The sequence below is a fragment of the Triturus cristatus genome, chromosome 11 (genome assembly GCF_964204655.1).
Source record: "Triturus cristatus chromosome 11, aTriCri1.1, whole genome shotgun sequence".
Lineage (NCBI taxonomy): Eukaryota > Metazoa > Chordata > Amphibia > Caudata > Salamandridae > Triturus > Triturus cristatus.
Genome location: NC_140594.1, coordinates 571,701,734 through 571,990,091, shown reverse-complemented (window position 1 = coordinate 571,990,091; position 288,358 = coordinate 571,701,734). Strand labels below are relative to the sequence as shown.

Sequence of the window (288,358 nt, the reverse complement as noted above, 5' to 3'; positions counted from 1 at the left end):
GAGGGAATCTTCCATTTCCCATGAAGAATGGAGTCAGGCTATTTCTGAAGATCCTTTGTTTCCTTGTATTAAGGATTTTATCATCAAAGGCTGGCCGGTTAATTGCAAGGATGTAGATTCTGAGCTTAGTCCTTTTTGGTCTGTTAAGGATGAGTTGACCATTGCACATGGTGGGTTGTTGAGAGGTAGTAGGTTTATTCCTCCTGTATCTTTGAGACCAAAATTGATAAACTTAGCTCACGAGGGACATCTTGGTAGAGGTCTCACGAAGGCTCGGCTTAGGGAGAGATATTGGTGGCCATTAATGGATCATCAGGTGGAGATTGTGGTCAAAGAGTGTCATTTGTGTGCGTCAAATGATAAATCCAAAGTGGTTAATTGTGCTCCTCTGTCTCCGGTGGAGGTTCCTAGTCAGCCGTGGACAAAGTTAGGTTTAGACCTAATGGGACCATTTGATTTACTGGCACCGTCTGAGAGATTTGTTATTCTTTTGGTTGATTATACATCCAAATGGGTGTCTACAAGGTGTGTGAGTAATGTCAACACAAAAGTTATTGTAGAATTTCTCAAAGACGAATTTCCTGGGGAAGGTGTTCCGAAGTATTTAATCACAGACAATGGTGTACAATTTGTCTCTTCTGAGATGGGGGAATTTTTGAATGATTTTGGTATTGTTCATCTGAAAACAGCCCTCTATTCCCCTCAGGCCAATGGCTTGGCTGAGCGTATGAATCGTGTTGTCAAGGGTTGTGTGCAAACAGCTTTGGACACGAAAATTCCTCTTAAGGATGTGTTGCGTGATACATGGTGGGCTCATCGTACCACGGTGAATCAAGTTATATGTAACTCACCTTTCTTTCTTCTGAGGGGCAGACATGCAAAGTCAAAGTTGAATCCGACTTGGTTTCCTTTGCAAGAACAAATTCCTTTGGATGGGAAGAAGGTGGAATCCAGGGTCCGTTCTTACCAGATGGGGTATAAAGAAAGGTTTGATAACAAGAACGCTGTTAAGTCTAAGTCATGGTGTGTGGGGGAGTGGGTATTGGTTAAGAAACCCAGGTTTACGAGGAAGGGTATGTCAGAGTTTATGGGTCCATTCTTGATTTCTTCCATACATAAAAATGTTGTTACAATGCAAGGGGGTTGTAAGTGGAACATGTCTAGGCTAGTGAAATACTCGGGGTTGGATCCTTCTTTGGAGTCTGGTTCCGGTGTTGTTCCAGCTCCGGATCAATCCAGTTTCTCTGCTTCTTCAAGTGGGGATAACTCTCCTGGTATTTCAGTGGCTCCTGATCTGGTGCATTCCAGGGAATCTTCTGGGAGATTGCGTCGCATTCCTGCAAAGTTCAATGATTTTTATCTGAATACTTGTTGATGATTTTTTTGTGTTTTATTTTGTTATCATCTGTTTCTTTCTATTGTTATGTAAAGGGGATGTGTTATGATCTCGTGCGTGCTCTGGTGTTCCATGTTGGAACAGATGCGCGCCGCGAATGTTGTGGGCTTTGAAAGAATGCGGGAGGGGGGTTGGCAGTTTGTTGGACGTCCTGGGTGAAGCAGCAGCTTGGTCTGTTGGTGGTGCTATGGATTAAACTACGACTTGGATTCATGTCTGGACTCCTTGCATCTTCTTAACAGACCGCCTACCCCGTCGGCATCGTGAACTCCATTTAACCAACAAGGAGGGCCCTTACACTCTGCGTCATTTGCTGACGTCATGATGTATGTGCGGGGTGGCTACCAGCCTAAGGAAAGCGTGACTCCCTCCCCCGCATCTTTAGCAGCTAGCGGATTTTCCTGCCCCTGAAGTTCTAGGAGGGACCAGTGGCCCCTCCCCCTGGGCCGCCCCCTCCGTGGATGGTGACGCCCCCCCTAGGACCTTAAATTGCTGCTCACCGATCATGACCTTACCGCCTGACCAACCCTAATAAATACGACGATGAACCTAAGGAAAAAGGAAAAGAACTCACTAAAGGACAACTACACTAAACTAAAACCAGACCATAGTAATACAAAGCATGCTGTACAAATGGGAAAAAAGGCATAAATGCACACAACATTACACTTTTTACGATGACATAATCACAGCTATAACGGGAAAAAGGCCTAAGTACACACAACATCTATACTTGATCACAACCAATAACCGCTAAAACGGAAAAAGGGCCTAAATTCAGATCTGACCACAGAGAAAAAAGGGGGGCCTATGTACAACCCTACAATCATGTCGACCTCCTACACATGTAACGGGAAAAGGCCTAAGTCAAACTTACATAATACCACCGACTAGCATTGTTTAGTACCTTATTTTTTGGGCTGGTGGGTGGGGAAAATTAACGCCCCGAGCGTGGGGGTCACACGAGGTATGCGGGGAGCGAGCCAGGGGCAAGAGGACGCCCAGCTCGCTCCCCGGGCCTCTTATGGATCTGTGCCCCCAGGGGGTTGCTGACCCGACCCCTGCCGCGGAAGCTTTACCGCTGCTTCCGGGTCACGGGGGAGGCATCAGCCTATCGGTGGTGGGGGCGCACCGCGCTCGTCATAGACCCGCGACGCACTCCCACCACCGAGAGGCCGGGGGAGGGGGGCGCCGCACCACCATGTGGGCGGGAGGGCCGAGCGGCCCCCCCTTTACATGGGCAATGTCTCAAAACACGAAAAAATGTGGGATCCACTACAAAATCCTATTTTAATTGAGCATGTACAATACATACTGATTCATCAATGTGTACACCATCACTTTCAGATATCTGTTTTCTTGCAGATCCAGCAAAGTGAAACCAAAGTGTTAACTATATATTTTTTTCAATATGGAGCAAGTGCTTACTTTATTTTATGAATCATCCACTTCATGTTTGAAGAACCACAATGAAAATAATTGTTTCTCAGCCAATAGTCAAGCAGTCTTCAACACAGCAGTTCTTCGCCATTGTCAACACATTTGTACTAGAACCGACTAAATAAGTCACTATTTATTTTTACAAGCACTTATAAAGAATGGCAAACATAGATGGACACATATCTTTCACCCGAGGTAATAACAGAAAGTGTTTCTTTATTAAGCGTCGCCATGGTGCAAAATAAACATTTACCTTACGAAACTGTGTTTGCCTTGCAGAATTTGTCGTGGCATATGCTTTTTTAAAGCATGGAAAAGGTGTTTTGAACTTTCCTCGGACGCCTACGGGGAGATGACGCAATAAAACGCGGTACACCATTTTGCACGCAACCATTTGTTGTTTGTCTGAATAGAAGAATCATTAGGGCCTGCGATACAGCAAAACCACCCAGATGGCATGAGCAGCTTCATAGGGCAAACCAGCCACCGGTCCCACATGTTCTACACGAAAAGACATACAATTAACCTTCACAAATGTTCGTCTTACACCATTGAAACAGATTCCCATGAGAGGTTAGCTGGTAGTATTTGAAATGACACATGAAAGGAGACTGTGAGATGCATTAAACCGCTGTTTCATAATGGAAACTGGTAATGCATAAATTCTAAAGGTGATATGGTCCCTCTGATCGAGTTTTGTTTGCACAAAGTCAGGTCAATCATGACCCAAACCTATTCCAAGCTTCCCATTCCAATATGAGCAATCGTGCTCCTCTTAGCTACCTTTCTTCCTTTTCAGTTTTCACCTTCAGTTTTAGTCCTGTTACTAATAAATAATAAAAAAAAATGTACTATAGAGAATATGGGTTTTGTGACAGCTCCCTCCACTCATTGGAGTTTGTGTTTCTTCTTGGTTTGCCATTGGCAAGATGGACTGTCAAGCCGCCATGCCCATGACATTTTGCAGAAGGTTACATGAAGAAATTATAGATTTTGCCACTGTCCCCATCACCCTGGCTTCTCTTTCTTACCATCTGAACTTCCCCTTTCTATTTTACCCCCTCTTTCTCCCATCATTATTGCATTTAATTTGCCCCATTTTGCTTCCATCACTCACGTCATTGCCTGGCCTTACTCTGCCTGTTGTCATTGTCTATCATCACTTTCTATTCCTCTTCACTAGTGGTTTGCCTTTCCCTCGGCTCTTTTGGCCTTAGATACATTGCTCACCCCAATCGCATCACCCTTATGTTGCCCTTAACCCTGCGGTGTGGACTTCTGCATTAGGTCTCTGATTTCTCGGTTTTAGGGACAGTCCAGAATGCAGCAAGATGACCCCATAATTTACAAGTAATCTTCATTACTCTCAGTTCAACTTGTCCTCATACCAGTCATTATCAAAATGAGGAATGCACTCGTTTCAGACAGGAAACAAAACAGGAAATGCTAACCCTAACCCCCACAGACCCCCAGCTGGGCACCATAAGATGAGGGAAGTAGAGGTAAGGAACCCAGCTTCATGTCAACTCAACATAGCAAAAGGGGGAATAACTTGTGACGCAGACAGAAACAAAAGCGCGTGCAGACTGGGGGAGTAAGCACGCACTTTAGTTTCAGATCCCAGCGCAAAGCTCCTTACACAGGCCTTGTAGCTGTGTCCCCCTGCATCTCTCCTGCAACACTCGACGCACGTGAGCTCCCAGCTCCCTGGTTCCTTCCTCAAGCCGCTCTCCTTATCGCTTTACATATCCCGAACCCGGCAACCACCCGACGTTGCACCCTTTCATGTTTTCCTCAGCTCTGTGAGGAACCGGATTTGGAAGCCTCGTGTGCATCTAAGAACCGCTGAAGGAAATGGCCATCTGTGCTACGAATTGCAGCTGAGTTTAAACCTCACTTCACTTGAGAAATAGATTATGATAGCTTTTCCCCTTTTGAAATATTGTCTAGGGTGTTCGAAATGCATGTAATTTGCATTTGCATAATTCTATGAAATTTCAGAAAAATTATGCAATATTACACACAATTACACAAAATGCTAAAGTGACATTTGGCACTATATTTTAGCATGAAATGTGTCCTCGCGTTCAACCATGGACACATGGATGTTATTTGTGCTAAAAAAAAAAACGCGTCGCATACATCAGCCGCTCACAATCTTGTCATTTGAGTTCTTTGGGTGGGGGGGGCAAAAGTTTTGCTGAGAACAGCAGGTAATTACACAATGTGGAGTAATAACGACATTTTGGGAATTCTGAGCAACAAGTGTTACTGTAAATTACCAAAATTATGCAAGAGTATGCCGATTTCACAGACATTTCTCACAGGCTTCATATTGTAAACTTTGTTTCACAGCCAAACATGATCATTTTCTCATCAGTAACAAGCACAGCCACCTGCTGTGTTGAAACTGTGTTAACATTGGATCGATTTACAGGTCCCACTTTTAGGAGTCCAGTACACCGCAGAGGTACTGATGTCTGTGCCACCCGAATTCACAATAGAACACTTGTTACAGTTTCAGAGACACCCTTATCAGATCTAGATAACACAGCTGCCCTCTGTCCACCCCTAGCTCTTTTTTGTGATGGAAACACCAAATATGGAACAGCCTCAAACACACCTGGAAGACTGCAGCAGTAAATCACATATGGCCGAAGGATGTAATGCCTAAGGAACGAGTCAGATGCACACACTCATAAACACAAACAAGGGCTCAGCAGAGGGCCTACATTCGGCTCAAGGACGCAATACCAGAGCAACTGGCCAGTTATATTAATCAAATAAAGCCAAAAAAATGTCTAGTACTAAGCATCGCCCTATATTGCAGACACACAACACACCCGCCCACCTCAGAATGTAACCCCCGATTTGTATTTATGGCCCCTTCTATCAGGTTGGGATCAAGCATGTAACAAGTCATTAATGGCCCACTGTACCAGTATTTCCTGCCCGAAGAGGGATGAGATTCTCTTTATTGCACCCGCTGTACAGTATGAAGCATGCCTTGTACCTAATGCAAGTTGAAATTCAGAACAGAAATGTAAGAGATGTGGCTGCTTTTCCAGGCCATTATTGTTTAATTAAACTTAAACTGTTCCTGATTGCCATGCCTCACTGTTCTCCCTTTTGATAGTCAGAACCTGCTTACAACAACTGTTTGATGAACTTTCCATTGTGTTGCCATGGATTCATCTGGGGCATACTAGCAGATTATCAAATGCTGTAGCTTTAATGCTGTAAGCTCTGCCACTATGTACAACATGAGTTAAAATCTGCCTTTTTTTAAAGTTTGCCTTAAGTCCATGGCAAAATATAAATATCATATATATATATATACTGACTGGTCTGAAATGCCACTTGGTTCTCTTCAAGCACATTCATAAAACAACATCCTTTGATCTACTTTGAATGAATGCGCATTTAGGCGCAAATGCTGAAAAATTATGCAATAATCATGCATGGGATACCTTTTGGATATAAAAACAATTAGTTAATACATTTTCAGCTTGAGAGGTTTGTAACAGCCGGAAAATATAAATTGGAATGCCACTTTTTTATTGACACTAAGATTACGATCATTTTTTGCGTTTTGCTCAGTAGTCGGAGGCAAAAAATCGCAGACGTCACAAGCTACAATAGTGTTAAAAAATAGAGATTTATAAGGGGTGGGCGTTCATTTACACCAGAATATGTGGAATTATGCAAGGAGGGCAATCCAGCATTTAGCGCTATTTTCGTAGTGCAAAATGCACACTCAAATCCAAAGTGGACCCAAGGGTGCATTTTGTGCTGAACAAAACTCTTTTCGGAACATGACTACAGCCCAAACTGCTGAACAAATTACACCAAATTTGTCATAAAGCTAGCTGTTGATCCAGAAAGAGACCTTTTTGTAATTTGGTGTAAATCCGTACAATAGTTTTGGAGTTGTTAAAGAAAAAAGATTTAAAGATATCTAGGGAAGCGAATCCTCTACAGATACAACAGATCTCTTAGTGAGATCTGATTGGCCGCCAACCAGGAAGTGTAGGCAGCCATCTTGGGACTAGGGACTGAGCCCAAGTACCAAAAAAAAATGCAAAAAAAGGGGGGCAGGGTAGGAATACTCTGATCACCTAGGGCTGGTGATGGGGCCCTACAGGAACCCGCCAGGGGCCAAAAATGTATTTTTAAAAAAAATTCCCACAAATTCCTGATGGATCTGCAAATCTGCAGCATTTTTTTTTTTTAAAACAAGCTCGGCCTCCTGTGCTTGTTTGTCCTAAAGCACCCCGGGTGGGCCAGGTCGTGGGGGCTAGAGGAAATAGGTAAATATTGGGGAGGGCACTGCCACCCCCCCGGGGCACGGGTGTATGGATTAAGGGGGAAGGAGGCAGTGCGGCCCCCCTCCCGGGGCCGATTTCGGCTCTGGGGACCCAGTCCCCCAGGGCCCAGCATCATAAAATACTGAGAGGGGGGCACAAGCCCTGTGGCCAACCCCCCCTGCAGCACACGGCCGAAAGCATGCAGGCAACCAACACTGTGCACGGCCAAAGCTTGTGTGCAGCGTGGGATTGGCTGCATACGTGGGGTTGGCCGCACGGCCTTGCCACAGGCCAGGCCCTGTAGCCAACCCCCGCAGTGCAAGACCTTTGTCCAGATCCTTTGGCAACCCTTCAATCGAGTTAAAGAAACCAAAGAAATTCACAGATAAAAAACAAAGGTTACAGGGATGTTATAGTTAGGTTCAGAATTTACGCACTCAAAAGGATAGAAATTCAGCTGTTAGAGTTATCTCAAGTAACTACAACTCGTGCCCTAAGATAACTATAACTTGTGACCTTGCCATGCACTGCTAATTACCCCTGATATTATGTCCCTCATGAAATCGTCTATGACATCATTGATAATATCAGTGCGTCACTTGCTTTAAAATTAGTGATGAGAAAACTGGGCATGGTGGGGGTGCTAGTTATAGTTAGCTTAGGGCATGAGTTATAATTACTTGAGATAACTCTATAACAGACAATTTGCTATGCTTTTGTGTGGGTAAATTCTGAACCTAACTGTAATGCTCCGTAACCTTTGTTTTTATAGTGAATTTTTAAATTTTTTGTAAAGTATATATATATATATATATATATATATTCACTGAAAAAACCATAGGTTTCAGGGGCGTTATAGTTAGCTGGACATTTCCCTCGTACAAAACCCTTGAAATTCCCCCGTTATAGTTAGTTCAGCTAACTATAACTCGCGCCCCCGCAATGCACTGCTGATGACGTCACATATTAAATCACTCATGACATGGTCAGTGACATCACTGATGACATCTGAAATGACATCACTGATGACATCACTGATGACGCCATCCATGTGATAAATTAGTGCATCTTCTCACACCCTTTGTTATACTCAATCAAAATTTGAGACGTTCATTCTCAAAACCATAGATACTCCAATACCAATAACTACATACCCTCTCATTGACTCTTAGATCTACACACACATCCACTCACTCATCTGTACAGTCACCCATACTTACAGTCACTCAGTACAGGACTATCATATGCATTTATACACCTACATAGACACTCCCACACCACCAATCATCCATAGAGGTACTCTCACACCTAGTCAGTCATGCAAATAATTAATCACACTCCCATTTACTCACCTATGCAGTTATACACACACAAGTTCACTTACTCATAAAAATAGTACCACATTCTTACGCTCTTATACAATCACTGATATAAGCACACACTCATCCATACAGCCACTCTCACATATACCCACTTATATACTCTTACACACATATATACTGCCTTTCACATATGTAGTTACTCACACATGTACCACTGAGATATACATTCAATCACTAACACACCCATACATACACTCACCCAACCATACAGTCCATCACAGATGCACTCTTAAAACCATGTACCCATAGAATCACCCACTTACACATGTATGCACAGAGTCACACACACCCCACACACACAAACACTCAGGCACCCATACAGATACTCAGACAACCAATCAATAACCCATAGAGACACTCATATAGCTATTCACAAAATCATGCAGCCGCTTATACACCAACAGACAGACAGATACAGACATTCACACAGTTTAGTCACTAGTCTGCAGTAAGATACATGTAATGACTCACTTATAGAGTCAGTCATGCACCTACTAAATCATCCATTCCCACACTTATACACCCACTCATTCTTCCATAGGTTTTTCCCTATATATATATAAAACATATTTAAAATTTACAGAAACACACACTCACTGGATGACATCATCAGTGATGTCATTTCAGATGTCATCAGTGATGTCATCAGTGATGTCACTGACCATGTCATGAGTGATGTAATATGTGACGTCATCAGCAGTGCATTGCGGGAGCGCGAGTTATAGTTAGCTGAACTAACTATAACGGGGGAATTTCTAGGGTTTTGTACGAGGGAAATGGCCAGCTAACTATAACGCCCCTGAAACCTATGATTTTTTCAGTGAATTTCAAAGGTTTTTTAAATGCCAATTCCCAACTATAATGTGCATGAAACCTATGGTTTTTTCAGTGAATTTCAAAGGTTTTTTAAATTCTAATTCCTAACTATATCAGGCCTGAAACCTATGTTTCTTCAGTGAATTTCAAAGGTTTTGTAAATGACAATTTTTAATGTATTAATTGTTATACTGATTTTTTTGATACTGATTTACTACATTTTTTAAACTATTTATTTTTAGATATATTTTTTTTTAATTACATTATAATTACATTATACATTACAATACAAAATATACTTTCTCAGAATGAATTACTTTAGTTTAAATACTTGGCAAATAGGCAACAGACTTTTAAGTACAGTAGTTACAGTTGTTGCAATGGCCAACCCAATTTCAAACACAATGCAACATTGAGCTCAATGTGAATTTCTAGTTAAATGCAATTAGTTACTTTATGGATTACTTTTCTAACCATAGGACTGGATCCTAGATTCAGTCCTTGGACATCTCCTGTAAACAGTTGAGTAAAAGCGTTTTGGTTACAGTAGTCATTTTTAAGGAATATTATTGTATTTTAAAAGATGACACTTAGAAATTGTTTCACATAGAATCACCAATGTTATCCTATGGCAGAAAATTCACTTAGCAGGTAAGTAGTGTTATCATTACTTTTTCTTACTCCGTGGTGGATCCTGGATCCAGCACTGGCCAACCTCCTGTAAACAGTTGAAAGAATGTGTTTAAGTCATACAGACGATTTTTAGGAATATTTTTTGTTTGTGAAAATAGACACTTAGAAACTCTTCTGCTGAAAACCACACAATGGATTCCTATGGAAGAAAATACAAGTTACTGGTAAGTACGCTTAGAATTACTTTTCAGGGTCAGTGCTGGGCTAAAAGATGCAGCCCAGGGTTCTCTCCTGATTACAGATGAGTAAATCGGAATTCGTAGTTCGGCTGATTTTAGAGGAATATTTATACATTTCAAAAATGGACACTTGGAAAATTTTCTGGTGAAAACCACACATTAGATTCCTATGGAAGGAAATACAAGTTACTGTTAAGTACGCTTAGAATTACTTTTCAGAGCCAGTGCTGGGCTAAAAGATGCAGCCCAGGGTTCTCTCCTGATAACAGGTGAGTAAATCGGAATTCGTAGTTCGGCTGATTTTAGAGGAATATTTTTAGTTTGTGAAAATAGACACTTAGAAACTTTTCTGCTGAAAACCTCACAATGGATTTCTATGGACGGAAATACAAGTTACTGGTAAATACGCTTAGATTTACTTTTCAGGGTCAGTGCTAGGCTTAAAGATGCAGCGCAGCACTGGGTTCTCTCCTGATAACAGGTGAGTAAATCGGAATTCGTAGTTCGACTGATTTTAGAGGAATATTTGTATGTTTCAAAAATGGACACTTAGAAAATGTTCTGCTGAAAACCACACAATGGATTCCTATGGAAGAAAATACAAGTTACTGGTAAGTACGCTTAGAATTACTTTTCAGGGTCAGTGCTGGGCTAAAAGATGCAGCCCTGGGTTCTCTCCTGATAACAGGTGAGTAAACTGGAATTCGTAGTACGGCTGATTTTAGAGGAATATTTGTACCTTTTCAAAAATGGACACTTAGAAAATGTTCTGCTGAAAACCACACAATGGATTCCTATGGAAGAAAATACAAGTTACTGGTGAGTACGCTTAGAATTACTTTTCAGGGTCAGTGCTGGGCTAAAAGATGCAGCCCAGGGTTCTCTCCTGATTACAGGTGAGTAAATCAGAATTCGTAGTTCGGCTGATTTGAGAGGAATATTTGTACAATGGTGAAGGAAGGGGGCGGGCCTGAGGTGATATGTGTGCAAACACGCCCTGTGGCGCGTTTTAAGTTGGGGAATTAATTCCTCTTCAATCCTGAGGTCCCCTGGGGGCCAACTAGCCCACCAGGTACCTCCAGTATGCGCCAGGGGGCTGCATTGCAGAGAGGTGTTCAAAGGCCACGCCCCTTTACAACACTCTGCAACGCAGCTCCATGGCGCTTACTGGAGGTATCTGGTGGGCTAGTTGGTCCCCAGGGACCCTCAGGATTGAAGAGGAATTAATTCCCCAACTTAAAACGTACCACAGGGCGTGTTTGCACAGTATCACCTCAGGCCCCGCCCCCTACCTTCACCACTGTGCAAACGCGCCCCGTGGCGTGTTTTAAGTTGGGAGATTAAGTCCCCTTGAATCCTGAGGTCCCCTGGCGGCCAACTAGCCCACCAGGTACCTCCAGTAAGTGCCACGGAGCTGCGTTGCAGAGAGGTGTAAAAAGGGGCATGGCCTCATTACACCTCTCTGCAACGCAGCCCCCTGGCACATACTGGAGGTTCCTGGTGGGCTAGTTGACCCAAAAGGGCCCCCCAGTATTGAAGGGGACTTCGTTCCCCCTCTGCAAACGCGCCAGGGGGCGCGTTTGCAGAGTGATGAAAGGAGGGGGCGTGGCCTCCTCCCGATCCCGTTTTTTTTTGTCTTTTTAAGAAGGGGGGGGGGGGCTGTGTAGCTCCCCTTCTTTTTCTTATTTTTTGGCCCTGGGGACCCCATCCCCCAGGGCCGGCCCCCTAATTTATTTTATTTTTCTAAACTGTGGAGGGGGGCCGCGTGGCCCCCCTCCCAAGGCCTTAATTTGCCCCGGGGACCCCATCCCCCGAGGCATGGCCCTCCTCTTTTGTTTTTTTCAAAAAAATTTTGGAGGGGGGCTGCCTTGCCCCCCTCCTGTGGCCTCTTTTGGCCCCGGGGACCCCATCCCCTGGGGCCGTTTTTAAGAAAAATATATTTTTATTTTGGGGAGGGGGGCCGCGTGGTCCCCCTCCCGGGCCACTACTTGCTCCGGGTACCCCATCCCCGGGGCCTGGCCTCCGTTGGGCCCAAGCTCCAGGAGGGGGGCCGCGCAGCCCCCCTCCCACTTAAGTTAAAGGGGGTGGTGGTCCCCGGGGCTTGGGGTCCGTATCGGACCCACTACTTTAAATGTGTAGTGCCCCAGGGAGGGGGTGGTCGCCAGGGCGTGTGGGGGGGCTCGAGCCCCCCCCCCCCCGCAGGTTTAAAAAAAAAAAAAAACACAAGCCCCGGGGGGTGGCGGTCCCCGGGGCTGCGGGGGAGCCATGAGCCCCCCGCATACATCAAGATAAGCCCCGGGGGTGGCGGTCCCCGGGGCTGGGGGGCCCCTCTGGGCCCCCCATAACTATGATAAATTGCCCCCGGGACTTGGCCCTCCCGGGGGCTAATTGTAAACGAAGCGCGGGAGGCCGTGCTTCGTTTTTTGTTTCCTCAGCGGGATGCACATTTGTTTTTTGGGCCTTGGAGGTCCTTGTGGGACCCCCTGAGCAGGCCTAGGGGGTCAGGGTGTTTCTACCCTGCCCCCTTTTCGCGTTTTGCGATGTTTTTCTTAGGGCTTCTTGTGCCTCGGTTCTACCGAGGCACAAGATGGCTGCCAACACTTCCTGATCTGGAGTGTTGACAGCCAATTAGCATTCAGCTCGTGCACGGCAGGGTGCGCGCTGGGTGCGGGGAGGGTCCGCGGATCCTCCTCGGCCATAGATATCACTAACTTTTAACTCTAATTTTCTCAGGAACTACTGAACGGATTTACACCATTTAAGCAAAAGGCACGAGTCTGAACTGAGGACTACCTCTTTGCCAAATTTGGTGTAATTCCGTTCAGCAGTTCGGGCTGTAGCTGTGACAACAGGTCCTACGGGAAATTGCATGGGGAAAACGCATTTTGGGACCCCCCTTTTTTCTCGGCCCCCGCTTGACGAATCACCGCAAAACTTTCAGGGTAGGAGCGGAGCGGAGCTGGCCAAAAGTTTGGAAAATTTCCCAAAGATTCGTTAATCGGCGCCAGACTTATTGGGAATAGAATGTTGCGGATTTCCTTTAGAAAATAGGTCCAAACTATAACTATCTACTGGCGACCGCCAGTAGATAATATATATATATATGTATATATATATCACTGCTCCCAAAGTTACCCATCTGGTAAGAAGCAGTCTGGCACCAGTTAAAAGCTCCAGGCCTTTATTAGGTATGCACACAGTCCCGCATACCGATACAGTTCACAGCGCTGCCATAGTAAATGCCTGATGCGTTTCAGAGTGAAATGAAACCCCTTCCTCAGAGGCTCCGGCAGCTCCCAATGTGCACATTACACCGCCCTTCACTTAAATACCTAATAGTATGCCCTGGATGGGCCGCTCTCTTGCGTCTTAACATCGAGCATTATGGGCTTTGTAGTGTCACTGTGATTCCTTCCTCAAATGGTTGCGCGGCTACATCTGCTGTAAATGTTTACCAGCCCGCAAATGGGCCTCGGTAGGCAGATGCGTGCTCAATCCTTACCTGGTGCCCCCTGCAGTGGCCTGGTCGATACCAGACCCCCATGGCCCCCCATGCATCTCGGGGTGGTGCGTTCATATTTTCTCCTTTCCTTACGCGTTTTAGAGCGGTGATGCTCCTTCATCAGAGGAAAAATTGCAGATCAACGGAAATGCTTCTCACAGGTACTTTATACCGCATGCGCTGAGTGGATCAAGGTCGGCGGCCGAAACGCGTCATGTGGACCATTCTTGGCTTGTAAATAAACTCTATATATATATATATATATATATATATATATATATATCCACACCAATTTCTCACCTTAGAATAAAAGCAAGCGGGACACAGCTCTGGGTACAGACAAAGGATTTATTGAGCACAATCCCAGCGCAGTCATTATAGTCCGTGAATCACTTGGGCAGACGCGTTTCTAGCCAGAATGGCCGTCATCAGTGCCGGTCTCACAGGCTGGTTGATTCACCTGGGCTTGACTCAGAGACCACTCCCTATAAAGTAGTCTCTCGGCTCCTCCTCCTAAATACAGGTGTGTATGTTGCGCTATTGACTCCAGGTGAACTGCATGATGGTTATCGCAGTCCGTCGTGGTGCCCCATTCAGTAATGGAGAACTCCAAGCATCAAGAGATGCCCCAAATTGTTGGAGCTGGACTGTATATCGCCACAGTACTCCTGGATGTGTTAGTCCAGCTCACCCCCTGTCTGTACGCTTATCAGGCAGTACCGTGCTGCCTCCTCTCTCCCCTCACAGAAATAACCGCCATATATATGTGTGTGTGTGTGATATATATATATATATATATATATATCTTCACTGAAAAAAACATAGGTTTCAGGGGCGTTATAGTTAGCTGGACTTTTCACTCGTACAAAACCATTCAAATTCCCCTGTTATAGTTAGTTCAGCTAACTATAACTCGCGCGCCCGTAATGCACTGCTGATGACGTCACACATTACATCACTCATGACATGGTCAGTGACATCACTCATGATATCACTGATGACATCTCAAATGACATCACTGATGACATCATCCAGTGAATGAGTGTTTTTCTGAAAATTAAATATGTTTTATATATGTATATCTCAAGGTCGATGGAAGAATAAATGGGTATATAAGTGTCTAAATGGATGATTTGTTTTTGAAAAATTGATTGTATAACTGACTGATTAAGTGTATCTTAGTGAATACATGGCTTAGTGAGTAATGTTTAAATATGTAAATATCTGTACCAGTCTCTCACTTTGTGTATAAGTGGCTGCATGGGTTGGTGAGTAGCTACATGAGTGTCTATATAGGTTATTAGTTGGTTTTTTGAGTATCAGTCTGAGTGTCTGTATGGTTCGGTGGGGGGTATTATGTAGTGCATAGATGAATTAATGAGTGACTCACTGTTTGTATGTGTTGAAGACAGCATGTGTGCTGGACTGTATGGGTGGATGAGTGTGTGTAAGGGTGTTGTAGTGAGTGAATGTCTCAATAGTGTCTTTATGAGTAACTACATATGTTTTAAACTAGTATATGTGACTATTGGTGTATATAAGTGAGTATATGTGAGAGTGAGAGATTGGAAGAGTTCCTGTATGAATAAGTATGTGTTTCTATAAATGATTGTTTAAAAGGCTAAGTATGTGTAATTTTCTGTAGAAGTAAGTGTGGTGGTGTGTGTATAACTGTATATGCAAGTAAATGGATGTATGATTCTTTATTAGCATTAGTGACTATGTGTGTGAGTAACTCTATGGATGAGTGGCGTTGTGTAACAGAATGTATAGGTGTATGAGTGAGTCCATGTATGAGTGACTGTATAGGACTGTTGGTGAATGAGTGGATGTGTATGTGGATCTTAGAATTACTGAATAGGTTGTTGTAACTGGTATTGGTATGTCCATTGTTTTGAAAATGTTAGTTTTCTATTTTTGAATGTGCGTATCAAAGGTTATATTAGGGTGAGAGGAGGTCTGCCACTCTATCACAAGGATGATATCATCTGTGATGTCATCAGTGATGTCACTGACCATGTCATGAGTGATGTAATATGTGACGTCATCAGCAGTGCATTGCGGGCGCGCGAGGTATAGTTAGCTGAACTAGCTATAACGGGGGAATTTCAATGGATTTGTATGAGTGAAAAGTCCAGCTAACTATAACGCCCCTGAAACCTTTGTTTTTTCCAGTGAATTTCTAAGGTTTTTTAAATGCTAATTCCTAAGTATAACGTGCCTGAAACCTATGTTTTTTTCAGTGAATTTCAAAGGTTTTTTAAATGCTAATTTCTAACTATGCCTACAGAGATAGGACATGTGAAGAAAGAAGAAAAACGCACAGAAAGAAAAAAAAGAAATGCACAAAGAAGCAACAGAAGTCCTCAAAGACGAAGAAAAGTGCAGGAAGAAGGATAACGTGCAGAAAGAACAAACAGAAGAGCAGAAAGAAGCCTTGTTGCAAAATCATCCTGTACCCTCAACTTTTTCAGACGGATACTGGTGGTAACTGAGTCTGACTAACCAGTCCTAGAGCCAGTGCTATGTTAAAAGACACTCAGAATACAGTGAAAACACCTACATACACTAGGGAACACTATGTATTGGGGTCCCCCTGTGATTAGCATGACCTCCTCTGTAAGCCCCTAGTATATAATAGGGCAGGGGATTAAAACTACCTCTTGAAACGCGCCACAGGGCGTGTTTGCACACGTCACCTCAGGCCCCGTCCCCTCCCTTCCCCACTGTGTAAACACGCCCTGTGGTCATTTTAAGTTGGGAGATTAAGTCCCCTTGAATCCTGAGGATCCCTAGGGTCCAACTAGCCTACTAGGTACCTCCAGTAAGCGCCACAGAGCTGTGTTGCAGAGAGATGTAAAAAGGGGCACGGCCTAGACCACCTCTCTGCAACGCAGCGCAGTGGCGCATACTGGAAGCACCTGGTGGGCTAGTTAGCCCCCAGGGGCCCTCAGGATTGAAGGGGAATTATTTCCCCAACTTAAAATGCGCCATAGGGCGTGTTTGCACACGTTACCTCAGGCCCCGTCCCCTCCCTTCACCACTGTGTAAACGCGCCCTGTGGACGTTCTAAGTTGAGAGATTAAGTCCCCTTGAATCCTAAGGGTTCCTAGTATCAAACTAGCCCACTAGGTACCTCCAGTAAGCGCCACAGAGCTGCGTTGCAGAGAGGTGTAAAAAGGGGCGTGGCCTCAGAATACCTGTCTGCAATGCAGCTCCCTGGCGCATACTGGAGATACCTGTTGGGCTAGTTGGCCCTCAGGGACCCTCAGTATTGAAGGGGAATTAATTCCCCAACTTATAACTCACCAGGGGGCGCGTTTGCAGAGTGCTGCAAGGAGGGGGCGTGGTCTCCGGCGTGATGCCGCTCTTTTTTTTTTTTTTTTTTAAGAAGGGGGCTGTGTAGCCCCCCTTCTTTTCTAATTTATTGGCCCTGGGGACCCCATCCCACAGGGCCTAACCCCTATTTTTAAAACATTTTTTTTGGAAGGGGGCCACGTGGCCCCCCTCCCGAGGCCTTAATCGGCCACGTGGACCCCAAACCCCGGAGCATGGCCTTTTTATAAAAAAAATTCTTTAGGAGGGGGGCTGCGTTGCCCCCCTCCTTAGGCCACTTATGGCCCAGGGTACCCCAACCCCGGGGTCGGCCTTTGTTTTTTATTATTATTTTTTATATATATACACCTAGGACATGCTGGACAAACCGTATGTACCTATCACCATGACGATTTGCGTGATATTCATTAAAAGGCGACTATGCATACAATGAATCCACGTGGAATGTATTTACACCGCTAGTGAAGCTCTGACGTGTATGACGCCCTACCGTGCCTAATCCCGGCGCCCCCGCCGATGGGTACTTTCCAAGTAGACACCCTTGTCGTTTATTTATACAAACATGGGTAGCTATTGACGGGCACATTTAATACACACGCACACCAAGCCATTCAAAGGGCATTCGACAAAAATTCGACCAAAACTATGCAAGAAAGCCCCCTCACAGTTAATAAAACACACATCCACCGCCGGATGTGTAATACTTTTTATGTTACTCTCTGGAAAAGAGACGAACCTCACTTGAGAGTCACAGCGCGCTCCTGGCTGAGCCCAATGCTGTGTTACACCCACCAGTGCCCGCCGAGTGCCACACACCTCTGTGTTGTATTCCACCAGCTAGTGCGTATGCTATGACACTCTCTAGCCCATGTGCACTGTAACACCACCCCGTGAATATGTCATGCCACACTTGCCTTCGCACGGGTTATATTGCCCCATCTAACGTGCCTTACTCGATGCCTATGTTATAACGCACAGCGCTATGCCTTACAATCTGGGATCCATATCTTTGTCACAGTGCATATGCAATGTTACACTCCCCAGCACATATTTTATATTACAACTTTAGAGACTAGTTAGGTTACACAACACTGCCCTGTGCATATTACACTCCAAGGTGCATATCGCATAGCACGCTCTAGTGCCTGTGCTATCTCGCGCTCTCCAATGAATCTGTCATTGCGCACAATGTATTGCATATTATATTTCAAGCCCGGGTCCTCTTATAGCGAACTTTTTGGTGCATAGTTTGTACCATACACTATATCTAGTTTTCATTTTCAAATGGTGCTCTCAGAACTATATTCTATATAACACTGCATTCACCTACCCTTTTGCGATGGGGGGTGGAGGGTCTTCCTGAATAAAAGTGAGATTATGCTGCATACTTGTTCATATTTTAAGTAGTTCGCACAGACACACATTTTAAAAACAATAAAGTTCCTAATACACGCCTTCTATAACAGTTAGCTTGCTGCCCCATCCACCTCCTCCCTATCCTCTGTTGTCTGAATCCATGGACTAGCCTCATCCCTCCTGCCATGCATGGTCTGATGTGCTGCCACTGTCCTCCATTTAGCATGATGTACCAGTCCACTCCTCCTGCCCTCCATTGCCCAATTCTATGCCCCATCATTGACCTCCTGCTTAGCCTCTGTGCTTAGCTTGCTGACCCTATTCTCCTTCCCCCTGCCCTCCAATGTCTTTGTGCATGCCCCTGCTCCATCCTTTTTGCCCACCATGTTCCTTGGACCTGCCACTCCTATCTACTCTGAGTGTTCTGTTGAGCTGCCACTCCCCTCCCACCTGCCTAGCATTGTCAGATGACTGTAACCTGTCCCGGCCACCTCCACCCTGCCTGTCCACATTCCATGCCCCTATCCCCTTCCTCCTGTCCTCCATGGTCCATTTTACTGCCACACCCTTCGGCCCTCCCTGGTCTGTTGTGCTGCAACTGCTCCTCTCGCCTGCCCCGCGTGGTTTGTTGTGAGGCCCCTTCCCCTGAACTCTCTTGTCTGTGCCCAGGTCCTGACCCTCCCTTCTATCCTCCATGGTCCTTTGTGCATGCCCCTGCACCCTCCTTCTTGCCCATCATAGCCATTGTGCTGCCCCTAACCCTCCCACTTGCCATGCATGGTTTTCTGTGCTGCCACGGCCCCTCTCACCTTCCCTGTGTGGTCAGCTAGCTGCCCCTGACCCCCTCCCACCTTCCCTCCATGATCTGTGTGTATGCCATCATAGTCTCACTGTTGCTATCCATGGTGTGTCTTGCTTCTAGTGCCCATCCTGCCTGACCTCCATGGTCATCTTGCTGCTCCTGCCCTGCCCCCTTACCCCCAGCCCTGTTTCCATGTGCAGACCCCTATTCCCTCCCTCCTGGCTTGTCTGTTTCATTGTAATGCCCCTGATCCGTCCCTCCTGCCCTTTATGGTCTGTTATGCTGCAGTTTTCTCTCCTGTCTGTCCATTATGGTCAGCTAGCTACCATTGCCTCTTTACCCTCTCTTCTCTGTTGTCCATGTGCATGGTCCTGTCCCCTCCCTATTGCTTTCTATGGATTGTTGTGCTGCAATCCCGTCCCGCATGCCCTGTGTGGTGTATTGTGCTGCTGCAAACCCTGATGCCTGCCCTGTAGGGTCAGTTTGGTGCACCTCTCCATGTCCCTCCTGTCCTCTGTTATCCAAGTCAATGTCCCTACCCCAATTCCTCCTGCCTTCCATGATCCAATGTACCATACTTGCGAACATTTTGAACTTGGTAAGAGGGAGATTTTGAAAAAAAACTTGGGTATTGATTTTCCCCTTTGAGTTACATTGAAAACGAGGAGATTGTAGACAGGAGACAGATCAAAAAAAGCCCATTTGAGCTTAAAAACATTGGACGTTTCCTGGCTGAATCGGGTCTGTTGGCATGTATGGTTGTACTACCACTGCCTCTTCCTTCTGCCCACAATGGTCTATTATATTGCCACAGCCTCTATTGCCAGTACTGTATTGTTGGTTTGTTGCCCCTGCCCCCCTTTCCACTGCCCTCCATAGTCTGTTGGGCTGCCACTGCCCTTCCTGCCTGCCCAGTGTTGTCGAATTGTTGCCTCTGCACCCTCCTACCTGCCTTCAATTTTCAGAGTCCGTGCCCCTGGCCTCTGCCTCTCAACAGTATCCTAATGAACAACTAGATTGCTAACATTATATATTTATTACAAAAGTGTGGAACGCCTGACGTCATCTTGATGTAATCAAAACTGTAATACCTAGAGCATTTCCTTTAGAAATTACATATATGAGAGGGTCTTATTTGCATCAAAATTATGGTTAGTACTCTAAAAAACTAAAATGAGGACATATTTTCTGAGTTTTCAAATAGCGACAAAGCACTTTTAAATTATTTGTTGCCTTTATGTTTTTTTATCCAGTTGACCACTTGATTAAATGTTGCACTTAGGGGAGAGGATGTGGTGTTACTTCCAGAGCTGTAGACTTTGCAACTGGGGAACCAGGTTGGAGTTTCTGCTTCAGTTCGACATTCTGTGATTCTGGTCAAATCACTTAATCTCCCCATGTCTACAACCAAAAATAATTTGTTCTTGTGCGATGTAACCAATGCTCATGTAAAGCACTCCAATACCTGAAAAGTCTGCACTATATAAAACTGCAAAAACACAAAAAATAAAAAGTGTTTTGCACACTTCTGTCATTGGGCTACATGTGGGCTACATGTGGGTGATATTTGTGCTACATTTGGGCTCTTTTGTCTCTGGTGGCCATCTTGGGAGATTTATTTGTTATGAAGTTTCCTAATTTCCTCATTTACTGCAGTCTCCTCAGTAGGAAATGCTTTCAGCTTTTTACTTTGTTTCCATCAAGAAGGTATTTAGATATGTCACACATTTGCCATAAATTCTGAATGTTAGCACTCTAGTTGCTCATTAGATCACCGTAGTAAAGCTACTGCTCACCACAGAAGTCTGCTGCTGGTATTAAAAGTGCATGTTTCAGTTTGCATGTCAGAATTTTTTTATGAAATAGAAGAGGATTTGAGAAGTCATTCAACATGTGCCCTAATTTTTCTTTCTTCAGCACTAATCATAATTTATATGGCAAAATGAATCCCCTCATTGTGTTCCTTTTTAAATTAAATGTTTTAAGTGTTCCCAGTTTATTCCAATCAAGAAGGCTTCAGGTGTGCCATACTTTTCTCATAAGTAAGACAGTAAGCACTCTAGTTGTTCTTAAGAACATTCTGGGACATTCTGTCATTGGGCTATACTTGGGCTACATCTGGGTGATATTTGTGCTACATTTGTGCTATTTTGTCTCTGGTGGCCACCTTGGGAGACTTATTTCTTATGAAGTTTCCTAATTTCCTCATTTAGTGCAGTCTCCTCAGTAGGAAATACTTTCAATTTTTTACTTTGGTTCCATCAAGAAGGCATTCAGATGTGTCACACATTTGCCATAAATTCGGAATTTTAGCACTCTAGTTGCTCATTAGATCACTGTAGTAAAGCTACTGCTCACTAGGGAAGTCTGATGCTGGTATTCAAAGTGCATGTTTCAGTCTGCATGTCAGAATTGTTTAATGAAATAGAAGAGGATTTGAGAAGTCAAAATGTGCCCTAATGTTTCTTTCTGCAGCACTAATCATAATTTCTATGGCAAAATGAACCCCCTCATTTTGTTCCTTTGCAAATTAAATGTTTTAAGTGTTACCACTTTATTCCAATCAAGATGGCTTCAGGTGTGCCATACTTTTGTCATAAGTAAGACTGTTAGCGCTCTAGTTGTTCTTTAGAACACACTGGGACATTCTGTCATTGGGCTATACTTAAGCTACATCTGGGTGATATTTGTGCTACATTTGGGCTCTTTTTTCTCTGGTGGCCATCATGGGAGACTTATTTGTTAAGAAGTTTCCTAATTTCCTCATTTACTATAGTCTCCTCAATAGGAAATACTTTCAGTTTTTTACTTTGATTCCATCAAGACGGCATTCAGATGTGTCACACATTTGCCAAAAATTCAGAATGTTAGCACTCTAGTTGCTCATTAGATCACTGTAGTAAACTTACTGCTCACCAGGGAAGGCTGCTGTTGGTATTCAAGGGGACTTAATCTCCCAACTAAAAACGGCCACAGGGCGTGTTTACACAGTGGCGAAGGGAGGGGACGGGGCCTGAGTTAAGGTGTGCAAACAAGCCCTGTGGCGCATTTTAAGTTGGGGAAATAATTCCCCTTCAATCCTGAGGGACCCTGGGGGCCAACTAGCCCACCAGGTGCTTCCGGTAAGCGCCACTGCGCTGCGTTGCAGAGAGGTGGTCTAGGCCGTGCCCCTTTTTACATCTCTCTGCAACGCAGCTCTGTGGCACTTACTGGAGGTACCTAGTGGTCTAGTTGGACCCTAGGGACCCTCAGGATTCAAGGGGACTTAATCTCCCAACTTAAAACGGCCACAGGGCATGTTTACACAGTGGGGAAGTGAGGGGACGGGGCCTGAGGTGACGTGTGCAAACACGCCCTGTGGCGCGTTTCAAGAGGTAGTTTTAATCCCCTGCCCTATTATATACTACTTATATATTACAGAGGAGGTCATGCTGATCACAGGGGGACCCCAACGCATAGTGTTCCCTAGTGTATGTTGGTGTTTTCACTGTATTCTGAGTGTCTTTTAACATAGTACTGGCTCTAGGACTGGTTAGTCAGACTCAGTTACCAGCAGTATCCGTCTGAAAAAGTTGAGGGTACAGGATGATTTTGCAACAAGGCTTCTTTCTGCTCTTCTATTTGTTCTTTCTGCACGTTATCCTTCTTCCTGCACTTTTTTTCGTCTTTGAGGACTTCTGTTGCTTGTTTTTGCATTTCTTTTATTTCTTTCTGTGCGTTTTCTCTTCTTTCTTCACATGTCCTATCTCTGTAGGCATAGTTAGAAATTAGCATTTAAAAAACCTTTGAAATTCACTGAAAAAACCATAGGTTTGAGGCACGTTATAGTTAGGAATTAGCATTTAAAAAACCTTAGAAATTCACTGAAAAAACCATAGGTTTCAGGGGCGTTATAGTTAGCTGGACTTTTCACTCGTACAAAACCATTGAAATTCTGCCGTTATAGTTAGTTCAGCTAACTATAACTCGCGCGCCCGCAATGCACTGCTGATGACGTCACATATTACATCACTCATGACATGGTCAGTGACATCACTCATGACATCACTGATGACGTCTCAAATGACATCACCCCATTTACCCGGCCCTACTTTTACCTATTGAGGTAACCGTGGTGCTGACGAAGAAGAATGACGACGCCAGGTCCCAATGCACACCCTCCGTGATGTTGCGCAGCACCGACACACCAACGGTGTGGGCCTCCAACACCTGCGTCAGAAACGGCTCCAGTTCGTCCGCGGTCACGCAGACATGCTCGAGCGGGGCCTCCTTCCCTGAGGTGGTGCCAGGTAGAGGTGTGGCTACTTATCCTATACTTAAGGTGTGAAAAAGGCAAGGGTGCCGAAACGCGTCAAGCTGAGAAAACAAACCAAAGCTAAATGGTGAAGCTCACCTGAGTGTCGGAGTCTGATTTCTGCAGTGAAGTTGGAGGTGGTTTGAATATATATATATATGTATATATATATATATATAGTTATATATATTTCAATTGAAGTCTTTTCCCACTTCATGAAAAGAATTCAGCCACTCCAGTCAGGCATAGTTTGATGATTTAATTTGATAGCAAGGAACCAAAAAGATGGTCGTTGTTCCACTTTCCCTGGCGTTTTCACCGTTGGGCTGACTCGGTGCCGTATTCTTTGATTTGAAGATTTGTGGGGCCTCATTTAATTTGCCATTTTCCTCTTTTTATGTTAGGTGCCTCATTGCGTAGAACGCAGTGTTCACGTGCCCTGGTTACTTTAAGTAATTTAGTTCCCCACTTTGGGTCAATCCTCCTTCCTTGAGCCTGAGCCAGAGTGCCAGAACGTCCCCGCAATGCACTGCTTATGACCTCACATATTACATCACTCATGACATGGTCAGTGATATCACTGATGACATCATCCACAGAACCACTCACACCCCATACAGTTACTCATACACTCACTCACACACTCCCAGAACTATTCACTTACCCGTTCACATATCCATACAGCTTGTTACATACCCACTTACTCATCCATGCAAACACTCACAAACCCACTCATCTACTGATACAGCCACTCATACAACAACTCACTCACTCATACAGCTACTCATGCAACCACTTACTCTCCATACAACCTACACAGACATACAATCACCCATACAGCTACTCACAGATCTACTTAATCAATCATACAATCACTCAGACAGACAGACACTCACCAATGCAGCATCTCAACAGACTTATTGACATACCCATACAACTACTCACACAACCACTCATGCACTCACAACCACCTACATATCCACTCACTCATCCCTAGAAGCACTCAGATGACCACTCACTTACCCATACAGCCACTCACACAGCCACTCACACACCTGTACAGTCACTCACACACCTACTGACACACATATGCAATCACTCACACAGCCACTACCTCATCAATACAGCCACTCACACACCCACTCACTCTCCAATACAGCCACCCACACAGCCACTCCCTCAGCGATATAGCTACTCACATACCCACTAACACATGCATGAAGCCACTCACACACCCATGAAGCCACTCAGACATCCACTCACTCACTGATACAGATAGTCAGACAGCCACTGAGATGAGATATGTTAGAAATAGTATGACTAATTACTAGTAATTTAACTTAAGCTGTAGCTTAGTATATATCTTTAAGTCTCAGAAATGTTTACGAAACACATTCATGGGATGATGTCAGCAGTGATGTCATTTGAGATTTCATCAGGGATGTCATCAGTGATGTCACTGACCATGTCATGAGTGATGTAATATGTGAGGTCATAAGCAGTGCATTGTGGGGGCGTATATTATAGATAGCTCAGGTAACCATAGCTGGTGAGTTTCTATGGCCTTGTACGAGTGAAATCTGAGCCTATCTATAAAGTCCCTGTAACCTTTGTTTTTTATGTGAATTTCTAAGGTTTTTATATTCTATTTCCTAACTAGTTGAGAAAGTGGACGGGGCCTCCCACGAGCTCTCAGTACTCCCACTGTGTAGGACTTATTGGAGGTAATAGGAGGGGTTCTTTGCCCCCAAGGACACTCAGCAGCCAAGGGGATTTCATCCCCCAACTACTTGTGCGCCAGGAAGCCCCTTTGCAGAGTGGTGGAGAAAGGGGGCGCGCCTCTGACGACTTCCTTAGGTGCCGGCCTTATTTTCGTATTTATGTTTATTAGGGGGCAGCGTGACCCCGCTGCTTGGACCAATTTCGGCCCTGGGGACCCCATGCTCGGGGGCCTAGAGTTTTTTGTTAATTTATTTTTATTAGGGAAGGGTGGGGCGCGGTCTCCTCCCTGGGCTGATTTCGGCCTGGAGGACCCCAACACCAAGTGACCTCTGTTAGGGACCACGGGGGGAGCCTCAAAGCCCCTGTTGTCCCTGCTGGCTCCCCACCTCCTGCGGACAGGGGGCTGCTGAAAAGCAGTACTTTGTCTGTCAGAGCAATGTTTCAAACAGTTTCTCTGCACGCATATTTGAAACAGAAACAGATGAAAACTCAGCTTTCTGCAAGCTGGAGCTGTTAGACAGCTTTGGCTTACAGAAAGCAGAGTTATGTTTGCTTTAGCCAAGCAAAATCAAACAGCTACCACCCAAGGATGGGCACCTCTGGAGGTAATAGGAGCCGGCTCTAGGGGGATGGTGGTCACCAGGGCTATAGATGGCTCCACGAGGGGGGCTGCGCGGCCCCCTCCATCTTAAAACTTTTTTCTGGGGAGATGGCGCTCCCTGGGGCTGTGGGGAGTCCGTGCAGGCCCCCGCATTGATTTAATGGTTTGCCGCTGCGGTCCCCCCTGCATTAAGGTAACTTCACTTGCCCTGGGGCTTATAAGCCATAGGATGGGGCCCCAATGTGCCCCCTCCTTTTTAGAAGTGCTCATGCCCCCGGGAGCTGGCCCACCCAGGGGCTCAACATTACAGGAGTGTGGGAGCCCGCACTTGTTTTTTTTTTTCTGCTGAACCCATGATTCCAGTGCAACTTCTGCTGAAAATAAAAATACAAAAATCATTTTTTGCCCCGCAGGGTCCCCGCAGGACCCTGCCACAAGAGGCCTAGGGGGTTAAGGTATTCCTACCCTGCCCCCTTATCTCTTTTTTTGCTGTTTTTTGTGGAACTTCCTGGTTTGAAGTGTTGGCAGCCAATCAGATCTCAGCACGAGATCGGGAGGGTTTGCGGACCCTTTATTTCCCTATATATACAAATATTAATATCTTTTAATAACTCCATAACTACTGAACGGATTGTCACCAAATCAGAAAAAGCACTTCCCTGGACCAATATCTACTCTTCTGCCAAATTTGGTTTCATTCCATTCAGCCGTTCCGGCTGTATATGTGTCTACAATTCTTATGGGAATTAACATGGTGAAAACGTGTTTTGGAACCTCCCCTTTTTCTCGACCCCCAATTGACAAATCACCATGAAACTTTCAAGACAGCAGCTGAAGTAAGCGTTGTATCAGTTTTGAGAATTTCGTGAAGATTCGTCAAACGGTGCCAAAGTTATTGGTAAAACAAAAAATGCTCTTTCTGTGGAAATGTTACTGTGATATTATCAATGATGTCATAGGAGATGCCATGACTGATGTGGGATAATTAGCAGTGCATGGCGAGGACGCTAGTTGTAGTTACCTTAGAGCACAAGTTCAGCCCCAGGGACCCCATCCCTCAGGCCTGGAATAATAAATGGGGGAGAGGGTCTGCACAGCCCCCCTCCTGGGCCTATTTCAATAAAGGGTGGGTACTTTGGTGCCCACCATCTTCTTGTTGAGGTCCGCGAGGGGAGCCCCAAGGCCCCAGCCGGCTCCTCACCTCAAGCGGGAGGCAGCATTGCTCCCACCTGCAAGGAGTAGCTAAAAAGGCTTCTCCCTACGGACAGGAGCAACATTTTCATCTGTTGCAGGGAAACAGATGGAAAGTCCGCTGCCAGTGAGCAGGAGCATTTGTCATGCTCCTGCCCGCTGGGAGCAGACTTAGGGGCCTATTTATAAAAAATCAAATAGTACAGCACAGCAAGTCGCCTTGCTGCGCTGCACTGTGAAAGGTTAGGAATGCACCGTATATAAGGCATACAGTGCATTCCTGCCTTTTCCTCTGTGCTGGCACCCTTTTGGCAGCCTAGCGCCAACACAGGCACCCTTGCACCATTAGACAAGGTTATCTGCATTGCATGCAGAATGCAGCACACATAGAAAGAGGAAGTAACAAGGAGAAATAAAGATATTTCTCGTTGTTATGCCTCTCCAGGGAAGGCGTATTTTTTTTGCGCATTCCCAGACTCACCAGTTCTGGTAAATCTGGGAATGCATCAAAAACCATGGGAGTTGCATGAGAACACCCAGGCAATGCCCATGGAACACCTTCCCAGGGCAGAGTAAGGCAACGCAATGATTTGGGCTGCTCTGCCTTACTCCAGCTGTATGGAACCACTCTGGGACATGCAAAGTGGCCTTATGTGGTTTTATAAATCTGACTTAAGGTTTGTGTGGCTCTAGCATCATGTTGCATGGTGCAAGAGTGACGCAAACCAGCTTATAAATAGACCCCTATGTGTTTGCTCTCGCTTGGCGGGAGCTTTAAAATTGCTCCCGCCAAGCAAGAGCAAACACAGGTTTCCCTGCCTGCACCAGTGTGGGCATGGAAACTGCTGTGTCCCGGGGTGGGCACCTGGAGGCATAGCAGGAACCGTCCCTGAGGGATGGGCTCCCTAGGGCCATTAATGGCTCTAATAGAGGGCTTGCTTGGCCCACTCACTATTGAAAGCACGTCCGGGCCCTGGGTGATGGGGTCCCCGGGCCAAAATCAGCCCCGGAGGGGAGGGTCACAGGGCCCCCTACCTGTTTTAAAAAGTGACCGGGCCCCAAATATGGGGTCCCTGGGGCCGAAATCAGCCTAAGAGTGGGCCACTGTGGCCCCCATCCCTGTTTTCTAGATTTCTGGACCCCGGAGGAGATTGTCCCTCCCTCAGGGCCGAAAGTGGCCTGGGGAGGGGCAACCCTCCCCATTATATCATTATATAATAATGAATTCCCCCTGCAACCTGAATCACTGGGGGACGGGGGGGGGGTAGTAAAAACAAGCACAGGAACCATGCTTGTTATTTTTCTTCAAATGCTTTCTGCCAATTGTTTTGTAATTCCAGTCAGCGGTTCTGGCTGTAGTCATGTTCAAAATGCCTATGTGAAATTGCATGGGAAAAATGAACCCACCTTTTTCTCGGCCCCTGCTTGATTACCTTGAAACTTTTCAGCAGCCTAAACTGACTGGCACACTAGTTTTGAATTTTTCATGAAGATTCATCAAATGGTGGCAAAATTATTAGCAAAACAAAAAACACTTTTGCTAGGGAAACTAGGTTCTAACTAAAACTATCTACTGGCAACTACCAGTAGGTAATACATATTTTCCCAATTGTCCGGCCAAAACGGGCTCTGACACAGCATGGGTTCACGATATGCTGGGTTTATTGGCGCAACACGTGGTTTTTATTTGTAATGCATTTTGGATGTGACTGCAGCTTTTTTTCACAACAGCAAACAATTGCCATCTTTTGGTTTATATGCATCGTTTCTTTTTATTGCTAAAGTGATATGTGCATTGAAAAAATAGAAAGACTAACAGAAGAACAAAGTTCACATTTTCGTCAGTGTCCTAAACATCAACTGTAATCAAACATTGTACCCCAAATTATTGCGGGGAAGACACAGCTATTGACTTCAATCAAACTAGCAAGGACAATAATATCTAAATTGAAAGTAAAAAAATAAACAATTGTGAACAGTGTATTACTGCATTAAAAAAATTGCTGGAATTCATCAGTGTGAAAGACTTGCAATATGCATTGAGGTTTTCACCCTCATGAGACATGAGAACCAGGAGGTGGTAAGAAGACAGCCTTTGTGATGTGTAGTTCCTGAAACATTAAAAGTGATTTTCCTCTAGCAGTGAGTGCCTTTTTTTTACCTGTTTGTTACTTTTGTACTTTAATATCTGCTGTTTTACCTGCCTGTGACTGCCTCAATTTACCTGTTGCATTGTGGGCTTTTAAGTTCAAAATCTTCGGTTTTCACCTGCCCGTGACTGCCTCAATTTACTTGTTTGTTTTTACCTGCCCATGACTGCTTACATTTCCCTCCTTGTTTCTCCCCTAACCTGTGCTCAGACCTGTGTATAAGCAATCCACCTCAGCTCCCGTTTGTCTTAGCATGTGAGTGAAACAGGATAACCCCCTCCAAAGAAACAGATATATTATACCTCAGAGGCTGAAGCAGAGTGTGCCTTGAGAATGCAGTAATCTGCTCTTAATGTTTAAATTGTGTTTGGAAAATATATGTAGCACTCATTTTTGGGCTAGGAGTGAGTTGTATAAGTGTGGGAAAAGCAGTATTGTTAGAGCCCTAGTTTAGTCTCTTTCCTGCAGAACTCCAGAGTGTGGATTGAGCCTGTCTGTCTCCAAGGAGATTCTGAATTGAGGAGAAGCTTGCAGCCCCCTGCCCACCCGCCTCAGCTCGAGGTCACACGTCACTTATATAAGCTGCAACTGCACATTATATCATTGCTCTGATCGGCTGCTTTATCTGGGCTTAGGGTTAGTGTTCTGATTCACTGATGGGTCTATGGTTCTGACTGGTGCCTAGGTTAGTGATTCTATTGGACGTAGGGCTTAGGGTAAGTTTTCTGATTGGCAATATGTTTAGGGTTTTTGATTGGTTCCTGGGGCTAGGGTGTCTACTGGACATAGGGATTAGGGTTTCCTTTCTGATTGGTTGCTAGGACTAGGGCTACGATTGGTTGTAAGGGCTTTGTCTCCTATTGGTCCTAGGGCTAAGGGCTAGTGGTGTAATTGGTTAGGGCTAGGGTTCCCATTGGCGGCAGGGGTCACCTGATCACTGGGGCTATTTAAGGTCCAGGGTCAGGACGTCTCAGCCGGGGCGTCGAGGTTAAGGGTGGCGAGGACAAGGGCAGCTGCCTGTTTAGTCCTGTTCAGGACTGATCAGACCTATGGCCAGAGATGCTGCCCAATGTTTCCTCTAGCAGCACCCACCTTATCCCATCCACAACCAGAATAACACACTCACAGTAAATGTACTCTACTCATTTACTTCTAACAAATCCTACATACACACTTTTCAATGCCTCAACACCCGCTACAAAACCCCACAACCTACACCTTTAGACCCTTCTCCCTCAAATACCACACAATGGCACTGTCTCTCACAAACACAACACTCACTCTCCTATACCATTAACCAATCCCCTCATCACCAACACAACCCAAATCTACTCCATATGTAACAATATCCTATCCAGACACACACACCCTGTTCTAGTTACTCCTAACAGACCCCTTTCTGTCACCAACAAACTTATATTCAGCCTACCATCTTTTCATCCACCAACACCTCCTCTTCTTTTTACCACAAGAACACAACCACACAACTCTTACACACCAAGGCGCCTGATCTAGCGGTAAACCAGCCCCAGATACTCTAATACCTCATACTCACCTTGGGCCCATAAACACACATTCGCACACAGGCCAGTTAAATCCGCTAGGGTCCATTTTTATATTTATCTTTATAAGATTAGTTATCTGTCATTTGTAACCAATCATTCACGGATCAACAAGTTCTTTCTTCTGGTCAATAGACCATTAGTTGAACTAGTTGATGGTGAAATGACATGAATAAAATCTACTTTTCTCTGCAATGAAATAACCACAGACTCAGGAAAATGTTAAATGTTTATCTAAATTAAATTCATTTGAGCCAAACTCAAAGTACAGTACAGTCTCCGTCTCTCATGGAAGGAAGATTCAAATTAGTCAGACTTTTAATGACGATACTTAGAAAGGAGAGGATAGGGAGAGCAGCACAATTTTAAATCTACAGAACATGATAATTACCTAGGATGGTGTGAAAACCGACCCCTTAGCGAAGGAGTTGGAATGGGTCCCCCGGGAAAGATCAGGAGACAAAGAATTCAGGACAGGATTCAGGACAGGATAAGGGGGACCTCTTCTAGACCTGACGCCTGCGTCGTACCCCTCTCTGACACTATCTTCCTCCTCGATTCTTCCACAATCTTCTTCCAATTATTTGGCTTAATTTTGAAGTCTGCAATAAGATTCTTCTTCAGCATACGCTCGTCACTCCAACAGCATCCCGAGCTTGGCAGTATTCCGGTCTCTCCGTTACTTAACTAACTAACTAAACTACCTCAATTATACCTTTCTAAAGTCATGTACCACCCATTAGTATTTCAATTTCATAGAACTCCTAATTCTGGTTGGACAGGCAAAAGGGTATGATTATCACACCATGTCAGATTTTCAATATTTTCTTTAGTTCATTGGCTAATGATCCTGCCCCTTAATTTTTATTCATAAATCTTTATTCCCACCCGTATTCACAATTTTATCAAACACAAAGTATACATTTCGTATACATTTTCTTCCTTTCACAGGACATTGTGCTGGTCCCCAGGGTATGTTGCTGTTTCTTTCTAGGATGGCATTCAAGGATTACAGCGCAGCTTCTGGCTCACTTAGACTGCGCATGTGTAGAGGTCACATGGGATATAGACTTCGGTCTTTTACAGAGGCCCGAATACGAACTAATAAGAAAAGTCAAAAAGAAAGTATATTAATTTCAAAATAAGATGATTTCACTGTTTACCACCTATCTCTACTCTAATCCCATTTACTTATAAATGCTTCCCCGCATTAGCAATTAGTAAATAGCTTGGTTTAGTTTCAGCAAGCAGATGCTTAGCATGTGAGCTTTCAAGTGGCCATTTTAGATGCGTCTGCGCAGGTGCAGAAAATTCCCTCTAAGCGACAGCTCCTCATACTATGTAGATGCAGTTGACGCATGCGCATTACAGTTTCCCCCGTTAGCAGCCATTTTAGATTTCACTCGAGTTACTTATTAATAGGACACATACGCAAGCTTCTCCCCTTCTCTATAAATGGAATGTAGTGCATATTAATTACACAATACACAATTTAGTATGACGTTATGAGTTATATGAGCGGATTGTCTTCAAGCAAGTCTCTTTTCTACGAGTCCTTGCTCCATCACACCACACATTTTTCCTCTTTTACCAATCAAATCTAACACAAACACTCAACTCTTGTTCATCCCCTCTCATACACCACATACACTATTTTCCAAAACACATCACCACCCCCTTTACCTTGCAGTTTCCACTCACCAACAGTAGTTTACATTCAAATTTCCCACTGAAAACAAATACATCATTACCTCCTCAAACTGCTCCTCAAAAACAAAATATAACACACACCAGCACAAACAAATCTCACACACACAAGACCTCATAATACTTTCCGTCACAAACTAGAAACATACACCCACTCCCACCTTCCTGATTACACACATAATATACAATCAAAACGAATTCAACCACCAAGCGTTCTCTCTTCCCCTACACCTAACACATATACAGCACCACAGCAACTCTCTTCTAACTGCCTCTCATTCATTGGACAATTTAGAACCTTACAACATGACCCACATGCTGCACCACCACCCCTAACTCATACATCTTCCACCCTAAACAGACGCAAACAAAATAAGTAACATGCCACTCTTCACAGCTTCTCAGTTCCATGTCTATTGCACAACCAGACAACTCTACAAAAACAACACAGCTCACCAACTCACTCTCAAACACCATCTCCACCACCTACACACACAGACCCACCAAAATGCCTTATTAGCGTGCTGGACGAGGAATACGATCCAGCATAGCTACACTGATGCTATCCTCATGCAACTAATACCACCACCAAGGACACACCTGCTATGAGAGCCCATAAAATACTGATCACGCTTCTACAAACCAAAGTCACACCATCTCCAAAGTACATTACCTAAACTGCCTACTAATAAATGCTCGATCACTCTACAAAAAAAAAAACATCACATCTACGACCGTCTCACTGACACACATCCTGACTCACTCTTCATAACTGAATCATGGTTGGGAGATGACATGGCTCCAGTGCTGCACGAAGCCGTTCCTCTAGGCTATCAAACTGTCACACAAAATCAAATAGGCAAAAGAAGAGGTGGCCTAGCTGTTGTATTGAAGCAAACATTAAATATCACTTAAGCTGACAACGTCTCCAGACAAGGTTGTGAGTCCCTCTTCACCAAATGAAACCCTACATCATCTTCCTCCTGTAACTTCCTGCTCCTTTACAGACCTCCACCTAGCAATGCAACATTCCCAAACACATTTCTAGACATAGTTTCAAACCTGATAACACTACACTCCAACCTATGCATTCTGGGTGACCTAAACATTTGGTTTGACAAACCCAATATGCCACATCCAAAAACAATCATGACGGGCCTAAACGCACTGAACCTACATCAGATCATCTACAAACCCACACACATTGATGGACACATCCTATATATAATTTCTGCAAATACAGAACTAGTTACCTTTCAAACAATGACTCCAGTCACATGGTCAGACCACCATTTGCTTGCTTTCCAACATAAAACAACACAAAGCATCACACCTAAAACCCTCTTATATGCATTAACCTATCAACCATGGAACAAACTCAGTTTTGAACTCTTAGAAACACAACTAACATCCATACGGATATAGACACGATACATTCTGTTAAAAAACTATATGAGTGGCTACAGGAAGCTTTTGATATTCTAGTACCACTAAGAACAACAAAATAAAACAAAAGAACACAGGCACCCTGGAGAAAAACAGAGATAAAAGGGCTAAACCAGCAAATTAGAAAACTGCAATGTACCTGGCTCAAAACAAACACCAATAAAGACAAACTTTACCTACAGATACTTTAACAGATTATACAGGTCAGCGATCTTAAAAGCTAAGAAAAAATACTATTCAGACAGAATTCAAAATGCTAAATTTGCAAATAAAGAATTCTATCAAATTCTCACTGAATTTCATAAACCAGATTGCCTAGAAGGAGCTCATCCCATTACTTAAGATTTCACAGACAAACTGGCAATTCATTACACAACCAAAGCAGACACGTTGGACTACTATTTGAAACAATGAACAACCACCTGCACCAACCTTTTCCAGAAAAACACTCCAAGAATATGCAAACCCAGCCTCTGCATTAGTTCCAACAAATATCACACAATGAATTTATGGACCTGCCCTAAACAAGCAGGCCTGCCGGTAGCCCTTCTTACCGGTGTCCACCACAAACCTTCAAGAAAAGTCTTCTAACTACCTTTGCTGCCACACCAGTAATAAGAATCATCAATAATTCCTTAACTACAGGAATATTTCCAGAAGTTCTCAAAAAGTCATACACACGCCCATTACTAAAGAAAACAAACCTGGATCCGCTTAACCCTGACGACTACAGACCAATTACAAATGGACCTCCCTGGGAAAACTGATAGAAAGAGCAGCATTTGTCCATATGTCACAATTCATTGAAGATAATTCCATACTTTCTGACTTCCGGACAGGATTACGTCCAGGAAGAGGCATAGAATCTGCCCTCGGTGCAATCTGGGATGACCTTAAGAACACAGTTGACCAGAACGGGGTTGCTGCACTACTTCTCTTGGACCTCTCAGCTGCCTTTGACACTGTTGACCATGACACTCTAATACAAAGACTCTATGAAACCGGAATTGAGGGGACTGCTCTCGACTGGATCACATCCTACCTTCAAAACCAAACTAATGTCATCCATACACCCCTTTCTCATCCGAACTGTACTTCACAAAAGCAGGGGTGCCTCAAGGCTCTATCAGCTCACCCATGCTTTTCGACATTTACATGAAGTCATTACCAGTACTGATAAATCTAACTATGCAGATGACACACAAATGCTCCTTAAACTGGAAAGCCCCAATGACATTGGAAACTCAAAAATGTTCAGTCGTCTCAGAGACATGGGTGACATGGAGCCATCTCAAATTGAATGCTTCCAAAATGGAAATACTCACGTGTGGTGATTGAAAAAATTATGACCCACTCGCTGCCTGGTCTGACGATCTGGGAACACCGCCTAAAGTAGCTAAGGAAGTAAGAAACCTGGGAATTACCATGGACTCCAAGCTATCAATGAATGCCCAAGTGGACCAACTAGCAAGATCAAGATTCATTACTATAAAAACTCTGTAACGCATTTACCCCCACCTGGGATTTCCACACGAGGTCCAGGCTACTATTTCTCTTGTTCTGTCTAAACCTGATTACAGCAATAGCCTCTATCACGGATCATCTTCAACAACTATGAAAAGACTACAACGGATTCAGAACTCTGCTGCCAGATTATTCTTACATATAAAGCCACAAGCATACATCTCCCCTGCCTTGAAGGCCCTACATTGGTTACCGGTTGCCAGAAGATCCACATTCAAGCTGCTTTGTGTCATCCACAAAGCAATACATAGATATTTGTTAGTTATGCTTAACAATTGAACATATTACTTATGGTAATATTATTCTATGTTTAACATGTATATAGGTGACTGCATAAAAAAGTAAATGTTTTATCCTAACTATTTATCTACAATTGCTTCACTAATGAATTACAAAAAATATATATAAACAAATAAATTAACTTAAAGTACAGCAACACTTGAAAGTCTAAGTTTATTAAATGCAACTTAAATGTACATATATTACCTTCCTTATACATATATATCTTCCATGTACTTATGTATCTTTATATTTATTACTTTACTTCTAATTCAGCATCTCCAATGCACCACCCTATATCTCGCCCTATACCCCTCCCAATATATCCTCTACATCTACTCTCTAACTCATCCCAGACCTCATTCTACTACTCTCTCCAATGCGCTGCCCTATTTCTCACCCTATACCTCTCTCAATATATCCTATATCTCCACTCTCTGACGCATCTCAAACCCCATTCGACTACTACTACTATGATCCACAAAATAACCCTTTCTAGACTCTTCCCTCCTCTACCCCTTCTTTCATCATATCATACTTTTTTTACTATTCAGATCTCCCAAACAAGCCTTTCTAAACCTTTCCCTCTGACTATTCCCCCTCCACCTCCCCTTTCACTCTTCCCAAACCTCCTCCTACTGCCATGAGCTCCAAAAACAAAAATAAATACTTTCTAGACCCTTCCCTCTTCTATACCTCCACTATCCTTTTCAATCCCACTAACAGACTGACATATCCACTGCTCAAATTAGTTTCATATTTCCCTATACTAATTGTCCACTAATCCTGTTTGGGTTCCGGAGTAGCGTGCTACCCTCCGAAAAGCACTTCGACACCTCATCAGGGCTAGCAAGCGCTATATAAATGCAAACTCTTCCCTCTTCTACCCCTCCGCTATCCTTATTCAATCCAAATAACAAACTCACATCTGCACCGCTCAAATTAATTCAATATTTCCCTATACTAATTCACCACTAATCTTTTTTGGGTTCCGGAATAGTGTGCTACTCACAGGAAAAGAGCTTTAATTCCTCATCAGGGGTAGTAAGCCTTATATAAATGCAATTACAATTACAATAATTCAGATTTAAGGAACTCCTGAATTTAAAGAAGTCCCTAACAAGAGAAAGTCCGGGGCAGAGTACAATATCTGCATACTCACACAATCAAACCCAATTGGGCTGACTACTTAACCTTTTATGTCACATTAAGCCCTCTTAGTTATAGCTGCACTGTCTGCAGAACCTTGCAAAAGTGTCTTTCACATTACAATACAATTCAAGCAGTCAGTTTACCAAACACTTCTTCGGGCCAATGTTGCATAAGAATCAAACAGATGTGAAAAAATACAAAAAAACTTCTGCGTAAATGTAATACAAATACAAATAAAATTAAATGTGATATATGCCTGACATACCTATAAAGGAACATTAATCCCCATTTGCACTGGCATGACTACACAAGATGTCTACATGCCCTAACTTCGGACGAGGATAAGAGAAGTAGTCTATGAAAGATCATTGCATAGTGCTGTGGCTACAAATGTACAAACAGATCTTCTTCAATGTTCAGTCCTACGGGTGTATTGGTGTTCAATCTGAGAATGTAACTGGACTCCAGCTGTCTTAACTGTTGCTCCCTATTGCCAACTCTGACACTGCTAGGGACTGCGTTTAGGACAATGTAACTAAGGTCACCCTGTCTATCCCCACGGACCTCCTCAAAATGTCGCACTACAGGGTGGGTGTGGTTATTGTTCCTAATGGCCTGAAATGCTACAGGACTCGCAAAATAACTTTAGTAATAGTGCTTCCTACATACATCATGGGGCACGTACATTTTAATACATACACTGCAAAGTCACTTTTGCAGTGCAGTGGTTTGCTAATCTTGAAGGGAACACTCGAGAGTGGTGAAAAGTCTTGGGTGGTTTTCACCCCATGTCTACAGGACCTACACTTATGATACTTACTTAAAGCCAGGGTTGCCAGTAAACCAGCCTGCACTTTTGGTCATCTCGGGGCTGCTGATCACTGAATATATATTCCTAATATAATGTATATTTATGCATATATATAATGTAATACAATTATAAAAAGTATATCTTTTACATAATATTTTTTGTTTAATTCTTAAAATGTACTACTGTAAAATGCACTATATATATACATATATATATGGAACATCCCGCTGAAACAAAGTCTCATCCACCTGGCATGCAGGTGCTCAGTTGCGGGCATGGGTCCCAGCTAAGTATCCAAACAAATTAGCAAATTGTCTTCGTATTTTAAAGACCAAATGGAACATCAAGGGGACTTGAAATTTGAATTTGGTGGCAAGCTTTTAGCCCATTGGGGCGATGGACATATTTTATATATTTTTTGCAAGTGCAACACCCACTTGGGATGCTATGAACTCTGATTAGACTACACGTTCCATAATTCCATGCGTCATTTGGTCATGTGATGCAATTAAACAGAGATCCCCTATTTAAATAAATACTGGAGCATTTGTCGCATTTGTAAAAGGCTGACTGTGAACAAGGATGTCATCATCCGAAACGAGTAAGGCATGAGGCCGGGTGCTGGATTTGAGCTTGCCATCTGCCGTGGCCTTGATGTGAGTGCGACTCATACTGATGGACAAACTTTGGAATCATATATATAACTGGTGTGCGGGTGCTGGGTTGCGGGCACGGGTCCCCGCTAAGTATCCAAACAAATTGGCGAACCAAGGAAGAGATGAGTACTCCATGGCGGCATTGAATCAGAGCCTTTATTTAAAAGCATTTCATTTGTGGCACTACTATCATCCACATCACCAAAAATACATTTGGCTGCTTCCAGTCGAGTAATATCTCTGGTATTCATCTCTGCTGCTACTTCGTACGTTGAAACTCCGCTCAAGTCCTTCTGGACACACCGTGCCAGATTTAGGACGGGCCAGCTACTGCCGTCACTTGCACAATTTCCAAATCCGAATGTGAGTTAGCCAGAGTCAACTTGTCAAATGCAGTGGATCAGCTCCAGTGCTCGACTATATCGGTATCAGTCCACAGTCAAATCAGACGTGTGCAATGGCGGCAGCAGAAACCATGTATACTAATTTACTTGCCAATCAACCCACTGAAACAAGGTGCCATAGACCAGGCATGCGGGTGCTTCATCGCAGGCATGGATATCAGGTCTGCAAAAAAAAAAAAAAAACAATCAAAAACATTAAGGTGCCTCACCATTTATGACTAGGAAAACTAGTAGATATCATAGACATATACTCTAGCGCTTTGCCATATTGTGTTTGTCGAGAATGTTTCAATTTGCCTCTACCAATGCTTGATAACACCTTGAAGCTTGTAGGGGTTTTCCAGCAAGGGGTTTCCCCCTGGCCCTAAGGAGTTCAAAGATTTCCAGCATGTTCCAGAAGTTAGGGAAGGGCCGTGGCTGACAGCAGTGGCTATAAAAGGAACAACACCCCTGGCCCTCATGCTTGCTATACAAAGACGTCTTCCTCACGGTAACAGCCCAGACGAGGACCACAAACAGTTTGAAGATGTGGGCCGCATTTCCAGACTTCTCCAAAGGATCATCATTCCATGAGAAGAAAAGAACAACTTGATGGGGCCACTCTGGTCTATTCAGGGCCCCTGTTAACCCAATAAGAACTTTCTCGGAAACGCTTAGGTTTTAAGCTCTGATTAATTTGTGATTTTGAGAACTACTCTAAAAAAGGCATCATCTACTACGATTTTGGAGGCAGATTTAAAAGGAACATGTCAAGACCAAATGTTTATAGCACTGTGAGGTAACAGCGTCTACACTGATAACTTTGTCCATAACTTGTTCCTGACACGCATACGGAGTAGCACTGACTCTCATTTATTGCCTATGATATGAAAACCCCTGGCGCATACAATATTGCATGTAATGTACTCGTTCTTGTGATGCGATATATAACCACTTAGTAACCCTGGTGTGCCAACTAATATTGTTCTCTGTGTTGTTCTTCTAATCCATGGACATTGCATTGACCGATGATGTAAACTACCGCAAGTTGTCAATATTACCCTGTGGTGAATATGAAGGATCTTGAGAAGTATATGATTCGGACACCAAACAAAATTAGCAATTGGTTAGAAGCACAATATAAATAGAGATAAAAGACCTGGTGTGAAGATATGATAGACACTGTAGGTGCCTACCCTCCGACTGCATGTGAAACCTCAGAACAAGAAAAACCCCCCTCAAAGAAAAGGCAGGACAATGACATAGAGTCCAAAAGTGATGAAGATGATGAAGTTTTGGGTGATTTATTGAGGTCAAGACCACCCTCTTATAACTGAGTCCACCCCACTGGGTAACCCCAACAGAGATTCCCATAGGAAGTAGCAGCGACAGGTCTCCCTGCAGAAGCAAGTATACCCTGATATATATATATATACAGATGCCAGTGTTCCTCAGCCACCACCAGTTCAAAGCGCTCCCTCGACACCAGCAACCCCAGGCACACTACAGATTTCGGCAAGCACAAACATTCCCCTGCTGCAAATAGTAAGGTGTAATAGTAGAAGGCCAACAAGGGATTTTGTTCTAGCGAGATTCAGTTCAATTATACAGTACAAAGCAATCATTACATGAGTACTAGATAGAAACTCGACCAAACGTTATTCAATTGAATTCAGTCAATGATATATGGCAACACACACGGGGTATTTTTTAAAGTGAAAAAATCACTAATTTTTTATGTAGAAACAATTCATAAAAAGGAGTACAGAAAACAGGTAAATGTATAATGTAACATGAAGGGAAAAACAACTTAATATTATCCACAAATCATGACATTACAAATATCCAATCCAATAAATTGAACAGAGATCTATCTCGTATTTAGAGAACAATCAGCTGTGCAGATATGCTGTGGAAATGGAAAATACAGTCGACGTTTCGGTCTGTTGGGGCGTCAGTCGGTCAGACCATCTTCAGGACAGATGAACAATAACAAAAGACTCTCATAATTTGTTGTACGAATTTAGAGGAGTAATCACTTCCTCATTGGAGATAGATTGTACTTCATCCGATCTTAGTTGGATGGGTGTATACCATGCGAGTGCCCGTAGCAGGATGGGCAACAATGGACTTCAGAATGTTGACTATTCTGGTTTTGTATAGCACAGAAGGCCAATTGGTCCTTCGTTGACAAATTTCTTCACTCAAGGAAATGATTTTAGTTTCTCGGAGCCGTGGGGAGTCAGAGTACCATCCGTCGATAAGAACTCGAGTTCTTATCGACGGATGGTACTCTGACTCCCCACGGCTCCGAGAAACTAAAATCATTTCCTTGAGTGAAGAAATTTGTCAACGAAGGACCAATTGGCCTTCTGTGCTATACAAAACCAGAATAGTCAACATTCTGAAGTCCATTGTTGCCCATCCTGCTACGGGCACTCGCATGGTATACACCCATCCAACTAAGATCGGATGAAGTACAATCTATCTCCAATGAGGAAGTGATTACTCCTCTAAATTCGTACAACAAATTATGAGAGTCTTTTGTTATTGTTCATCTGTCCTGAAGATGGTCTGACCGACTGACGCCCCAACAGACCGAAACGTCGACTGTATTTTCCATTTCCACAGCATATCTGCACAGCTGATTGTTCTCTAAATACGAGATAGATCTCTGTTCAATTTATTGGATTGGATATTTGTAATGTCATGATTTGTGGATAATATTAAGTTGTTTTTCCCTTCATGTTACATTATACATTTACCTGTTTTCTGTACTCCTTTTTATGAATTGTTTCTACATAAAAAATTAGTGATTTTTTCACTTTAAAAAATACCCCGTGTGTGTTGCCATATATCATTGACTGAATTCAATTGAATAACGTTTGGTCGAGTTTCTATCTAGTACTCATGTAATGATTGCTTTGTACTGTATAATTGAACTGAATCTCGCTAGAACAAAATCCCTTGTTGGCCTTCTACTATTACATTCTACTTGCCCAAGCCCTCAAGGGTATATTGGGTGCTACCCCTGAATTCAAATGCAAATAGTAAGGGGCACTCCCCAAGTAAAGGCAATCATAAGCGCCTCACAGACCCCAGTAAGCACAGGTGTTCGCATTCCGTTGAGGATTCCAGAAAGAGAGTCCACCGATGTATTTAGCACACAAAGAGCCATTGCAGCTGCAGCCCCCAAATCATCACTCCAGCCTAAAGAAAATGTCCCACAAAAGATGAATGTTATGGAGTTAAAAACTGAGCTTCAGGAGATTGTGAAAAGGATTCTGGGAATGGGTTTACAGAAACACTATAGCAAGAGTGAATTGATGTATATGAGCAAGGAAGCTGCTAGACGTATGTAGGAAGGAGGCTTTGGCCGAGAAATATGAATATGATTTGTCACAAAGGAAGAAGATACGCAAACATTTCAGAGTGACTGTGAGTGACAAGGATTTGATAGCATGGCTTGAAAACTCATGCTAAGGAACCTTAGGGTTTAAGAAAACTCTTTCAGGTAGAGTCTGACAACGGTCAACCTACCCAGTGGTAATTTCGAGCCAACTTTGGTAAGATAGGAGCCCACATTCTTTTCCCCATTCTGATGAATGCTGTGGACCCCTTAGGCCATTTGGGCAGAAACAGGTCGACAACTTTAATTACTATGCTGATGGGGGTACGAATTCCCCCATTCCCCATTTTAATATCAAGTAGTTGACTGTTGAAATAAATGTATTTTGGCATTTACATTGGTTTTTAAATAATCACTCACTTTCACGGGGCCCCACTTAGATTTAGAAGTGCCTCCCTTTCTCCAGGTGTAGGCCTGCTCTCTACCAAACTGAGTTTCTAGAGAACGAGGACTGCCAATGATGAAGCATGACACCTGGTGGTGTGTGAGGACGGTCCTTCACTTTTTGTGAGATGCCCGGTACTCTACCGAGTACCTTTTAAACCCTGGTCATTTTTCAATTCGGGTAGCTTCTTTTGTGTATACATGTTTGAAAGCAGTCACTACTATTAATCTGAGCATACAGTATTGTGATGGGTTATCCGCTCATTTTAATGTTTCCACATTAAATTGATATTCTCGACCCACACTTAAACTGAACACATAATGAGCACTCACCTTACTAAATCTGAGCAGATGATTTTGGCAGCTGAGAATGTCTCATTGAAGCATTACAATGTGTTAAACACTGCTGCACTTTTGCCCATTCATGACAGTGATTCTGAAGACAATGAGTTTGAGTATAGTTGTGTTGATGTGACGGAATTGTGTAGCAAGCCTAGATAATACGTTTGGGAAATACCTCTCAAACGAAGAGTCTGAGCTCTATTTGCGATTGGCCCCTGTTTGAGAGACAGATGTGGTATTTTGAGAACAGCAGATGCAGTTTGTATCATAAATGGTGCTGTGGAAGCATATTACTTGTGTCATGTAACCTCTGCGCAAGTTGCTCAGTTGATCGCATTGCAATGGACATGCTGTGATTCTGATGGGCTGAGAGTTACCATTTATACCAACAGCCAGTATGGATTTGGCATGGTGCACGATATCAGACCGCTATCGTCGCAGAGAAGTTTCTTGACCACCTCTCAGTCCCATATTCAAAACAGCATGCATGTTATAATCTGTTGAATGCACCACTTCACTTACCCAGGAAGATAACAGTCATAAAGTGTGCTGCCCACGAGAATGGAGATGATTTTGTCACCACGGGAAATTGTAATGATGAAAAGATCTGCCAGATATTGATCATGAGTCCAGTACATTTCACTTAAATGAGCTTCAGAGCTGCAGCATGAGGTGCCTGAAACTGAAAAAGAGCAATGGGAGAGGGCAAGTTCTGTGAGAGATGTCAGTGAGATCGGAGTGTCCAATGATGGGAAACAAGTTCTTCCCAAGTCCATGTTGCTGGCTAAGGTTCGACATCTACCTGGTCTGAAACAAGTTGGCCAAGATGGAATGATGCAGACCTTTAAGCGGTAGTGGCACAACCCATATTTCCGTGCCTGGCTGAAAGCTCATCTCAAAGATGCAAGGTATGTTAGAAAATCAACGCAGGGAAGAAGACCATTTTGATCATGAGTCACATAGAAAAGTCAGATGACCCATTCCACTGCCTTCAAATAGATGTCATGGAGATGTCTCACTGTAACCAGCTGCAGTATATCCTTGTAGTTGACTGTTTGTTTTCATTCTGGGTAGAGGCATATCTGACAAGGAGATGCGAAAGTTTAACAGTGGCCAAACTAGTATTGCAGGAGTTGATCAGGAGGTTTGGAATGCCTCTTTATCTTGAGTCAGACCAAGGCAGTCACTTTAAAACTGAGGTGATGCACCCTGGGTGTACAGTTTTGGAATTTGATTAGAAGTTCCGCTGCAGGTATAGGTCAGAAGCCTCAGGAGTTGTAGAAAGTGTTGACTAGACAATTAAAGCCAAGCTGGCAAAAGCATGCCCCTCCACTTCTCTCAAATGGCCAGATGCCCTTCCACTGGTACTTATGACCATCCGGACCAGCCCTGCAAAAGAACATGACTCTACCCCCACACAATACTGATGGGGAGGGCCATGCGATTCCTTCTGTTCCTGAGGATGTGCTTGTGATTATAACAGGCGACATAGTTCTCAGCTACTGCAAATAATGATGTGGTAAATTCTATCTCTCATGAAATTTGGCTTTGTGACTCCAGCAGTGAGACCTAAACCTTTTTATGATTTGAACGCAGTTGATTGGGGTCTCGTGAAGAAGCATGTGCACAAGTCTTGTCTTGAAACTCATTGGAGAGGACCTCATCAAGTAATCCTTCTGACCATCTCTGCTGTGAAATGTGCAGGCTTGCTGAACTAAATACATGCCTCACATATGAAGAGGGTGAGATGAGCCGATGAAGAAGTGTGGATAACACCCACTGATTCCCTGAGTCCAGCCCGATTTGAAGTTTCCACGGCATCAGAGGAAGAGGGAGAAGAGGTCCTACCTGAACGTCTCGAGTACCATCTGCATGAACAGTAGCCAGAGCAGAGCCCTAGAAAGGCACCAGAGTCTCCAGCTCAAGGAGAAACACAGAGACCAGGACTGAAGCTTTCCATTCACCAAGTTCATGGTGAACCCTGGAGAGCAGAGCACGATCACGTAAGAAAGTGCCTAGCCCATTGACAGCGATACAGTAGAAGCAGTAGAGGGAAAAATAGACTCCAAAGATGAAAATGTACTCCATGAACTAGAAGTGACCAGGCTCATTATAAAGATAAATGGCCAAAGAATAAAATTGGAAAAAGGAGAGTGCTGACAAAAGCAAGAAAGCCATAGTCCATTAAAGAGCAAGAGAGCTAAAAAGACAAGAGGACGCAGAGCAGATAGGGTTCAGTGACAGTGAGCAGCTGGAAGTCAAGAGGGCAAGAAAATCCAGAAAAGCAAACAAGAAATACTTAGGCCCGAGTGGACTCATTAAGTGAAAAGTGAGGCAATCTGACTTTAAAGATTGGTTTACAGAGAGGTTCACCGGACACCAGGGGCAGTATTATTTATACAGCAGACTTACCGAGTTTGCACCACGACACACCTTTCATAACTTGAGCTGGGCGCAATAGGAACAGTGCGTCGTATTACAAAGAATGAGCTGCCCCGGGGACAGCTGTGAACTGGCGCTGCAAAACCGCTCAGTGTTTCATTGCAAGCGCCTGCACTTTCAAGAGGGGATGGAGATCCCCTTGCAAGCAAGTGCAGTAAGAGACAGCACTCACCTGCAGGGCATCTGCATGGGTTTGTCTGGGGGGGGTTCATGGGATACACTTTCTCCCCTTTAGAGCGCTGCCTTTAGGAGGCACACCTTTCTGTGGTGCACTTTCAGTGGGTCTCCTAAGGGCATGTTTACCTCTGCGTCCAAATCGGTAGTACAGCGCGGGAGCACAGGCAAAGTGATTCCCGCATTTGCATGGGGCCACGTCCCCAGGTAAATTAGGGAACACCCTCTCATGATAGCGCTGGTGCAACATGTGCGCCAGCTCTATCAGTATTGCAGTAGGGGACGCACAAGCATCTGCAGCCCCTTCTGTAATACCATTGTGCCCTAGGGTCTTACACAGCGGGCACATATGCCCATTGCGCCCACAGGCCACAATGTATAATACGGCTCCAGGTTGTGTAGAAGCCCAGCCAGAGCTCCTGTTGTGTCTGTGGACTTTCTCCATCCACCTCAGCCTGCAAAAGGACAAAAGTAGTCGCTCGGAATGGATTCATGTTGCTGCCCAGTCAATAAATGCAGTGTACCGCTCTCAAAGAACAGCAAGTGTGTTTTTTATTAAAGATAGGGCGACCACGCAAGAGGTGCTAGGATTGTCAGTTTTCTCCATCTGTCCCCGAAAACTTTAGTAAAGTTGGAACAAGTCATGGTTTTCAGTCCTCGCAGAGGGTCGACTGAACACAGAGGGAGGCACGTTTTTGTGTATTACAGTGAAAAAAAAGTTAGCAGCCTCTATTTAAAGCATTTGAACGTAGCACCAATGATAAGGTGTGTAAAAGTTGCATTTAATTCACTCTTGGTGCCTCATTGTCTGTTTTTTACCTGTGACAGTGAACACTGTCAGTTAAGTCATTCCGTTCCCTACCCTATACAAAATTGTAACCCTGCTTCTTTTTTTGCGGAATGCACCAGTTTATTGATTTGCTAGATCAGGTCTCGCTCATTAGAGGCATTGCTAATGACCTGACATAGCTCGGCCCTGTTCTCGCTAGAGGATTGTGCAAACATTACTTGATCAGTCATCTTGGGGGGGGGGGGGGGCAATCAGGGGCAGAACATGCTTTAAATGGATACTGAAGTGCAGGTACTCCCTATTTAGAGGACCTGTTTGCTCCTTAGAAGTGTCGGTACTCCCACCTTAAATGTAATGCACCAGGCCTCGGAATTGCAGGTACTCTCCCTCTCAAATTAAAGTGCAGGTACTCAGTACCGGACACAGTACCTGCCCATTTTAAGCACTGGAAGGCAGCCAATAAAGGCTTTGCAGATCTTCCTGTCTGGCTTGGGGGCACATTACAGTCACTGCTGTTGGTTTGTTACAGGCCTGTAGACGTTTCGCGGTTAGACAGAGCTCGACATTCAAGAGAGATGCTTGCCCACCGGATAACATACAACCTTTGCCACTTAGTGGCAGAGCGCGCGCGGACACCCTGAGGCCAAGCGTTCCATCTGTTACAGCAGGACTGAGCGCACGCGGACACCCTGAGGCAAAGCGTTCCATCTGTTACAGCAGGACTGAGCGCACGCGGACACCCTGAGTGAGGCAAAGCCTTCCATCCAGCTGACTCCGGGCAGCGCGTGAGCCCTTTCAGAAGGGCTCGGTTCCCTTATCTCGGCTTCTCTTTGCACAACCGGCTGAGGGCGAGACCACACGCGCCACTTCCGCAGACGGCGGAGGAAACAGAAGACACAAGTCCGCCCTTCTATATGGGCGCTAATCTTCGGCGACCGCTTTGAACTATTCCTTGCTTCGGAAGACGTTGCTGGCGATGTCGGGGCAGCTGGGTATATGGCATTAAACTGGCTACCAGAGGTAAGGCGAACGGCACGTTTTCTACGTGAAGTACATAAAAAAAGCTGACCTGTTGGTCTGCTTGATATGAAGGGACAACTTTTAGCTACAGGATGGGCACTAGGAACAAAAAAATTCAAACTTGGGAACGCAATCGAGTGGTCAAAATCGGAAGATATTTTATTCTAAGTAGACATGTGTTAGTATTAAAAAAGTTACATTCTAAATTCTAACTATTTTGCATTTATTCAGAGCTGTGTAATATTATTTTTTTATGTTGTGTTATAATGGTCTAGTAGTTAAGACTGTCAGTCTGCGGACCTGAGACCGAATCCCGGTCTCGGTACCTGATTATTCGCTGTGTTATACTGGAAAAATTACTTAATATTCCTGTGCAAAAATGTACATATGCAAAATGTAATTGTGTAATTATTTGATGTCACCAGCTAGGTTTGCACGTTATAAATCCACAAACATACTTACTTGTCTGAAAACGTTCCATCTATACAGTTCATAGGGTGACGGCCTCATTCTAGGTTACTAAGGACATTTTCTGCTACGGGGATCTTTTCACCTACAAAACATTGATTTCAGGTATGGCATATTTCTCTAGGTGTCCAACCATATCTGTAATAAGAGCTACTTATGTTCAATGAAAATCATCCCGAACTACTGACATTATCAATGTTGTAATAGTAGCTGCATCAGCCAAGGTTACATTAGTGGCCACCATTTTCCAGGCTACTATCAGTGGTCACTCAAGGGTTGCAAGAAGTAAGGTAAAAGAGGCTTTGTCAAATTGGAGTGCCTCTACACAGCTGAAGTGTCCTTGACACCAAAGTGTGTTAGGAATAAGTCTCCCCAGTGACGCATAATTTATCATTTACATATGTTTAACTATATTTTAAAAAAATAGCCTTTAGTCTCTAAATAGCTTATAAATTCTAAAAATAAATACATTTTAATTTCTAATACACCTCTCAATTTAGGTGCACATATATTTATTCAACCAAGCAAAATCTTCTAACTGAATAGGCTAGGTTGCACATAGGAAATGTACTTACAGGTAGCTGGGGAGCCCCTTGTTGGAGAAGCCTGGTCTAATCAGTTAATTTGAACTATAACAAGACTACTACACCCAGGGGCAGATTTACAATAACTGGCGCATCCCTGCAGATCAGCAGGGATGCGCCAGTTATTTTGCGTGACGTTAGGAACCCCTTGCACCAACACGGATGCGCCGCATTTACAATGCGGCGTACCGTGGCGCAAGGAGAAACAGATGCGTGAGGCATCTGTCAGTGTATAGGTGACGCAGTGCTGGAGCCATGTCGCAAGTACGACGCAACTCCTGCACTGCTCAGGGGCATCCTATACTGCAATGCTGCATCACTCCTTACGCCTGCTACAAGCAGTCATAAGGTTTTGACGCAGCATGGACGTAAAAGTGACTCAGTGAAATCTTGTAGATTTCACTGCGTCACTTTTACGGGGCTTCCATGCGATGGAACGCCCACCCTGCATACATTATACCTGACGCAGATATAATGTAGCGCAGGGCTTTACAACGTGACGCATCTCACTAGATGCGTCAAGTTGTAAATCTGTCGCATAGAGGCGCATGGTTTACGATGCCGGAGCGTCACAGAAGTGACGCAACGGTGTTGTAAAGATGATGCAAGGGGCTTGTAAATCTGCCCCCCAGAGTGCATTAGGCTAACAAGTCCAAGACTGGAAATAGTGTCTGTAATGAGCTAGAGGGTGGTGGTCACCCTAACTGTACATTATTTTTATCTTTACTAAACTAGGTTCTGCATCTTTACATGCTGGTACTTTCGGCTTTCTGTTGCTATTATAACGACAAGAATACAAAAACTAAGAGGTAAAGAAGAAAAAAATATGGATTCGATTTCTTACTTGATAGATGTCACCAGTCTGCGAAATTCAAACGTGCTTACATTGCTTGATAAGATGGTAAAACAACACACTGCTCTGAGCGCCGCCAAAGGAGACTTGTGCATAACCAGCCAGATGAAGACTTGAAATCTTGAAGTGCTGACTCAGCCTTTCATCTTGCCAGAGTTGGAAAAATGAGTACTATTGAGCCGGGCAACAATAACCATTATTGTTTCCGCATCAATAGACAATTCAGGGTGTGATCTCTATTTAAATGGTTGACATTATAACATTAGTAAATTAAAATCACACAGAGGGATGGTGCTTTTAAACCTTTGCTTTCTGCTTTTTCTGCGAAATTAGTATCACATATTGCAAGCTATCCATTTTCTGATTTTTGTCTTTGTCTGTAACACACGTGTAGTAGGAAAGGTGAGATTTTACAATGCATGCTTAGTCTATGTGAATTGTGAGCTATATAGTCCAGCATTCATATTTATTGATGCATTCATCCTTTTACCTAGACGCATCTTAAAACATAAACCAAGCACAGACAGGTAGCAGTTCACCGTACAGGCGGAGCTCTATTCTCAAAATTATTTGCACGTGTAAGTTGAGCTTATGAGTTTACACAGACAAAAATATTTACTAACAGTTGGTATTGCGTGAGTACATTTTCTACAAAGGACAGAGAATGGGCGTCCAAGGGTAGAAATTCCCTAAAACCTTAGGCACACCCAGAAACGAACCTGTTTGGACCCATTCAGCAGGTTTGCCATCCTTTACACGGTTGGGGGTTTAGACTTGTAAAATTCAAGAGTACACTTCTCTGCAAGGTACGAATGTGAAAGGATAACCCCAAAAATATTCTTGATTATATAATAAAAATAAAGTTACAGAGCGCAATTTCTTCTTTGTAAAGCCTTTCACATGCACAATTGTACACCACATACAATTAACCTGAGGGCGGAAATGCCTTTTGCATGTCAGTCCCTAAATAGGAATTTATTTAGATTCCAGGAGTACACATGAAAAACTGCATCTGTTGTAGCCTTACAGAAGTAGTCTTAGAAACCTATATGAATGCTAACAATTCATACATTCACAAACAAAGGTAAAAACCTAAGGTTTACTTTTGTTTTTTTTAAAAGCTTAAGCCATGATTAATTTTATTTTAATTACTTTTTATTGTGTTTGTATAGCGCTAGCACTACCAAGTGGTTGCTTCAAGGGACCTTGCAGGCAGGGTGGGATAGAGAGAAGCAGATCAAATGGAGAGCAACCAGGGACATCTTAAGGATTTTGGGGGCCCTGGGCCAAACGTATTTTGGGGGCCCCTGTTCGGAACAGCTTTGACTTTTTGATCCAGTTTCAGCTCCTTCATGCCCTCTTTGGCTAGAACACTGGCAATGCACAGGCACGCTCGTCCAAATTCTGAATGTGTTTCCATCTAATATTTAGTGACAGTGATGTGTGTTTTCAATATTGTAACACAGCAGCAGCTCACTAACATTACTGCAAATAATCTCTGTGACGCCCTCTCATTTCTTGTATGTGAGGTTCCTGATTTGATGTAAAAGAAACATGGATGTCGCATGAAACATAAACTCAACATTTCTCTGCAAAATGTCTGCAATCAACTTTCACACATCACCCACATTAAAAATAAATGAAAGGAACACGTTATTGAAAACAATTTGTTTAAGAATGATTCAAGGTCATCAGGGCAAGACTCTCTGCAGATCAGCGCTGGCTCTATCAGCGGGCCCCAGAAGGGCTGGGGCCCTTTGCCTGAGCCCATTTAACTCATGACTGAAAACGTCTCTAAGAGCAATTATGAAGGCTAATACAGTGTCATGTTTGAGTGGCAAGTCTTTTGCTGATTCTTCAAAAGCCCTGCTTGAGGTGAAGAGACAGGATGAGTTACAAACAGCACAGCTCGACCTTTCATCGAACCCATTTGTATCTAGATAGAAGCATAAAAAGACAGCTCTAGCAAACTAGCCTCTGGCCAGTTAGTAGGTAGTGCAGCAGCTGTGAGCTTACAGATCACATTGTTAATGACAGTAGAGGGGCAGACAACAGAAGTGTGCAACACTAGACTTTACTCTTTAGTGAATTAGGGTAGATCAAAAGTTGTGCGGTCGGAAAAGGGCCTTTGTTTTTTAGGGGATTCTCAAAGCTATTTGTGTGTATGTAAGTTAAGTTTGTGCATTGATAAAAAGATTTACTCAAAGGGAGATTTTGGTGAGAGTAAATGTAGTACAAGGTGTGGGATATGGATGCTCTAGGCTGGGAACAGCATAAAAAAAAAGGCGGGGGTTTGGTCTGGAGAAGGCACTTCTATATCGGAAAGTAGGACCTAATTTAGAGTTTGGTTACAGGGCACTCAGTTACAAATGTGACTGAATATCCTGACGGCCAAATCCTTGGTCCACCCACCTTATTTAGAGTCAGGTGGATAATAAGTATTATGTTGACAGAACCCCTGTTGGTCCCGTCAATGGAAACTTCCTCCGACAGGCCAACAGAGTAGGGGCCATCGCAGGAACGTCTTCACACTGTCTGCCTTATTTAGTGTGGATGATGTAAAGATTTTTTTTCTGTCTGTCACCTCCAGGATAACCTGGTGGTCAGCAGGGCCGGACTGGCTGTAGCGGGCACTGGGCATTTTTCTGGTGGGACGGAAGGGTGGGGGCCGGTTTTCCAGCAGTGCTGCATTATTGGCCCCCTGTAATAAAAACGGGAGCGGTGCAGCAGGAGCGGTGCTTTTCACTAGCACCCAGTGCCACCGGGGCCGGTCGAGCACATTGCCTGGGCTGTTTGCTGTTCCCAGTCTGGCCATGGCGGTAAGGAAAATGAAAAAAGCAGTAATGACTCTCAAACCCATGGAGAAAACTCCCAGGGTGTGGGGGCCATTGGTTGCTTGTTTTTCAAAAACAAACTCCTGCTTTGGGAGTTTATTTTTGAAAAACAAAAAACTTTTTTAAAGTTTGATAGCCGGCTGTCATGGCTGACTGTTAAATCCGTCACACTTTCCCTACATTGACAAAAATCTCCATGACAGCAGTTCCTGTCAATGTAGAGAGTAATTCACAGGCCTGGCGGGCAACTCTAAATTTAAAGGGCAAAGGTCCCTTCGAAAGGTGAAGGTGTTTTCCTTTGCAATTTTGATGGAGTAAACTGACACCGCCAAACTCTTCATCAGGCCCTAAGTTAGGAAGTTCAACTGCTTCTATGCAAGGGATTTTCACATGTGCAATTGTATATTGTATACAATGCAGATGCAGAAATGTCTTTGAATGACCGTAAATGGAAATTGCTAAATGTGGAGGAGAAACCAGCATTGTTTCCCTATACTGGAGAAATCTCACTTGATAGATTCTCCTCCGAATGTAGCCCCTCCTTATGAAATTAAATAATTTGTCATTTTGGCCAAATACTAAATTAGACCCTAAATACTCAGTTTTTAGTTGAAAATTATAAAAGGGTTAGTAGATCTTAGATGTTCATGACTCACCCTACAGCACTGTACATTTTGAGGCTGAGTAGGAATCTAAGATACTCAGTATTGTGAATACTACACCCAGACAATTCAATGTGATGAACTTCAGCTTTTTCATTTAAGAGTTTAACAATCTATGTGTACTGTGTTAGCATTTGTAGATTAGGGCTCTCTGTGGGGCGTAGAGCTACTTTTGACACGTTTCCTTATTAGGGTGATGTTAGGATTACTGAATTTGTTCAAACACTGTTGATTGGTTATAGCAATGTTATTCACTGCCATCTCTTTCATAGAATATTGAGTTTGCTTGTGAAAAAAAATTAATGCAATTTTTGGGTACGACCATCCATACCACAATTTGTATGCCACTTTATTTGTGTTTTAACAGTAAATATTGTCCTAGCTCCTATTATTGTGGGAACCACTGATTCTTTAATACAATCTAAAAAACAAAAGCAGAAAGGATTTTTTAAATTTCTGCATCTGCAAATCATGAAGAGAATCATGTTTAGAAATAAGCTTTTTCACTAGGCTAGTTTACTCATGAAAAATAATACATCATATTAAAAGTAATTATTACTTATAATAAAGGGGGTTTTGGTCAGTCATCTTTAGCTATTGGTTAGTTGACATTTCAATGTTATGTTTGAACAGCCCACAGGAAAGCATACATACAGCAAGGGAGTGGGCCAGCCCTCTTTAACTATTGGCTTTTCTAGGGGTGACAGTCTTTTCCTTGATCAGCCCACCGGACAGGCATGTGTTACTTACACTGTCAACTATGTTCAGTGATAACATTTTGCCTATGCACATGAACGTAAGGATTGAGGCAAGAGGATGCACTTACCTCATCAGTAGTGGTCTTTTATTTTGTTCATCTTTTGTTGTGGCACAGTTGGAAAGGAAATGATTGTGCTATTTTCCTGGAAGTGGTCAAGTAATTGTCTGCAGTGTGTTTCTTTGCAAATTATAGGTAAGTGGGAAAGTGTTGCATTGCTAATCATTTTAATGTTTTGCTTTTCATTTGTTGCTTTTAGTAAGTTTGAATGATTATTTTGACAACATGTGCCTGGTAACCATTATAAGTGGCGGGACAGCACGTATCCTCTAACGTGCATAAAATCTCTCTGCTGCCCAAAATGAAAATGGCTGGTTGAGCATATTTTTAGCATCAGTTATGATGTAATGTAAACTTAATCCACAGACAGCATAATAATAATACAAGTTGTTGTTTGAGGCAGTGGTACATAGTGTACTGCTCAGTGCTTCATTTGTAAAAATATAAGTGCCAGGACTCTCGTCAGGAGGCCACTGCAGCTTGCACCGCCAATTGCCCCTGCCATGCTGCCAATGAAAGTTATAACACAACTACTAGCCATCACATACAAGTGTGGCAATTTGGACTATTCCAGACCCCCAAATATAGGCTTGGGCAGCAGGTAATAGTCATTTTTATTGTATATTGAATTATTAATTAACTGTTGTTGTGGTCATCTCTAAATTAGCCCTTCAGCACCACCTTATGGCAGACTGTCACAAGCGCCGGTGTTGAGAATTAAGTGCCGGTGCTGAGCACCAGAAATTACTGGGTCAAATTAGGCAGTGGTACTGCTGCTGTTTCTAAGCGCGATAACTAACAAATATGATGTTATAGGCAGTGGCATGTTTCTTATTTTAGATGCATTGCTTTAAATACTTCATATAGTTTTCTTGTGGTGTGTTTGGTTTCTGCAATTAACAGTTAACTATTGCTAACCATTGTTTCTGAAATGTTACAGTCAAGGCCACTAATTGGTATTGCCAGTGCTATTAGGATTGTAACATGCTTTTGAGTGGTTTATACACTGTGAATACTGTGGGCCTGATTCAAATGCAATTCATTCATTTAGGTCTTGGAAACCTATGTCTTCAGTTTGCGTAGAGTTATAGAATTTTTGCTTATTTACTATAATCCCAAGAAGTCTGCCTAGCTAGCTATGTAAAATGAAGAAGAGAGGGAGAAACCCCTCTACAAAACTAGGGTTACTCCTAAGTAGGGGTGGGTGTAACTCACGTAATTCAGTATAGCTGAATAACACAGAAATAAGAATTCTGCAAGATTACACTTGAATTACGAAAGAAAAGTTCTTCTGCTTTTAGCGCTATTTCTGAATGAGCTCGTGGGGTAGGATGTTCCCCGAAATCACTATCGGCATTTAGCTCTATTTCCTGCAAAATGCATCCTTGCAACCAAAATGACGTGAGTATATACTTCGTGCTAAGAAATGGCTCTAGATGCAACAGTGCTTCATTGAGGCCAATAGGTCTCGAGCATGTTTTTAGGGAAAAACGCAATTGGACCTATCTATTTTCTTTGGGACCCAACTGTACACAGTATATCAAAGGCAAGTATAGCAAGTGTAGCAGAGTTCCTGTCGTGAAAACCATATTTTTAACAACTCAGTCTCATGGTGCCCGGCGTGCTAGTGATCGCGTTACAGGATGGAACTAGTCGTGGGCGTTTTCTCAGTACTCAAATTAGTTGGTTCTTATTCTATTCTGTTAATGGCTATTTCTTGTACATAAACACTGTATATAACTTGCAATTTTGACCACTATATCCTTACTTTGTTATCGCCGTTCACGCTGTTCTTCGCACCTTTGTGTCACTGCGCCGCCCACTCTCACTAACACGCCCAGTGCTCACCCTGTGTGTTATGGTCATTATATAATCATGTACTGTAGTGCCTCTTAACTACTTACGAAATTATAGTTTATTTCACTTCACCCTACTATTACGTTGTGGTCTCCCTCCTTTTGTTCCCCTTCCCGATTGTGATTTATATCACTGTTTTCAATTGTCTTGTTTTTAAATATTTTCCAGTTGAGACATTGTTTTTGTTATAACAGCACGCATGGGCACCATGAAACTTAGTTGATAAAAATGTGGTTTTCACGACTGGAAATCTGCTACACGAAGGGACCGCCATCCCCTAAATACTTGGTGCTCACACACTTGCCCTGATGAACAACCTAACTCCTTATTTTATTATATAAAATTATCCTAAGGAGTTCAGTGTCTTGTTGTTTTACTGGAAGCATGTTTTAATATCTTTCACTCACTTGAGCACGTTTTTTCTCTGTTTTTGAGAGCACTGGATCATGATTATACAAAAAAAGATAAAAAAATAAGATGATACTCTGCAATGAATAAATTAATTGCATTACAATGTTAAAAATTGCCATGCTTTATACTTGCCTTTGATATACTGGGTACAGCTGGGTCCCGAAGAAAATATATAGGACCTATTGTGCTTTTCCCTAAAAACATTCCAGAGTCCTATTAGCCTCAATGAACCATTATTTTATCATCACTATCTATTACCCCAGGTTCTTGTAAATTGTGGGGCTCCCTTGTTTTGAAAATACATAACTGCAACAGAACATGAATACCGAGCAGCCACTCGTGTTCGCTAAGTGTGCTCTCACAGTAGTTTTTTTTTTCGCCCATATTACTCAATTATGCAAGCAGGAATAATCACTTACTTATCAGTAATTCTGCTTCAAAGAGTAACGCACAATTACCAACATTTTTCTGATTACTCCGGCGTGGTCAAAATTCTGCCCAGGCATACACCTAAGGAATGTCTGGTGTAAGATGTGTCTAAGGGTGTGTGTGTGTGGTGGGAATGTGCATTTGCACTCTTAACTATTTTCAATGTTTTACAATCGAAAATATTTCTCCAGTTTGTGTTTTCCGTGAAAATATGAGTGTATTTGTTAGATTTTTATACCCAATTTGCAAGCTCATTTTAGAATGCAGTTTTCAGAAACGTTAGGTGCACAAACTGAGGGTCAGATTTCTTCAGCCTGTGCACTGGTGTAGTGTCTCACAATCTGACACAATAAAGCGCAAACATTTCAACTGGGATTTACTTACCGACGCAAAACCTAATTTGCACTGGAAAGTAGCCTAAATTAACAAAAAATAGTGCTTTGCACTACTTTGATCTACTTTCCTTTACTTTCCTTCAGGGAGACATGGCATGGGAACACACACATGTATCACCCCGGTTTTTCACGAAATGTCCGATCTACAAAAACGTTAGACATGGCTTTGAGCCAAAAACGTAATGTTGGAGAAAAGGTTTTTTTCCTCCAAACATTTTCAACTTTGCGTGTGTGCTGTAATGTACAGCACACATACAAACTACATAAAGGTTTTAAACTATGCCTGATCATTGTATTTTTTACGGGATGGGGACTCTTTCAGACCAAAATCTGTGCTAGGCATAAGGCACACACCCATTCACTGTGGCGCACGGGTGTGTGTGGTGCAGTGCAGTCAAAAGTGTGCAATTGCAGCACGAGGGGAAAAAAAACAGCACCATATCTTAAAGGCAATGGTACTATTCTGCTCGTTTCCGTTGGTGCAACACAGTGCAGCAACTTTGGTTATTGCGCCCCCTTGCATCAAATTTGTGTAAATCTGGCCCTGGGCGTGAAAGCCTTTGATGATGTCTGTGAATACCCACACCATTATGGCTTTTTGGGTGCTCACTCCATTCTTAGTACTTACTCTCCTTTGAACACTCACATTCTTACTCCTGCTCATACAACTTCAGAACATCTGCTAAAGGGGCAGATTTTCAGCAATCATGAGTGGAATACATTCAGAAATAGCTTCTGTGAATCAGGATTTAGGAATTCTGACCACAAATACATTTTTTGCAGAAGTAAGATTGAGTTATAGATGCAAGAAGATGTTTAAATCAGTCTACACAAAAGATAACAAAAATGTAGCTTGTGTTGTACAAAATTATAGGACAGTATATTACTATACAATGGACACAGGCCATCGTCTCCGCATTCCCCTGTCTTTCGACTAAATAAGAGATTTGACGTTGATGTCCTTTGAATGTATAGACTAGTTTCAAAGAATGGTAAGAATGATAGGTTTTGAATTTTATTTTGGTCCTAGACAGTCTAATGTTGTAAATTAAGGCAGAATGTGATTAAGCATTTACTGAAAACATTAATGCTTTCCCTTGCGATCATGTTTTCTTCGTTATGTTGACCGAAGTCCGGACTCCATTTTGTATTGACATGCTGCCACGTGTTCGTCACGAGGAGAGTCCGACCTCTGTGTTAGTTGCTCTTGTAATCTGCCTAGCAACAGTTTATAAATAGCTCCCTCTTGTCCATCTGGCGCATGCCCAGACTTGACCACATCTGTTATAATTAGCCTTGCTTGACCATGTGTTTCGCGGGCTCAAGGAGCGTGTTGGCTCCGCCCATGTATTGATTCAGTATCGAGAATGACCATAAATGGTAATGTTCTTCGGCCTTACGTTGTATCCACCCACTATGAGCCCCTCTGTTGTGTATAAAAGGGGACTGTGTACGAATGTTCTGTGTGCTACTCCAGGCAATACTGAAGAGTATTGTGTGGATTGTAGGACCACCCTTAAGGGTTAATAAACGTTGTCTTTGTACTTTGCAGTTTCCGTGCCAACTTCCTTATAGATTCCGTTACAGGAGAGCGAACCCTTGTTCTTGCGGGCCTAGCTGGGGCCTGTACACATCAATTGGCGCCCGTCACGTGGGGCTCATCGGCGACTCGGATGCTCGAAGGACTGGTCGCGACGAAGGTGAGGAGTTTGGCCGGGGACGTGATCACTGCCAGCGGCGTCTTAGCCCTGGCATCCCGAGGTTTTTCTTCCTTCCCTTCCGAGCTGACCGTCTGGGTGGCGCCGGTCATCGACTGAGACCTCTTCTGTCGGTCCTGCCGTGAGAGCCGTTTGGGCGATTGTGGAGCTTGGCAGTTGGAACCTGGACTCTTGATTGGTAAGAACCGTTGTACGGTACTTGCTCCGAGTTTTGAAGCCTGGGTCGGCTATCTGAGTTTTGATTGATGATGACTAGTCATATTTTGAATTTGTCTTTGTGAAAATATATGCGTTGCAACACATATAGGCAGGTAATGTGGAGAAATTTCTCCAGGAGCTGTGTTAACTCTGAACGGCGCAACGATTAAGTGCCATTTTCTTTATAATATTGCATATTTTGCATTATTCCTAGCATGCCTGCTTTTAGCGCACTCCGTAAGTGGTGCTGCTGTTTTGGAAACCGGTTGAACCTCGAGGAATCTGCTCCAGCTCCCCCAGAGGGGACTCCTAATAGGGATATGTATGTGAAGCATGGTCTTTCTTCCATAATGTACAGCACGCTATGGAGGAAATACACAAGGAAGGATCCTGAGTTGCGATGGCCTTTGTATGGATCGTTTGATATACGTAAGATTGAGTATGTGGAACAGTGTATGTGTAAGCGGCGTGCTCGTCAGGATATGTTTGAATGTGTGCGATTATGGGTGAAGGAAGTGCGTGAGCGAGAGAAGCGTGAGAAAGCGCTGTTTGATAAAGAACAACGGAAGAATGATCATGTGCGAGTGCAGGAAGCGAAGCGTCGGGAGGACAAAGAGCACACGGACAGACAAGAGAAAGAGCGTAGGCTACAGGTTTCGGGTCAATATGTTGTTCGTCAGCCACTTTATCCTGTCCTTAATAATTCTGATGATGATTTTTATTTGCTAGATCGCTCTCCGCCCCCTTATGTTGGCGCATCTGCTCCACGGCCGCAAGATTCTGACCCGGTTTCGGGTAAGGTAGACACACGGTCCATGCTGTCGGCCGAGCAAATGGCTGAGCTTCGGACACTTTCCTTCCGTGCGCTTAAAGGCAAGGTATCTATGGAGGACTTGTTTCAGACTTGGGGGCAGTGGCAGGAGAGAGATAAAGTGTATTTCCTGGGTCATTTCGCGGAGGAAGTGATTACTGCTTTCCGAAAATATTCTCATGTTCTTGAGCCTGACGAAGTGTCTTCGGACGCTAGAGCAATACGTAACGGTGCTTTTTCTCCTGAGGCGGCTCGGCGGCTGTTCGCCTTGCGGGACGAGGTGCTGGCCCTTCGAGAGAAAGCACGTCAACAAACGGAGGAGGAGAAGCAGTCGGATTCGTCTGCAGCAGGGGGCCACCCATCCGCCTCCCAGTCAGATAAGGATGACATAGTGCATGCTAAACCAATGCGAGAGGCGGCGCCTTTGTATGTTCCTCCTAAGGGAGCAGGGACTAGCTCGGATATTAACTCCGCCGATGCAAGGGGATATTTCGTATATAATTGGGTTTACACTCCATGGCATAGGGCCGATGTTATGGCACTAAAGAATGCGTTGCCTGACCCCCGCAAGAATCCAGCGGCCTTCTATGAAGAAGTCGAGGGGGGCCTTGAATTCTTGCATTATGACCTTAGCGGATATAGACCTGTTCTTTGGCCTTATCCTACCGCCGGATACGTGGCGCTCTATCCGAAAGGTAGATGATGCGGTTGCCTTCAAGGCCCGGTGGTCTGACCTTGAGGATGAGGATAGGGAACGGAAGCCCGCACAGAAACCACCCCAGAATATTTTAGATCTCCCTGCGGCTATTGTGGCTAAGTTGAAGACGATTATCCCCCCTAAAAAGATTGACTGGAATATGTTAACTGCATGTAAGCAGAAAGTTGACGAGTCAGTTGCGGACTTCTTTACGCGTTTTGAGGAGACGTTTCATGATTTTAGTGGCCAGTCGCTTACTGACGACACGGGCCGCCACCTTTTCGCGGACAAATATGTGGCTAATCTGCTACCGGCAGTTGCGGCCCGGTTAAAAGCGAGTGAAAGTTCTTGGTCCTCCGCGACACCGACGGCCCTTCTGACCATCGCTCAGTATTATGAGCGTCAGGAGCACGAGGCGCAGGGCCAGGAGGAGAAGAAATCGAAAGATCTCAAAACCAAGGTGATGTTAGCACAAGTATATGGCCCGCCCCGACGGGGTAATAATAATAGAGGAAGGGGCGGATCTTATGGTCCCCCTTCGGGCCGATCTGATTTGAATAGGAACCAGTGTGCGTACTGCAAACAGTTGGGCCATTGGGCCAGGGATTGCCCAGCGTTGCGTGCTTCGCGTCAGGGGCACACTCCGGGTGGCCCGAGAGGTAGAGGGGGCTTCTCGACCTTTAGAGGGAATTCTAACGATAATGTCCGTTCCGATACTGCCGGGCGGCACCGAGATGGCTCAAATGTTTTTGATCGCCAGCACCAGTATCATGTATCGGACATCGATCAATCGGGATATCATGATTCTCAGCATGCATAGGAATGCGTTGGATGGGGGTCCGAATCAGTTGAGGTGCCGGTCGATCAGACGGGTCCTTATGTATCGGCTGAGGTTTTAGGTTCTACTGATCAGTTCCTAGTGGATACAGGAGCGACACGTAGTGCATTGTCTAGGTACTTGGTTCCGGGGGCTCCCCATCCGGCTCAATAGTTACATCGGTAGGGTTTGACGGTACACTCTCCCGAAGCCCTCTTTCACAGCCCCTTACATTTAAGATTGATTCTTTTTCTGCGCCCTGTCCGTTTTTGCTTGCTCCGTATACACCGGATAACATTATGGGCCTTGATATGTTAAAGTACTTTAGGGCTACAATCCGCTGCTCCCCTGAGGGTGTGAGGGTGATCTTGAATGACAACTACCCCCGGTCTGGGAAGATGTGTACGATATCAGAGGATGCATTGTTGGCTACCCTCCCCCGAGCTTTATGGGCGACTTCGGACACAGATGTGGGACAAATGGTGATTCCTCCGGTCCACATTAGTGTCCAGGAGGGGGCGGTGCTCCCACGCCTCCCGCAGTATCGTATTTCCCAGGAGGGCGAGGAGGCTCTCATACAGATTGTGCAAGACTTGATAGCAGTAGGGGTGGTGGAAGAAGTTCCCTATAATATCTGTAACAGTCCGATTCTCCCAATTTTGAAAAAGGACACGGATGCAAAGGTCTATCGGTTCATAATTGATTTGAGGGAGGTAAACAAGATCGTGATACCTCAGTACCCGGTGGTTTCTGATATCACGACGTTGCTTACCTTGGTCCCGCCTACGGCGACCATGTTTTCAGTGATTGATTTGAAGAATGCCTTCTTTTCCATTCCCATTCACCCTGATAGCCGATTTCTTTTTGGGTTCACATTAAATAATAGATCTTATCGTTTTTGTAGAATTCCCCAAGGCTATACAGAAAGCCCTAGTATTTACAGTCAGGCTCTGAAACGACAGTTGGATTCCTTTGTTTTACTCGAGGGGGTCGCCCTCATTCAATATGTCGATGACATCCTGTTGGCGGCTGACACCCTGGAGTTGTGTGAGAAAAGCACGTTATCCTTACTTTCCTTTTTAGCATCCCACAATCACAAGGTCTCTAGGAAGAAATTGCAATTCTGTAGACCAAAGGTGACTTATTTAGGTCACCTTTTGTCTAAGGAGGGGCGTGCACTCACACCAGATCGTATCCAAGTAATTTTGGACACACCGAGACCATCCACTCAGAAGGATGTGCGTGCATTTTTGGGTCTTGTTTCTTTTTGTAGACAGTGGATATTGGGGTTTTCACACATAGCTAAGCCATTACTAGCTCTTTTGACAAAAGACACGCCCATTCCGATCCCCTGGTCAGATGAGTGTGATGCTGCGTTTCAGCAATTGAGACAGGCCCTTTGTTCAGCACCAGTGTTAGGGACCCCTGATTATGCAAAACCCTTTTCGTTGTATGTGCATGAGAAACATGGATGTGCATTGTCAGTCTTAGTACAGATGCACGGCGACAAGCAGCGCCCTTGTGCATACTTTTCGGCTGTGCTTGATCCTGTCGCCCGAGCATTACCAGGGTGTTTTCGCTCGGTAGCGGCGACAGCTGTGTCAATACGCCAAAGTGAAGGAATTGTGTTGTCCCATAAATTGTTGGTGTTAGTTCCCCATGCTGTGGATGCCCTGCTTAATCAAACAAAGACGCAGCATTTGACCAGTGCCCGTTTAACGGGATATGAGCTGACGCTTTTGGCTCCTCATATTACGTTGAAAAGGTGCGTGACATTAAACCCGGCCACATTGTTGCCATACCCCGAGACCCAGTCTGAGGCGCAGAAAGCGCATGATTGTATTCTTGTGACTGAGGAACAAACAAAGGGTCGTATTGATCTCCAGGATACGCCCTTTTCAGAGGTAGATGGAGAGTTGTGGGTAGACGGATCATGCCTGAAGCTACCAGATGGTACGACTTCAGCAGCGTATGCAATTACCACATTACACACGATAGTGGAGACAGCACGCATACTACAGAAATCAGCTCAAGCAGCGGAACTGATAGCCTTAACACGAGCATGTGAGCTCAGTACAGGATTGTGTGTGAATGTTTACACAGATAGCCGCTATGCCTTCGGAGTAGCGCACGATTTCGGCCTACTCTGGAAGGAGAGAGGGTTCTTAACGTCACATGGGGTACAGATAATGCATGGGGAGTTAGTCCACAATCTCTTAACCGCATTGACATACCCGAAGAAAATTGCCATTGTTAAGTGTAGTGCCCATAGGAAAGTAGTTGATAAAGTTGGAGAAGGGAATGCATTAGCAGACCGAGTAGCACGGGAGACTGCGATGCAGCCCGGCGCTACTGCCATGTATGTAGTAAAGTCGCAGGTGGAAAGATGGCGAGATGCGCAGGAAGAAGTGCGAGAAATACAGAGGACCGCTTCTGACAAAGAGCGGGAACGATGGGCTAGCGAAGGGGAACTGGATGATGAGGGTTGCTGGAGAAATAAGCAGATGGATAGATGGAAATTACCCACGGCCTTTGTACAACCTATGGTTCAGATGGCACATGGGCTAGCACATGTTGGAGCTTCCGCAATTGTGAAATTGCTTACCCAAGTCTGGGAGCATCCAGAGATTGCTAGCACAGCAAAGAGGGTGGTGCAGACCTGTATGATCTGCCTGAAGTATAACCCAGGGAAAGGCACTCGAACTCCAGCAGGAGGATTTGCGACGCCCACTGCACCCTTTGAGGTTCTGCAGATGGATTATATCCAACTGGAGCGCTGTAATAATCTGAAGTATGTTCTAGTAGTGGTCTGCGCTTTCAGCAAATGGGTTGAAGCGTACCCTACGAAAGACAATACTGCAATGACTACAGCGAAACTATTGCTGAAAGAGTTTTTCCCTCGATACGGCGTCTGTAGACTTCTGTGGAGTGATAATGGGCCTCACTTTGTGGCGGATGTTATAAAATATGTCTTGAAGGGCCTAGGCATCACCCAGAAGTTCCACGCCGTATTCCACCCCCAGTCTGCAGGACTAGTCGAGAAGTATAATGGTACACTGAAGCTTAAGATCGCCAAAATCCAAGCTTCAACATCTTTGACTTGGCCAGACGCCCTGCCACTGGCGTTATTGTCAATTAGGTCGGTGCCACACTCTCGAACCGGCCTTACGCCATATGAAGTTGTATTTGGACGACCAATGAATATTTGGGGTCCACCAAGGCCTAAGGCTGTGTATGATGTACCTTGTGTAATGATGAGCGATTATCTGGCACAGTTAACGGATAATTTGGTTTCTATTCATCAACAGGTCCGAGAGGCGCTCCCTGATCGGTCTACCGGCGAAGGACATGGTCTCCGACCTGGCGACCATGTGATGGTGAAGGTCTTCGACAGAACGAACAGTTTGGAGCCGAGATGGGTCGGACCTGAGCAAGTTCTCCTTGCAACAAGGACGGCAGTGCGAGTCTCGAACAGGAAGAATTGGATCCATTCCTTACACTGTCGAAAGGTACCGCCCGGATTGGTGGAGTCTGCCGTGTTGACCGATCAACGAGAAATCCTAGCAGCAGAGACAGGCCGTGCTGCGAAGCCAAATGACACTGAGGAGCTCTTTCCGGACCACGCGACTTCTGGAGGAAGGCGATATCATCTGCGACCAAGGAAGTGAGGTTTCCAGTACCGGGACATACTGTCAGAACGGCCCTTGGGTTAGTGAAACGGAGAGCCGATGAGGCAAGGGGGGGGGGATCAGCCCTGCATTAGTGTAGCGACACCCGTCTTGGCCCGCTGGTGAAGAAATCAACCGCTGCCCAAGGGGAAGAGTTCTGACAGACTTTTTAGTTTCAGGAAGATATCAGGGTATTGTTTCTTTTGACATGGAGAAGAAGAAAATCCTTTGTGCGTTGGGGTTCATGCTAACAGTAGCTATTGTTGGGATAACCACATGGTTTGTAGAGGAGGCAACTCCTGCTCGAAAGACGCTTGTGTTGACGACTCCAGTGCCTGCGGAGCACTACTTTTATACATTGCCATATCAAGAGTTGAAGCATCGACAATCCTATTTGAATAACACTTTCATTCAGATGCTGCATCACACCCACGTTGCTACGAATGCTACGAACTGTTGGATATGTGGGATGATGCCAGCCCATCAGAAGAAAGGAGGAACGCCATTCATACCACTTCCTTTCTCTCATAATGGCTCTTGTAGAGCATGGTACACTTTGCTGTTTGCCACTCGGAAACCGACAGTGGGACGATTACTTTTTAGACTTAACAGAGAATGCCATCAAGATAAGAATGGGTATCCACAAGCGAATGGGACAATTTGGGAATGGGAAGAGTACCGACCGGACAATGAATCCATTCCCTATATCTTCACGAACACAAGAGACACTGTGGGGAAGGACAAATTCGTAATCCAAGTAGCACAAGCTCAAGCGGATTTGTGTGTCCAGAGTGTGGGTTTTATCCCTGTTGGTGTCAGTGATTGCATGACCGTATTAAACATCGACGGGTTAAATAACAGTACCTTCCTAGCGTCCCATAATACCTATTTTGTATGTGGAAATAAAGGTTATTACTGTTTGCCGGCTGGGTGGTCTGGGGTATGCTATGTATCATTCCTATTACCTCCTGTATTCCTAGCACCCGCGTCATATCATAAGGATTTAAAACTGTTGAATAATGTGACTGTAAATAGATATAAACGTACTCTATCAATTGATGATGTGGATCAAACTGATACCAGCTTGCAACAGTATATTGATTTTAACTTAGGACTGTTTTTCTTTGTTGGAGCTGCTTTGAATAGTAGGAAGATCCGAAGATTGACAAGAGTGGTAGAAGCTGTGACCAATCAGACTGCCGCTGCTCTTGGGAATCTTACGGAAGAATTACAAATAACTAGGATTGTTGCATTGCAGAATCGTATGGTACTAGATGTAATGTTAGCTGATCGAGGTGGAGCTTGTAAAATTATTGGAAGTAGCTGCTGTGTGTTCATCCCTGATCATACGCCATCCGTTTATAATGCCATTAACAAGCTGCATAAAATAGCAGCTGAAATCCATACAGAAAACGGCACTTGGTCCTTTTCTGGATGGTTTTGGGCGTTGGTTACTGCCTGGGGATGGAAGGTTTTAACTGGTCTCTGCATTATTATAGCAGTTCTGTTCCTTTTCTGTATGTGTATTCAATGTGGACCATTGTGCTGTTCTGTATGCATTTCATCCTGCATTCCAGATAAGAAGGCTATTGCCGATGTTGCTCGCCAGAAGGGTCTAGCTAAAGAGGTTAAGGGAATGATGATAATTGATATATATGATGATTATTCTTGGAAGCCGGATGTCTTCAGTAAATGCTGAAAGGGTCGTCTGTTGTAAATTAAGGCAGAATGTGATTAAGCATTTACTGAAAACATTAATGCTTTCCCTTGCGATCATGTTTTCTTCGTTATGTTGACCGAAGTCCGGACTCCATTTTGTATTGACATGCTGCCACGTGTTCGTCACGAGGAGAGTCCGACCTCTGTGTTAGTTGCTCTTGTAATCTGCCTAGCAACAGTTTATAAATAGCTCCCTCTTGTCCATCTGGCGCATGCCCAGACTTGACCACATCTGTTATAATTAGCCTTGCTTGACCATGTGTTTCGCGGGCTCAAGGAGCGTGTTGGCTCCGCCCATGTATTGATTCAGTATCGAGAATGACCATAAATGGTAATGTTCTTCGGCCTTACGTTGTATCCACCCACTATGAGCCCCTCTGTTGTGTATAAAAGGGGACTGTGTACGAATGTTCTGTGTGCTACTCCAGGCAATACTGAAGAGTATTGTGTGGATTGTAGGACCACCCTTAAGGGTTAATAAACGTTGTCTTTGTACTTTGCAGTTTCCGTGCCAACTTCCTTATAGATTCCGTTACAGGAGAGCGAACCCTTGTTCTTGCGGGCCTAGCTGGGGCCTGTACACATCACTAAGATACCCGTCCCCAAAAAGGGCTTTGAGGCTGCATCACAGGCTAAGAAGCTCTACATTCATGCAATTATAAATCAGGGTATTATATGGTTGTATGTCACGATCAATGTTAGGAAATATCAAAGAGTACGCTGACTTCACTGGAAGATTAATGCAATTATTGAACTGGTATTGTGTTTCATTTCTGTGCTTGTGTTTTTAATGTACGGGTCATAGATTCTTACTGTGTTTTCGTTTCTGCTTTTCATGCTGTGTCCTCTTTGCAGTTTTGTTGGTGCGGGCATCAGTAGGGCTGGATTTTGCATAAACAAGCATTGGCAGAACAATTGGTCTTGCCTTTTTGACCTATTGGCTCTGCCAGTGTTGCAGGGATTCTGCTCATGCACAGAACTATGCACAGGAAACCAGGACCTCAGTGAATTGTGGTGTACCAAAAAACTCACCTCAGTACCCAGAACCCCTATCCGACTAGCATCAGTGTCTCATTCGTTCTCCGTATCATCTCGAAGCTACCAATGATTAGACATCCCAGAACAAGCGACTTAGAATACTCTAAAAAATGGTGGGGATCAGAAACACCTTTTCGTTATTATTATTGTCATATCAGTCCACAACAAAAGTAATCAGAGACACGGTAAAGTTTAAAATGTTTATTTTTAACTACGTGCTCCAAGGTGCAGTACTTTAGCTAATATAAGCAGGCAAATGATTAAAAACAAAACCATCAACATTGTTACAATACCATAGAAAATGAAGGGAGAAATCATATTACAAATGATTGTGGAAAACAAGTCCTATAATACTTTGTGAACCACCCTCCCTTGGCTAGTGAACTAGTTTTATAAACTAATAGAAGGTCTCTAGGTTTGGATGGGGAACCCCATACCTCAAAGATCAGCTTAATTGAATCACATCACAGGATCAGCTCTGCTCTCTGTGTCTGGAAAGGTTTTCTCCAAGTGTCTGAATCATGCATGCAAAGTACAATATTAAAGGCACCGAGTTTCAGATATTTGCAGCTATGTGCGTGTTGTGTCTAGAGCGTGGGCCGATCAACCTGAATTCAACAGCATACATTGTTATTTGACCTTGACTGCTTCTGCACACAGTGTACAGACTAAGGTTGCGGTGCACGTCTAGATATGTGAACAACAGACCGTTCTCATGTGAAGAAAAAGCAAGCAAGCAATTTTACTTGTAATAACAGCTACCTGTAGTGTCGTGTGCAAAAGCAGCAAAGTGGCAAGATGGCGTTTAGCTTCTAAAACGCTTATGCTAACATAGCAATGTGTGTACGTAAAACCCTGTCTTCACTACACCAGTGCTGCTGCTCTTTCTCTGCTGCATGGACATAAAGCATTTCATGTCAACGGTTTGCAGTATTTGGCAATGTACATAAATGCACAGAAAGATGCGATGAAGCAGCCACCACCAGCGTCATTTTTAGACACATATCCGCGTGCAGATGTATATGTGTGTGCATGCAACATCAAGCAAGTGCGTAAATGCATCACCTCACTTGGGTGAATGGGCGCCGTTGGAGGCATACATACAGCTTTATACATACTTAAACCTACAAGAGCATTCCAACCCTATCCCAAGTTCAATACCCTATATACACAGTTATCATCATATGAACAGCTTCACTAATCTACCTGCACCAAATTGACTCTTAAACATAGCAAACTATGCAAAATGAACAAATACTTCAGGTGTATTAGTTATGGAAAACACTGCAATATAAACAACCATATGTTAAAAATCTATGATGAATATAACTGCTGAAATCTCAATTTTGTAATCAAATATGTTGCTGTCCAGTGACACACAACATCTACTGTCGCTGCATGCTGCAGCAACGATGAATCAAATGTTCATGTAAGTGATTGCTTAAAAACTAATAAAAACAGATTTAAAAAAAAAAAATGAAAGGACTTGGTGGCTTTTTCTAAAAAAAATAAAAATATTTGGTGACTGAAGATGGATCGGTTATTATAAAAATGAAATTTCATTAGCTCAAAAGTACTTTTTCAGGCCTTGGGATTGACATCAATTTGCTGCCAGGCACTCTCAAAACAATTAAAAACATTGTTTTTAAAAATCGCGGGGGAAGAGGGGAGGAATGGGTGTGATGAGTGGGTGGAGAAAGCAGCAGGGATAAAAAAAAATAAAGCCCGGTGGGAGAGGAGGGGAAAAGCAGCACGTGAGAGAGAGAGAAATATGGGCGGCGGGGAGAGAAGCACACAAAGGAGAAAGCAATATGGAGATTCAGGAGTGGGGAGTTTGGTGGGTGAGAAGAGCACAGGAGAGAGAGTGAATACCCAATGAAGGAGAGAGAAGCATGGAGCACAGGGTGGGTATTTCACAGGAAGAGAAGAACACTAGAGAGTGAACTGGAAAACATATAAACTCTCATAGAGTGCTTAACCAAAAAGAAAAAAGTAGTTCTCTATAAGTGAACAGTGGCAGGATACAAGTCAGCCAATTAAGAGGATGATACAGAGGCTATGTGCCTGGGGTGTGACAAACCCAAGAAGATGAAAGCAATTGATAGATTAAGAAGCAATCAAATGAGAGTGCCAATAAAGTCAAACAAATGTAAGCAATGGGCAAGCTGTAAGCCCACTGTATGTTTTTGATAAGTCCATTAATGTTCTTTTATAACCAGACAGCTTGGGCTATCTGGTAGGCGAGACCTAAAAAGGCCAGAATATTATGATAGTTGCTGCACTTCATGCTGACTTTGATTGGCCGATGGGGGCATTTTGTCTTTATTTCTCTCTTCCTGTATTTGGATTCTTCTGATACCTACTATTGCATTTTGTTCCCGGTTGGTCTGATCATTGGCGAGCAAGATGTGTTTTTGGCTGTTCCTTTGGTTGTCTTATTGTTAAAGTATTAAATAATGCGTAATAATATACAGAAAGGTTACTCAAATGTTATTATCTGTGTGGAACTGCGTGCGGAAGTAAATAAGCATATTTGCTTACCTTTGTACCATATGTCATATTGGATATATAAAACCACAATAGAACAGTCTTCAGTATTGATTGGGATTCTCACAGTGGCTTGTTGCTTTGTTAAAAAAAGATCAACTATTTTTGAGCGTAAGTAGAACTGTATACATAAAGTTGAGATGCAATGAAGTCATTGATGGACTTAAAATCCCAGGCCTGTGTGTAGATGTCCCACATTGAGTGCGGCTCCTGACAGCAATGGATAATTGAATTTGGGAGCAATTGAGAGTTTGAACAGCAATTTGCAGGTGAAGAGTTTGAGCTAAAATTAGTAGACATTTGCGTTGATCATTAATGAAAAACCTATGTGACGTTAGAGTGAGTAATAAACATAGGAAAATATTCAAGTAGATGAAGTGACAAACTGCTCCTCAGTGGCTCATCCTGCCAGGCTTCTTCATACTGTATCCTAGTCTACAAGTTTAGTCATGCATGCTTGACTTCAAATGGGCCAACAGATTGCCCAGAGTAAACCAGTCCAGCCTCTACTACCTCAATGATTCTTTCAGGTGAATGAATTCCAAGAGCAGAGGCTGACAGAATGTTGATGAAGAAGCAGAGTACTTGTCTTAAAAGCCATGATGCTTTAGATGGTCATTGATGATATGCCAGTTAAGTGTGGAGGATACCTGTGCATGCGACAAGTTTTGCAGCAAGCAGATAATATGGTTCAGATGTATTTGACGTCTGTTGTTCATAGTTGGGACGTTGTGCAGATTGTTTCGGTTACTGAGAAGAATGTAAAATAATACGAGAATCAAGGTATAGATATGTGAGGAGCAGGTTGGAAAGTTGGAAAATATAATGTCTGAAAATGATGAGCGGTTTGTACGACACCAAAAACTCTAACATTCTTAGTGCAGCAAAGGCTAACTAGCAGCAGTGGCGGCTCCTCCGCAATGGGGGAGGAGCGTCGACCCACTGCCTGGCTCAGAGCCAGCAAAGGAAAAATAAAACGATGTTCTTGCATCGTTTTTTTTTGCATTTGCCGGCTCTGAGCCAGTGCTGTAGGGCGAGGTGGGGCCAAGGCATGGGAGGGGGAGGAGGAGTCCTACGTGCACACCCTAAGTGCTCATGTGTCTTTGGCCCGCTCTGGCCAATCCCAGTGCTGTTCTGCAGCACGGGGATTGGATGGGAGTCTGTCTCAGAGGCTGCTGGAACCAGATAGGAAGAGGAGAGGTGGCCCTACGCAGCTCTGGATGCGGCCATCAGCTAAAGGTAAGTTTTTCTTTTTTAAATATAGTATTTCCAACCCCCTCCCGTGTTCCCTCCACCCGCCTAACACCCTTTGTTTAATGGCAGCCGCCACTGCTAACCATCAGTGTTCAAATCTCATTTTCAAGGATGCTACTAGAAGCTTAGATACTGAGGTGCCTAGCAGTCACATGGGAACTGAATCTGATAAATCTTCATGGACTGGATAGTTAAAGTACATTCTTATTAAGTTAGTGTGAGTCATGGTAGACCCCAGTATAACCAACTCAATTGTAATGAAATGATGTACATTTGATTGCTGTGTGCATAATCTGTCTTTTGTTCCAGGCACAAAGGGCTACTGTGATGTTGTTATTGAAACTTTAAGTAAATGACTTTTCTCGCAGCTAAGTTTTTGAATGTTAGATTTATGCACCTGGCAAGAGAAGGAGGCAGAGGAGAAGTCCTCTTTTTGTCTGACTTCTCCAAGGCCGTCGGACTGGAGCCGCTTGGTACCGTAACTATATGAATGGGCGAACACCAAGTTTACAGTGAAGGTACAGATTTAGTTGGTTCTTTCTCTGTGAGAACCAATGCTCTTTTAGAAGTGATTTTGGGCCAGATATAAATAGCTTAGGGTTTGCAATTACCAAATAGGAAATTTTAGTGATTTGGCAATCTCAAAGACCCATGTACAAAAGTGTGTTTAACACATTTTGCAATACTCAGTGGTTCATAAATAGACCTACCTCGTTAATACTCATAAGGAAGCTCTTGGTTTGAGACTCATTGCTAATCGCAAAAAGCACAGGGATAGTGGCCTGCTGCAGTCAGCAGACCACCATATCTGTGACTGCTTCTTAATAAAGCTATTTTATTTTTAAAGGCAGCCCGTTTTCCTTAAAGCATCTGCGGGAACTCTGCAAGCTCTTCAAAAAAGTTTTTTACAAACATTCACAATGGGGAAGAGGTCCCTTGGGGACCCCTTCCCATTTGCAAACGGGTTACCACCATCTTGATATTGGTGGTAAAATGCAAATGTTTTGCTGCCGTATTTCGGTTGCAAAACATTCATACATACCCTTGCAACTGGGCATTAGGGAGGAATGCCCTAAACACACCCCTTCCTGAGACCGAATCGCAAACCCAATTTGCAATTAGGTAATAAGCTACCAAATTGCTAATAGGGCTTCCTACATTAAAATAATGCATTTTTACAGTCATAAATGACCTAATTCTGCAAATCAGGCCGTTTGTGACCTAAAAAAAGCTTTGTCCATCTGCCCCTTCATGTTTTAAGTGTGACTCAGATCCTAGTGAGTTAGATATACCCCTGCCAACCTTTGTAGGTGGATATTCCTTTCTATCTCTCAAGACCCAAAGTTCCTAATATTTCTTCTCATAGAGTTACTTTCAAGAGCATGCAGATTGCTCCTCTTCTTAATCAGAACCTTCATTTGGTTCTACTTGTGATGATATATTTTCTAACACCTGCTGCTTCTAAATTATCCGATTTGCCCACAAATGTAGGTTAGCATTAGGAAGTTTTCCTACATTGGAACAGAATTTATCTAACTTTGCATGCCTTGTCTTTTAATAACTTGTTCTTCCATTAGCTGTTTGACCTGCCTGGATTATATTCACATATGATGAATTCATGTGAATATTTACTTATGATTAAACCGATTTGATTTTAAATTGTGAGATGATTGTGTTGTATTATATGGTATGGTTGTGCAACCTTACCGTGTAATACATGCACTAAACTGTCTTGGGTCCAGTCAGGCTTGTTTATAAAACCTTTAGATCAATCCTGGGTAGCGGTGGCTTCAAGCAGCATGGCTTATAATGAACTATTGTGAAGCATTTAGAAGCCACCAAAAAACAAAATAAGAAAGTCACACAACAGGAAATAAATCTGATACCACTTTATAAAATATATTATATTTTAATGAATGTTTAAACACCAGGATGAACAAAATCCATCAGAAGGTTCCAGATATACATTTTCAAGCAAAGCATAAATCTCAGCTTTTTAGGCCTAAGTGCAAACAACCATTGGTAACTCTAAAGTTTCGCAACTTTTTTAAACGTTTGAAAGAGTTGAGTTAAGCTACTCCTGCACGGGTGGGGTGGCCAAATCAGACAGGGAGAAGATCAGGGGGGCCACTAAGGAGTATTTGGACAGTTACCTGGTATCCAAACCAGTCTCAAGTCTAGTCCAACCCTTTACATGAGGAGCGCCATAGCCTTCAGTGGAGTGGTCCTGATGCTGGGATGCAGGATGCTGAAAGATGCTCTGAGTGCGGTGCAGTCGATGTGGGTGTCCTTGCGGTTATTATCCAGTCCACGGTTAATGTGGGGGTGACTTTGACCACAGAGGTTGGTGTCCCTCAAAGTCTGTTTTGAGCCAATAGAAGGCCAGCTGGTGCTGGGCTACTAATCTTCGTACACAGTTGGCTAAGCAGTATCCTTTGGAGAAGGCTGGTGTCCCTCATTGGGGATGGATCTGAACTCAGATGACGCTTTTGGGTCGTGCAACCTCGGGTTTAACTTTAGTCATCGAAGATCAAACTCTTGGGTAACCCAGGGGCTGTCAGCAGTGATTTGCAGAAAGTGGCTCCTGACTTGCCAGAATGGGTTTCTCCAGCTATGATGGCCCTGATGGTGGTTCCAGGGGATCAGCCGACCAGCCCTTGTAGTCACTTATTTTGTTTGGGGCTGAGGAGTGACTTTTCCACGAGCCAGGAACCACAGGAACAGTCCTCTCTTTGATAGCCCAAGGTGCGGCAGGTGGAGCCCAGCACTCAATGCAACCTCTCTTGCCAGGTCCACAGGTCAGCAGGGCAGTCCTTCTTCAGTCTTGTCTCCAGCTTCATCATGATCTGAGGTTTGGCTTCATATTTATGCCCAGAAAGTGCCCTGGAGGATGATGCCATCACTGCCAAAGGGCTACCAGGATCCCTTCCGCCCTAAATGACTTTGTGTATGTGTGGCATTGAGCAATCAGAGCGTGCACTATTCTGCCCACTTCCAAGATGTCTGAATCCTTTCTGGGACTTTAGGAGCTTGGTAGATAACCCTAGAGCAGTGCTTAATTTGAACCAGTGGTTTCCTGTACTCCGCACCTGCACTTAATTGGCAACACCTGCACTTGTGACAGTCTGCCACTAGATGGCGGTGTCTCAGGTGACCACAACAACAGTCAATTATTAATTCAATATACATTAAAATGACTATTACCTGCCACCCAAGCCATTCTTACAGCTTTCAGGGCCTGGAATAGTCTAAATTGTCACACCCGTAGGAGTGTGATGGTTAGTAGTTTTGTTGTTACTATCGCTGGCAGCATGGCAGGGGAAAGGTGTGGTGCAAGCTGCAATGGTCTCCTGACGAGAGCCCTGGCACTTATTTATTTACAAATTAAGCACTGCCCTAGAGGGACTACACACCCAGAGGAAAACCAGTTAGAGCACTGATCTCTCCTATCTGTTTCTACTTCTAATCTGATTACCTGAACAAGGGGGCAACCGTTCAAGAGTGTGATCACCATTTGCTCACCAAAGCCAGCTTTGCCTTTGAAGCTCACCTTTTGGGCCAACACCCTGAGATGCTTCCTGAAATGGGTAAAGCCCTCACTTCCCATAACAATATATTTACAATATATTAAAGTCTCCCCTAAGTAAGGTCCATAGAGCCCCAGGGCAGGGGGCAGTATTATTACTGGAGTCTGAGGGGGTCCCCCATCACATTATGCAGGGGGGACATCATTTTAGCCCGATGTGTCAATATTGGGAATAGTGATTACCTAATTGTAATTTTCTGCGAATCACAGTTAAGAATTCACTATTCCTAATGTATGAAACTCATAGTTTCATTTAGTGATTCCTAGTGGGTCACTAGTCGACCTACCTCATGAATATTAATGATGTAGGTCACAATTTCTGACCTAATAGGAATCAACGCCATAACAGGGATGGTGGCCTGCTGAGGTCAGCAGACAACCATGTCGTGATTGCTTTTAAGTAAAGCAGTCTTTTTTTGTTAAAATGTAACCTGGTTTCCTTAAAGGAAATGGGATGCCTTTAAAAAGAAACATTTCTTTTTTTAAATTGCAATTGTTTAATAAGACACAATGGTCCCTTGGACCATTGCCTTCTCTTAAACAAACCTTTTTTTACATTCATAAATGGAAAGGGGTCCCGAGTGGACCCCTTTCCATGTGCAAATGCATTACCACTACACTTCGGTAGTCGATCATTTACTAATGTTTTGCGACTGGAATTTGGTCGCAAAATATTAATACATATCATTCTCATTCAGTATTTGAAAGGGAGGCCTCTTCCAAATACCGAATCTGTATTTGGCTGCAAACTAAATTTGCAATTCGTTAACATGCTAACATGCAGACTCGACTACGCCCTCTACGCCGGAGCCTCGTCCAAGCTCATCAGCAGACTACAGAGAATCCAGAATGCCTCTGCACGCCTGATCCTCAACGTCCCACACCGCGACCACATCACCCCCCACCTGAGGTACGTGCACTGGCTCCCCGTCGACAAAAGAATCCCCTTCAAACTCCTGATCCACGCACACAAAGCACTCCACAAAACCGGCCCAGCCTATCTCAACAGTCGACTCTCCTTCTACGTACCCAACAGGAATCTCCGCTCCACTGACCACGCCCTGGCCACGGTCCCACGCATCCGGGAACACCCTTCCCCTCTACCTGCGACAGACCGAAGACCTGCTGACCTTCAGGAGACAACTCAAGACCTGGCTCTTCGACCAATAGCAGCTGCAACCCCCCCTACCCCTCCCCTCCCAGCGCCTTGAAACCCTCACGGGTATGTAGCGCGCTTTACAAATTATGTTATTGATTGATTGATTACTGAATCGCGGTTTGAGTTTGATACATACCAAAATGTTTTCTTGCATTTGCAAACAGGCTGATTCTGTGAATTGGCCCATTTGGGACCATAAGAAAGTTTGATAGATGTGACCCTTTGTGTTATGCCACTGGGTTTGGTTTGTTGGTAGTGTGATGCTAACTGCCTGCAATGTTAATAGAAAGAGAACAAAGATACCACTATACTAAAAGATGCAGAAGAACTGGCACAAAATGGGCGCAAGACATGGAGCAAACATTACTATTACTGCCAAATAATTTGTGATAAGAGTTCAGCATAACACCTTGCACATGATGCTATTAACACACAATTCAAAGCTAGTGCTAATATTATAAGTGTTTTCAAATACTGCCAAGAATTACAACCAGAAAACAGTGGTGTTAATTACAAGCACCCTTCTATCAAGCCAGACACCACAACAGCATAGAAGAAGTAACAGGCATGATTCTTCTGCTTGTTCTTACTCCTAAAGCTTACAAATGCCCACCAGCAGGTGTGGTACATTTGGAGACAGGAGAGGAAGAGACAGGTCTAATGTTTGATGCTACCATGGTCAACTACTTATGTTGTACCAAAAACATCAATGTAGCTGTGGCTCCCCCTCAGTACCTGCTGTCCCAGCTCCCTCACCTTATCAATGTTGGACTTAATTGTTCTATTGATTTGTCATACCCTACCCTGGCAGGTCCTGTAGGGTATGGCTGTTGTTGTATGTTCTGCCACAGGTAATCCTTGTCTTCACTCTTAAATCAAGTGTTTTGGAGTGCGCTGTCCTTGATTATCGCTCCTGGTGAAAGCCACCAAAGCAGGATCTTGGGGCCTATAGTGTCTCTATCCACTCTTTTACATGGTATTATTAGAAATAATGCCACATGCCCTGCAGATTCATCAAGGCGTGTTTCAAGATGCTTAGAAGAGCTGGTCTGTTTCAATGCACAATGCGGAGACCAGACCGTAGTGAGTCAAGATTAGCAAGGAAGCAATTCTTGGAGGACCAAGACTGCAGATAGAGGTGGAAAGTTACCAAACCTTATATAGTTTCATAGTAGAGACATGCTCACAGAATGTATGACAAACATATGTAACAATATTGCTGCTTGTTGGGCATGTGGATGTACAGTATTAAGCGGAAAAGCATCCGTGCTAGGGACCACTTGTAACAGAACTAGACTTCTGGGTTCTTGGTGCCAGGATCTGTTGCTTTTGGAAGTAGGTCGCATGTGGTAACAGTTTGGGAAGGTGGTGAAATACATATCAGTCTGATTTTCAAAACGATTTGCACTTGCTGAATTTACGTGAGAAATTGGAATGGCTTGCAGTGCACGAAATCCCAAAAAGGTGAACTTGCACTTGTAAGTTGATTTACTCATGGAAAATATGATCCCTCAATTGAGTATCAATAGTGCACAAGGTTCGGAGGAGCCTAGCGCTTGACCAAGATGGCCGCGTGAGCTTTGAGCTCCCGGGACCCACGCGCCCTCCGTCGATTATCCTGTCTTAAATCCTGTTTTATATGCACAACATCTTGCAGATGACTCATTGCTGAGGCGATTGATGCTGCCCGGGCTCGGATCGCCCACCGGGAACCGGAGTTGTGCATGGCAGAAGATTGAGGCCTATCTCCGAGGGATGCCAGGGGCTGGCGTTGGCAGGATGCCCGGCCTCTAATTGAACAACAGCGGCCTGGCGAGGTGTGAACTGGCGGACGGAGAACGCCGTACTTTCACTTTCACTTTCTCGCCCTTTGTTTGCCTTGGCCCGGGAGTGCCTTCTGATGCTTTATTATCCTTTGGACGCCTTGCGCCCTACTCTGCCTGGTTATTGCAGATCTGGCTTCTCCTGTTCCCTCTGACTGAGAGAGGGTCGTCTCCTTGCACCGGATTGCTCGGTGCCAGATATGTCGGGTAAAGCAGAGGTGGATAGGCTGAAACCCAAGGGTACCAGGCGGGGAGCCTATACCCAATCCAATAATATGGATCGCTATGCCCAGCAGAAGGGATCGCCTGGTGGATCGGGCCAGTCGCTGGACGTACAGAAGGCTGCCTCATCCCCGACCTCGGAGCTCTCGTTGCAGGATGTCATGGGTGCGCTCGAGGGGATGCAGGCCTCGATTGGGAGACAGTTTGATGCCCTGGCGCATAAAGTGGATACTATCTTGGTGGATGTCAACCTGATCCGCGCGGATTTGGGCAAAACTAATGAGCGGGTTAAATCCCTTGATCTCAAGACCACAGGCCTCGCTGATGATGTCTCGGAACTTCAGACCGAAGTTCGTAAGCTGCGGGCCGAGAACGACCTCTCCGCCCGCCGGCTGGAGGACTTTGAGGGCCGGGCCAGGCGCAACAACGTGCGCATTACTGGGGTCCCGGAATCCTCGGACGAGATCTCCGCAGATCTGCTCGTGGAGGACTTGGTGCTTAACCATCTGAAGCCTAAGGGCCTTGGGAAATTTTTTGCAGTCGAGCGGGCTCACAGAGTTCCTGGCGGGAGGCCCAGGGCGGGAGCCCCTCCGAGACCGATTGTCGCCCGGCTCTTTCACTTCCGAGATCGGGACGCTATCCTGCAAGCATCGCGGGTGACGGGCCCGGTCCCTTATCAGAACGCATCAGTGAGTTTCTATCCTGACTTCACCCAGCTGGTGCAAAAGCAAAGGCAGAGTTTCCTGGGGGTGAAGAGACGTCTTCGGGAGAGGGACCTGAAGTATGCTATGCTTTTCCCTGCCAGATTACGTGTGGTGTATGAGGACCAGACTTTCTTCTTTGAGTCGCCTGCTATGGCCGGAGACTGGTTGGACGCTTTGCCCCGACGACGGACTGGCGGGGATGCTGCCACAGACGTGGAGGGTGACCGGGATGGGCAGGGTTGATGCCTTTGGGGCCAGTCTGACTTGCTTTGGTTCCGGACAATGACTTGAGCTGATTGCAGTAATACGGAGGGTTGCGGGAGGAAGATGGGAGCTCTTTCCTCCCTCAGGGTACTTTTTGTAGTTTTGCGTTATGGTAGGGCGACAGGCACACTGCAAGTTGGGGGGGCTTTGTAAGCTGCAGCAGGGGTGCAGGGTGGGGGGTGGAGTTGGGATTTTGGGGTTGTTGTTGGGGGGTTTGTTTTTGCAAGGCGTAGTAATGGTTGTCAGGGTTGTTTACTGGTGGCACTTCGGGTGTGGGGTGGGCCTCTTTGTGTGTGGGGATGGGGGGTAGGGGCTTAAATATTATTAGCTGGAATGTTAATGGCTTGGGAGATCGTATTAAGCGGGGTATAGTCTTGCAGTTCTTGAAACGGTCTTTGCCGGATGTGGCCGTACTGCAGGAGACACACCTTATAGGTAATACTTGCCATGCTCTTAATAGAAAAGGTTACAAATTCATCGCTCACTCGGGATTCTCCTCAGGCTCCAGGGGTGTGGGCATCCTAGTTAGAGCTTCACTACCTTTCGAGGTGGACTCCACCATTGTTGATGATAGGGGGAGGTTTGTGGCGGTGGCGGGGAGGTGGGAGGGAAGAACGTTGGTGTTGGTTTCGGTTTATGTCCCTCCTGCCCTGCAGGCCTCCACGTTTGCAGATCTGGGCAGGGCCTTGTTGGACCTCCCGGAGGGTATGCTAGTGGTGGGGGGAGACTTTAATGCTGTCGGCTCTGGGTTGCTGGATAGGTACCCGCCCAGGGACACCGGGGGGGCTCAGAAGTGGCTTCCAGACTTTATAGATACACTCGGTTTGGTAGACTGCTGGAGGCTCCGGCACCCCACACAGAGCCAATATACCTTCCACTCCGGGGCGCATGGTAGTCTCTCTCGGATTGATTATCTGCTCACTCTGGCTGCGCACGCCTCATTGGTATCTGAGGCGAGGCATATGGCGCGGGGCATATCTGATCATTCGCCAGTGTGGGTCCGGCTGGATGTCGGCCGCGAGGGAGGGGGTAGGGTTGCTCCTATTAACCCCTGGTACTTCCGTGATCCCAAGATGCGCAGTGCGCTGCTGAAGACAGTTGATCACTATTTTAAGGACAATCAGGGTTCCGTTGACTCGGCTGTGTCGTTGTGGGAAGCATTTAAGACCGTGTTGAGGGGGGAGGCCCTCTCTTTGGTAGTGGCCGCCAAGCGACGGAGAGATGGCGAGGTTATGCAGGTTGAGGATGAGATCGCGGCTTTAGAGGTGGCCCTGGAGGGGGAGGTTACAGCGGCCTCACTGCATGATCTGAGCTTTAAGCAAGCGGAATATAGGGACCTGGTGACGAATGCCGCCAAGACCCTCAGTAGGGAACAGCAGGGCCGCTTGTACGATGTTGGCGATAAGGCCGGGAAACTCCTAGCGTGGCTGGACAAAAAAGAACGTGTTAATAGAGTGGTGCCGGAGCTGACGAGAGAGGGGGGAGAGGTGGTTGTTGATCCCGAGGGTATAGTACAGTGTTTTTCGGATTATTTCCGTATGGTTTACACCTCGGTTTCGGGTAGGCCAACTGAGGATTCGCGTGACCTCCTGCGTGACATCGCTCTGCCCTGCCTTTCTGACGTAGATAGAGATGACCTCGATGGAGATATAACGGTTGATGAGGTGGCGGGTGCTATCCGCGCGCTGCACTCGGGCAAGGCCTCAGACCCAAATGGTTTGCCGATTGACTTGTATAAGCTGTTTTCGGATAGGGTCGCTCCTCACCTGCGCGCCATGTTTGTGGAGGCGCGGGGGAGTGGGTCCCTTCCGTTGGACCAGCGACTGGCGACGATTGTTGTGATCCATAAGGATGGTAAACCCCGGGATAAGTGTGCCTCCTATCGGCCAATATCACTCCTTAATGCTGAGCCGAAAATTCTGGCTAAAATCCTGGCGGGCCGCTTGGTCAGGGTACTTGGAGACCTGATCCACCCGGATCAATCGGGTTTTATCCCACACCGTAACACTGCGTTAAACCTTAGGCGACTTCATGGAGTGATTGCCAGGGCGAGCACGCTGCGTGAACCAGCTATTGTGGCGTCTCTTGATGCCACGATGGCGTTTGATACGGTGGAATGGGCATACCTGTGGGATGTGCTTGCCAAGTTCGGCTTTGGCCCTGGTTTTGTGAGCTGGGGGAGGTTGCTTTATGAGGGTCCTCTTGCGATTGTTGTGGTAAATGGGCGAGCGTCGACTCCGTTCCAGCTTGGGAGGGGCACCCGGCAGGGTTGTCCCCTGTCGCCTTTGTTGTTCGCCCTTGCCCTCGAGCCGCTGGCGGCGTGGATATGCTGGCACCCGGATATACGTGGACTTAGATGGTCGCCTGATCACGAGGACCGTATTTCGCTCTACGCCGATGACATCCTGTTATATCTCGCCTCGCCCAAGAACTCGCTTATAGTGGTTTGTGACGTTCTGACATCTTTTGGTAAGAACTCTGGTCTCGTCATCAATTGGAGTAAATCATATCTGTATGTTCTGAGCGGCGACGTCCCACCTGTCCCGCGAACTTGTTCGATTCAGATCGCCCAGCAGGGCTTCGTGTACCTGGGGATTTTTATCTCCACTGACTCCACTTTGCGGTATGAGAGGAACCTGCTCCCTCCCCTGGCGCGTTTGCGGCGGGATGTTGCGGGCTGGCGGAGGATGCCGATCTCCCTCCTCGGACGCGCCGCTTTGTTCAAAATGATGTCTCTTCCCCGGTTCCTCTACGCCTTGCAGAATGCTCTTGACTGGGTACCGGCCAGTTACTTTCGGGAGGTTGAGAGCCTCCAACGAACGTTGTTGTGGGATGGGCGGCCGCGCATTGCGATTGCTAAGTTGACGCTTCCGTGGTACGACGGGGGTATTGCGCTTCCGGACATTCGACGCTATTACTGGGCCACCCAGTTGAGCGCGATTAATCATGGTTTCTATGGTCCGGCTCTAAGCCCCGGCTACGCCATGGACCGATAGTTGTTGCGCGGCGGTAATTATCACCGAGCGTTGTACTCGAGATCGCTGGACTCGTCCCTCACAGGGCCCACGGGGGTGGCGGTGCGGGTGTGGAAGTTGGCGACTGACTCGCTGGGCTGGAAGGATAGGCTCACCCTTGCTACCCCGTTGTTTGAGTCTGACAAATTGGGGAAGCTTTGGCATACAAAAGGTTTTGAGAAATGGGACTTGATCGGTATCTCCAGGGTTGGAGATTTGCTGATCAAGGGGAGGGTGAAGTCCTTTGAAGAGCTGCAGAAGGAGTATGAGTTGGGGAAATCTGAGTTTTTCCGCTATGTTCAGGTGCGTCATGCCCTGCGGTCAGTTCTCGTAGAAGGTGAGAAGGTGCCTGTATCCTCTCCATTGGAGGACCGGATCCTCGATGGCCATATGCCGGAGAGTACGATCTCTCTTATCTATAAGAAATTGATTAATGTTCGGGCTGACCTGCTATTGGGGCTGCGGGATCAATGGATTAGGGACGGACTTGAGCTGGATGACGAGGACTGGCAGTCTGCGGTTTCCTCTCCTAAGGAGGTTGCGATCCCGTCGCGTCTGCGGCTGGTGCAGCTCAAAATACTCCACAGAGTCTATGTTACGGGGCCAAGGCTGGTTCATATGGGATTTTCTGAGGAGGGCTTATGTAGGAGGGGCTGTGGTATGGTGGGTACCTTTCTGCATATCATTTGGGAATGTGGCGTCATCATGGAATTTTGGAGGAGAGTCCATGCGGTAATGGGGGAGGTGACGGGCATTGTTATGCAGCCAGAGGCGCGGTGTTGTCTCCTGAACGTTTGGGGGCCTGCTGATCACGATGAGGCACAGACCCAGTGGGTGACTCTGGGTAACATGGTGGCTAAGCGAGACATCGCGCGCCTGTGGGGCTCCGCGGGACCCCCCACATTGGCTGCGTGGAAGGAAAACATGGACTGGAATATGTTCAGGGAAAAGACGGTATATTGCGCTAGAGGGCGCCCTCGGAAGTGGCATGCCATTTGGGGGTGGTGGAACCAATATAGGGGGGGCATATGTCTTGCCCCTGATCTGGATCCCCCCGAGGAGCAGCTCTCTCCTTAGCACTCTTTCCAGCTCTGTACATATGTTTTGATTGTTAATTGACTTCTTGGGCCTCTGCTTTTCCCCTTTTTCCTCTTATCACAGCGCTGTGACTGATAGACGAAGGGGGTCCGGTCTCCCCTGAGGGGCAATCACCAGGTGTATTCAGTGTACTTCGCCTTGCTTGGGTTTGGTTTGTGTTTGTGTTTATTTAAAATAGAACCTTTTTGCTTCTCCTTTCTATGCACTGTGGACGCTTCTTTGTATTGCTCTCTTGAAGCTGCCGAACCTCCGGGTTGTCGGCTGAATAGCTGTGTCCTTATTTTTGATGAATAAAGGTTTCATAAAAAATAAAAATAAAAAAAAATAGTGCACAAGGTTGGGTGTTCCAAGGTGTGTATGGCCTAGAAAGGTTGGCAACAACTACAAGGCCAATATTTTGTGGGTGTTTACAAAATATTTCATGACCCATTTACGCCATGGAAATGGTGATTTACTCCTGTGAAGGGTGTTTGAATGTGAAGGCTGACCACCTCAATATTTGGAGGCGTAGAGAAAGTTATTTATCTTTGGAATAACTATTTTTCCACAGAGAAAGAGAAACGCCCTATTGCTCAAGTTTGATATTATTTACCCATACAGAATTGCACTTTATTTATGAATGCACATAATGACAAGTATGGAATTACAGACATTTTCTAGGAGTATAATTGGAATATGTGCCAGGGTCTCTGGGGTGGGCGGTACAAGCATTCCCAGGCTGCCACCTGACACCTTGAGGTGCCTTATACAGTTTTTTGCCATATCTCAGATTGATCCAACCTATCCTGATTATATTAGTCTATCTTTCACACGCATGAGGTATCCTTGCTGACCTTGTCCTTGATGAAAAACACCCTTAAAGATTATTTTGCAATAGCAACGTCATAGATAGGGCTTCTGGCCAAAGTTACTTTGATATCACTGACCTCATGAGCTCAAATATCATAATTTTGTTTACCTTCTTCTTTATGGAAATTATAATTGAAGATTATGTTAACAGTTTGTCCTTCTTTGTCTTTTGTGACTCTCATATTTGCCACCAAAAATACAGTGTCCATATGAGCAGCTAGCACACCCAGAGATCTGAGGAGAACTGCTTCACCACATTTTCTTCCTTATATGCCAGTCTTCTGGACAGTTCTGATTTAAAACATTTTGGCTGCTGCAACCATAATTTTTACAAATCTTAAATAACATTTTTTAGAAAACAAGTTTAGATACAATTGTTGCAGGGTTAATGCTCTTGGCAGCAACAAGATGTTGATAGTTTCACTGTCTGGTTCTGCAAAATCTTTAGGAATGACTAGATGACCCATTGCATGTTTATTGGCCAGCAGACACACCCTGTATCCATCAAAACCAGATGGAGAACATTTCTAGGGAGTGGATATTCTGGAACCAATCCCAGGAGGAAACCTTGGGTGTTGGCAAAAGTGGGAGAGGAACATACAGTATACCAACTTTCTCCCCAATGCTTATGATCCTAAACAAGTTCTTCAGTTCTCATCTGACTTACTGAATTGTTATCTGTCCATTAAGGGTCCTCACCAACCATTGTCATACCACTGCAAGATGTAATTGTCCTACCCACAAGTAGACCCTTGTTAAGACCATATGGGTGAAGAATACTCTCCTGGAATATTAGAGTTTTAAATATTGTGCACCAAATATATTGACCACCAAAATAGTAATGACCAAAATATCAACATGGTAGTATATATAAGTAAGTATAGGTATACTTATATACTCCAAATATATGTACCTTGACGACATATGTATCTTCAAGGTTCTTCAGTATGGAGTTACAAATAATAAATCTACACTTAGCGATATAAATTTAACTCCAAAATATTTTGGTTGTCGCTGTTTTTGAAACAATGACCTTGTAGTAGGATATTTCTGGAGTGAGCCGTGCTAGTGCATTTTTGCCTATTCACCTGCAGCTGGCTCTGGGTTATTTCTAGTATATGCTACACTTGCCAACAAAGCTGGATAAATATCCTGCTCTGCATTACTCAAAATAACTTTGACAGCAAATGTCTTTTTACACAAACTCTTGAATTTCATATAATTCCCAGCCTGCAGCATCGATAGACTGATTGCAAAGGGGGAGCAAGCAAGCCTGTCCTTAGCCTTCAAGATGTTCAACAGACTAAAAACGAGTTCTTTCTTTCATGTCTCCTAAAATGCTAGTCTGGAAAACAACATTGGCCCCTTGTAGATCTTTTTAAAAATCTCCACTGTCTGGCCTCTCAGTGTCCCTCCTTGGTGTGTGTCACTTCAGGCTCTTTCAAAATTAGACATCCATGTTCTGGTCCTGGTAACTATGGGAGGTCCTATATCTCCAGACACTCAGACCCTTATTAGAAGTGATGCAGGAAAACCATATTAATAGTTCTGCACTCTATACTATGGTACTTCTTGGTGCAGAATTCTGGCACAAGTTTTTCACTCCTGAATGGGGAATAGCAGGCATTGGTGTTTGTACACTGATTCCAAAAAGTTTTTCCTTCATTAAGAGAACATTTCTTTCCAGACATTTCTTCAATATTTTACAAGTGAAAAGTGCCCGGGAATAAATTTAATGTGGAATTTTTCCGAAACACTTTCAATTAGGACAGATACTACATTTTCTACCCAAAATGGAATAGCAATCACACTGACTAATAATGAGGTCATCAGTAAGAGGTTATTCCTTCTTATTGCTGCAGCTAGCTAAAATTATGTTGGGTTGTCTAGTACTTTCCCACATCTTAGAACTGTTTGGTTTTCAAGAACCAGAATTGGGAACCACATAGGATTTCTATTCCCAGTATGAAGCAGTTGCAATAGACTACCTTTACATAAGACGATCAAAGGCATTCTGTTAAGAGTGAAAGGACGTAGATGAATCAGGATTCTCAAGATTTTTGGCAAAGGTGTACAAGGTTACTGAAGTTGAATACGAATTCCCATAAACACCATGGGTTAAACTCTTCTGGCAACTATGTCCTCCAGATCATGTTTGCCACCAGAACAGGCTTTGTTACTAGAATCATTAGACAAAAAAGTGGAATCATCAATTAAAAGATGATACACTGCATCAAAATGTTCAATTGAAGCAAGATCTTACGCAGCATATGCAGTTCAATCACTTAAAACAGAAGACCTTATCTCATTGCTAGGTTACATGGAACTGTTGGCACATTTTATATCAGATGCAACCTTTGATCTGTTGCGGCTTTAGCAACAGATGTGAGGGCTTTTGTGGTAGCAAGACAGATGTGGTTAAAATTATAGAGGCTGGATGGAGGACAATGTTCAATCTTGAATCGGTTACCATTTTGGGGTCAAAAGCTGTTTAGTCCTGGATTTAAAGACCTTGTCCAAAAGACAATGGATGAGAGGAATATTGAATCCTTTCAGATCCTATCAGAGTAGAAACAAATAATCAATTAAACGGAAATTCTCAGAAAGAGGGCTAGGAATCAAAATTTCATTTCTTGGCAGAGCCCAAGGCTATCGAGCTCCACAAGAATTCCAGCCTCAGGTAAACCAACATACTTAAAAATCTTGACTATAAAGAGAAACTGACAGTAGAAGGAAGAATTCAGCCCTTTCCGAGAACTTGGATGTGAATCATAAAATACGAATGGATTCTAGAGATAAACAAAGATGGATATTCCAAAGAAATTTGAGATCCTCACAAAGAACCTCAACACAGTAAGTCTCCAGTTCCAAGGATTATAGGAAGATCACAAGCAATGTTACAGAGAATTCTGGGTTTTCTAAAGAGGCAAGGAATAGTTCCAGTGATTCAGGATCAGAAAGGTCTAGACTTTTAATTTGAACCTGTTCCTCATTGCGAAGCCAGATGGATTTTTCTGTCCCATTTTCGATCTAAAGATACTGAGTATGTGAAATACCATTCAAGCTTCTTACACTCCAGACAATGATTCCAGAGATATTTCCAGGAGATTTCCTGGTAACAGTTAATGTACTGGGTGAATTCTCTCATAATCCTATACACCAAAGGGGTCAATGACACCTGAGATTTGCAGTGGGGGAGAATCACTACCAGTTTAGAGTGTTACAATTCAGACTCTCTTCTAAGGATCTTTGCATAGGTTTCAGAAATTTATACTTGAAATTCCATTACGAAGCAGCTTCTATAAGCGGATCTTCGTCCCTGCCTATCATAAATAAAGCTGCTGATCAAGTGCTACTCACCTGATGGACAACCTTTGGAGCAGAATATATATATATATATATATATATATATATATATATATATATATATATATATTACCTACTGGCGGTCGCCAGTAGGTAGTTATAGTTAGGACCACGTTTCCATAGGAAATCCGCAACATTCTATTTTGAATAACTTTGGCGCCGGTCGACGAATCCTCGCGAATTTTTCAAAATAGGTGGGGCGCTACGCTCCGCTCCTACCCTGAAAGTCTCGGGGTGATTCGTCAAGCGGGGGCTGAAATAAAAGGGGGGTCCCAAAACGCGTTTTTCCCATGCATTTTTCCATAGGACCTTTAGACAGGGCTACAGCCCGAACGGCTGAACAGAATTACTAGAAATTTGGCAGAGAGGTAGTCCTCAAGTCAAGGAAGTGCCTTTTGTAGGTTTGGTGTAAATCTGTTTTGTAGATTCTGAGAAAATAGCCTTTAAATCAATATATATATCTGAGCCAGCTTACGGTGCGCTTACGGTACGCTTACCGTACGCGTACGGTGGCGTGCGCGAGCGCGATTCTGATTGGCTGTTACATCTAAGTAAACATTCGAATCGGTCGAAACCAGGAAGCGGCGGCCGCCATTTTCTCTCTCGCACTCTGAGGGGGGGGCTGTAAACAAAGGCAAAAAACATATAAAGGGGCTGTTTAGACAGCGCCCATGCACATAGCCATGTTAGTTGAGTCCTCAAAGATCCCCCAAGGCCAAAAACGGTAAATTTTTATTTTTTGAAAATTTCGCCGATTACGCTTACCGTACGCGTACGGTGCGCTTACGCTAAAAATTTTAATAAAAAAAAAAAACACTCTCTGTGCATGGCATATTATTGTCATCACTTACAAATTAAATTTAACAGATTACCTATCACAAGGAAGCGCATAATATGTCCTCCATGTGCGCACGGTGCGTAACGTGGGCACGCGGTGCGCATAGCGTACTGCGTGCCCACCTTGCGTGTACGGCACTAACTGCGTAAAGTGGGCGCGCGGTGCGCGCATGGAACGAACTGCGTTAAGTGGGCGTGCACGCCACGAATGGCGTAAAGTAACTTAGCATTTAAAAAACCGTACAAATTCACTGAAAAAACCATAGGTTTCACACACGTTATAGTTAGGAATTAGCATTTAAAAAACCTTGCTAATTCAATGAAAAAACCATAGGTTTCACACATGTTATAGTTAGCTGGAAATTTTACTGATAAAAAACCAATGAAATTCCCCCGTTATAGTTACTGTAGGCAACTATAACTCACGCGACCGTAATCCTCTGCTGATGACATATGTGTCTTTATGAAAAAAAAAAATTTGTAAAATATGTATAGCTAAAATTTAATGGAAGAAGACATGGGCAAATAAGTGTCTAAATACAGTATTAGCATCAGCAGAGGATTACGGTCGCGTGAGTTATAGTTGCCTACAGTAACTATAACGGGGGAATTTCATTGGTTTTTTATCAGTAAAATTTCCAGCTAACTATAACATGTGTGAAACCTATGGTTTTTTCATTGAATTAGCAAGGTTTTTTAAATGCTAATTCCTAACTATGACGTGTGTGAAACCTATGGTTTTTTCAGTGAATATATATATATATATACATTCACTAAAAAAACAAAGGTTACAGGGACGTTATAGTTAGGAAATAGACAAAAAACCTTCAAAATTCACTGAAAAAAACAAAGGTTAAATAGATGTTATAGTTGTGCTCACATTTCACTCGTTCAAAACCAGTGAAATTCAGCACTTATAGTGACCTGAGCTGGTTATAACTTACCCCCCCCTGCAATGCACTGCTTATGACCTCACATATTGAATCACTCATGACATAGTCAGTGACATTACTGATGACATCATCCATGTAGTGTTTTCTAAAAGTTTATGATTGTGTTACACCTATATACCAAGGTACAACAAAACTTAAAATAGTATACTTTCTGTACTACTAATAAGTGATACTATTTTTAACATATATTATGTGAATGACTGTGTGTATCTGTGTGTGAGTGGGTATCTGAGTGCCAGTATAGGTGTGTGAGTAGGTGTGTAAATGGTTTTACCGGTGTATAAGTAGGTGTGTGAGTAGCTGTGTGGATGTGTGAGTGGCTGGGTGAATGACTATATTGGTGAGAGAGTGGGTATGTCAATGTGTGTATGGGTGAGTGAGTGTGTGTCTGGATGGCTGTATGAGTGCATGACTGGCTATATAGGTGGCTGTATGGGTGACTGAGTGGCTGTTTGCGTGGGTGTTTGGTTAAGTGAGTTGGTGTGTGAGTGGCTGTATTGTAAAGTAAGTGTCTTTGTGAATGGATGTATGGGTGAGTGAGCTGATGTATGAGTGTTAGGTATTAGTTAGTTAAGTATAAATGTATTTAATTGCACAGTTACTTAAAACCATTTGCAATATGACAGAATGATCTAAAAGTTGAACATTAAGAAAAGTTATTTTACAGTTATAAACGATTTCTTTTCATGAAAAGTACAAGAAAAATGTGAGAGAGTTAAAAAAGAAAACAATCCAATTAGTAATTTGAAAAATATATGAAGCATTATGAGGGAAGTGAGACTTTGTCTGTCCACTGCGAGACTGTTTTCTCGCGGTTGGCGTGGTCTTATTCCTTGACAAGTGTGGGACGCACCTCTTCCATATATCTCCCCAGCCTGGCAAGTGATGTATGAGTGCCTATATGGATGTGTGAAGTGGTATGCAAGTGGTTGTACTGGTGTGTGAGTGCTTGTATGGGTGAGTGAGTGGCTCTGTTGAGAGGCTGTTCGGGTGAGTGAGTGAGTGGGTGTGTGAGTTTCTATATAGGTAAATATGTCAGTGTGAAAGTAGCTGTATGGGTGAGTGTGTGGCTATGTGAGTGGCTGTATGGGTAGGTGAGTATCCGTGTGAGTGGCAGTTTGAGTGAGTGAGAGGGTGTGTGAGTGACTATTGATTAGTGAGTGGTTGTGTGAGTACTTGTATGGGTCTGTGAATGGGTATGGTATGGTTGTATGGGTGTATGAGAGGTTGTATAGGGGTGTGAGTGGTTCTGTGAATGATGTCATCAGTGATGTCATCAGCGGTCCTTTGAGATGTCATTAGTGATATCACTGTCCATGTCATGAGTGATGTAATATCTGAGGTCATAAGAAGTGCACTGTGGGGGCGTAAGTTATAGTTAGCTCAAGTAACTATAACTGCTGATGTTCTACGATTTTGTACAAGTAAAATCCGAGACTAAGTATAACATCCCTGTAACTTTTGTTTTTTTCAGTAAATTTCTAAGGTTTTTTAAATTCTATTTCCAAACTATAAAGTCCCTGTAACCTTTGTTTTTTGTGTGTGAATTTCTATGGTTTTTAATGTTATTTCCTAACTATAATGTCACTGTAACCTTTGTTTTTCTAAGGGAATGTCTAAGGTTTTTTATATGTTATTTCCTAACTGTAACTAGTAACCTTTGATGGTTGGTGTGTGAGTAAGTGCATGAGTGTCTCAGTAGGTCTGTGAGTGGGTGTGAGAGTGTATGAGTGGGTTTGTCAGTGGGTGTGTGAGTGTCTGAGTGGGTCTGGAAGTGGTTGCATAAGTGTCTCACTGAGTGGGTGTATGAGTGTCAGAGTGGGTGCCTGAATGGGTGCATGAGTGCCTGAGTAGGTCTGTGAGTGGGTGTCAGAGTTTCTGAGTGGGTTTGCCAGTGTCTCCATAAGTGTGTGAGTGGGTGCGTGAGTCTCTGAATGAGTGCATGAGTCTCTCAGTGTGTCTGTGAATGAGTGCATGACTCTCTGAGTGGGTCTATGAGTGAGTGCATGGGTCTATGAGTGAGTGCGTGAGCCGCTGAGTGGGTCTGTGAGTATCTAAGTGGGTCAGTGAGTAGGTGCATGAGTTTGTGAGTGGGTGTATGTGGGTGTGAGTGTCTGACTGCTGTCTGTTTTGCCCCCTACTGCTCTGTTTTGCCTTATCTGCTTGTTTTTCCACCCTCTGATTTGCCTTTCCTGCTCATTTTCCTGCCTCTGTTTTGCCTTTCCTGCTTATTTTTCTGACCTCTGTTTTGCCCTCGTCTGCTTGTTTTGACTTCCCTGCTCATTTTTCTGCTCCCCGCCTTCTGCAGGAGCCGGTATTGCTCTTGCACAAAATGCAGCTCTCTTTGTGCAAGAGCAATATTTTCATCTCTTTCCCTGCATGCATGTTTGCAGTAAGGGAAAGAGATGAAACCTCCACTTCCAGCAAGCGAGAGCACTTGACAGCTCCATGCCGCTGGAAGCGGAGTTTTTGCTTTTGCTTGGCTGGACTTGTCAAAGCTCCCAGCAAGCAAAAAGAAACAACTGTGTCCCGGAAGTGGGCACCCTAGACATAGAAGGAGCCAGCCCTGTGGGGTGGCAGTCCCCAGGGCCATAATGGCTCTAGGAGGTGGGCCGCACAGCCCCCTCCTCCTCTGTCCATGGGCTGGACCCGGGGAGGTGGTGCTTCCTATGGAAATATGGTCCTAACTATACTTACTGGTGACTGACATTTAATGTGCTAATCCTATGCTTAAAAACTTTGATAGAAAAGCAGGCATTTGAGGTGAGCAAACTCAGAGTGTTGCTGGTGTTGTAGGTTGCTCTATACAGGAGCTGCTCTCCACCTAAACATGGGAACTACCATATGATAGCGAAACATGTGTCGGGGGTTGCTTTTATTAATGCCAGGTTGGCTTGGATGATATTTTACCAATCCAAAGCTGTAATACTGTGCCTGGAGTGGTAAAAGGCTTTTTTCATTTTACGGCTCAGCATGGATGGCACTGTGCTAATCCTATGCTTATAGACTTTGCTGTAGAAATGGCAAAATACTTTGTTCCTTTCTGTCTTGGCGTTGATGGCAATGTGCTGATCCTATGCTTAAAACTTTGATAGAAAAGCAGACATTTGAAGTGAGCAAATTCAGAGTGTTTGCTGGTATTGTAGGGTGCTCCATACAGGAGCTCCTAAAGTTGGAAACTACCCAGAGTTCTCTGCTTATTGTCTTGCATAATGTATGTGTCACTCTATGCCTGAAAGGGTATTGTTTTTATCTGCCTTTTCTTTTTCAAAGTTAGACTTTGATACCCAGGAAGTATGTGACAGTCTAAAAATCTGGGTTCTTCTGAACATCAATAAATCAATTGCCAATTTAAATACTTTGTTTCGGTCGGAGACCTTAAAAACCACACAGATTATAATACATTACAATATGGTTAAAATATTACAAGTTAAAAGCTGGGCACATACAGAAAAACTTTGCACTTAAAGCATACAGAATCCTTAAAGTTTACATTTTAGAAAAATCCTAGAACATAGACTCTCTTAAACATAAAAGCACAGTATTGAAAGTAATAAAAACACATAAAAAGGTATTGTTTTGTTAGGTGACAAAGGTAGGTCAAAGTAATGATTAGGCAAGCTCTAAGTAAACCAGTTACCCTTTTCCTTGTAAGCCCCATGCCATATCCCACAAAGACTTGGAGTTGTTCCAGTCCCCCAAGATGGCGTTCTCCATTTTCATCTTCCCATACTTTCTTCACCTCTGCAGTTTCCTCCCCTCTCCCAACAGGAACAGTCCATCTTCAACTCATGGCCTGCAAGTTGAAAGGGGAGACTTCAGAAGAGATGTTTCTTGAGACAGGTAGCAGTACACATTCAAAGTTTCAGGCAGCAGTCTACGATTGCATGCTATGAAAAACACTGGAACAACTTTGAGTCTTGGTATGGTGGAAAGGGCATTGAAAATCCTAAATCCTCTTTTAATCCTAGAACTTCTGAGAGGTTTTTAATCTGGATCTAAACCCATTGTATTATAACCACCGCACACATTGCATTATAACTGAGAGCAAAGCCCCTCCCCTACAGATTTATCACTGCTGTAAGCAAGCCGTGAATGTGTGCAGAGCTGGAGTTGCCCCAGTATTCCTGGATCTACAGGGTTATTATTCATTTTGGGTAAAATCATTTGGAATCCCTTGACATAGGTGGTGAGATACTGTCCAAAATCAAAGATTCTTTCCCTCTAGTATCGCCACACTTATATGCGGGGAACTTGTAATGATGCTCCAGTTCTGACCAATTGTTTCTTTTTGTCTTTGGCACAATTTTAGGTTACAAGACCAATTTTAATAAATCAGTTACTCCCTTGATCTCATATGAAGAGCTGCTTTTAATAAGTATTGTGAACAATTATACTTTAAGTGATGAAAATAGAAGCTTATTAGCTATGATTAAATATCCACAGATAGGCACTACAATGAGATTGGGAACTCTTTTCCCTTTAAACGAAGAAAGGAACTGAGTAGGAATTGCTTGAATTTGAGTTTATGGGGAAAATAAACACCATTAAGTAGTTTGTGTTTTTTAATCTTTGTCTTTATTGAATTATTTGATAATATGATGTGTGGATCATCTTTAAACCTTCTTAGATGGCATACTGAATATTTTTCTTTAGGGTCATAATAAATGTGCCTTGTATCTAGAACGGAAACTCATAGTTCATTCTTCTCAGAAACCAGGGTAAGCAGTTCCGACTTATCAGGAGCCTTATCTTTGTTGCATCCAGCTCTGCAGAATTAAATAACCACTGAAAAGAAACATGTTATATGTATCCTGCTTCAGATATGAAAACCACTTTCTTCCATCTAAGGATTTATTTCATTCCCACCAGGCGAATCCAAAGCAGTGGTTATAAAACCCACTTAAGACACTGGGCCTGATTCAAAGTTTGGTGCACAAGTTATTCTGTCACAATAGCGTCAGATATCATGTTCGCCTTTTTACAAGTGCCTTATTTCCTATTGCACTTGTATTAATGTGGGCAGAATATCCATCACGTTTGTGACGGAGACACTTTCTGCCAAACTGTAAATCAAGCCCATTGTTTGAAACCTACCATTACTTACTTAAAGCAATTTCTGTATTGTGTTCCTAGTCCCGAGCTAATATTTTCATAAGCCTTGCATCTAGCCACAACCTGGTCAGGTCTACTAACTTATGAAATGCCCCCAGTCCTGTTAAAAGACCTAAAATAACATTGAAATGTATTCTTGAAGATTTATTTCCTTTCCTAGACTTTAATGCTCCACATAATAAACTGCAACTGCTATAATTAGGCTCAGCGAGCTCACATCTAAAAAATGTTAAGGTAATTTTTGACATTATTTCTCGCTATTTACCATTAACCATATTGTAATACTTGGGTCATATTTTACTTTTTTCATATACGCCTTTTTATGGGCTTTTGATGTCTGCAGTTTTAACTGTGTAGAATCATTCTTTTTGATTCCTCCATCACTCAGCACCTCGGGTACACATTGAGCTTGACCAAACTACCTACAGAGAACATCAATGCTATCACAAGAAACATTTGTGCTGCTTCTGTCTGTAAATAGCTGAATTTAAGGTGCTGTGATTACGTGGCAAGAACACTTAAAGCTTGTAACTTCTCTTCTCAGTCTTTCCTGCTCACATTTAACTAAATTAAAAGAAACATGCTTTTAAGACACCATATTTGGTGGTGGTTTCATAGTGAATGGATGAGGAAGGAGTGCCCCTTTAAAACCTATCTTATAGTGAAAAACCATAATGCTGCTACTGTATAACACATTTTAGAAACTAAGGCAAAAAAACATTCCAAAAGTTGTGGCGTCATTTATGGGTCGATAGGGTTAACAATTGCAATATCAATGCATTTCCTTGTAACACATTTGCTTGACTGTTCTGTTCCTGAGACCAGCCACCACTAAAATCTTTTGTCCCTTGAAGCAAAGATACAGCCAGGCACCCCTACACACTTATGCACCATCCCTCTTAAGGGGTAAATGCCCTAGTACATCTAGGGATACTCAGGCATTATGCTTCTTCTACTGTTAGTACCCTGTCATATTGAGTGACACCTTCATGTCATTGACAGCATACTGCGCGAGTTGAGCAATACCCCAGTAGATTTTGGCAGCAGTCTTCTATATAATGGCAGCATTCTAGCATTCGAAAACAGGGGTCCTGATGATATTTTATTGTCTAGCACTGACACTGAGTAGAAGGATGGTGGCTTAACAAAAGCGAAGTAGGACTTGGCTAAGCAGCAGTGGCAACATTTTCTTGATAGAGCAAAGTTGTTGATGCAAGAGGAATGGACTGTTCGCCAACAACAAGGGAGAGTGAGAAATGAGCTGATTGAGAGCTGAGTCGAATAATTGCTGCAAGGCCAGCAGATAGTAGTGCCCAGGAGTCTATGGGACCAGATGAACGACCTTACACATCAAGGACATCAAGGAGCAGCAAAGATGAAGGCCTGGTTGCGGAGCAAGATCTGGTTCCCAGGGATGGATGTCATGGTGGACGAGAAAGTGTGGAAATGCCATCCCTGTGCGATAACCAGTGGAGAACCACTCCCGGTTCTGACGGAGGAAACTAGCCTCAAGCCATGGTCCAAGATCAGCATAGATTTTGAGAGTTAACCTGATGGGCGCACCACAGTAGTGGTGGTAGACCCTTACTCAAATTTTCCTATGGTGGAGCTGGTGCCATTTATGGCATTCTCACATATGCGGCCAGTATTGGAAAATACTTTTGTGTTACTAGGACTGCCTGAGGAAGTGAGGTCGGACAACAGACCCCCGTTCCAGGGCCAGGAATTTCAAGACTACATGGTGGCACTTTCCATCCGTATTCTGTGAATTACCCCTCAATGGTCTCAAGCTAACAGCGAGGTTGAGAGGTTTATGAGAACCTTCAACAAGACTCTGTGAATAGGGATTGATCAGAGAGAAGATGCAGATTGCTGCCTGCACAAGTTCTTACGGGCCTAGAGACAAACTCACCATGGCACAACCAACTGCACTACGGTGACACTGCTGTTCAAACTCTCCCTAGGGACAGCATCCCGACAGACCTGGAGTGGATGCTGAGATTAGACATGGGAGCGACCCAAAGGAGAAGACATACGATGAATGACAAGGCCAGCTGATAATGGCGAGCAAAGGAATCCACCCTGCAGATCGAGGATAGTGTCATCATGAAGGATAGACACTTGGGCTGGAAGTTGAGAACACCTTATGAGCCCGAGGTGTGGGAGGTTGTCAGAATCAGTGGCTCCATTGTCACAGTGCGACATGGACACCCCGCGGCGGTAAGAAACATATGATGGTTCAAGAACGTGGGAGGAACCCAAGACACCTGGGAACATCAGTGAGAGGAGAATACTGAACTCGAAGCAGGAGGCAGCTCTCTTGGCAAACCTCCAAGGCTCAGCAGTCCGGAGTATGTGAGAAGAGGCAGAAGTGTCATGCCACCAATGGGTTGCCATCAGGTGTTCACCAGGATACATCGACTTCCATGGGTGGAGCGGTCCTCGAAAAACATTCTGTAGAGACTGGGTATGATGTGGTTGCTAGAAGTCAGTGGTACAGCCTTTGACAAAACCCTGCCCGGAGCCAGAGGCTGTAAGACTTAATTTGTACATCAATGACAATTGTGAATAAGTTTGTTTTCTTTACTAAAGAAGGGAGGAATGTAGAGAACCACCCGACTTTTACTCTACATTGTACCCACTTTCAATCTGAGGGCCGGGCACGGCCCGAGGATATAAATAAATGGGTTTATAATCGTGGCCTTAGCTGACAACAGTTACTAAGTTTGTCTGTCGAATTGTTCCTGCACGAGTGTGACAAGGCCTAATCAGCAGTCTCATGGTCCCTGTTCACAGCAACCATCTCCATCTATAACAATAGCACCGTGCTCATACAATCCTCATATCACAACCTGGAACTCTTGATCTCTTCTCCTCCATCGAGCGTAACTTAGACTTGGCCTTAGCTCCGTCCAACCCCTCTCAACTCCTCACAGACCGACCTTCATGTGACTCCCTTATCACTCCCTCCTCTGCCCTCCTCTCTCCCACTGCGGGCATCCTCTCCTCCATGGGTCAAATTGTAGACCACTATTCCCCTTACCTTGTCGACACTACCAACATCACCTCAAGACATCAACAACTCATCATATCTCCTTCCCAACCTTCTAAAGCTCCCATAACTAGAGACAGTATACTCACCACACCCTATGAAACAGACATTATCAAGACTCCATCCATGGACCATACCTACATCTGCCATCCCAACTGTCGTGACACAACTAGTTCTCCTCACCACACTTCTCCTACCTATCATGACCACAGTATGAGCCGTCACACCCACTCTACGTTTGACACCATAAAATAAAAAATGCAGATGATTAGGTCAGACATCTTGTTCATATGACCTCCAACCTGGAACATAACTGATCCCTTTGTACGCACCATTCTCAGAACCACATCACACTAACTCCCAAATCCCACTCTGACTCCCGCCCTGCCTATAACTGGGCCCATCAATCTAACTGGCATTACAAAACCAATCAAAACTACTCTTCCCGATCCAATAGGCTAGTCAGACAGCTATCGAGTAATGATACCCTATCTGTCATTGCCACTTATAAGCATGCTCCGACTGCCCTCGTTACACCTTCTGAAAACCAAATTCAGGCTATTATCACTGAACCTCTCAGGGAATTCTACCCTTGCTCTAGGCGCATCAATAGAGCAAACCTAAAACACGTACCCATCTCCCATACTCCAACCAATAGCATCAAATCGTCCCTTAAATGCTCGCTACTTAACTGTTGGTCAGCAGTGAAACATGTGGCTGAGTTATCACATCTTATTCTTAACCTTGACCGTGACATCCTTATACTCACTGAAACTTGGCTGAACAAATCTTCCTCCCCAATCCATGACATACTAGTCCCTCCCAAATCATGACATTATCAGACTAGACTGTGCAGGCTGCTCCGGGGGTGGCCTATCCTGCATATACATGTCTATGATTTCCATGAAACAAATACATTCTCTCTCACTGCCCACCTGTGAATACCTCAGAATCAACATCATCACCAATGACAACTCACCATGGCCATTATCTCCTTTAACATCGATGAGCGTAATACCCAGATTTTTCTTGCTGACTTTAATATCCATTGGAACAACGATAATGACTCTCTTAGGAACAGTTATAAATACTTTCTCCAAAACCTCAACCCTATCCAAGTCTGCAAATGCCCGATACATAACAAGGGGGCCACCTTAGATTTAATCATTACAAAACAGAACACCATGCAAATTGAATCTATCCTACCCTGTGACTGGACTGATCACCACTGCATCACCTTCCTCATAACTGTAAAGGCATCTTTCTCTAAAGGCAAACCTAGGAAGGCCAAACACTGGATCAGACACCTGTAACATCAACCCACTCTCAACGTAGACTATTGGTAACTGCAACTTGCTCCCCCCCGCCACCATGGTTGATGCTTAGGCCTCTCTCATAACTACTTCAAAACTATAGCCAAAATCATGGACATTATACCCCCGAACACCAAAAGAGAGATCTGGTTAAAAGATCCAACCTCTGGTTCAACAATAACCTTTATGAGGAACGACAATGCCTCAGACATGCTGAAAGATAAAGGCGACACACCCCCTCTTAATCAAACCCCGAGCTACTACGCTAAAGATGTGTAAGGAATCCAAGGTCTTTCTGCAGGAGCGTCAGGAATCAGTAGAGTATGCCACAATCCTCCCCTGTGGTTCTCCGACTCTATCAAACACTAGAGTAGCGGATGACTCAACAGGGGAAAACAGGGAAACAAAACAAGGGAAGGAGGGGGGTCCGGTTTTATGGATGGATGAAGAGGTCTTCGAGATTTGGCAACACTCTTGAAGAGTTCTGCGAGACTTGGCAACGCTCTGCTGTAACAGAAAGAATGGGTTAACAACATACAGCCCCCTTATCTCTATGGGAAATTTTGTCTGTATATTTGCCTACCAAACACTGCTACTTCTGATGTGAATCAAGATGGGGCATCACTCTGTAAGGCTTAGGCACATCGAAGGTTGACCAGGATTAAAAGATGACTTCACTCTGGAACAGTCTATTGCACACACAGTAGACAGTTAATACTACTTCTACCCCAAAGCCTGTATGTCCCTCTTCCCAGTTTGATAAACTTACATGTTCTACGTAAGTGTCACCTAGGAAGAATGGAGTTGGTGTGTGGTGAATGTTGCAGTAATCCTAAAATAAGAACATAACAATTCACTTCCCACTCTGCTGCATTAACCCACTGAGAGCATATGAAAGCAGCGCCCCGCGCTGTTACCGTTCTTTGTTCTGAAGGTGATGACAAGACTGAGGCACGGTGGTTCACGCTAGCTATCCCTGAGGACAGCGAGGATAAAAAAGGGCTCTTCAACCTCCAACCAACTGGACAATTGAGCGTCGGAAACGACTAAAGACAAATTATGACACAACCAGACTGAGGGAGAAATAGGGGTACTGCCTACAATCAGGTAAGCGAAACACAACAAACGGGGAACCAAACGAGGAAGGGGAAAATCTGCCTCGGTGTAAAGGCGCAGATACACTCACTCAGGAGATGAAGACGAGATTGGCTTCACGATGCTACAGGCAAATCGTGACCACAGCGAAACCCAGAGAGGACAGACTGGAGACACCGGAGAAACTCTGCCGCTCACTGCTCAAGAGCAACGACCAGAAACAGCGTCACCAACAATACAAGAACGCCGAAAAACTTGTGCTCTCCACTCGTTAGGGAAACAATCCAAGGCGACCACAACTACGGAACGGGAACAGGAACAGGAAGTCACGAGACGGAAGTCAGGCAGACGAAGTCAAGGACGGAAACAGGGCTCGGAGCTAGAACGCTAAGCGCGTTCGTTCCAGTCTCGAGTCCTTATATACTGGACCTGCGCACCCGTCCGTCCAGCAGGCATGACAAGATGGAACGCCTACAATAGGCACATCAGGATCTCCAAAGCAACATTCTTTCAAAATCAACTTGACACAGCAACTAATCAACCCAAAAAACGATTTGAAATTGTCAAAAACCAAATGAGCCTAAAACCTAATGCTCCATCCTCAGGGTGCAAATCCCCTCCCAACTTCGAAACTTTTGACTTTTTCTATGCTGAGAAAACAAGGCTCATCACCACCAATATTCAGATTGCTTTGAAGCTCTTTCCGCGTGAACCCCCCTACACCCCATCCCACCTAACATGGATGTATGCATGAGACACCCTTCGCACACACCCAAAAACTATGCCACCTAGTCATGTTTCCAAACCTTCTATGAAGATGACATCTCTAAACTTCTGTCCTCTCTGAAATACTCCAAACACTTCAACGACCCCCTTCCCTCCAAACTCCTCAATGAGTTCACTCACCTCCTGCTCCCCTTATGGACTAGGATAATCAATGCCTCACTCCCCCAAGGCTCTATACTTGACTGCCTCAAAAGTGGCTAGATAACCCCAATCCTAAAAAAACTCAACTCAGACTTGTCCGACCCTAACAACTACAGCCCTATATCTAACATCCCCATAGTGGCCAAAATCTTGGAACAAATGTGTGCACCTACACCTTAGAAGTCACATCTAACATTTCCAACTCCTCAACTAATGCCAACCAGGGTTCAGACAAGCTCATAGCACCAAAACTGCCTTGATGCCTGACGATGTTCTACGCTCACTTTACCAGAATGAATCTTGCTTACTCATCATACTTGATGTGTCAGCTGCGTTCGACACAGTCAATCATGAAACCCTTCTAAACCTTTTAGAACACAATGGGTCTCTCTATTACCGTGCTAAAATTATTCTCTTCATTCCTTCACAACAGATCTCAGCCTGTTTTAATCAACCACACTCTTTCTGATCAGTCACCAGTGATGCTCTGCATCACCAAGGCTCTACTCTCCCCCGACACTGTTTAACCTTCACATGAAGCCGTTAACTGTCATCCTCAATCACTCTCACACCTCTTACCACATGTACGCGGATGATACTCAAATCTATATGAAAATTACATCTCCCGAAGACATAAGCACCCTAAATAATACCTTAACAAAAACGCAACAATGGCTGACCCGCAACCATCTCAAACTCAATGCCACAAAAACAGAATTTTTACTGATCTCGCCCCCCAGTATCATTCCCTGTATCAAAGACTGGGTACCACATCTTATTGCCCTGAATTGTACTCCACACATCATTGACTCAGCAAAATCCCTTGGAATAACCTTGGACAATACACTCTTCATGCAAAATAGCATCAGCTCCACCACCAGCGGAGCGAATCATCAACTAGATGCACTAAGGAAACTTAAACCATTCCTTCCCACAGCAGATCTCAAAACAGCGGTTGAAACACTTGTGATATCGAGCTTAGACTATGGCAGCACTACCCTCGTGGGCTTTCCGAAAATCAATCTCCCTCCACTAACGGCGACCTTGAACACCGCATTAAGGCTCATCAAGGGCTAAAACAAAATAGAGATCATACCACCCCTGGCCTCCATTATCTGAAATGGCTACCATATGAGGCTAGGATCCAGCTTAAAATTGCCTGTATGACCCACAAAGCACTACACCACAACACCCCATCTTACCTGACCTTGAAATTGACCTTATCTTGTGGAACAAGTTCCTCTAGAAGCACCAGTTCCCTACTTCTCAAGCTACAAAAATTTACAAAAAGAAAACCTTCAAGCAATCTTTTTCTGGAATGGCCCCAAAAATCTGGAAAACTCTCTTTCTCTCTCCGGTGTCTAGATGCAACCCGTGCTCATCCATTTTCAGGAAGGAAGTAAAATTCTACTATCCGACAGATTCCTCTCACACTGAGGCCCAACGTTGCTCAGTTACCCAATGTTCCATACTATCAAAACTTCACCCATACCACTGAAATCTTGGTTGCCTCTGTTGCTTCCCAACCCTCTACGCATTACCCAGACACCCTATTGGACTTTGTCTATATCAGTATTTTCGTTTATTGTTCTTAAATAATGTCTTCATGTCTTATACCATGCACATGTATACCTCTTACCTATATTTTTAATTGCCTTCGTTATTCCTGTAAAGCGCTATGTCACATGCTTGGGTCTTGTTCACGCTATATAAAACTCTAAATAAATAAATAAACCTGGGGAACACCTCTTCACGCCCTAATTTATTCACTTTAAGAATCACTCAAGGATCCATATGACATTCCCAGTTTTTAAGTACTGTGTGTAACCAATGAGAAACCTAATGGGGGAGGTCTGTCTCTCAATTCACCAATATACGGATGACACCCAGATTTTTAGGTAAAAATCCTTGATAAAAGGCACAAGTAGCATGCAAATTGCCATGCACATTTTAATAATTGGATGTCTGGCACCTTTGTTATGATAAACCTGAAAAGATAGAGTTCATTCAACTACATTTACAACTCAAATTCAACCAAGGCCGAGTGATTTGGAAACTTATAGGCCAATTTCCTTGTTGCCTGTTTTCACTAAAATCATGGAGCAATTTCTGGACAAGTTACTTGCGAGTACTCAAGTCAAGTCAAGTCAATGAAACTTTATTCGGATCAGAATCAATCCATGAAAGCACAATAAAATGAAAGAAAACATACAATTATACAATAAGGTACTGTTTACACATAAGAAATAGTCCATATAAATTTTAAGACATTGTTAACCGAGCACGAACCACAGTTTTTAAAAAAGAGCTCACACGAAAGACAAGTTCATGGTCATCCAGGGACAACTTGTGAGTACTCTTGAGACCTCAGGGTTGTTGGATCAGTCTCAAGCTGAGCAGGGTTAATCCTAGTCACAACACAACATTTGCGCTGGTAACCACCCTTAGCTTTCTCTGCAACACCAGAGACCTAAACTTCTCAGCTAGGCTCCTTTTGCTAGACTTGTCTGCAACATTTGGCAGAGTTGCTCATGCCATTTTATATAGACCATCTTAAAGGTTGTGAGCTAACAGGTGAGGCTCCGATTGGCTTGGATCCTTCCTTCTGGGAATCTCTAAGACAGTGTTCCTACCTTCTTTTCACTCTAATAAAAGATCACTAGATTGCAGGATCCATCAGGTTTCTGCCATTTTACTGATCCTATTTAATGTCTGCGTGCATCCTATGGGAGAAATGATCTGGAGTTTCAGCTTCCAGGTACTGTCATACTTGGAGGACATGCAGCTTCTTCTGAGGTTTGACAACTCAATCTTCACTGTTGCCTGATTACTCAGGGGATTTCTGTCTGCTGATCAGGGCTGGATGGTGGAAAACATTTTAAAACTGAATGGCAACAAGTCCGAGATTTTGAGCATGAATAGTAACCACTGGGTTTGGTCTAACCATTTGGCGGTCCTCTCTGGACGACATTCCAGCCCCAGCAGCTGGTTAGAAACCTCATAGTGTGGTCTGATCATGACCTATCATCTGGTTCCTAAATCCAAAAGGAGTGGTCTTCATGGTTCCATTTGCTAAGTACCCTAAATAAATACTACTTTATTTCCCCCGAGTCACGGAGAAACAGGGTTCCATGGTGGGTTTCCTGATCCTGTTATGCTTGTGCTATCGGAACACACTCCTCCTGGGACTCGCAGACTCTCAAATTTCAAAACTTCAGAAGAACCAGAACATGCCTGTGTAGTTGGCATTTTTTCTTTCGATATATTAACATATTTGCACTCCATGTAGTTTGCGTCATTATCTGATGATTAAGCAATGCAGTTATTTTAATATACTTTGTTTGGTGCACGTTATCTATCACTGCACAGACCCTTAGATGGCCTTACATCTAATTTCACCTTATGTCCCCTCCAGATCTCGGAGATCTGAATCACGATCTTCGCTCGAAATCCAACTTTACAATAAGGCACGATGTGGTGAAAGGTCATTCAGTACTCTGGGCCCTAAGCTTTGGGATGCCCTTAATGTCGACCTTTGGCAATCTACTTTATTTGCCCTCTTCTGTGTGAAATTGAAACTGTTCTGCTAGATAGACCTTGTCCTTCCCTGAAGCATTCCTTGCCTTCCCTTTGCTCTTCTTGGTTCTGGATCATTGTGCCATGATGCCTTTGAGTGACAGTTGCACTTTACAAAGAAATAAATACATAACACATTGAGCTGCTTAACCCAACCTCTAGCCCCGGAAGTAAAATTACCTGGCTTATGGATAGAACCCACCACCACCTGCTCAAGTCCTCACACATCAAGCATACAGATAACATTTTGAGATCTCTTCTCCATTCAATTCAAAATAAGAACCTCTCTTCCAACCATTTGGCTTTCTGCTAATTTCAATCACTTGTCATCTACCCGTTGACTACGGATATGCCCCTCTAATACCTATACAATTTGAATTCCTCAAAGCATTGCTTTAGTGAGTGACCAGATTATTTCCAGGAACAAACAAATTACCACATTGTTCCTGTACTGAAAGGACTTCAATCCTTTCACAAAAAGCCAGAATTAAATTTAAGGTGGCTTGTTGTAGTTACAAAGCTGTCCATCATCCACAGCCTCCACACTTACGATCATCCTTGAAAACCTCAGATGATATAAACTCCAGGGCCAAAGACACTCTCAAGCTAGAAATAAAGAAATGTAAAGCTCACCTGTCAGCAACTCATTTGTATAAGGTATCGCCCCCACTCTTTGGAACCTTTGACCGAGGACCTCAGATGTCTGGAACATATACGATTACAGAAACAAATTAAAAACACATCTGTTCAGACTATACCTTGACCTGCAACCCATACAAAGCAAGTAGCCTCCGTTACAACTTTTGACCCTCTTAAGCCTTTTCTACATCTGTAACCTTTTTTGTCTATGCTCTCCTTCCTTCTGGGCAGCATCTCCCCCATGTCCTTACATGACCTCATCACTTTTTGTCTCTACTTCTCATTTTCAAAGGTTTTCGCTGCTTCTTCCCAATCCTCTGCTTTTCTACTTTTTCACATTTTAACCTTGATAGTACTGGTTTTAATATTGTTTTTTCAAACCTATTCACTTTCCCTCCTGACCTCTATGTTGCTTCTTGTTTTCATTAATTCACTGCAAATCAAAACACTGGTTTTCGATTGTTTTTCAGTATGAAGTCCATATATATTTTTCTTTAGGCAACGCAATGCTATAAAAAATGTAAAATATAAAATAAATACGGAAAACAGCGTTCTTGCTTATGCACAGGAGATAAGCAAAAATTATCCTCCAATTGGGTGTGTGTCTAGGTGTCATCTGCATCCTTTTGGAAGTCTTGATGCTGCTGCTCAGTGATTAGGGCAAAGAGATGCATAGGAATGTTGTTTAGTAGGGGAAAGAGTAGCAATGTGAAATCCATAGGCTGTGTATTTCTTGTAGTCGTAGATAGAGGTGAAACATATCCGCTAGTTTTTGTTATCTGTAAATAATGTACCCAGCATTGCTTGATAAATTTGGGCATATTGACGGATTTGCCAAAAGTACGTTGGAAAATTCATGTTTGTGACACTATGATGTGATAACACATTGTCTGTTATAGATTTCTCCCTACTCTATTTAAATGTCTGGGTGTTCAAATATACCACCTAGATTTGGACCTCATCGCTGGGAACCTACATAAGCTGGCGCATGCAATTCAGAACTCAGTGTGTTTCTAGGCCAGCTTGCTCCTATCTCTATTAGGCAAAATGGCAATTTCTGATGATAATACTACCCCATTTGCAATATTCCTTTGCTAAACTTCTAGTGATCCTTTCACTCTTGTTCCTTAACAACCTAAAATCACTGCTGTCAAACCTGGTTTGGAATGAATGCAGACAGAGGTTGGCCCTAGAAAAATCAGACTTTCCTCGTTAGAGGTGGCGCGGGAGTTCCCAGATGTCGAGCTATATTACTTTGTAATACGTGACTCCCTGCACTGTAGTTCCTGTATCACAGGTGTTTGTCCAGGGCAATGAAACCAAGGAACATTTGTGGAACAATTTTTGTTAAGTGTGGTAATAGACAACCCAACACAAAACTTATTGTGACCATGAACTACTGCTGTACTTAATATTTTTGCTTTGTTTATTTTGTTAGCCAGATGGTGTGACCTTGGGCGAGATGTGACATCTCCCTATCTACCTGTGTTACCTACTGAGATTGCACAGAATCAGACTCACAGTATTAGCTACTATACACAAATTGGACATTTAGATAGTGATTTCATGAATGCTTACATTCTAGAACATGCCATACCTTATTTAGCCTGCATAGTGAATCAAGGCTTTAAAATATGATCACCCTGTATAGCTGTAGTGCTTCTGTTGTTATACTCTCATCACATGCACATCAAAATTTTGTAGTTTGTTCTGCATTTTCATTTTTTACTGAAGCATATTTGCCTCCTAATTGTTTGTCGTTTTAATTGTTTTTGGAAACCTGTAATTTTCAATGGAGAGCCTCAGCAATAACATCTCATTGCTTCTTGTTATTTGATGCAGAGCATGGAAAATACATCGAGGGACAGATTTACTTGATGCAACGCAAAACACCAAGGGAAGTTGCTGCACTACGTTGCGTCAAAGGGAGCGAGCAGAAATGCGCAATTTCTGCTAAGATATAGCGCAGTTCTGCTCTCTCAAAGCACTGGTGCACTTTTGGTTGCTTAGAGTGAATGCAGACACCCTTGCGACTCAACACAAGGGTGCCTGCGTTGTGGTCAGAATAGGTTTTGTACAGGAAGTGATAAAAACTATTCTTAGAGGACTATTCCTCTTTGCATGTTTACTGCAGCACACATGCTAAGAGGAAGTAACAGGGAGAAATAAAGACATTTCTCCTTTTTTAAGCCAGCCTTTGGAAAGTGCACCATTTTGATGCAAACCCAAGTTTACTGACTTTAGTGAATATGGATGTGTCAAACTACATGGGCGGATGCACATAAATGCCCATGCTCCACCCATAGTTCGCCTCCCCGATGCAAGGCAACATAAGCGTTAAATACTTCAATGGAGGCCCTTCACTAAGAGTCCATGGGCCACATGTACAAAGGCTTTTTGTGGTCGCAAGCGGACCAAATCGCAGAAGTGGTCCATTTGCGATCACAAAAATACTTTTTTACATGTACAAAGTCCTATTTGCGATTCTGTAACCTAATATTGAAACGCAAATTGAGTTTGTGATTCAGTATTAGGAAGGAGCATGTTTAGGACATCCCTTCCTAATACTGAATCTAAGTGGCATGTGGGAATGTTTTGCGACTAAAATGCCATCCTAAACATTCCCATTTTACTGCCTACTTCAAGTACGAGGTAATCTATTCACAAATGGGAAAGGGTCAGTAAGGGACCGTGTCTCTTTTGTGAAGCATTAGGAAAATACATCGAGGGGCAGATTTACTAAAGCTTGATGCAACGCACAACAGCAAGGGAAGTTGCTGTACTATGTTGCGTCAAAGGGAGCGAGCAAAAACGCACAATTTCTGCTAAGATATAGCCCAGTTCTGCTCTCTCAAAGCACTGGTGCACTTTTGGTTGCTTAGAGTGAATGCAGACACCCTTGTGACTCAACACACGGGCACCTGCGTTGTGGTCAGAATAGTTTTTGTGCAGGAAGTGATAACAACTATTCTAAGAGGACTATTCCTCTTTGCATGTTTGCTGCAGCACACATGCTAAGAGGAAGTAAAACATTTCTCCTTTTTACGCCAGCCTCTAGAAAGGGCACCTTTTTGATGCAAACCCAAATTTACTGACTTTAGTGAATATGGATGTGTCAAACTAAATGGGCGTATGCATAGGAATGTACATGATCCACCCATGGTTCACCTCCCCAATGCAAGGCAACATAAGCGTTAAATAATTCAAAGGAGGCCCTTCACTAAGAGTCCATGGGCCACATGTACAAAGGATTTTTGTGGTAGCAAATGGGCCGAATCGCAGAAATGGTCCATTTGCCATCACAAAAAGACTTTTTTACATGTAAAGTCCACCTACCAGCATCAGGAGGGTGGGAGGGCATGAAACCGCCATGTAGCTTCAGCCCAAATCTGGAAGTCACTGGTAGCAGCGCTGGGGGAGGAGTAACAATCTTGCTCAACCATGCCACAGTACAAAAATGGGGACGGAGCGGACACACGCTGCGGGCGTGCCAAAGGTACGCCTGTCTGCGTCCGTCCGCCCCCAAACGGGCCCAGGGGCCAGAAACCCTGGTTCTTTAACGTCAAATCAAATACCACATCACACCTACTCCAGAGAAATGCTTTTGGACCTGGCAGGTATACAGAAACCCATCATGCGCTATGTGAAATCTTCTCCTAGTGATCTGGAAGGCCCGTTCTCATGTTGCCACTGCAAATGGGGCTGTCAAGTAACATATGCCCAATCTACAGAGAAAGATACCCATTCTAACAGCCTCCTCCTGACCTGTATTTACTTTAACTCTAGATCAAAACCCAAACGCTGTATTGAGATCTGGGAGACCTTAGGTGATCTAAACCCAGATCTAGCATTCATTACTGAAACATGGCTAGATGACAACAACACCCCCGAATTTGCCTTAGCTCTACCAACAGGCTACAAATTATTTAAAACGAGATAGAAAGGGGAAGAAGGGAGGGGTCACAGCCATTTTATTTAAAGAGCACCTTACCTGTATTCCTGAGACAGTTACCCAGACAGGCACGCATGAGACCCTAGCTTTCTTGGTGTCCAAAGGTGAACACAAACTATTCGGAGGGGTGGTTATTTACAAACCTACCGGTCATCATCCAGACTTAAGTGCAAAATTGCTATCACAACTTCTCCCTCTCTGCTTAAAACAGAAACACTTTGTAGCTATTGGTGACTTTAACATTCACTATGAAAACTCCACTAACCCGGGGGCCAAGCATCTGGAAATGATATAGCACTAATGCAACTAGTTCTGGGGATCAAAGGACCAACCCACATGGCTGGACACACACTGGATCTACTGTTCTCTAACATCGAGACCACCAAAGTCCATGATATCAAATCGTTGCCTTGGACTGACCATTCCCTAATCTCCTTCTCTTTCAGCCTATCAGATAAACTACTCCAGGCAAAAACAGGGTTTCTATCAGGGAAAGAGCTTGAAACCGAATCACCCTCGACTTGTTTGCCTCACACTTCTCGCAATACAACCTTGATACGCCTTACACTAATTCCGTTCAAGCGGAAGCTGAGCATCTGCAAAAAGAAGTTGAGAAAGCACATGATCAGTGCGCCCCTAAACTAGACAGTAAATTTAACAATAAAGCATGATCCGAGAAGTGGTACTCGTTAGAATTAAAACTAATGAAAAGAAAGTGTAGAACCTGAGAACACAAATGGAGACTGCCAAAGGACAGCAAGGACAGACAGAGCTACCTAGTCGAGCTGAAAAGTTACCACAGTGCCTTAAAATACGCAAATAAAAATTACTATACAAAAAGAATCAAAGACAAAGTTAGTTCATCCAAAGAACTATATAAGTAATTCGAGAACTCTGCAGACCCACTAGCTTGTCTCAAACTATGGCACCTACAATAGACAACTGTGAGCTACTTAACTTCTTCACCGATAAAGTGACCAAAATCTATGCATCCTTTAACAATCAGCCCGAGGGAGATAAAATAGACTGGGAAACTATGACACCCCATCCTCTGGCTCAGGCCCATTTAGCCATTCTGGCCCCCCTCCCAGAAGAGCAGGTAGCAAAAACTATGATTGAGGTTCAGGCAAGATTGCCACTCGATCCTTGCCCACACTTCATCTTCTCTCGATTGGTATCAGTCTTATGCCCCTATGTCACCAGTATCTTTAATCAATCTTTGGACCTAGTTTTCTACCCAACCATATGGAAGGAAACCGTGGTCTTTCCTCTACTAAATAAATCAGGCATAGAAATTTACGACCCAGCAAATTACCGATCTATCTCGCAGCTACCATATCTATCTAAGGTCTTGGAGAGATTGGTTAATAAACAACTCACCACCTTTCTTGAAACCAATAACCTCCTGGACCCCTCCCAGACTGGTTTTAGAGCCAACAACAGCACCGAGGCCACATTACTTGCTGTATCCGATAACATCAGATCCTTAGTGTATCAAGGCCGAGCCGTAGCACTGATCCTTTTGGATCTTACTGCGACTTTTGATACCGTATCTCATAATCACCTACTACGAATTCTCCACTAAAAAGGATTACATTTGAAAGCCCTCTCATGGTTCACATCCTTCCTGAAAAACAGAACCCAAAAAATTCAAAATTCAATGCTCCTCAAAACCAAAAAGTATCAAACATGGAGTCCCACAGGGAGCATCCCTAAGCCCCACTCTTTTTTATGCGTATGTCTCCTCCTTAGCAGCAATCAGTAGGGAATAGGGCTTTGACATCTGCTCATGCGCTGATGACACACAATTATTGATCCCTCTTGATGACAAACGTGCTGACACTGACACTAAGAGCAACCTAATTAATTGGCTCACCGAAATTGCAACTTGGATGACAGATCACTGCCTAATGCTAAATGCTGTAAAATCCGAGATTTTGCTCTTTGGGCGTGCACACTCAATCCGGGACAGCAGTTGGTGGCCCAAAGCGCTCGGAACCGCCCCTGAACCCAAGCGAATTGCTAAAAATGTGGGCATCCTATTCGATAATGCTCTATCCATGCAGGACCAAGTGCGTACGTTATGCAGAAAAAGTTGCGTCACACTGAAACTATTCCACAGACATTTCCCTTGGATTCCACTGAACTGCAGAAAAACGGTCACTCAAGCCCTTTTTCTGAGCAGACTAGACTACGGGAATGAACTTTGTGGGCATGCCAGAGTACCTCTTTTCTCGCCTGCAGGTAGTCCAAAACGCAGCTGCTAGACTGATCTGTAATAAAAGCAGATACAGCTCAGCATCTGAAAGCATGAAGGAGCTACACTGGCTGCCAGTGCCCCAAAGAGCCAAATTCAAGATCCTCTGCCTGGTTTTATTTTGTGCTTCTATCACTTTACTCCATTGTACACTTTTTCATCAGGTAATTATACATGTATATTTAACTGAATTGTATCATGAATTATAAGAACATGACTGAATCTTTGAATGCGAAGAAAAATACTTGGAGAAATATAATCCTATTTAAATGAGCCTTGAAAAAGCTCCAAGCTATCAAGCTGTTTAGGGGACAAAACACATGTCGGCTGCCCACAGCTTACCAACAATATACGTGTATATTTACCTGATGAAAAAGTATACATGGAGAGAAAGTGATACAACCACAAAATTAAATCAACAACTTCAAAGACACAACAACAACTCTGAGCTGTTCTTATAATTCAAAGGGGAGATTAACTTAATTTTCTTCTACAAGTTTATCAACACAGAGGTTGAGTAGGTCCAAACTTCATGAAGTGACTACACCCCTCCCCTGGACTATGGTATTTTCCAACAGGAAGAGAGTGTTGGACCTTGACGCACACAGTCTCTAATATTTAGCTGTCTTGGTCTGCATTTACTTTATTCCTGACGTTTCACATCTCATTTAAAGACTATTACAGTCACATCACATTCAGTGGTGAACCTTATTACTGTCTTTCCCGTTCCTTTTCGTTGACACCATAATAAAGTTGTATTTCAAATACCCAAGCAAGTCAACTTTTATACACAGTTGTAAAGCATCATTTATTTTAGGAGGCACGCATCGTGAGATCTGTTGCTAGGCACCCTTCAGAGCTGTTCTGCTTGTTTTCATTAAGCCAGTTTGCTATTACGTCCCACTTAAAAGGTACTGGAGCATCAAGCATGTGTGTTAGACATTTGATGAGACTGGATCTTGTAAGAAGCGAAGATGGGTGAGTTTATGAAACTTTAGCCGATTGAATTGTGCTCATGTTTCTTTTTTTCTCACTTCTATGTGGCTGGTATAAACATTACAGCTTTATTTTAAAAGTAGATGGTCATTTGTCTGTCGTAATGGCCAATCTGACATTTTTTCCATATTGGCTCAACTGACTGCTGTTGCTCCAATTTACTGACTTGATTATAAATAGAAATACTGTTCTTTGAGCCACAAGTGAAGTAGACACAGCAACGAATACTTATCCTTCTCCCTAAAATAAAGCAACACGGCACAGCTGCTTTTTGACACTGGTTTATGCTGACAGGCCTTTACATATTTTGGAGATGGTTTGTAAAGTATAAAACCTCCAGACAATTTCTGCTCCTTAGATGTGCTGGCTTGCTTCTTTTTGATTGTGACTTATTAAATGGCTGGTTTCAGTAATATGGTAAAACACGGTGTAAAGGTTTAACATGTAGCAAAAGAAATATTGCATTATGAATGGATTAATAACCTGAGACTTTGCAATGTTGAACGAAATGGATCCAAACTAAGATAGGTCTCTAAAAATGAGTCAAGATGGTGGCATAAAGGCTACACAAAGAGGTGTTTAATGCTGAGATGGGGGAGTTGTTTAAAAGTGGAGCAAGAGTTCCATGAAATGTTGAAATTCTGTCAGGTGAGGAGTGACCAGCTGCATGTGAAAGCATTAGAAATGGTGTAGAGAAAACAGCGAGTATAGACAGGAATATACAGTAATGTTTGAGTTGCAACGATGGGGAGATAAAGAAAAGGCCGCAAAATGAAAGAGAGTGAAGAACTATGTGATAATGGGTGATTTCAACATGGCCAGCATATTTTCCGCTGTTGTACACTATTTAAACATTTTTTAGCCGATGGTACATTGTCTCATCCTGCATCTCAAGATACTCTCTAATACTGTCAATATCAAGAACCGTGGAAATATTTTCAATAGGATTTGAATGGCGTATGTTTGCTAATAGAGGTTTTAATTTTACCTGCTTGAGATTTTCCAAAACCTTTGTGTGATGTAATTAGCCAAAGGCCAGATGCCTCACATCTTGTGAGTGCTACAGGTAAAATGTCGTGTGATGTCACTTCCTGTGGTGTCACTAGGTAAAAGGTCATTGTGACATCACTTCCTGAGAGATCATCTGCGAGTCAAAGGGAATGTGATGTCACTTCCGTGAGCTACAGCTGTCATTTTGTTGAATTGATGCCTATGACTTGACACCTTGACATTGTACTTTAGTTTTTCTCTAACAAATAATTATAATGTTGGAATTGATGTAGTCGTCATTCTGCAATTATAAAATGTACCCGTGACAATTTACATTTTTCCCTGGTTTCACTTGCACTTTGTATTTTGAAGGTTGTATTGATGATGAACTAGAAAATATTTTATTGGAATGTATGTAGTAAGATGGACTGTGGGAATTTTGTGACCCTGTAAGAAATCAAGACAAAAAGAAATAATAACAATAAAAAATATATATATTTTTTAACTTTGAGTTAAATTTATATATGTTTTTAAAAAGTAGAAATACATTAATTAATTTTAACATTCTTTCCTATGGTAGACTATTTTAAGTCACAACCTTTATTATTTTCTATGGGAGGGTGGTGTAGTACCAGTTCTTGGCCATGTGTGGTAATGGACTTACTTCAGATCTGAGCTGAAGTACATATACAGCTGTTTGGGTCCTTTTTGGCTGCAATAACTTTAGAAGGGGAGTTTGTCAGTAACAATGGGCTTACTCTTTTGTGCTTGGGTGAATGTCCCTCCCTAAACCCTCCCTAGCTCTCCCTTAATCCCTCCTTCCTATACTACTTCCATTTAATGATAGATATTCCACATTTTCCAGCCATTCCCCCATCCCACCTACATTTACTACAACAATGTATGCGTTCTTGGTTGGAGATCCCCCCTCAAAAAAGTTAGGAGAGGTGTATGCCACTACACATAGGTTTGTGAACAGCATTTTGTAGTACGAGTGGTACTATTGTAGTCCTACTAAACATAACACAAAATGAAGTTTGTGAACAGGCCCCTTGGTGTCTTCAGAGGAGTCCCTGTCACGGTGGACCCTCTTTGGCAGAGATATTTCTGCAGTGTCAATGGAGATCTCTTAACATGGAAGTTGGTGGTGCAGCCATGATGAAGAAGGAAATGACTTCCGCAACACTGACGGGCAGCTCGCTGCATGCCAAAGTTTAAATGAGGTCCATGTTTTTAAAGGTGTAAGGAATCCTTTTCATTAATTTATGAAGTAAGGATCCAAAAATGTGCAAATGAAAATGGAATTTTATATTCATCCAATAGTTCTCATAATCAATACTTCTACTGCTGCAGATCGGCGCATATAAATTCTCCCTGCTTCCACGGACAGAGTAAATCTACAGTCACACACGCAATCACTCATCATACGCTAGGGCCCATAACACTAAATTCACGCTATTACTCTATCCACACTCAATATAGGAGAGAAATCCTAAACCAATCTGCATCTACAATGAGGTCAATGCGACCTTAATGACATTGCCTTGAGTTATGATTTTTAACATAGGAAATACATTTGAAACTCAATAAATGACAAAGGAATAAACACCCGACACCAGAATTCAAACAAATGCTTGTTTATCTAAAATTAATTCGTATAGAAAGTCAATCATTAGCAAAATTGTTATTCTCATAGTTACCTATTCTAGCTAAATGGGTCAGGACTGGTCTCTCGGTAAAGTCTCTCGAGCTGCCGTCCTCAGCATGAAGTCCAAAACGCGATGACCGCAAGGAACGCGATGAATGTAAGGAGCGCAATGAACATGGACCCTCTCTAGTCTAACATTTTTATAGGAAAAATAACAAATAAAAGTTACAAGCAAATGTTAGATATCCGTTGAGCCACTGAGCAGAGCGAGCAGGAAAGGAAGTCTCTTGGTTACATTTAGAAAACCTCCGCTCAGGAAAAATCCCAAAAATAAAAAAACGGAAGAAGGAAACTCGAGTTTGCAAATGTTTCTTTCGTATAAGCTCTTCCTTGATATCTTAGCAGAGCCACCGCAGCATTGTCATTGTTCATTGTAGCTTTATCCTTGTCCAAGGACAGTTGGATTCGTTCCCGGAGCTGCTGTCCTCACGGAAAACTTTCTACCCAGGCAAAGGCTGTGGTCAGGTGACTCTCGACCATGTTCAGCAAGGCCTCTCATCAAAATTCGATCACTCGAGTGCAGGCTGTAAATGGCAGCCATCTTGTTTTAGGCCAAAACGGACCATCTTAATTAAAAGAGACACAAACAACGTTACCACATCATAATGATTGTACATTGTTAAACCCCACTAACACCCTTATGTGTATGCAATTATCTAGCCTTTAGCAACGCAATAAAGCATTAGTACACGTTATTTTTAAACGCACAAACACTCATTTATTTAACTTGCACATTATTATTAAGCAACATATATGCAACCCACGTGTAGTTTTTCTCATTAGTAAATATTGGTTAGTCCAGACAAAACAAACTATTAATTAGTCGTTACAAATAAGTAATTTTAAATCAAAACATAAAGACGAAACTGGAGCTTAAAACTCGATAAATTTTCAACAGAAAACTCTGCTCCAGCAATCCCCCCTTTGGTGATATCTTATCACCACAAAAACCACCCAAAAAAGAAAATTTTAGTCCCAATTTTTAGGAGAAATTGGAAATGTCTTTATGACACAACATTAAACACCAGATTCTCTCACATCATCCCTCCTTGACTCCAAGTAAACACTCTCTCTTAACTCCTCTAATTCTATTTCCTGTGGGTCTCTCCTTGACCTCTTTTGTTTCTTTTCAGCATTGCTTCTAATTATTCTCTTTTTCCCTCCCCTGTTTTTACAACACAAACACCCCAATCTTAATATCAATAAAGCAACAATTATGCATGTCAAAGGAAACAATATTTTACCAATAATGGTACTACCTATCTTAGCAATAAAACTTTTAACAGCAACTATCTTCTTAGCTATTTTAGTCCAGACACTTTCAGCTTCAAGTGGTACTAATTCTTCATGTAAATCAGTAATATTCTTGATATAGACCTTTAGGTCCCTGCTTTCATCAGGAATGTAAGTGCAACAATGTTGAACTTTCAGCATTCCGCAGACTCCACCCTCCTTGGCTAACAGAATATCAAGGGCAAGTCGATTTTGCATAGACATGGCACGTACGGCAATCATCTCCGTATTTACCAAAAGAAACCCTCCAGCGGTACTTGTCGATAAGCGATCCACCACTGTTGACAGTTTCCGAATCCCATATGCATTCAAAGAAATTCCCACTGCTGGAATTAAAGCTCCAAAGATGTCTCCTACAATTTCTGACCAAGTTTCTCTCTTAAAATGTGTTAGTAAATTAATGTGTTCTACATCTTCTAGTCTATCTATATGAAAAATCTTTGGAAAGACCAGGCCCACATAACACGTGCCATACCAATGGTCAGGCAACTTGTAATAAGCCTTGTTCCCACAAACATAATACACTCCTGGGAAAACTGGATCTTCACCACCTTTAAAACCCCATCCTGTTGCAATGAAGTATGTATCATGACACTCACTAGTCCCAACAAAATATGTATCATATTGGGATTTCTTCCTGGCAATGCATAGTTTACCCTTCTGTGGTGCATCTAAAGCCAAAGTCGGACTGGCCCCATTCTTCAACTCCTTTCCCATCTCAATGTCCCAAATTGTCTCACTCACCTTATATTTCCCTGCCTTCTCATGCATACTCATTCTCCTTTCCTCTACCATGTTTAGGAAAGCCTTCTCCTCTTCTTTCAGACTGCAAGTCAAATTATTTCTAAAAATGTAATCTAATGTTAATTCTTCTTTCTCAATAAAAATCTCACCAAAAATGTTAGCTTCTTTAGCCGGATTCAGCTTTTTATCCATAGGCAATTGCCCAAAAATGTTATCTTTGTTAGACATCTCATAATCTATTTTCCCTAACAAATAAAAAACACTACTTAACACACTACATGAAATTCCATACGTAGCTGGTAAATGGTGATAGGTAACACCCTCTGAAACGGATGCAGGTAACTGCATACAAACGTAGCAATCCCTAACTTCCATTGTCTTTACGTATTCGTAAAACAACTTTGAAAAAACATTGCTAGAAAAATCATTAATTGACCTATCTTTATGCACGTAAGTATTACTAATTCTAGTTGGAGCTACTTTCTGTGAATTCTTCCCTACATTAGTCACATTCTCAGTATGTATTCCTAAAGCGTCTAATGTAACCCTAAAGGTAACTAATAAAGCTAAAACAGCCCATAATAGCATTAATAATCCAGTACAGCAGCAGCACATTTTACACCATCTTTTCAAGAAGGCACATCTACTTTGATTATTCTCTGTGTTAGCCATTTTACTACTTTGGCAGTGTCTTTTGACTTAGCCTCTTCTACTCCACTACTGAGTTTAAAACTCTAGATTATTTCACACTGCTAATTTCAGATCTTCTCTTTTCACTTTTCTCCAAGTGACTCTTCCAATTCACTCAGTTTGGATTTTCATCACTTTTCACTTCTTCTTCAGCAACATCAAATTGTATCAGATCATCAACAACATCCTGTGCATCCGACTCTTCTCCAATGTCAGTCAGGATAACTTTTAAGATTCCAACAGTCTCTTCCTCAACCACGTCTCGTACGGTCCCCTCTGGATTTCCTTGACTATCTGCCTCTTCACCTTCAGACAGTGCCACGTATGTCCATTCCGGTGACCTATACTTCTGGTTAGGTTTTCTGATTCTTTTGATCTCCTCTGGTTCCTTTGTAACCTTTTGTTTTTCACCTTTAGTTTGATTCTGACTGGACACCTCGCTCACCTGTTCAGCTTTCGATGAATTTGCTCGTGTCAGTCTGTACCTCAGTCTCTTTATTCTGTTGGGCCAAAGATCTCCCCTTACAACCCTTTTTGGTCTCACCTCCTTGTTGTTTCTTTCTCCGATCCAAGTTCTCTTTCTCAGAACTCGACCCTCTGATTTTTCATTGTCACTTTCATCCGATTTTGTTTCATTTGCCTCTTGTTCTTCAACAATTCTCTTTCGCTCCACAGTCTTTTCCACCACTGATTGAGACTTCCCTAATTCTGTCCCTCCTCGGGTCTCCGACACGCAATCTTCTTGCTGTCTACTTGTCCCTTCACCTAGCTTATCAGGAATGTTCCCTACACCTCCTCGGGGGTCTTCCGCAGTCTGTCCCTCTCTAACTTCTTCTGACCCTGCTTCTTCAGGTATAATCTCAAGTGGATTCTCAACCTCCTCATCTGATTCAGGAGTAGTCTCTGTGGAATTGCTCCTTTCTCTTCTACCGCTTGTTGGAACTTCAGGCACTCTTACAGAATCCGATCTCTCCTCTGAGACTCTCAATGTTTCCCTTGAAGCCTCTCTCGGAAAAGGGAAAGAATCACTCAACTCTCTTTCTCCTTCACCCCTTTCAGGATTTTTTCCCCTTCTCACTGGTTCAGTTTCTGCATCATCACTGGAATCTGACTCTTCAAAATACTCCTTACCAGTCCCATCTTTTGGATTTGGAACTCTCAGAGTATGACTCGCATGCACCCAGTTTTTCACACCGGCACACTTTACTGCAGTTGTCGTAGTTAGAATGACTTGTCTTGGCCTTCCCCACCTTGGAACCAAGCAATTTCTTCTCCTGTGCACCTTAATCCTCACCCAGTCCCCTGGACTCATATCATGGGCTTGCTTCTTCTCAAGTGTAGTAGCGTCTTCTCCAACCTGGTGAAACACAGAATGAACTGCGTCAGCCAGGCCTTTACAGTAATCCAAAATCATGTCATCAGTTATTGTCATCAACTTGTTGACAGGCACAAATGCATGTCTCATCGCACGTCCCATTAAGATTTCGTGCGGACTCAAACCTGTGGTTCTATCTGGAGTAGACCTAATAGTCATCAACACTAGAGGCAAGACATCAGGCCATTTCATTCCAGTGGCTAAACACATCTTACCAATTCGGTTTTTTATTGTGCCATTCATCTGTTCAACGACTCCAGAAGCCTCTGGTCTGTATGCACAATGTAGCTTCTGCTGTATGCTCAATGCTTCACAAATTAAACCCATGAGTTCATTATAGAAGTGTCCACCTCTATCAGACTCAATCGTCACTGGGAACCCGTACCTAGGAATCAACTCCCTTAACAGTAACTTTGCAACTGTTATTCCATCATTTCTCCTAGTCGGATAGGCCTCCACCCATCTTGAGAACAAACAGACTACCACTAGAACATACCTCAATTTATTCACTTGGGGCATTTCAATGAAATCTATTTGCATTCTGGTAAAAGGACCTCCTTCTCTGCCTATCGTTCCTAGGCTCACCACTGTCTTTTTCCCAGTATTGAACTGTTGACAAATCAAACATCTCTGACAGATGCTCTCTGCAATTAACCTGAACTTTGCATTGTACCAGGTTTGCTTAAAGGACCTAATCATTGCGTCCCTTCCCAGATGTCCTTGGCCATGATACATTCTTGCCATTGTCGACAGCATTGAGTTAGGCATGACTGGTCTACCATCTCTGTAGATCCAAACATGATCTGTTTCTCTTGGGGCACAACCTGCCTTGATCCAATCTCTCATTTCCTCATCTCCTGCCTCATCCTGTAACTGTTTCACTTCATCCCACGTTTCTAGGACATTAGTAAACATCACAGAACAAAAAGACATTTCCCTCTCTCGTGCCCTATTAATCGAATGATTGTTCTTAGCACAATATTGTGCTATGTCGTTGGCAAATCTATTACCAAGAGTAACAAAATCATCTCCTTGTCCATGAGCAGCACACTTCACAACTGCTAACTCCTTAGGCAGCTGTATCGCCTCAAGCAATTTTCCAATCACTTCAGCATTCTTTATTGGAGTCCCACTCGACGTCAAGAAACCTCTCTGTAGCCAAAGCTGGCCGAAATCATGAACGACTCCAAATCCGTACTGACTATCAGTCATTACAGTCACTCTCAGATTCTTTCCAATTTTGCAAGCTTTTGTCAATGCTACCAATTCAGCCACTTGAGCAGATCTCACTCCTTTCAAAGGCGAAGCTTCCATAACTTCTGAAACCTTGCACACCGCATATGCTGCACTCAGCACACCATCATCAGTTCTCAAACATGATCCATCCACAAACAACACATGATCACTCTCTGGCAACGGCAAATCTCTTATGTCTGGTCTTGGTTTCGTGCAGTAATCAAGCACATCCAAACAATCATGATCAACATCATCTCCCACATTCACATTGTCAGCATCTGGTAACAACGTTGCTGGATTCACATTCACACATCTTTCAAGAGTCACGTTTGATGCTCCCAGAATGATTTTCTCATATTTAGTCAACCGACTATGTGACATGTACTGAGTCCTGCTTCTTGTCAAAAGAATTGCCACATCATGAGGTACGAATACCCGTACAGGATATCCCATTATTATACCCTCACTCTGTTCCAAGCTTCTGCATGTAGCAGCTACCGCTTTCAGGCAACCTGGCAAACCCACAGCTACGGGGTCAAGTGTCGATGAGAAGTACGCAATCGGCCTTCTCAGTTGTCCATGCTTCTGAATTAACACTGAAAGTGCACAACCATTTCTTTCACTGCAGTACAACTCAAACTCTTTCTCATAGTCTGGCATTCCCAAAGCAGGAGCTTCACACATTCTGCTCTTTAACTCCTCAAATGCTGTCATTTGTTCTCCATCCAGCTCCAATGGGTCTCTCACCTCACTTTTTGTCAGCTTAATCAGTGGCTTTGCTATCAGGGAAAAATTACTTATCCACTGACGACAATAACCCACCATCCCCAGAAACATCCTCACCTCTCTCTGGGTCATCGGGGCTCTCATTCCTCTGATAAGTTTGATCCTGTCATCAGTCACCTTTCTCAGACCTTTTTCAATATTGTGTCCAAGATAATGCACCTCTTTCTTGCAAAATTGCAATTTGGCTGGAGATACCTTTAACCCTCCATCTGCCAGATGATTCAGTAAAGCTATGGTATCTACTTCACAAGCTTCACGAGTCTTTGATGCCACAAGTAAGTCATCAATGTACTGCACTAGCACTGAGCTTTCAGGCATGACCAAACTCTCCAATGACTTTTTCAATAACTGATTGAATATCGAAGGACTCTCTGTATACCCCTGTGGGATACGACACCATGCTAAAATACGCTGGCCAAACCGGAATGCAAAAATCGGCTGGCTGTCATGATGCAATGGAATTGAAAAGAAAGCATGACACAAATCAATCACTGTGTACCACTCAGCATCATGTGGAATCTGATACAAAATCACTGACGGATTTGGCACAATGGGACAACACGCCACCACAATTTTGTTAACTTTTCTCAAATCTTGCACAATCCTGAACTTTCCATTAGGTTTCTTCAGCCCCATTATCGGTGAATTACACGGGCTACTCAGTAACTCCCTCAAAACACCCTGTTGAATCATCTTGTCAATTATAGGGGTAATTCCCTCAATTATTTCTGGTGTCAATCTGTACTGTGGGATATTAGGATAAGTGATTCCCTCCTTCACTGAAATCTTCACTGGATCTACATTATTCATCAATCCCACATCTCCTCTTCTCCAGTAAAATCCCAAACCGCTGTTTTCACTGTGTGTCTCAACTCCTGAGGCAAATCATCTGGATTAAACACAGCATATGTACCAACAATCTCACTCTCTCTATTATCTAGAGTCATCCGGTACAAAACATCCTCATCTGGTGTCTCAAAAGCTATTCCATCCGGAGTACAAAAAATTGTACAATTCATCTTGCACAATAGGTCCCTACCTAACAAGTTCACTGGACTTGTGTCACAGACTACGAATCTGTGCATGTCTGAAAATTTCCCTATTCTTACCCTTACTGGTTCAGTAAGACGAGTCTTAATCTGTGTATTGGCTACACCAACTACTTGGATTGCTTCGTCAGAGAGAGGAAGATTTCTAATATCTGCTGACCTGACAGTTGATCTCGTCGCACCTGTGTCTACCAAAAAAGTAACACTCTCCCCATTTATTTTCCCATCTACAAATGGTCCTGCCTGGTCTATTTCTAGAGTTGCACCAAGTATGCACTCTTCCTCCTCTCTTCGGCACCGTCAATAGTCCCCTTCAGACTCACTCCCCTCATTCTTTAACCAGTACTGCTGTACCGGGTTAGAACGTCTCGGTTTGTTTACCTGCTCATCATTGTAGAATCCTGAGTCCTGGTTATACTTTTGGGACCCTCTATTCTGCGGCAAGGGCGGTTTTGGCTCTTGACTCTGCTGTCTGACAACCTTCTGCTGTTGCTGCTGTTGATTACACCCCTCGTTCTGCACCTGTTGATTTAATGTTTTATTTTCATTACTCACTAATGGTGGATTGGTACACTCGGATCTCCAATGCCCCAATTGTCCACAGTTGTGACAAGGGAACTTCTTCTTTGCTTCCTCTAAATTCCCCTTTCCTTTTCCTGCAAATCTGGGTCTAATTCCTGGATTATTTGCCTGCTCCATCAACTGTGCTTCTTGTCTCTCAGCAACTTTCACCTGTGCCCACATTGCTTTCTCTTTCAGCTTTCTCTGCTTTGCCTCAATCTCATCACTGAAGTACTTTGCATGTCTCAGGATTTCATCAATCTTTTTACTCTGCCAGTCAACTGTATGCTCACGTATTCTTTAACTAATTTCTGGTCTCAGGCCATATACAAATCTGTATACAAAATGACTCAAATCCTTGTCACCCAGGTGTTCGTCTCCACTGAACTGTTTAAAAGCCAGTATCAGCCTTTCGTAAAAAGCATGAACTGATTCTTTTGCTTCCTGATGTGTTCGATCTATCTTAACCCAGTCTGTTTCTTTCGGGGGTACCTTATTTTTCAGGAACACAATTACCTGCTCATATTTTTTCATAACCTCTGGATCTGGTGCTCCTGTTTTCGGATCTCTTGGATACTCCTTAGCAGGCCAATCTACAACTATTTTACACTCAGCCTACAAGTCTGCTGGAACAATTATATCAAACAGACTATTCAAATCAATCCACAGCACTTTTGACAACTTCACAAACCTGTCTACCTGCCTATACCACTCGACGGGCTTTTCTCTCAGTCGAGGAAAATCATTCGTAAATGATAAAATATCCTGTCTAGTCCATGGGACATGCACATATCCTCCTCCAGGAATTTCTCTCATAGGATAAGCATCCACTGTTTTCTCCTTTTCTCTCACAGGGAAAGCTGAGTAAGTCCTGTCCACCGAATCTTCCCTTTTCTTGTACCATCTATCCTTCCACTTTTCTACATCACCCCATTTTCTCAATAAGGCAATCATTTCCTTAATCTGTCCTGTTCTGCCAGCACCATTTAGATTTTCAATATCCTGGTCTGTAAAATCCACCCTGTAAGGCTTCTGCAAAGCTTTCACTTTATCCATGTCAACTCCCTGTTCACTCGCTATTGCTTTTAACCTGTCATGTGTATTCTTAGCTCTCCAGGTGATACTCTTGCACATGAATAACAACTCTCCATCGTGATGGTTTTTGAGTATATCTGTAGGAATTGTCCCTGCAATTAGCTCCTCCAATTCTATGCGCAACCTGGCTACATCAATTGCCTGTGAATCTTTATCCTTCTTCTGAAGAACTTTCAACCAATCATTCAGATCTTCAGCTGTTATTTCAGTAGACCTTTTCACTGCACCCACTTGTTCTGCCATCCTCTGTGGTTCCAAAATCGTTCCTCCCAAACAACCAGTATTCAATCCTGAATTAGGCTGCACATCTAGTCCTCCACATGTATCATGTCTCGACTGCCTCGAATCATTTCCTCCTGTTCTCACTCTTGATTCCTCCAAAGTACAAGTACCAACCAAACCATTTCCAACATAAGGAACTGTCAAACCATTTTCACCCATTCTTTGTTTATCAAAAATAGGCACAACCGGACCAATAGTTACAGGCACTGCAACTGCTTCAAGATTTTTCGTCAGCTCGCGGATTTTCTCAGTCAGCTCAGATGTTGTTCTGGCTAATTCCCTTGTTTTCTCTTCACTGACTCGATTCTCTCTCTCTCGCTCTCTCTCTCTCTCCCTTTCCGTGAAAGAGCTACCACTTTTCAGATCAGGTGTCACAACTTCAGTTTTAATAATTCGCAAAGTATCTCTCACAGGAGTAGAAACTGGCATACTCTCTTCTGGTTCTGGTCTATACGGAGGTGGTCTCTTGTAAATCATGTCATCCAAGACCTCATCCTCGTAATCATTAGCCCCATACCTTCTCACTTCCGTATCAGGCACCTTTCCTGCACCTTTCCTCCCTTCCGCTTCTTCAACGGTTCTCATAGGATATAATCCCTCTGACATACTAGCATCTCGCCATCTCCGCATTCGATCATGATGAGTCTCACGATCATATTTTCTCCCAAAAAAGGACCTATAATTGCCTCCACTCCTCTGCTTTTCCCGCTCATGCACCTCATCTTCCCATTCCACCAACGCCTCGAACTGTGTCGGCCTTGGTCTAGGCTCTAGACACATCATCTTTTCCCGTAAATTTCTCAACACGGCCAAATTAAATGAACCATGTTCCGGGAATGCTAAGACACCATCTTCCTTAGTATACTTAGCCCAGTTATCCAACCATATACAGGTATGATACCCATATTTCGCAACCATGAAGGATGCAGGAGTTCTCGTCGGAGGTAGCAATTCACCCTCTCTTGTTATTACATTTTTATCTTTGTCGAACCACCTTTTTAATTTACCGAACAAAGATGTTTTCTTCTTTTCCTCCGGTTGGTAATACATTTTAACGTTTACCAATATTCTCTAGTCACTTCCACAACTGTACGATCTTTTGTCCAATAACAGCGCGACTCACACCAACGCACCAATCCTGGAGCGTCTACGTCACTCTGTACTCCTTCCAATCCCTGCGCGGCTCACACTAACGCACCAATCCAGCGCGAGCACCGTTCTGAGCCACTATCCAATCACAGCGCGGTCTAAATGACGTCAGCAGTCGCTGCAGTCGCTTCTGCTCCTGTCTCCTGTCACTCGTCTACCCCTCCTTTACAAAGTCTTCTCAGTAGACTTCGTTTCAAATTCTACAAAATCTATTAGTTACAACATATAAACATCTCCATTGTCTACTTCGCTAACCACAGAATAGTAAAGAAAATCTTTCTCACAAGAATCCCGCTTCTCTCTAGAACAGCGCTTACCTCTGCTCCACCACGGAATTATTACTTTCGCTGACACAGTAGCACATCCCTCTACTCTGCCCTTCTAACATGCACCCATTAACTGTTTCCTCTAGGACTGCTCCAAAGAGTCTTACAATCAATTAAATGCTCATACATTCACGCACTTTCACACCAGAAAATATAGCACATACACACAGAATCCTGCCTTTCCCGAGAACAGCAACAGTCTGTCCCACTACAGAATTATAACACACATTAACCAAGCAGCTTACCTCTGCCCAGTCCTTCTGACAAGCTTAGAGAATACCTATTACTACTCCAGCGATAAGCTTTAACGGCGAACCTTACGGATCCCTGGGACTTAAGACCAGAGTTTCACAGATAACCTTCGCTACCATACACACTCCTTTTATACTGAAAATATGTCCCTAATTGTAACACACAACGATGTCACTGATTCCGAACCCAGACAATGTGACGCGCAACTTCAATTGTCACACGTTTTTCCCCGCATACGTACAGGGCCAACAATCCCGTTTTTCCCGAGAGCAGCACTTACTTCCCTCTGCCCTACTACGGAACCGTCACCAGCTCCCAAGTTCCAGAAGCCGTACACACTACATAGAACTCAATACGATGACCTCAACATATAATATTAGTACATATACCAACATCAATCAATAATCAATAAATCAAAAAGCCTTTATACAAGCAATCTAATCAGATCAAGACAATAATCAAACCATCATACTGCTACCAGGAAACTGCTGCAGATCGGCGCATATAAATTCTCCCTGCTTCCACGGACAGAGTAAATCTACAGTCACACACGCAATCACTCATCATACGCTAGGGCCCATAACACTAAATTCACGCTATTACTCTATCCACACTGAATATAGGAGAGAAATCCTAAACCAATCTGCATCTACAATGAGGTCAATGCGACCTTAATGACATTGCCTTGAGTCATGATTTTTAACATAGGAAATACATTTGAAACTCAATAAATGACAATGGAATAAACACCCGACACCAGAATTCAAACAAATGCTTGTTTATCTAAAATTAATTCGTATAGAAAGTCAATCATTAGCAAAATTGTTATTCTCATAGTTACCTATTCTAGCTAAATGGGTCAGGACTGGTCTCTCGGTAAAGTCTCTCGAGCTGCCGTCCTCAGCATGAAGTCCAAAACGCGATGACCGCAAGGAACGCGATGAATGTAAGGAGCGCAATGAACATGGACCCTCTCTAGTCTAACATTTTTATAGGAAAAATAACAAATAAAAGTTACAAGCAAATGTTAGATATCCGTTGAGCCACTGAGCAGAGCGAGCAGGAAAGGAAGTCTCTTGGTTACATTTAGAAAACCTCCACTCAGGAAAAATCACAAAAATAAAAAAACGGAAGAAGGAAACTCGAGTTTGCAAATGTTTCTTTCGTATAAGCTCTTCCTTGATATCTTAGCAGAGCCACCGCAGCATTGTCATTGTTCATTGTAGCTTTATCCTTGTCCAAGGACAGTTGGATTCGTTCCCGGAGCTGCTGTCCTCACGGAAAACTTTCTACCCAGGCAAAGGCTGTGGTCAGGTGACTCTCGACCATGTTCAGCAAGGCCTCTCATCAAAATTCGATCACTCGAGTGCAGGCTGTAAATGGCAGCCATCTTGTTTTAGGCCAAAACGGACCATCTTAATTAAAAGACACACAAACAACGTTACCACATCATAATGATTGTACAGTGTTAAACCCCACTAATACCCTTATGTGTATGCAATTATCTAGCCTTTAGCAACGCAATAAAGCATTAGTACACGTTATTTTTAAACGCACAAACACTCATTTATTTAACTTGCACATTATTATTAAGCAACATATATGCAACCCACGTGTAGTTTTTCTCATTAGTAAATATTGGTTAGTCCAGACAAAACAAACTATTAATTAGTCGTTACAAATAAGTAATTTTAAATCAAAACATAAAGACGAAACTGGAGCTTAAAACTCGATAAATTTTCAACAGAAAACTCTGCTCCAGCACTACTGTTAAGAATTCATTCCAATTATGAGCCACGGATCATGGCCAAAAAAGATTACTGTTTTGGCAATGGAGCTTGTGGTTTTTCAGGAGTCGTAGCAAAACATGCTTGTAACAAACATGGAGCAAGAAGATTAGAAGCTAGATCCCATGATGGCTCCTCAGGGCTGAACTCCTTACAATTAACTAAATATTGCAATTGTTTTCTAACGATGTCTGCATCCTGAATATTATGCACCTCAAATACTTTTTGCGCATTCTCCTGAAACAGCACAGAATTTGGAGCACAACATGCATACTCAGACCAGGGTTTCAACAAAGAACATGGAACACAAAATACATTTTCAATTGCTTGGGCAATTTCAATCTCAATGAGGTATATTTCCACACTTCTCCATATCGACAGTCATAACAACGAAATGGCTTACTGTAGGGGGTATTAGGTGTTGGATTTAACTCCGACACCTTCCCTACTGTTGCACAGACTGGAGTTGGAATAGTAAATTATACTATTCCAAACTCCAGCGCACCCCAGACAGCAAGTCCTTGTAAAGATGTGCGCTGTAACAGCATGCGGGGTAAAGGCATGCGTTGTAACGTCATACAACCTTCCACAATGGCTAGGGCAATATCTGGGACTGAGTGGGAGTTGAGCCAGGTTTCCTTTAGGCAGAGGATATCCCAGTTGTTGTCATTTAGTAAGTCCCAAATGTAGGATTTATGTTTGGGGAGGGCTCTTACGTTAATTAAGCTAATATTAATATTATTATGGGAAGGGGGGACTTACCCCTATTAACCTGCGGTGGCATACTGGAGTGTCCCGTGGGGCAGCACCGAGAGTAAGCCATTTAAGCTTTCATATAGAGCAGAAGGATGACTGGCTAGCTTGCAGGGAGCAGAATAGCAGGGTACCGCAAGTATCGGGATGCAGGGCCATCAACGTGTCTTTACTGTAGTATAGTATTTGAGGTGGGGCTAGAGGAAAATGGGCAGCGTGGCTTATGCTGGATGCACTCGGGACATAGATGGCGCAAACGAGCTTGCCTTTGGCGCTCCCGCTGTGCGCATCCACGCTCTGACTGACATCAAATAGGCCGGGAGAGCTCTAGTAGCCCCTTCCACCTTGAACACTCACTAGCTGGACAGGGCTCAAGAGAAAAATGTCTTCAGCGTAGGTATTACTCTGGAAGAAGGACTAATTCCAAATTGAAGAGCTTGCGCTTTAAAGGTATCTTTCCACACTGCGATCGGTATGTTATCAATAAAGGTTTTCAACAATTTGTAACAACTTATTACGATTAAAACAGTTTCAGCAGGATTGAAAAGTGTATGGCAGCTAAATTCCAAGTTTAAAGTGCTTTTGTGTTAAAAGTATCTTTCCCCATGTTGACATCTCTAAAATAATTACAGAGCACAACAGAACACAACACCATAACATGACCCAAAGTAGGTGCCAAACTTAGAAAAGCATGTGGGCAGACTTTATTGCAACATCAACAAGACTGCTGGTGTCTGTAAATCCCGTGAAACAAGCTTCCTGGTCAATCATAGCATGGAGACAGTCTTGATAGACCCTTTAGATGATCTGAAGGAGGAAGGCAGGGATGGAGCACTGATTCTTCTAGATTAGTCTGCAGCTTTCAACACCCTCTACCACCTCCACCTTCTCCAATGTTTACCTCAGATACTGCTGACTTGCTATCAGTCTGCGCCACTCTTTCTTTGCAGATCATTCACAGTGCGTCATTCCTTTTTCATTTTCTTCTGAGTCTGCACTGCTCTGTTGTCCTGCTTGATTAAAATTTAAATTGAGCCTCGGGCTAATCCCATCTGTTCTTTTGACTTCCCTCTTCTTATGAACGCCGACGATACACAGTTTGTCATCTGCGATAATGGTATGAGTTTGTTGACTGAACTTTTTCCAACATGCTTAATTAAGGTCAAGGAATGGATGGCTAGCCGTTGGCTCAAATTAGGAATTAGTCAATGTACTCTGCGTAGATAGACAACAGAGATGGGCTCATGCCCTAACCCAGTTCCACCAGTCAGGAATCTCTGCTTATTTGACTGTATACAGCCTCACCCAGCAATCTTTACATTAGTTACCAGATACACTTTCCATGTTCGTACACTCAAGAAAGTACTTTCTTTTATGACTGCTGATGGGGGGGACATGTAGTCATTTTGTCCATTTTTGGATACCATGTAGGTCATGGTGTTGCGACTGTCTTAGAGCTTCAGTGGCTTAACAATATCTGAGGGGACACATGAAAGGTACATTGAGGGCACAAATATACGTTCATCCCATCTTTGATCCCACCTTTCTCCTTCATGAGGCCTCATGAACCCAACCCATATTAGAAGATTATGCACACTCAAATACTATGGGTTCAGAGCACCAAGCAATTTCTTCAGTGGCACATAACTTAAGAAGTTGTATCTTGTTATAGTGGGGGCTTCACACAAGAGTCTGGAGCCATTCAAGTAGGAGCAAGTTATTTATTCCACATAGGTCCTTAGATGACAGTCACAGCAGGTAGGTCCTATTAGGGCTCCTTTCTCCTGCCAATTCTCATCAACTCCCAATCTTCACCCAACACACAGACACCAATATTCCATGTATCATCACATCCTCACAGGGTCCACACTCAACATTTTACAACACACCCACTCAACCCAAGCATCACAGATACATCACAACTCTACATCATCCCCTGGCCCTACACATTGGACAAAGCAGAAATGAGGAATGTATTCAAAACTAAAGGTTAGGTTTACAGTAGTGGTGGAGGTCATTTTGATGAACAGAGTAAAGGAGGAAAATGCAGCCCTTGAATCACTTCATTGGGACAATTACGATGGCTTCATCTTTTGGTATTGGCTACCTGATGTAATGTCCGTTACAGTGTCTGCATATCAGCTTTAGGTGCTCATGAGCTGTTACTGCCCTGTGGTCTGAGGTGCAAGCGCTCCTTATGTCACCATTTTTATAAGTGCAGAAGGTCACCACACGGCAGCGTGCCGCCCTTAGAAAGCTGAGGTAAAGCATTGGGCAAGTCAGGTGAGCCATCAGTGCCCGGCTTCTGAGAATCTTCATCTAATGGCTCTCAGCGTGGCTAACCCCCTAAGAGCACGTGCAGGTGCTTGGTGTCCAAATGCTTTGGTGTGCAGGAAAAAGCAGTCCACCCCTACAGTGACTGCATGGTTAGGGTGCACGGTGCAGGCTAACGTGAGGATTTGACTCAGCTTCTACTGGCGTGTACCGGCATGTTGAAAACTTTGCACTTCGAAGTTAACGATTTCGAATTCCAGGAGATGAGTGTTGCAGTAGCCATGAAAAGTAAAGAAGGACCATTTTTCCAGAGTTGTTTTTCCCAGCATCATGACCCTTAACAATATATACGAAGGATAGAAGTATCTGTTAAAATCATTACATAGGCTAAGACAATAAAATAGGTAGGAAAAAAGGAGAAAGCAAAACGATACCTATGATGGAAATGCTATTCACAACAACAGGATTCCAACAATTGTATCATTATAAAAATACAAATTTATCCAAGCTCTTTTATAAAGAATTTAAAAATTAACACTTGCTTACTGCAAATGTTATTGATCCTAAGAATAGCAATAAAAACATAATTTTAAAACAAAGATGATCTAAGATCTTAGCTCCTTTTTTTTTCTAAAACAATGCATATAATATCACCTCTTGAGGTTACAGATTCTAAGCCATGCTGCCAGTGGCGGCTGACATGTAAGGAGGAACTATGATAGAATCTGTGTATTCTTGTGCTAAGATCTGTGAACCATTGGGCAATCCCAATGGTGGTTGGCATGTAAGGAGTGTGGGGGGAGGACAAAAATAAAAAATAAGTAAAAAAAAAATTGCACTTACCTTCTTCCTGGCGCAACGTCCTCCTCGCTTGGGTCTTCTCTCCAGGCCGGCGCAAGGAAACTGCAGTAACCTTGTGCCAAGATCTGTGAAACATTGGGCAATCCCAGTGAGGGCTGGCATGTGAGGAGTGTGGGGGGTGGAAAAAAATAAGTAAAAAAATATCACTGCACTTAGCTTCTCCCTGGCGTGATGTCCTCCTCGCTCGGGTCTTCTCTCCAGGAAGGCTCCAGGAAACTGCTGTAACCAATCCTGGCACTGCTCTCACGCTGCATGAGAGCAGCCCCAGGATTGGAGGGAGTGGACTCTCTCGCCACTCACGAGGGCACTGGAGCCCTATGCTGTCTCTAATCCAGCTGTCTAAAACAGCTGGGTTAGAGAGGTTTAAACTGTGCATGCCTGGCTGGCCGGCCAAAAAGAAATGCAGATGTTAAACCTAAAGTGCCTTGGCTATCCCTGCTTTCTGCAGCAGAAACGCCCCCCTTCTTTCCTTTGTCAGTGCTAAGGCATAAGGGTTAGAGCATACTCATAGTAAGTGACATTATATGAGTTCTTTATAGGACAGAGGCATTTCCTGCAGACGTTTAGTGACAAAGGGCAGGAAAAGATCAAATGTATTTTAGACTCAATATGCCCATGTTCACTGTCACAAAATTCATTGTTGACTTCCTTTTTCCACATTTGCACTTTAAGATTTAGTAAGCAGAATGGCAATCCTGAGCGTGATATATAGCATACAATGCCCTTCAGAATATATCTTGTCCAGGTACGGTTCGAAACCAGCATGGGTTTTATTCAGGAAGAAGTTAGGAAACCAGAGAGATTTTCTTTGCAAATTATGGATTTCTTTTATCCAGTACAGCCAGTGTGTTTCTTTGATTGATTCTCTTGGGCATGTCTATATTAATGTTAGAGGGGTTCTCCCACAACTCAACCAGTTCGAGCAGCTTCATGCCTTAACCATAGAACTCAGGTTCCTCTGTCACAGCACCTGATCTCCATCACGGATTTCAGATATATACCTGCGTGTTTGTTTCTTCGCAACCAAACTCTCCATAATATCAGAGACAGAATGAATCCCTAGTTCCAGGCATAGGATGATCATAGGATTCCCGTTCCTAAATTCAGAAGGTATTGCAAAAAGCAATTTTCAACCTTTTGCAGTGCCAACGTATCCAATGACCCCGTAATTCAGAACTGTAGGAGGCTGCAGCTGTAGCTTTGAGGCGATATATTTTAGTAGAAAGGTATTGATCCCCAATCTTCTGCTTACATCTCAGAATAATAGCTGTAGTTTGCATCAATATTAGGACCACCTTCTGTCTGTTCTAGGACCATTTTAATTGACGGTCATAACAGATACCAAACAATCAAACATGACCACTTATTAAAGGGGTGATTTGTAATAGCTGTGAGATACTAGATTATTAGGGGGTGGCCGACTGTCCACCTCTTAGAATTGTCACAACTCTTGTCAGGGTGAACCATAAAAGTAACTAAATTAACTGGAACTCCACCCACTGGAAGCTACGGGTCACAGCAGACAGGCTTAACTTAGGGCAATGTGTAAAGTATGTATGCAGTACCAAAACAGAAAGAAAGTCAAAATACCAAACAATAAAAAAAATCTTTCAATATATTAGAAAAATATAGAAACATTTTATGAACAAAATGATACTAAAAAAACAACAAATTCAAAAAGGGGAACCAGAGATAGATTTAAGTGAATATAGCTCTAAAAAGTGCAATCCACCAATGATAGTCTATGGCAGGGGTGTAACACAGGCCCCCGCATCCCCCGCAGTGCAGGGGGGCCCCCTCAGCACTGTACTCACACCGGAGAGCTCCAGATTAAATCCGGAGTGGGGGCCACTCTGTGTACCTTGCAGGGGGGCCCCTTCAACTTTCGTTATGCCACTGGTCTATGGAAGCAGTAGACCGGGACCTAGACACAATTTGAGGAAGTCCTGGTCTGATGCAATAATTGGATTAGTCACTGTGAAAGTCTGGAAGTCAAGCATTTTGAAAAAGTTTCAAAGTCACAATCCAAAAGGAGGAAGAAAAAATTGTCCCCACGCAGGACAAATCTCAAATTATAGCCACTACTGTGGAACTGCTGGTCAGATTCCTGCCACCGATTGGTCCTGTTAAGGCTCTTGAGCTTTTGAGGATAATGGTTGTAAAAGGTTGTAAGTCTCAAAACAGAAAAGGGCTGTTGTTTTTCAAAGAGGATGGAGTCTTTGAAGGGACAAATCTGAAATTCAATATAATGCAGTGGAACTGACAGTCAGGTAATTTTTGCTGTAGGTCCCCTTGGCTCTAGAGCTCTGGAGCGAACGTTTCCAACTGTTTCCAAACTATTTTATGGTGCCCAAACAACCACAGAAGGCCCCTATTGCCTCAGATGGACACCTAGAGGCAGAATGAACCAGCAAAGTCCAGTCCAAGATAGAGTTGCCATTGGTCAGCTGGGAATTGTAGACAAAAGGCCTCTTGTAACTTTTTGTGTTTCTGTAGCCACACAGGAGGTCAGTCAAGTGAACCTTGCAGTCTATTTCTTAATCTGGGTAAACGGGGAGTAGTTGCAGTGGTTCAGAGCTCCTTACAAGTCACAGACAGCAGGTGCAGTTCTTTCCTGTTCTTCCACAGATCCGATATGTTTTCTATGTGCCTTAGGGAGCCATATTTATACCTCTTTATGTTATGCCAAGATCTGTGACCCATTGGGCAATCCTAAACCATAAGAAATAAACTGACCACTTCCCCATGAAATCTAATATATTCTGGTAATGGTAATTTGCCCGTCCTTGAGAGTTGTTCAGTAGTGTAGTAAATTCTGTGTAGGTAATGAAATAATATTAGTGGATGGGGGTGACTCCTGGGCACTCTCTAACCAATGGAGTACAAGTTGCCTGGGGCAACCTTACCCACTTTTTCAGCAGTTCCTGTCTTCCCTACTGGTAACAATCCTTACTCTCAAAATCCGGATGGTGAAGTACTTCTCTCCTTATGCAGATCCTGTGTTACCACCATAGGCGTGGCCAGGGTGTGGCCAGTGTAATGAGCAGTCCCCTTCAGTGTGGTCACTCAAAACTGGTTCTGGGGGTAGCTTTCCTCCTACTGGGCCTGGTGGCAGCCTGACTAGGAGGACAAAAGTGGATGCCTTTCTAAGTGTCCCTTAAAATTTACTTGTGACAAGGAAGGACCCTTTTGAGTAAATTAAGTTCCTCAGCCCATCCCAACTGATCTTCCTGACAGAAAAAGAAAATACCTCCCCTCTCCTAGTCATAGTCTCTTCTCTGGGAGCAGTTTTCACCACTAATGTAAGCCGAGCACCATCTGCACAGTTGCTAGAGAATTAATGCTAATTAGCCTCCAGCAGCTGCAGGCTGGTTAAGAGTAATTTTCTAAAAGTTACATTTTCCATATATTCAATAAAAAATCAGACTTTACCATTCAACTGGATTTCCATTAAATATAAAACAAAGTCATTGACTGGAGCCTGTACAGATCAAAGTTATAGATTAAATGTTATAATCTATACTTTGGGCCTCATTTACTAGGCCTCTAGCGGTACCTTTGCGCCACCGGAGTGTCACTTTTTTGACGCTCGAGTGGGGCAATGTACCGCAGCATATTTACAAGGCAACTCAAATCCCTTTACGTGGCTTTTTATGGCCTTGTAAATATGTGCCCCTTTAATGTAGAACAATCATTGAAAGGGGCGTCCCATGGGTGTTGCTGTGGGTGTACCCAAGCATCACCCATGGAATCTGAAGCATTCCCAGATTTACGAGGAATCGTAAACTTGGAAATGCGTCAAATTCTAACGCCACCCCAGTGGTGGCGTTAGGGAGGCACAACAAGGATAAATATCCTTATTTCTCCTCATTTGTTCCTCTTTCTATGTGTGTTGGATACTGCAGCACACATAGAAAGAGGAAAACACCTCTCATGATTGTTTTTGTGCAGGAAGGTGCCCCTTCCTGCACAAAAACAATCACCCCTACAACTCAGACACCCAAGCACCATGGCACAAGGGTGCCTGCTTTGGCGCATGGCAGCCCATTGTGTGCCAGTACAATGTATACAGAAATGGTGGTATAATTGAAAGGAAATGGACGCCTAAGAGGGTAATTCCACTATATATTATAATTGTTTCAACAATTTTTACGGTGCTGTAAGGTAGAGAGAACCACCAGCCTCTCTAAAAAGAAAATTGTGGCCTAAGCATACTGGGGATCTGTAATTCCATTGTGTGCCAGCACAGGGGAAAAGGACAGAAATGCGCTCTATCTCATAAATACAAAAGACACACAATTGATGGACGGAATGCAGAACAAATCAAATCATTCACCCCCAGTCAAGAGATCTGGGTTAAATCCATCATTCTTTTGCTCACCATGCCACCCCAATTTAGACTCCTCCTCAGCCAGGATAGGAAGGACTGCAAGTCATATTGGGGTCTTGTAAAACAAATTCGAACAAGTAATTCTCCCGCAAATCCACTACTGCAAAATAATATTCAAGCTTCAGTCTGGGTCCTACATTTTACTTCTATTTATGATATTGAGGATGATCTGATTATGCTACCGTCTCTTTGTAATAGGTTACAGAATTTGCTGCCCTTTTTAAATCTCTGCAGGAAGTGGAATTGGCCATTCAGCACAGTAAGGGCAGAAAAGCGCCAGGTCCAGATGGGGCACCCATTCATCTGATGAAATGTATCCCCGAGCTATGTGGCTCCTTGATTATTAATATTTTTAACTGCTGTTTAACAACCAATATACCGTACTCCTGGACCACATTAACGATTGTGCCTATATTGAAAAAGGGCGATCGTATGTATCCCAAGTGCTACCTACCTATTTCGCTCATTGATAGCACAATCAAAATTGGTAGAGTTATATATGACCGCTTAGTCAAATGGGCTGGTGCTAACAGCATTCTTTCTGCTTTTCAATTTGCCAAGCCAGGTCCTCCCTGGACCGGAAACAAGCATCCTAGGACCCCTCTTCAGCCAGGATAGCTTGATTCCAGTGGCACAGTGAGCCCAGGACTCACGTCTGAGCATACCTGGCGCACTTAGGGCGAGAAAGCAAAAGACACACAATTGATGGACGGGTATGCTCAGACGTGAGTCCTGTGCTCTTCATGCCACTGGAATCAAGCTATCCTGGCTGAAGAGGGGTGAAACCCCGAAACCGGTCCTAGGATGCTTGATTCCAGTCTAGGGAGGACCTGGCCTGGCAGTTCGGGCTGGACTGTTCCCATGAGGCACAGGGTCAAGACTGATTTGCATATGGCTGGGTCCAAACTGGAATGGCATGGTGAGCAATAAAACGATGGATTTGGGCCCAGAACTCGGTACAGGGGTGAATGTATGACATTGTTCTGCATTCTGTCCATCAATAGTTCTTTTTGCATTTGTCACCCCGAGTGGGACGGGTATGCTCAGACGTGAGTCCCGTGCTCTCCATGCCACTGGAATCAAGCTATCCTGGCTGAAGAGGGGTGAAACCCCGAAACCGGTCCTAGGATGCTTGTTTCCAGTCCAGGGAGGACCTGGCCTGGCAGTTCGGGCTGGACTGTTCCCATTGGGCACAGGGTCAAGACTGATTTGCATATGGCTGGGTCCAAACTGGAATGGCATGGTGAGCAAAAAGACGATGGATTTGGGCCCAGATCTCTGTACTGGGGTGAATGTATGACATTATTCTGCATTCTGTCCATCAATAGTTCTTTTTGCATTTGTCACCCCGAGTGGGACGGGTATGCTCAGACGTGAGTCCCGTGCTCTCCATGCCACTGGAATCAAGCTATCCTGGCTGAAGAGGGGTGAAACCCCAAAACCGGTCCTAGGATGCTTGTTTCCAGTCCAGGGAGGACCTGGCCTGGCAGTTCGGGCTGGACTGTTCCCATTGGGCACAGGGTCAAGACTGATTTGAATATGGCTGGGTCCAAACTGGAATTGCATGGTGAGCAAAAAAACGATGGATTTGGGCCCAGATCTCTGTACTGGGGTGAATGTATGACATTGTTCTGCATTCTGTCCATCAATAGTTCTTTTTGCGTATCTCATAAATACGGCGCATTCCTGCCCTTTTCTTTCGACACAGGGCAGCGTAGAAAGATTCCATGTGGCGCTGTCCTGCGCCAAAACCTTGTAAATGAGGCCGTTTGTCTTTTTTACTGTGCCAGTTACAGCCTAACCAGTGACAATCTCGGTTTAGGTCCAGTCACTGAGGGAACATGCCATCTTTAAGGTCACACATGTTAAACTGTTCAATATTAAGTATAGCTTGTGAGGACAAGGTGAGCTTAGGTGTGACTTATTTAATATTTAAAATACGTTTTTCCAATCTGTCAAAACAGTAAATTTGAAAGGTGGCCTGGGCAACAGGATTTAAGCTGCTGCTGCCAGACTACACAAGGTGGGCCTAAAGCCATGTTTTCACTGCCATTGTAGTGGATAGCACAATAGATACTGCAGTGCACAGTGGCTATTGACTTTTCATGCCAGGAGTGTATTAACGCGCCATATACTTTGGCATTATAGTAAAGTTATTTGCACCAACCAGGGTTGCACTAGTTTTGACATGCTTAAAGTGGGACTACAAGAAGGAGTAAAGTGCACCGAGCACCATTGCCAGCGATATAAACCATGCAAAAGGCAAACATTTGGTGGACATCATGCAAAGATGGTCTTTTCCTACAGTAGCAAAGGAACATTTTAACTTGGCAGTTGGCTACAGGATCATAGTTTTGGTCTTAGTCACATTAATTATTGATTGCTTCTTTTTATAATAATCTTTGAAGCCTGCAATCAGTGTATCCATAGAACATTGGGTGGGAGTGAGAAGGGTTGCAGCATCTGCATACAGGAAAACAGGGGTTCTTGCACTTCCAAATCTTAGATGATCAGTCCCTCAATGTGACCACCAATCGTTCTAAAATAATGAAAACAGCCGGAGGGCTACAACGCACCCTTGACAGACACCCAATCAAATATGAAAGCTTTTCATGCACTCCATGTTGACTCCATCACCAACTTGGGCAAGTCTCTCTATGAAGGCTTTTCAATTCATTTATTAAAGGCTGTCTGAAATGCTGCAATTTCTTTTATTGAGCAGATACCTTACACCCACCAGTTCTTTATCCCTTGGGCTCACCATATGTTTCCAGTATCTCAATTTAAGCAACTGTGATAGACTTTGTGTAATGTGCCAAGATCTGTGACCCATTGGGCAATCCTAAACCATAAGAAATAAGCTGACCGTCTTCCCATGAAATCTAGTATATTCTGGTAATGGTAATTTGCCCATCCTCCAGAGTAGCTCAGGAGTGTAGTAAATTCTGTGTAGGTAATGAAGTAATATTAAGCACAGCGTAATGGAGATGACCAGCCCCCAAGGAGCCTTTCACACATCTTCTGAAGTTGTAGTCTAAAGCCAGACAGTAAATCAACTTTCTGCAATGTGACGCACGAGGCAGGGCTTATCTTTCTAAAGCCCTTCATTGACATTGTAGCCTATGGTGGTATCCACTGTAGATGTATACAAATGGAGTATGCAGTTCCTGAAATAATCTAGAAAGAAAACAGAAAAAGCAGTAGGTCGGTAGAGGTCTAAGTAAGCAGATCAGGGGATTTGATTGCTTAGAAGCAAAACCCTCACACACCCAGATGGGTGTCATGCTTCATCATCGGGCAACTCCTCGTTTGGCCGGTGCTGCAATGTTCAACAGGCCCCTCGAGGGGCCTCTTTGACTGAGGTCTTTTGAAATAAAACGCTGTGATGAAGTGTGAGTGGAGGTGCAGTGTGTGTAGATTGGAGTGAGTGTGGTATAAAATGAACTAATAGAGACCCTAAAAGTTTTTAATACATGGGCCCTCTTGTTATAAGTAAAAACAAAGAGTTGCTATGTTGGAGACAATGATCTGGTACCGCTCAGAGAAAAGTGAAAATATCAGTCAAGATGTTTCTTGCCATATAAAGTCCCTACAGATCTGGGCAATTCGTCAGGACCATGTAAACTACTCTACCAATGATTGAGGTTACTGTAGAGGTAATTAACAACAATACCCAATCTCAAGAAGTCACCTTGAAAGTATAGGGTATACCTTAAGATACCTCAATTCCGACCTAATTTGAGTAAGTAAACAGCCATTTAGGTGATGGCAGAGACCGCCCTAGCTGCGGAGCAAAAAGCATCCAGCACACTAGGAAAACTGCGGCCTACCCCTCTCAGCTTTGTCTCCAACACAGCCACCCTTTGTTTTTACTTATCACAAGGGGGACAAGGGAACTATCAACTCTTAAACACCCAGCTGCACGATAAGTGTACAAATCGCGGTTCCAATCCTCCTGGACTTACCCCCTGATATTGCAGACTAAGAGCAAGCATTGACAGAGACCTCTCCCCGACACAGGCGGGGAGGGCAGAGATTTTCCCTATGCCGCCAAAGAAACTCCAAAACAACAGAGTTTCAAACTACTTTTGCCCTACAGAGGCGACTGGTAACAGCCAACCAACAAGAGGAGAAGACACCATGGCGCTCACAAAAGAGGACTTTCTGGCCTCCCTACATGATTTTAAAAAAGAACTGCGCGGAGAATTGAAAACAGATCTGTCTATATCCTAGGAGACTCTTAAGATGGATCTCAATGAAAAACTGATAACGCTGAGGCAGGACGTGGATTCCATAGAGATCAGGCTTATAGACCTGGAATACAAAGTGCAGGAATTAAAGAAAGGCTCCGACCATCTGAGGAACACAACACAAACTCTAAAAGCACTGCTACAATCGGCCATACTCAAAACCGAAGACGTGAAAAACAGGTTCCAAAGAGACAACATCTGAATTCGGAACTTGGAGGAAGGAGTAGAGGGAGCAAACATAGAAACATTCATGATAGGCCTATTCAACAAAGTCTTGGGCTCCAGTGCAGCCAAGGTTAAGATAGATCGAGTGCACAGAGTAGGGAAGCCACCTTCGGGGGACAATCAGAGGCCATGAGACATACTGGCCAAGCTGCACTGCTTTAAAGTGAAAGAGGCCATCTTACAAGCAGCAAGGAAAGTCTACAAACGGACGTACCAAGGAGCTTCCTGTACCTTATTCCAAGACATCTCACCCGCGACAATAGTTTCGACCAGTCACTGACAAACTGCGTCCGGACAATGTATGCTACAGATGGACATTTCACTTCGGTCTGGCCTTTGACCACCGCAACAGAACTCACCACTGCACAGAATTGGATGAAGCCATGACTATCTTAGGCCTAGAGACGATAGAGAACGGACAAGCTGAAGGCGGACCCGAAACGTCAAGAACCGGATCAGGTGGAAGCAACGACACCTCATCATGGCTTACCCAAAGACCACCCAAACAACATAGGAGACGGTAAACACAGCAGACAACACTAAATTGTGTATCCCTCAATCTCAACCTCAAAGGGCGACAAAGACTAAGAACTTTGAAATGGTGCTCTGAGACCTGGTGAAAGCCGATAATCTGTGAGGAGCAAACATCCATAATTAAAAAATGTGCACTACGACCATTGAACAGTAACAAATGTTTCTCAAACTATAAGGTCAGGAGGGCAACAACCCGGCTGCGCAATCCCCAGCTCTTAAGGCAGCAGAATCTGGAACCTCGCTATAACAGAGACTAAAAAGCCAAGGTAGCGATGATGGACCGATTTGCCCCACCCAATAGCAATGAACAAATCAATCAAGGTTAACACAGGGACCGGTTGTTCCTGAAGGTTTGATAAGGGGGACTGTGGGGAGGTTAATTTTTCCTTTTAGGTACTCAACGGACATTGTGGTGGGGCGGGGGAGAGTGGGGGGTCTGGGGTAAAGGGGGAAATGCAATGACAAGTGACCACTGGAATGGAATGAAGGAGGCTCAGCCCAAGTCAGGTAAATGGTAGTAGAGGCATTAACGTGGAATGTAAAAGGGTTGAATGCTCCAGATAAACGCCACTGAATTTGGAAATAACTATTAGATGACCACTACGATATAGACACCCTACAAGAAAAACACCTCAAAAGGTCGGAGAATCATAGACTGCGACATAAAAATTACCTCCTAATATATCAATCATCCAGTCCCACCAAGCACAATGGGGTAGCACTATTCCAATCGGAAAGTTACAAGAAGTGCAGCTGCTGTATTTTTCCACCACGAAATTGATCCAAAAGAGAAGCAGGGTTATTGTTGCCTTGCAAAGTTGATCCAAATATTCGAGTCAAGTGCAAAGGGAGAAATATGTGCTTATAGTAAAGTTAGATACATGCTGTATGGCTTTAAAACTGATCCTATCTTTATGCCTTTAACATTAATGCCAAAAACATGGATTGATTTACGAACAATGATTGTTAAAAATGTTACATTAATTCATATCAGCGATTCTTTAAAAAAAAAATTTTTTTATTGACATTTTCTGACATAATCAAAACATTATAGGCATTGCTTATCATGAGAATCGAATCGTTGACAAGTATATGGTCATTTGACATATGATGCATCAGTTTGATGACATTTTTAAATATGGAACTCCACCCTGCGCCCCAGTCCCGGCATCTATAATCAAATTTTATAATATCATACATTCATCTCCAATGGTATCCTCAATCGCTTATTTCTGATTCTGAATCCTTCCTCGGGGGCTCGCACACATTCCCGCGATAATCATTCTACCCTCCCCATATCAGAGACCATTTTTTGGGGCACCCTCTATGAATGTATACTGTCTTTTCAACAATCATTGCCTTATCCATAGCCTCAATCCACTGGGGAAGGGTCGGAGTCTGCCGGGACCCCCATTGCTGTGCTATATTCCGCTTTGCCAGCATCATACCCATTGTTACCCAAGTTTGCGCTGTGCGGTTCAGGTCCGTAGGCTCCCACATGTTAAGGATGCATCTCCTTGGTTCTGGGAGAATCGTGATTTTTGTAACCTTTTGAGAGGGTGCGCATGACTGCCTTCCAGTGACGGACAATTGCGGGACAGAGCCAGAGGGTGTGGAAGAGAGCCCCCTCTTCTCCACACTGTCTGAGACAAAGCGGTGAGTCTGTCTGATTTAGTTTATGTAAGAGTGTTCGGGTGTAATAAGTACGGTGTAGGATTTTGAGTTGTATCAACTGTAGTTTTGATGATATCACTACTGTCTTTGGGGATGAGAGCGCGTCCTGCCTGTCTGCGTCGTCTAATTCTCATATCTCTGATTCCCACTTTAATTTGAGGGTTTTTAGGGGGTCCGGCTGGTTATTGATTATTTTACGATATGTTTGAGAGATGGCTTTTTTGTTGAGGTGCTCTGTGAGAAGTCTATCTTCTAGCGGTGACGCTTCCGCTAGCTGTGTGCCTGGTGGGATTGCGGCCATGAGAGCATGCCTGATCTGTAGGTATCGATATTTTTCAGTATTCGCTAGACCATATGCAGCCTGTAAGTGGGCAAACGTGACTACTTCTTTTTTCTTCCACAGGTCCCCGACTCGCGAGATCCCTATCAAGTCCCATTGGCGAAACCCCTTAGTATTACGTAGCATACCTAGTTGTTTTGTGTCCCATAATGGCGTCACCTGTGTAATCTTTCCCTCCCATCCTAACGCACATTGAGCCTCAAACCAGATTTTTACCGTATGGGCCGTTGGACCCGTAAGATTATGCCTTCTAACCTTGTTGTACAATGCACCCATAATTCAAACAGTGTCTAGCAAATGTCTATCCATGCGATAGGCCGGGTCGTCACCGGGAGCATGTAGCCACTGGTTCACCACCGTGAGCTGCGAGGCCCAGTAGTATATCTTGATATTGGGGAGAGCAATACCCCCATCGTACCAGCTCCGTTTTAATTTATGGAGTGCTATCCGTTGCGCTTTCCCATCCCATAGCAGACTGGTCACTTCTGTGTTTATTGCTGTGAGGTATGTTGGGGATAATGGGAAGGGCGTGTTCTGCAGTACATACAGGAAACTGGGGAGCGCCATCATTTTAAAAAGGGCCGCCCTTCCCAGTAGTGGTAGCGGTAAGGAGCGCCAGTGCTTGACGTCCCTGCGGAACCGTATTAGGGGCTGTGTAAGATTTTCAGCAATGAATTCCGATCTATCAGGTGTTATGTATATCCCTAGGTATTTAAATCCATTTTCCGCTATCTGTATTATACATCCTCTTGGGAGCCGCGGTGGGGAGCCCCGCAGCACATAAAGCCGCAGCACATAAAGGTGTGACTTTGCCCAGTTAATGGTATAACCAGAGACCCGCCCATACGACATACATATTTCTAGGAGACTATTAATTGTGCGCGCTGGGGATGCCAGGTACAGTAATATGTCATCCGCATATAGGGAGATGCGGTCCTCCCATCCCATTGCCCATCTCAGGCCGCAGATCACCGGGTCCTGCCGTATCCAGGCCGCCAATGGTTCCAGAACCAGCGCAAACAGAAGCGGCGAGAGGGGGCAGCCCTGTCTTGTTCCCCTCCCCTACGGGAAGTCGGTTGATATATGGCTATTTACTGCCACCTGCGCCAACGGTCGCGTGTACAATAACTGGATCCAGACACAGATCTTGGGCCCAAATCCCAGGTGCCGTAAAACTGCAAATAGGAAGGGTAATTCTACCAAGTCAAACGCCATTCTGGCATCAAGGGACAGAATGACGGCATCCTCCTCTATAGTGGACCGGCGTGCGATGACCCCGTGGAGTCGTCGCAGATTTAGGGCGGTATTACGGTTCGGCATAAACCCGGACTGATCCGAGTGTACCACTGTTGCTAGATTTACCTGAAGCCTCGTTGCCAATACTATAGCCAAGATCTTGGCTTCGGCATTAATCAAGGATATCGGTCTGAAGGATGTGCATTCGTGCGGCGGTTTATTTGGTTTATGAATAGCCACTATAGTGACCAATCTCTGATATCTAGGGAGGATACCCTTCTCTAGGCTGTTGTTGTACATATGCAGTACATGAGGAACAAGCTGTGCTGCTGCTTTTTTGTATAATTTCACCGGGATCCCGTTCGGTCCCAGTGCCTTCCCGGTGTGAAGTGTGGCTATCTCAAATGTTAACTCTTCCAGCTCTAAGTCTTTCTCGAGGGCCTCAATCGCAGATGAGGCCAGTATGGGCATTATTATGTCTTTGAGAAATTCTAGACTGTCCTCAACTGTGGCCGTGGCCTCTGAGGTGTATATCTTTCTGTAATGGAGAAGTGTAGCTCACTGGTTAGAGGAGGCATACCCTGAAGCAGAGGTCAGACCCGGGACCAGGGTTCAATTCCCGACGCGGCAGGGTCCGGAGCCCAATTGTCCACGGACTCGATAATTCTCGCTTCGGTGCCCACTCTAAGCACAAGTTCACACTATGCAGCTCTGGGCAACAAGCTTGCTTAATCTCCACAACGGCCCCCCCGCGGCGGGATGCCTGGCTTTCACCTTGGGGATGCCCAGTACGGGTTATCTCACAGGGAAAAACCAGGACGGGTTCCCAATGCAAGCGCCAAGATGCCCAAGGGTAAGTTGAGCGCTATATAAGAACACATAATAATAATAATAATAATAATAATGCTCCGCCAGGGCCCCCGCAATCCGCTGGGGCTCCGCAGTTAAGCTGCCATCTTCTAATTGGATTTGCGCCACCCATCTAGTAGCCCGCTCCCTCTGTTCCAGCCAGGCCAATAGCCTACCCGCCTTGTCGCCTAGTTCATAAATAGTATGCTGTGTTTTGAGGTGCCTATTTTTCGCCATCTCCCACATATATGACTTGTATTCTTGTTGCGCCATACGTACCCTGTGTGTCGTATTTCCATCTGTATGCAGCACATGGTTTGCTTCCGCCAGGGATACCTGCCGCACAAGACCCTCTATTTCCTTCTTCTGGGACCGTTTATAGTTCATCCCTATCGAAATGGCCTGTCCCCTAAGAACCGTTTTATATGCTTCCCACAATGTCGTCGGGGATGTCACTGAGTGTACATTTTCTTCAAAATAATTCTTAGTTGTCGCCAGGAGGGCTTTACTGATTTTGCGTTTTTTTTAATATCCTGGATAGAGTGTGAACAGCCTATGTTTCTTCAGTGTGAAGGCAGCGTAGACAACGAGCACTGGAGACTGGTCCGATATACCCCTGGGCAAGTGCGTTACCTCTGTCACCCCCACGAGCCCAGTCGCCAATGTAAAGATATAATCTAGTCTGGAGAGGCTATTGTGTGCCCCAGAGTGGAATGTATATTGCTGCTCTGTCGGGTGTAAAGTTCTCCATACATCTATTAGGCCCAATGTCGCAATGAATTTGTGTAACTTAGGATTAGTAGTGCTGGGTTCTCTAGGGGGCATTCTATCTAACGACGCATCCATCGTCGCGTTGAAATCACCTCCCATTATTAATTCACCGTGTGGAAGTGATGAGAGGAATTCCCCCACGTCCTGGAATGCAGTCTGATGTAGAGCCGGGGGGATATATACTGATACCAGGTTATAGGTTTTTCCATCCCACTGGCAGGTCAGTGCAGCAAATCGCCCCTGTTCGTCTTTTCGAGAGTCAGTAACTATCAGTGGGAAGCGTTTATTGATTAGTATACCCACTCCCCGTGACCCTGACGTAAAGTCTTAATGTACCACCATTTTGAAGCCCCATCTGTCTAGGGCTCTACAGGCCGACCCTGTCAAGTGGGACTCTTGGAGAAGCGCCACCGCCGGCCCTTTGCGCTTTAAATATTGCAGCACCAGCCCCCGCTTTATTTTGTCTCCCAAGCCATTTACATTCCAGGACAACACTTTTAAGGGGGGGATAGGTGTCCGAGGGGTCGCCGTCTTAAGTCCAGGGTCGTCAGTGGGGGCGTATACTTGCGGCTTATCTGTCATCTATGTCAGTGCGGTGTTGTGCAGCACGCGTATTTCCCATCACATCAATGCCATATCTGTCATCTATCAATATACTGTGTATAATAATCGAACCTGAAACAGAACTTCTGATTAACTCAATGAACTCAAATGAAAGTCCGAGGCCTCTGCCGGCGTGGTAAACAACCACGTCTTTCCTTCCGCCTCAACTCTCAACTTTGCCGGGTATAGCATTGCGTATTTGAGGTCACGGTTGCGGAGTTCTCTTTTAACATCCATGAAGTCCCGTCTCTGTTTAGTCACTGCGGCCGTGTAATCCGGGTATAACGCTACAGTGCCGTTGTCTACTCGTATTGGAGGAGCTACTCTTGCAGCCTGCAGGATTGTGTCCCTGTCTCGGTAGTTGAATATACATGCCAGGATCAGTCTCGGGGGGGCCCCCGGTCGGGGCCTTCCTCCAGGAAATCGGTGTGCCCTTTCCACTGAGAAGAAGCTGGACAGCCCACGCGGCTATAGCTGGTCCGTAATTAGTGTTTTGACAAAGAGGTCCAGTGCCGGCCCCCTCAAACTCTCCAGTATCCCGGCCAGGCGTATATTGTTCCTTCTGGATCTCTCCTCCTGATCATCAAGCTTAGCAATGAGCTGCTTTTGCGTGACTTCCAGTGTCTGTATTTTTTTCTTAACACTACCGCATCCTTGGCGAGATTCTCAGTGGTCGTTTTGACCTCCTTTAGCCTTGTGCTCATATTGGATAGGTCTGCATGTACCAGCGTAATGTCTGTCGAGATTGTCCCAATGGACGTTTGCATCTGGGTCAGCGCGACCATCACATCTTGAAGAGTCACTTCATTTTGTTTTGCGGACGCTATGCCCGGGTCATCAGTCACTGGTGGAGGCTGTGGGTCCACCTGCTCCCTGCGGTACTCATATTTATCCAATTTAGTGTGAGGCACCGTACGTTGGCCCTTGCCTCCCATGGCGTTCGGGGCGGGCACTACCGCGGATAAGTTAAATCAGGGGTGGCACACCGGGAAAGAGGGCTGGCAGTCGCCGCCGCCTGCCACGGGGCAACGCCCACGTCAGGCCTGTCGGTTTTTCCGGCCCCAGCGGCGTGGCCCCATCCGCAGCTCGAAGTACGCTTCGTTTGGGGCTGCCCTATGCGCCCGAGCTACAATCTGGATCCCCCATCAGCGACCTGACCCGTGGGCCACCCAGCCGGAAGTCCGCCCATCTGCTGTGTCGCCTGGCCAGCTTTTGAATGAGGGTCAATGCAGGGATAACCGCGAGGCCACGCAAACAGTATCTATTGGGGTGTTGTTCATCGCCGCTGCCCTGGTGCACATGCCGGACCTACTCCTCCATTCTCAGGCACGTAGGGCAGGCTCTGGGGCTCAGAGCGTGCCTGTAATCCCCAGGCAGCCCGTACAGCTCTGGCCGAGCGCTCACCCTAGCCACCTCAAACTCCAAGCCCCAGCATGTGGCGGGGTTCTGCTGCCTCCTCCTCGCTGCCGAAGAGACCGCTCACTGCCACAGGGCAGCTGGGCCTCCGGCGAGGTTCCTATGTCCATGCCCCACTTGCGCCTCCCAGGCCCAGTGTCCAGCCCCCGGGCATCCTCCCGCAGAGATCTGCCAGCACGCTTACGATGGACAGCCGAATTTCACCCCTGAGCACCTCCGCCTTCGCCGGTCTCCTATGTTTCAAAAGGGCTCAGTCGTTAGGGCGCGGGCCCGCGCAAGAGGCGCATCCCCTCCGTCTTCGGCGCTTGACGTACCCGAGGCCCCGGCTTCACCTTCCACTCCAGGCCTCGAACGCCGCGCTCTGTCTCGTCCTCCAACCGACGGCGCTACCGGGCCAAAATCTTATCTGATCAGTTCCCAGGTCTTCCTGGGCCATGGCGATTGTTCGCATCGCAGTTTCGTACAGGATGCATGACAGGATTGATGTGGGAAGAAGCTTCGGACGCGGAGCTGTCCTAGGCTGCCGCCATCTTCGTTGGCTGCTGGCCACGCCCCCCCCCTCATATCAGCAATTTAGTTCCTCTTTTATTTCACATTTTACTTAACCTTGCATTCCCCAAGAGTGTTGGCTATTTCATCATGTTATGCGCAAGTTGTTTCTGGTTTTTTTCATGCATCTTATTACTCTTATATAGTGCATACTTTGAGTTGTGCCAGGTGTTTATGAGGGTCTTTGATTGAGAGCTCTGGCGCTGAGGCTGAAGCCAGAAAAGAAAAGTGCCTGTCAGTGGGGTGGCCTCTCTGTAGAACAAACAGAACAGTGGTCATGTATTCCAGTTGCAATTGAAATAAATTCTGTGTAAATATATGAAGGGGGTACACAGATGTCATAATATTTACAAGGCAAAAGTAAAAGAAAATAAAGTGCTTAAATGTGGGTTAGTGCAGTGTATGTCTGGGGTGATGGGGTGAGGGAGATGCGAGGAAGTGTATTCGGAGTGAGAGTGAAAAGAGGGCACTGAAAAGAAAAGATGAGGTTGAAGATGTGCAAATGGACTAGATGTGCAGAGAAAAAAGGCATACATATTTAACATAAAGTGCACACAACTGAAGGCCAATGCTCCTTCCACAGGCCTCAATAATATTTAATTCACAGTCTCTGCAATTTCAGAATTGAAGTATTTTCAATGTAATTATTTAGAACAAATCATTGTTGTTACTCATTTATCTTAACCAGCTAACTGCTATGAAAAAGCCAATAGTACTGGTAGGTTTTAGGTGTATGTCAGTTGTGTAATATATCTTGATGCAGTAACATCTCAGAGAGAAACCAAAATTCCGGTCGGGTGGCACACTATGAGAATCACAGAAATATATTTTACATGTTCCCTTTTAGAGTGTCCCCACATTTTTCATCCCACTTAAAGAGCTATCTGCACATATTTCTATATGACTAACGGCAGCCAGCGGCTTCCCGAAGCCTGGTTAGAGCATTTTCTTCCAAAGTCAATGCTGCATGCAGTGCAAGACACTGGGCAAGTATACACTTTAAAGGGTTGAAGTTGTTGTGCAGTATAATTTGCACATTAGTCAACTGTTGAACATATTAATGCAGTAAGATATGGGGAAGTTTTTAATGTGTTTAATATTACAAGACTATAAGTTCCCACTGCTTAATAAATCTTGCTTTCTCACTTAATTCATTTGCTTTATGATGCACCATTTGCCAATCTTTTTTCAATTTTTTCTCAGGAGGAGGGTCCCTTCTGGACCCCAAGTTCGTCCATTAGGCTTGCTCGTTTTGCTCTCTACATGAAAGTCATACTCAACTTTTATTTCACACCACTTTCAAATATCACCAGCCGCCACTGGTCCTTTATAAGAATATATAACTAATTTTCAATGTAATAGTCATGGGGCAGTGTTTTATAAACATTCTTAAGATAAAGCCCAATACATTGTCAGCCTAATCGCAATCTCATATACTGCTATTAACCTACATTTATACCATTGCATATCTCCATTTATGTCTTTCAGCTATCCACAAAAGGCTACCTGCCAGGCTTAAATGGTCTCACTACTACGTAACAGTAGACTACAACTGTGTACAGTAATACAGTTGTAAACCTCTGGAAATGGGTGGAGAGTTAAAGTATCAGGGCATGGTTTGACTTGAGAATGTGTGAACACCCTCAAGCTTGTGAGTTTGTCAGTATTAACAAACTTCTCATCAACCTTTACCCACTCTGAAATGGTCAGAGATTTTCTCCAGAAAAAGGCAGGACTAACTCCCTTTCTAGGGTGTAAGGTGAACAGTCTACTCCCAATGTTGTAGAGGTCTTGAGGACGCGGTTTCTCCATGGCAAAATATATTTTTCCCTTTGACCAATAATGTGCATTTGTACTGTGGGCTGCATTTCCTCAATTTGGAGTTGTACCCTGTGCAAAACTCTGCAGTAGGGAACTAGCAGGTGTCACATGACATTAAAATAGTACAGTTGGAAACCTGATATTGGTGCAGCTTTTCCATCGTAATAACAGGAATGTTTGTACACTTACACCTTTACATAGAAGTGTGTATGAATTTTTTTATGAGCCCATCCCTATGTTTTAGTGAGGTTGTGTAGATAATTCCACTGTATTTCCACATGCTGTTGCAATGCCGCTCTAACTATATAGGTTTGTTATCACTCAAAAAGCCGCTTTTGCATATTTCATAATCAAATGATTTAAACTTCCTACCATATCGCTTTCCCACTTGGCACAGTGAGCACTGGATGTTTGGACATACTCTTCGTTATTAGGGCGTCTCACATAAAAAAATAAATTAAAAAGTGATGGATGGAATGGTTGAATTAATTTTGTCCACTAAAACATTGCTCAGACACATTCTGACCCATCACTCTGTGCCACTCCAGACAAATCAGACCGAGTTCTGCCCTCACTACAGAGTTATAGCAATAACCTCTCAAACTAGCTTATCTTACACCTAGCCTGTCTATTCCAATTTTACCTCAAGCCACAGGCAGAGTAAATGCTTTATTGGCCCCTGCCCATAACCCACATGACCTGTCTCCTCCTTGTACACCAGGCCCCACCTCCTTGAAGCATAATCACAACAAGACAGAGACTACTAACTTAACGGCCTGGTCTTTAATGTGAGATCCATGAAAAAGCATTTGATCTACGTACAGAAGCAGCACAAGACCCTACTTCCATCACAGCAACAAGACTCAGTGAAGAATACACACCCATATGCCATGAAACCATTTCACATGAATCAGGCATCAAAAACATATTGGCAAGATTGGAAGAGGACTGGAGGTCATCCAAGATTAAGAGCCTCATTTCGATGTCAGTTGGAAAGCCTCCTGACCGCTGGTCGGTGGCTTTCCAACCGACATGGAAAGTTTGTACTCCGACCGCTGAATTACAATGTCGGCGGTCGGAGTGTAAACCGGCCAGTAAAACCGACTTGGTTCCGAGGGGTTCAAGGAGCCCATAGGCCAGTCGGAAACCACTCATAATACCTTAAGGACAACGTTCCTGCCGTCGGGATTATGATGTTGGTTTCTGTCAGCCTTTCCGATCATGATGCCCCACCTGAAAATCCCTGCACCGTGTAGCATGGTCCATGAGGGGCTTGCCACATGGTGCAGGGATTTTCACAAACTCCCATTTCTCAATGGGAGCTTGTGCGGTGGGCGCATTCCGCCCGCCGCACAAGCTCCCATAGAGAAAAGGGAGTTTTGCGACTGCACATGGTGTGCGGAACCACTGACCTATGGTTAGGTGATTTACACACCAAGACGGTGTCAGTTGTAGGCAACTCCAATCGACATCCTAATAGGACCCATAATCTTTAAAAATATCCCACTTCAAAGATTTCTCCATGAGAGACTGTCAATCCTTGGTAAGATGTCACCCCACTCCAATTTTTGCTTATTCTTTCCCTTTTAATATAGAGATTATTTACCAGCAATGAAAAGTGTAAAGACTCTCTACTATATGTTGCGACCAAAACTCTGCTAAACCACTCCAACCTATACATCCTAGTAGGCCTCAATACTTCATTTAACAAGAAGGATTTAACAAAAACTATATCTCTCATGGCCAATCTCAAGGCCTCCAACATATTGTGTGAGGTCCAACTTACTCTGCCGATCACGCATTGAATTACATATTTCACCCCTAAAGACAAGCCTTTGTGACAGACATCTCCCCGGTCATCTTGAGCGACCACCATTTCACTACCTTCAGGATTAACATACCAGTCTATAAGAACACCTCAAAGATAACAGAAGGCATCAACAACAACTCCACACAGACAACGGAAACAATTGGATTTCCCAACATTAAACTCCCACCTCGAAAGACCCCAAACAATATGAGACCTGAGGACATGCCAACCTTTTACAACCGAACCTCTGGTGCATTGGACAAACAGATACCACTAAATTCCACAGCTAGGGTTAACCTCAGTAAGAAGACGAGGGCTAGATTTAACAACATTTTACGCTGTGTTTGCAGCACAAAATGTTTTTTTTGTTATTTACCTTCCAGCTAAAAACTTGATTTGCACCAAGCACTGCTTTGCATTACTTTAGCGTCAAAAGGGTGTTACATAGGTGTCCCCATGCAACCACCCATGCTTTTTTACCAAAACTTTTAGTTAAGGTTTTGTGGCAAACATTAATGCCATTTGAAAGCAAGCGGTAAAAGAAATCGTTTCGTTTATCTTTTCTGACTTTGCATGTGTGCTGCACTGTACAGCACACTTACAAAGTAGGAAAAGATTTAAAAGTTGTCTAGGCGTAGTATTTTGTACTGGAAAGGAACCCTTCTAGTACAAAACCTATGCTAGACTCATGAACACACCCATGTACTATAACAATAGTGTGTATGCGTGGCGCTCGACAGCAACATTCTGTGCCAGCGAGAGGAAAAGGGGAGGAGAGAGACAGATATCAGTAGATATGGCGCTCTCCTGCTCTCTCCATCTCATGCAAAGCAGCACAACTTTTTCGGCTGCTGCACTGAGTTACATGAACATTTTGTAAATCTGGCCCCTGATGTGTTAATGACAAGTTCAGAAAATTAAAAATGCAACTCAGCATCCTACAATGCAATTGAAGGAAATCAGTGGATGGAATAGACAAAATCATACTGCACCACTATAACAGAACCAATAAAGTGGCCATCAGAACCACAAAAATACATCGCTATTCCACAGGCATAATTGATGCTAACTGCCCATCAAAGGAAGTCCGCAAGAAACTAGCAGAATTCTGCAACTTTTAGTAACAAAATACAGAGACCACATGGGCACACACTTTAAGCAACAAAATTTCAATGGAACTGATCTCAAAAACTGAAAAGAAAGAAAACTAACTTAAATATAAAATATTGAACACTTCTACACGGCTGATGCTCCACAAAGATGGATAACACCTATCTCACATATCTCACATCCTTTAACAACTTCTCGTAAAATTATTCTACAACATTATCAATGAGAGCCGACCAATGGGATTACCTTCAGACCCAACCTCACCAAAAATGATCAAAGATATCCGTTGCACAAAATGTGCCAGAAAAAAGTAGCTAGAACCATGTTGAGCAAGTAGAATAGTAATCCTCAGCACACTTCAACACGTCAAGATAGTAGCAAAAAAATAAGTGCAAGTGGGCATGCTGCAATAAAAAAGATTTCAAAGGCCCAGGTAACAAAACATACATAATAATGACTAACATAAACTGCCTGACCCAATTTGTTGTATATGTAATTGAATGTAAATGCAACAAGAGATATGTGGGTAGCACCATAAGAATGTTGCGAGAAAGGATTGCAGAACATATGCGAGCAGTCAAACAAGGAGATTTGAGATATCCCATTGCAGCACATATCATGCTTTGCCCCTCGCAAACGAACAGCAACAATTCACATTCTATGGCATTGAACATACCCAGAGGCACCCTAGAGGGGGCAACAGAGAACTATCCGTACGTAAACAAGAAACTCTCTAGATTTTGAGGCTGCGTTGCACTGAGATAGGAATCAATATTGACCCTGAGTTACACTACTTTTTGAGGAGATGAGTATATGGATGTTGAACGATGACCCTATTACTATGTATAACAGAGGTAACAACAGGTGGTCTATAGAGGCCGAATGATATAAAATACAGGAGTGACGATGTAATGAAGTCTATGTTCTATTGGGGAATCTGGAGCTCACATGATAAATAATGTTGATGTGCACAATGCATGTATGGCCTTTCAGTCAATCGTATCTTTGAATTGTGTATTTGAAAGCTTTCGGTATGCACAATTTTTAATTGGACCATTTTCACTAAGGGGATGGTAGAACTCCAATATTGAATTATTTACACAGGCACTATTTTGGATGGTATTTTGCACATCCTTTCAGATGTTAAATAATAGGAAAATGAATCTTCCTTTAACGCAATACGAGTATGAGTGAGCACTTGGTGTGACTGTGGTTACTTGCACACCTACAGATATAATTGAATTATGAGACACACTCGGCGATTAGAAATAGGGGTGCCAGAGATGCACTTGAACCCCATACATTATTACCCGTTTTAAGATGGCGCCCAAATAGGATAGCGAGGTTAAGTATTAGGTTTGCACTCATGGTGGTAGCCGACGTGGAAGAATATTATATCAATTGGGACGGTTGGTAGGAGATATGCCCCTGAAACAACGACAAGTTCATTTTGACTAATTGTGAGATATCTAGTAGGAATTACTAATGTTGAAGGTGCACTACAAGATAGCACCCGGAGTAAAGGACTACTTTTGTGTCCCTCGGTTATGTTTATGACTTCCTTGATTAGAAACAGTTTAAAATGGCAACTCTCATTATGCGGCGTTCTCGTACTCGAGGATATCGGCGTGTGTGCAAAAGACCTACTCGTCTTCTCTATTATTTTTAAGGAGATTTTTAGTTGTCGTATTACTACTACCACCCTTGTGGATTGCCTTCGCCATAGATTTCTCTCCGATAAATACCTTTTCTGGCCTTTTGATCTATCGACCCCCTGGGGCCGTAGGACAGTTTCTCGCTAGCCTCTCCATTTCTAACTTAGCCTTAGTTCCTTCTAATTTTACTGTACTTGGAGATCTTAATATTCATTTAAATGATCCCCTTGATCATTTGGCCAAAGAGCTCTCAACAAACCTTTCAGCATTTCAACTTATTCAAAAAGGATTTATACCCACCCATATTAAAGGTCATCTTTTTGACCCGGTTTTTAGCAACTTACAACAATTGGTGGTTGGGACTCCTATTCCACTTCCATGGACAGACCATTCTCTGATCCCCTTAGTTTGGGAAGGGTGTGGTCCCACCTTTCCCCCTAATAAATTCCCAGTGCTGGCACAAAATTGGTCGAAGCTTTCACCTTGTCTCTGGACCGCTGCCCTTGAAGCTTCCAGACCTTCTAGACCAGCTAATACTGCCGGCCTGGATCTGGCCATTGATCATTTTAATCACTGGATCACAAGTACACTGGATTTCATCATCCCCAACAGACACGTCTATAGGAAATGCAAACCAAGGGAGGCGCCCCGGTTCTCCGCTAAATTAAGAGAATTAAAACAAATGTGTAGAAGATCAGAGAGAAGATGGAGGCAAAACTATTCCGAATCCAGGAAACTAGATTATAGGAAATTAATTAGAGTGTATAAGACTGAAATTAAAATCACCCAAGCCATTTTCTATGAGGAGAAAATTACCTCAGCCTCAAACTCTCCTAAGGAGATCTTCCAAAATGCTAAAACCTTAGTAACCTTACCTCAGAAAGCCCAAATTTTAGAGGGGGCTCAAACCCGCTGCAACAATCTTGCGGAATTTTTCCATCGAAAAATTCTGAATATTTACCTATCTTTTCCAGTTTCTCATAATGACTCAAGTGCCTGTCAAATGACAAAATCGGTCGAGGAACCTCCGTTTTCATTAGAGCAATTTCCTCTCCTAGATTCCACCTCACTTGACCTGATCATGTCTAAGGTAACTTCAGGCTCTCCCATTGATCCTGCTCGTCCTCAGTCACTTGCCCTGGTCACTAATACTATTTGTCCCGTCATCCTCGATATATTAAATTTATCTATTTCTTCTGGTGTAGTCCCTCCTAATTGGAAATGCGCCCGGGTGAAGGCGCTCTTAAAAAAACCTTCTCTTGATCAGTCCAATCTGACTAATTATCGTCCCATATCTCTCCTTCCTTGGTTGAGCAAATTGCTTGAGAAACATGTGAACACCATGTTAGTAGAGTACTTGGAGTCCAATCATCTTCTTCACTGCTCTCAAACTGGCTTTCGTCCTCAGTTGGGGACGGAGACTGCCCTTTTAGCTGTAACTGAGGAGGCGAGGAAGATTGTAGATCGGGGGGCGGCACGGCGGCAATTATTCTTCTTGACCTTAATGCCGCATTCGACACTGTCAATCATAACATTCTGATGTGCCGCCTTAAACACCTTGGTGTTTCCGGCACAGCCTTAGCTTGGTTTTGATCTTTTCTTACTGATCGTTTTTTCCAGTTGTTTGAAGGAGATGTGGTGTCTAACCAGCTGCCGTTAAGCTGTGGGGTACCTCAGGGCTCGTCCCTGAGCACCACGTTGTTTAATGTCTATATGCGCCCCCTAGCTGAGATTGTCCATCCTTTCGGCATAAAAATTGTCACCTATGCAGATGACACTCAGCTCGTGGTGGCATTAAACCACCCCGAGAGGTCATCTGGCTCTCTGGGTCCTTGCCTAGAAGCAGTTGCCGGATGGATGGAACTTTCCTGCCTCAAGCTTAACGGGGATAAGACTGGGCTCATGTTTCTCGGCAACTCCCTCCCCATCAACCCTGTCTCTTTCTGGCCGGACTGTCTTGGTCCCGCCCCAGATCCTAAACCCCAGATTAAGAGCCTGGGGTTATGGCTTGATAGTGCTCTTAGTTTTGATTTCCAGGCCACGAAGCTTTCAGCCACCTGCTTTGGCCTCATGAGGCTATTGCGTAAGATCCTTCCTCTTCTTCCCTTCCACGCGAGGAGGATTATGGTCCAGGCCCTGATTCTTTCTCGCCTGGACTATGGTAATGCCCTTTACCTGGGATCTCCTCATTTTACCTCACATAAGCTTCAGGTGATCCAGAACTGTGCGGCTCGCCTGCTTCTTCAGATCCCCCGCAGGCAATCGGCTGAACCCGCATTGAGGAGCCTTGGTTGATTACTAGTTGGGATGATTGTAAGCTGGATGAAAATGGCGCTCACTAAATGTAGTAAGTATTTTGTAGCTCAAATTGTTACTGTAGGTGCCCAGGGAGGAGGTAATCATCCAACACCTCACCATTCAGATCAGCAGATCCGTGCAAATTTTAAATCAAGCCCTGGAACACATTTGTAATCATTCAAAGATGTCAATAACATAAGTTTCCAAGCAAATACATAAAGAAGAATGAGTATTTAATGATTTTTCTTGTTGACACTCCAGCCAACGCGTGTTTCGTCGTTCGGGTCAAGACACCCGCGACTTCCTCAGGGCTGGAAAACATACATAAAAGCAGAGTGTAAGCCCAAACATTCGGGCATCAATAATACAGTCATAGTTATGTGAGTTGTAAGTGGACCCAACTGTGCTCCTCAAATCACCTCATATATCCCTAAAGAAAGTGCAACTGCATCCAATATAGGACAGTGGAATCAATACATCCTGTGTCAAGAACATTTCCAAACATCATGTTCCTGTGTTAGTCAATAGATGGTGTCTAACGTACCAAGCCAAACAATATTGATGTCCACCCTAGGGACAGAGGGGGTGGACCCATGATAGGTAGGGGGATGGGTAGGAGTGTTCATGCAATTCATAACCACCATGACAGTGATATCCCATATGCATGTTTTATAGGGGTCAGCTTGCTCGTAGAATCCATGCCTACCTTTAGGTCAATGAAAAGGTCTTGTGTGCCTAAAAATAAAATAGAAATGTATATAGTGTGTATCCTATTAAGATTTCATCCATGTAGATACCAACCATAAGGTAAAGAACATACCTTCTGACTGGTTATAATTCCGTCCCAGCCTTGAGGAGCTTTCATTGGCTCCCTGTCAGAGCACGAATACAATTCAAGGGCATGTGCTTGGCACACAAAGCCTTTTGGCGTAAGTGCCCGGCCATTGTCCATTCTCTCATCACTCCTTACCATCCGTTGCGTAATCTTCGTTCTAGTTCCTCTTTGTTGGCTGTTGCTGTCAAAATACGAAGATCTAGATGGGGTGGTCGTTCTTTCTCTTTCAATGCTGCTAATCTCTGGAATGCCCTTCCGCACAATCTTCGGACGGAGCCAAGTCTATCGACTTTTCGGAAACTTCTGAAAACCCACCTCTTTAAGGACTCCCCTTAAGCTTTCTAATCACTATTCTTATCTCACGTCTGCAGCGCGGGGAGGCCTCAGGGTAGCCATGCGCTATATAAGTGTAATTTCATTCATTCATTCATTCATTCATTCATACGGTGAGCAGGGGCTGTCTAGACGGTAGTAGTTACTGGAGCAGATAGCAAGAGGTGCCTTTAGGGAAATCGAGAATGGGTGCATGTAATGACTGTGATAAGGCTGTTAGAATTACCCGTAAGAGTTTTCCATGGGCAAAACTGTGTTGTTTTAAAACGTCAGTCAGCCCACGTATACATCACGTTTGTTTATCATATTTTACACGGATGTGGGGTGTCTCTTTCTTATATAGTAATGTTGTGAGCAGAATGCATAGATTTACGGAGTGACAAATGACCGTGTATATTATGGCATTGACATGGGTAATAGACCCGCCTGGAGACACCTGGGTTGGGGGCAGGAGTTCTACTTCCACGGGACTACGTAATGATATTAATTGACATACTCCATAGAAACAGGTACACATATATAGCGCTTGGGACTCACATTGGCAGCTAGTATCTAGAGTATGCATGGCTATTCTGAGGTATTAAGACATCCCCTAACGCTTTAGTGTTCTAGGATTGGCATCTGACGGTGATCCATCACGGATCTGGCATCGACATCCAAATACTGATTTCAAATCCTAGTGGAATGGAATTATCACCACTAATTAAGTAGGTGATTTTTTTATATAAGCTTGTACGTGCAATTTGTACAGTGATGTCCTTATATTAGTGCATACTGAATTTAGGAATTTTGTTATCCTTACAGAGAACATTTTGGACTCTTGTAAGGTATTTGTTCTGTTTTTATTTGATGTTAGGTGCGGGATGCATAATTATAGTGACCACACACTCCCTCCACTTTTCTTTCACTTCACCAGCTCACATTCTTTGTTTTATGATTGATGTGTGGTATGACACTGGAGGTGTAGGTGATTGTGATTTACTCTGTCTAAATAAATACACAGGTGCATACTTCAAATCTCATATTTGTTTCCTCCATCACCGCGTGTTTTACCGGGTAGTTTGTGCTTACCCCTTACCTACCGATTTAAGATTGATTTTCGTTTCACACTTGCTTATGTTAGGTTTTTGATCCCTGTGCATGTATACAGATGATTGGACTTTTGTGGACTTATCCACTTTAGACACACGTGTGATCTAAAGGTGATTGTTGTACACTAGCAATGTATGTTGTTACAATGGCTCTGTTTGTTTTGTTCATACAGCCTTGAGAAAGTCGCGGACGATTTCCCTTGTAAGCGACGAAACACGTGTTGGCTGATGCAAGACCAAAGATTAAAGAAAATAAATCAAATTTATAATTCTTTTTATTTATGTGTATGAATCACATTGATTATTTGTTTGCTATTACCTTGACGTGTGCTGAGGATTACTATTCTGTTTGTGTTGGTCTCGACCACATATTTGGGGAGGTTGTTGGTTCTCCTCACCTTACAGCACCGTCCACAAAATGTCTGTACTTCGAATACCGATAAGAGTGCGATTTATCCTTGGGGCGCTAACGTACCTGGAACTAGGATCTTTCCAACCTGAGTTAAAAGCCTCTTACATCAGACCACATCTCAAGAAGAAGAACCTTGAACCCTTAATCCCAGAAACTACAGGGCAATATCTAGTGGTCCATCCCTAGGTAAAATATTTGATAGTGCAGTTTTTACTCAACTCTTCAGTTTTACTGAGGAAAATGCCCTGATTTTGGATCAACAATCAGACCAGATGGAGTCACAGAGTCAGCCCCTTGTTTTCTTTTGGGATGACCTAAAACTCACAGTGGGCAAGAAAATAGTTTCTCTCCCACTGCTTCTGAACCTATCAGTGGCATTTGACACAGTCCACCATCCATCACTTCTAAACAGACTTCATCACTTTAAATTACAAGAAAATTCTCTAAAATGGATTGATTCACACATGAAACACAGACAGAGCTTGGCATTGCACTATCTTTCATATCAGCCCCCAAACCAAACTTTATGGTCCCCCCGTAGGTTCTATTACCTCTACAGTCCCATTCAACATCTACCTAACTAAATTGATGGACATGATTAGATCATTCAACTTCACATGTTACAATTATGCAGGTAGTACACACAAAGTATTTCAAAAATAGATGGCCCAGAAGACCTCTGCAAGGCAAGACTCTATGATTCCCTCAGTGCCGTAGATGCATGGATGACTAGTAACCACCGGGAGCTGAGCACCTCAAAGAGAGACCATGACCTGTGGGCAATGGCATAAACACAATCCAATGTCCATATAGCCCAAGGAACTTGGTGCCCTGCTAGTTATGTCAAGAAATGTGAGATATCCAGGTTTAAACCTGTACTCCAATCTAGCCCTGAAATTATTTGCCAACAATTTCTGCAAATGTAAGCAATACAACCCAATTAGGACACTGAGCTCAATATTAGCACCATAGATCATCACACCACCTTACAATAAGAAATCTAGAGGAGGTTACTCTTTCTTGATGCATGATGTAACTTCTGTAACTTACTGCCAGCCAAAATTCAAAGCATCTCTGAGCATTTAATTATGCATTTAACCATGGATGGGATAGAACTTGGAACGATAACCACTTCTGTTTGTATAAGTACGTTCTACAAACATGGAACAGTCACAACCACTGCGTCATACTAAGACAACAAACACAGTCACCCTGCCCAAACTGGGAATCTCCACATAAAAAAGCTTCACAATGACCTCGACATAAGTACAGAATATAATAACTGCACAGTACCAACCATAAGATATGCCTCTCTGCTTAACATTAGAAGTACCCTCTGCCAGTGAGCACCTAAAGACCCTTATTTCAACTAATGAGATGAATGGCTCTAACTACTCCACACAAATATCAAACATGGTAAACAATGTCTGGCCCTAGCCACAAGATTGATGGTCCTCTTAGTTTCAATCTGATATAACCAGAGCCACCTAATTATATTATTTACCAATTCACTACCTGATTTCTCAACATCAATGGGAGGCATATAATGTACGAAAGAGCTGGGGGAACATTGTTGGCAACTAGAGGGCACAGATACAGGCTATATCAGCCCGCTTAACTAAACACTAAGGGGTTGATTACGATGCAGTTCAGAACGGTTCCGAATGGGATTCGGATTCGGCGAATCTGATTCAGGACCTATGTTTCCAACCAAATCAGACACCTTTCTGGATGACTGATTACAATGCAAGGAAACGGTTCGGGCTGTCTGAATCGGTTCCGAACAGCATTTGAAGCCGATTCGTACTGCTCTATATACACGGTTTCCGAACGGGCGATTTCGATTACCGATTTAGACAGCCGTTCCGATTCGGTTTGCCCGACACAAAACAGCTGTCAGAATCTGAATTTGGGGGCCCGTAGCAGGCCCCCGTTCACCCTGAGGTCTCCAGTTGGGGCCCGTGTGGGTACCCATAGGACCCCTTTTTACAACCATGCACAGTGGGGCGCCTGCCACAGGGTGCAAGGTTTTCCCAACCACCCCTTTTTTTCAATTGGAGCCTGTATTCTCGTTCGGAACACAGGCTCCCATTGAGGTCAAAGCAAGTCCGACCTAACGATGTTGGGAAGCATCGTAATCAGTCGGACTTGCAGAACCCGATTCGTTCGGAAATGATTCAGAGACCGATTTGGTCGGAAGAATTTCCTAACGAGATCGTAATCAGCCCCTAAGCCTGAAAAAGAGTGGAGAGATCTACCACACATTGCAGGTCACTGGAGGACTCTAACATAGTTCACCCTGCAGATCCCGAGTGAGAAAATGAAAGAAATATTGCCCACACAATAAAGAGATCTGCAAAGCTTATCAAAGCTGCCAGTATACCGCAAAAATGCAAGAAATGCATGTCTGTTGTTCACACATCCACATCCTTTACACCATCAAGTGCAGTGTCCATAACACAATAACGGCACAGCACTAGTCATCAGACACAACATGAAAATGCTTGCCAGATAAGCTCAAAGCAAAGACAACACACTTAAACTGAAACACCCATGAGGTGTATCATTCTAGACATGTGAATAACCATTGAAGCTCCCACAGTGGCCCACATACATTCAGAAAATGCTATGCCTTACCAGTAGGATGCAGTTTGAGCCATATTGCACAGTAAACGCCAGTCCCCAAAAATTGCAATGGACTGTAGAGTGGCATGAGTAATTACTGGTAGCTGTGACAAAGTAAAGCATTCCACCCATTCATTTTTTGTATTTATAAGGTGTCTCAAAGGGCCATTTACGGATTTCAGCTGCTAATCTTGTCTAGCCCTTATTGACATGACAAAAAGTACACCAGGAGAATGACAACATACTCCTTGTTCAGGATCCTGAGGAAGCAGTCTGCTATATTGTTGGCAAAAATCAGATCCTACTGTACTAAGATAAAGACCACCCAAACAAAAGGATGGATCTCAATCTCTGCTCCCCTTATTAAGACATTGCACCCTACCCTGTTGCCTTAGTGACTCAACCCTGAAGTGAAGAATTATGTCACTAAGTGGTAGGCAAGCTGAGGGATTTTTGCAGTGATTAGGTTATTGTTACTTAAAATATGTTGGAATTAGGCTTTGGGCTTATTGTAAATGAAGACCATACATTTATTTGGTGGATTATATCTCATGGGCATGCATAGTTCTCCTACTCAATGGTACCTAAAAAACAATGAGGTCAGCAATACACTTGATCACTGACACAGTATCGAAGTAAACAATATAGTTTGACACATCGATTGTGTCATAAATATCACTTACCAAAATATCATGTCCCTATGCTTATAAAGGTAATTACAAAATAATCAACAAAAATAATATTGTTGACATTAATATTGACAATAAATATACAGAAATATCGATTTTATAAATATAAATAGAGTTTAAAGTAGAAATTTCTAAATATTGTAATATATAAATGTAATATAATGTAAATTATTATATGTAAATATATAATTATATAAACAAACATATATACATATAAATGTGTTTATATAAATATATATATATCTATATATATTACCTACTGGCGGTCGCCAGTAGGTAGTTATAGTTAGGACCTATTTTAGTTAGGAAATCCGCAACATTCTATTCCCAATAAGTCTGGCACCGGTTGACGAATCTTCGTGAAATTTTCCAAAGTTTTGGCCAGCTCCGGTCCGCTCCTATCGTGAAAGTTTCGTGGTGATTCGTCAAGCGGGGCCGAGAAAAAAGGGGGGTCCCTAAACGCGTTTTGCCCCTGCAATTTCCCATAGGACCTGTTGACGCAGCTACAGCCCGAACTGCTGAACGGAATTACACCAAATTTGGCAAAGAGGTAGTCCTCAGTTCAGACTCGTGCCTTTTGCATAAATGGTGTAAATCCATTCAGTAGTTCTTGAGAAAATTAGACTAAAAAAGATAGATATATCTATGGCCGAGGAGGATCCGCACACCCTCCCCGCACCCTAAGCGCACCCTCTGTGAACCAAGCACGCACCGTCCCGATCACGCGCTGAATGCTAATTGGCTGTAAAGTGTCTGTCTACATTTGAAACCAGGAACTGTTGGCAGCCATTTTGTGCCTCAGTAGAAGCGAGGCTGATTAAGTAAGGGAAATAAGTGTGTGAAAGATGTAAAGGGGGCAGGGTAGAAATACTCTGACCCTCTAGTGTTGCTTAGGGGGTCCCAGAAGGACCACCTGGGGCCCCCTTTTTTTTTTTTTTTTTTTTAACGGCGAATGCGCGCAGTGTGCGCGAATCCGACCAGAAAAAAAAAAAACGAAACGCGGGCTTCCGCGCTTCGTTAATAATTAGCCCCGGGTGGGCCAAATCCCAGGGGCAAAATTTAAAAAAATTAACGGAGGAGGGGGGCTGCATGGCCCCCCTCCTGGAGCCCTCGACGGCCCTGGGGACCGCCACCCCCCAGGGCCGGCTGTCATCAGTGATGTCACTGACCATGTCATGAGTGATGTGACCATCAGCAGTGCATAGCGGGGGCGCGAGTTATAGTTAGTTGAACTAACTATAACGGGGGAATTTCTAGGGTTTTGTACGAGGGAAATGTCCAGCTAACTATAACACCCCCGAAACCTATGTTTTTTTTAGTGAATTTCTAAGGTTTTTTAAGTGCCAATTCCTAACTAGAACGTGCATGAAACCTATGGTTTTTTCATTGATTATATATATATACATATATATATAATAGATATAGATATATATAGAGATATATAGTGTAACATATTTAGTAAAATTATTCATCATACATTATATAATTTTTTAAAATATTTAAAATGTATTACTGTGGAAGTAAAACACACACATATATATAATATATATGTATGGTTGTACATATATATATATTCACTTAAAAAACCATAGGTTTCACAAATGTTATAGTTAGCTGGACATTTCACTCGAAAAAAACCAATGAAATTTCCCCGTTATAGTTAGTTCAGGCAACTATAACTCACGCGACCGCAATCCACTGCTGATGACGTCAGATATTACATCACTGTATTTAGACACTTATTTACCCAATTATTCTTCCATTAATCTTTAGCTATACATATATTACAAATATTTATTTTACAGAAAGACACATATGTCATCAGTGATGTAATATCTGACGTCATCAGCAGTGGATTGCGGTCGCGTGAGTTACAGTTGCCTGAACTAACTATAACGGGGGAATTTCATTGGTTTTTTTCGAGTGAAATGTCCAGCTAACTATAACATTTGTGAAACCTATGGTTTAATAAGTGAATTTGCAAGGTTTTTTAAATGCTAATTCCTAACTATAACGTGTGTGAAACCTATGGTTTTTTAAGTGAATTTCAAAGGTTTTTTAAATGCTAATTTTTTTTATTGCATTTTCAGCTTGCGCGCACCATGTGCGCACTGTGCGCGCACCTTTGCGATTTTTCTCACCCTTCGGGGTCCTTCTGTGACCCCCTGACAAAGGCTAGGGGGTCAGGAACTGTCCACCCTGCCCCCTTTTCACGTTCTCCACCTTTGTTTTTCACTGCCTCAGACTGCGAGAGACAAAATGGCGGCCGACACTTCTTGATTTCGACCGATTCGAATGTTTACTGACATCTAACAACCAATCAGAATTGCGCTCGCGCACGTCACCGTGCGCGCACGGTGCGCGCACCGTGCGCGTGTATAGATATTTATATGCTTTTAAGTGCTATTTTCTCAGGAAATACTGAACAGATTACACCAGACCTGCAAAAGGCACTTCCTTGACCTGGGGACTACCTCTCTGCCAGATTTCAAGTATTTCTGTTCAGCCGTTCGGGCTGTACCTTCGACTAAAGGTCCCATGGAAAAATGCATGGGGAAAACGCGTTTTGGGACCCCCCTTTTTTCTCAGCCCCCGCTTGACGAATCACCCCGAGACTTTCAGGGTAGGAGCTGAACGGAGCGCCCCATTTGTTTTGAAAATTTCGCGAGGATTCGTCAACCGGCGCCAAAGTTATTCAAAATAGAATTTTGAGATTTCCTATGGAAACTCGGTCCTAACTATAACTATCTACTGGCAACCGCCAGTAGATTATATATATATATATTACCTACTGGCGGTCGCCAGTAGGTAGTTATAGTTAGGACCCTGTTTCCATAGGAAAACCGCAACATTCTATTTTGAATAACTTTGGCGCCGGTCGCCGAATCCTCGCGAAATTTTCAAAACTAATGGGGCGCTACGCTCCGCTCCTACCCTGAAAGTCTCGGGGGGATTCGTCAAGCGGGGGCCGAGATAAAAGGGGGGTCCCAAAACGCGTTTTTCCCATGCATTTTTCCATAGGACCTTTAGACACAGCTACAGCCCGAACGGCTGAACAGAGTTCCTTGAAATTTGGCAGAGAGGTAGTCTACAGGTCAAGGAAGTGCCTTTTGTAGGTTTGTTGTAAATCTGTTCAGTAGATTCTGAGAAAATAGCCTTTAAATCAATATATATATCTGAGCCAGCTTACGGTGCGCTTACGGTGCGCTTACCGTACGCGTACGGTGACGTGCGCGAGCGCGATTCTGATTGGCTGTTAGATCTTAGTAAACATTCGAATCGGTCGAAACCAGGAAGCGGCGGCCGCCATTTTGTGTGTTTCACTGAGAAAATAAAGGGTGATAACTTGAAAAGGGGGCAAGGAAGAGAGTTACAGACCCCCTAACATTTGAAAGGGGGTCAAAGAAGGACAGAAAAGTACAAAAAAAACATTTATTAATTTTTAAAAAAATCGCGGGGTACGCGTACGGTAAGCTCACCGTACGCGTACGGTAAAAAAAAATGAAACGAAATGCAGATTTAAGTGTTTAGATATTAGGGGGCTCTAAAAAGAGCCGTTGTGTTTATTAAGTGATTTTTTAGTGGTACCTACAAGTAAGTACCGATGCAGAGTCTAAGGTTCAAGAGGAAGACTCTGTTCCCTTCATCAGTGAAGTGTACACCATCTCCTCTATAAATGTCTTGCATGTCGTAACGCAAGTTGTTGTGGTAAATGGAACCCATACCATAGTCACGGAGGAAAGCAGAAACAGATTTGTTGACGTGCTTTCTTGCTTTGTCAATCTGTGGACAAAAATGATTGGACCAGTTCCATTTTTGCCTTTGGCATATGTTAGAAAACACAAAGGCAGTTTTAGGGAAAAGTGAAAACAGTTGTGCAAAGGTCTCCTTCATAAGCATTTCCAGACCTACCCCAGTCAAAGTGCCTAGGTCATTGCCACCACAGTGCACTATTATGAGGTCAGGGTGTTGGATTTGCATGAAGGATTTCACCAATGGCATCAATTGGTGCCACTTTAACCCTCTCTGACCAATCCATTTAATGTCTACATTTGGCAAAGCAAGGTCTCTCACCATACCTGTTTTCTCTGCATACTTTTCACTCCAGAAGACATAGCTGTGCCCTACAATCCACACTGTGAACATCTTCCAAGGAGATCTGGATGCACTCAGGAGGTGTAATTCAGTAGAATGGTAAAAAGAAATGAAAGACAGTTTGGAAATGGAGGCATACATATTTTTTTTAAATAAAAAGAACTGATTGGCTGTTTCATACCATTCTACACTAAAAACTAGGCTGTGTGTGTCAATTTATAGAAGCATGATTTGTATTGGTAAAGAAAAATGTGTTACCAAAGAACAGTACTATGGATTTGCTGTTAGGTTTGAAAAGTCAAGCACTCTTGCACTTTGAAAATGAAACATTGTCTGCTGAACTTCTGACCTGACTCCACACAGCAGTGTTCCATGAGCTGTTGCTATGGTAGCAGGCAGAAGTCAAGTTGGGGGAAGGGTACTAGGCAGAAGTCAAGTTGGGGGAAGGGTACTTTTTGAAAAGGGTTGGTTTTCAACCAATAGAAATGTGTGATTACATTTGAAAAAAAGGGGGAAGCACTGAGATTTGAAACTAACATGTATATGTGTGGAAAAAGAGAGGGAAACATTGCCATTATCTGGTTCTGCTGAGAGGAGAGAGGTGTACAGAACAGAGATCCTGGCTCTGATAATCTGCTGTTTGAGTGCCACATTTCTTTCACAACTAACTAATTTTAAAGGTGAGTTAAGAGTTTGAGAGGGGATGTATATGGTAAATTAAGAAATGAATAATAGCATTGGAATTCCTTTTGTTGAAGTTGTGTTTATCATTTTGTGTTTTGGGAGAAATTTAAATGTGAGGAACATGTAAAATAATATGGACTATGTTTTCACCATAAATTAAGGTGTACTGGTATAAATAAGGAATACTTTTAGGGTTTGAGGTTCCAGTCAGTAATGGAAATACATTCAGCATCACTAAGGCTGGTTGCCCTTGCTGGAGTGTAGTCAGTCACCCAGGTTACAGATGTTGCTGGTCTCAGAAAGCTGTTTGGAATTGCTCTGGTGATTTTACATTTGCATTAGATGGAAAGGGGGAGCTATTTTTTTATGCAGAAGCAGACTCTTAGCACACAGCCAGCTGCTTATCCTGTGGAATCATGCACAGTATTCACAACCGAGTGGTGTTTGAGGTTGCAGTCAGTAATGCAAATACATTCAGCATCACTTAGGCTGGTTGCCCTTGCTGAAGTGTAGTCAGTCACCCAGGTTACACATGTTGCTGGTCTCAAAAAGCTGTTTGGACATGTGCGTTTTTGAGAATATGAAAAGTGGATTCAAATGTGTCAGACTGTAAAAGTACTTATCACTTGCCAAAAAAAAGAGTAGTAAGTGTGCTTTCAAAATGGCAAAGAAATTTCGTTTTCTGACTAATATGAAAACATGACTCTGTGTGCAAAGAGGAATTACAGGCAGAGATTTATTGCGTATTGCTCTGGTAATTTTACAGTTGCATTAGATGGAAAGGGGGAGCTATTTTTTTTGTGCAGAAGCAGACTCTTAGCACACAGCCAGCTGTTTATCCTGTGGAATCATGCACAGTATTCACAACTGAGTGGGGTTTGAGGTTACAGTCAGTAATGCAAATACATTCAGCATTAGTAAGGCTGGTTGCCCTTGCTGGAGTGTAGTCAGTCACCCAGGTTACACATGTTGATGGTCTCAGAAAGCTGTTTGGTATTGCTCTGGTAATTTTACAGTTGCATTAGATGGAAAGGGGAGCTATTTTTTTGTGCAGAAGCAGACTCTTAGCACACAGCCAGCTGCTTATCCTGTGGAATCATGCACAGTATTCACAACCGAGTGGGGTTTGAGGTTGCAGTCAGTAATGCAAATACATTCAGCATCACTAAGGCTGGTTGCCCTTGCTGGAGTGTAGTCAGTGACCCAGGTTACACATGTTGCTGGTCTCAGAAAGCTGTTTGGTATTGCTCTGGTAATTTTACAGTTGCATTAGATGGAAAGGGGGAGCTATTTTTTTTGTGCAGAAGCAGACTGTTAGCACACAGCCAGCTGCTTCTCCTGTGGAATCATGCACAGTATTCACCCAGGTTACACATGTTGCTGGTCTCAAAAAGCTGTTTGGACATGTGCTTTTTTGAGAATATGAAAAGTGGATTCAAAATGTGTCAGACTGTAAAAGTACTTATCACTTGCCAAAAAAAAGAGTAGTAAGTGTGCTTTCAAAATGGCAAAGAAATTTCGTTTTCTGACTAATATGAAAACATGACTCTGTGTGCAAAGAGGAATTACAGGCAGAGATTTATTGCGTATTGCTCTGGTAATTTTACAGTTGCATTATTAGGAAAGGGGGAACTATTTTTTTTGTGCAGAAGCAGACTCTTAGCACACAGCCAGCTGCTTATCCTGTGGAATCATGCACAGTATTCACAACCGAGTGGTGCTTGAGGTTGCAGTCAGTAATGCAAATACATTCAGCATTAGTACGGCTGGTTGCCCTTGCTGGAGTGTAGTCAGTCACCCAGGTTACACATGTTGCTGGTCTCAGAAAGCTGTTTGGTATTGCTCTGGTAATTTTACAGTTGCATTAGATGGAAAGGGGGAGCTATTTTTTTTATGCAGAAGCAGACTCTTAGCACACAGCCAGCTGCTTATCCTGTCGAATCATGCACAGTATTCACAACCGAGTGGGGTTTGAGGTTGCAGTCAGTAATGCAAATACATTCAGCATCAGTAAGGCTGGTTGCCCTTGCTGGAGTGTAGTCAGTCACCCAGGTGACACATGTTGCTGGTCTCAAAAAGCTGTTTGGACATGTGCTTTTTTGAGAATATGAAAAGTGGTTTCAAAATGTGTCAGACTGTAAAAGTACTTATCACTTGCCAAAAAAAAGAGTAGTAAGTGTGCTTTCAAAATGGCAAAGAAATTTCGTTTTCTGACTAATATGAAAACATGACTCTGTGTGCAAAGAGGAATTACAGGCAGAGATTTATTGCGTATTGCTCTGGTAATTTTACAGTTGCATTAGTAGGAAAGGGGGAGCTATTTTTTTTATGCAGAAGCAGACTCTTAGCACACAGCCAGCTGCTTATCCTGTCGAATCATGCACAGTATTCACAACCGAGTGGGGTTTGAGGTTGCAGTCAGTAATGCAAATACATTCAGCATCAGTAAGGCTGGTTGCCCTTGCTGGAGTGTAGTCAGTCACCCAGGTTACACATGTTGCTGGTCTCAAAAAGCTGTTTGGACATGTGCTTTTTTGAGAATATGAAAAGTGGTTTCAAAATGTGTCAGACTGTAAAAGTACTTATCACTTGCCAAAAAAAAGAGTAGTAAGTGTGCTTTCAAAATGGCAAAGAAATTTCGTTTTCTGACTAATATGAAAACATGACTCTGTGTGCAAAGAGGAATTACAGGCAGAGATTTATTGCGTATTGCTCTGGTAATTTTACAGTTGCATTAGATGGAAAGGGGGAGCTATTTTTTTTGTGCAGAAGCAGACTCTTAGCACACAGCCAGCTGCTTATCCTGTGGAATCATGCACAGTATTCACAACTGAGTGGGGTTTGAGGTTGCAGTCAGTAATGCAAATACATTCAGCATTACTAAGGCTGGTTGCCCTTGCTGGAGTGTAGTCAGTCACCCAGGTTACACATGTTGCTGGTCTCAGAAAGCTGTTTGGTATTGCTCTGGTAATTTTACAGTTGCATTAGATGGAAAGGGGGAGCTATTTTTTTTATGCAGAAGCAGACTCTTAGCACACAGCCAGCTGCTTATCCTGTCGAATCATGCACAGTATTCACAACCGAGTGGGGTTTGAGGTTGCAGTCAGTAATGCAAATACATTCAGCATCAGTAAGGCTGGTTGCCCTTGCTGGAGTGTAGTCAGTCACCCAGGTGACACATGTTGCTGGTCTCAAAAAGCTGTTTGGACATGTGCTTTTTTGAGAATATGAAAAGTGGTTTCAAAATGTGTCAGACTGTAAAAGTACTTATCACTTGCCAAAAAAAAGAGTAGTAAGTGTGCTTTCAAAATGGCAAAGAAATTTCGTTTTCTGACTAATATGAAAACATGACTCTGTGTGCAAAGAGGAATTACAGGCAGAGATTTATTGCGTATTGCTCTGGTAATTTTACAGTTGCATTAGTAGGAAAGGGGGAGCTATTTTTTTTATGCAGAAGCAGACTCTTAGCACACAGCCAGCTGCTTATCCTGTCGAATCATGCACAGTATTCACAACCGAGTGGGGTTTGAGGTTGCAGTCAGTAATGCAAATACATTCAGCATCAGTAAGGCTGGTTGCCCTTGCTGGAGTGTAGTCAGTCACCCAGGTTACACATGTTGCTGGTCTCAAAAAGCTGTTTGGACATGTGCTTTTTTGAGAATATGAAAAGTGGTTTCAAAATGTGTCAGACTGTAAAAGTACTTATCACTTGCCAAAAAAAAGAGTAGTAAGTGTGCTTTCAAAATGGCAAAGAAATTTCGTTTTCTGACTAATATGAAAACATGACTCTGTGTGCAAAGAGGAATTACAGGCAGAGATTTATTGCGTATTGCTCTGGTAATTTTACAGTTGCATTAGTAGGAAAGGGGGAGCTATATTTTTTTGTGCAGAAGCAGACTCTTAGCACACAGCCAGCTGCTTATCCTGTGGAATCATGCACAGTATTCACAACCGAGTGGGGTTTGAGGTTGCAGTCAGTAATGCAAATACATTCAGCATTACTAAGGCTGGTTGCCCTTGCTGGAGTGTAGTCAGTCACCCAGGTTACACATGTTGCTGGTCTCAAAAAGCTGTTTGGACATGTGCTTTTTTGAGAATATGAAAAGTGGATTCAAAATGTGTCAGACTGTAAAAGTACTTATCACTTGCCAAAAAAAAGAGTAGTAAGTGTGCTTTCAAATTGGCAAAGAAATTTCGTTTTCTGGCTAATATGAAAACATGACTCTGCGTGCAAAGAGGAATTACAGGCAGAGATTTTTTGCGTATTGCTCTGGTAATTTTACAGTTGCATTAGATGGAAAGGGGGAGCTATTTTTTTTGTGCAGAAGCAGACTCTTAGCACACAGCCAGCTGCTTATCCTGTGGAATCATGCACAGTATTCACAACTGAGTGGGGTTTGAGGTTGCAGTCAGTAATGCAAATACATTCAGCATCACTTAGGCTGGTTGCCCTTGCTGGAGTGTAGTCAGTCACCCAGGTTACACATGTTGCTGGTCTCAAAAAGCTGTTTGGACATGTGCTTTTTTGAGAATATGAAAAGTGGATTAGAAATGTGTCAGATTGTAAAAGTACTTATCACTTGCCAAAAAAAAGAGTAGTAAGTGTGCTTTCAAAATGGCAAAGAAATTTCGTTTTCTGCCTAATTTCAAACCATGACTCTGTGTGCACACAGGAATAGTTTTTAGATATTTAATTTGTGAAGGTGTTATTGTGATTTTCACTTGTAGGAAAGGGGTACATAGTATTTTAAGATTTGAAAAGATCATAAAAAATGTACTAATATATTTAAATAAAATAAAGGAATTTTTTTTTAGTTTTTTTCAGGTATTGCTGAAGAGCAGTGAACAAAATTTAAGATGCCTACAAAATCCAGACAAAGGAAAAACCACAAAAAAAATCTATATTTGAAGACAACTGGAGGACCTAAGTTAGCTGGAGATGCTCATGTTGGGAAAAAGAGAAAGTCTTCTGGTAAGCAGACAAAAGATTTTTTAAAGAACATCTTCAAAAAAAGGAAAAATGTACAAAATTTCTGTACTGGAAAGAATGTTTTAAATAGAAAAGAACAGGAAAAAATTGAGCATTTAGTTAATGCAAATATACCTTCAGAAACAATAAAGATTAATTTAAACAGAAAAACAGCGTTTAAAGAGATACGTAGAAAAATGTTTCAGAGAAGAGTTATGTCCAATTTGATAAAGGATGTGAAGAAATATAAGCAAAAGGCTAAATTTTATAAGAGAAAAAAGGAAATTGAAGCCATTGCAGCTAAGGCATTAGAATTAAAAAGGAAACTATTCATTTTAATTTTGAATAGGATGCGTACATTAGATAAAATGGTTAATGTACTGAAATCACAAACCAAAAGGAAAAGAGAAGTGAAAAGAACAAACTTTTGCAAAGTGTTTTTAGGAGAATGGATGCATAGTTCAAGTAGTGAACCTTTTTTTAATGAAGAGAGTTATTTTCAAAGTAATACTTTGCTGCATGCAGTTGACACCAGAGGTCGTGCTTACGAAGTGAAAAATGGTTGTATAATGGAGAAGGAGAAAATGGTTCCAAGAGATGAGGTACAAGTGATGGCGGATGAGGCTATGGGGAGACGTCCTAAAGCCCCAGTGTACACTTGGAATTGTAGTAGTATTTGCACTGTGCGTCAGGAATCTATTGATAAATTTCGTGAGTTTCTAAGAGAATATAGTTAAAAAAGTGTAAAACAGAAGATTAAGGTGCTTCAAAGTCTAGATCCATGCAGAGTGAGAGAGAATACTGGTTTGCAGGCTCATTCTCTGGCTTGTCTATCTAGAAAAGTGTGTAAAAGTGTTTTTCATCATTTTAGGATGCTGGCTGTTCATCATACTGAAATGAGAAAGTTTGTGAGACGGTTGTATTTTGCTAAAAGTCCAGCAATAAAGTTAGATGAATTGAATAGGGCTCTGTTCCGTGGAACGGTATCAGATGTAGAGAAGGTTATTGATGAAATTCAGTTTTGTTACTTTGGTCCAGAACAAGAAAGTGCAGAAAAGGACACAGTAAATGAGGAAGAAGTGGAAGAGAATGTAGAACCCTCTGTAAGTAAGACATTTAATGATCACATAACAAAATTTGCAATAATCTCTAATGAAAGACCAAATATTACTTGTATTTGTTGCCGCAGAACTCATTATAGAAAACAAACCAGGTATGTTGATCTCTACAGAAAAAGTGAAAATGAAGATAATTATAAGTGGAAGGATTTTGCCACATATATATTTCTTGAAAATTGTTTTGAATTGGGTGAAGATCAGCGTATTTGTAAATACTGTTACAACAAATTAGAAGAAAATAGAATGCCGACCAGAGCTGTACATAATAATTTAGAATTGGATGCTATTCCTGCCGAACTTTCTGAATTAAATACATATGAGTCTATACTTATTCAATGTGTTCATCCGTTCCAGACCATAGTGCGTATGGAGCCAAAAACTGGTAAATTACCTCCTTCAGATTTAGTAAGAGGTTTAAAAGGAAGAGTGGTGTATTTGCCCTTGGATTTGAAAAAAAATATGGAAACTATTAATGCAGATACTTTGGAAACTGAACCATTAGTTATTCTGGTTAATGGTGTACCTACAAAGAATAAAAAGATTTGGCAGGAGCTGGTAGATGTACGGAAAGTTCAAAGAGCAAATTTGTATTTGAAAAGGAATAACAAATGGTATGAATCAATTTATATAGAAGAAGAAGAAGAAGATTTACAAGAAGACACAGAAACACCAACTGGACAAATTGAAAAAGTGGACAAGTCAAAGGAAGAAGAAATTTATGAACATTTTAGCATACATCCTCTTCATTCAAAAGACGTTATGGGAGACAATATTGATCTGTTTCAGATGAGGAAAGCAAAAGGAACTCCTGTGAGTGTATGGGAGGAGAGCTTGGAAGCTCAATGTTTTCCCCAGCTGTTTCCTACAGGAAAAGGAGGACGATACGATGAACGTCCAGAACAGATTCCAGCTTCTGAGTATCGGACTACAAGACTATATGCAGAAGATCCAAGATTTCGACAAAGTATTCCTTATTTATTCCATCTTTTATTTGAAAGCGACTTGTCTGCATTATCATATGCAGTAAATCACATTTTAAAAAGTGGAGTACATTTACAAAATGTGTCTGCTAAGGATTTTATGGAGAAAGTGCAGCACCGAGATGATCATTTGGAAACACAACTCATCAATCTGATGGCTTGTCAGCGTGGGACAAATGAATATTGGTACCGACGCCATGGTGAATTAAAATGCATGTTACGAAATTTAGGAACACCAACATGGTTCCTTACCCTAAGCTGTGCTGAGTACGCTTGGGATGATTTACTGGATTTTCTACGAGAGGCAAATTCAAACATTAAAAACATCGAATACAAGACAGCAGGAGAACTGTGCTCATTGGATCCGGTTAATGTTTGCAGATATTTCAATCATAGATTTGAGGCTATGATGTCCTTCATCTGCAATAAAAAAAAATCCACCTCTTGGAGAAGTAGAGGATTTCTTTTGGAGAAAAGAGTACCAGGCAAGAGGTGCTCCTCATATTCATATGCTGTTGTGGATCAAGGATGCCCCAAAGTTTGGAACAGATACTGATGAAGCAGTGTTATCTTTCATTGAAGAATATGCAACATGTGCTATACCAAAAAGCACAGAAGAGAAAAAGCTAAAGGAGCAAGTTTTACGTTTCCAAAGTCATCGGTGTGGAAAATACTGTCGACGGAAATACAAGAGCAAAGATAAATACTACATTAAATGTCGATTTGGATTTCCTAGACCTGTTCTTTCAAATGGAAGAGTAAACAGTTTTATGTCATCTGTGAGACATACTATCACAAGAAAATCACCTAAGAATACCTACAACCTTAAAAGAAAAGAAGAATCAAAAAATATAAATGACTACAACCCAGTCATTTTATCCATGTGGAATGCTAACATGGATATACAGTATGTAGCTGACAATTCCATTGCTGTTGCTCGATATGTAACGTCTTACATTACTAAATCAGAAAAAACTGAATTGAAGGAAATGTGGGAAGAGATTTCTCACGAGAAGACTGTCAGTAAGAAGCTGTACAGTTTCAGTTTAAAGATGTTATCGCATCGAGAAATTGGATCCTACGAATGTTCAGATAGGTTATCTTCTGCAAGTATCTACTCGAAATCAAGAAGAATAATTTGGGCAAGTTTAGGCCTTGCAGCAATGAGAAATCGGGTACTGAAATCTGTTGGAGAAATTGAATATTTGGCCGAGAATGACCCAGAAAGTACAGATATTTTGAAATCAAACATGTTGGACACATATTATCCCAAGAGAAGTCATCATCTGGAGAACATGTGTCTCTATGAAGTGCTGCAGAACTACATTTATTCACGGAAAGCTGCAGAAGACATCAACAATGGAAAATATAAAGTCATTGGTGAGGAAGGATGTTTGGTGAAGCAAACAAAAGGAAGTTTGATAAATCACAGGAAGCTGAGTTGTGACACTACTGACAAAAAGGAATTTTACTACTTGGCTCTTTTACAGCTATTTAAACCATGGCGTACAGAGGATGAACTACTGGGAGAATTTCAAAGCTATGAAGATTCATTTAATGCTTGCAAAGACAGCATACAATGCAGTACATTCACAACTTATGTGGAAATGTTAAATGAAGAAATTGAACAGGAAACTACAATTGCAGCTGAAGTAGCTAGAGACAGTTCTCAAGACAGCCAATGTTCAGGAACACTCAGTCAAGATCCCCTAGGACAACCAATCGTTGAAAATGAAGCTGCAATAGCAATGAATGAAGTTGAAACGGCTATGAATCAAGCTCAAGAAGAATTTATAGACTTACCAAATTTGGAAAGACAACTGAATGAAGAGCAGCAACAAATTTATAAAGAATTCAGAAACAAAATTGATCACGGATTACTACATGAAAAAAAAGAGTGCTCATGCACATCATTTCATCCAATCAGGATGTATGTAAGCGGACAAGCTGGAACTGGAAAACGTTTCCTAATAAAAGTCATCAGAAGCTACCTACAGCAAAAAACGGATTCTACTTTGTCTTGTGTGGTTACTGCTCCAACTGGATTAGCAGCATATAACATAAAAGGAATCACCTTACATCGTTTGCTAATGTTACCAGTGGAGCATGAGAACAAAATACAATACCACAAGCTAACTGGAGAAGCATGCTTGGAAGTTTCAAGAGTATTGAAGAAGATGCAAGTTCTCATTATTGATGAGGTGAGCATGGTATCAAACTTAATGCTTGCCTTTGTGCATTTAAGAATGCAGCAAACTCTAAGGACAGACTATGACGTGTTATTTGGTGGAAAATATGTCATAGTTTTTGGGGATCTTCTACAGCTTACTCCAGTTAAAGGACAACCAGTGTTTAATACTGTGACACATGAAGATACAAAGAAGTCATTGGGAAGCATCGGTAATGCAAATATTTGGTCCTTCTTTGAGTACAAGGAACTTACTACTAATATGAGACAAGCAAACGATGAAGAATATGGAAGTATTCTGAAAGATATCAGAATTGGACTACTCACTGAAGCTGGCACAAAAGCATTACAGAGTCGGTTGCTACATAATTTATTTCCAAAGGAAGAAATAGTTGCAGAGAAGATATACAAGAACATTGCAGAAAAGAAAAGTGTCATCTGCTTAATGCCAACTCTACGTGAATGCTCAATATTCAATGAGGAGCTTTTGAAATTGGAAAAGGAAGATATCAGGAAATTGGAAGCAGTGGACAAAATTCAGGATGGAAGAATTACTATCACATTAACAGGTAAACTGAAAAATAAATTGGATTCACTAGAGAAGAACATTTCCAAAACTGCTGGATTAGAAAAAAATCTATATGTTTGCATGAACTGTAGAGTATTTTTAAGGAGAAATTTGGATGTTGAAAAAGGTTTAGTTAATGGAGCTATGGGAAGAGTTGTGGGTTTTATTAATTATCAGAAAAAAGATGGAATTGAATGTTTAAAAATAAAATTTGATCAGATAGAAGAAGTTATAGACATTTGTCGTTGTACAGTTCGTTTTATGCTTGTGAAAGACTTATATGTACAAAGGAAACAGTTTCCGTTTTCTCTAGCATATGCTGTAACTATTCACAAGTCTCAAGGATTGACTGTAGATTGTGCATTTGTAAACATTGGTTCATCTGTGTTCAAAGAAGGTATGGCTTATGTAGCTTTGTCACGAGTGAAAACATTATCTGGATTATTTATGATAGACTTTGATGACTCAAAAGTTAGTGCTGATACAAACTGTGTAAAGGAGTATAATAGATTAAGAAGAACCTATGCTCCTCATTTAGGTCAGTATCCTGTGTTGGAGAAACGTGTAGTTTCTCGAAAAAGGAGAATTGAGAATATCTGTAATGAGGATGTAGAGAGGAGGAAAAAAAAGAGGAGTGAAGAAATTGCAAGCAAAAACAAAAAGGGAAATGTTGAAGAGGTTGTAGGTTGTCATTTTGAAAATAGCTCTGGTGTCAACTGCTACGCTAATGTAGTGCTGAATGTTGCATTTTATCTGGAAAGTTTGCAAGAGCAGATAATAGTAAATCAGAGAAAAAGATTCTGTTCTGAGTTGAGTCTCCTTTTTCAAAAGCTGAGTAATGATAAAACTCAAATAGAAAGTGCTACTGAAATTAGAAAACTTTTAGATGTATGTTCAGGATGTACACAGTTTTCTCAAAATGTACAGCAAGACGCACAGGAATTCTTGTTGTATTTTCTTCAGGTACTGGAAGAAGAAGGTGTACACATTGAAAATTTGTTTGGTCTGTCTTATAAATGGGAACATAGTTGTGAAAACTGTTTCAATACATGTGGCTCTAATGTTGATTCTGAAAGGTTTATTTATTTAACATTGCCAGAGAGTAAAACAGTCACTTTTGCTAAATTAGTTAAAGATGCTAATCATAGCATGCAATGCGGTGAGTGTAAATCTGACATGTTTTCAACGTTAATTTTAAAGGAATACGGACAGTATGTAATTTTAATGATGCAACGATGTAGAGCTGATGGTTCAAAATTGGATACTTTAATAAAGAAGTTTACAGGACAGCAATTATCAATTTCAGGAAAAACTTTTGTAACAGTTGCAATAATTTTCCATGAAGGACCTACTGTTACTTCTGGACATTACACAGTTTATCTTAAATGTGAAAAAGGCTGGACATTGTGTAATGATTCCCAATTGATTTTCAAGCAACGTTTGCCTTTTGATTTAGCAAATTCCTATCTAATCTTTCTGAAACCTAAATTTTAGAGAGACTTGGCAAGATCTGTACAAAACAATTTTACCATTTGTTTGGATTACCATTGGAATTTTCAAATTTAAAGATTTTTAAAATTATCATTTGGCCTAAAGGAAAGGTAACCAATTGTATTATGGACTTATATAATTCTTAATTAATGTTTCAGAAAACAACATTTTACAGAGAATCGGTAACATCTGTACAATTTAAATTTTTGTATTTTATTGGATTACCGTTGGAAATTTAATCAAAAAAGATTTTTAAAATTACCATTTGGCCTAAAGGAAAGGTATCCAATTGTATTGTGGACTTAATTAAATCCTAATTAATCATTCAGAAACCAAAATTTTAGAGAGAATCGGTAACATCTGTACAATTTAAATTTTGAAATTTTATTGGATTATCGTTGGAAATTTAATCAAAAAATAATTTAAAAATTTAACATTTGGCCTAAAAGAAAGGAAACTAGATATATTGTGGATTTATTTGAGATATATTTTTTTTGAGATTATGCTTCTGTAAGAAAATTGTCAGACGGTATTTTTTAGAAATAGTTTTTGTTATTAGATGATATTTTTAATGAATATTATTTTGCATTTCGATAATGTTATGTTTAACTGAGAAGAGATTCTGGGCTTTTTTTAAACAATCTTTGAGATTGTCATTTTTTTTTGCCCGCTGTTAAGTGATGAATGCAATTGCTTTCACGATTTATAGTGAAATGCAATATATTCTGAAAACAGCAAAAAAAAGGCAAAAAATTGTTTTTGGAAAATATGTAAATATGTGTACTGTATTATAAAATGTTTTATTAAATATTAATACTTTTTTCTTTTTTTTCAGATTGAGAAAGAAAATTTTTGAAAACTTGAACCATTTTTATAGCAATTAAAATTATATTTTAATTAATAAATAATTTTTTGAGTGGGTATGGTAAGTCAGAAATTTCATGGTCCCTTTTTTCCACTTCTCCACAATCACATTTTCAGATTTTCATTGTAGTCTCTCAAGGACCTTGTAATGTGATAATTGATTTTTAGTGTTTTTTAAAAAAAAAAAAAAAAATTAGGCGCACTGTACGCGTACAGTAAAAAAAAAAATCAAAAAAAAGTTTAAAAAAATATATAAAAAAAAGTTGAAAGGTAAGGTTGGCTTTTAAAAGAGCCGTTGTGTTCGTACAGGGACAGAGGAAAGAAAGAATGGGAATATTAGTCGGTAGGACAAATGTGCTGGTCTATTTTATTGTTAACTAGGGCAACACTGGTCTCCCTATGACAAATTAGACCATAACAAGTGGCGCACCGCATTGTAACCCTCGCAAACCGATGGTTGGTTTCCAGAGGACCAGAAAAAGGAGATGCTCCCCCCACAGATGAAGGGCTCAGCTGACCTGCCGAAGATGGACTCGGCCCTGCAGATGATGGACCAGGCTGAGCTGCTGTGGATGTGCTTGGTTGACTTACTGAAGGGTTTCCTCCAGTATGTCGAGCATATGTCCTACCGTGTACATCATGAAGGTGTCTCAACATAGTGTGATTCCCGAAGGAATACTTCTTGTTAGGATTCCCTCTTGAAAGTACACGGTCACAAAGCTTACAAGTCACTAAAGGTGCATTTACCTTTTTCTTGCCCTCTGGAAAAGAAAAATACTCCCATATGAAAGAGCTCTTTTGTTTCCTCCTTCTCTGCCTCAAGGTAGTGCTGCTAGCCTCACTCTCTGAAGAGGTCTGCTGTTCTGCCATCGTATCACAAAGACAACTCAGCTCCTTCTCCAAAGGGATCACAAGCAGAAATGAGGGGAATGGGTGTGGTGTAGGAGAGTTCTAGAACTGAAAGTAGTTTAAACCAATCAAAAGTGTTGTTTCTTGATCACATGACCCAACGTGCGCGTACGTTACGCTTACGGTGCGCTTACGGAGCGCTTACGGTAAAAGTACGCATGCGCGTAAAAAAGACACGCGCACGCGCGCATGCGCAAAACAGGTACGCCCCTTCACTTCCGCGTAACATGCGCGTGCAGCGTACGCGTTACGCGCCGCGTGCAGCGTACGCGTTACGCGCCGCGTGCGCGTGACGCACGTCTATGCAAATTGCGTAACTGTACGCAAACAGCGTAGAAATCTAACGTAATAAAAGCAAGACGTGCGCGTACGGTAAGCGCACGTTAAAAAAATACTAAAAAAAAAAAAAAAAAAAGATTCACTATGTTATACTACTAAATCTTACCTGTTTAGTTTAAAAAAAAGGTAAAAATAAAAAATACATTGTAGAATTTTTAAAATTTAAACATAGTCTTTAAAGAGGATATAAATTTAAAATAAAAATATGTAAAAAACATTGCAAAAAAAAAAATAAAAAAAATAAAAATAAAGAATTAGCATTTAAAAAACCTTGCAAATTCACTGAAAAAACCATGGGTTTCACACACGTTATAGTTAGGAATTAGCATTTAAAAAACCTTAGAAATTCAATGAAAAAACCAAAGGTTTCACACATGTTATAGTTAGCGGGACATTTCACTCGTAAAAAACCAATGAAATTCCCCCGTTATAGTTAGTTCAGCTAACTATAACTCGCGCGCCCGCAATGCACTGCTGATTACGTCACATATTACATCACTCATGACATGGTCAGTGACATCACTCATGACATCACTGATGACATCTCAAATGACATCACTGATGACATCACTGATGACATCATCCAGTGAATGTGTGTTTTTCTGACAATTAAGTATGTTTTATATATGTATATCTCAAGGTCGATGGAAGAATAAATGGGTATATAAGTGTCTAAATGGATGATTTGTTTTTGAAAAATTGATTGTGTAACTGACTGATTAAGTGTATCATAGTGAATACATGGCTTAGTGAGTAATGTTTTAATATGTAAATATCTGTATCAGTCTCTCACTTTGTGTATAAGTGGCTGCATGGGTTGGTGAGTAGCTACATGGGTGTCTATATAGGTTATTAGTTGGTGTCACAAGGAGAGCGGGGAGGACTGTCGGCACGGGGCTGAGTGGTGGGAGGCTCGGGATTTCACGGGCCCTATGTTTTATAATCCGCAGGAAGACGCATGGACAGCTTCAGGAATTGAGGATACGACTACAGCAGACGCCTTCCCCTTTAACTGGGATGAGCTCACGGACAACCCCGCCCACTATGATGACACCACGGGCCCGCAGCCAATAAAATCAGACAAAGAACAGTTCGGGGTGTGTACGAACACCGGAGCGGGAGACTTGGAGAAGGAAGGACGTGAGAGGAAGTTTGGAGAACGAGAGCGAGAACGAGGAGAACGAGGACGCCCTGAGGACCGAGGACGGATGCCGAGGGTTGAGAAGCCGGAGACAGGAGGACTCCGCAACCACGTATCGCCGAGCCGCGCCCACGGAGGAGCGTGGCTAACCCAGGTACGTGACCGTTTCACGGGCTGGGTCGGGAGGCGGGAGAAGGCGGAAAGTTAAGATATCGCCACTCGCCGACTCGATTGTGTCTGCACTATCCCCTTCCTCACTTGCACTGGTCGCGTTGCACAGCGGCCGTAGCCTAAATCGCACCTGAGCACCAGAGTGTTGTCCTCACTTCCCCGTCCCCGTGTGAGAATAGCGAGAGCTTGTTTACTGACCGCCTCCTTTGCTTCTGTCTCTCTTTTGGGTCGCCGGCACCTCGGAGTCTTCTACGCTGCCCCACCTGACCGAGGGACGAAGCATCGCAAGATAAGACGCCGGCGCCACTAAACCCGACAGAAAGCAGAGACTTGTTCACCTTGAGGCCAAAAACCCCCTACTCGTTTGAAACAATCTGGCTGCGCCCACTAAAAGGGACTTTATCAAAATAAAACCATCCCTGACTAGACGTAGAGTCTTGAGTCATTCATCTCATCCGCTCACAGTGGTGGAGAATGCGGGGAGTGGGTCCACATCGCCCGTGTCTGTCCAAAGAAAAGACCAACGGAGGAACCCATGGAAGTGGGTTACATACCCAAATCTATTCTGTATACTGCGGAGATGGGGACGGCCTTCCATGTGAGTGTGCAGGTAAACGGTCACGTCATTAGAGCCCTCTTAGACTCAGGATGTAAGCAGTCGGTGATCCAGGGGTTGTGGGTTGCGCATGACCAAATAGTCCCTGAGGCTTCGGTACACATTAGATGTGTACATGGAGACGTGAAACCATACCCGGTAGCTGTCATCCCATTAGAACACTCGGGAGGGGTCCAAAACCAAATAAGGGTCGGAGTACTGGATGAACTCCCGGAAGACCTCATTATCGGAACCGATAATCCGGACTTCTTGGACCTATTCCAACGAGTGTTGAACAAACCAAAGCAGGGTACTCGAAAAGGGGGTGGATCTTTAGGCACATCTTCGGCCCTGATCACCCCCGAACCATGGCTTACGGACCGGAGCTTCAAGTTCGTTCAAGCCAATGACACCACCCTGTATAACGCCTGGGAACAAGCTCACAGTACCACCGATTCCGAATCACCTAGGTACCCCAGGTTTCTCATCACAGACGGGTTGTTATATAGACAGGCACCCCCCAAGGATCCCCACCAGCTGTTGGTACCCAAGGCCTTTAGGGAGCAAATAATGTTTTTTTCCCACTCGCATATCCTGGCTGGACATACTGGGTCGGAGAAAACAACACAAACGGTACTCAGGTATTTCTATTGGCCTGGGATCTACCAGGACATCAAAACCCATTGCCAAGCCTGTATAGTGTGTCAGAAGAGGAATACTCATCGGCCTCCTGGAGTCCCCTTGCAACCACTACCTGTGATAGGAACTCCATTCGAGAGGGTTGGGATGGACCTGATAGGGCCCTTACCCCGCACAAAAAAGGGTCACTTATACGTACTGGTCATAGTGGACTATGCCACCCGTTTTCCCGAAGCTTTTCCCCTAAGGACTCCCACTACCCGGAATATAGCCGACTGTTTCCTGGTGCTATTCTCTAGGGTAGGCTTCCCCAAGGAAGTTCTTACAGACCAGGGGACGCCCTTTGTCTCTCGCCTGATGAGAGAAGTCTGCAGACTCCTAGACCTCAGTCACATCAAAACATCTGTGTACCATCCACAGACGGATGGTCTAGTGGAGCGATACAATGGTACACTAAAAAGCACCCTTAAGAAAATGTTGGAGGTAGAAGGATCAGAGTGGGACCGCCTCTTACTCTTGGCCTTGTATGTCATCCGTAGTCAGGTGCAGAGCAGCCTCGGATGTTCGGCCTTTGAAATGTTATACGGGCGCCAACCTCGCAGCCTGTTGGAGATGACTAAGGAGGTGTGGGAGAAGGAAGAATCCCTGGAAGCCCGGGAAATGTTGGATTATACTCAGGTGTTGAAAACGAAGATAGGGAAGCTCCGCGATCTCGCTTACACGAATCTAGCGAGAAGTCAAGAGAAACAGGCCCACTACTACAACCGGGGCAAGAAGTGGAGAACCCTAAAGGTGAACGACTGGGCCTTGGTGCTTCTTCCAACATCCACACACAAGTTCCGGAGCGAATGGATGGGACCACATAGAGTCGTCGCCACTATCGGGAAAACCACGTACAAGGTACAACTGTCCCCCAGTAGGACCCAAGTTTACCATATAAACATGCTAAAAAAATGGATAGGCCCCCCCCCCCCCGAAAACGGCCTCACTCTCACTGCCTACGCAGGGGAAAGGAGGGACAATGCTACATCAACTACCAATCAACACCGAGCTCAGTCAAACCGAGAGGGACGAGCTGATGGAGGTCCTGCAAGTCCACTCTAGCATCTTCTCAGATCTCCCTGGGAAAACACATCTCGCCGAACATCACATTGAGACAACCCCAGGAAAAGTGGTCAAGCAACGCCCTTACAGGATACCCGAGGCAAGGAGAAAAGCAGTCCAACAAGAAGTACGAGACATGATGCAGTTGGGAGTCATCAGACCATCCAGAAGTGAGTGGTCCTCCCCTATAGTAATGGTGCCAAAGCCAGACGGGAGTATTCGTTTTTGTATGGACTTCAGGGCACTGAATGAGATCTCGTCCTTTGATGCTTATCCCATTCCCCGTATCGACGAACTTATAGAGAAATTGGGTGAGGCCCGTTACATCACCACGTTGGACCTGACTAAAGGGTACTGGCAGGTACCCTTATGAGAGGAAGATCGGAAAAAGACCGCTTTTTCTACTCCGGAAGGACTCTACGAATTCACGGTGTTGCCCTTTGGACTGCACGGCGCACCGGCCACCTTTCAGCGCCTTATGAACACGATTCTACAGCCACATTAAGCTTTTTCCTCAGCTTACCTTGACGATATCGTAGTGTTCAGTCCAAACTGGAAGACCCACCTCCAACATCTGCAGACGATCTTCCAGGCATTAAGAGCCGCCGGATTACACATCAATTCCAAAAAGTCCAGGATGGCATTCCACAAGGTGAACTATTTAGGATATGTCCTGGGTCATGGCCTAATAGCTCCCCAGTCCGAAAAGATAAAAGCCATCACTGCTACCCCTTTCCCTTCCTCGAAGCGTGAGATGAGAGCATTCTTAGGGTTGATAGGGTATTACAGGCGCTTTATCCCTAACTTCTCTGAAGTGGCAACCCCCTTAACCAACACTCTCCTTAACGAGGTCAGACCCTCCGTATTTCACCATCCCACCGAACAGATGTTACACGCCTTTCACACTCTCAAACACATCATCACTTCAAGTCCGGTACTGTCCTCTCCGGACTTCTCACGTCCCTTTATCTTACACACGGATGCCTCGAACCATGGGTTGGGGGCCGTCTTGTCCCAAGAGACGGGTGACGGGGTTGAACACCCCGTTGTCTACATCAGTAGAAAACTGTTCCCTAGGGAGATGAAGTACCCGACGATAGAGCGTGAATGTCTAGCGATAAAGTGGGCCACGGATAAATTACGCTACTATCTTGAGGGGCGTCACTTCCTCCTCTATACTGACCATGCACCCCTCCAGTGGATGAGCCGGAACCTCTCCAACAATCCTAGGGTTCTCCGTTGGTTTCTGTCCCTCCAGCCTTTCTCCTTCACTCTCAAACATAGGAAAGGAAAAGACAATGCTAGTGCGGATTACCTGTCCAGGACATTTCCTCTGTCAGGAGCCACGTCGGAAGACACTGACGAGGCGCCGCAGGAGGTTCCCGTTCCGACCGGGCTCAGAACTACACTTCCCATGAGCCCCGGCTGAGGCGCGTCGATGACGTCAGCGCGACGCGCAAGGAAGGTATTTCCGGGGCTGAGCACTCCATGCCGGTGCCGGTTACTCCAGACGCTGAGGAGCACTAGCTGCCAACGGTCCGGTAAGGGTGCAGTAGCACCAATCTTGAGGTATCTCGTATGCTAGTGTGGCAGTGCTTCGCAGTGGAAGCGGCAAAGTCTTGATAACGCTTATGCTCCCGTTGGCGGAATCCTTGTCCGGATTCTTGCGGGAGGTTGGCGTGGGTGATTACTCTTGGGAAGCCCCGGCTGGGGATTCCTTCCCCGGAGCAGAAAGTGGAACGCGCAGTGGCTCCTGCCCCGCGGGTCACTTACCTCATACCTGTGATTTACTGGAGTGTGTGACATTATTCATTTCCAGTGGGCATAGCGCCAGGAGAGGCGTATTGTGTGACTGTATTCATTTCAATTGTGCATAGCGCCAGGAGAGGCGTATTGTGTGACATTATTCAAGTCCAGTGTGCATAGCGCCAGGAGAGGCGTATTGTGTGACTGTATTCATTTCAATTGTGCATAGCGCCAGGAGAGGCGTATTGTGTGACATTATTCAAGTCCAGTGTGCATAGCGCCAGGAGAAGCGTATTGTGTGACTGTATTCATTTCAATTGTGCATAGCGCCAGGAGAGGCGTATTGTGTGACATTATTCAAGTCCAGTGTGCATAGCGCCAGGAGAGGCGTATTGTGTGACATTATTCAAGTCCAGTGTGCATAGCGCCAGGAGAGGCGTATTGTGTGACCTTATTCATTTCCAGTGTGTTTAACGCCCGGAGTGGCGTATTGTGTGACATTATAATTTAACAGTGAGAACAGCGCCCGGAGTGGCGCAAGGGGTGATCTAACAGTATCCGGTGAATGTTCCACTAATGAAAACTGGTTCTTCCAACTGCTGATGAAACATGCAGATGCCTTTTTTTCCTTTGCAGGTAAAATCATAGGTCATGGGTGCCTTCACAGTATAAGGGTAGACAAGATCATACATGCCTGAGGATATGTGTATTTATTATATCTAAGTGTTTGTACTTTTGGTTTACAGGTCTCCCTCCCCGCTGTCCCCATCCTTTCCTTCCCCCGCTTGACCACTCCATGGAGTCTGTGACTACAAACCAGACCGTGGTGGTGTCGAGAGGTGGACCATAAAAGCAACGTACGATTCCGAGGATTCCAGGCCGCGACAGAGTAACCGGCCCACGTATACGTATCCTCCCGATCGCACATTGAGTATGGCCACTATGGACAACGTCATGGCCGCGCTAGCCCTAATGCAGACAGAACTCTCGGCCGCTAGAGCAGAAACCGCTGCACTACATGTAGTAGTAGATAGAATGCAGCGAAACCCCTTTAGTGCTGGCATTTCTCACGGATCCCATCCCACTCCTGTAGTAGTGGAAATGCCAACTCCCATTTCCCTGGCCCCACCGGAGAGATATTACGGGGACAGTAGCAAGGTCCAAGTATTCTTAACCCAAGTGATGTTACACTTCACATGCAAGGCCAAAGCCTTCGCTACCAACCATGCCCGGGTGGCATTCCTTCTCTCATACTTGGCAGGGGATGCAGCACAATGGGCCGTACCTTTAGTGAAGAGCGATGACCCTCTGCTTTACGATTGGGACTCTTTTCTCAGTGCCTTCGAGAAAACCTTTAATCGCAGGGCCGCCACGAATTCAGCAGACAGAGACCTATTGGAGTTGCGACAGGGCAACCGAGATCTCATCTCATACCTCAATGACTTTCGAAGGTTGGTTGCAGAGACCGACTGGCCGGAATCCAAACGAGCGGCCCTGTTCCAGCAAGGGCTTAGGGACGAAATGAAAGATGTTTTGGCCCAGATAGACCCCCAACCTACTTCGTGTGAAGACTTAATAAATCTTACATTGCGGTTGGATCATCGCCTGAGCGACCGGAAAGGGGATCGCAAGAAGAAGGAGCGCGTGCTCCCTCGATATGATCCACCCTATCGTGGAGAAACCCACTCCCTTAATAAACCTGAACCCATGGATATCGGATCGGTGCGGGCCTCACTCACCACTGAGGAGAGAGAACACCGTAGAAAGACAGGCCTTTGTATCTATTGCGGAAAGAAGGGTCATTTTATTCGGGAGTGCTCTTTGAGAACAAAATTTGCCCGTCCAGACACCCGAAGGTCAGTTCCAGTCAACTCCTTATCAACGGCGGGAAACGAACAAGCTTGAGGATGAACGAAGGGACTTCGTCAAGCAAAACGTACATCCCTTCATTAGACAGGTACCATCTTAGTGGGAAAGAACACTATTTCCTGACGCTAGAGCTTCTGATCCAAGGCAGGTGGAGGCAGGTGCAAGCTATGCTGGACTCTGGAGCAACAGGGTGCTTCATCGATCACGAGCACGCGGTGGAAATAGGCCTTGAACTACTCGAGAAGACTCTACCTGAAGCAGTGTACGCAGTGGATGGGAGACGTTTGGAGGCGGGTCCCATTAGGTTCTGCACCAAAGAAGTGGAAGTTCTCCATGGGAAGGACCATCTGGAAAGACTGGTCTTCAATGTTATCTCCGTGCCGCAGTATGGACTTATCCTAGGCCTACCTTGGCTGAAGAAGCACAACCCTTTGGTGGATTGGGAAAAACAAACTCTGACCTTCACATCCGATTACTGCCAACGGCATTGCAAGTCCATCCCCGTTCTCCCGGCAACCATGGAGACGGAAAAACACCACATCGCGACAGCGGCGGAACATCCAGTGACACTACCCGACGACTACAAGGATTACGAGGATGTGTTTAATGAAACCTTGGCCGAAACCCTACCTCCCCACAGACAATATGACTGCCAAATAGACCTATTGCCTGGGGCTGTGGTCCCGACGGGAAGAGTGTACGCCCTGACTGAACCCGAGAACCTCCACCTCCGAGAATACCTGGATAAATATTTAGCCTTAGGGTTCATTCGGGTATCCAAATCCCCGGCAGCGTCCCCGTTGTTTTTCATACCCAAGGCCAACGGCGAGTTACGCGCCTGTGTGGATTTTCGCGCCCTTAATGCCATCACCGTGAAGAATCGGTACCCGCTGCCGCTCATCCCTGTCCTGTTGGAACAAGTCCAAAAAGCCGTGATTTATACCCGTTTAGACCTAAAAGGGGCGTATCATCTGGTACGAATGCGACAGGGAGATGAGTGGAAGACGGCGTTTAAGACCCGGTACGGGCTGTATGAGTACCGGGTCATGCCTTTTGGACTCTGCAACGCACCTGCCGCCTTCCAATATTTCCTGAATGATGTTCTGCGGGAATTCCTGGATCGTTTCGTGGTGGTATATATAGATGACATCTTGATCTATTCTTCATCTATAGGACTACATCGAGCGCATGTAAGAACCATACTGCAGGCTCTACGCGATCACCTACTGTTCTGCAAGATCAGCAAATGCGAGTTCAGTGTCACCACCGTGGAGTTCCTTGGAGTAATGCTAACCCCTTCCGGGCAGGAAATGTCCACCAGAAAAATCCAAGCAGTGAAAGATTGGCCAATTCCAAAGACGGTTCGGGACATACAATGCTTCCTGGGCTTTGCCAATTTTTATCGTCGGTTTATCAATCAATTTTCCAAATTGGCCGCCCCCCTTTCGCGCCTATTACAGAAGAAGGTGGTATTTCAATGGAACGAGGAAGCCCAACAGGGATTTGAAGCCTTAAAAGAGGCCTTTACCTCCGCCCCGGTGTTGAGACACGCCGATCCCGACCTACCATACATCGTAGAAGCGGACGCTTCAGAATATGCGGTAGGAGCAGTCCTTTCACAGCGACACCTAGAGACGGGGCAAATGCACCCGGTGGCCTTTATGTCACGAAAGTTGAACCCTGCAGAGCGTAATTATACGATAGCGGAGAAGGAATTGTTAGCCATCAAGAATGCGTTCCAGGAGTGGAGACAGTACCTGATGGGTTCCAAAAACGTGGTTACCGTTTTTACGGATCATCGCAATCTGCAATTCATGGCAGCAGCCAGACACCTGTCTCCCCGTCAGCTTCGTTGGATGCTATTCTTTGCGGAGTATAACTTTATCGTAACGTTCCGCCCTGGAAGTGAAAACAAAAAGGCAGACGCGCTCAGTCGCCAATCCTCTCCCGACAATCCAGAAACGCCAGCAAAGAATGCCATCGTTAATCCCAAGAACGTGATCAACGCCACAGTCACGGAACAATTCCTTAAGAGCATCGCACTCAACATTTCCCAAGCCAAATGGAAGGAATGGTTGGGTAATAACAAGGAGTGGTCATTAAAAGGGGGGGTCCCCGTACGAGGAAACCAAATACTGGTACCTATTCTTCGCTTGAGAAAGCAAGTATTCAACTGGTGTCATTCCTTACCCAGTGCAGGACATAATGGCATCGAAAAAACCAGAGAGCGAATCCTGCGACAATTCTGGTGGCCCACAGTCAGGAAGGACGTAAGAACTTGGGTGGGTGAATGTACGGTGTGTTGTCAAATGAAAACCACCCACGCTCGACCGGTGGGTCTCCTACACCCTCTTCCTACGCCAAGCATCCCCTGGAAACAAATATCCCTGGACTTTGTGGTCGGGATGCCTCCAGACAAAGGGCACACAGTAATCCTGGTTGTGGTGGACTATTTGACCAAGTTAGCTCACTTCATAGCCTGCAAAAAGATACCGACAGCCGGAGAATTGGCATCCCTGTTGCTGCATAATGTGGTCCGTCTGCACGGATTGCCGCACGTGGTAATTTCGGATAGGGGGGCCCAATTCACTGCACACTTTTGGAAATCATGGTGTTCGGCCCTTAAGATCACATCCAACCTGTCCACTAGCTTCCATCCCCAAACCGATGGCCAGACAGAACGGGTCAATCAAACCCTCAAACAATACCTCAGATGTTACGGGGAGGTGGCCACCGAATCCTGGGTCGAACAGCTCTGGCTAGCGGAAGTTGCGTATAATAGCGCCATGCATAGATCCATAAAACACACGCCTTTTTACTGCACTTATGGTTTTCATCCTGACTTTTCTCCCTTCCAGCATCCTGTGGGCCCAAAGAAGGTGCCCGAGGTACGGGAAAGGATAACTCACATCCAAACAACATTACAAAGGGTACGCAAAGAATTGCTAAAAGCCAAAAGACAGTACAAAACACAGGCAGATAAGCATAGACGGGAGGGTCCCTCATACAAAATAGGCGATTATGTATGGCTATCTACCAAGAACATCAGGTTTAAAAGATACAGTATCTTCAATCCACGCTACATTGGCCCATATAGAGTAACGAAGCTAATCAATCCTGTGGTAGTGAAGCTAAATCTGCCCTCTTCCCTTCGTATACATCCGGCATTTCACATTTCCCTACTTAAACCAGCGAAATCAGGGGCGCATAAAGTCCCAGCCCCCGTTCTGGTGGATGGGGAGGTTGAGCATGAAGTACGAGGCATACTAGATTCAAAGATCCACCGCACCCGGTTGTGGTATCTGGTCGCTTGGAAAGGCTATGGTGAAGAAGAAAATTCATGGGAACCTGCTAGTGCCGTCCACGCTCCTAGATATGTGCGGATGTTTCACAATCGTTTCCCTCACAAACCTTGCCTCTGTCAGTGTTCTTCAGGAGAGGGATGTACTGTCAGGAGCCACGTCGGAAGACACTGACGAGGCGCCGCAGGAGGTTCCCGTTCCGACCGGGCTCAGAACTACACTTCCCATGAGCCCCGGCTGAGGCGCGTCGATGACGTCAGCGCGACGCGCAAGGAAGGTATTTCCGGGGCTGAGCACTCCATGCCGGTGCCGGTTACTCCAGACGCTGAGGAGCACTAGCTGCCAACGGTCCGGTAAGGGTGCAGTAGCACCAATCTTGAGGTATCTCGTATGCTAGTGTGGCAGTGCTTCGCAGTGGAAGCGGCAAAGTCTTGATAACGCTTATGCTCCCGTTGGCGGAATCCTTGTCCGGATTCTTGCGGGAGGTTGGCGTGGGTGATTACTCTTGGGAAGCCCCGGCTGGGGATTCCTTCCCCGGAGCAGAAAGTGGAACGCGCAGTGGCTCCTGCCCCGCGGGTCACTTACCTCATACCTGTGATTTACTGGAGTGTGTGACATTATTCATTTCCAGTGGGCATAGCGCCAGGAGAGGCGTATTGTGTGACTGTATTCATTTCAATTGTGCATAGCGCCAGGAGAGGCGTATTGTGTGACATTATTCAAGTCCAGTGTGCATAGCGCCAGGAGAGGCGTATTGTGTGACTGTATTCATTTCAATTGTGCATAGCGCCAGGAGAGGCGTATTGTGTGACATTATTCAAGTCCAGTGTGCATAGCGCCAGGAGAGGCGTATTGTGTGACTGTATTCATTTCAATTGTGCATAGCGCCAGGAGAGGCGTATTGTGTGACATTATTCAAGTCCAGTGTGCATAGCGCCAGGAGAGGCGTATTGTGTGACATTATTCAAGTCCAGTGTGCATAGCGCCAGGAGAGGCGTATTGTGTGACCTTATTCATTTCCAGTGTGTTTAACGCCCGGAGTGGCGTATTGTGTGACATTATAATTTAACAGTGAGAACAGCGCCCGGAGTGGCGCAAGGGGTGATCTAACAGTATCCGGTGAATGTTCCACTAATGAAAACTGGTTCTTCCAACTGCTGATGAAACATGCAGATGCCTTTTTTTCCTTTGCAGGTAAAATCATAGGTCATGGGTGCCTTCACAGTATAAGGGTAGACAAGATCATACATGCCTGAGGATATGTGTATTTATTATATCTAAGTGTTTGTACTTTTGGTTTACAGGTCTCCCTCCCCGCTGTCCCCATCCTTTCCTTCCCCCGCTTGACCACTCCATGGAGTCTGTGACTACAAACCAGACCGTGGTGGTGTCGAGAGGTGGACCATAAAAGCAACGTACGATTCCGAGGATTCCAGGCCGCGACATCCTCTCCCCGATCGGGAGAAACCGGTGGTGGAGGAGTGTCACAAGGAGAGCGGGGAGGACTGTCGGCACGGGGCTGAGTGGTGGGAGGCTCGGGATTTCACGGGCCCTATGTTTTATAATCCGCAGGAAGACGCATGGACAGCTTCAGGAATTGAGGATACGACTACAGCAGACGCCTTCCTCTTTAACTGGGATGAGCTCACGGACAACCCCGCCCACTATGATGACACCACGGGCCCGCAGCCAATAAAATCAGACAAAGAACAGTTCGGGGTGTGTACGAACACCGGAGCGGGAGACTTGGAGAAGGAAGGACGTGAGAGGAAGTTTGGAGAACGAGAGCGAGAACGAGGAGAACGAGGACGCCCTGAGGACCGAGGACGGATGCCGAGGGTTGAGAAGCCAGAGACAGGAGGACTCCGCAACCACGTATCGCCGAGCCGCGCCCACGGAGGAGCGTGGCTAACCCAGGTACGTGACCGTTTCACGGGCTGGGTCGGGAGGCGGGAGAAGGCGGAAAGTTAAGATATCGCCACTCGCCGACTCGATTGTGTCTGCACTATCCCCTTCCTCACTTGCACTGGTCGCGTTGCACAGCGGCCGTAGCCTAAATCGCACCTGAGCACCAGAGTGTTGTCCTCACTTCCCCGTCCCCGTGTGAGAATAGCGAGAGCTTGTTTACTGACCGCCTCCTTTGCTTCTGTCTCTCTTTTGGGTCGCCGGCACCTCGGAGTCTTCTACGCTGCCCCACCTGACCGAGGGACGAAGCATCGCAAGATAAGACGCCGGCGCCACTAAACCCGACAGAAAGCAGAGACTTGTTCACCTTGAGGCCAAAAACCCCCTACTCGTTTGAAACAATCTGACTGCGCCCACTAAAAGGGACTTTATCAAAATAAAACCATCCCTGACTAGACGTAGAGTCTTGAGTCATTCATCTCATCCGCTCACAGTTGGTTTTATGAGTATCAGTCTGAGTATCTGCATGGTTCAGTGGGGGTATTACGTAGTGCATAGGTGAATGAATGAGTGACTCACTCTTTGTATGTGTTGAAGACAGCATGTGTGCAGGACTCTATGGGTGGATGAGTGAGTGTATGGGTGTGTTAGTGAGTGAATGACTGTCTCAATAGTGTCTTTATGAGTAACTACATATGTTTTAAACTAGTATATGTGACTATTGGTGTATATAAGCGAGTATATGTGAGAGTGAGAGATTGAAAGAGTTCCTCTATGAATAAGTATGTGTTTCTATAAGTGATTGTTTAAAAGACTAAGTATGTGTAAGTTTCCGTAGAAGTAAGTGTGGTGGTGTGTGTATAACTGTATATGCAAGTAAATGTATGTTTGATTCTTTATTAGCATGAGTGACTATGTGTGTGAGTAACTCTATGGATGAGTGGCATTGTGTAACAGGATGTATAGGTGTATGAGTACATATGATGAGTGAGTACATGTATGAGTGACTGTATAGGACTGTTGGTGAATGAGTGGATGTGTATGTGGATCTTAGAATTACTGAAGAGGTTGTTGTAACTGGTATTGGTATGTCCATTGTTTTGAAAATTTTAGTCTCTATTTTTGAATGTGTGTATCAAAGGTTATATTAGGGTGAGAGGAGGTCTGCCACTCTATCACAAGGATGATGTCATCAGTGATGTCATCAGTGATGTCATCAGTGATGTCATTTGAGATGTCATCAGTGATGTCATGAGTGATGTCACTGACCATGTCATGAGTGATGTAATATGTGACGTCATCAGCAGTGCATTGCGGGCGCGCGAGTTATAGTTAGCTGAACTAACTATAACGGGGGAATTTCATTGGTTTTTTACGAGTGAAATGTCCAGCTAACTATAACATGTGTGAAACCTTTGGTTTTTTCATTGAATATATATATATATATATATATATATATATATATATATATATATATATATATATATATATATATATATATATATATTCAGTGAAAAAACCATAGGTTTGCACATGTTATAGTTAGCTGGAAATTTTACTGATAAAAAACCAATGAAATTCCCCCGTTATAGTTAGTGCAGGCAACTATAACTCACGCGACCGCAATCCTCTGCTGATGACATATGTGTCTTTATGAAAAAAAAATATTTGTAATATATGTATAGCTAAAATTTAATGTAAGAAGACATGGGCAAATAAGTGTCTAAATACAGTATTAGCATCAGCAGAAGATTGCGGTCGCGTGAGTTATAGTTGCCTGCACTAACTATAACGGGGGAATTTCATTGGTTTTTTATCAGTAAAATTTCCAGCTAACTATAACATGTGTGAAACCTATGGTTTTTTCACTGAATTTGCAAGGTTTTTTAAATGCTAATTCCTAACTATAACGTGTGTGAAACCTATGGTTTTTTCAGTGAATTTGTACGGTTTTTTAAATGCTAAGTTACTTTACGCGCACAGCGTGCCCACGTTACGCTAGATGGGCCATGTACGCACGATGCGCTTCGCGCACCGTGCGCACATGGAGGACATATGATGCGCTTCGTTGTGAAAGGTAATATTTTATTTTTTAATATACGTTATATGCCATGAACAATTGGTGCCCTTGGGCCACCATTTGCACATGGGGTGGGGAGAGTATGGATATTTTTTTTTTTTTATTATTAATTTTTACCGTACGCGTACGGTAAGCGTAATCGGCGAAATTATCGAAAAAATTAAAATTCGGTTTTTTGCCTTGGGGGATCTTTGAGGACTCCCTCAACATGGCTAGGTGCTTAGGAGCTGTCTAAACAGCCCCTTTACATGTTTTTGGCCTTTGCTTTTTAACCCCCTCTCAGAGTGCGAGAGAAAAAATGGCGGCCGCCACTTCCTGGTTTCGACCGATTCGAATGTTTACTAAGATCTAACAGCCAATCAGATTCGCGCTAGCGCACGGCACCGTACGCGTACGGTAAGCTTACCGTAAGCGCACCGTAAGCTGCCACAGATATATATATTGATTTAAATGCTATTTTCTCAGGAACTACTGAACAGATTTACACCAGACCTACAAAAGGCACTTCCTTGACCTGAGGACTACCTCTCTGCCAAATTTCAAGTAACTCTGTTCAGCCGTTCGGGCTGTAGCTGTGTCTAAAGGTCCTATGGAAAAATGCATGGGAAAAACGCGTTTTGGGACCCCCCTTTTTTCTCAGCCCCCGCTTGACGAATCCCCCCGAGACTTTCAGGGTAGGAGCGGAGCGTAGCGCCCCATTAGTTTTGAAAATTTCACGAGGATTCGTCGACCAGCGCCAAAGTTATTCCAAATAGAATGTTGCGGTTTTCCTATGGAAACAGGGTCCTAACTATAACTACCTACTGGCGACCGCCAGTAGGTAATATATATATATATATATATATATATGATCAAACCCCCTTCAGGTAAGCAAGGAGAAGAGGCCACTTTGGGGAAATCAGGGAGTCCTTTATTAAAACAGCATGTGCATAATGCATTTCGGCTAAAATGGCCTTCCTCAGATGCGGCTGTTTCTTGGCTGTTTCTCCGCCCCCACCTTTGAATGTCCTGCAACAACCTCATTGGAGGAAAATTAATGACCCCTAATCACCTGGTCACACTGCCACTGCAATCCATGGTGGACTCCATTACCCAGAAATCACTGTTTCTGGCTCAATGTTGCGAGGGGAAAGGCAGCAGGAAAAAGGTGCATTATGAAAGGACGGGACATCCAGCGCCGATGTTGTCAGGCTCCCTTGGGTCCCCTTGACGTTCCAGCCTTGGGTACAGGAATTTTGCCGGGCTCTGAGACGAGATGAAAAAACGCTCGAATCCTCGTGAAATCACGCACCACCATAGGTAGAAGCCTTTGCTCAGCCGGACCCCAGGGCGGACAGGAGTTGATCCGATACCTCGGAAAAGCAGTTCAAGCTGAAACAGCTGGTGCCAGCACTACTCCCGCCACATTCAGGAACGGTGCCTCTTGAAGCGCCACTGGCAGACGCGCAGAATTCATGATCAAACCCCCTTCAGGTAAGCAAGGAGAAGAGGCCACTTTGGGGAAATCAGGGAGTCCTTTATTAAAACAGCATGTGCATAATGCATTTCGGCTAAAATGGCCTTCCTCAGATGCGGCTGTTTCTTGGCTGTTACTCCGCCCCCACCTTTGAATGTCCTGCAACAACCTCATTGGAGGAAAATTAATGACCCCTAATCACCTGGTCACACTGCCACTGCAATCCATGGTGGACTCCATTACCCAGAAATCACTGTTTCTGGCTCAATGTTGCGAGGGGAAAGGCAGCAGGAAAAAGGTGCATTATGAAAGGACGGGACATCCAGCGCCGATGTTGTCAGGCTCCCTTGGGTCCCCTTGACGTTCCAGCCTTGGGTACAGGAATTTTGCCGGGCTCTGAGACGAGATGAAAAAACGCTCGAATCCTCGTGAAATCATGCACCACCATAGGTAGAAGCCTTTGCTCAGCCGGACCCCAGGGCGGACAGGAGTTGATCCGATACCTCGGAAAAGCAGTTCAAGCTGAAACAGCTGGTGCCAGCACTACTCCCGCCACATTCAGGAACGGTGCCTCTTGAAGCGCCACTGGCAGACACGCAGAATTCATGATCAAACCCCCTTCAGGTAAGCAAGGAGAAGAGGCCACTTTGGGGAAATCAGGGAGTCCTTTATTAAAACAGCATGTGCATAATGCATTTCGGCTAAAATGGCCTTCCTCAGATGCGGCTGTTTCTTGGCTGTTACTCCGCCCCCACCTTTGAATGTCCTGCAACAACCTCATTGGAGGAAAATTAATGACCCCCTAATCACCTGGTCACACTGCCACTGCAATCCGTGGTGGACTCCATTACCCAGAAATCACTGTTTCTGGCTCAATGTTGCGAGGGGAAAGGCAGCAGGAAAAAGGTGCATTATGAAAGGACGGGACATCCAGCGCCGATGTTGTCAGGCTCCCTTGGGTCCCCTTGATGTTCCAGCCTTGGGTACAGGAATTTTCCCGGGCTCTGAGACGAGATGAAAAAACGCTCGAATCCTCGTGAAATCACGCACCAGGATAGGTAGAAGCCTTTGCTCAGCCGGACCCCAGGGCGGACAGGAGTTGATCCGATACCTCGGAAAAGCAGTTCAAGCTGAAACAGCTGGTGCCAGCACTACTCCCGCCACATTCAGGAACGGTGCCTCTTGAAGCGCCACTGGCAGACGCACAGAATTCATGATCAAACCCCCTTCAGGTAAGCAAGGAGAAGAGGCCACTTTGGGGAAATCAGGGAGTCCTTTATTAAAACAGCATGTGCATAATGCATTTCGGCTAAAATGGCCTTCCTCAGATGCGGCTGTTTCTTGGCTGTTACTCCGCCCCCACCTTTGAATGTCCTGCAACAACCTCATTGGAGGAAAATTAATGACCCCTAATCACCTGGTCACACTGCCACTGCAATCCATGGTGGACTCCATTACCCAGAAATCACTGTTTCTGGCTCAATGTTGCGAGGGGAAAGGCAGCAGGAAAAAGGTGCATTATGAAAGGACGGGACATCCAGCGCCGATGTTGTCAGGCTCCCTTGGGTCCCCTTGACGTTCCAGCCTTGGGTACAGGAATTTTGCCGGGCTCTGAGACGAGATGAAAAAACGCTCGAATCCTCGTGAAATCACGCACCACCAAAGGTAGAAGCCTTTGCTCAGCCGGACCCCAGGGCGGACAGGAGTTGATCCGATACCTCGGAAAAGCAGTTCAAGCTGAAACAGCTGGTGCCAGCACTACTCCCGCCACATTCAGGAACGGTGCCTCTTGAAGCGCCACTGGCAGACGCGCAGAATTCATGATCAAACCCCCTTCAGGTAAGCAAGGAGAAGAGGCCACTTTGGGGAAATCAGGGAGTCCTTTATTAAAACAGCATGTGCATAATGCATTTCGGCTAAAATGGCCTTCCTCAGATGCGGCTGTTTCTTGGCTGTTACTCCGCCCCCACCTTTGAATGTCCTGCAACAACCTCATTGGAGGAAAATTAATGACCCCTAATCACCTGGTCACACTGCCACTGCAATCCATGGTGGACTCCATTACCCAGAAATCACTGTTTCTGGCTCAATGTTGCGAGGGGAAAGGCAGCAGGAAAAAGGTGCATTATGAAAGGACGGGACATCCAGCGCCGATGTTGTCAGGCTCCCTTGGGTCCCCTTGATGTTCCAGCCTTGGGTACAGGAATTTTGCCGGGCTCTGAGACGAGATGAAAAAACGCTCGAATCCTCGTGAAATCACGCACCACCATAGGTAGAAGCCTTTGCTCAGCCGGACCCCAGGGCGGACAGGAGTTGATCCGATACCTCGGAAAAGCAGTTCAAGCTGAAACAGCTGGTGCCAGCACTACTCCCGCCACATTCAGGAACGGTGCCTCTTGAAGCGCCACTGGCAGACGCGCAGAATTATATATATATATATAAAGACCAATGCTTGTTCCCAGTAAGAAAAAGCACGGCACACTTTGGAGTCTTGTAAGGGCTTTAATTAGATTGACATTCGCAAAGCAGGTAGTCCATGAGAATCAGGCATGTCGAAGTACTGGCAGTTCATGAAGCGTTGGCATACGCGTTTCAGCGATAAATCGCCTTCGTCAGTGCCGGTTTCACAGGGTCGCCAGCACACAGTTCAGCCGTTGTTGCTCCTGTTTCTGTTAAAAATTAACACATGCCCCTCCTCCACATCATGTGCTTGTTGCAACGCGATGCCACTCCCACAGGCCAAAGGATGCTGGGACTTGAAGTCCGAGTGGGCGCCTGAAAAATGTCTGAAACGCTCCAAAACATCAAGTGATGCTCCCAAGTCAGCGAGCACGGGCTTCAAACCAGCTCGAGTGCCCGCGGGGGTGGAAATCATGGACCTCACTGGTTTCTCCATCAGGCACACCATAGTGCCTCCTCTCTCCCCATTCCAGCTGATACTGCCAAATGACGATCCAACTTTTCGGGGGGGCGCCTTGTTTTGTCGAAAAACAAAAATTACCAAAAGGCTGGTTTCTCCTGGGCGCTCCTGATCGAGAGGGTGTGCCGTTTGTCCGCCTCCAGCCAGCGGACTAAACACAAAGACCAACGCTTGTTCCCAGTAAGAAAAAGCACGGCACACTTTGGAGTCTTGTGAGGGCTTTAATTAGATTGACATTCGCAAAGCAGGTAGTCCATGAGAATCAGGCATGTCGAAGTACTGGCAGTTCATGAAGCGTTGGCATACGCGTTTCAGCGATAAATCGCCTTCGTCAGTGCCGGTTTCACAGGGTCGCCAGCACACAGTTCAGCCGTTGTTGCCTCTGTTTCTGTTAAAAATTAACACATGCCCCTCCTCCACATCATGTGCTTGTTGCAACGCGATGCCACTCCCACAGGCCAAAGGATGCTGGGACTTGAAGTCCGAGTGGGCGCCTGAAAAATTTCTGAAACGCTCCAAAACATCAAGTGATGCTCCCAAGTCAGCGAGCACGGGCTTCAAACCAGCTCGAGTGCCCGCGGGGGTGGAAATCAAGGACCTCACTGGAATATACTAACGGGTGGCGTCCAGCAGCACCCACTTGGATTTATTAATGAGCGGGACTACGCAAACCAGCATGCAATTCCGCATACGCCGATGAGGCGAGACTTCAAACGCCCACTGGGACGGGAATTTATCAAAATAAAGGAGGCGTTTATCCCACCATTTGCTGCTGTCCGTCTTCTGTTGCCAGTGATCAAGGACGCTATTGTCCGAAACATGTTTGGTGCTTGTTTGGAGAGGGAGGCTGGCTCATCTGCTGTCCTCACGAAGGAGGTGTTAACTCCCCGGGTGCGGCCTTTACTCAGAGGGCAACCTTTTCTTGAGTATGTTTGGCGGCCTGTCCGGTCGCGGAAAGGCCCCGCCGCAGATACAGCAGATCCAGGGTTGTCTTACATGGTGACCCGGCAGGACCGGGTAGTACCCAACTGTTACCGACTCTGTTACTGGCGGATGAGCTAGTTTTTAACCTTCATCAAACCCACTGGGGTGAACATTGATTTAACGGGTGGCGTCCAGCAGCACCCACTTGGATTTATTAATGAGCGGGACTACGCAAACCAGCATGCAATTCTGCATACGCCGATGAGGCGAGACTTCAACGCCCACTGGGGCGGGAATTTATCAAAATAAAGGAGGCGTTTATCCCACCATTTTCTGCTGTCCGTCTTCTGTTGCCAGTGATCAAGGACGCTATTGTCCGAAACATGTTTGGCGCTTGTTTGGAGGGGGAGGCTGGCTCATCTGCTGTCCTCACGAAGGAGGTGTTAACTCCCCGGGTGCGGCCTTTACTCAGAGGGCAACCTTTTCTTGAGTATGTTTGGCGGCCTGTCCGGTCGCGGAAAGGCCCCGCCTCAGATACAGCGGATCCAGGGTTGTCTTACATGGTGACCCGGCAGGACCGGGTAGTACCCAACTGTGACCGACTGTGTTACTGGCGGATGAGCTAGTTTTTAACTTTCATCAAACCCACTGGGGTGAACATTGATTTAACGGGTGGCGTCCAGCAGCACCCACTTGGATTTATTAATGAGCGGGACTACGCAAACCAGCATGCAATTCTGCATACGCCGATGAGGCGAGACTTCAAGCGCCCACTGGGGCGGGAATTTATCAAAATAAAGGAGGCGTTTATCCCACCATTTGCTGCTGTCCGTCTTCTGTTGCCAGTGATCAGGGACGCTATTGTCCGAAACATGTTTGGCGCTTGTTTGGAGGGGGAGGCTGGCTCATCTGCTGTCCTCACGAAGGAGATGTTAACTCCCCGGGTGCGGCCTTTCCTCAGAGGGCAACCTTTTCTTGAGTATGTTTGGCGGCCTGTCCGGTCGCGGAAAGGCCCCGCCGCAGATACAGCGGATCCAGGGTTGTCTTACATGGTAACCCAGCAGGACCGGGTAGTACCCAACTGTGACCGACTCTGTTACTGGCGGATGAGCTAGTTTTTAACCTTCATCAAACCCACTGGGGTGAACATTGATTTAACGGGTGGCGTCCAGCAGCACCTACTTGGATTTATTAATGAGCGGGACTACGCAAACCAGCATGCAATTCTGCATACGCCGATGAGGCGAGACTTCAACGCCCACTGGGGCGGGAATTTATCAAAATAAAGGAGGCGTTTATCCCACCATTTGCTGCTGTCCGTCTTCTGTTGCCAGTGATCAAGGACGCTATTGTCCGAAACATGTTTGGCGCTTGTTTGGAGGGGGAGGCTGGCTCATCTGCTGACCTCACGAAGGAGGTGTTAACTCCCCAGGTGCGGCCTTTCCTCAGAGGGCAACCTTTTCTTGAGTATAAATATATATATTGACGTCACAGCTCTTTATACCAGCATCAAACATGACATTGGTCTTAATGCAGTTTCCCATTATTTGAACCGGAGGGAAGACCATGATAAGGAACATAACACTATGTTCAGTTCAGTTCAAATAGCTTTATTCGATTTTAAAAACAAAAACCATAAAAGCACAGTTTTAAAACATTTCAGAATGAATACATCAAAGTTACAAATGGTTAACCTTTAAATATTGGTTTAAAAAAGTTACATAACAAGCTTAATTCATTGAGGACCTAAATCTAATAATGGTTTTAAGAAACGTTGACACCGAGAACATGAGCAGATCATCATCTAGCATTTTCAGTCTTAGCAGTGCCACTCTACATTGTCTCTGGCCACATTCTCTTAATACAGGTAATACAATTCTTTTCCTAGGATCTGAATAAAATTTACAAAAGAAAATACAATGAAGGGAGGACTGAGCAGAGACCAGATCACATGGGCAGGGAATCAATTCTTTTGACCAACAGTTCATCTCCGGGAAAGTAACTAGTCTAAAAAAGATGTCCAACCTAAAACGAGTCAATAGCATATGGGAATAACAGCAGGGAACTTGCAACAGATATGACTGAATGCCTTGATTTTGTATAAGTAAGCAATTTGCCATGACAGAGCTCTTACATTTCTCTATTTGACACCGTTTATCATCCAAGAAATGTAGACATAATTTCTTGAGCTTCTTTCTTGACATCCCTGCCATACTATCTGGTACATCAAAGAATTCCTGGTGACCCATGGCCCCCAAAAATTTTTTTATGTACTCAAACCAAGAAATCTTTGAGGCCGCCTCAAGGCCTAAACAATCCAAGATAATATCCCTATTCAGGCCTGTTTCCTTTGAGGACCAAACTTTGTGCCATAATAATATCGGATCAACTTTGACAAGGTCCTCAATATATGGTAGGCCTAATTCTTGATGACAGACAAAGGTAGAAATGGACCCCGGTACTGCCAGGAGATAGCGAAGAAAAGCATTCTCACAGAGCTGTAAACTGTGGTTTTTCGCTATCCCCCAAATCCCTGCACCATATAACGCCGTAGTCAGGCATTTGGATTTATAAATATCCAGTAAGGCAGGTACTGGACGACCTCCCACCTTATTGGCAAAATTTTTAACTGCGCCAATCGCTCGTGTGAACGCTAATTTTCTTGTTTCCCCTGCTACGCACCACGAACCGTTTTTTTCAAAATTGATACCTAGATAAGAAAAAGTATTTACCGTGTCAATTTTTGAATTAAATAAAGCGGTTTTACAAGTGATATTCTTCTTTTTGGTGCAGCACATATTAAAGGTCTTACTTATGTTGATCTTTAATCCCCTGATGCCCATATAGTCTGAGAAATTATTCAGTGCTCTCTGGAGTCCCACTTGGGTCCGAGCCATGATCACTGCATCATCTGCATATAATAGGATGGGCACAAAGGAGATTCCTATTTTAGGATAATCTTGCTTATCTTCCAAGAGGTGAGAGGCTACCGAGTTGATATATAAATTAAACAAGAATGGGGCTAATATGCAGCCTTCTCTCACCCCCTTTCCTATGGCAAATTTGGAAGTACATTCCCCATTGTCCCCAAAACGGACCCGAGCACCTGCCCCTCGATAAAGTTCCCGGATAAAAATTAAGAGGTTTGGGTCTATCCCCATATCCTGCAGTGTAGACCAAAGTTTGTTATGATTGAGGCAATCAAAAGCCGAGCTTAGATCTACAAAAGTTAGAAATAAGCTTTCATTTTTAGCCTCAACATATTTGGCTACTAAAAGAGCTAAGTTCAGACCCTGCTCTGTTGTTCCCAGGCCTTCCCTAAAACCATATTGAAACTGTGAGAGAGTACCGTTATCTTCCGCCCATAATTGTAATTTATTGAGTATAACTCTCCCGGCGATCTTCATAAGTGAGTCCAATAAAGAAATCGGTCTATAGCACTTGGGCTCATTTCGGTCGCCTTTTTTAAAAATAGGAACCACAATTGCTTCCTGCCAGGTAAAAGGGAATCCTACTTTGGTAAAGCTATTTAGAACATTTGTTAAAAGGGGAGCCCACAAGGCAGTGTTAGCCTTGAAGATATCAACAGGGATCCCGTCAGGGCCCGGGGCCTTTCCTGCCGCACTCTTATCAATGGCTGCCACGACGTCTTTCAATAGGAATACTACGTTTATTGGGTATGGGGCAATATCCTGCCCTAATGTGTGAAGCCCCCGCCCTGAATCTTCCATAGTTTCTGCTAAATAAAGCTCCCCGAAGTATGTCACCCACGCCTCTTCTGTAATTGCTATCTCAATTGTATCTGAAGAGTTCTCTTTAAAAAAAGGGGCATTTACAGCTCTCCAGAAAGCAATATTATCTTTTGACTGCGAGGTTTCTCGCAAGGTCTGCCAAGCTTCCTGTTTTATCTGTTTTTTCCTGTTTTTTAATGCACGTTGATATGCAGATCTGGCAGATCTAACTTCAGCCAAGTCCCTAGGGTCTCGCTTTAACTGTGTCATTAAACTGGCATGAGTCTTGCTACACTCACTATTGAACCATCTCTTTGTTCCGGCCTCTCTTGATTTCTGGGGTTTTAAAAGCAAATTTCGTATTTCCTCCGAAATACTAATAAAAGCATCGTGCACATTAATTGGATCATTGTACTCGGAAAGACAAATATCAAAGTCTCTCACTTTGGACTGGATTAATTTTCCTAAAAAAGCATCTGGTTCCACTTTATCCCATTTAAGAGTGTAACCATTCTTCCTGGCAAGACCCAACTTATAATTATATAGGTTTTGAACTACAGTATTAGCCTTTCCACTACCCCCAAAGGGGGAAATGGACATGCTGATTGGCAAGTGGTCGCTCATAACTATCTCGCATACTTCAAAAGAGAGAATATGGCTAGAGTGCCTTTTGGATATTAACATAAAATCGATAACCGATTTACAGCCCCTACCTATAAAGGTGGGATTAAAGGGAACTGAGGGGGAACAGAGATCATTAACAAACCCCATATCCAGGGAAAATATTAAATTGTTTAAAAGATTACCCAAAGACATATGAGAAAAGTGTGCTGTGGGAACATCTACAGCCTCAGCCAACCCGCAGATATTAAGGTTGCTGTGTGGACATAGAAAAGAGTTGAAATCGCCCATCCAGATCACACAGGTATCAGCAGCTTGTTGTCCTTCGATGTTATTAAGCGTCTTATGTAGTTCATTAAAGGTCGATATCAATTTATCTTTTGGGATATTGTTATAAAAGTTTATCAAAATTAAATTTTGTTTACCCCCATGCATAATTGTCAAAATCTGATAAAAATCCGAGACTGGGGCAAAAAGAATTTTTGTTACTTTCAGACAGTTGGATACATAGGTGCAAAGACCACCTTTATTTCTCCCCCTAGACGTACTAATTGCTGGTGTATGGAAAGTACGATAACCATTCATATGAATAGGATCCACTGTCCAACGTTCCTGTAGACCAATAATAGGGAACTGTTGTAAAAAAGATATGCAGTTTGAATCCCCTAGCCTAGCGGGCAACCCTGCAACATTCCAAGAGAGGACTTTTAAATCCAAAATTTTATCAGGATCTTTAAGTGATCTTGCATTTGAAATTTGAGGGGAGTCCCCAGTAGCCAAAGCTTCTCTAGGGTTTTCAATCGTCGAGGGGTAGTTATTATGCTCCTCCGCTTCACTGATAGAAAGAACGTGTGTGGAGTTGTCCTTTAGATCAAGCAACAAGTGAGCTGCCGACCAGCCAAAGAAAACATTATAATCGCTAGCTTGCTTGTTCCTATCATCAGTTGTCGACACCCGTATGGATTCGGGGTCATTAGAACTTGGGCACAGTCAATCAACCAGGTCAAGGCCGCTGAATCTGTTCTTTATCGGAAAGGACTCTAACCAGCCACGGTCCTCTATAGCCGGCCTGCATCTTTGAATATCATTATTTGTTTGATAAAGATTAAAACCATAAAAATAACCAAGGGGAATTGGCAGAATTCTTGTGTGTGGCATAAGTGGATGCTCCTGCAGAATATAATCTACGGTCTGGGTATCTTTAAAATTCACAACTATGCAATCCCCTGGGATATCTTTGTTACCTTTACCCACCCAGCTAACTCTCCGAGCTAACAAGATTTTTCCATGTATATAGGGGGGAAGTGGTCGGTTTGAATTAAGCCAATGAATTGTTTTATTCTTTAATTCATGGAATGTCTCAGTGGCAGTACTGGTCAGACAGGGAACCCCTGCTAATACAATAACATAGGGGGCGGATTCTGGCGGCAGGTCTAAGCTAGGTAACAGAAAACCTCTCCCATTATTGTGCCTAAGGCTATTTTCTGTCTCATTAGAATTCAGGGCCTTACCACATGTTACATTATCATTGACATCACTATGTTTTAAAGATATGTTTTCTCCTAAAGGTAAATCTTTAGGGCCATTGGAATCTGAGTTAGTGTTAATGCATAATAGATCCACATCTTTATCCCTCAATAGTCCCTTCGGAATTTCAATAATAGGAGCCAGAGGAACAGGAGATCTACCCTTGGCCTTGGCAGGCTGATTGGCAGATAATGACTGTACAGTAGGGGCCGTTGGTAATCCTGACTTAAACATTTGGTTGAGTTCGAGGTTCGATAGGGCCATTTGTTCAAGTTTCTTAAGACGTTCTTCAATGAGCTTCAATCTTTCCAGAATAGGGCGAGTAGAAAGGACAAGGAGTTCCTCCATTTTAGAACAAAGTCCCTGGTCCAAATTAATAACTGGATCTGTAGTCACTATAGGCAAAGATTGGTCCACAGCACTAGATTGATTCTTCGGTATTAATTTTGTGTTTTTCGCATTCGTCGATCTCGGTTGACTGCCCTTTTTCCCTCGCTGGGAAACCTTCTGTTTAGGTTTAGCTCCTAAAGTTTTAACTGAAGAAGAAGTAATGGCCTCAGTGGCAACGTATGTTTGTGCCCGAGTAGATACACCTTCAGATTGGGCAGTCGTATGGTCTAATTTAGAAGTAGAATGCCTAACGATGCCTCTCCTTTCTTTGCCACTCTGAGTTTCCGTATTCATATCCATGGAGACATCACTACTATCTTCATCAGGGGCAGTGGGGTCATGAAGGGTGAGAGTTTTGGTGTTTACCTTGGGTGTGACAGATGATGCAATTTTTCCCAGAGAAGAGCGTTTGTGAGACACGGGGTCAAGGGAAAGGCGACGTTCTGTAAGGTCTATTTCGCGTTCAAGGAAGGTGGCAGCTCTTACAATAAAATTGTCCAATGTGCCTGCCATGGAAACACCTCCCACAGTACTTCTTCCCGTGACCGTTCCACCCACCATTTTCAAACAGATTACCTTAGACGAATTACTGTTACACTTATCTTGTCGTCTTAGAGGGTGGCCCAGTCCAGTCTCTTTGGTCTCGAACGGGCTCAAACGGGCCCGCCCTTGTAGGTGGTGTGGACTGCTGGTCCTCGCAGTCCCACACCGTTGTAGTCCAAAAGAAATCACCCAGTAATTCGGCTGCGAGCGGCTCCCGCGAAGCGGGGGCCACGAGCCGTTTTATGCAGCAGAGAGGCGGGGCGGGAAGAGTGACCAGCTGTAGGTGGTGTGGACTGCTGGTCCTCGTGGACCCACACCGTTGTAGTCCGAAAGAAATCACCCAGTAATTCGGCTGCGAGCGGCTCCCGCGAAGCGGGGGCCACGAGCCGTTTTATGCAGCAGAGTGGCGGGAAGAGTGACCAGCTGTAGGTGGTGTGGACTGCTGGTCCTCGCAGTCCCACACCGTTGTAGTCCGAAAGAAATCACCCAGTAATTCGGCTGCGAGCGGCTCCCTATGTTATTGCAAATGTTACAATATTGTCTAACCAACAATGTGTTCATGTTTAACAATTTGCTGTACCGTCAACTTCAAGGTGTTGCTATGGGGGCCAGTTTTTCACCAAGCTATGCCTGTTTGTTTATGGGTGCTTGGGAAGAACTGGTCCTCAGGATTCAATTAAAAGAAGTGATGGAAAATTTGGTGGTAGCATGGTACCGATTTATTGATGACTTGTTCATTGTTTGGAGAGGTGATGAAAACCAAGCTCAAAGGTTTATCAATGACATTAACAACAATGATTACAACCTAGCTTTTACTGCAACTATGAGCCAGACATCAGTGACGTTTTTAGATACTGAGGTATATGTCCTTAATGATACATTGGAAACAAGACTATACCGCAAAAAAACAGCTGGCAACACACTCTTACACGCCAGAAGCTCGCACCCGGCTCATTTGATAGCAAGCATCCCCTACGGGGAAATGCTGCGTATCAGAAGAGTATGCAGTAATATTACTGACTTGGCCTCTACACAACTCTCCAGCAGTGTTAGATTCTTGGAAAGAGGCTATTCCAAAAAAAACATAGAGAGTGCTATTAGTAAATCTATGCAACACACTAGAGAGGAACTACTGAGCACCTATGCCCATAGCCAGACTGTTATGGATGACAGTTTAGATTTTACCCCCTCTGCAATGGTTAATACTTTTAGAATCATCACAGGGTATAGTAAGCAGCACAAGGATATATATAAAATCATCAATCGTAACTGGCCCATTGTTCTCAATGATCCAGTTATAGGCACTTCATTACCAACACGTGCCTCGCTTACCTTTAGTAGAGCACCTTCTATGAGGGACTTACTTGTGGACACTAACCCTGAGACTATCAAGAAAACGACCTGGCTACAAACTAACACGGGTTTTTACAAATGTAAAACATGCAAATCGTGCCTCCAAGGAGTGAATACTAGATCATACCAGGAGGGCTTTAGTAACTTTGGACATCGGATCAATAACTTACTTACCTGTAAAACTGAATTTGCAGTTTACATTTTAATTTGTCCATGTGCATTGAGATATGTGGGTAGCACCAAATTAGCAGTGCACAAGCGAATTCTTCAGCATCTCAGAGCTATTTCTAACCAAGACAATACATACCCAGTGGCCAGACATTTTAGGGATTTCCATCACAGTGACAACCGTTTACTTAAGTTTTATGTCATTGATGCAGTCAATGCGAGTAGGCGAGGGGGCAATAGAGAGGCTAAGCTCCGGAAGTTGGAAACCCAATACATTTTGCAATTAGACACGAAACCCCCGAGGGGGCTTAATGTAACTGAGGATTTATATACCTGTTTACCCTAAAAAATTATTATGCCATTGGACAATGAGATGAACAAAGGAAACATAACTGTTAATACTCTGTGATGTTGCTAGACCTTAACGAATTTTTAATGAATTTTTAAAGTTGTGCCTTATCTTCAGTATTTGTCTCATATGCAAGGGATGACATATGCATCTGTATTTAGTATTCTGATTTGCATTTATAATGTATCGCACTTGATTCGTTTTACCTTTTCATGATCTTGACCGAGTAACCTGTGTTTATACATATAATTTGTATATATATCTTTGATGTATATATTTTTTATACATGAATCTGAGTCCAATTGTGAAACTTTTCCCTGACCCAGAAATCATTTTACACCTGTATTTATCCAAAATATTTCTCGTTACACGTTATAATTGGATATTATATGTCTTTACCTTATTCCTTCCGTATTTTTGCACTATTTTTGCACTCATTTGATGATCCATTTTTAGCTTAGACACATAACATTAGATTTGCATTAGACTGTTTGTATCTAAGACCGACTACCACTACATATGTTTTTAGGCAATGATTATATTTATTTCCCCCTGTTGTTTACCCTAAGAGTAATATGCATCTAAATTTTATGGATGTTGGGTGCTACAGGCATTTAAGCCACTATTATTGCACTATCCACGTATAATTTGCACAGGGTCTAACATTTCGCTCTAGGGCTACAGCATTTGCTTTTATAACTGGCAATTATGCCATGAATTCTATTTAAACCAGGAAGGGATGCAGCTACATTGTAAATAGATGGTCTGTTTTTATTGACTTATTTATTTATTTTTTATTGTCTTAAATTTAAATAACAGCGCAATTTGCACAACTAGACGGTTTAATTCCTACAAATTTTTGGATTAGGCTATAATGTATTTTGCATTTTACCATGAAAGTGGAGTAGTGTTTTTACTATGTCTATTACACCAGAGGTCACATGTTTACAAATTTGCACTTTGAACTCTATGTGCCTGCTATTTATTGGATCTTGTTTAAAGCACACGTTGTCATGTGATCAAGGCTCTGCTGAGCCGAAACGTTATGACGGCAAACCCCACGAAATAAATACGCACTTCAACGAAGGTCCGTGTCTGCTTGTGATTTTGGAACATTGACGCCCATCGTCTTCCTTGTGCACCAGCGGTAATTGGATATATATATATATATATATATATATATATATATATATATATATATTAGTTTAAACAATGAAAGAACACATTTATTAAAAATACCAGAAAGAGTAGAGCGAGCGTTGGCCTCTGGCGGATTAAAGTTACTATTCCACTCCAGTCCGAACAACAGTAGGGAAAGCGCTGGTCTTTGGAGGTGGGAAGATTTACAATTCACACTCCAGTCTGTGCAACAGTGGGGAAAGTACTTAAATCTCTCAATTTAAACAATATTAATTTCAATAACATATATAATATATATAAGAATAGCGCGTAAGTTTAAAACCCGTGACTAAACGGAAGTTGAAGTGCCGTAAGGGTGCCCATGCGATGTGCTGTTATGTTAATGTTATGTTAATAGGACTTCTATAGCGCTGTGTTACCCTGAGGTGTCCTGGCGCTGTGCACTACCCTCCTAAAATGAACCTATGGTTATTTGCTGGGATCAGTAATTATGTGAATAGCCAAGTTTTTAATTCTTTCCTAAAGGGTAGGAGCTCAGTTATGTTTCTAAGATGAAAAGGTAGGCTGTTCCAGGCCTTAGCAGCACAATGGCAAAAGCTCCTGCCACCCCAATTGGCTTTGTTATAGCGGGGAAGGGTCATTTGTTTAGCTTGCGCCGAGCGTAAGATTCTTCCAGGAACATACCACTGTAAGGCATGTGTCAGAAAATCAGGACCAACTCCACGGAGTGCCTTAAAAACTATGCACAAGGCCTTAAACTGTATTCGTTGTTTAACAGGTAGCCAATGGAGTGTCCTAAGACCCATCCTTACCGAGACAAACCTAGGTGTCCCAGTGATCAACCTAGCTGCCGCATTCTGCACGATCTGGAGTCTGGCCAGGTGTCTCTTTTGGATGTTAGTATAGAGGCTATTACAGTAGTCCAGTCGAGACAGAATGAGCGCAATGACTACTGACTTCAGGCTGTCTTCCGGGAGGAAGAATTTGATTTTCCTGAGGGTTCTGAGAATAAAAAAGCAAGAAGAGACAACCCTGCTAATTTGGTCGCTGAAAGAAAGCTTCAGGTCAAGAATCACTCCCAGGTTCTTAGCCTGTGCCACAGGGACTGGGGGTAGACCCACTGCAGTTGGCCACCAATCCGGTGTCCAGAGGTTTGCGATGTTCCCAAAAACAATCACCTCTGTTTTGCCTGCGTTCAACTTAAGACAATTAGATGCCATCCAGGCTGCAATCGCCTGCATGCAATTATGGCATCTAGATCCGGTCTCAGCCTCGGACCTCTTCTGGATAGACAACACAATTTGCGAGTCATCCACGTATGAAGTTAACTGGAATCCGAATGATCTAATCAGGACTGCCAGTGGTGCCACATACAACAATGTAGGGCTGAGCGAGGACCCCTGCGGAACACCACAGGGAAGAGAAAATGGCCTAGATCTATCTCTACCAAGATCTACCGTCTGAGTTCTGTTGGTCAGAAAAGACTTGAGAAGCTCCCAGGCCTTGCCTTCAACCCCGACCATCGATAAACGGTCCATCAAGACTGCATGATGGACCATATCAAATGTGGCCGAGAGGTCCAGCATAATAAGTATAGCGGCACCATCCTGGTCCAGGGCCTCTCTGATCTCCTCAGTGGATTTGATCAGTGCCAGTTCAGTGCTATGTTCAGAACGAAAGCCGAACTGTGTGATGTCTAGCAAAGAGTTGGTCTGGAGGAATGAGCTGAGTTGACCATTCATAGCCCTCTCAATCATCTTTCCTGGAAAGGGGAGACGTGAGATGGGCCTATAATTACTAGGATCAAGTGGATCCAGGTTGGGTTTCTTTAGGAGGGGAAGAATGGATGCTATTTTCCAAGGACTCGGAAAATGGCCAGTATTAAAGATAGATGCAAACAATGGAGTGAGGACTTCCTCAATAATTTCAGGGACCAGTTTCAGTATGACGACTGGACAGGGGTCTAAAGGGGAGCCTGACCGAATATCAAGTAAAAGTTTAGTAACTCCTGATAGATCCAGCGGTGTGAAATGATCTAGCATAGGAGTATGCCTATTATTATCAAGAGACCCTGTTATAACAGCCTCAATGGCATCTGTGGGCGTGAAAATGAAGGAGGAAAAAATGTTTTCAACCTTTTGGAAGAAGAAAGCCACCAGGGTCTCACATAGTTCTAGGCTGCTTTCGATTTTAGGGCTTGCGGGGGTAGTAAGCATGGAGATTGTATTAAACAGGACCTTAGATGAAGGTCCTGCCTTCCTAATTTGTTCGCCGAAATATATCTTTTTGGTTTCAGAAAGCAGTTTTTTATATTTGGAAAGACATGCTTTATAAATTTCTTTGTCGGAGATTTTGTACCCTCACCTCCACTCGCGCTCTAACTTTTTACATTCAAGTTTATGTTTTTTTAGATTTTCCGTATACCACGGGGCAGAAGGCGATGCCCGCTTGAGAATGCGTTGTTTATCCGGCGCTAATTTCCAGCAGACAGAGTCTACCCATTCCATATAAGAGTTTGTGGATTCCTCAACATTAGAGGATGGGACGGGCAGTGAGGCTTTCAAAAGATTTCCCAATTCAGAGCTGTTAGTATTTTTCCGGGCCCTTATGGTTGTGACGGCCTTAGTAAAGGATTTGTATAGATGACGATTAAGTTGCTTAAATTCAAAAAGAATCGCCGTGTGATCAGTCCATGTGAGTGGTACTGTTTTAGTATAAACAAGGTTAGGTTTGCTTGAGAAAATCCCATCCAATATGTGTCCTGCAGAGTGAGTGGGATCTATCACTAATTGCTTAAGGTCACCTCCACTGAAAATTTGCTGCAGTTTGATGTTATCCGTGTCAGTGAAATCTTCAAGGTGAAAGTTAAAGTCTCACATCACCGTAAAAAACTTATTGCACAGCCCTGCCTCTAAAAGTGTTCCATTGGAGTCTAGAAACACACCCCTGGACCCCGGGGGTCAATAGATGAGAATAGTGTTAAATGTATCATGGTCTGATGTTTGAATGTTAATGGATACTCCCTCACATGCCAGATTAGAAGACTTGACAAAAGAAGGCTTCAAAGATTCATGATAGCCAGCCCACCACCTCTCTTGATGGGTCTGTCAAGTGTAAAACATAAAAAGCCTGGGGGAGTGGCTTTAACAAGATCGGGAAAGTAGACTTGAAACAGTGTTGCATTGTTCTGTTTTCCAATGTTGCAATTTATGAAATGAATCGGTGTGTTTGTACTGTGATTCCACGGTTACCAAATGTAGAGTTAGCCGCAGGCCTGGCGATGTAATGTCGAATTCCTGCCTGACCCTCAATTAGCCAGTAGTAATGACATACAAATTACGAGGTCAACAGGGTGCCTAGAGGACTGAGGATCTATACAGTCCCGGCTTATGAAAACCCGGATCCCAAGCTCCTGGATGAATGGGCGCAATACACAGCAGACTCTTCGAAAGGGATGCTGGTAATCCTTGTGAAGTTTGCTTGGAGTGACAGAGATAAGGCAGTGAAAGAAATAGAGGAAGCCGGAAAGAACATCACCAGTGAGGGTGAAAAATCAACACATGATGAGTTACGGGCACAAATTTAAAAACGCCTGGAAAGCTACGAAAGTAAAATCAAACAAAGGAAGCAACAGAAGTTTGACCATGATGCGAGGGACTATGAGCAGGTTAGGACCTTCACATTTGCCTGGAAATACGACACACCGAGACGAGACCTTAGAAACAAAAAGTTCCGCAAGGCTGCTGTAACAAGGGATACTTTGGAGTCAGAAATCTCGAACGCCGAGCAATCTGAAGAAGAAAGTGGGGGAGCGAAAGCAAGTGGTCCAGCACCGCCCCATTTTCACTAGGAATTCAATCTTATTCCGCAGACCTGGCTACGGGGAGGCAAAGGAAGACCCCCGGAGCAATCTGCAACAGACGGACAAGAAGGGGCAGAGGGCAACCGGCAAAAAAGCGGCACAGGTTCCAACACCCGACCGAAACGCAATCAGATATTCAGGTAGAAGAGAGTGAGATGGATGAAGAAAACCTCATGATTATGAACCTGATACCCAAAGAATTGACACCGGTAGAAGAATCTGTCCTCAAATTAGGACTTACATTTTGTCCTACCAGCAGATTTGAATACGCCCAAACCAGGATCAACGTTTACAAATTTGTGAGGAAGATGAAATTATTCAAGTTTTTCAAAATGAGAGGCTTTGAGTCCAGAACAAACGTCATCCTGACTCAGCCCACAGGAACTGACATTTTAAGTGGGCAAGAACTAGAAACGCTCGCAGTCATAGAGGAACTGGGAAATGTAGGGAGATCGAGAGATGAAATATCTCGAAAAGAGGTCGAACAAGTGGCAACATTTGGGATCAAACAGGAACGATCACCGAGTCCCTTTAGACCTACCTCTAACTTCTACCCACAGACCCCTACAGACACTATTGACGTCTTTTGTGAAAAAGTAAATCAAGACCTTCTCAAACTAGGAGAGAGCGTGGAAGATCCAACTATGAGAAAATGGAAACTCACTCAAGCCCAGAGAAAGGCACTCAAAGATTTGGAAATGGATGCAGCCATTGTGATTAAACCCTCAGATAAGGGTGGCAATGTAGTTTTGCAAACTCAAACCAACTATTGCAATGAAGCTCTCCTCCAACTGAACAATAGAGAAAATGATCTGCCGATCACAGCCAATGAATACACGGACAGTATAACACAATATGAACAATTGATTTTAAAATGGCGAACTAAAGGGATGCTATCAGCAGAGGAGTACAACTTCCTATTGATAACCCATCCTAGACTTCCCACATTCTAACATCTACTAAAAGTCCACAAAAACCCGTTGAACCCACCAGGACGCCCAATAATTTCATCAATTGGTGGCCTCCTTGAGAACATGTCAAAATTTATTGACTACTATTTGTTTCCCTTTGTACTTGAATTGCCCTCATATACCAGGGATACAAAGGATTTTTTGAGACATTTTGAAGGGACTCAATGGGAACCTGATTTCCTCATGGTAACTTTATTCATAGCTAGCTTATACACCAGCATAGCACATGAGGATGGGATTGCTGCCATCAAATATTTCCTGAGAAATTGCCCTCTGAAATATGTTGAGCATAGCGAAATGATTATTGAAAATTGTGTTTGTATAACAACATATTCATTTTTCAGGACCAGATTTTTAGACAAAGACGCGGGACTGCCATGGGAGCCTGCTTCGCCCTCAGTTATGCAAACCTTTTCGTTGGCTGGTGGGAGAGGCAGGCCGCATGGGCAGACACCTGTGATCACTGGGTAGAGAGACCCATTAGTTGGAGACGTTACATTGACGATCTCTTCTTGATCTGGCGCAGCACTAGGGAATCAGCAATCCAATAAATTTGAGTATCTCAATAGTAATGATCTTAACCTTCAATTTACGAGCGACGTCAGCTCGATAGAGGTGACCTATCTGGACCTGAGAGTCTATGTGGCAGATGGTAGAATACAGACAGCTTTGTTCAGAAAGCCCACAGCTGGAAACTCGGTGCTGCACGCTAGGAGCAGTCACCCAGAAAATCTGAAAAATAGTATCCCCTATGGGGAACTATTGTGTATCAAGCGTAACAGCACCAGGGAAGTTGACTATAAACAGGAGGCTGTTGAAAGCATCAAGAGACTCAAAGCGAGAGGGTGTAAGAAGGGAATCCTGAATGAAGCATGGAGTAGAACATAGACGAAGAATAGATCTGACCTACTAAAGGATGTCCCCAAAAAGCCAGACACAGTAGTGACACAGAATTTCAGATTGATTACAAATTTTTCCAGTGCGGCCAATAAGGTTAGAAAAATACTACAAGCCAACTGGAGTATACTGAAGTCAGATGTCATTATAGGTCGAGACTTACCTACACACCCCTCACTAACCTTTAGAAAGACACGTTCAATCAAAGACCATCTGGTAACAAGCTATCTACCACCTGTGCAGAGAGGAATACAAGGTATCGCAGGTTTTTACCCTTGCGGTAAGTGCAAGCCGTGTGTTAACTGCAACAAAGTCACAGCATACACAATTGAAGGTCTTAAGGACCCGATACGTATCTCCAAATTTATGAACTGCAATACAGCTTTTGTAGTTTACTGTTTGGTATGCCCTTGTGGCTTAAGGTACGTGGGCAGTACCATACACCCAGCAAAAATTTGTGTCTTAGAGCATCAAAGAGCCATTCAGAATAATGATACTAGTTATCCGGTAGCAAGACATTTCCAGTCACATCACAACAGCAACCGTAAGCTGGTAAAATACTTTTGTATTGACCATGTGGCCCGTGATCCCAGGGGAGGAGATAGAGAAAAGCGTTTGCGAAGATTAGAATCGCGCTACATTCTCGATATGGCAACAAAAGCACAGACAGGACTGATTATGGGGGAGGAATTGGGGGTTCACTTGTAAATATGTATAGCATTTTAGGATGAATAATAGAGGAGGGTTCAAGGAGGGAGAGGATACAGTGCCAGTGCAAAACATTACAGACATGCAAGGAGTCTACTCTAACATTGAGTAATCGCATAGGCGCAGTGCCCATCCAGGGCACAATTATGAGAAAAGTGCGCAACACAGTAATATTTAGCCCATCTAGGGCACAATTGTGGAAGAATGGCGCATAAGTTTAAAACCCGTGACTAAACAGAAGTTGAAGTGCCGTAAGGGTGCGCACGCGATATGCTGTGAAAGTAGACTTGCAACAGTGTTGCATTGTTCCGTTTTCCAATGTTGCCATTTATGCAATGAATTGGTGTGTTGGTACTGTGATTCCATGGTTACCGAATGTAGAGTGAGCCGCAGGCCTGGCGATGTAATGTCAAATTCCTGCCTGACCCTCAATTAGCCAGTAGTAATGACGTATAAATTACGAGGTCTATGCGCGGCGGCCGCCAACACTGAGGAAGGCGTACTGCTGAAACACGTTTGTTGTTTTGATCTTGTGCCATTAGAATCCGGATGAGGATTTACCCCCTGCGAGTGCCTGTGTTTATTGTTTGGAGCGTGGAGTCTGTCCTCACGTACCAAGCACCCCCTACTGAGTGCGTGGGAAACTGGCAGAAAGCAGAGCGTCGATATATATATATATATATATATATATATATGCAACTCCTTGAACTCCTCGAACCTCTGCTACAAACACACAGCAGCAGCGGCGAACAGAGTAGACGGACCCCAATTGCTGGCAGGAAGATTTTATTTCTGCTCCTCTGCTTAGTGACGCGTTTCGAGCACAGCCGTGCCCTTGATCACACACAGGTAACAGTTCGCCAAAGCCATTTAAACATGCAGGGTGAGTTCACTTCCTGTGTCAGGTGATCATAGACACAAGAAAAAGACTTGCAAAGAAGACAGATTCTGTACATTCCATTAAATAATCGCCATAAATTGCTTAAATGCATCACGAAATTACTAGATGATGTATGCAATATATCTGTATAAATACAAATAAAATTAAAACAGCATCATCGTTAAATGTATATCACTTGATTCACTTTGTGCAATTCAAAGTGAAAATAATGCAAATACATATATAAATATATTTACAACAACACTGGTAATGGATAAAAGAGTGTAACACAATATAAAAACTGTTAATAAATAGGATAAAAATATCACTAATAAAACAGAAAAAATAGTGCCACATAATCCAGTAATGAACCAGCGAAAGTGATACATAACAGCCTGAATGCTAGTGATAGATATGAATATGGCTTGAATGTGGTTATTATATGTCTTAATGCATAATCTGAGGTAGAAATAAATATAAAGTGCCACAATTATGTGCAAAAGCATGACCTGATTTATCCTTTCCTTTAAAAAGTTTATTTTCATCTCTATTGAAAAAAGGAGAATCTACAATAAGTAAAACCCATGAAAATTCCCTAAAAGATCCTGAAAGAATCTAAAAAATCTAAAAAAACGAAAATGTGCAAAACGAGCAAAAGCAGCTGGAATTCTATAGTAGTACTGACAAAAAAGACCAAATAGAGCCAATTGAAGACCCTGCAAGATATTGCGAAGGAGTGAGGGTTGGGTAAGCAAAGATGTGACTAAAACAAATACAAAAATCTGCCAAAACCCGTAAAAAAATCCATGAAAATTCATAAAAGCTTGTAAAAACTCTTTATAAAAATTCATAAACAATCCACAAAATAGCAGGTCCAAGAAGAGGTCAGCACAGTGTAATAGGGGGAACAGCCACATATTTCTAAAGGAAGTTGTGCAGATCTTCAGTTGTATTTAACCCATGTGGTGCTTTACTATCCAATTCTAGAATAATGCGAGATTCTAATTGCCTTAGTTTCTTTTCTTTGTTTCCACCCCTTCTCAAGGGGGGAATCGCATTGATAACAAAGTACGAGAGGCAGCTGAGATCGTTGTTGTGTTCTCGTTTGAAGTGTCTGGCTACAGGATAGGAAGAATCATTATTAACTATAGCCCGAATATGTTGAAGAATTCTGACGTGCACCTGTAGCTTGGTACTGCCAACGTAACGCAAGCCACAGGTACACGCCAAAACATACACCGCAAACTCGGTGCGGCAGTTGTAATTCCCATGATTCATACATTTTTCTTCCGAAAATGGGGTGGTGTAATGTGTAGTATTGACACCAAACTTGCACGCACGACACGTGGAGCATTTGAAAAAACCTTTTCTTGGTTTCAGCCAAGTGCCAGTAGTTCCCGTTTCTGGGCAGCTTTTGACTAACTGGCTCCTCATAGACTTTGCTCTTCTAAAAGTGATAGTAGGAATATCAGGGAGACGAGGACCCAAAACACCATCTGTAAGAACTATGGGCCAATTCTTATTGATAATATTTTTTTTTTTTATATATATATATATATATTCACTGAAAAAACCATAGGTTTCAGGGGCGTTATAGTTAGCTGGACTTTTCATTCGTACAAAACCATTGAAATTCCCCCGTTATAGCTAGTTCAGCTAACTATAACTCGCGCGCCCGCAATGCACTGCTGATGATGTCACATATTACATCATTCATGCCATGGTCAGTGACATCACTCATGACATCACTGATGATATCTCAAATGATATCACTGATGACATCACTGATGACATCATCCAGTGAATGTGTGTTTTTCTGAAAATTACATATGTTTTATATATGTATATCTCAAGGTCGATGGAAGAATAAATGGGTATATAAGTGTCTAAATGGATGATTTGTTTTTGAAAAATTGATTGTATAACTGACTAAGTGAATCTTAGTGAATACATGGCTTAGTGAGTAATGTTTAAATATGTAAATATCCGTATCAGTCTCTCACTTTGTGTATAAGTGGCTGCATGGGTTGGTGAGTAGCTACATGAGTGACTATATAGGTTATTAGTTGGTTTTTTGAGTATCAATATGAGTGTCTGAGTGTCTGTATGGTTCAGCGGGGGGTATTACGTAGTGCATAGGTGCATGAATGAGTGACTCACTGTTTGTATGTGTTGAAGACAGCATGTGTGCAGGACTGTAGGGGTGGATGAGTGTGTGCCTGGGTGTGTTAGTGAGTGAATGACTGTCTCAATAGTGTCTTTATGAGTAACTACATATGTTTTAAACTAGTATATGTGACTATTGGTGTATATAAGTGAGTATATGTGAGAGTGAGAGATTGGAAGAGTTCCTGTATGAATAAGTATGTGTTTCTATAAGTGATTGTTTAAAAGACTAAGCATGTGTAAGTTTCTGTAGAAGTAAGTGTGGTGGTGTGTGTATAACTGTATATGCAAGTAAATGGATGTTTGAATCTTTATTAGCATGAGTGACTATGTGTGTGAGTAACTCTATGGATGCATGGCGTTGTGTAACAGGATGTATAGGTGTATGAGTACATATGATGAGTGAGTACATGTATGAGTGACTGTATAGTACTGTTGGTGAATGAGTGGATGTGTATGTGGATCTTAGAATTACTGAATAGGTTGTTGTAACTGGTATTGGTATGTCCATTGTTTTGAAAATTTTAGTTTCTATTTTTGAATGTGTGTATCAAAGGTTATATTAGGGTGAGAGGAGGTCTGCCACTCTCACAAGGATGATGTCATCAGTGATGTCACTGACCATGTCATGAGTGATGTAATATGCGGGCGCGCGAGTTATAGTTAGCTGAACCAACTATAACGTGGAATTTCAACGGTTTTGTACGAGTGAAAAGTCCAGCAACTATAAAGCCCCTGAAACCTATGTTTTTTTCAGTGAATTTCTAAGGTTTTTTAAATGCTAATTCCTAACTATAACGTGCCTGAAACCTATGGTTTTTTCAGTGAATTTCAAAGGTTTTTTAAATGCTTATTTCTAACTATGCCTACAGAGATAGGACATGTGAAGAAAGAAGAAAAAACGCACAGAACGAAAAAAAAGAAATGCAGAAAGAAGCAACAGAAGTCCTCAAAGACGAAGAAAAGTGCAGGAAGAAGGATAATGTGCAGAAAGAACAAACAGAAGAGCAGAAAGAAGCCTTGTTGCAAAATCATCCTATACCCTCAACTTTTTCAGACGGATACTGGTGGTAACTGAGTCTGACTAACCAGTCCTAGAGCCAGTGCTATGTTAAAAGACACTCAGAATACAGTGAAAACACCTACATACACTAGGGAACACTATGGGTTGGGGTCCCCCTGTGATTAGCATGACCTCCTCTGTAAGCCCCTAGTATATAATAGGGCAGGGGATTAAAACTACCTCTTAAAACGCGCCACAGGGCGTGTTTGCACACGTCACCTCAGGCCCCGTCCCCTCCCTTCCCCACTGTGTAAACACGCTCTGTGGCCGTTTTAAGTTGGGAGATTAAGTCCCCTTGAATCCTGAGGGTCCCTAGGGTCCAACTAGACCACTAGGTACCTCCAGTAAGCGCCACAGAGCTGCGTTGCAGAGAGATGTAAAAAGGAGCACGGCCTAGACCATCTCTCTGCAACGCAGCGCAGTGGCGCTTACTGGAAGCACCTGGTGGGCTAGCTGGCCCCCAGGGTCCCTCAGGATTGAAGGGGAATTATTTCCCCAACATAAAACGCACCACAGGGCGTGTTTGCACACGTTAACTCAGGCCCCGTCCCCTCACCACTGTGTAAACACGCCCTGTGGCCGTTTTTAGTTGAGAGATTAAGTTCATTTGAATCCTGAGGGTTCCTAGGGTCCAACTAGTCCAGTTGGTACCTCCAGTAAGCGCCACAGAGCTGCGTTGCAGAGAGGTGTAAAAAGTGTCACGGCCTGGACCACCTCTCTGCAACGCAGCTCAGTGGCGCTTACTGGAAGCACCTGGTGGGCTAGTTAGCCCCCAGGGGCCCTCAGGATTGAAGCGGAATTATTTCCCCAACTTAAAACGTGCCATAGGGCGTGTTTGCACACGTCACCTCAGGCCCCGTCCCCTCCCTTCCCCACTGTGTAAACACACCCTGTGGCCGTTTTAAGTTGGGACATTAAGTCCCTTTGAATCCTGAGGGTGCCTAGGGGCAAAATAGCCCACTAGGTACGTCCAGTAAGCGCCATTGCAGAGAGGTGTAAAAAGGGGCACGGCCTGCACCACCTCTCTGCAACGCAGAGCAGTGACGCTTACTGGAAGCACCTGGTGGGCTAGTTGGCGCTCAGTGTCCCTCAGGATTGAAAGGGAATTATTTCCCCAACTTAAAACGCGCCACAGGGCGTGTTTGCACACGTCACCTCAGGCCCCGTCCCCTCCCTTCACCACTGTGTAAACGCGCCCTGTGGCCGTTCTGAGTTGAGAGATTACGTCTCCTTGAATCCTAAGGGTCCCTAGGGTCAAACTAGCCCACTAGGTACCTCCAGTAAGCACCACAGAGCTGAGTTGCATAGAGGTGTAAAAAGGGGCGTGGCCTCAAAACACCTGTCTGCAACACAGCTCCCTGGCGCATATTGGAGATACCTGTTGGGCTAGTTGGCCCTCAGGGACCCTCAGTATTGAAGAAGAATTAATTCCCCAACTTACAACTGGCCAGGGGGCGCATTTGCAGAGTGCTGCAAGGAGGGGGCGTGGCCTCCGGCGCGATGCCGGTCTTGTATTTTTTTATTTTTTTAAGAAGGAGGGCTGTGTGGCCCCCCTTCTTTTTCTAATTTATTGACCCTGGGGACCCCATCCCCCAGGGCCTGCACCCTAATTTTTTTTGTTGAAAAAAATAAATTTGGAAGGGGCCGCTTGGCCCCCCTCCCAAGGCCTTAATCAGCCCCAGGGACCCCAACCCCTGGGTCATGGCCTTTTTTTTTTTAATTCTTCAGGAGGGGGGCTGCGATGCCCCCCTCCTCAGGCCACTTATGGCCCCGGGGACCCCATCCCCCGGGGCCGGCCATTGTTTTTTATTATTTAAAAAAAATATATATATTTATAAAAACACCTAGGACATGCTGGACAAACCGTATGTACCTATCACCATGACGATTTGTGTGATATTCATTAAAAGGCGACTATGCATACAATGAATCCACGTGGAATGTATTTACACCGCTAGTGAAGCTCTGACGTGTCTGACGCCCTGCCGTGCCTAATCCCGGCGCCCCCGCCGGTGGGTACTCTCCAAGTAGACACCCTTGTCATTTATTTATACAAACATGGGTAGCTATTGACGGGCACATTTAATACACACGCACACCAAGCCATTCAAAGGGGATTCGACAAAAATTCAACCAAACTATGCAAGAAACCCCCCTCACGGTTAATAAAACACACATCCACCGCCGAATGTGTAATACTTTTTATTTTACTCTCTGGAAAGGAGACGAACCTCACTTGAGAGTCACAGCGTGCTCCTGGCTGAGCCCAATGCTGTGTTACACCCACCAGTGCCCGCCGAGTGCCACACACCTCTGTGTTGTATTCCACCAGCTAGTGCGTATGCTATGACACTCTCTAGCCCATGTGCCCTGTAACACCACCCCGTGAATATGTCATGCCACACTTGCCTTCGCACGGGTTATATTGCCCCATCTAACGTGCCTTCCTCGATGGCCTATGTTATAACGCACAGCGCTATGCCATACATATTACAATCTGGGATCCATATCTTTGTCACAGTGCATATGCAACGTTACACTCCCCAGCACATATTTTATATTGCAACTTTAGAGACTAGTTAGGTTACACAACACTGCCCTGTGCATATTACACTCCAAGGCGCATATCGCATAGCACGCGCTAGTGCCTGTGCTATCTCGCACTCTCCAATGAATCTGTCATTGCACAAAATGTATTGCATATTATATTTCACGCCCCGGTTCATCTTATATCACACTTTTTGGTGCATAGTTTATACCATATACTGTATCTAGTTTTCATTTTCAATCGTGCTCTCAGGACTATGTTCTATATAACGCGGCGCCCACCTACCCTTTTCACAGGCATTACATTTTGCGATGGGGGGTGGAGGGTCAGGGGGTGTTTCTGCCACGTGAGCCCGGAGTCACAGTCACAAACGTCCTCTTCTTCCTGAACAAAAGTGAGATTATGCTGCATACTTGTTCATATTTTAAGTAGTTCGCACAGACACACATTTTAAAAACAATAAAGTTCCTAATACCCACCTTCTCTGAACAGTTAGCTTGCTGCCCCATCCACCTCCTCCCTATCCTCTGTTGTCTGAATCCATGGACTAGCCTCCTCCCTCCTGCCATTCATGGTCTGATGTGCTGCCACTGCCCTCCATTTAGCATGATGTACCTGTCCACTCCTCCTGCCCTCCATTGCCCAATTCTATGGCCCATCATTGACCTCCTGCTTAGCCTCTGTGCTTAGCTTGCTGCCCCTATCCTCCTTCCCCTGCCCACCGATGTCTTTGTGCATGCCCCTGCTCCATCCTTTTTGCCCACCATGTTCCATGGACCTGCCACTCCTATCTACTCTGAGTGTTCTGTTGAGCTGCCACTCCCCTCCCACCTGCCTAGCATTGTCAGATGACTGTAACCTGTCCCTGCCACCTCCACCCTGCCTGTCCACATGCCATGCCCCTATCCCCTTCCTCCTGTCCTCCATGGTCCATTTTACTGCCACACCCTTCTGCCCTCCCTGGTCTGTTGTGCTGCAACTGCTCCTCCTGCCTGCCCCGCGCGGTCTGTTGTGAGGCCCCTTCCCCTGAACTCTCTTGTCTGTGCCCAGGTCCTGACCCTCCCTTCCATCCTCCATGGTCCTTTGTGCATGCCCCTGCACCCTCCTTCTTGCCCATCATAGCCATTGTGCTGCCACTAACCCTCCCGCTTGCCATGCATGGTCTTCTGTGCTGCCATGGCTCCTCCCACCTTCCCTGTGTGGTCAGCTAGCTGCCCCTGACCCTCTCCCACCTTCCCTCCATGGTCTGTGTGTATGCCATCATAGTCTCACTATTGCTCTCCATGGTGTGTCTTGTTTCTAGTGCCCATCATGCCTGAACTACATGGTCATCTTGCTGCTCCTGCCCCTCCCCCTTGCCCCCAGCCCTCTGTTTCCATGTGCAGACCCCTATTCCCTCCCTCCTGGCTTGTCTGTCCCATTGTAATGCGCCTGATCCGTCCCTACTGCCCTTTATGGTCTGTTATGCTGCAGCTTTCTCTCCTGTCTGTCCATTATGGTCAGCTAGCTACGATTGCCTCTTTCCCCTCTGTTCTCTGTTGTCCATGTGCATGGTCCTGTCCCCTCCCTATTGCTTTCTATGGATTGTTGTGCTGCACTCCCGCCCCGCATGCCCTGTGTGGTGTATTGTGCTGCAGCAAACACTGATGCCTGCCCTGTAGGGTCAGTTTGGTGCACCTCTCCATGTCCCTCCTGTCCTCTGTTATCCGAGTCCATGTCCCTACCCCAATTCCTCCTGCCTACCATGATCCAATGTACCATACTTGCGAACATTTTGAACTTGGTAAGAGCGAGGTTTTGAAAAAGAACTGGGGTATTGATTTTCCCCTTTGAGTTACATTGAAAAATAGGAGATTGTAGACAGGAGACAGATCAAATAAAGCCCATTTGAGCTTAAAAACATTGGACGTTTCCTGGCTGAAACGGGTCTGTTGGCATGTATGGTTGTACTAACACTGCCTCTTCCTTCTGCCCACAATGGTCTATTATATTGGCACAGCCTCTCTTGCCAGTCCTGTATTGTTGGTTTGTTACCCCTGCCCCCCTTTCCACTGCCCTCCATAGTCTGTTGTGCTGCCACTGCCCTTCCTGCCTGCCCAGTGTGGTCAAATTGTTGCCTCTGCACTCTCCTACCTGCCTTCAATTTTCAGAGTCCATGCCCCTGGTCTCTGCCTCTCAACAGTATCCCAATGAACAACTAGATTGCTAACATTCTATATTTATTACAAAAGTGTGGAACGCCTGACGTCATCTTGATGTAATCAAAACTGTAATACCTTGAGCATTTCCTTTAGAAATTACATATATGAGAGGGTCTTATTTGCATCAAAATTATGGTTAGTGCTCTAACAAACTAAAATAAGGACATATTTTCTGAGTTTTCAAATACCGACAAAGAACTTTTAAATTATTTGTAATCTTTATGTTTTTTTATCCAGTTGACCACTTGATTAAATGTTGCACTTAGGGGAGAGGATGTGGTGTTACTTCCAGAGCTGCAGACTTTGCAACTGGGGAACCAGGTTGGAGTTTCTACTTCAGCTCAACATCCTGTGATTCTGGTCAAATCACTTAATCTCCCCATGTCTACAACCAAAATGAATTTGATCTTGTGTGATGTAACCAATGCTCATGTAAAGCACTCCAATACCTGACAAGTCTGCACTATATAAAACTGCAAACACACCAAAAATAAGTGTTTTGCATACTTCTGTCAGTGGGCTACATGTGGGCTACATCTGGGTGATATTTGTGCTGCATTTCGGCTCTTTTGTCTCTGGTGGCCATCTTGGGAGATTTATTTGTTATGAAGTTTCCTAATTTCCTCATTTACTACAGTCTCCTCAGTAGGAAATACTTTCATTTTTTTACTTTGATTCCATCAAGAAGGCATTCAGATGTGTCACACATTTGCCATAAATTCAGAATGTTAGCACTCTAGTTGCTTATTAGATCACTGTAGTAAAGCTACTGCTCACCAGGGAAGTCTGCTGCTGGTATTGAAAGTGCATGTTTCAGTCTGCATGTCAGAATTTTTAATGAAATAGAAGAGGATTTGAGAAGTCACTCAAAATGTGCCCTAATTTTCTTTCTGCAGCACTAATCATACTTTCTATGGCAAAATGAACCCCCTCATTTTGTTCCTTTTTAAATTAAATGTTTTAAGAGTTACCACTTTATTCCAATCAAGATGTCTTCAGGTGTGCAATATGTTTGTCATAAGTGGGACTGTTAGCGCTCTAGTTGTTCTTTAGAACACTCTGGGAAGCTGCAGTAGAACACAAAGGAATCAACTGACAGTCTCTGCCCTTGTTGGATGTACATGTTTTACTGAGAAAGTCAGACTTCATTCTCACATGACTGAGAAAGATAATGTGAATTTACAGAAAATATGCTCTCAGTTTAGCTTATAAAGCAAAGAAAAAGACGGGCAGTGAGGTATAACCTGCGCAAACAATTAGTGATTAAGACAGTGAAAAAGAGAGACAAAATGATCACAAGGGTTGCATCAGAAGGGAACAAAACAGCCACCACCCAACGCTGTTGCCTACAATTGTAAACAATTGCCACTGTAAAAACACACTTGTAGTTCCCTGAGCAAACTAAACATATCACAAGCTTCAATTTCAATTCATAGAAGTCATTTACGGATCACAGATAAGTATATTAATAAATAAGGGCCTTGTCCAATCTGCTTCTTCTTTTTATAGTCTCTGTGATCACAGCTAAGACATTTCTCCTTAGGAGACTTGTTCAAACCGTAGGCGCCTCAGTGTTCAAAGAGTAATCCAAGTCCATATATGACTTTTGCAGAACAGAATATTTATTTCGATTTCAACAGGTTCAACAGGTCATAAAGAACAGCCAACACGTGTTTCGTCTAAGGATAATATTCCATAAGACTTCCTCAGGGCTGTAATAAACAGATATACAGCACAGGTATTAGTTGCATTCCTCTTAACAAAACAAGTTCGAGGTCCCTACCTAACAGGGAAAGACAACCCGTGTTAGTGTGAAAATCGAAAAGAATCAAGTACCAAAGTGTGACAGAAAATGTAATCAATACACCCAAACCACCTTAGTCACACTCAGTTATAAAGAACAAAAGGGGACAAAAGGAGAGAAACACCACGACTGGTGTCAGACATCCGAAATAATAAAGTCACCAAAACAAGCAAGAAATTTCACCATGTGTCAAAAAAAGTCAACCCAAAAATACCAAGCTGCAAATATTATAGAGCACTCACCCTAGCTCCAAACTTTCAATAATGTTACCCGGAAATAACAATTTGGGTGGCCGCAGTAGTACCAGCCGACCCAACTAGATAAAATTTACCAGAAACTTTCGTTGCCTATAAAAGGGAAGAAGGAAAGGCATATGTGTACAGAACTCAATTTTTTATTGTTACAAACGGGTTGACAAGGTCGGACTCAATATTGTTGAGCTGTCCGTATGGTCATCCTTATCTCTTTTTATTCTTGGATGGTTTATGAACATTTTTTGTATTTGAATATTGTGGTACGAAATTGCTGCTGCTGCTATATACTAGATGACTGTGGATTAACAGGCTTTATTTATATAAAAAATTGAGTTCTGTACACATATGCCTTTCCTTCTTCCCTTTTATAGGCAACGAAAGTTTCTGGTAAATTTTATCTAGTTGGGTCGGCTGGTACTACTGCGGCCACCCAAATTGTTATTTCCGGGTAACATTATTGAAAGTTTGGAGCTAGGGTGAGTGCTCTATAATATTTGCAGCTTGGTATTTTTGGGTTGACTTTTTTTGACACATGGTGAAATTTCTTGCTTGTTTTGGTGACTTTATTATTTCGGATGTCTGACACCAGTCGTGGTGTTTCTCTCCTTTTGTCCCCTTTTGTTCTTTATAACTGAGTGTGACTAAGGTGGTTTGGGTGTATTGATTACATTTTCTGTCACACTTTGGTACTTGATTCTTTTCGATTTTCACACTAACACGGGTTGTCTTTCCCTGTTAGGTAGGGACCTCGAACTTGTTTTGTTAAGAGGAATGCAACTAATAACTGTGCTGTATATCTGTTTATTACAGCCCTGAGGAAGTCTTATGGAATATTATCCTTAGACGAAACACGTGTTGGCTGTTCTTTTATGACCTGTTGAACCTGTTGAAATCGAAATAAATATTCTGTTCTGCAAAAGTCATATATGGACTTGGATTACTCTTTGAACACTGAGGCGCCTACGGTTTGAACAAGTCTCCTAAGGAGAAATGTCTTAGCTGTGATCACAGAGACTATAAAAAGAAGAAGCAGATTGGACAAGGCCCTTATTTATTAATATACTTATCTGTGATCCGTAAATGACTTCTATGAATTGAAATTGAAGCTTGTGATATGTTTAGTTTGCTCAGGGAACTACAAGTGTGTTTTTATAGCTTATAAAGTACCTTCCAAACCTCTGTGGGAAAAGCATGAGAAAATAGTTTTCTCTCAAACATGATTCATGATATCACAGCAGAAGGCTTTTTTACATGGTAAAATCACCTTAGAACACACCAAAATTCCTAAAATGATTATGGTACCATCAACAAATGATTTATAATGTAACTAAAGTCTTAAAACCTTCTATTAACTGCAATGCTTTTTAATGAGGTGCTATCATGTATATTGGTCCCAAGATGGCTGCCAACACTGCTTGGATGAAGAACTGACAGCCAATCAGATCTCACGATGAGATGTGTGGTTAGGCTCCGCCCAGATATATCTATCTATTTAACTCTAATTTTCTCGTGAACTACTGAACGGATTTACACCATTTAAGCAAAAGGCACGAGTCTGAACTGAGGACTAGCTCTTTGCCAAATTTGGTGTAATTCCGTTCAGCAGTTCGGGCTGTAGCTGCGTCAACAGGTCCTACGGGAAAATACATGGGGAAAACGCGTTTTGGGACCCCCATTTTTTCTCGGCCCCGCTTGACCAATCTCTGTGAAATGTTCAGAATAGGAGTGGACCAGAGCTGGCCAAAAGTTTGGAAAATGTTGCGAAGATTCGTCAATCGGCGCCAACGTTATTCCAAATAGAATGTTGCGGATTTCCTATGGAAAATAGGTCCTAACTATAACTACCTACTGTCGACTGCCAGTAGGTAATATATATATATATATATATATATATATATATTTTTTTTTTTATACAATCGCCCGAAAGCTTGGCGGGGCACTCGCCAAGTAACCGTCCATTCGGACTTCTTTTTTCAAGCTCCTTCGCATTGTGGAAAGGTGTGCTGTTGCCTGACGCGTTTTGATGTCTCACAAATCTCATTCATAGGCTTTCTGCAACGAGACAAAAAAAACGGGGGGGCTCTCTTTCATTATATATATAATTATAAAACAATTAAACAATTTACATAATTAATACATGATTTAATAGTCAATTAAAAAATAAGTATTATTAAATTATTGCTTGATTAACTTCCCACCCTATACAATTCAATTCAAAAACCTTTACTCGGTCTTAAGAACTATAGACCATAAAAGTACATACAAATAATGCACATAACTGTAAACATACATAGGAGTTTAAAATAGTTGTATAATAAGGAGTATTTAAAAGTACGAAAAAAGACTTTTGACGTACGAGACTAAAACGTCAGCTAATACATCAGATACCCAAGCGAGTTGAGCAACATGACCATAAAATTACATAAGAATATTACACATAGCTATAAACACACAAGCAGAATTAAACTTAGCAGAAGTTAAAAAAGTGTTTAGCGAGGTGCACAGGGAGCAATTCAGGATTCAAAAGTGATATATTAGAGAATACATCAGACATCAGAAAAAAGGGAACCTAAGATGCAGAAACAGAATCAGATTGCAGTGCTCTGTTACAGAATAAGTGATAAAAGCTGGGATTAGAGCACCAAGAGGGGGGATAGAGAGAGGGCAAAAAAACTAAGATAGGGTCCGCCATGCGCTCCTACTACCTCCCATTAAGTAAACCCTACGCATCTACCGGGTTCAGTGCACTGTGCCATGCTGCACATAATGCTCTGTCGGACTAGCCCAACATAGTGTGTCTGGTCCTAATTGCTGCTTTCAGGAAGGCACAGACAGAAAAGACAATTTCAGGGGAGCACAAGGATTGTAAGTGAAGGAGAGCGGGACTGCAGCGATGAAGGCCTAGCTACCTTAATAGGGGAATCAGAAAGTGCTGTTGTGCTAAACTGTGCAAATTGCAGAAAAACATAAAATGCAACAAAGATTATACAGTGTGATTATCGCAGGGACAACAGAAGACCGTCTTCCCTTCAGGATCTAAAAAATGTTTAAAAAAGAGAGACCAGTAGATTTTCCCAGCTCTGAAGCGGAAAAGTAAAGAGCGCTCCCATCTAGACAAGTCCAAGACCAAATACAGCAAGGAATCGTCAGTATAAAGGAGACTATAGTATTGCAGCACCAAAGGTTTGGATAGCTCAGATTTCAGCCTGATATTTTCTCGGTGAGCCTTAAATAATGATTTCACCTTGGACATGGCGTTATTGGGAATATGGCTGGGTTCAGAGTACCACCAGGGTACCAAGGGAGCCAAAAGTATCTCATAAATAGCTCAACCATGGTATGGAGAATGCCTTGTCCAACGTCATGCAGTCGGATATAATATCCTTACAGAGTTTGGCCGCTGGGTTCAACCAGATGCTAACTCATAATAAAAGCGGCGCCATCTGAATCGTATCCTCAATAAAACCCTGGTTTAACTCGAAGTGCATGGTGAGAGAGGGGATGGATGGGGGTGCACTTAAAGACCTTCAGAGAAAGCGCCTGAATGGAGCCGCACTTGTTAAAACCCCAAACTCCCCCTCCGTAAGTGGCCACGCTGATACATTGGGAGTTAACAAATTTCAAAGGTGGAGACAGTGTCCCCCTAATTTGCGGTCTGATGAGGTTGCTAACTGTGCCCGCAGTTTTGCTTAACTTGGTACAGACCTGAGCACAATGTGGATTCCATGACCGTGAGGAACTTAAATTTTATCCCAGGTAGACAAAGTTCTCAACGGACGTCAAAACATTCCAGTTAATACAGATTTTATTTAGTCTTAGTTTACCTGGGCCACAGGACATGATGTGCGACTTAGAATAATTAGTGTTAAGGTTCAGCTTATTTATAAAGGAAACAAAAAAGTCCACCTGGTGTGTCAGGGCTTTTGGGGTAAGGGCCAGCAATACTGCATTGTCAGCGTACAGCAGAGTGGGAACTGGGGAGCCTGCGATTCTAGGTATATCTGTGTGGGAAAAGGCTAGGTGAGCTGTTAAACCGTTAATATATAATAAATAAATGAAGTGTCAATATGCAACCCTGCCTCACCCAACTCTTTAAGGAGAATTCAGAAGAAAGCTCGCCAAGCGGATTTAAACAGAACCGGGCGGTGAGGTCCAAGTGCAGACAGTATAAAAAATTCACCCAGGGGGGATCCACGCCTTGATCCAGCAACATTAACAAAAGTTTGGTTCTGTTTACTGAATCAAAGGCAGTGGATAAATCCATAAAAGCTAAATAGATGGGGGGCGCTTGGCCTTAGTATATTTGGAGATTGTCAAAGCTAAATTCAGACATTGTTCGTTCGTACTTAATTTAGGTCGAACCCAAATTGAAAAGAGGAGAGTATGTCCTTATCAGCTGCCCATTCGACCAAGCGGTCATAAATGACTCTGCCAATGATTTTGTTCATGCTATCAATTAGCAAAATTGGTCGATAACACTTGGGCGACAATCCATCTCCCTTTTTGAATATGGGGACTATTATTGCAGAAGACCATGAGGTAGGGATAGAAAGAGATAGGGAAGTGTTAAAAGTATTTGTGATGAGAGGGCCCCCCATTTCGGGCATGGATTTAACCAGGTCCATCAGTACCCTGTCTGTGCCTGGGGCTTTCCCTCCCTTACTGTGCTGAATGGCCAACCCAACTTCCTCAAAAGTTAGCAAACAAGGGGGCGAATTCTGCAATGTGGTGTGAAGAGTGGTGGACAGGATTGGCTCCTCCTCAGTGTGGTAAATAGAGGCAAAATGGGTGACCCAGTCCGCACCAGAGATATTATTTTGGAGGGGGATTAATGGGAGAATTCCTGGTCCGTATTAATTTTACTGAGTCCCGAAAGGATTTACTATCCTGTCCCTGAGACACAAGTTCCAGAAGTTCCCAGTCTTGGATGTATAATTCCCTTTTCCTAATTGCGAAGGCGGTTTTGTACTCGATGCGCGCCGTGGAGATTTCAGACCTATTCCTGGGTCGTGCATTTAGGGCTTTCCTCAGCCTCCTATTTGCCAATGAGCAATCCCCATCGAACCATCTTGGGTTTATATTTAGGGTACGGTTAGGCTTAAGCATAGAGTCCCTAATTGCGCACATTAGCTGGATGTAGCATAGGGCCATAGAGTCCGGTACGTTCTCCCCGAGACAATAGAGACATTTGTTAAGGTGTAACTTAAGTAAGGCTGTGAGTGACTCTTTGGGATTATTCATATGCCACACTAGGCGGAGGCCTTCTGCGGAGTGTTGTGTAATGGAGGCTAAGTTACTATTATATGCCAAGCCCTTAAGCGGTAAATACATGGAAGCACTTAAGGCATTACGATCACCCCAATCTGTAGGCAGGATCTCACTTATGGAGAACCAAGGTAAAAAGTCTGGGCTGCCAAATATATAATCTATGTGGAAAGCTCTTCTGCCCCCTCTAAATGATGTCCGAGTAATGCATGCACCCCCAAGAATTTCAAATAGATCGACCAAACCGTGAACAGTAAGATATCTAGATAGTTCGGCGCCCAGTATGGTGCCTATTTATGACTAAATTATGATTGATTTTAGCATTAAAATCGCTGCAAAGAAACAAGTAAACAAGTAAAACGCTAAAATTAGCCTTAGATTGTAGTAGGGATACAAAATTAAATAGGCTGATTAAGTGTGAACAGCTAGCATTGGTAAAATCATTATTATAAAAATGTATCAATTAAAAAGCCAGGCTTGTCTGTGGTGCTCGAATTAATAATACTAAAAAGGCAGTGGAACTAGAGTTAATCTGTATAACTTCTACCTGTAAACTCACACTAACCCAAGTGGTTAATCCGCCGGCCGCTCGGCCGTGGGGAGAGGGAGTGGCAAGACTTGAATAACAAGCATAGCCCTTAAAATGCAAAGCTTCAGTGAGCCAGGTCTCTTGTAGAAGGATTAAATCAAATTTAGATACAAATGACCTCCAATCATCGTTGTTGATCTTCCCTTTGAGGCCTGCCACGTTCCAACTGAGGACGAAGAGAGATCTGTGGTGTGAGTGTGAGGTGTGGGTGTGGGATGCGACCACCGCTAGCTCTGACAACAAGGTGGCAGTATTTGACTCTGAGGGATTGTCTACCAATGATAGGGTGCCCAAAGGGGCAGGTGTTAGAGTGGCTGATGGAGCAATGCGTCAATCTAAATAAGAGAGTGCCTCAAACCTATTGGATGTGGATATGGGGCATGAGACAGGGAGAGTACTCAGTGGGACCTGGGATGGCGGAAAGGTGTTAAAAGGGGGTTGACTGTTGGTAGCTGTCGGAGCAGAAATGTCTCTGTGTGTGTTTGCGTCCCTATGATGGTTAGGAGGGGGGAAAGCAAGGGCGCGACTAGCTGACACTGAATTGGGTGGGCACAGCCAGGAATCAAGGGAGGGCCTGTAAAAGAAGCATAAAGGGACCATAGAGATAGTAGTGAAAGCCCCATTACTGGTACTGGCATTGAATAACAAATGATAAGCCAGCTCTGGAAGTCTACAATTAATCACAATGAAGTCCCCATATGAGTCCGGCCGGTTTGAGCTAATCCAAGCGCATCTCCTAACATGCTGAATGTCCTTGGCGTGCCGATATTGCAGACCTTTGTGTCGAGCCAACCAGTTTAGAGTTTTATTGAAAAGCTGCTTGTGATATTCACTTTGATCTGGGCGCAATGAGGGGGCCCCTTTCAATACGACCACATACGGGCCTACTGCAGGGGGAAGGTTAATGACTGGAAGTTGTGAGTGTGTCAAGGAATGGAGTGGTGCCTCTCTGACCCCTGGGAGCCTTACATTGTTAACAAGATGGGAAGAGATAGGGCGTGCTTGGTCTGCGAGCTGGCCAGAAGTAGATTTTATGTTGTGCAGGTGGGCAGCTTGGGCTGGCAAAATGCTGGGAGAGGGCAGAACCTGAGTTGCTGGTACAAGTTTTTCCAGAGTGTCGCTGGGCACTCTACACAAAGTACAAAGTCTGGGGGGGGGGGGGGGGGGGGAATAGTTGAAGATCCTTTGACTGAGTCTAGAGAGTTGATGCCCAATGTGGCCAGATTGGACTCAATGGAGTCTAGGCGTGAAACTAGGGGGGAGAAAATAGTGATGATACGTGAGCACAAATGTTCAGAAAAAGACTTTAGGTTGGTTTCTAGAAGTTCATTGATGGAGTTGAAAAGATGCAACCTGTCGACCTGTGGTAGTTGAACAAAGGTTGGGACTAAATTCTCTGGGGCATCTGTAATTACCACCGAGGGCGATGTCGTCTCCGGCCCACGCTCAGGTGCGGGCAATTGAGCGGACACTGGGGAAGACATAGGAGGACTGGCCGTCTGCTTGCACGTCTTGCCGCGTCTGACTTTATTTATTGATATTGTAGGCAAGGTCTCGTTGTGTGGGCTGTTAGAAGAGTCGGCGGGTATGGCAGAGGGAGGAGACATTGCTGGTTTCACTATGTGACCTTGCAGGGAGGAAGGCTCGACACTGGTGCAGGGTGAAACTGTGTGCGTGATCATAGAGAAGCCGGCAGACGGGCCAGGGGAGCCCACGCTGGGCCCGTCTGTGTTAATAGAATGCCTCCGTTCGGTTCTGGCAATTTCATTGCTGATGGCACTAGCAACATGCTGAAGCATCCGGTCAATGGAAGTAGGTTTTGGGGAAGGTTCATTTACAGAAGCTGAAGTGGGACGGGAGTCACCTCCTTTTTTCCTACCCTGAGTCCCAACAGCTTTTTAAACAGTCAACTAATAAGTCATGAAACACAACACCGAGCCAGCACAAGTTAGTGGTAAAAGTACGGGCTGTTCCAAAGAGTATAGGGGAAGTAAAAGAGCGAAATAAATAGACAATACCTTGTAGTGGGCATAGACTCAGATTGTCAGGTGAGGGTGAATGAAGTTTCACAGGAACGAAGGCCTCAGAGTGTTGGCCCAGCCCGGCCTCGTTCGGCCGCAGATGGGTCAGGCCTTGGCCGGGGCTTTGCCCGGGTCCACCCTCACACGTCCCGCGCTGCGGGAAACCGAGCTGGTAAAGAGCACCTCCAGCGCGAAGTGACATGGGGCCTGCACAGTGGGGGCCGCAGGCATTGTCGGGACTTGTGGTCTCCTGACCCCCGCTGTGCACACAAGAATACCGTGCTCCCGTGCTGTGGGAGACCCGCGCTGGTAAAGAGCGGCTCCAGGCGCGAATTGACGTTGGTCCTGCGTGGCGGCAGCCGCAGGCGTTGTTGGGACTTGTAGTCTCCTGCCCCCATGCTGTGCACAAATGAGTCCCGGGCTCATGTGGGCTCCTACATACCTAGCAGCCCACACCTAAAATGTAACTAAAGCAAATTAGTATACCAAAATTTACATAATTAGTAATCAATTAAATAATTAATTAATGATTAATTGTTAATTAATTATTACTTAATAAACTTCCCACCCTATACTGCTATAAACCCAGCAGCCCACACCTAGAATATAAAATTATTATACAATATACATAATTAATAATCAATTAAAATATTCATACAAATTACCTAATTATATTTAATTATTACTTAATTAACTTCCTACCCTGTACCCCTACAAACCTAGCAACCCCCACCTGAAATAAAACTAAAATAAATCAATATGACATAATGTACAAAATTAATATCAATCACTTACTTTCTTAAAAATATTCATTTAATTAATAATTCATTATTATTTGATTAACTTCCCGCCCTATCGCCCTACAAACTCAACAACCTGCTTTGACAGTATAAATTAATATTAGCAATTAAATTATAAAATCTACATCACCTAAAATTTCAAACTATATTTTCAAAAATTAATAACAATTATACAAACAATAACATAAAATTTATATATGCACTAAAACACATTAAAATAATTAAAAAACGATATTTTTATTAACTATATTGTTGAAAATTAGATTTAAAACAACGACCTTCTTATCAATAATATTACGTATCTAAAAAAACGATGTTCTGGACAATGATATTTCTGCATCTCGATATTTTTATATCGCCATAGTTTTTTTCTGATATTTCTTTTTCACAATATTAAAAGCTCGATATTTTGTCCAAATACTCAACTTTGATCTTTATTCCTACATTGTTGTTTTCACCTGGCACACTTCATATTTGTGTAAAGCACTGTCGAACTAGACTACATAGTACCCTTTTCATAAGTATTTCAAAGCCATCTATAGACACAGATATCTGGGTCACAAAAATATACATGGAACCATCCCAAAATACGTTTATTCTGAGGCACTGGGGGGGGGGCCTCTAGGGCCCCCATTGTTTCCGCTCTGCCAGGCTTTTCATGGCGATGGAACACGTAATATGCTTGGCGGGACCTTGATGGTCCCACAAAGCATATTGCCTGTGACCACTGCTCCTACACCTCTGATCACTGCTCCTATGCCAGGGAACGGCGGTTCCCTGGCGTAGCCGGCAGTCCTAGTACGGTCCAACTGTCCGAGTCGTGATCGGGTTGTCGGACCTCCGGTGTAGCAGTGGCTGGATCTGCCACTGCCGCGCCACCATGAGCCTGGCGGTCCAAGGAACGCCAAACTCGCAATCTGTCCCTAAGAGTCTGTGCATGAGCCGAGACATGAAAATGTTTGGCATGTAGATTGTGCAGCAAGCATAATGTGAAAATATGATACAATCTCTTCAAAATTAAAAAAAAAGGGTATTTCTTTACCATGCAGATTGTATCATTGCATTAAAAGTGATAGTTTTTAGAAATATTCATGACTTGCCTCCCAACGACAAAGCTGTTAGTGAACTATGAGGCAAGTCAGTAGTCATGTAAACCCTAAAAGTGGCCTAGATTATTATCGATGAAACAACATTACAGTCTAGTAAATCAAATATAAGAGGTGATTTACAGTACACACTCTGAATTCAAGTACATTAAAGTCTGCTCATATGCGATAATAAAGAAAAAGGAGGCTCTGTGAAATAAAATATTTGCTGAGGATAACACAATCTGGACAAGCAGCGAAACCGATATTGATTTTTGGTTATCTGGTTTCACATTTTGAAAGTATGCTACCAGATCGGCGTGTCTATAGCTCCCTGCTGTTTACATCAAAGTTCACTGTTTTGTTGCTCATTCTTGCTTCACAGCGAGAAAAACTGACACAGAGATAACAGACCCTCCCAGACCCAACTACTAAGCAAATAATGTATTTATTTGGGGGCTTACACCCTGAGCACCCCTCCCCTTGAAGCTACACCCCTGATCTTGTCACTCAGAGTGAAACTAGCAAATGCCTCACCTAGGCTGACCCACTGCCCCAGGCTATATGCTGTAGGAGGCAGAACAAAAATGGAAATGATACAACAGCTGTCCAATGGATGACGAGCTGGCGGAAAGCCCCTACAAGTAAGCAAATTATCAATATAATCTAGTAAAATCAAAAGGTCTTGACTAAATATACTTGCATCCAAGTGAGTCATCACTTTAGTATACAGATGTATTTATAATCATATGAACAATGGCCCTTAAATCACGATAGTGTTGTAGCCAGACAAACTACGTACCTCAGTCCATTGATGCACGTATGGCCCTCTGATCTACGTGCCTTGGTGCACAAATATACTTTTAATAGTGAGTTATGAACCTCAGCGGACAGATTTTTTTGCACCCGGTATACTTTTGATGTCAACTTTCCACTGTCCATATTAAACTCAGAATTATTAAAGAAGCATGGGAGGATGCTTGGCATGAGACGGCGAAGAAGGTTCAAGTTTCTGGTGGTGCACCACAACCACAACTACTACTTCTTGTTGAGGTGAAACGATGGAGATGAGTCACCTCCCCTGAGAAAACACGAGAAAGGCAGCGCTGAGATGCAAAAAACCTCAGGCACTTTGCAAAATAACTAGCTTCCATTCAAAGCAAAGTATACCCACCACAGAAACAGTGCCAGAGTCGCTGCATCGAAAACTGGCACATTTTCAATCTCATTCTGGCACAAACCCCTCTCATTCCAAGCTGTGGGCAATTGGGGGATAACGGTATTTCCCCCCTGCATTTTTTTTTACAGGCCCATCAGAATAATGTCCTATGTTTTTGCTGTTGTGATATAGCGCGAACTTGGCGCAAGGGAATTAGAGCGCTTTGCATGAGCCCCACATTACATTCGATATTTGTAGGCACGATGAGATTAAGCGATTTGCCCAGCATCACAGAATGTTGAGCCGAGGCAGAGACTCAAACCTGGTTTCCCAAGTCGACAGCTCTAAAACTCAAAAATTAAAACAGGGATTGTAATATAGACTAGCCTTGCATAACACATTTTAATTTGTCCTCCCCAGTCCACTTTCTCAATGAAAAAGTACAGCCAAGCGCGAAGAGCAACATACAAAAAAAAAACATTATTTCCTTTATTTATCTAATCTTGAGAACTCATTGAACCTGGCCGGAGTTTCCTGGTATGTCCTAACAAATACCACTATACGCTTTTATTAAAACCACTTCTCTGTTCTTGTTCTTATATCCTCTACAAAAAAAGGGAAGGCATATTATGTAATCTCTGACGGGAAACAGTATGAGGGTGGTGGTGGGTCGGATTTGTGGCTGATCTTAAAAGAGAAAGACTGGCAAACATAGTTAATAAGGGAAAAGAGAAACCTTTGTTTTGTGTTTGGCATTTAACTGTACAATACTTTTAAGCTATCTTGAAAAAGGACAGACATATGCACCTTCCACAAAAACAATTTATGTTACAATATACATGAAAAAGCATAGCCACGCCTGTTCTTCGTAGGAGAGATTCAGCTATGCTTAGCGTTGCTATTGTTGTGGTTGTGTAATGGAAATGTGTCTGCCAACCTAGGACCTGACATTAGGGTCCACATAGCACATGCTTATTCAAGGGAGAGAAGTCTACCCAGGGGTGTAGTTTGGGCAGTAAGATTGGGGGGGGGAGGCTTCAGATTTTCCAACAATCACGGAAAAATACATTTTATGAGAAGCAGGGCAGGAGGGGGGCCTAAGGGGCAGTAGGAAGGGAGAGGAGTTCGGATTGTGAGGGGTACTTTACAACTCAATATTTTGTCAAATAAACCAGTTTTAAGACCTTTTAAAGAGCTTGTGTTTGTGCTTTTGTCTGCATGAGTATGTAAAAATCCCAAGTCAAATTCGACCCACACCTCCCAATACCCGACTTAAAGACCCTGTACCCAACTATCTACTATTGAATACATGTATTAGGGGGTGTAATACCCCAAACACCCCCCTGAAGCTACGCCCCTGAATCTACTGCATGCTGGCTTCTATTTCAGATGGTTCAGGGAGTGCTCCTATCTGGATGTACTTTTGAGCAGCCGGCACTTCTGAGGACTGACGTGAAAAGGGTTCATTTTGGGGAACAGGGCATGTCTGCAAACATTCCATCACTGACTAACCACATGGCTTCCACTCCACTCATTCGTCTGTAAACTCTCTTGGTCATTACTGTCCCCATTTGAACCACCTTTGAACCTCATGGCCTTGATTCAGGCTCATATCCCCGCTGCCTCTCCATTTTGTTCCCATTAAATCTGCCTCCACCAGCCTACACGGGGTACTGATGGCTAATCTGTTCTCATCCTTGTACCCTACAACACCGACTGTTATTTCCTAACTAACCCACTCGGTGGTAATGATTTCTACTTCACTGTCTTCTAAATGCGACACAACAGAACTTGCATCTCACAACCAGTGCTCCAACAGACCACCACTCTAATACTGCAAAAGAGTGGGCCGTAAGCATGGGGGTGGGTGGAATGATTTGTTCACCTTCAAAATGCATCCTGACCCCATTTCAGTACTTCAGTCTCCTTCAAGCCTCCACAAACCTTGCTGCCCCTAGTAAACACTTGTTGGATATGAGACCTCAATGCCCCTTGAGTTTATTCTCTTGGTCCCATCATCATGACCATTTGAAACCACTGCAGTACGGTACACCCAGTAGAAAGGGGCGCCCAGTACCCTCCACTTCAGCATGTCCTGCTCCTTCCAGACTACGTCCTGTGTTGCTTGTGGTAATGCGTCCTGCGCTATGATCAGGTTACCCGCAAGTTCTGCAACATGCTTAGTGGGGCTGGGCAAAAGCCATGTCTTTGGGAGCTACTTGGATTATCTGTGGGGAAGCTGGATTTCACTGTATATGAGGGTGAAATATAGGCAAGATCCTCGTGGTGGCAGCTTCTCATCTAATGGAGCAGGGAGGGAGGGAAAACTGTGTTTGGGGTATAAAATAGGCTACTGATGAAGGCATATATGGTAGCCCACAGCAATTTTAGGGAGCAAAAATGGGTCATCAAACTTTGTTAAATTGATTTAACTGCATTTTTAGAATGGTTGTTATTTTGACAGTGGGTGTGTGTGTGTGTGTGTGTGTGTGTGTGTGTGTGTGTGTGCGTGCGTGCGTGCGTGCGTGCGTGCGTGTGTGTGTGTGATTGATTCAAAAAAAGGGTTTTAAAAACTGGTTTTCGACTGTTGGCATGGGATAGGTCGTCCCTTTATCACAGCATCCTCTTCCACAAAGTGGTGAGATTTAAGCTCAAAAACTGAAAAAATCAAGATCAATTGGATCGTTTCTGAGTTTTGAAACAGTTTTAGCAGCATACAGCACCTACTGTTAAGAAATATCGATTACAGAACCTTACAATTGCATTAATATCCTCTTTAGCAACTAAGGGCCTGATGACGTACGATTGCCATTTTCAAACCAGCATTATGCAGCCTGCACACCTACTGGTTTGTGAATCGGAATGCAGTCTGCTATCTACTAATAGGCCGTCTCGCACCCCCTGTGATTGGCTGCAAATGCAGGGATGACGGCCTGCCAGGGACAGCAGACCTACATCCTTGCATTGGCATTCACACGTGGGGAAAATGTTTTTTTAAAAAGCAGTCTGTGTCCATTTAAAGGCACCCGTGCTGCTTTTGAATTTAAATAAATCCCATTTGAGAATACATCCGTGAGAGCAAGCAGTGGTCCTCTGAATCACTGCCTGAGGCTACCTCACGATTAGGGTGACCACCTGTCCGTCAATTTCACTGAGTGCCCGTAATTTGGGCCTCTTGTCCATTAGGCGTTAGGGTTTCTCCCACGGACGCCTTTTGTCCGTAATTTCAGGCATTGGAGCGAGCCGCCCCCTGCAAGCAGCCTGAGAGTTCCGTAACTCTCACTGCAGGGGGCCAGCTCCCGCTCCTGCTGTGATCAGTGGCCTGCAGCAGCCCCTCCCCAAACTAGCACAGGCTGCTATTGGCTCATTATCATTCTGTATGTCGGCCTAATTATCACATACAGAATGATAATGGGCCAGTGACCTCATTTGCTGGGCCTCCTCCTGCCAAAGCCTCAGGGCATGGCAAACTGCTTTTGTTTATGGGCTCCTGTCACCTCACCAGGGGCCAAGCTCTGGGGAGATGGAGGTTTCATTTTTGCGCGTGTTACCCAGGTGCATCCACTGTTAGCCTCTTAAACAGTCACACAAGCAGTGATAATGGTACAAATACAATTGTCCTTCCTTATTTATTTCTTTTTCTCCAATAGTGCAAAGTTTCTTCTTTTGTGCTGTTATTATTTTCATGTTTACCCTGGCCCTCTGAGCCACCTTAGCTTTTACACATCACATGGAATGATTGATCAGATCAGGTGTCTTTTTTCAGTGGGGGAGAGGGGGCGCATGTAAGATCTGAGAAGCTTTCAACTTTTATCTTTTTCTTCATTTTTTTTTAAATATGCAAATGCAGGTGTTTAAGTTTCACTCACACACACAACAGATGCAGTGCAAGGTTCTCTCAACATAATATAAAGTTATTTTGACTTGTGCTTGTGTTGGTTGTCTATTTGTATTATTGTGCAACCTCCTTTGATGTGTCTGCAAAACGTACATTTTGACCCGAATTTTTGTCCTGAATTCTGACCTTCTGCCCTGAATTTTGTCCGGAATTTTGACCCTTTGTCCTGAATTTTTCCACTCACTGTCCTGAATTTGCACCCATGCCAGTTGGTCACCCTACTCACGATTCAGAGGGGAGCATGTCCCATGAGAACAGCCGCCATTTTCCGGAGCAGGCAGAAGCCACCTTTTGAGTTGCTGATACCTGATCAATGGTTTGTGACTGCAGTTGTAGTCAGATAAACCATTCAAACAGTATTCTCCAAATCCAGGGTAGGAGGGCCCTCTAATGCTATGACATGGGCAGTGTCGTAAAACCCATTTCACAAGTCGAAAGGACTTTTCGGGCTCGTAAAACAGCTTTTCCAAATAGTAAAAAGGCGGGGCAAACACGTGACTAAGCGAATCGCAGGCTTTGCGATTGCAACCTACCTTTGTTTATCAGACCTTGAGTTCCCTGCGTGAATGTCTTCCATGTCTTAGGTTGAAGTGCCTGGTTTGGTAATGAATAAACATGCACAAAAGAGAAGTAATGACGATACTCGAGGAACTGGAAGTGTTTACACAATAGGTTGAGGAAGCTCACATAAAGGAACATCTGAAATATGTAACAATAACTACAAAAGAAGCGACCAAAATGTGAAGAATATTTTTTAGGACAAAGGCCCATTTGAAATACTGGCAACACCTCTTTCGTCACTTCTAAAGGGTATTAACATCAGCGAGGCTTTGACATACCTTCCCGGGTTTCTGCATCATTAATGCTTGCTGCTGGGCTACCGTGAAGATGCCTTTGGAAGACTTGAAGAGACTGTAAATATTTCTCTGAGGTAAGATGTCACCAGTACCCAAGAATCTTTCGAATTAAAGGCGGAGGAAGCGATCCTGGCTTGTCCGACTTAACCGTGTGATTGCTGGGCCCCCTTGAGTAAGCAATGATGATGTATACTTAATATTTTCAAGTTAAACTAAGGTGACCTTAATGCCAGTATTCATATATAAATCCAAAACAATGTAGACTTACCCTAAGGCATATTAGGAATTCCAGCGATGAAGTGCATGAATTCATATCATTTAGGCTCTGAGCTTGATTCTTCAAATAGATGAAGTGTAATCCTGTAGACTTAGCCCTATTGTTGCCGGAAATTTTGGACTTTATTTTTAGAATTCACACAGAATTCCATGAATGCTCCTGAGAAACTGCGATGACTTTGATCTTTTTGGATGTAGCTCTGGAATTCATAGTGAATTCCAATTTAGCCCCAATAAATAGTAGTTGTGTATGTGTACATGTGCATTGGCACTTTTTAACTTTATTTTCTGCAGAGAAATATTGTCATTGTTGGAGTAACCCCTTCACAAACACTCGGCAAATTCTGCTTGTGTTCCCTCTGCAAACACAACTGTAGGGATTTATTCCTGCCCTTGGCATGTGCAGGTTTCCGGCAGTATACACAGTGGCAATCTGCTTGCCACAAGCGTGTGAATATCAACAAACTTGGAGGTTTGTGGGTGTTCATACTAGTTCGGTAGTACGTATTGCCTTCCATGGAATCCCCAAACCCGTCCTTTGTAGCACCATGGTGGTGCAATAGTAAATAGGACAAATTTATATATTTTTGGAATACCAAATGTTGGTTTACCTTAGTAAATGGAGGTATTGGCTCACCCATGAGCGACAGACGAGAGACCCGACGGCATGCACTGTATCTATCCAGCCATAGTAAGAGATCTCTAGGGACTACTCAGGAGCAATGAACACTCACACATGCAAACAAGAACAAGCATTTACAATGCAATAGGTCTCGCATTATTTAAGTTTGAGCTGTTGGCTTTGAAAATGATAATGTTATTTGTTTTTGTTGTGGATGTGCAATTATAATTAAAGCTATTCATGTATAATGTCCAGATGTTCTAAATCTTAGATATGAGATAATATTTATAGAAAAAGTAGTTTGTAGTAAATGTGAATAATGTATTAGGTATGCAAATTTTTGTAAGAATATTAGAGTGCGGGGCAGATGAAAAGCATGGTGAGGCAAGAACATAATATTAGGTGGTAGGATTTAGTGCGTGGGAGAGAGATACGTATAGCGAGCTAAAAGCATGAGGAAAAGTGGCAGGACAGAGTGTGGGCGAGAGTGGAAAGGAAGGTGATTTAAGAATAAGAGTATAGGTAGGAGGACAGTACGCTGGGCAAAGTAAAAGGCACTGTAAGCAATAAACCAGCAGTAGTTTATGCAATAAAATAAAAATCACATTACCTATGCTACTGCTGTGTTTTTTGTTTGGAAAAAAACTAATCTAACAAACATTATCATTTGCAATGCCAATAGCTCATACTTTCACCAATGCAAGACCTATTGCATTGCAAATACATGGCAACTGGAGAGTAACACGAATGGTGGGGGGGGGGGGGGGGGGGATAGTGTACTGCCCCTATAGGCATGTTAAAAGGATGTTGTAAATACTAAAGTGTAAACCTTCGGTGACTGACACGTTGCTAGGAAGCAGTGCTTTGCATGTTGCCTATTTCCTTGGATGATGCCTACTCTGAACGTCCCTGGGTTTAGCTCTTAAGAGTCCCTACCTGGCGAACTGAACAAACAAATTTTAGTTTGAGAGACTAGGTGCAGGGGACGGGACTGAATGTACAGGTAATTTTGGCAATTAATGTTCCTGCTGGAGTGAGATCAGAGTTTTAACAAGTGGCTGTTTCCACTCATGCTAAAGTAGTGCAGAGGATTAAGATGCATGTTGCAAAGAACAAGCGCTTGTGTGTCCCGAGGTTCTCAGGCAACAATAAAAATGTAAAGGTAACTTTGACAATAAACAGAGTGGTGCAAAGAGGGTCTCAAAGTGGCACAATTCCAGTGGATGCAGTTCCTAAAGTGCAGGGCTCAGACAGCTGCAGTTCTGCCCCACTTCTCTAGTGACTTTCCCATCAGAGAAGTTATTGTTCACATGGGCAAGGCAGGGATGAGATGAGCTTCACGAAAAACTCAAAAAAGACTGACTGTGGGGGGGGGGCGACATTAATCTGATGTGACGTGGAAACCCAAAACAGGTTTAGCCGCTCCCTGCACAGATCTTGTACAGGAGAGAGGGGTCAAGCACCTGTCACTGTGTCTGCCTGCCTGTCAACAGCCGCAGGAGTCCGCAACGTGACCAAGGTAATGGGGGCATGGCTAGGTGAAGGCTGTCAACCTGCTTCAAGAGTACCCCTAGATTGCTGCCCACCAGGAAACATGCAGAGTGACGGAAGGGCCAGTCAAGCCAAGGAGCACTAGGGGGACTGAGTGGACTCTTTGCCTAAGCGCCCACTGATCCGGATGAGTAGCTAACCTTCATACGTAAGCTGTACGCCCGTACCACTGGGTAAGAGTGGGAGAGGTAAGGCTGCAGCTACACAAAGCCTACCCACCCCCACGATTGCTTTCCAGACAGCACCACTGGTCCCACCATACACAAGACGCTGCACTCATGGCAGTGCACACTGCATCCCTCTACCACTTTCAGTGCACTGCACATCCCTCTGGCTCTTGCAGTGCACTTTGCATCACTCCACCCCAAGCAGGGGCACTTCGCATACCTCTGGCTTTCACAGACCACTCCACATCCTTCTGGCTCTTGCAGTGACCATTGCAGCGCTCTACTTCTCACAGAAAACTTACCATACCACTGCCTCCTGCAGTGCACACTGCATCTCTCTGCCATTTACAGCACTCATCACATACCTTTCGCTCTTGCAGAGGTCACTGCATCTCTCTACCAGTGGCAGCGGAAACCACTTCACTCTTACTTTTACGGTCCCCACTGTATCCCTCGCCACTGCCAACAATTCCACTGGCTCCTGCAGTGCACTATGCATCTCTCCATCACTAGCGGGAAATGCAGTGTACCTCTGGCTGTCACAAAGCACACCACGTCCCTCTGGCTCTTGCAGTGTCCACTGCAGTCCTGGCCACTGGCAGTGCACAGCACACATCTCTGGATCGCCAGTGCACACTGTATCTCTCTTACCACTCACAATGGCTGTTGCAGTGTGATCCTGCATTCTTCCACCACACACAGTGCACTCTGCAACCAATCCCTGTGCTCCTCGCATTACACACTGTGCCTTTTACATAAGGGCCATGGCTAAGGGAAGGATGCCCAGGATCACAGTATGCGTCACAGGAAAGCTACCCAAGTTGGAGTATTAGACATACGTAGAACCTTCTAGGCCAGACTTCGCCGTCTTTTCCCTGCACTGCTACAGAAAAGTGATTTGAGTCAGAGGCCCTCGGACATGCTCTAGGCAGTTGGACTATCTCTTACAAGTACCTTCCCACTTCACAAATACGAGTCATTGCTAATAATTTTACGTGACTGTGGTTGCCCCCTAAAACTTCTGCACCTACTTCACACGTCATTCTGCGCACCCAAATTGGGACCTTCCACATATCTGTGGCCAGGTACATCTCGGACCATAAACGTTATTTTAGGTGGGGCGCTGGAGGGTAACTTGCACTACAACAATAAAGTGAGGTTGGCGCTGTCAGCCAGGAGGCACAGGAACAGGGGTGTGACCAGGTACTGAGCACAGGGCTGTGCACGGAGTACATTTTGTACAATGGACAGACCTAACTGTCAAGTTAAGTCAGAACAACAGAATCTGAACCAACCCCGCATTCTGTGGTATACGAGGACACCTTCGTCAATTACTTTGGTGTTTACCACTGTTAGCAGGAGAGAGACATCATCTGCGTCGAAAGTTGTTCAAAGCCGCAACGACAGCTGACAAGACAAATATTTGCAATGCAATAGCTTAAACTCTCGCAAACGCAAGACTTATTGCATTGCAAATATTTGTTGGTTTACTACCGCCCATGCAGCGCTTTCACATTTATAGAGGCCACGCCCCTTTCTTTAGACGCAGTTTGTGTAAAGAAAGGGGTTGCGGCCTCTATGAATCTGAAAGCGCTGCATAGGCGCTAGTAAACAAGATAAATAAGTAAGAGTGGCCACTAAATGCGGACCTCGCTGCTAAAATAAATATATTAAAACAACGCGGCCGCTATAATTAAAGGGAACCGCTATTAGTATAAATTAAAATAAAAACAGGGTGTGCTGCGAGGTAGTGGGTCGGCTGGTGTGAAACATGAGAAGTGCAAGCTATGCCTTGGGAAAGTCCTAGAGCCAATCCAGTCACCAAAATAAGGTCAGAGAACTTGGGCAAAGCCAGGCATGTTAAGAAAATAAGTGGCGCTCGAGATTAAGAGCTGGGGAAGCCTCAGTTAAAGTTGGAGTATGGCGATTTAATACCTTTTTTGCATGGGAAAGATTAGAGGTCCATTAAAAAACAAGTGACAGAGCTACGTGAAAAAAAAACAAAAAAAACTCGTCCGCGAGTGGTGCGCGCGCGCCACTGCGAGCCATATGTCTTCAATTATCGCGCCTGTGTCCGGGCCAGATAATTGAAGACATATGGGCTTTGGTGCGCGTAACAGACACCAATAGGGCATGGGCGGAGCAATGCGCCCGCCTTTGGCCTATTGCGTGGTCTGTTGAAAAAAACCACACGTGCAAAGCCCAATAGCGGAACCCAAAAGGAAAAGCAGACGCACGAGCGTGTGCGATTTCAGGGTCCGTTTCTAAACCCCCTACAAAACGGCTCGCCTGCACGAGCACTGCTGCGCAGTGCATCACGAGGGGCGAGCCCTAAAAACAGCCACTGCAAATGGTTTTTAGGGACTTCCGAGGAGCAATAGAAAGAGACTACCAGTCACAGGCAGACAGAGTCCAAGATCCACACAGTCCACCCAGGAGTGAGAGGAGAGGTTTGTCAGTGAGCATGGACTGGACACAGGCAACAGGATAAATGGCCATTACTAGCCATCAATTTCACTGTAGGTTCTATAACAACCATGGGCTTATCTATAGATTCTGGTTTGTAAATTCTTTTACGTTTCGATAATGAGGTATAATTCTTACGCCTCTAAAGATTCTGTTTGCTTAATTTTTTTCAAGTATTTTTATTAGCATTTTGTAGTATGTATCATACGAAGTATGTATTATGCAACATCACAGATAGGAACAATTTGCTTAATGACAATAATAACACAGCTCAAGGGTATATAGCTCAATGTCCAAGAGCAGAATCAGGGCTTGGCTCTGATTATGTACTTCGTAGTCCGTATACATATCTGATTGCACTTAGAGAATTGTCCATCATATTGCTGTCAGCTACTAGTGATGCCTATCTATTCTAATACATGTTTCACTAAAGTTAGTCCACTATAAGTTGTATGTGGGGGCTTCCACCAGCGATTCGAGATACAAATATAACATTCGTAATTATCAAAGTAATACTTCCTTTATCAAGAACAAACAATAGAAAAACAAGAAAAGAAATATGAGTTAACGCAACTCAACCAATAAAGGAATAAACAAACCTAATGCAGAGGGGTGAGATAGATCCTAGCTGATGTAGCAGACACGGGGTAGGCACAGCATAACTGGGCATCCCAGTGAAAACTAGGAAAGGGGGGGAGGAGCTCCTGATTAATGTTGAGGCCACCATACCTGTCCTGTAGGCCTCTGTCGTTTATACCCCATATTCTTCTGCCAATCTGCTCAATGCCCAGGACTGTCTAAAGGTCCGGTGGGGTTCTCGCGCTGTGCTCTACCAGAACAGGTCCCCTCATCAGTATCGGAACCCATCACATCAGTCGCCAAGTCCTCAGGGGTTTCCCACGTTCGCATCAGCTACCTCCATTACTCAGCTAGTGGGTGTTTTCTCATGCCCTTGGACTCTTGCCAGCTGAGTGCTCTGCCTTCTGCCCCAGCCCACATGATAACATCTCCGTTCCAGGTCTCGAACGGGGGCCCTCTCGGTGACTTCCATTCTATCGCAATTCTGCGCTTAGCCAGGCCCAATGCGAGGTCTAGCAATCTATTCCCGACATTGCGCTTTGGGGGTCTGGGAAAAAGACCCAGTAAGCAGGTCTGCACTGTGAGAGACAGCACTCTGCCTAGCACTTCAGTAAGTTTTCCAAGCACAGCCTCCCAGAAAGGCCGCAGGCTCGGGCAATCCCAAATCATATGGGCAAAGTCTGCATCCGGGTACATGCATCTGGGGCATAGACGGATTTCCCCCTCATAGGTCACATTAAGGCAGTGAGGCGTCATATAGGCCATGTGGGTGTAATTGAATTGTATATACTTTAAGCGCGTATTGCGAGAGATCTTCTTTGGATAGCCATTCCGCATCTGTTATTCTCTGTCCCCAATTCAATCCCATTTTGCCCGTAATCTACTTAGCGGTCCCACTGATGCCGATTGCAGCGCAACATAGAACCATTTCACTAGGTGCCCCGCCGTCTCGAGTGTAAACAGGACATGCAACACTGGGTGTGTCTCCGGCTCGTCTCTCCCCTTATGCCATAACTGCGAAAAAGATCGCCTCATATCTCAGGAACTGACCCGAGGGTAGTCCACAATCCTCTACAAGCCCTTCAAACAGGATCAGAGATTTGTCCAGGAAGCAGTCCCCGACATTCTGTAATCCTGCCCCTGTCCAGCGGGCCAATTGTTCCCTCATGAATAGAGTTTGTGGATCGCCATGTGGCAATGCCACAAGTGGTAGCATAGGGGTGTACTTGGTGGTTCGTCGCTCCGAGCCCTGGCATCGCCTCCAAGTTTGGAAGGCCGTGCGCTGCAACAAGGAGCAGTACGGGGTGGGAGTTGTCGGTATTAGTAATTTCTCCATCACTAGATTAGGATGGGATTCTGGATGTGAGAGGTATGTACCGTCCTTGTTCACCCCCTCCACCCATCGCGCCAGCCACTGCAGCTGTGCAGCGAACATGTAGGATTTGAAATTCGGAACCCCAAGCCCACCTTTGGACATATGACATTGCAGCATTTGGAGAGACACCCTGGGATGCCCGTCACCCCACACCAGGTCTAGTAGCAGGGCATTCAAAGGGCGAAACGAGCTGCTGGGTATGAGGACCGGGAGATTGACAAAAAAGTACAACAAGCGCGGAAGCATGACCATTTTGGATAAGGAGATCCGAGCCATGACAGGTAGTTGCAGTGTGCGCCAGAAGTGTACGCAGGAACGTAGCGAGCGCAGTGCTCTCCCCAAGTTGTCTTCCTTTAAATCATCCAGTGAGTGAAATATATGTATGCCCAAATATTTAAATATATTCTGAGCCCATAAAATATCAGACCGCAGTGTATCGGGCCTAGGCGTTGGGCCTGCTATCGGAAAGAGATAAGTCTTCGATTTATTGAGGCCCGAGAGGCACGCAAAGTCATCAAGAATTTGTATGGCCGCTGAAGTGCCTGCCACTGCATCTGACAAGTATAGTAGCAGATCGTCTGCATAGAGGGAGACGTGGTGCATCCACCCTCCAATAGGCAGCCCAATCACTTCCCCTCCCTGACGGAATCTCTCAGCAAGAGGCTCGATGGCCAAGGCAAACAGGAGGGGGGAGAGCGGACACCCCTGACTAGTCCTGTGAGATACCTTGTACTGCCTGGAGATTGTTCTGCCCGTTCTAACCCTCGCCGAAGGGGCAGCATACAGAAGCCGCATCCACTGCACCCATTCCTCTCCCAGGCCCATGCGCAGCATCACCTCATACAGGTAGTCCCACCCCACCGTGTCGAAAGCCTTTTCTAGATCAACAGAAAGCACTGTCGCCTGATGTTTGGTCGAGCCTCAGCATGGTAAAGAATGGAGTAGAGCCTCCGGAGATTTTAGGAGGTGTTGCGAGAGCGGATGAAACCGTTCCGGTCGGGATGCACCAGAGTCTTCATATGTGCAATTAACCTACCAGCCAGCATAACCTACCAGCCAGCACTTATCTTAAAATCCATGTTGAGCATGGAGAGAGGCCTGTAATCCTTGACACCTGCCTCCTTCTTTTTAGTTTTAGGGAGGGGGATCACCAAGGCTGTCTGGGTGGAGCTGGGCAATTCCCTAGATCAATATGCGTCGGCATACAACCGGACTAGTTGTAGCACTATCAGGTCTGCAAAGCGTTGGTAAAATGCCGCTGGGAGGCCATCCGGCCCCTGTGTTTTGCCAGGCGCTAATGCATGAATGGCGGCTTTAATTTCTTGCAATTTTATTGGCTCTCCCAGCTCTTCCCGGCCCTCTACTTCCAGCACGCGGAGGGGCAGGGGTTCTAGGTATTCTCGTATATGTAGCCTGGAGGCCACAGTCAGGGCCATGTACAATCGCTCGTAGTATGTTAGGAAGGAGTCATTGATTGCATCCCGCTCATACACCGCTTCCCCAGTATCCGAAATAATTTGGGTGATTGGTTCTCCCCCTAATACAGGTCTAATTAACCGCGCTAATAGCCGCCTGCCTTACCTTCCTCCCTCTGCACTTTGTCCTGATAATCCTTGTGGTTATAGCATCGCAGCCGCCCCAGGGCCTCATTATATTTTGCCGCACATTTCCTGATGGAGCTCCCTATGGGCCACCGCTGCCTCCCCATACAGTGGCCCCGTACTACCACCTTAAACACCTCCCACTCCACTCTGGAAGAGTACGCTGTGTTGGCATTAACGGGGAGGTACGTGTCTAAGAGTGTATGCAATGCTGTGCGAAAGGGGGCATCGTCAAGCAATGCCAGATTAAGTCTCCAAGTGGGGATCAGAGGGCACCGCCCGTGGGCTGATGTGTCATTATCAATGGGCAATGGTCTGACAATGTACGCCCTAAATATTCAGTATGTTTAACTGAGCTATTAAAGGTGGGGGAGCACAAGAACGTGTCAAGCCGTGTATGCACTTGGTGCATCAGCGAACAGAAGGAGAACTCCCTATCCCTGTTGTGTTGCAACCTCCAAGTGTCTTTAAGGCCCCAATGTGCAATCCACGTACAAAACCCAAGGGCTGAGCGGCGTGGCTGAGACCCGATCAGAGGAGGGTGCGAATGGTCAGCGACAACGTCCACACACACAGTTGAAATCCCCCCCCCTAGTATCAAGTTGCCCAGTAAGTTATTAGCCAATACAGCAGAGAAGGAGTCCAAAAAGCCAATCTGGTCTTGGTTAGGAGCATAAATGGTGCCTAGGGTGACCCCCTGACCCGCCATCCTCCCCGTGACCAGTGCGTATCGGCCATCAGCGTCCAACCATGACCGCTCATGGGCAAAAGGTACCCCCGGCTTAATTCATATCAGTACCCCTTTGGCAAAAGCCGAGCAGGTGGTCGCAAAGACCTGGCCCCTCCAGCGTCCTTTCAGCTTTCCAGTTTCCTCACTATTCAAATGGGTTTCCTGAAGGAGCGCAATATGTATGTCCCTGCGCCTCAGGTATGAGTAACTATTATGGCGCTTTGCAATAGACCCCATTCTGCTGATGTTCCACGTGAGGGACCGTATAACATTATGAGTGTCTGCCATACATGGTGTATTGCTGCAGCGCCTAATGGAGGGAGGCCTTCCCCCGACACCCCCTTCCAGTCCTGCACCATCCCCCCCCTGCAAATGTCAAAACATAAAAAAAAAAAGGACCCTTATGATGGTCAACTCCCCGACCCCAGGGCAGTCCAACAACGGTCGGCCGCCAAAACATCTTGAGTGTCTGCCATACATGGTGGATTGCATGCAGCGGCTAAAGGAGGGAGGCCTTGGCCCGACACCCTCTCCCAGTCCTGCGCCATGCCCCCCCTGCCAATGTCAAAACATAAAAAACAAACAAAAGGACCCTTATGATGGTCAACTCCCCGACCCCAGGGCAGTCCGACAACGGTCGGCCGCCCAAGCATCTTGTGAAACAACTAGTACTAAATGAGGCCCTAACCTAGTAAGGCACTCAGCGGGGGTTAGCCACTAGAGCTTAGAACAGGATGCTCTGACCAATTAGAGCGCACCAGCCGAATATAGAGCTCTGGATGCAGAACAGTCGACTGCAAGACAACGCCCCTCAGAGTGGCATAGTCATCTCATTTTACCAAGTACTTCAAATAATATCGTCCTCAGTGTTAAGTATCACCACCGGCATTTTCACACTGTCGCTGTGGCGTCCGACTCATTGTCTGCAGTCTCTCTTAACAAGCCGGCCTCCGCCTCCAGGGTAGGGCTCCGTCCCTGCATCAGCGCCGCCACCGCCTGCAGTGCTTTGGTCCTCTTCCTCTCCGAAGATGGTTTCTTGGAAGACCCCCTGCGAAGCCGTCGTCTCTGGCGTTTCCCAGGTTCTGTGGCCTTCCACATGACGGTACCAGGGCCCCTGTCTCGTGGTATGTCACATTTGTAGGGCTCCAACCAATCCCAGGGGACCTTGGGGCATCCAAAGTAGTGGGTGTTACCCTCAAGGATTATACGCAGCTGAGCCGGGAACATCAGAGAGTATTGGAGACCTTCCACTCTCAATGCCTTCTTAAGCTCAAGGTATGAGGCTCGTTTCTTCTGTACCTCCAACGTGTAGTCCGAAAAAAAGGAGACCTTACTGTTGTCCACTGTGAAGGGGCCCTCTGCTCTTGCCTTTTGCAGGAGGAGGTCACGATTCCGGAAGTGAAGCAGTCGGGCCACCACAGGCCGCGGAGGCCTCCCGGGGGCCAGAGGTCTGGCTGGCAACCTTTGAGCCCTCTCCAGCGTATAGAAGGTGGACAGGCCCTCCGATGCCACCACTCGCCTGAGCCATTGCTCCAAGAAGGACACTATGTCATTGTCCTCCGTACCTTCTAGCAGGCCCAGAACTCTGATGTTGTTCCTTCTGTTACGCCCTTCAGCATCTTCGGCCGTTCGTTCTAACACACACACCCTGTCCGTAAGGGCCCCCATCTGCTGCTCTAATGCCTTCTGCGCTGGTGCCAATTCCTCAACATTAGACTCAGTCTCTTTAACCCACTCCGACAATTTCTTGTGTTCTTCCCGGAGTAGGCCGAGCCCCACCACAGCTGTACTAATGTCCTGATGGAGGGTAGCCTTCGTGTCCACTATGGCCTCCAGTATTTTGTTGAGTTGATGTTGTACTGGGTCTTCTGGGGTAGAATGCAACTGTTCCTGGGCACTGTCTTCCGGGTCCTGAAGGACCCCCGTCTGGCAACCTCTAGTCTTGCCCATGGTGTCAGGGCCTCACCCGGCCAAGCCTGCGTCCACCACTGATGACATTCAGTAATTTCTGGGCACCTGATCCGCCCAAGTGCGACCCGGTAGCGTCACGACTAGGTTGCCTGGCTTCGACCCAACTCCATGTAGGCTCTACTCTGCTGGCTTCCAAGGTCTGAGCAACCCCCAGTGCTGGCCGCCTCTCCAGCCCCGCTGGCAGACAATGAGATGCAACTCCGGCTGACAACGCCCAACTCTTCAACTCTCTAGCCACAGCGTTTGACAGCGACCGCAGTCCGGGGCAGGGGAGGCACCGCACCATCCAACACCCCTTCAGCTTGGCCCAGCTCTCAGGGGCCTGACTAGTTGGCCCACCACCAGGATCACAGTGAGTATCCTTGGCTCCGGCTCGCCCACTCGAGTCGGGCCACAAGCCCAGTTATTCTCCTCACGGGTTGTTCAGGCCCCACACCGGCTACAGAAGGCCGCTGAGTCTCGTAGAGGGCACCCCGGTGCCGACACACCACCAGGCAGGACACCAATCACTTATTATTCGGATGGCTCTGCAATGGGGGCCCCCTGCATCCCCAAGGCAAGAGTCGGGCTCACCCCAAACCACAGTCGCCACCCTGCACGTAAGGGCCAGTGCCACGCTTCCCTCTGCAAATCTGATGGATGTGTCACAGTGTGCAGAGGTGGCAGCAGCACTCGTGCAGGGCTAGGTGCTCCACACCCCCAAGTGGTAAGTTCGTCAGGGGGAACTCACGTGCTGCCAGGAATGGACTAGCCCGCCGTATGGCCACAGCTCCCTTTTCCCTGTGGCCTCCGAGACTTTTGCGGCCAAGGGCTGCCCATGAGCACTCGCTGTCCCAGCCTGACCAGATCTCACCTCGGCTCCTCTCCAGTCAGCTCCACTCGACACTCCTGTGATCTTGTCACTGCGGCTGGTAAAGAATATAGCTCAGGGCAGGGGGGCCATGCAATGGTCCGTGCCACTTCAAGAGCCTGCCCTCATTGTCTCCGGTCGGTCGCCCCTCCACCAGCCCTATGAACAAGTTCCAGGCGCCAACGTGCCGTTTTGGACCGGGGCCACAACCTCGGCTGTTCCTACCCTTGCATGTTCAGGTGGGCACGTCGGATCCAGGGGGGCAGTCCAACACCGCAGAGGGCGTCCCTGCACTGGGATCCCTCCAGGTAGGCCGCTAGGCACTCCACTCTCCCGGCCAGCAGGGTCGACACGCAGGGCCTTCCTGCATCACACCCACGTGGTTTGAAGTACGCCTTAGGGCCACAGTCCCTGCCCAAGGCCTACGTACCTCCACCGCACCGCTCACCGCCGAGCTGGAAAGCACACCGCACCGAGACAGTGGCGGTCTCCAGTCCAGGACACTGCTTCACTCTCGGGGGGGGGGGGGGCTCACGTGCACCGCGATGTCCCACACGGCCACCACTGCATCGGCCTCCGCGGCTCGGTCCGCCCAGCGGATCGCTGCTCTCAGCTGGAGCCTCCAACGGACTCCAGTCTCCTCCTGGACACACCTCTCGACACACGGACCACTGAGGGGTAATTGAGCTCTGTTCAGGCCGTCCTGGCTGCCGGTTTCATGTGGGTTAACTGTGGGCTGGCGCGGAGCTCTCGGCTTACGCGTCCGCCATGACCTCCAGCTAGGCCACGCCCCCAAGATTCTGTTTTCTTCATAACGTAAGTTATTTGTGCAAAGAGTTCTCTTCTTTGCATCTTTTTACTTTTCCTTGGACGTCTACTGATTTAATTTATCTTTCTCTTAATTGTGTAACCCTTTTCTGACTCAGTTCAGCTACTTTATGTATGATTTTATAAAGTACACTAAAAAGTAGCTATTTTCAGTCTTCTAGTGTCCACATACATAGGCTGTAGCTGTCTATAATAATTTATTATCTAAGGGTTTTCATTATAATTTATTTTCTACTAAGGCTTTTCAATCTTAGTTTTGGGAGGGAAACCAAAAATCAATTATGTGCCTATTAATCTAGGGGCTGCCTATTGTAACTTGATTCACAGGTTCCAATGGCTGTATATTGTATCCCAGTTGTCTATGACCATGTGGCTGAGTATCTGCAGGATACTGGCGGATGGTTACATTCCAAATGCTTTTTTATAACCTGCATGTTAAACAGCAGTGGAGAAAGGACAGATCCTCCAGGGAACCCTGTACATTGTGAGAAAAGGAAGATTCTTTGAATACTTACTTCTCACTTGCTGTGCCTGATCCTCAAGGAATGTGGTAAATCGTTAGAGAATGGTTTCAGTAACACAAAGACAGCCTCCGTGGTGTGTGGCAAATTTGGGTGTTAACCATATCAACTGCTGCTGTGAGGTTGAGAAGGAGAAGCAGACCGAGCTCTTGTTTTTCAAAGAGGTGGAGCACTTCTACCTGAAGGGCAGGAGTTTCAGTGCCACAGACGGACTTAAGCCCCGCTGGACACCCACAGCAAGCTATTGTTGGAGAGGATAGTGTTAAGTTGAGATGCAGTAACTCACAACGCTTTTCACAAAGAATGGGAGACTGTTGATAAGATTAAAGGTGTTTAAGTCAAATCTTCGACCTAAAGTGGCCTTTGGAGTTAATAATATTTCCCTCGTATTTCTTCCTGGTGGCTGGTGGAGCTGTTTGGCAATTGTGAATCAGATTTTATCACCGAAAATGTCTTGGTGAGACCTTAGCACAAATGAAATCTTGGGGCTGGTTCCTTTAATGTTTGTGGTACAACAGTGAGGAGCCTATAAGTATTCATGATGTCTTACATAATGCTTTGGTAATAAGCAGTGGTCACATTTATGCATTCGGCTTCCGCTTTTGGAGCAAGGTGCAGACAACGAAAGTTGATTGAACTTGGTAATGCCCATGTATTTTAAATTTCAGATCCAAATGTCCTGCTTTATTCATTGGCATCTGATAGAGGCATCTAGCCACAGATTCCTTACCTTTGAACTTATTCAGGCGTCAGCCTGCATCCAGAAGATTTTTTGTGAGCAGCACCCCTGCGCACTAGTAGGTGGCATCAGTCGGCTCCACGTGGCGTCGACCACACCGGAAGTTACATCTACATCATCTATATAGGCGCCACCTCGGCGTGCTGACGTCAGTTCTTTTCTTTCCATGCCATTCTGCACTGACCCGAGAGAAGAGCTACCATTTTGTCAGTTTTTGACAGGATTTTTGCAACATTTTGTTGATCTTTTTTGAGGTTTCTCCTGGTGTGTCGAGGATGTCAGTGAGGAAGACAGGTTTTAAATCCTGTGCTGGCCTGTCACCAGTAAGTCTGGGTGATGAACTCCGCTCTGCTCGTGCAGTTTGCTGAGTTTTCCGCACTCAGCTTTACGCGGAGCTTGCGGGGTTCTGAAAAACTCGCTCACGTTTGTCAACGTCAAGTTGGGAAGCGCGAGCGAGGAAAATCCACCTTCCGGTGATATTTTTCCTCGTTTGCGATCATCAGCATCAAGTTGGCGAGCGCGAACATAGAAAATCAACCCCCTGGCAATTCGTCATTGCGAGTGGTCGCGTATGCTCGCGACCGCTTGCATTGAGAAATCTGCTGCGCAAGTAAAAATCTACTCGAGCGGCAGAAAGGAAGCAGCACCCACTTGTGCTGTGCATGGTGCCGTTTGTGATGATTGCACAGTGCGGACAAGCACCTGGCAATGAAAATCACAGCGGACAGCATTTATCTAACGCACTGTGCCAATTGCAGAGCTCCACGTAGCGTGGCTGAGTTTTTATTGTACTTTGTGAACTGCGCCCAGGCTTAATCAATCAATCAAAGACATTTATAGAGCGCACTACCTACCCGTAGGGTCTCAAGGCGCTGGGGGGGGGGGGGGTGCCGCTACTGCTCGAACAGCCAGGTCTTGAGCTTCTTCCTGAAGGAGAGGTGGTCTTGGGTCAGGCGCAGGTCGGCCGGGAGGGAGTTCCAGGTCTTGGCGGCCAGGTAGGAGAAGGACCTTCCTCCTGTAGTGGCTCTGCGGATGCGTGGGACGGCGGCGAGGGCGTGGCTGGCAGATCGGAGGTGGCGTTTGGGAGCGTAGAAGTTGATGCGGTTGTTGAGGTAGCTCGGGCCTTGATCGTGGAGAGCTTTGTGTGCGTGGGTAAGGAGGCGGAAGGTGATTCTCTTGTTGACCGGGAGCCAGTGCAGGTCTCTTAGGTGTCCGGAGATGTGGCTGTGTCGTGGGATGTCGAGGATGAGTCTGGCTGAGGCGTTCTGGATGCGCTGGAGTCTCTTCTGGATCTTGGCGGTGGTTCCGGCGTAGAGTGCGTTGCCGTAGTCCAGTCGGCTGGTGACGAGGGCCTGGGTGACGGTCTTCCTGGTCTCTGTGGGGATCCACCAGAAGATCTTCCGAAGCATGCGCAGGATGTTGAAGCACGACGAGGAGACGGCGTTGACTTGCCTGGTCATGGAGAGGGAGGAGTCCAGGATGAAACCCAGGTTGCGTGCGTGGTCCGTCGGTTTGGGTGCGGTGCCCAGGGCGGGGGGCCACCAGGAGTCGTCCTTAGTTGCCATGTCGGTGATGGACCCACACTACATGTGTTTGTGTTGTTTGGAGCGCGACCACGACTCCAAGTCGTTCCGCAACTGCCAGACCATGGCACTGAATGGTTCGATGGAGCGGTCCCTGAAGCTGCTCGTGGCCCTGCATGTAACTCCAAGGAAGTCACAGTCCCGCTCGAGAAGAAGATCTCGGTACTGTTCCAGGAGTCCAAAGTCCTGTTCAACCCAATCAAAATTGTTGGGGTACTCTTAAGTCAAAGCATGCTTCGACTTCTCCTTGTCTTGAGTCTGACGTGATGAAGGAACATCGGATTTCCAAGCCTGGCTCCTCGGAACCTGCGCCTGGGCCAACTCAGTGCCTCGCCAGTTTTCCAGGAGCCAGAGTGACCCCCACACAAATCAAAGAGTTCTATGAGGCAGTGAGCCTAATTTTTCAGCGGCCCAACCCCTCCGACATGTCTTCGGGCTCCGTGGTGCCAGAGAGGGCCTTGCTTGGTTTTGTGCCAGTGGTTCAGCTCCAGGTTTGATGAGCATCCACGGATCCAGTCGTGGATTTGGACCTGCCACTGCTACATTCTGCAGCGTCGTCCCCATTGCCGATGCCCCCGGCACCAGCCCTATTTTGATCCCCGACCACAAAGAGCTGGAGCCACACAGATTACAGCGCCAACAGGACCCCGGTGTCCTAGGTTGGAACCCGAACCCTAATCTGAAGGGCTAGGCCTTGGGGAGGAATGGGAGGGGTCACTGGACCCTTTAGAACATCAGTATGTACATGAAATGGACTGATGTCAAGAACTGGGTGGCACAAGCGGGCTGGACACTTCTCCAGATACCGGCATTCTCTCCCCCCTACTGTGGCTATGGAAGACGAAGGTACCTATGCAATGGTGATGCGGAGTACGGCTGAGGTCCTCGGCCTTCAGTTACCCTCGTTGGCAGTCAAGACTACCATCTTGATGGAGGTATTGCAACTGGGAGTCTCCTCATCTGAACCTCTACTCCAGTTCAATATAGCCCTCACCGACGTCCTTGTGAGTACCTGGTCCAAACCCAGCACAGGGGTTCCTGTGAGTTGGATGATTGCCTGCCGCCTCCGCCCCAGGGGACCCCAATTTCTGCACCCAACACTCTACCCCGGAGAGCTTAGTGGTCCAAGCCTCTACCTCTCATGGCACGTTCTGTGCTGCTCCCCAGACAAGGAATCCAACAGGCTGGACAGCTTGCAAAAGAAAATGTTTTCTCCCACCAGTCTTGCATTGCAGTCAGTGAACGCCACATGTTTTTTAGCCTGTTATTCTCACACGCTGTGGGGAACAGTTGTGCAAGTGCTGCCACAGGTCCCAGAGGAGGCCCGGGCCATTCTCCCCCAAGCAGTTACGGACAGGAGAGACGCAGCAAAGTTCACTATATACTGTGGTTTGGACACGACCGACTTGCTGGGCAGAGTGGTTTTGTTGACAGTGGCCCTCAGCCGCCACCACGCCATCTGACTTTTTAGGGAATGTCCAGGCTACCCTCATGGACATGCCCTTCAATAGCACCCATCTCTTCAGAGACAAGGCAGACTTGGCGCTGGAGCCCTTTAAGGATTTGTGGGCTACTGCCAAGTCCTTTGGTCTCTCGGTTGCCCCACATCAACCCAGCCTGCCTTTCGCTCCTTTCGTGGCCACTGAGCTGTGCAACCTACCCACCTCTGCGTGGACGAGGGTGCGGTTCCTAACAGCATTGTGGGTCAGGCAGCCAGCGGTCTGGTCCAGCCACTACTCTCCCTGCAGCTGCAGCCTCCAAACCTTCCTATTCTTGTCCTTTTAGATCACGGGCTTCCAGTTGGTGGCAAGATCCGCCATCACCTCCACCACTGGCCATCCTTTACATTGGACAGGTGGGTTCTGCAGATCATCCGAAGGGGTTACTCCCTCCCTCCATGCCTCCATTTTATGACCAGCTGACGGAGGATCCTCTGTCCCTGCTCTGGGACAAAGTCATGGCTCTCTTGGCCTAGGGAGTGATAGAGAGGTTTCTGGTGCCAGAAGTAGGCTGTGGTTTCTAGCACCAGCTACTTTCTGGTCCCAAAAAATGACAAAAGCCTCGTTCGATCCAAAATCTCTGAGCCCTCAACTACTTTTTCAAGAAATTCAAGATGCTCACATTGGCTTAGGTCTTGTCTGCCCTGGACCCAAGAGACTAGATGGTAGTGTTGGACTTGCAGGATGCCTATTTTCACATTCCAGTCCTGCCTGCCAATCGGCATTACCTGCGGTTTATGGTTGGCCACACACATTTTCAGTTCACTGTGCTCCCCTTTGGCCTTACCAGCACCCCTCGGATATTCACCAAGGTGATGGCGGTGGTTGCAGCTCACCTGCTCAGATAAGGGATGCCTGTCTTCCTCTTTCTCGACGACTAGCTGCTAAAGGCGAGCTCGCCCTAGGCTGTCATCTCCCACTTTCAGGCTACGACGGACCTCCTGCATTCGCTGTGGTTCACTATCAACATGCCACAGTCACACCTGACTCCCTCTCAGACACTCCCTTTCATCAGTGCTCTTCTGGACACAGTACAGTTTTGGGCTTATCCTCCCGAGAGGCGAGTCTAGGATAATCAGTCTATGATACCGATGTTTCAGTCTGTACCCTGAGTTTCGGTGAGACTAACTCTGAGGCTGCTGGGCCTCATAGCCTCCTAAATCCTGCTAGTGGCACATGCCAGATGGCATATGTGGGCTCTGCAGTGAGACCTCAAGTTCCTGTGGGCTCAGCAACAGAAGAATCTCTCTGACATGGTCCAGATCTTGGAGGGAACTGCAAAGGACCTGCAGTGGTGGCTAACGATCTGCGATTGGGTCACAGGCAGACCCCTCTCCCTTCCCCAACCAGATCTCACAGTAGTGACAGATGTGTCACTCATGGGATGGGGTGGCCACCTGGGAGAGATGGAGATCAAAGGACTCTGGTCTCCAATGGAATCGGGACTCCACATCAACCTGTTGGCGCTCTAAGAGATCCAACTGGCTTTAAAATCCTTTCTACCCTTTATTAAGGGAAGACTAGTACAAGTGATCATGGACAACAACACCACCATGTGGTACTGCAACAAACAGGTCAAGGTGGGGTTGTGGCCCCTTTGTCAAGAGGCCCTGCGTCACAGCAGGACATTTCCCTGGTGGTTCAACACCTGGCAGGTTCCTGGAACGCCAGAGTGGATGAACTCAGCTGTCAATGCCAAGCAGATCACAAATGGCATCCTCCACCCGGAGGTGGTTCAAGGTCTCTTTCAACAGTGGGAAGAGCCTTGATTAGATCTGTTCACCTTCGCCGAGAACACACAATGTCAGCAGTTTTGTGCACTGGAGTTTCCAAGGTGGCTCTCGCTCTGAGACACTTTTTGTCTCAAGTGGAGCTCGGGCCTCCAGTATGTCTTCCCGTCCATACCACTCCTACCCAGAATTCTCAAGAAGATCAGGAACAACCAGGTCCAAGTCATCCTTGTGGCTCCGGTCTGGGTACGGAGAGTATGGTATCCAGGCCTTCTGAACATGGGCATCAATCCTCCAATCAAGCTGTCCCTTCAGGAGGATCTTCTGTCACAGCTGCAGGGGAGGGTCCTCCACTCAAACCTGTCAATTCTTCTTCTTGCATGGAGATTGAGCGATGGCAGTTGATGGCTTCCAACTTTCCTCCCAAAGTCTGTAATGATACTCTGGCAGCCAGGCAGCCCTCCACCAAGATGGTGTACGCCTGCCAATGTGAAAACATTTGTATCATATTGTACAGAAAAGCCTATTGACCCTCTTTGTACCTCCCTTTCTGATATTTTACTGTACATTTTGACCCTTGCCCAGCAGGGCCCTGCTCTAGGCACTCGGAAAGATTATCTTTCCACCTTGTCTGCCCTCTTGTGGTTGCCTGACCAAACCCTCCTTATTTAAGTCTCTTATTGTAAATAGATTTCTCAAAGATCTTGTAAATATATTCCCACCTTCCCCTTTCATTATGCCTCAGTGCGACCTTAATTTGGTTCTCACATTTCTGATGTGTGCTCCCTTCGAGCCTTTACACAATTGATCCCTCAGGCTGCTTACCATCAAAACAGCCTTTCTTTTGGCTCTTCCATCAGACAGGAGGGTGAGTGAGCTGCAGGCTTTATCATCCAAGCCTGACTTCCTATCTGTTTTTCCTGACAAACTGGTGCTTCGCACTAGGGCCTCCTTCCTGCCAAAAGTGGTAACACTATTTCATGTGGGTCAATCTGTCATGTTGCCCACATTCTATGCTCCTCCACATCCCTCTAAAGAAGAGGAGTGACTGCACCATCTGGACCCAAAAAGAGCATTGTCGTTTTACCTTGACAGCACATGAGCGTTCCGGGTGGACGACCAACTTTTCGTGGGGTATGTTGGTGCGGAGAAAGATTAGGCGGTGTAGAAATGGACCATCTCTCGATGGGTCATTCTCCGCATCAATATCTGCTATGTACTGGTGAAGAAGCATCCTCTGGAAGGCTTAAGAGCTCATTCCACCAGAGCTAAGGCAGCGACCACTGCGTTACCCCATGAAGTGCCAGTCGTGGACATCTGTCAGGCAGCAACGTGGGCAGCCCTGCAAAAATTTACCAAGCATTAGTGCCTGGACAGTCAGGTCCGCAGGGATGGGCACTTCGCCCATTCGGTCCTGCAGGACTTCTTTGCCTAAATTTGTCCACAGTCCCACCTCCAGGAAAATATTGCTTTTGTATCAATTAAAAAGTAAGTAATCTATGTCTGGATGTCCCCATCAGATGAACAAGCTACTTACATTCGGTAACGCCCTATCTGGTAGAGACATAATCTAGCTCCATATTCCTTACCTATCCACCCATCCTCCCCATTCTGCAAACTGATTTCTAGAGTCAGGGCTGATCCCTTTCTCCAGGGTCAGTGCACTTCATGGCTCCGCGCTTCTGGCGTGGAAAGTTGTGAAAAGTAACTGACGCCAGCACGCTGAGGTGTCGCCTATATAGGTAATGCGAAGGTCATTTTCAGTGTGGACGCCGATGTCACATGGAGCCGACCAATGCCAACTACCAGCGTGCAGGGTTACTGCCCATGAAAAATCTTCCTGATCCAGTCTGATGCTTGGGGAAATGCAAAGGTAAGAAATCTGCAGCTAGATATTGTATATATGGATTTACTGAAGATAAGTAACTTGTTCTTCTGTATCTTAAATTCTGATAATGATAGTGAAGGGGACCAGGTGGCAGTTTGGAAATGATAAAGCCAAGAGTAGAGTTATTTTCAAAGGCTGCCTCATGCAATACCCTGTGAGCTCATGGTCACTTAGGAAAGTTGTGAAGCTAGCCATTTAAGTCTCAGGGCTATCTCCGCACTGGATGTTGAAGTAGCCAAAGAAAATTATTTTTGTTGATTTGTTCAGTTGATTGGTTATATAGCCAATGCCTTGTTTTAAACATTATCTGTTTTTTCTCAAGAAGGTGATTGATGACACTGTAAAACTAGAGGGAGATGACTGTTGTTGCACCTCTGGGCATTCAAATGAAAGAAATACCTGTGTCCCAGTGTTTTTGTAGATTAACTTATACTGAGGACATTCTGGTCCCTATCTTTCTTCTCTATTATGGAAAATGAAGGAGACTCCCACAATTAGTCCACATTGGTCTGCATCAGTGCTTACTTTGAACTGGTGTTTTCCGGCCCCCACCACGGCATTTAATTGTCAACACCGGCATTTATGACAGTCTGCCACATGGTGCAGCTGTTTGTCTATTTTTGTCGTGGCCTGGAATCCTCAGGATCGTACGTTGCTCAGAATTGTCCACCTCTCGATCTCACCACGGTCTGATTGTATATACACCGACTCAATGGAGCGATCAAGCAGGGGAAGGGAAGGAAGGGGACAGCAGGGAGGGAGACCTGTAAAGAGAAGTAGACAGGTATAAGCAAAACAACAGTACAGTGTTCCTTTCCTACCCTGACCCCTCCTAACTGATTACAAGATTCAAGGAACTGTACCTGTAAAGAAAGAAAACCTTCTCTTCTAACTCTGCGAATCAAATATGGCGTGTAGTAGTGCTCAGCTAGATCTAAGGGTAAAGCATCATAATCAGCATGTGCATCAACACCAATATCATCAATGTCTAAGGGTTCAAACAGTGGCAGGAACTAGTCTCTCCCTCTCTTAGATGCGGAAAGAGCTCCGCTGCAGAGTTGCTCCGCAATGAACCGATAAGTCGGTTCTGCCAACGGAGCAACGAGAAGGCAGCGCTGAGCCCTGAACTGCCACAACAAGAAAGAGCGCTTGTTATCACTGCGACCCAGAAATGTTGGAAGAACTGGTGCACGAAGCACCCTTACCAGCCTCCACTCGTCGCAGCGTTCGCTCCTCGTAGAAAGTTATCGGCATCTCTCTGATGCCCCAGAAGCCTTTTCTCGGAAATGCCTCAGGCACGTGCTGACGTCACCGACGTTGGAACCGCCGAGGCTCATGGGAGCTGTAGTTCCCTTATGGCGGACTCCGCACTTTTGTGCGCTGCTGCAGTATTCCTCTGGTGCCCTTCCCGTGGGACGTAATATTTTTTTAAATGAGCACTATAACAGTTATATAATAAATCAATATACATTAAAAGTGAGTAATGCCTACTGCCCAAGACATTCTTACATCTTTGGGTGGCTTAGAATCAGGGCACAAGTCCTAAAAAAAGAAGTGGGGGGATGCTCCAAGTTAGGTGGTGTCACCGGAAGTGACCTCACAGCCGGAAGTGACGTCACGAGATGGAGTCCCCACTAATTAACAAAGGTTAGAAGGCGATGGGGGCAGGTTCAAAGGGAAAAGGAGAATGTTTACGTTGGAATTAGTCACCGTATTGACACTCAAGGAACGGGGAAATTAAAGATGCGCTTGTTAGGTGCGTATTTATTGGCCACAGTAAATTTGCCGGTCTCCGTCTGAAATGCATAAACACATACTGACCTTTTCTAATATACGGCCACGAGCGCCCGTCTGTCATACTGAACGGCTCCATCAACGTGAAACAACTTAAAGAGCTCTGTTCGCCCTCTCTCGACAATAGAAGGTTAGGTTTGGTGAGTGCTGAGCGCGCGCGCAGGCTCGGGTACCGGCTCCATCTTTTGGGCAGGGTGGACGGCGTCCACCCGGTAAAAACCCGGTAAAATAAGTCGGGGGACGCCGTCCACCCGCGTGGTACCCCGACTCGAGCCCTGCTTAGAATAGTCTGAATTGTCACAATTGTAGGAGTGTGATGGTTAGTACGTGTGCTGGTATTGTCATTGGCAGTGTTGGAACGGGCAATGGGTGGTGCACTCTGCAGTGGCCTGCTGACGAGGACCCTGGCACTTTTTATTACTCAAATAAGGCACTGGTCTGCATGACAAGAATTAGCCGAGTATCAGCGTTTACCAGGAAGTGAGAGAAGCAAAACGGATGTTGGGTTTACTTGGGCTAAAGCTTCTGCATGACATAAGGAACAGGAAACTACAGTTGAAACTTTGCAAGGTTTTATCATTCAGTCGTATCATTTGTTTGACATTATGAGAAGGCTGATGGTGTATCTCTGTCAATCATGGATATTTTTTCCAATTGAGAGTTTGCAACCATAGCAGTGTGACAGATCGGAAGGGCATCACAGAAGTACTTCACCGTGCTTGAGGGACTGGCTTGTAGAGCAGCATGTCTGCGATGATTTTGCCTCTGGTCACAGAGTAGTAGCGGTCAACAAAACAGATGTCCAGGTGTTTTAACTTGCGTTTTTCGGCCTGACATTAGGTGGGTAGATAAACACAGCACTGTGATTGCCAATTTCATTTTAAATGTTCCATGCAATTTGAGGGGAATCGTCTGTTCTGACATAATAGTGGTAGTAGAAAAGGCTGGGCACGCATAGATGTGGCTGAGTGCCAGCCTAATTTTAAAGAGTGGGTGCGAGCTTGAGCCTGAATTAGTATGCAGGGTTTAATACCCCTCCATCAATGATACCTGTGGTGAGGGAGCCCCTTTGTCATATGTGTCAGTGGCGTAAGGGGGAGTTTCTATTATAAGTACACTGTTAAGTTACTTTGAGTTATGTCACCTTACTGTATCTGTTGTGGATCTGTTTGCTCCAGTTCTATCTCACAGTGGCAAAGGGTAAGGGCACCATATCAAAACTCGATAAGTTTTCCAGATGTAAATGAAAAGGACCTGAGATAAAAATATTTTTTACTTGGTCTAATAGCCGTAGAGTGACTTCAACAGATCCTTCAGGCAGGGCTTTAAGTGGGCCGGGTCTCCCCGGTGCACCGGCAGTTTTTTAAAGGAGACCTCAAAACTTGTCTCTATCGGGCTCTGTTTTGTGCCCTGGCACAGGCGGCTTTTTTCCAGACTGCAGTGACAGCAGGCACATCGATATACGCGTGCTCACACTGCTCACTTCTCACTAGTGGAGAAGTTACAGCATGAGGTCATGCCAGGTGAGCGTTGTAGGGGAAGGGAAATCCTTTAAAGAGAGTAATTTTCTCTCTGGATTTCCCTTCTCTTTTGGAAACTCAGGAGCAGCAACATTGTCGTGGTGTCACCAGGGCTTTAAGTGATAGTTTATTCAATATTATATACAAGCCATAGTTGCTGCTTGTTTATCTTATGAAACTAACAACCATTGACAGCGCCAATAGTCCTGACTTTTGTAGGTGCGATGTTACTTGTTGTATCATATATCTTAGTGCAATGACAGAAACAGCAAAATACAAGTCGGGCGGCACACTATGCTAAGCACAGATTTTTAACTTAGGAATTTAAACCACGCCCTTAATTACTTTGGCCACGCCCCTTTGTGAGACCCCCCTAGTTGTTTGATCCCACTTAAAGCCCTGCCTGCAGATCCTGTGGACATTTCATGCTCGACCTAATGTTTTAGCTGTACACCACTGACTGTGATGATGTGACTCCTGTCTCTTTAAGGGGAAAGAGTCTCAAAGCAAAAGGCGGCACTGGGGTCTTTGGAAGAAGTCCATTGTATAGGTTTGAAGGACCTAATGATGGTGTAGAATATGTTATGCCCAACTTAATTACAGATGCCTTGATTGCTTTGAAGATGGTGGAGTATTAGAAGGTGGGGACCTTCAATGATTCTATGATGCCATCTGAGTGTGAGAATTGGGGATAGTCGTAGACAATCTGGGGGCTAGTCACAAATGTAAACTTGCATGTGAGTACATCTATATGTATACGTTTATTCTTAGACTATTGAGTAAGATTACTAGTTTTGGCTAGTTGCTATTTACAAATATTAGGTTACTCAGAAGTGAAGACTTACATTTCTGCACCCTCTGAAACACAGGGTAGATTCAGTAAAAACATAAAAACATCATATATGACTGTAAATTAACTACTAGTAGTGAATATACACCTGTATTTGACTTTCCACACACTTGACGGAGACCTCCATTATCTTGGTAGAGATCTCCCTATGGTAAAGTATAGGAAAATCTATAAAATGTAGTGAAGGAAAAAAAGTTTACTTTTTAATGTTAAATGTTGATGTAAACTAATTTGACATTTGTATTTTCAATGTGGCAAAAAGCTTAACATGCTGAGAAGAATCCGGTACCTCCTGCCAGTCAGCAAAAACAAACTGTAGTTCAAGCCCTGATTGTGTCTGGGCTCGACTATTGTAATGTATTGTATCTTGGAGTCACACAGGAGAGGATTAGGATGCCTAGTATTTAAATTACCCGCATCCCCAATTCCCTCGATGTGTGAACACGAGATGCAGGCTCTGCATTCAGAAGGTACAGGGAGACCAACCTGCTGTGAATTGACGAACCAGGCTAGAACTATTTAAGACGAAGTGCAATCTGGGGATGAGGGTCATTTAAATACCCCATGTTTAATATAATGACCGGTGAGGACTCACCAGATTTCACAAGCAGTCTTTTTACTCCTACCAATTAACTTTTTATGATCTTAAAACGACGTAAGACCTGTATCTGGGGGTCTTGTTGGAATTCGCCAGAATAAAAAGGGAAACAAATCCAAAGTGTTCGGATCGACTTGTTTTTATAGACGTGTTTTGCGGGAGATATCAGTTTGTTGTAAAGAAGGTGGTTTAATTGTCTGTTACCCACCGAAGCTCATCGACGCACAAGCGGAATTAAATCTGGCAGACATCTGGACAGAGTAAATGATGGTTATCTGGAAAAAATCACGTGTCCAGATAAATGACCATAACAAATTAGTAGTTAATAGTGTGGTTGTCTTATGTGTTCTCCCCTTTTTGTGATTCATTGTGATTTATTGACCATAATTGTGTGTTTTAAAAAATGGTTTACCTTTTTATAAATAATATACTGCACTGTTTTTAAGCATACTGTGTATTGTTTTCAAATTGCTTCTATACACTAAAAATAAGTCCAGTGTTTAGATTAATTGTGATGTAATAATTGTTACTTATATCAGATGTGATTTTCGAAATTGTGGCATTAAATATTTTACCAATTTGAGATTAGTGTGGCACTGAATTTTGACTGGATTGAGGGTCAGAAACTAAGTGTTGAATGTAGTTTGTAGAGGTAAGAGTCTGAATGAATTGTACTTGTGACTGAATCTCAAGGGGAGATTTTCTGACTTGCACGATGCCCTGTCCCCTTGGGTAGAGGGGGCCTTCTCTATTTGCTTCAAAATGTATAATCGCCCAAGCCAATGATGTATGGCTGTGCTTGGACACGTTATGGTCGTTTTTGCGAGGCCACGGCCAAACCGTTAGTCTTAATCTGCAATCAGGGGCATAACACATGCCCCCGCAGCCCCCGCGGTGCCGGGGGGGGGGGGGGGGGTGGGGGGGGCGAGCTACAGGGGGCCCCCTCAGCACAAAGCTCGGGCCCAAGAAGTCCGGATTAAATCTGAAGTGGGGGCCACTTCGTGTACGTGACAGGAGGGCCCCCTCAACTTTCGTTACGCCACTGTCAGCAATCAACAGCAGTTTGAAGTCTCACAGATGCATGACAGCCGAGACCAAAACGTCAACACCTAACCCAGCTTTCTTTTTAGTCATTGTTAAATTGATGTTCTAAGTCTAGTCCTTCTGTGAGAGACAGTCTTATGTGTTATATATTGGAAAGTGGGTTTAACATGCATTGACAAGTAGCATACTAACATAGAAAGGCATTGCAGTGTTCACTGTCTATGTATGCGTAGATTGATTTGTGAACCCCTTTATCTATGATTTTGAATTTCAAAATACAGTTGATATAAAGACATACACCTGCATACTGAAATGTATTTTCTGAAAGAATTAAGTGTATAACTTTCAATTAAGTTATGATGTTGTGCCTAGACATCCCAAATGACTAATATATTTATATGTTAAATTATTTATTTAACGCATCCCTTGTTGACACTATTACGTACCTGTGTTCTCTGCGGGAGCATTGTTAGGTGCATTAAATGGAAGATCTTTGTCCCAGGCTCTGTGCACTCTGCAAAAAACTCCTGAGAAGGGTGGGCTGGTTTCATAAAGTCAGCCACAGGAATGGGAGATGTGAATGAAATGTCTACGTCTAGTTGGTGCTGGTGTCTCTGAAAACCTGGTTGAGTGGATCAGAGCAGGTTTCACATCCAGCAAAGTCTTGAAAAGGCAGGAATTGTCCTGGCACCCACATCAGGCCAAGGAAAGGTCACTGTGGCTTGGGAAGAGCCACCCCCTGCCTGTCTTATACTTCTGTAAATCCAGTAAGGATGAACATAGGTAGGATCAGTTTTGCTCTGTGGCTCTGTGAGGTAAATAGTGGATGCTGTAGTCAGTGCCATGTCCAGCATGTGTCTTTGTAGGTCCAACTTTTATCTGGTGGTGTCACTCAAATATTAATGATGGCACAGTATGTTAATGCTTCATCACATCTGCAGTAATTAAAAAAAACATGAGTTCAAATCTTGGAAAAAGGACTCAGCGTCCCATGGTTGGTACATCAAGTAATGGTACCATCTGTAATTTATAGCACTTAGAAATGGCAGAAGTGCTTCATGAATGTATAATTATTATTATCATCATCATTATTATTATTTTCTATTTTAAGCTGATTTTTTGGTGGATCTGGCCGGTTGAGTACCATCCCTTTGCATGCTCAGCTAACACCTATGGCATGCTGATAAGGCTGGTGTGGAATCAGCCACATGTTGGATCATTGCGTCTTAAAAACCAGTAAGCTGGGGTTTATTACATTCACTTTGGAAGTACCAGGACCATTTTTGCAGACTGTTTCTGTAGCACTAGAGTTTAAATGTTACACGGAGGAGCAGATCACCAAGTACATCAGGGCAATAAGAAGCAACAGGGCCCCTGGGACTAACAGCATTCCTGCCCAAGTTTTTAAGTCCGCCCAGTCATTCTTTGCAGCTATACTCACTCCACTATACAACTACTCATATGCCACAGCATTATTACCACAATCTTGGAAAGGCTCAATCCTGTTCCCTATACACAAAAAAGGTGCAACACAAACCCCGCCAACGACATCGAAGCAAAGGTCTATGCCCTTCTACTACTAAGAGACCTAGAGGACTGGGTGGACAACAACGGTATCCTCCCATCAAATCATTCATGCTTCGGGGCAAATTGCTACACAATGGATAACATCTTGGCACTGTCCTACCTCTCCAAGCAAGTAGTAAAGAGAAACAATCTGCCCCTGTTTTGCTGTTTTATCAATCGGGGAAGGCTATGGGCAAAACTTGAATCATTGGGTATCCCAGCAACCCTTTTAAAAGCGATAAAATCCCTTTATGAGGGGACATGGGTCCAGGTCAAACTAAGTCCTACAACCGCAACCTCAAAAATTGAAACAAACAGCAGGCTAAAGCAGGGCTGTGTTTTGGTTCCACTATTATTCAACCTGTATACGGCAGACCTGGGGTGAGCTCTGAAAGATGCCAGCCTAGTACCTCCCAGATTGGGTTAGATTACCCTTGTAACCCTTCAGTACGCAGACAACACAGTGATCATGGATCACACCAGGGTAGGCTCCAAAGAATTCTAAAGAGCTTAGCAATATATAACAAAGAAAACAACCTGCAAGTAAACGAGAATAAGACAAAGATAGTAATCTTTGGCTAATATCTCCACAAAAAGCAAGCATCCTGGATTTTGGGTGAACACCGAATCAGGACCACAACATCCTATAATTACCTGGGAGTATGGATAACAGAGAGGGCCACAGCAGCGAAACACATAAAGGAGCAAATTCTGAAAATCAACAGAATAATCCTCTCACTCAGGCGCCTAAGTCTTTGCCCAGCAAGTCCATCTGCAGTGCCCATGCTGACAGTACTCAGGGCAAAATTAATTCTAGCAATTAACTATGACCACCTAGCCTTTCCGGGCGCACTAGAGCAATACATCACTGGAGCCCAGTCAAAAGCTTACAAAACATGCTGCAGGCGCCTAGACAAGCCAGGAACACAAGGCTAAGGCTGGAAATAGGACTAAACAGAACACATCTGGCACTACAGGGGGACTAAATACAATTTTATATCAGGGTGCTTAAAGCCCCCAACACTTCCCTCAAACATTTCCTGAATACAATTTTTAGTGCTGAAGGATCCCCATGGCACACTAAGCTGGACCAAGCAATAGGAAAATAAAGGCAGAAAGTATGCCTCTACATGAAATGTCACACACTGCCTGGACTAATTCAGTAAAGTGCCAGGTCCAGTCCATCTCGTTCAAACTGGATCGTGCCTCACTACGGTACAACTCCCATACACTAGCACTTGATAGCTCGTACATCTCTGGGAAAGCTCAACCTTACCTGCAAAACACACTCTCAGTCCAAGCCAGATGGAAAATTATGGTTATGCGCCTAATAGCCCTTAAAATCCTGGACTTCAAACCAACATGGGCACGAAAAGAGAACAGAGTCACCTGCCGGTGATGCAACTACCATAGAGAATCCTGGTTACATCTCCTGTGCTGCTGTCCCACTCTGGCCAACGATTTCAATGGTTTGATATGCCACATCTTAAAGGACAAGGGCTTTAGAACTTGTAAAGATGCCACGGACTGGTGCTTTTCAGAAACAACCACTGGTCTACTTGCCCGAGTAGGCAAGTTTACTCCCTAAATTAGAATCACACTTGACATCCAGGAACAGGCAGCAGAACCCAGGGACGCCACCATTCAGTAACTGAATCAGTTGGTGCCTTAGCTCCGCAAGCACTCGTTGAATGTCACTCAACCCAGGGTTATCCTCACATCCACAGTTGGACTATAGTGGATGTGGGGCCCAGTTGACAGCTCACCGACAACTCCCATTTTAGCAAGCACCACAACAGAGGCAACGACATCGACGGATCTCTAAAACTACTGAACTTTTAACAGGACTAAGAAAACAATTGGAGTGAATTATCAGCACAAAGGAGCTGATCTCATATTTCAATTCATTTTTTAATAATTATTGTATGAGTTTAAAATGACACAAAGTAGCATCAGGGCACATGCAGACATTGTCTTGAATGATGGGAAACTCCATGGGGGAGGGTGGATGGGTGGAGGGAAGCTCTTCATGTGTTTTAATCTGTAAAGATTTTAAATAATCGTACGGTTAATAATAATAAAATTTACTTACTCACTAGAGTTTAAATGTTTAACAGCCAGAATAGGGACTTTGAAGGTTTGATGTCTTAAAATCATGCTCTGATGTTGACTTTAATGCATAAATATTAATGGGGTTTCTTAACCTAAAAACTACCTTTGAGTACAGATATCATTTGGTCCCAGATGTTGTAGTTGAGTTCAGAAAAGTGCTCCACCAGTAGTCGGCCCATTGTGTATTTCATGATATTGTGCTGATGGAGATTGTTTGCTTATACAGTTCTCAGCAGGTGTCTCCAACTTAATAACTGCCAGTGGAACACTTGATCAGGTACACTACCATGTTGTTTGAAGTAAATCTGAATTTCCGCTTGATTTTGTAGTCCTGCACCATGAGGTGTGAGTTCAGGTCTGAGAAGATGTGCTAAGGTGACAAAACAGGTGAGTTAGGAACCTATGGGCCTGGATACTAATTCCAGCTTCAGCCTTTAACTGAAAAAACATGCAATTCTGGGCAATTAATTTAATCTCACTTTAACTACAGAAACATGAATTTCAGTATTGGAAATCTGAATTGTAATGCAATTTGAATGTGCAAGTTCCCACTTGACCTACATGATCTTGAATTGTCTCCCAACCACTATATTATTATTAATCTTTCGATTTTTCCTCAGCTAGTTTTGTGATATATAAATGGCAACACCAGTTGTATAAGTGCAACTTCAGTCTTAAAACTATTTGTGCTCATAAGGCAGACGTAAACTAAATTGCTTGATTATGAATGCAAACAACATTTTCAATTCACAAAAGTTGATTTTGAACTCATAAATGGATTTGCTCACAGAGAGGTTTCAACCCAAGTAAATCTACTCCTGTGGTTAAGAGTGGGTGTTCTAGGACCACATGTTGTTTGTATCCACAAACTATTTATTTGTCCCTTCCCCAACCTGCAAAAGTTTGGATAGTTACCCTAGGCAATGGAACAAGTTTACCTATTTCTAGAGTGGGATGTTGAAAGGAACCTCCATAAATTTGGTGGGGGCAGGTGGCAAGTGAATGAATTTCTCCCAAGTGAAAAATATTTTCCCTGTGGAGAAAAAAACGTAAGCAGACCTTTCATCTGTTTTTTTTGTTTTGCAATTACCCATATATATTCTTAATGCAAAAATGAAATTCACAATTGTTTTCAGAATTTTGACAAGAAAGCTGCTCCTGGTGTAGGTTTCTAGGCATAATTTCGAAGAGTTTTCGCTTGTCTAAAATCGCTCTAAGATTGGGTGGTTGTCAGAATGGATGGAGGGGCACACCTTAAATACTTCATGAAGCCTTTCATCATCCTACAGAGTGGGTTGTAGTCACCTGGCACTCTTATGTAGGGCTTTCAGCTGTGGTTTGCTTTGACTACCAGCAGGATCAAATCCTGTGCCCCTCTTGCTTTGGACTCCACGGGGATAATCTTCAAAATCCTCTCTTGTCTATGGATTCGATCCCATCAGTTCTGTGTTAGTATCCATAGTTTCCAAAGTTAGCTCTCAAAGCCTTCATGCTTTTATCATGGTCTTCTATTAGTTTTAAACATTTTTATTGAAATAAGAGATGCTCAAATATTACAGAATACAGAGAAAAAATATAAGAAAAACAAGAAAAAGCAACCAAAAACAGAGAAAATAATTAGTTAAGTAATGGCAATATCATAACATAAGTTATAGAATAAAACATCCCAGAACAAGAGAAAACATAAGCAAACACTGGCAATTGATATGAGATACAGCATTTGAAAAGGAATGTGAGAAATACAATATAATCAATAGCAAGGTTGAAAGAAAAAAAAAAAAAGAAGAACATAAAGGAAATACCCTGTTGGGAAAAAACAGGAAGTCATGGAGGTTTAGAAACTTCTTGCTGTAACGGGAGTAAAGACAGAGAAGCACGGGCATTTACGTCAAAAAATACTGTAACTGGATTCCATAAGTCTCTTCGTTTAACGGCTAAAGTTAAGGGATAAACAAAAGTAGTGTCTAATCTATGATTGTAGCAAACAGCATACCACCACGCTTTGTAAGATAATTTGGTAAAATCTTTCCAGTTTTTGGTGATTTGTTGAAATGCCACAGCTATTAGTAAATCAACTATTCTAATACTACTAGTGCAATGTTCCCAGATGGGAGATAAACTCCCTAAGAAAATGTGAGATAGAGAAAAAGGATGAGTGGAAGAAAAAATCGTGGTAATTTGAGACCAGACCTGTCTCCAAAATTTAAGAACAAGATGACAGCCAAAAAGCATGTGGAAAAGGTCCGCATGTGGTAGGGAACAAGACCAGCACTTATCTGAGGAATCAGGGAAGTGACTGCTAAGGGTAAGAGGTGAAAACAATAAACGATTGTAAATAAAAAATAGTGTTTGGGTAGTATTGGCCGCCCTAGAGGAAGTACGAATTTTTAACCACAATTTGTCCCATAACGTAACAGGCCATGAAGTTTCAAAATCCTGTTCCCAATGCTCTTCTGTACTGGTTTTGATGCGAGGATACGACAGAGTGTGAAAAGAGGCGTATATTTTGGAAGCTTTAGAATGCATAAGAAGTAAAGAGTACAAGGAAGGCGCATCAGAAGATGCGGGAGTTAACGAGGGAGATGCAGCAAGATGAGCTTCAAAGGCTTGCTGAAAGGCTCGAGTCAACAGTAAATATTTGGCTTGAAAAGTAAGAGGAAGGTTGAAAGAAGTCGCAGCTAAAGCAAAGGGAATGACTCGAGTATGATGAAATAGTTGCTTCACCCAAATAAGACCCCGTGACCTCCAAGATTTCCAAAAGACTGGCTTATTGTTAATTAAAATGGATGTATTATGCCAAATAGGTTGGTCAAAAAAGGATGAACTAGGTAGACAAGGAAAAATTTTGGAAGTATGCTTAAGAATAGGGGTGGAAATGGATTGAGGTGTTCGGGAGAACAAAAGATACTCTTTGAAAGAGAAGGGAGAAATGAAAGACTGCTCTAAGGTTAACCAGAGAGGAGATGCTAGTGAGATGTCCTCAAGCCAATAAGAAACTTGATGTAACAAGAAAGATTTATGGTATAGGGAAAAGTTAGGAAAATTTACCCCACCCTCCTTTTTAGGACGCATCAGTTTAACCAAAGACATACGGGACTTTTTATGACCCCATAAAAAGGAAGAGAGAATAGAGTTAATCTTCTTGAAATATTTAAAGGGGATAGGAAGTGGGATGTTAGAGATTGTGAACAAAACAATTGGAGAGAGCATCATTTTTATGGTATCTAATCGTCCCCACCATGACAGGTAAAGAGGATGCCACTTGCTAGTGAGAGTAGTTAATTTTTGTATACAATCTTCCATAGATTTAGTAATTGTGCCCGAGAGAGAGGAATGAAAGAGGAGGCCTAGATATTTAATAGAATTAGGGCTCCAAGCAAAACCTGAAGGAGAAAAATCATCCTTGAAGGTTCCTTTAGTGAGTGGTAAGATCTCGCATTTATCTTTATTTAGGTTGTAACCTGAAACTAGAGTAAAGGAATGAACTTCATCAAGAAATGCTGGGATGGAGGTGACTGGCTGAGACACAAACAACAAAACATCATCAGCATAAGCTGCCATTTTAATGTTGGAATCGTGAAAAGTGAAACTGTGAATATCATCATTCTGACGAATTCTTAAAAGAAAAGGTTCTAGGGCAAGATTAAACAAAAAGGGAGAAAGTGGGCATCCTTGCCGAACCCCCCTCCCCAACGAAAAATAAGAGGAAAAACCTCCATTCACCGAAATGGCAGCTCTAGGACAAGAATAAAGAAAGGAAATCAAGGAAGAAATTTTTGGTCCAAAACCGAACCACTTAAGGGGAGCAAATAGATAAGGCCATTCAACTCGATCAAAAGCTTTTTCCGCATCCAAAGCTATGGCTGCAAGGGAGTGGGGGCAGTGCGAAGTCTTAGAGAGAACGTCAAAAAATAATCTGGTGTTGTCTGATAACAACCTGCCCTTAACAAAGCCAGATTGTTCCTTCCCCAAGAGCTCGGGTAATGAGGATTCTAAACGCAAAGCCAAGACTTTAGAGAAAATTTTGTAGTCAATATTTACCAGAGAAATAGGGCGATAGTTTTTAAAATACTGTGGATCCTTACCCGGCTTCGGAATGATACAAATAAGAGCATCAGAGAATGAAACAGAAGCCGAACCAGTTTGTAGAAAAGTGGAGAGAAGTAGATGCAGTTTAGGAATTAGCAAATTTGAGAAACAGGAAAAGAATTCAACAGTAAAGCCATCTGGTCCCGGCGCTTTACCGTGTTTGAGAGTATGAAGAGCGCGAAGAAGATCTCTATGAGTAAGATCGGACTCTAAGGAAGAAAGGTCCGGGGGGGTATCAAAAGGACATGATATAGTAGACAAAAAGTGGGAAATGGATTGTTCAGACGAAGATGTTTCAGAGGTATATAATGTTTTGTAAAAAAGCAAGAATTCTTGTAAGATGTCCTCGTTTTTATGTTTCAGCAGACCATCCTGACCATAAATAGATTCAATGTTTACTTTATTATGTTTGACCTTTAAGTAATTAGCTAATAGTTTACCAGCCTTATTCTGCCCGCCATAGAATTTGGCGCTAGACTTTAAGAGAAAATTAGAGGCATTGAATGTAGAGTCTTTATTAAATTGAAGTTTGGCAGAAACGAGGTCATTTAAGCAAGTTTTGGAATTAGAAGTGTAATATAAGTGCTCTAAATGTTTAATTTTAGAGAGTAGAGCATTAGTATCCTTTTGGCCTTTCTTCCGTTTACGAGAAACATAAGTAATGATAAAGTCCCTAGCCGACGCCTTAAAGGCATCCCAGACTACAGGGAATGGAACCTCATCCATATGGTTAAGCAAAAAATATTCATGAAAAAAAGACGTGAAAGAAGATATAAAATCTGCATCAAGAAGAAGAGCATTATTAAAACGCCACTTTTTAAAGGAACTAGGATTTTATAACCCATCTAATGTAATGGAAACTGGGGCATGATCTGATATTAGAATGGAACCAATATCAGAAGAAATGAGGGACTGAGTGAGGCGATGTGAAAGAAAAAAATAATCTAATCTAGACTGAGTGTGATGAGGGGGTGAGAAGAAAGAGTATTCTCGGGAAGTGGGGTTGCAAAGTCTCCAGGCGTCAGTAAACTTGAATTGTGCAATGCGATGAGTAAAAGCCTTTTGTGACTTATGAGGAATATAGGTGCTAGCTGAGTGCCTATCCAAAAAGGGGTCACACACTTCATTACAGTCCCCTACTAGAATAAAATTATCAACATAATGCTGAGTAATTAGCGGAGCTAAAGAGGACCAAAAAGAGGGATCCCCACAAGTAGGGGCGTACACATTTAAAATAGAAAGGGAAACATTATCAAGAGTAAAGTTGACCAACACCCACCTACCTGAAGTATCAGCAAAATGCGTTACTGAATGAATTGGGAGAGATTTTCTAAATAAAAACACAACGCCATTACGTTTACCATCACCTGGAGAAAAATACACTTCACCCACCCATCCCCTTTTCAATTTGGCAGATTCCACCGCTGATAAATGTGATTCCTGTAAACAAGCTATATCTGCATTAAGTGTGTTCAGATGGGATAACACCCTCTGTCTTTTAATTGGTGAATGCAAACCTCTAACATTCCAAGAAAATAATTTTAAAGGCATGAAGCAACGTTAAAAGAAGAATATACCAACATACCAGTAAAAGGAGAAGTATAAAGATAAACAAAGGAAATGATATGAGATGCATTCATATAAGATAATAAAAGACAACAAAGATAAAGGAAATTAGTATCAGGAGAAACATCAAAGTGAAAACCAGTAATAAGATAAGAAAAGAATGGGAAAATAAGTACACATAGAAGAAGCAAAAATAAGATCAGGAACAAAGAGAGATGGAAAAATGTGATCAAGATAAAGAGAAAAAAGGGAACTAGCGAGCATAAAGAGGAAAGAAAAATAACAAGAAGAACAATAAAATAAAAGAAGGAGGATAATAAACTTACATATTGTCGGAGACTTACAAAAGGGGAGGAGGGTGAAGGCCACATAGAGCAATGACGAGCCTTAAGCTCCCAAGGGAAGGCAGGGAGGGAGGACAACCGCAACGAACTCCAAGGACACGAAGGTAAATGGTGACTTGAGGGAGGAAATCTGTAATAAGGGGGGGAGAGAAAGAGGAGAACATTAGATGTGAAGCACATATACAATTAACAGGAGAACAAAACCACAAATTGAGAAGACCCTATAAACAGAACAGTCATAACAGATCAATCAAGAAAAAAGGCGAACAATCATTAATACAGTACAGAAAAATGTAACCAAATATTAAGAACTAGACGATGCAGCAGTGTCCATGCTGGTAGCGCTATGAGAATACATAAAGCTCTTCAATTTCAGCGGATCATCATAAGTGGTAGTTTTGTTGTTGAAAGTCACCTTGAATAGGCAAGGATGAAAAAGCCCATATCTCGCTCCCATAGAGCGGAGCTGCGGACGGAGTGAAAGGAAGTCCTTACGCCGATCAGCAGTAGATTTTGCATAATCCTGTGAAAAGAAAAGCCGACTACCAGACCATGTGAGTCGAGGAAGTGCCCTGGCAGCAGATAAAACGGTGAGTAGATCGGTGTATTCCAAAAAATAGAGTATAACACATCGCGGCTTCTTAGCATGAGTAGACGAGAAGCTGGTTGGAGGAGGACCTAACCGGTGAGCCCTTTGGATGTTCAAACTAGTAGTATCCGGCAACTGAAGAACTTTCGGCAGAAAGGATTTGAAAAATGCTAAGGCATCAGAACCCTCTGAATTTTCCGCCAGGCCATAAATGCGAAGGTTATTTCTCCTGCCTCTGTTTTCCAAATTCTCAATTTGTTTGTGGAGTGCAGACACTTGAGCACATAATGGGTCAACCTTGGCAACTGAGGAAGTAAGATTGTCAACATGGTGTTCTAAATGGGTAACACGACCATCAATACTCGACCATTTATCGGAAAGTAGCTGAAGAGTAGACTTGGTTTCCTCAAGGGTAGATTTAGTTTCCTCAATAAAAGGACGTAAAGCCCTGATTTCTTCCAAAAGTATATCCATTGTCACTGATGAGTTTTGCTTGGGAGGAGACGGAGGATCTTTCTTTAGCCTTTTGGTTGAAGCTTTAGTGACGCCACTCGTGTGTGGAGCAGGGACTAAAGAAGGGCTCTTTACCGATGGGTCAGAGGAGTCATCCATCTCTAAGCACCTGTATCTAGATCCTGTTTGAAGAAGAAATTTACGAGGAGTTGGAGAAGGCTTGCGTAGTTCCTTGTACAGTCTTCCCATAGATGCTAGAACAAAAGCAGAAGTAGTAGCCACAAGATGAGGAAACAATGAACAGCAGCACCAGGTGACGTAGGTATTCAGAGGCGTGACCAAGTTAGTACTGCATCAGAACATTTGGAAGAGCCAGGACGAAATAGCTTGTAAATGAGGCAACAATCAGCATATAGCACAATTAGAAAACTTCGCACAGCTGCCAGGCGACGAAGAATAATGTTAAACAAGAGGCAACAGTAAGATGGCAGTTATATGGACACGTAATAACTTCATACATCTTTATGAGGTAAACGAACAAAAGTCAAATTGTGGTAAGATAGAGAACGTGGCTCATGTCTGGTAAGCAATAGGTGAGATAGTTCGCAAAATAATGACCAAACATAATGTAGCGTCGCTGCGAAGAAGAAGGAAGAGCCAGGTATGAGAGGAAAATTGCTTGAAAAGAAAAACAGTCAAAAAATGAGCCAGAACTCCGCCCAAACAGGAAGAAAACACATCGAGGCGTGCAGCAGGTTATTTGAGTGAAGAATGGTCAGGGCAGTCCACCGTTACCTTCAATAGGCAGGAAACGCCATGTTTGGAGCGCCGTACGCGCCGATGCAGGAGTTCTCTTCAAAGACGATACAAAATGGCGGACGCGGTGACTGAGACCGGCGCCTCACATTCGTTGACAAAATTGGAGAGAAGGAGATAAATATCAGGCGCCAAAGTCACCCCAGCAATGCCACAGCCATTCCGAAGGATAAATCCACGATTTCCCTGAGTGCCAGACACGTTGGGAGTCTCGTTGCGGTAACTCCGTACCACGCCACTCGGGAGAGCTACGGAAACGCCGCCATTGTCCGCGGGCGCTAGCCACGCCCCTATCATGGTCTTCTATGCCTAAGCATATCCAGTGAGATTGTATAGTTCGGCAGAAAATTGTGGCATACTTCATGTGAGCTAGTTGGAAACTGTTCACATAGGTCAATCTGTGTTTTGCCTTTCTATATGCTGTCCATTATACATTTGCATAACTCTTCTGGATGATTCAGTGCATAAATTACTGAAAACCCTGGGGATTCTGATATAGTATGTGCTATGAATTGGTAAGGCTTGGCTCAAATGCTATTTACAAGACTTACGTAAACAAAGTAATGAACAGAACATAAGACCTTCAAACAGTCTTTCTCTTCCACATTTACTTTATGTGGACAACTGGATTTAGACAACGGTTGGTTAAGAAGGAGACACCTTAACAGATAACCAACATATACCATGCATGAATGATGAACTCCCTTATTTAAACTATCTCCTAAATTGACCTGGAAGGCCATGCAGTTGAGTTTATTGACAAACCATGGTTAGTCATAAGTCATGTATGACCCTAGCATACCCATTTGTTTGAGCACATAGCCTGACTGATCTCCATACAAACTTGCAATCGATGTTAAGACCTTCAGTTATGCAAGGATGAACCTTTGAGAAAGGTGTTCCTTAAATATTGCCTAAACACAGGGAACAGAAAAAAATAAACAAAAACATTTGCATGGAAACATTCAAAATAATTTGGAATTCAATCTCTTGATGGCTGACATTACTAAGATCTCTTAATAGCCGTACTTGCAAATGTGTTAATTACCTTTCTACGCCTATAATTCTTTTATATCATAATTTATACAATATATAAATGCTGTTGATATTCCTCGGAGTATGACACTCTATATAAATGACAAATGCTAACAGATTTCTTTTATTTTGTTTTAGGTTGAATTTACTGTTGAAGGCCATGAACTCATCTGTCCATCCATACAATACAACCAGTTATGAGCAGTTAATGGAGACAATCAAGGCTTCCGTTAGCATACTCGATTTCATTATCTGTGCTGCGTTTAGTGTCCTCATAATCAGGACTGTGCGGCGGAGTTCTGATATGAGGAAAGAAGTGCGGTTTTTCCTTCTGTCCCACCATCTGGTCTTCTTGACCTTATTCTTTGGTTTTGGGGCTGTGTTCAGTGGCATCCGAGCCCTGGAGGTCAATGCTCCGAGACTCGCATGTTGGATTATATTTGCAGTGCAAATAGTAGTTGGAAAAGGAATACTGCTGACACTGACTTTGATGTCTCTTAATGCATGTGTAGCCATATGTTGGCCTTTGAAGCATTTGTCAATAGTGTACTTGGTGAAATTCAAAATGATGGTTTGCTTATGGATTCTTGCCTTGCTGGACCCTGTAGTCTCATTAATCTATGAGTCCATAAACAATTCTCCTGAAGAAATATTGAGGTTGGATCCATCTTGCCCATCAAGCTTGAATAGCATCCCTGCCAGAATTGCTGGGATTGCTTTTATTCTGCTTCTGGTGATCCTCATGGTAATTAGCTATGTCTTTATATACAGAGAAGCAAAGCACGCTGGTCATTTCAACAGTTCAAACAAGGCAGCCAGAAATACCATTGCCATCCATGGATTACAGATCACGCTACATATCATCCCCACCTTGATTGCTATCGGCATTGGCCGAAACCCTGAACTCTGGGCACTAAATTTAGCAAACTACATCATTTTCTCTTTTGCTCAGTGCTTCAGCCCCATTGTCTATGGTCTTCGCTGCAGAGAACTTCAATGTAAACTGTTAACCGTGTACAGAATCTTCTGTTGCGCTCCACAAGCAACCAGCAGTAACGTGGAGCTGAAACTCTCTCCAGGAAATTCATCACAATGATACTGTCTTTTGAAACAAAGGCTCAGACTAAATGGCTGCAGATCTTACTCTGATCTGATGTGAAAACTAAAATGTCTGCTTTCTGGTCATCCAACGTGTTCTTAAAGGCATTGCTCATGCTTCATTATCTGCCAGACTCTATGACATTACTTTTCTGGTTACAGTATTCCATGAGTAACACTATGAATAACACTATATATTTTGGATTTTTAAGTATGGTTTATGTTTGTATTTATTCCTTTTGTGTTTTTAACAAAATATAAGTGTGTGACAGTAAAGAATTAAACCTGACCTTACTGCCCATAGGAAATCTGAGTTCATGGAGAATTGTTATTTGATATTGACCCAGCGCAATGTGATTCTGAACGTAACAAAGTGACTGATTCTCTTCTGTTAATAAGTGCGTGTACATTAAAGCAAAACTTTGTAATTTCCTCAAAGACGACACAGTGGAATCCAATAGGCAATTTGGGGTTCAGAGCGAATATGGTAAAAGCCAGAAACTGAAAGAAACAAAGAGGTTCGTCGACACACGTGTGGTACGCTATACTATGGGATCCAAAGGCCATCAAAACACTTTATCCACATGTGCGCCAGCTAGGAGATATATTTCTAGATCACTGGTAACTTCTGTTGAAGGGCCAATCCTGTGGATGATACCACAACGAATAAGCCTCTTTTTTTCCGCAGCCCGTTACCCCACATGTTGTTACAACGCGGTCACTACAACGACCCCGTTGTAACAACACATACCATTACCCCTCAAGTCATAACAACGACTTGCGGAGGGGGGCACTGGATGTTGGAATAGTATAATTTACTATTCCAACTCCAGTCTGTGCAGAAAGAAGGGAAGATGTTGGATTTTAAATCCAACACCTTCTCCCCCCTCCGCAACTCATTGTTACGACTTGCGGGGTAATGGTATGCGTTGTTACAACGCGGTTGTTGTAACAACCGCGTTGTAACAACATGCATGGTGACGGTGTCGTGGTCAGAGTTGTTTACCTATCACAACAGCTCACAAAAAACCCAAGCAGCCTTCGCAAACAAAGGAACATTCTGGAATACCTAGTGTTGATCACGCTGACATGCAGGACTTGGTAAAGAGAACTTTTGTCTCTCTACACTCTATGGCCCCTTTCGGGTACATAGAAAGGATAGATTTGTAAGTGAAGTGACTCAAGGACCTATGACTTGTTGATTGAGGTGGCTCCAAATAGGTGAGGGCTGAATCTATTGAATTCTAAAGGGGGGCGTAAACCAACCTGTGGAGCCCCTTTTTGCTGCTGTACCTTAGGAAACAGGTGAGTTGGAAGGCCTTTTAAGATAATAGAGGGAAATGGAGCGAGCGTTTTAGAGAGTTTGCGGTATTCTGAGACTAAGCCTTATTTGACTGTACCTGAAAGTTGAAATACTGTGTTATATGTACTTGGGGGCATATTTATGAGTGAAGTTACGTTGCTCTTGAACTACGCAACGTGGTGCATGAGCGACGCAAGTTCAAAATGAGATTTATGAAGGCATGCAAAGCTACTTTGCGTGGCCCTGGGTGGCTTCATAAATCTGGAGTAATGCAACACAGCATAACTCGATGCATTGCGTTACTCAGCCAGGGGAAGGCGTTCCATGGGAGTTGCGTTGGTGTTCTCAAGCGACTCCCATGGTTTTTGACACATTCCCAGATAACCCTAAAGTGGTAGACCTGGGAATACACCAAAAAGATATGCCTTATCATGGGAGATGTAACAAGGAGAAATAGATGTATTACCTCCTCTTTCTATGTGTTCTGCATTTTGTAGCACACTCAGAAAGAGGAGTATACCTCTCAGGATTGCTTTTGTGCAGGTGCCCCTTCCTGCACAAAAACAATCCTGTATGCAACACAGCACCCTTGCACCATTATGCAAGAGTGCCTGCCTTGGCACTAGGCAGCCAAAACTGCGCCAGTGCAGGAGCAAAGTCAGGAATGCACCGTATGCTTTTAAATTTTAAATACGGTACATTCATTCCCTTTCTCTGTCATGCAATACAGCGCACGGCAAGGTGACTTGATGCGCTGTATGACATTCTCGTAAATATGCCTCTTGATCCCTTGAAAGAAATAAGAAAGACAGATGTTAAAAAAAGAAAAAGAAAACAAGCAGCTTTATTACATTCACACAGTCCTATTTTCAGATTGGTCTTGACTCCAGTAGAGTAATAGGGATACAGTCGGTCCTACCTCAAGCCATGAAAGTGGCCTCCCTGCCACTGGTTGGGTAGATTGTTGGGGTGCAGTGGGCCTCTCATATCACTGAGAGTTGGTGTCAGTGCCCCTCCTGCACAAATGATAGCTACAGCCTTGGGCACTGGGTGAGTCAAACAAGGAGCTGCGTGCACTTCCTTAAACGGAAGCTGCTCCTTGATGCCTTTCAGGTCACCTTCAAGAGGGGGGTAAGTGGTCCAGTTACTCCTCTTGGGCATTGCTATCGTGAACTCTTCAGATGTGTGCTATGTTGGGATAATAGTTACCTTACCTACCGGGACTAGTGCCCTGTGACTGTATCGTTTCACATTAGCCTCTGTTTCCTTTCACTGTCATACCTTTCCACAGCCCCTCCTGCATCTGCGCACTGCTCCATCTCTCGGCAGCAGCTCCGGCATCTCTTCACTATCCTATTCTCCAACCACAGCCTCTGCATCTCTTCGTTGTCACCTTCCTCCACAGACCCATTCATCTCGCCATAATATCTATTCATCTCTCAATAAGCCCAAACTCTTTTCACCGTAACATCTCTCTAAAGACCCTGCCACTTTCCACTGTGTTAACTAGCCACAGCTCCTGCATTTTTCTGCCCTGACCCTTCCTTCTAGTGCTTCCTTTCATACCCACAACTCCTTATCTGTTCACAACATCATCTCTTAACACCCATTTCTTTACAACCCCCCTGTCTTTCCACTGCACCTTCGTCTCTCCAAAACTGCTCTGCTCCTTTATCTCTGACCAATTCTTTCATTATCCCCAACTCTGGCATTTTGTCACAACCACTGTAACCATACAAACCTTTTGGCTTCTGTTCACAGTCCCAGCATCTGTCTGCAGCCTCTTCCTCTCTCATTCCTCTAGCGTTTCTTTCCAGTTATACCTTCTCTTCACAACATATCTCAACAGCTATCTCTGCACAAATTATTCTTTAAAACACAATGAAACATTTGGGGAGGGGGCAGTGTGGAGGGCATTGAATGTTGACACGGATCTTCGAGGAGACAACAGAAGAGCCAAGAACTCCTCAGAAGAAATAAAAGGTCAATCCCCAATCTTAATGAATATTACCCCTGACATCCCAACACCGCCACCAGGGTATCAGGGCTATCTAGAGGCAGCACTATCTGTTCCAGCACCTGCCCCTTGAGCAGCTGGTGTTTGCTTTCCTGGGCCAGGAGTGTGCCCCCGGGAGCTGTGCTGTATCAATGCACAGACATTAAGCAGCAGGTCAAGTAACTCCCAACAGACTCTTTGCTCCTCTGAAGAGTTCATAAGAATGAATCAAACACTGGTGTCAAGGGCTAAAAGCACTCTCTGCACTTTAACACTCAAGTGACCACAAACAAATTGCACGTTATGAACTATATTCACTATTATGTTACCCCCAAGAAATCAATATGGAACCAGCTTAATCTGGTAACAAAAGTGCCTCTACCTGGATGTTGTCAGTTGTAAGGGCTCATTAGTGTGATGCTCAGCATCACCTGAGAAACTGGCAGGTCCCTGCTCACCAAAGTGCTGGATCATGCATAATGAGGTTTCCTGCCAGGAGCTGGGGCTGTGTTCTGTTAATGCGGTACAGTAACTTAAACTGGTTCCAGTTAGGAATATGAGCTATTTAGATCTGTCACTCTGGATTGCTCAGTTCTGCTATTGTGTATTAAGGCTCTCTTTAGTTAATTCACAGATTGTTCCAAACAAATATTACATTCTCTGACTCTTGAGAGCTTCGGAAGCCCTTATTCTGACTATTTCTATATTTATGTGAAGAGATACTTGAGGGGCTGGAATCTACGATTGTAACTGGTAACCTTGCATCTAATTCTGGTGGGAATTCGTTTTAGTGGGGGAGTCATGCCATGGTGGCTGCCAAGGTGGCTGCATAGTCTTGTAGCTCCATCACCGCAGCCTATTAATGTGACTATTACCCCAGAGTGCAGGCTCCGTCCATCGACACTACATGGCTACAGGTTGGAGGAAAGGCAAGACGAGACAGGTCCACCCTTTCTGGGTCCTAATTGTCCTGGTAAGAGGCATCTACTGGGTGCTAGCAGGGGCGTAACACAGGATCCGCGGCCCCTGCGGTGCGGGGAGCCCACGCTCCAAGGGGCCCCTCAGCACAGCACTCAGTCTGCAGATCTCCTGATTTAGCCTTCAGGGTGCCCCTCCACGTGCCTTGCAGGGAGGCCCCCTCAAGTAGTTTCAT

At 44.1% G+C, this 288,358-nt stretch overlaps 1 protein-coding gene across 2 annotated transcripts; it reads left to right on the top strand.

Moving 5' to 3' along the window:
• Positions 1-47,113: 47,113 nt before the first annotated feature.
• LOC146785103 (uncharacterized) lies at positions 47,114-284,214 on the top strand. Of its 2 annotated transcripts, none has more exons than XM_085636104.1 (2): positions 47,114-47,248; positions 282,947-284,214. In XM_085636104.1, the coding sequence occupies exon 2, from the start codon at positions 282,969-282,971 to the stop codon at positions 283,902-283,904; it is 936 nt and encodes a 311-aa protein (XP_085492230.1). In that variant the 5' UTR covers positions 47,114-47,248; positions 282,947-282,968; the 3' UTR covers positions 283,905-284,214. The 2 variants fall into 2 exon arrangements, with proteins under 2 accessions (XP_085492230.1, XP_085492231.1); XM_085636105.1 differs by lacking the exon at positions 47,114-47,248 and adding an exon at positions 243,487-243,530.
• The last annotated feature ends 4,144 nt before the right edge of the window (positions 284,215-288,358 follow it).

Bases quoted from the DNA above. Each gene is read 5' to 3' on its own strand.
- LOC146785103 (XM_085636104.1), top strand. From the start codon at position 282,969: ATGAACTCATCTGTCCATCCATACAATACAACCAGTTATGAGCAGTTA.